The sequence below is a fragment of the Seriola aureovittata genome, chromosome 6 (genome assembly GCF_021018895.1).
Source record: "Seriola aureovittata isolate HTS-2021-v1 ecotype China chromosome 6, ASM2101889v1, whole genome shotgun sequence".
NCBI lineage: Eukaryota > Metazoa > Chordata > Actinopteri > Carangiformes > Carangidae > Seriola > Seriola aureovittata.
In genome coordinates, this window is record NC_079369.1 from 8,701,123 (window position 1) to 8,907,193 (window position 206,071).

Sequence of the window (206,071 nt, forward strand, 5' to 3'; positions counted from 1 at the left end):
CAACATCATAAAGTATCAGGAGGTGTCAACCTGCTTAATTGTGAATAGCACTCATGGTGTTTTGCTCTGTGTCCACTTACTGGCTGGTTGAATCCAGAGACTTGTATGTCATGGCGCCCCATTGGAGAACAATTAATATATCCACATAATCTACCAAATTTGATATATTCCAACATTCCCCACAAGATAGTGAAACAGAATTTTGGGTCGGGTATTACATACTGTATCTTTCGTCAATTTCCAATTTTCCATAATTACTCTCATTTGATAGATGGGAAGCCAATTTGCTTTCGACTGTGGGGTGACATTGGTGTTCCTACTCTCCAAGACATTGTAGGGCAACAAGGTCTCTGTGAATTCCAAGATTTACAAAAGTCCTTAAAACACTTCTATTCTCTTATCTACTGCTGTGTGCAGCAATGTGTGCTAAAGGTGTCCCATGGAAGGCAAATTCACCCCCTTCATTTGTGGTATTGTCTCTAACCTCTGTAAATGCATAACTGAGACCTCATATGAACCTTTGCTACTTAACAGACGCACGAAGACAGATGTTAACACTTCCTCAGATCTAGATTGGCCCACAATACAATCAAATATATCCCTGCCATCCTGAAATCCAAACTATCAAATACACACTATCAATTTGTTACCTCAAACCTTGAAGATTACAACAAATGAAACTCGAAGCTAATCCATATTGCGACTTTTGCCCAGACAATACCATTGCCACTTTTCTTCATATGATTTTGTAGTGCCTGGAGGATTTTGGGAGAATGTCTATTATGTCTAAAATTATTGGGAAAGCTATCCCTCCCTCCCTCACTCACAGTGTCTGCCATTTCTTAATAACACCTCCTCTATGGAGCTATGGAACTACAAATGATAGGCATCTCATGTTAAATACTTTATATATACTCTATATATGCTTATTCCTGTGGATATCATCATGGATCGTGGAGCATAATTTTCTAATTCTATTTGGGTCTGAATGATGTTGGTGTGTTAGTGGAATACTGTTTTATTTCATGTCTTATAATGGGATTCCTGGATGGGGTTGGGAAATGAGTAGGTTGTAATGGTAGTCTGCTAATGTTTGTTTGTCTGTTTTTGTGTTTTTATTGAAGCACACTGCCTTGGTTCAGCCATTGGAGCTTTCAATCTCATAATCTTCCTCAGCAGATGGAGCTGCTCTGTGGTTTAAATTTCCATTTTTCTGAGCACTTCTTGGCTTAAAAGCTGCAGTTAAAATTTCACTCTGGACCTCAGAAATATAATTTTGTTTCCAATTCACACATATATTTCAGATAAATGTAGTACACAGCCTCTGTGACCTCATCTGCACAGCAAAAGACACCTTCTTACACAAAAGCTGAGAAGACTCTTCAGCCAAACAAATTTGCACAGTACGTTAACCTGTTGGATCAAAAATCCAGACGAGTGAACATTTAGACACATCAGCCACAGAGCTTGCTGACAGGGAATTTATTCTGTGAGTGAGAAAAGTCAGACAGAAAAAACGAGAGATATAGTCCCTAGCTGCCCTCTCCATTTGAGATTCAAGATTACTGTCCGATGAAAGCCACCTATCTCTCAAAGGAAAGCTTCTTGGTGTGACTGAAGGCTGGGCAGTGGCTAAACACATGCTCAAGAAAACAACCTCGGGAATTTGTTCCAAGGAAACTTTTAATTTGTTTGTCAAAGAGGATTGGTACACATGGTTTAAAACACATCTGATAGATAATTAAACGCTGTTCATGAGAAGAAAACATTTATTAGACGGACCAAAACAGGCTAAAATGAATCAATATTGTGAAGATATAGATTAATGGAACGTGAGGCATGGCCACATTAACACTGGGGAGAGTGGCTGTGTGAATAATGACTGTCCTCTGTAGTTAAAAGGCATTGGCATTATTGTTCAATCAGCTTAAGTGTTTTAAGTGGGAGGTTTGGGTGGATGAATTCCTATAGGGTATAGAGTTGTCTGACTTTGACACCACAGACCAGAGTCGACATCCCATCTCCACAGACCAAAGGTCAGTGTTGGTTTCTTTCAACCATGGAGATAATCTTTCCCTAACCTTGATCAAGTCATTTAGTCTTTTATCCATTGTTGAAATCTTTGTGATGGGGTGGTTACATGATGGTGTGCCTTTGCCAGTTTTAGACTTAAGTGCCAAATATCCTAATTTTTCATTGTATGAGGACTTGTAGATTATGAGCTCAGCTACACCTGGACCAATCAGCATCCGGTATTGCAGCAGAACTTTTTTTCATGGCCAATCAAACTCCAACAAGTGTTGAGTCAAGTTACAAGTAAGTTTTTACAAATTACATTTCCTTTTTAAGTTAGACAAAGTTTGACTATGGAAGTTTGACTATTTATTCCCTAGATTGGCAAGAGAAACCTTGGTGGGGAAAGTGAAAGAACAGTGTTTTCCCCTCCCAGATCAGACAGTGCCTGTACTGCGAATGTGAGTGTTTTTGGAACAGAGTGCACTGCTCATGGTAAAACATCCCTGGCTAAAAATATAAGAGAGGTTTTTAGAAATAAGGATGTTGTTGGGTACAGTTACATGTACATTGAATTCAGTTCTTGCACTCACCACAGTCACAGCCACATGAAGAGAGGTAGGGCTGCTCGATTATGGAAAAAATCATAATCACGATTATTTTGGTCAATATTGAAATCACGATTATGTAACATGATTATTTCACATGACTTTGGGAACGTGTTGCATTTATTAAAAACACACCTTTTTTTGCAATCTAAATTCGTGCTGTTCCCTTGTGTTGCAGCCACTACCATGTTGCAAATCGTGCACGTAGCATGTTTCTGCTCGTTGTAGGATTCCTCAAAGCCAAACTGTTCCCAGACAACGGAGTTGGTTTTGCCTTTTTTGCTCACCAAACGCTGCTGTAGCTGCCCTCCTTCTGCCATCTTTACTCGCGCTGAGTTGCCTCCCTCTGGCTGAGAGAGTTTGTGGCTTAGGGAGGGGCGGATGTGCGCGTGTCTTTCAGAGCGCAACACAAAATAAGAGTGTTCTTGCAAAACAGAACATGCAATATAATTGTACTATTTTGGTGATCGTTGGGAGCCGAAATCAAAATTCAATTAATTGCACAGCCCTAGAGAGAGGAGAGCATAGAGTGTTTTCAACAAAGTCACATGTACACATTATCCTCTGTACATCAACAGAGCTATCAATAGTCAGTAGAACCATTTTTAGCTCAGCACTTCTAAATCGTTGTCATGGTGACAGCAGACATCTAAAGAAATGTACTTCATATTGATCATGTGCCAACAACCTGACACATTCATTCTTCTATTGAATGACATGCTCCCTGTGACCATCCAGCCCAATCCTCTCTAGTCACACTCGCAATTCAAAGTTCTGAATTATAGGTTCTCAGTGGAGGCTAATATGTATTGGAGACACCTGTAGCTTGTACAGGATTTACAATGACAGGCTGAAGCCCATTATCACAACCTGACAATATCAACACCTGTAGATATTCTATCGTACAGGATTTACAATACTGATGATTGAAACTATACTTTCCTGGACCAGCAGCAACAATATCAACATATTAGACTACAATGTATAGCTGAATGGCAAGACTATTGTTTCCCACCTCCACCAATACAGTTCTCTGAATCAGATTCTTCCATCACTCACACACACAAACAACAGAGAGAGAGAGAGAGACATTCATACTGCTCTACTTAGGAAGACCTATAACAAATAATGTATGTATCCTGTATCATACAGGATTTCCACTATATCAACCATCCTGGTATAAAGAGGCAACGATAAAATAGGTTTCCCAAAACCAACCAATTTCAACTACCTCTCAACACCTTGGCGACAAAAATACCTTAAATTAGGACAGTCTATAATGTGTGAATAGTATGAGCAAAAGCCTACCTCATGTGATGGTCTTCTTTCTGGTCTTTCTCCTTGAAAACTCTTCCACTGCACCATTAAAAGTCCAGGTTATCTGTCGAGTTCTGACTCTGTTTCTAGTGTTGATAAAGAGTTCAAGCTTGTTGCCTCATCCTTTCTCTCAGATCATGTTTAATTCTCGCAATGTGGGGAAACAGGTAGAAAGTAATAAATTGTGGGGCTTCTAAACTGGTAACCTACTCAACCTACTCAGGTGGAGATGAGGGTGGGGCAGTTGAACAGGTGTGTGTCGCAGGGCTGTGGCTCTCTGCTTCTGTTTCATGCTGCTGCCTCACTGTCCTCTTCTTCTACGATCGCCCTCTCCAGGCTCTTTGCTAATGCTAGCAAGCCGAGTAAAAAGTCCAGATAGATGGTATGTTTGTCCGAATTTCAGTTACTCTGAATCCTTTTCTTTTTCGGCTTTTCTTTGTGGCGCCACCGCTCCGATGTTTGTTTTCCATGTTTTAGAAGCGTCTTTCGCAAGGGGCCGGCTTTGCCGCTAAATTCCCACGGTCACTTCCTGACCTCTGACCTCACTCGTCATCATCATGACACAGGCAGCCAGCAAATCTATCATAATATTTTAAAGTAACTCTGAATTAATTGGGTCATTTTTCAAAATGCACACACTCAGTTAGTTAATGTAATTTGATTAAATAAATAAGTAAATAAATAAATAAACCAGGATAAGGCCACAGCTGGTGGGGGTTTGGAGGCCCCCTAGAGGTCGGAGGCCTCGGATAATCCGTACCTGTCTCCAGCAGTAGCCTACTCTGCTGTTTAACTACTGTTAATTTACTGCTGACCCACATTACACTTTTAGTCAGTTCAGTTCTACACAGCAATTAATTTACTGTTAAACTACTGTTAATCTACTGTGCAGGTTTCCTTTTCTGCTTTCTTTTTTTTGCACTTTTGTCCATACTGTGTCATCACTTTTTTACTTTTTGCACATTTACATTTGTACATTTTTCTGTTCACTTACTTTTTGTTTATTATTAATACTATTTTATTGTAGTTTTTACTTTTTTTAAGTTATCTCCTTTCTCTTTCCTAACTGAGTGTTTAGAAACTGTAACAAAGAATTTCTTTGTGAGTTTATTAAAGTTTTTCTTGATTCTTTTAGACCACACACATTTCTGTAGCCCATTTCACAAAGTACTGCAACCCTGGCTATGAATATGGAGTATTGACTAAAATTATCTGTTGATATAGAATAGAAATCTATTCATCCATCCATTATCCGTACCAACTTACACTGTGCGACTGGCAAAACTATGAATCCATATTGGGATGACTTGGATGGTGTTGTTTGCCCAGTGTTTTAGATTACATGCTTGAGGGAGCAGCACCTGAAGGACACTGAAATTACAAGTGTCCTTTTGCTGACTTCAAGATACTTTTTAAAAGGCACTCCAATCTCTTGGCTGTAGCTAATAATTTGAGGTTCATATTCTCTCTTTTCTTAATGTGTCATATTTCCATACTTCTCTTGATGTATGGGCAGCAGTGCTGACAAACACACATCGTCTCAGCATTTCACACAAGTAATTATTGAACTGTGTGAATGACAGACTTTGTTAATAAGATTTGGGAAACAGTCTTGGTGATTTTACAATTGTGATCCTGGATGATCTGTGATTCAGCATCAATTTAAGGATTGTACAGAGCTGTATTTGTGACATGCCCTGTGTACTCACACACATATAAAGCACATAATACTTCCATGCACACAATACCTCTATGTTAGCATTTGTTTGGTACATACTTACAGTATACGTGCATCTCCTATACATTTGTTGTTGGTGCTATGTGGTAGTCTTGAGATATGCTGATAGCTCAACTCACATTCCTTGTATTTGATGACGTACTTGGGCAATAAAGCTGAATCTGATATTACCATGAATGATAAGTTTCCAACATCCATATTTTGATACAATTTTTATAAAAGAATCTCTTCTGTCAGAAGGAGTCACACATGACTTATGTAACTGTGGCTAGCACTCCTGTCATTTGATGACAAAAGTGTGTGTTTATTTGCTTCATCTATTATTCATAGCGTACACTTACTGTTTGCTATAATGATACCTTGGAGCAGCTCCAGGGGATAGGGTGTTTGTGATCTCTTTCTAAGCTACATTTGTATTTGAGATCAAGCAAATGCATTTTGAATGTATTTGGGGCTCTACATCACATCAATGTTGTGATGTGACACTGAAATATGACAGTGATTTTGTCTTTTTTATGTGTTTCTTCAAACAATAAGTATTATCACAGGTGATTTTTGACTGTAAAGTAATTAAATATATAATTTCCTCTTAGCACCACTGATATATGCGTGTGATTGTCAGGCTCTCATATGAAAGGTAAATGAGGGCAAGGATCAAGGCAAGAGAGTGAAAAATACAGGGGGAGACTGGATAAATGGCAGACAGTGAAGACTTTCAGACTTGCATTTTTTTGAGGATCAGACTGAGGCAAATACGTGGATACGGTATGTCAGACTACTGTCTCTTTCTGTCACACAAAGTACCAGGAGAACATGGACTGTTTTTAGAGTAAGCAAAACAACTTTGAATTATAACAAGACACATAGCTCAAACCCCTTTAAAAGTTTGGTGTCATATCAATCTACGGTCAATTACTCAGGCTTAGCTGTCTGCCATTTGTCCCTGTCAATCGTTTTGTGTGAGTGTTTTCAGATATGACAGGACGCTGAGAGCCACAGCACACAGCTTGACAAGCACTTCAGGTGTGATTGTGTTAAATGAGAAAATTTTACACAGTTTACTTCCCATTCAAACAAGTAATTAACACTTTCAAATGTGTTAAATTTACCTTGTCTGTACTTACTTAATTACTTACTTTTGTGTGTGTGTGCATGTGCATCTGTGTCCATGTTACGCCTAATTGTTTTCTAATTCTGTTCCTGACACAGGCATCTCTACCCCCAGTTTCCGCCAAGCGCTTGAATCATGGAATAATTTCATGCTTTTTAAAAGGCGCTTTTGTGACATTAGCATGCCCATATAATTCGTCACTGATGGTCAGTCCATCATGTGTATCTTCAGCTACACCATTTTCTATTATCAACTATTGGTAGAGAAAATATATTTCGGAATAGAGTGGAGGATGGAGATGAATGCAATGCAATGTATGCCTTTAAACATACACATAATAACATTCAGCATTCACCACTTTACCTTCCTTGAAAACGACTACAGTTTTAAAACCAGGGTTACATTTGAGGGACCTGAAGCTGTTCTAGTTCTAGATCTGGGTGAATGGTCTCTCATTGTGACAGAGAATTTCAACAAACCCCCAAAAAAGAAAAATACAGTTATATTTTTTGAGCAATGAGCTTAAGAGTAATTTGATATTGAACCGTAGGCAGCGTTCTAGTCAAGGACCTTCCTCATGCATGCATCTTGCAATATTATGCCATTATCATTCAGTATTTTCTATGGTAATGAAAACTCCCCTATTTAAACCTGACTGATGGTGAAAATAAGAGATCCCATTGTATAGTTGTCATGCTTTGCAACCTCCAATCATTTAGTGAATCAAGTACTCAAACAGCACATAAAAATGTTTCTCCACTATAGCTTTTATTTGGTAATATCATTGGACTTATCTCCTCCTGAATGTATTATTTAGATTATTATTGGCTGTATCATTTAATAAAGGAAAATTAAACTGCATATTTTCTTGTGGCTAAAAATTCTGTCTTATGATCTGAAGACTAGTCATCCTTCACATTCCCTTTGTTCATTGCCACTGAGAGTTTAAACAGCCATCAATGATTTCCCTCTCCACCAAACTGTTAGCTCTCACACAGCTTATTTTTGTTTCTCCCTCATCTTTGTTGTGTCTCTGCATATGCAGGCTACTTAAAGCCACACAAATGAAAAAAAAAACCTTGGTTACAGCAAAAATACAGAGGGTCCAGTCAAATCACCAGAAGAAGAAAACTGTACAAAATATAAAAATTAGTTGGATCAGTCCAATCAGAAACAAGTTGGTGCATTAATTCCAATGTAATCACAGAAAGACACCAAGGTCTATCATTCACATCTAGAGAGCATGAAGACATTCATTCCTGACAACATTAATCTTGTCTTATAGCCTGTACATCATATTATAGTCTTCATACCATAATACAATCACTGCTCATTTCAGTTTGGGGTGAAATTATCATGTTAACATGTACACTGTTGAGCATTACTTGTTATTTATGGGACTGGTGTGCTGAAAGTTGCAGTGTCTGGATGTGAAGCTGGGGCACCATCTGCTGGAAAAGATAATCAAGCAACATTTGCATGAACAATCTGGCCAGTGGAATGAAGAACTGTCCCAACAGAACAGGACCAAGAATTGTTTTATTTGTTTCTTTGTTTTTAAACACTATAGGCTGATGATTGTTTGTTTGTTAAATAATCAACATCCAACTAAATTTTTGCCCATTCCTTAGGAATTGTTTTATGGTGATAATAATGAGAGATTTCACTAATGCTCATTGGGTATTTTTTTTATTTTTGTTAGCCCTATTGCTCAGAGAAGTCAAATTACAGGGATTAACTACAGAGCAGGTGTGTTAAATGATCAAAAAAGAAGACTGCTTGATAGCATGTAATATTGTCATATTTGATTCACTGTATTGTACTAGAACTATTATGATTAAACCATGAATAAAGCAGAAAACAAATCAGATTTTCTGATTCATCTTTAAATGTTGCCATCAAATGGCAGCTTTCTGGCTTGAAATAATTTGAAGACTATTACTGTTCAAAACAAGACATGAAATACCAATTTTACACACATTAATGACACCACTAAGATTTCATTGTCTGCAAATCATGGTGAAAACAGATCTTATTTATCATAATTATCTACATTTTAAACTGGAGTGGGGGACTTAATTGGTCTGATAAATTCATTTGTGAAAAAATATTTGATACTTATATCTTTTGTATTAATTTAAGGGCTTTTATACTGTTTGATGATGCTATTAGTTTCCCGGGAAATAGGTGAAGTTACAGCCACCTAGTGGAGAGAAGGGGGTGAAAAAGCTAAGTCTTCAAATCTGGAGACACAACACTCAGGGCAGGTATAGAAGGGCAAGGGAGTTTATCTATGTGGGAAAAAAGAGTTTGGTATTATTTTTATGGTTTACATTCAGTAAAAAGGCAACAGTTTAGCATGATTTTACACTGTGTTATGTTGTTTTTTTTAATAAGAATCAAGATGGGATATTTATTTTCCTCACTTTCTTTCAGCTAATGACAGTTTATTTACAGAATTAATTAATAATTAGTAATTGATGAACAGAATTAATTATTCATTGACGCTCCTGTGATTCCTGTTACTCAACTAGCAAAGTTTCGTCCCTGGGCGGCTGTGGTAGCGGCAGCAGCCCAATCAAGTGCAACAGCGACCCAGAGACAGTGGAGAAACCGTAGAAGATCTTGCAGCGAGCGCATGAGCAAGCCACCACAGTCCTCAACGTAACGTCCGTACGTGATTACGAACATGGCTGACGCACGCGGTATAAATCCCTGTTTTCTGACGTCAGCGGCCTCTTCCCTGCCTATGCCCTCGTGAGGTGGGCAGTGTAAAAAATTTCCTGTCTCTTTTCTCCACCAAGCGAATCCAAAACCATCCGTCAAAATGGTGAGTTGATATTATTTCTTGGAGCAATTAATAAAATATGGGGCACACAAGGTGTCTTTAGCCTTAATATTGATCTTTTTTCATGAGAATTTATTGGATGCTACGCTACTTACATGTCACTTCTGTGGATTGTGCTTTGATCAAAATGGCAACCATTTTGTCATCTGTACCGCTAGCATCTATGGGGCCATCACCACTCGAGAAAGCCAGTGCTGTTTATTAACTGGCATTATTTGCCTAAGCAAAACTATTTATCACAGGCCTGAGTGGTAATATGTCGATAGAGGTTAAAAAATGCTAACCTTAGGCGAAGCCAAAGTGTTGGGGCTAACTTTGACAGTGGCTTCCCTTGCTTTGACGTGAGCTGTTTTTCCAGAAAAATGCTGATATTATTGTTTGAATTATTGCACAGTTGGCATTTTAACGTGCTACATGTGGTGAGGGGGCTAGCAAAATCAACACAACAATTCGTCGTGTTCTTTAACGTTGTAACGAGTTGTAGGAGTGATTTGCCGGCATTTCGCGTTCCCCGGCTCGGAAGGCTATCAAGCTAATGTTAGCATTTAGCACAGTGTCAAAGTCTGTACACGTGGCCTATTCATGTCGACATATAACGCCGGGTGCTACTGCGGCGAATCAACTTGAAACAAGAATCGATCGGTTACATTATTAGCTAAGGAAATGAAACATTGTCCTTCGCGGGATGTGTGGACAAACACTGACTAGGGGCTGTTAAAAATGATCTTATGAACGTAGACAACAATAACGTCATAGTTGTGATGGCGGATACCCAACGCCCTAGGTGGAAGTGCCGAATGATTCACATTGACTCAGCAACAATTTCAGATGAACAGAGTGTACAGTTACTGTACGGTGAAGTAACTTTAAGACTCGGTCAGAATAGTTTTTTTATGAACACTGGTAGACTTACTGAAACCAGAAGTGCCTATAAATTATGAACACCAGTGGCCGTAAATCACGAAACAAGCAGCTAAGCAAGGCTCTTTTGCTATGTACGCACTTTTTTTATGCTGGTGCACATCAATAGCTTCAATAGTTCAATAGCTTGTTGGCAGATGATCACTAGGCTTGCAATTGTCTTTTTTTCTCTTTGGGTCAATTGGATGGCCCCAATACCCACTGCATTTCAATAGGAGCCCATACAATGATGGCTAAAGAAATTGTGAACCCCTTCAGCTTGGGATGACAGTGTTAGGTTTTAAAACCTAATCAAACCAGAAGGCCAGGCAGCCACATTAAAAAGTTTGTTCCTTTTTTTTGTGACTGTTTTACCTGAATTTGTCTCCTCAGGTGAACTTTACCGTAGACCAGATCCGTGCCATCATGGACAAAAAGGCCAACATCCGTAACATGTCTGTGATTGCGCACGTCGACCATGGAAAGTCAACTCTGACAGACTCGCTGGTGTCGAAGGCTGGCATCATTGCCTCAGCTCGTGCTGGAGAGACCCGATTCACAGACACACGCAAAGATGAACAGGAACGCTGCATTACCATCAAGTCCACGTAAGTATCTTGCTGCGTTACCCACTGTATTGTTTCTCCTTCCTGCAGTTTTTTTTTCCCTCATATGAATCTTGGCAGCAGGTAGATAAGTAACATTGTAAGTGGTGTGAGCACTTACGTTTTTATCGGTTAGTACCTGTTCAGCTGTGATTTCTCCACATTGCAGCTTAACCGGAGAATCTAGGCGGTGAAAATATTCTGCTTGTGGGAATGTCTTTTTCACAAGTTGCCCACCAGCTACATAGATAACTATGGCACTCTTTATTTTGACTATTTTGGCTGCTGTTGTCTGCCTTATTGCCTCAATCCTTTCAGCTAGATGGAAAACACAATTTGAAGAAAGTGGTGTTACGACAGCAATACGTGCACCTTTTCAGTCTACAGTACAATGTGACATGTCTGCACAGTATTGACATGCATACAGTTGGTAGACTTGTAGAACTTGTTTTGTAGTTAATTACTGTACACATTACTGAAGATGTGTTGAGCTCTAAGGGTTATGTATAAACAGGCATGTTGCTTTTGAAAAAAAATCAGCTAGTTAATTAACTGCTAAATTTGTCATGTGTCCTTTTCCTAACTTGCAGTGCCATCTCCTTGTACTATGAGCTGGCTGAAAATGACTTGGCCTTCATTAAGCAGACCAAGGATGGAGCCGGCTTCTTGATCAACCTGATTGACTCACCAGGGCACGTTGACTTCTCCTCTGAAGTGACTGCTGCTCTCCGTGTGACTGATGGAGCCCTGGTTGTAGTGGACTGCGTGTCTGGTAAGGAGCCCGAACAATCCTCAGTAGCTGATGTTAGCTATCCAGATGAATTCTCAGTTTTTTACTTGCGCTTCTTTCTTTTGGCTCAGAATCAAAAGACCACAGGCTGACACCAGCACCAAAAAAATAAAAAACATTTACAGTGCCAGTCACAACCTTCTATCGCGTAAATCCGAAATTCAGAATATTTAATGAGATTTGAAATGCCATACAAGTAGGTCAATTTGATGTAATGCTCTTTGGTTCTTTTTTTTTTTTTTTTTTTTTTTTTTTAAGATACAAACCACTAAATGTGCTCATTCTGGCCCACGGGGGAGCTTGCTAATACGATTGTCTTAAAAATAATATCCTTAATACTACTTACCATTGTATTTATGTGAAATCATATTTAAAACCTAACCTGCTTTCCCCTGGGTTAAATTGTCTATTGTTGTGCATCCCTACCAGGTGTTTGTGTGCAAACTGAGACAGTGCTCCGTCAGGCCATTTGCGAGCGTATCAAGCCAGTCCTGATGATGAACAAGATGGACCGTGCCTTGTTGGAGTTGCAGCTTGAACCTGAAGACCTTTACCAGACTTTCCAGCGCATTGTTGAGACGGTCAATGTCATCATCTCCACTTATGGAGAAGATGAGCATGGACCTATGGGCAACATCATGGTAAGTGGCTGTCTGAACCTTTAAGTGCAACACCCACTGGCTTCATTGTGTTTGCACGCTTGTAGAAAACCATGAGTATTTTTGACTCTTGTCTCTCAAGTAAAGTCATTTCAGCTGTCACTATAGCTAATTTAAATTTGTAATGAATTAATCAAAATGCACGTGTCCTGATATGGTGCTGTCAACTCTCCTAGGTTGATCCAGTCATTGGTACTGTCGGCTTTGGCTCTGGACTCCATGGCTGGGCTTTCACCCTGAAGCAGTTTGCTGAGATGTATGCTGCCAAGTTCGCAGCTAAGGGTAACACCCAGATGACTCCAGCTGAGCGCTGCAAGAAGGTGGAAGATATGATGAGGAAACTGTGGGGTGACAGGTGAGTCTCTAAATGGAGAGCTTGATTAGAAAATGAAGTGTCTGTGATTAGGTAATATAGTTGGCAGTAACGCACAGTGACAGACACTCAATAAAGGGACAGGACGGCACGCAAAAGTGGCTTCTTTTAAAATGTTTCAACTCATATTTTAAATTGAAACAATCTCTTCAAATCTCACAATTTGTGTGTGATATCAATGTAGCTGTATCTGATTATTGTCTTGGAAAATCTTTACATCTCATCTATTATTTTAGGTACTTTGATGCGGAAACTGGAAAGTTCAGCAAGAGTGCTAATGGACCCGATGGCAAAAAGTACCCCCGCACCTTTGTTGCTCTTATCCTGGACCCCATCTTCAAGGTAACCAGATTTGACAAGACTTTGATTAATTATTGAATTACAGTGCACTTACACTTACAGCGGTGTTCAGAGAAGTACATTTTATAACTAGGACATTTTGTTAGTAAAATTGGACTATATTAAATGAACAGTTACTTTGTATGCCTGCAAGTGATGACCTGAATATTCTTCACTTTGACCTGATTTACCAGTGATGATAACCTTCAGTCTGAGCAGGGCACAAAAACAATGGTTTGCTTCAACATCTTTGGCTTGGCCATGTTAAATGCATTCTGCCAATTCAAATTGTCTTCTTTTCAGGTGTTTGATGCCATCATGAACTTCAAGAAGGAGGAAACTGCCAAACTGATCCAGAAACTGGAAATCAAGCTGGATACTGAGGACAAGGACAAGGAGGGTAAGCCTCTCCTGAAGGCTGTCATGCGTCGCTGGCTGCCCGCTGGTGAAGCCCTTCTGCAAATGATCACCATCCACCTGCCTTCCCCCGTCACTGCCCAGAAGTACCGCTGCGAGCTGCTCTATGAAGGACCTGGAGATGATGAGGCTGCCATGGGTATAAAGCCAATTTACTTTAACTTTGTTTATGCAGAGGATTACAAGATCAAACATGTATAGCCCATGCATAATATCAACAATTGCTTGTTGTTCTCGGACTTGTACTGATTGTCAGAATAAATTGTTTACCCAGGTATCAAGAACTGTGACTCCAAGGCTCCCTTGATGATGTACATCTCAAAGATGGTACCTACCAGTGACAAGGGTCGCTTCTACGCCTTTGGCCGTGTGTTCTCTGGATCTGTCTCCACCGGACTGAAAGTACGCATCATGGGACCAAACTTTGTCCCTGGAAAGAAGGACGACCTCTACCTGAAGCCAATTCAGAGGTTAGTTTCAGCATCTGGCCTGTTGGTTATTTTATGTGTTGTAGCATAAATTATGAATTTATCAGGTATTGATCACTTCTGAATTGTCTTTCTCTACCACTCATGTACATTTGTCCTTGCAGGACCATTTTGATGATGGGCCGTTACGTTGAGCCCATTGAAGATGTGCCATGCGGTAACATCGTGGGTCTGGTTGGTGTGGACCAGTACCTTGTCAAGACCGGAACAATCACCACCTTTGAGCAGGCACACAACATGAAAGTCATGAAGTTCAGTGTCAGCCCTGTCGTGAGAGTTGCTGTTGAGGCCAAAAACCCAGCTGACCTGCCCAAGCTGGTGGAGGGATTGAAGCGTCTGTCCAAGTCCGATCCTATGGTGCAGTGTATCATTGAGGAGTCTGGAGAACATATCATTGCAGGAGCTGGAGAGCTGCATCTGGAGATCTGTCTGAAGGATCTGGAGGAGGACCATGCTTGCATTCCACTCAAGGTAAACTTGAGTTATGAAGTAATATGTATTTGCCCATATAAGTGTAAAGATTCCTAAAAATCAAATGGATAAGAGGTTCATTTTGATATTATCCTCAAAGGTGAACATTTTTGCATTGAACTTTGCTGTTCTCTTTTTAGAAATCTGAACCAGTGGTGTCCTACAGAGAGACGGTCAGTGAAGAATCAAATACCATGTGTCTGTCAAAGTCACCCAACAAGCACAACCGTCTGTTCATGAGGGCTCGTCCCTTCGAAGATGGCCTGGCAGAGGACATTGAGAAGGGTGACGTTAGCGCTCGTCAGGAGCTTAAGGCCCGTGCCCGTTACCTTGCTGACAAGTATGAGTGGGATGTCACTGAGGCCAGAAAAATCTGGTGCTTTGGCCCTGATGGAAATGGCCCCAACATGCTGGTGGACGTTACCAAGGGAGTGCAGTACCTTAATGAGATCAAGGATAGTGTTGTGGCAGGCTTCCAGTGGGCAGTCAAGGAGGTAAGGGACCATCATATGCAAGAATTCACTGGTCATTGCACTCAGCTAAAATTGTCTTAAGTTTATTATGGAGATATTAGCTTTAAAGATAGTCTGTTCTTTTTTTAATGCAGAGATAATTTTAAATCTGTTAATCTTGTTTTCAGGGTGTCCTCTGTGAAGAGAACATGCGTGCCATTCGCTTCGACATCCATGATGTGACCCTGCACACAGATGCTATTCACCGTGGTGGTGGTCAGATTATCCCCACTGCCCGCAGAGCTCTGTACGCCTGTGAGCTGACAGCTGAGCCCAGACTCATGGAGCCTGTCTATCTGGTGGAGATCCAGGTATGTGCTGTGCACGTGTAGTCTGCATTTTGTTTCTTCTAGTTACTTGACTACCTGAGACGAGTTTAAGCCTCTGATTAATCCCTTTTACTTTTAAAGTTGCTTGTCACACCTTTAGGGTTTTGGAAGGGTACAATGGATTCGTTACAAAAAATTTTATTTATCACACACACTGTTAAGATTTTACAGTTGCATTTCTATTTCACAGATTTTGGTATTGTTTGTCCAACCCAATATCTCTTGCCTATTCTGCAGTGCCCTGAAGTTGCAATGGGTGGAATCTATGGTGTGTTGACCAAGAGGCGTGGTCACGTGTTTGAGGAGTCCAGTGTGATGGGAACACCCATGCGTGTCATCAAGGCCTACCTGCCTGTCATGGAGTCATTTGGTATGTCTTTGTTAGTCATCATGGTAATCTAGTGTTCTCTTGGAGATGAGGAATGGGAAAAGGCTCTGTTTGCCTTCTCATATCAGACTGCAATTGTTTGCGCACATGGGCGCCTATTTCACTGTTCTGTCTGTCAAGTGTACAGTGCTTAGTAAATAGTTATCAACAGTCCTGTACTCTTTTCTGCCGAGTACATGAGTAAGCCAGTTACGTCATTTTAACATGACGTGGCCTCCACTTGCATTTTGTTGTTAATTTTCAGTTGGATTGGACATGTTATGTTTTCTAATCCCTGAAAGAAACAATAGCTAATTGACATAATGTCACCGAAACCCAAGATGCTTGTTTTTAGTACAATTCAAATACCAAACTTCTTAAGAGGAGATACTATTGGCAGCAAATGATAATTGTTTAACCACCAGATGCAAACGGTGTATGATTCTGCATATGCAGGTAGATGGGTATAAACAAACATAATTGTTGGCCTGGATTTTATACCCTCTACAAAGATATATTCCAGTGTGTGTGCCAATTACGCAAGTTGACTATGTTGTGTACATGCTAGCTTGTACTTCAACAGATTACAGCAGCATTGTGAATGATTTGAAAGCAGCAGACAGGTGCTGAGTATAATTTCACTTGCACCCATTAAAATGTATTTTGCTCTGTCCATTCCCAGGTTTCACAGCTGACCTTCGCTCCAACACTGGTGGCCAGGCCTTCCCACAGTGTGTGTTTGACCACTGGCAGATCCTTCCAGGAAACCCAATGGACACCACAAGCAAGCCTGGTGTAGTTGTCATGGAGACACGCAAACGTAAGGGTCTCAAGGAAGGTATCCCAGCCTTGGACAACTACCTGGACAAATTGTAAAAGCCTGAACCCATCTGGCTCATGCCTCATTCCTCGTTTCCCATCAAATTTAAGTCTACATCATGGGACCGGACTGTACAGAACATAGGGAGCACTAATGTTTGCCAAAAGCATTGACAATAATGAATAAACATCTACAAAAATTGTAAACGATAATAAAAGAAAATAAAAACTTTTATGGTTCAGGCTGTTTTTTTTGTTTTTTCTGTTTGTTTTGGGGGGTGGTGATCATGTGGATGCTGTTAAGTTATTTAAAGGGCTGTGGTGCTGTTATATTTCTTTCATATTGTAAAATGATTTTCAGGTCGAATTTCAGTTTTTAATGGCAGTCAGACCATTTTCAATTTATGTTGCCGATTTTATAAAAAAAAAAAAAAAAAAATTCTCCAACAGTGCAACCTTCTTGTCTTGCTATCCTCATTTCTTACCTTAGACATGTTTATGGTCTACTGTAATGTCTGGGGGGTGCTGTGATGTGCTGAATACTGAAGATTTGATGTGAAGTCGGTTGCACAAAGTTGCATCACATTTCTGTGATGCATTTTTATGTCCATTTTGGCTAAGACACAAACTTAAATTTTAAAGGTGAGTGGAAAACAGTGGAAACCTGGTTCTTGAAAGAAATACAGCTGTACTACTGAAGTGAGTGGGATTGTGTTCAGATTACAGCCAGATCAGAACATTCGAACAAGTTTAATACCATGCCCACAAAGAATGCCTGACATGACAGGATATGTGCCTAATTTGCAGATAATATTGATGGAGCTGCCTCATTTGTAATTATCGCTTCAAGTTGGTAGCTAAATTTATATCTGAAGGTCTAAAACATTTCCATGAAACCTTATTGCAGTTGTAACCCAAAAGTTATTACCCAAAAATGGGAATTAAAATGTTGATTGCTGATGTAGCAATTACGTGCATCTATATCAACAATAAAACCAGGCCCGAGACCCATTTTCAAAGTGATCGTTGATGTCATGGTTTTTGTCAAGAGTACTCGCATCAACAAAGATTTTTTTTTTTTCTTTTTGTAATTTTATTAATATATATATATTTATTTTAATTAGGAGGGTAAGTTTACACTTTTAAGTTATAAACCATCATTTTACCCTTTTGGAATGGTGAAGGTTTCAATTAGGTTAATGTGCAATGGTTTAGTAATTCAAATTTCTGGCACCACAACTGAAAGAACAGATACCCATGTTGGTATATTTGCTCTGGTCTAATTAGGTGACTTCCCCCAACTCTACAGAGATGACCTTTATGATACTGCAGGGCTCAGTTATTAAGATGTTATTTACACACTATGTTGTAGCAGTAAGACTATCCTTCAGAGGCAGCCAACAAGCTGTTGAAGTTGCTGCTTTCCAACATGTGTCTTTGGGTTCAAGCCCAACTCAACCGTGACTAATTTGTTCTGTCAGAACTTAAGTTTGTGATAAATTCTGTTTAACTCCCAGACTTTGAAAACCATGAACAAATTCTTCTATCAATTGCTTTTGTAGCTAATAACCTAATAGATTGTAAAATGGAGGAGAACTCTTTGTGTGTTTAAGCTCTCTAAGGGGTTTGATTCAAATAATATGGTAAAAGAAATAAGGCACAGCAGACAATGTGGAGACAATGATCCACAACCATATAACTGTTTTTGGTTTCAGTAACTGCTTCTGAAAGATGTGCATGTTGCCCTCCTGTATTTGTACGCCAAACATCAATTTGCACCAGTCTATACAAATAAATATTAGAATTTATTTATATTTATATTTATATTAGAATTCGATTTCTTGTGTTTGTTTTGAAACCAGATGTTAGAGTGCCGACACATGCTTTCATTGACACTGGCTTAATGAATTCAAAAGGCATCTGTCGCTTCATTTTGGACTTTATTTATGAAGCTTTTTTACTTTGTTTGAAGGATGTATTGTTTGGGTTCACAAATTATACAAGCGATCTAGAAAATGAACATTTTATATGCAATCTCATCATACTACCTGCCAAGTTTTGTATCCATAAATGTAAGGTGTTAAAAACTAAACCCTCTTTTTGTACTTTTAAGAAGGAAGCAGAGTCCTATATCAGAACATTATCTACCTCATGTAATAGTAAAGCTGTAAAAAAAAAAAACCTTCAATCTGTGCTCCAAATTTTAAATATTAATATGATTTAGTTATTTAGTTATTTAGTTAGTTATAGTATACTTTAACAAAAAATATCTTTCTTATTATAGCATTTTCAGTTTATATTTGTTTATCTGTTTATAACCCCTGGCGCTGCGCATATTTGTTGTCTGTCTTTGTTAATTATGTTGGACTACTTCTTTTGTGCCTTACTTTGAATATGTAATGTAATTAATAAAAAAAGCTTCCGGCAAAGACTTTCAAAATAAAACTGAGGCAGGGCACGTTAATTTATTTTTGTTGAAACGACACCCACATCTTGCCACAATTACGGCACATTATCCATATTAGGGAAGCATGAGAACATATATGCCTTATTACAATAGTAAAGTTCAAGATTTTATGAAAACGGTTTTTAATTTTAGCTCATTAGAGACTGCCAGTAGTGGAAAATAACTACAAACATTTACTCAAGTACAAAATACAATTTTGAAGTACGTGTATTGTACTTAGTATTTCCCTTTAGTACTACTTTATACTTCCACTCCACTACAATAATTATCATCCTCTAAGAATTAGTATGCAACAACTTTGAGTAATCTAGCTTTATGTGTTTTACTGGTACATGATATATACCAGTATACGCATACTAGTGAGTGGGCTGAGGGAGTATGTAGTCAGCCAATCATGAGTCTGCGCACCGACCAATCAGATGACAGGCAGACGGGCTTCTCTTCCTGTTTGGCCAAAGGATTCATTATCGGGTGAGTAATAAAACGTTTATCCTAAAAAGTAGAAACAATTGTATAAAACCGCCACTGTCCTGAGTCAATAAACATTATTGAACGTACTAATATGTATTTTGCTGTATTATTATTTTTCCTTTGGGGGAGGAGCAGTTTGGATTACCTTTGTGCCCGTTGTGTGTGTGTGTGTTACAACAGTGCGGCCAGTTAGCCTCACTGAACTGCTAGCAGGCAGGTTAGCATCAGAAGCGGCAACACTGTGGGGTCATTAATGCTGAAATGTACAATTGCTCATATCTTGTTTTTTTATTTTTTTTAAGTTTTTTTTACAACTTCTCACGCGCTTTTGTGCACACACACCTTCCACGACACAACCCTGACGGATAAATACGTGTTTTCATACTTTAACGGAAGGAGATCATGGGAGGGATCAAACAGGAGCAGAGTGATGCATCGCAGCAGCCCAGAGCCTCGCATTCAGCGGATCAGCCACAAGAGGAGGTGAGTACTGCTACGTCCGATCACGGTAAACAGGGTTTGTAAATTGCTTTAAATTTGCCTCCTTATTTGCATATAAGGTTGTCCTGTTTTGAATTCCATTGAGCATTTTGTTTAAGGACTTTTACTATACAGTTCACTATATGCTCACTTGCCATTGTTTGGTAAACTTAAAGTAATTCACACTATTACAACAGACCTGGAGTAAATCTTACTTTCATATAGGTTATAAATTTACAGAAGGCGACAAAATATCTGGATTTTAGTTAACTCTTTGAAAAAACATGCAATGTTGACTGGATGGGTGGAGGTTCACTAAGCTTACATACTCTCTCTGCATGACAACTTCCAGTCAATGAATAAGATGAACTAATGGCAAAAAGAGGAAATATCTCTTAATATAACGCAATACAATTCAACAGCACTACAAACTATAGCCTCCTAAATGACAATAACAGAAATAACACTGTTTGTATTAGTTTATGTAGTGGAGCTGAAACAATTAATAAATTAATTAATTAGTCAGTCAACATGAAGTTAAACCATTTTGAGAACTGATTGATTAATTGTCTTTTTTTTTTTAAGTAAAGATGCCAAAAATTCTGGTTCCAGCCACTTAAATATGAATATTTTCAAATTTTCCTAGTGTTTATAATGGTTTATGATTATCTTTGGATTGTAGAGTTTTGGTTGGACTCTTCAGTGTGATTTCCTGATATTTTACTGACCAAACAGTGCTGTTTCCCTTCTGTGCAGCCTAAAAAGAGAGGTTGGCCAAAAGGAAAGAAAAGAAAGAAGGTGCTACCAAATGGTCCCAAGGCACCAGTAACAGGATATGTCCGCTTTCTGAATGAACGGCGGGAACATATGCGGGCCCGATATCCTGACTTACCTTTTCCAGAAATCACTAAGAGACTCGGAGCCGAGTGGACAAGATTAGCCCCAAATGACAAACAGGTAACTTTTCAAATTTTCCACATTTACAAAGGGCTATATTCAGTGTCATGGGTATTCAATTTTGCTTTATTACTGGGCCTGTTTGACAGATATTCACAATGACACATGGAAATCTAGTCAAGAATATAAACACAGGTGTTATTGTGTTATTGCTGTATTTGAGTTTTGCCACTAGGAGAATCATTATTTGTCTTGTTCACATTCATAAAGATTTTGTTCAGAGGTGTTCTTTCCACTTTGATGGTTGTGAAATCCGCGTGCTTTCAAAAATATTTTTATGATAAAATGAACATGATTATTTCTCTAAAAGAAGGTTTCAAATCTTTAAGCAAGATTGATTTTTCCCCCTCAATAAAATAACAACATTATTTGTGTACTGACAGCGCTATCTGGACGAGGCGGAGCGGGAGAAGATGCAATATGCCCAGGAGCTGAAGGAATATCAGCAGACTGAGGCCTATCAGATCACCAGCGCTAAGATACAGGACAAAAGGATCAAGAAAGGTGATTGGTTTCTACTCGTGTAATGTTAATGCCTCTAAAATAACCACCACATCACCAGGACAAAGGGCAAGATGCTGTAAATTTCTTATTCCATTAGTTTGTTCCATCTGAGCTGTACTGGACATAAATTTTTCTCTTTCAGAAGACACTCCATCTGTCATCATCAGTACTAGTTCAGGGTCCTCTTTAACAAAGGTACACGTCTACATCTTCCTCACTGTATATTCTGCAATGTCATGATTATATAGAATGCACACAGCTAAGTTGTCCATTTGCTGATTTTGTCCCTTCAGGCCTCTGACCTCTCAAGCAGATTCGACATCCCTATCTTCACAGAGGAGTTTCTTGATCAGAACAAAGGTAACCAAGGAACTGAAAATGGAAAATAATCATTCTGACTTGAAGCACAAAGCTGTGTGTTCAGCATGGCCATTGTGCCATTACCTTGTTGGCTAAAAGGACATTAACTCTGTAGGTGTTATGTTCTATCTAAGATAAAGCATCTAGGTCATAATCTTATACTCTCATCAAATGTTTTTTATACTTTACTCTTTGTTGTTTCAGCTCGTGAGGCTGAGTTGCGACGGCTTCGTAAGGCCAACATTGAGTTTGAGGAGCAGAATGCGGTGTTGCAGCGGCACATTAAGGACATGTACAATGCTAAAGAGCGCCTGGAGGCTGAACTGGGGCAGGATGAGAAGCGCACCCAGGCTCTTCAGCAGCACTTGTTGGCCATTAAACACACGCTGGTCAACAGTCTCTCATCAGTCCCCCTGCCAGGTCAGCAGTCAGGTGACTGAATTTAGTCAGAGGGAAGACACATGGAGAGTAATAATCCTAAATGATATCTCCTAGTATGATGTTATATTTTCATGCTGAGTTCATTTAATTTAATTTCTCATTATAAATGCACTGATAATGTTAACCTTCTTAATGACTAGTTTATTAGATTTTTAAATATCTATAATACAAACTGAATCATCTTAGGAACTGCTATATCAGAGCTCAAATTTCATTATTTAAAAAAAAAAAAAAAATCAATCAATGACAGGTAAATTTGACTCTACTGTTTTTCTTTTACAGGTACAGGTGAGACAGCCTCTCTTGGGAACCTGGACTCATACCTGAGTCGTCTCAGTGGAGTGCTGGAGGGAAACCCCCACAAGCACCGTGCTCTGCTCACCCAGCTTTGTGAGGTTCTCTCTCATTTTGACAGGTAACTGAAACCTTTTCAACACATATATCATATGTATGTCACAGCCGACTAAACATGCATTTAAACCTGTGTTTGACCACTGATACCATCTACTGATCACGGGTACGGGACTACCACCTACACATCAGGTAGTTCTGAACACATCAGTCTAAAAACACAGTGTTATCTGGATCATACCAGATATCAGATAGGTGTGTCTATTAAATTGGCATGTGAGTGTTGATTTATTTAATCACTGTATGTATGTGTCATAGCAACTCTTTCCTTGAACTGGAGAATCAGTATATTTACTGAAGACTTAAAACTTAAAGATCTTATGGCATGGATTTATACAGTCACTAGAGTAATATGCACTTAAGAAAATGACTGGCATTTATGAATAATCAAGGGATGTATTTGAAATGATTTACAGACTATAATGTTACTTTAAGCCATTTTCTCAGTCATACATGGCCATTAAAGGAAACAGACAATATAACAGCTGAATAACAACGTTAGATGACACATGGTGTAACGTGTTGTTACCATAACAGCAGCGGTGCATAAATTACTTGTTCCACCTGTTAATAATCCTATTATTTAATTCTTGGGAGATAAAAAGTACAAAACGTTTCTGTCTTGCTGGCATTGCACCTAAAAACAAAGCACTCCAAGATGCCTGTGTATAGCTGTTTTAGCTCTTATGTACTGCTGTGACAAGCCACCTGAACCTCTGCAGGTTTTGCAGCTGTAGCTTGCATGCTTTGACCAGGTGCAGCCATCTTTGTGATGCACCCATTATTGTAATCAATGGCATCGGCTACATGGATGCCTCACCGCAGCCCTAACCGACTGTCATTTAATATTTTTCTTTTTATGTTCATCGAGAGCCACTCATCAAAAAAACTCCACAGTCAAGACTGCACTTTCTTGGGCCTTTGTAGGCATATAATCTCAGTGGCATTAAACATGCAGAGTAGTATGATAGGTCCAAGGGGAAATTACATGGGATATTGAGGGAAAAGATGAGTTGCTCAGCTCTAGAGTGTGTTTAGTTGAAATTTTTTATAATCGGCTGAGTGTGTAAGCAGCCCTTCTGGAGAACATTAACAATTGGCCTCAAGGGAATCTGAATTTGAGAAAGCTGTTTTAAAATGTTTTATCATCATTAAAAGTGGTTGCGATTCAGTGTAGTGTACAGTTCCCACAAATCAGTTTTTTTCGTCTGTCAAATTGTTAAAACTTAAGAAATCACTTTGACTTTACCATCATGTTAAAGTATGCTTTCAGTCAATTTATTATCGGCTCCAATATATTTATTTTCTATTGTAATCTTTGCAGTTAAAACCAGTAAGCAAAGATAACCCCAAAAGAAAAGAGGCAACAAGAAGATATGAGTAGCACAACATTATTGGGACTATATCAGACATGATTATCCTTGTTGTATTCCTCAACTTTCAAATCTGAATATCATGTTTTCTCTGTCTGCATGCTGTAATTCCTTGTCAGTGAGAAGTTATGAGGAGACTCCATTGAGAAACCCTTTCATTCCTGCATCACGACGGGCTCAGTGGTATTAGGTGAAGTCAGTGCCATTCAACAACACATGTGGATATCTCAAGGATAGTAAAGGCAAGGGTACAAGCACTTCAAAACACCACACACAGACAATGTCTACATGCCTCTTCTTTATGAATATATTTATTCTGTGGAATATGTGTGTTCACGCACAGGATTTTTTGTTAATGTAAATCTGTGTGGCAGTGTTGAGGGTTTTTACAGTTGAGGAATTTCATTAAGTGTAATGTAATTTTAACTTCTCAACTGCCGTAAGTAAATTTGGATTGACCGTAATTCTGTTGTATAGCTTTGTATCAGCAGTTACCTACAGGCCCATGACCTGTCCAATAAGATAAGCCGAACAACCAGTTTACATTGAATGCCATTTGGCCTGCGGCGGTTGGAAAATGTGTACGTAGTGTTATTTAGACTGCATGGAAAAAAAAACTGGAAAGGATGAAAATAAAATGTAAGGGTATACATGTTTGAATTTATATTGATAATGGCAGGTTGTGGGATTGATAAGCAGTTTCACATATTGTCAGAAAATTATATATTTGTGTACATTTGTATTTTTTGAAATGTTCATTAAACCATACTTAAAATGTCTCCAACAAAACATGAATGTATGCAGTTTTGCAATTTTTAAAATTGCCATGAGGTATGCCTTATTATTTAATACCAACTTATCAAATTTGCATGTTTAGATACCAACTAACTCTGAAGTTGTAAGGGAAGTTGTGTGTCAGCAGGGGGAGCTGTTGGCCTGCACAGGAGGAAGTAGTTAATGATTTGAATCTTAGACTAGAGTTTAAGGGTATATCACTGTGTTTGTTTGTGGTGTAGATTTTGCCTGTGGTAACTCAGTCAGACCAAGGCTCAAAGTTTAATAGCTCATGACAAATTACATATTTTTCTTTTTCTGTACTCTGTAATCTTAGGCACCAACAGTCAAGTTATCACTTAACTAAATCTCCTCACAGCTCCAACTAAAGATTATTTTCATTCTAAATTAATCTACCAATTCATTTCTCCTTGATTAATCATTTGGTTTATAAAATATCAGGAAACGGTGAGAAACGCCTGCTACAATTTCCTAGAGCACAAGGTGACCTAATCAAATGGTTTGGTTGACCATCAGTCTGAAACCCAAAGATATTCAATATACTGTAATGTCAAACAAGAATGGCAAACCTTCACATTTTAGAACCTGTAACCACAAAATGTGACATTTTGCCTGAAAAATTACTAAATTAATAGATTTTCTGTTGATCGACTAAACAACTAATTGTTTCAATTCTACCTACATATATACATGTATGTCTGTGCATGTGCGTGTATATATACTAGTTTTCCAGTTGAATTTGTGCGTACGAGAGCCACAGTATACGGGAATCCATACGTTGCTTCCTCATAACCGAAACTCTTGCTCTAGGTGTATGTGAAGATGAATGTCCATTAACTGACTCACAGTGTTTATATCCTGGTCAGCTTTCCTCTGGAGTTGTAGTGTTTCCTAAAAAGTAGGACTGGGTAATATCGTCCAGATCAGTTATCACAATATTTTACACTGGACACCTTCATGTTGATAATCTGAAATTATTTGATGGTATCAGTTGAGCATTTCCTAAGAATAAATTTGAGAAACATGTTGAAAATACAGAGGGAGAGTGTTTCAGCATCTCCACTCCCACCGCCCCCACCCATACACACCGCCGCCGCCACCGCCCTGACGTCACTGCCAGGAGCTGTCCACGCAGCGGTGGTGCTGAAGCTGAACAAGATGGCTGTGTGTTGGGGAGCGAGGAGCTGAGAGAGAAGGTGTAAGGGTGGGGGGGAGAGGGTCTCAAATTTAGACAGACACGCCATAAAAAAAAAAAAAAGACAGAGAGATTTGCGACTCTGACGCTCACCCTCAAAGTGTGAAGACTTCTTTTTGACCAGCCTAACGAGTCGTGCCAGGCCCCGTGTCTGCGACCGACGGCAGGCTTCTCCATCTCCAGCCCAGCGAGTCTCTCCCGGGCTGACTACTGCACAGATTAGCTCCGATAAGAAAGCTGGTGAAGAAGCTGGACCCCATACTAAAGGCTCATATAAGAAATGTCATTGCTGTGTGTCGGAGGTAAGAGAAAATCTAACAATCTACATATTGGGACGACTTGCTGTTAATTTCCTCGAGCGGCTGGTGTGAGAAGCTTAAATAGCTCCAAGTCGCATCTCTACGGCTTTTCGGTATTTACCTGTGAGGATAACGATCCATCCATCAGTATTTTGCAATAGCCATTATACAGAGAAATCTTATTATCTGCTACTTCATTAAATTGCAGACTAATGCACACCCAGTTGATGAGGTTAATACTTTCCAACACCTTTGGCAATTTTGCATATTTCTAATCTATTTTGTTTTTGACTGTCAATCACCCTCAAGTATCTCACTCTTGTTATCTTCCATCACAACCTGGTTTCATTTTACAAAACCTGGCATTGCTACAATAGAATCTATCGATTTATGGAGTAGGTGTATGCTTTCTGGCAGCCGCTGTCAAACATAGTAAAACAAGATGTAACCCACTCTGTTTGTCCCCTTGTAGCAGAAGCGTAGGGTGTTTCATATCAGAAAGCAGATGGCATTTTGATAAAAAAAAATCATCGCAAGTGTAAACGTTGCATCTCAGTTTCCATGCGTTATTGCACAAGCAAGAAAAGGCGTGTGCAGCAGCCGTCAAGGTTTCTTTACAGTAGGATATTTCTTTAAACCACGTGATTGACTGCGATATTCTTAAATTATCTTTCTCCTATTGATTGAGCTCTATAATGTCAACCACTGCCTGTTCAGCTTTTGAATAATTCAAGATTTCTCAACTGGTTTTCAAATGGGTCTTCTGTATAAAGACAGCATTGTGCTGTATTATGACTGCCTTTCAAATGTATTTGTAATTGTTTTCAATGAAGTCTATGATGTGGTCTATAATGTATTATTTCTCCAACTGAACAAATACAAAGTGGATCCAAAAGAGATGTAGTGTTTTTTTGTTTTGTTTGTTTTTGTTTTTTTTGTTGTTTTTTTTTACATGTAATAGCTCATCACTGATTCTATTAAAAGATTCAGTCACTGTAAAAACTGAACATTTACAGGCAGAGTAGACCTGTGGTCATATAAAAGATGTGAATTTATGTTGGTTTTGCATGGTCAGGATGGGGATTTCATAAACAAGACTTAAGGCCTCTATTAATCAAAACTTATTGTTGTTTTTTTTAATTAGGAGGAGTCCTTTGCTGTCCTGTATCATTTCAATTGATTTGCATTTCAATGTCTAAGGGGAAACTGGATAGACAGATTTTATAAATGTTGAGTGAATCAAATGCTTTTATCCCAGGGATCTCCTGAAACCACCTCAATAACTACTGGTCATCCCCAGTTCCCACTTTAAGAACCAAAAGTTCAAACCATTTGACCCATACTCATATCAGCAGACTCAAGTATTTATCAAGAATCTCAGAATATGTCAATGAAATTGTAAATCATCTACTTAGTAATTATTTAAGATTTTTTATGTTGCTTCTTAGCAAGATGTCTTGCGTTTTACCTTAAAATGAAACCCATCTTGTTAGAATGGATTTAATACATTTAAAAAAACTGACTAAATTTGAGTGAAATTTACTGAAATCACAGCTGTCAGAGCCCCTTAAACCACAAATTTATTTAATCCAACCCAAGAAAGATTTACATATCTTAATTCCTACTGAAATGTGTGCACATCTTTATCCTGTCATTTGCCACTTCCTGGGAACTCTCAAACAAGTTTGAACAGAACTCTTTGCAGCTCTCTAAAATCCCAGATGAATTGGTATGAGTTTCCCTAGTTGTGACAGTTCATAAAAGCTCCTCAATCACACCTAAGCCTAAAACTAGGAACAAATTGAACCATGCACTCTGAGAATTCTGGTCCAGTTTGGGCAGATTTCCTACGCTGACACTTGATAAATGTGGAGCCTGATTTATCCGGGAGCAGTGACGGAAAAAAGGGAAAAAGCTTTTCCTTCAAGCTTCTTGTTCAGATTGAGGGAGAGGTTGCAGAAGGCTTGTAGTGTTTTTGAAGACGCTGCTACTGTACGTTGTTGACACCAGTGCTAGAGCTGATTGCACAGATGTCAGGATTGAGATTCAGGCTTGTTGGTGGCCCCTTTATGTCCTGAGGCTTTGTTGGCATAGCAACCCCAATGGTATTTTAGGTCTCCACTGGCATTTTCTCATTAGTTTCTACACACTGGTAAAGCCTGCAGCTAGGTTTATATTGATATTATATTTTTTCACAGTGGCTGTGAGCAGAGTCAAGTAATAAAGGTGATGACGATGGTACAGTGAGTTTGGCTGATACAAATATTGCAGTGGCATTGCATGGCTAGACATTTGTGCATGTTCTACTCTACATCATGTCTTGTGATGTCAGATTTAGTCTTCGAATTGATATCATGTGCCACAGTGAATTGAATGAGCATATTCAGATCTGGCCTCTTCTCACTGTCACCCCCTGTAGAGAGATGCAAGTTCACACGTTATAACTTCATAACAGACCGAGCCATGAGAGACATCCTCATTAGTGTCACCTTCTTTCATTAACATCTACTTAAGATTATTAACATATGGCGGAAGCAGTCAGAATGTCTGACAATAGAAATGAATATAATTTAACACCAAACTGTCGTTAGCTAGTTCTTGTTTTATTACCATTTCAAACACACTGCTGCATTGCTGTAATAATTACAAGGGTTATTGGGAGTCTGGAAATAGTTAGAAGCAAAGACCAATTGTGTTTTAATGGAAATATATATATATATATATATATATGTGTGTGTGTGAGTGTGTGTGTGTGGTCAATGATGCCAAGGGTACATATATTGTATACCGTGCTTATGTTCTCTGAAATGTCTCATGTTAGATGGCTCAGCATTTGCACTCACGGATATTTCACAGATTTTAACTTTTCTTCATGACAGGAACACTCAGTCAATCATATGACTAAATTTAAGTAGTTTAAAACAGTTATAATGTAATCAATATTATTATATTCCCCCGGGTATACTTCAGGTGTGTTACTGAGTTTTAACAGGCAGAGTAAACAGGAACAGACTGTAATGACCTCTCAGTCTTTATAACTTTTTTTTTTTTTTTTTTTTAATTTCTTCTCTGCATTTCCTGTCTCCAGGTTTATATTGTTGTTCCGGTGTCAGTATAATTGTATATAAGTGTGGGTTCTTTGAAAGCTTTTGATCGCATAACCTAAGGAAATAAATGCCCCTTTAGCTTCTTTGCACCAGGGCATGAGTGAATGTATTTGACAAATTTTCCCCAGCAAAGAAGGAGAAAATGAGATCCTGTAATTACTGTGGTAGGGAATCAACATTCTCTGTTCAGGATTTGCAGAAAATATATAACACTTACTCCCTTTCACTCTTTCCTCTGTGCTGTAACTGCAGCGATGGTGGTTTAGTCTTATGCCTGTGAGCTGTAAGTACCCTACCCCCCTTTCCGGCACCCCCCACCCTTGTCACACTGAAGTGGTTATTTTTAGTGTTGGGGATGCAGCTCGCTCTGCCCGCATCCGGCTGCACAGAGAGATTAATGGAGCACGAGAGAAAGAGATAGAAAGGGAGCACACGTGCATACTTGCCACATGGCAGGGGGAGCCTGTAGGAGCGAGTGATTGAGAGAGTGAGAGAGGACTGATGACTGGCTGATGGTGAGAAGAGGACAGTGTTTGAGAGAGAAGGAGAGTGTTGGCAAGGGTGCAGCCGAGGTGCATCTGTCATTTATTGTTTGTTTAAAGCAAAGAAATAATTCATTTGAATGTCTCTTTGTTGAATGTATATTCCGTACTTTCATCGAGATAAACCGTCCCTACCCCTTAGGCTTGACTGCCTTGTCAGCGGCTAAAATATCAGGAAGGGGATTTTACTTTGAAGTTGGCTAAGAATCACATGCTCCACCACACCACTTACTCCGCCACCTGCCTCATGAATCAGAGCGATATTTAAATGATAAGCATTATCCCAAGGGTTTGCTGGGGTTATGCTATTTTTAGAAGCAAATTTGTCCACAATGATTATCATACCTGCTCTGCCGTCACTGACTATGAAAAAGACAGAGGATGTGCTTCTTTGTCAGCATCACTTTTGCAGCAATAATGTTGAGGCTTTTCTTGTGTGTATTTATACAGCGCTCTCTATGTTAGACAGTTGAACTGTAGGTCATACATCATAAAACTGTTCTTCTTGCAACTATTTACACAGGCTCAGAGGATTTTTAATGGCTTGTTGTTGAGAGCCAATTAGATTGATTTTAAATCATGCTTGTTCCCTGTATTTCTTTCCTTAAATGTAACACCGGTGGAAACTGGCAATCAGCAGGGATTAAAAACCAGAGCTGTGAATATTAATACCTCACTGTTGGACATGGGGATGCTAGGCATAGGCAGGATTGAATGAATAATGGAAAGGCTTTTGACGTCACTGTTCTTTTAAAAGTCAGTCTGGTACCTCCAGAGGTCCCTGTGTGGAGGAACTGGCAGTGGCATCTCAGCAGAGCTTCATGTATTGTGTTAGACAAAAGGCAGCACTGCTCAGTCCTTGAAAAAAGTCCTGAGAAAAGCCTTAATGGATTCACTGAGTGTTATATTTACACTATAAAAATGTGAAATCTTTGAACAGTGTCCTGCTAGCATGTTTGAAAATATATTTCCATTCACTTTTTCAAACACAGTTAGACTAATTTCTTCATTGTTTTCTCAATTTGTTTACAGTGAAGAAAGCCAAGCTTGATGGACCCCAAGGTGAGTCATGACCTGTGACCTGTGGAGATCATCCATTTGTTACTTATTGTCACTGAATCGCGTTGAACACACACAGTGTCATAACCAATGCTATTTGTATTTTCCTTTTTACAGAGAAATTTAACACATACGTGACCCTGAAGGTGCAGAATGTTAAAAGCACAACCATCGCTGTGCGTGGCAGTCAGCCGTGCTGGGAGCAGGACTTCATGTTGTGAGTGCTTCTTGCCCTCTCTTAAGTCTTCTACCCCTCTTTTATCGCAGCACGTCTTTCCACCCTTTAACGCCTGTCTTCTTCTTTGACTTTGCCAAAGTTGCTTAATTGTGGGACAGTCCTTGCCGCACACTTTTAACTCATGATTTCTTACTGTATTCTTCTTGTCTTCCTCTCAGTGCCTCCTTCTTTAAATAGCGCCTATAGTGTAATGAAGCTTCTGTCTTCACCATGGACCCACAAAGTTATGATTGTGGTTGTTTAGAGGTCTTTTTCACACAGTTCGCTGGTTGACAGACATTTTTGTTCTTTTGCATACAGCCCACTTGGCAGGTAGCAGAGAAAGGATCACAGACAAACAACTGTATGCATTGCATTGTGGGTAAAGTAGGCAACAGGTTTTCACAAAGAAGAAGAATGTGTGAAATATAACAAGACGACATCTCTGGTTTTATCATGTCTTAAAACTGTCTGTGGTGATCCTGACAGTGTAATAGGAAGGCAATGTGAAATCACTGGAGTACTCTTTTAGGTATGAAGCTCTGTTTACTTTTCCCCTAGCTTTGCTGGTACAGCAGCACAGCAGCTTTTTCAATATCATCTAATATGTTTGAACGTATCTGTGCACTCTTGAAGAGTGAAACAATAATTAAATTGAATTTCATGCAAGAAATCAACAATCTACACCTAGTGTCACTATCAGTTGGCAAATGCAAGTCTGTGGTCCATATTAATAAATAGCTTCAAACTATTTGCATTAAATATGGAATGGATACTGTTTTCACTTGAATAGAGATGTCACCTCAGGGGTTTAATTTTTCCTGCACACAGATGTTGTGCAAGACACAGGGCAGCAAGGTCAGCTGTGAAATTGCTACTAAAAGCAGATATTTTTCCCCTCTATTTTCCACTTGCTTTCTGTCTTTCTCTCTCATTTGAAGAATGTTTGGATGCCGTAACACCTGTGAGGTCTTTGCTGCTCCAGCTCCAGTGTTCACACACCTAACAAGAGGGTTTCTGGGCCCACCCGGGCTTCATAACACCTGATAACTTCAGAAAAACGACCTAACAACAAAAAAACTGCCAAACACAACTGATGAAAATGGCTTGTCTTGCCAGCCTACTCTTTTTATGTTTAATCTGTAACCACAACTTTAAACTAAAAAGCAACACATGCCCTCTTCCCTTTTTTTTTTTTTTTTTTTTTTAAATCCCTCACTCTCGTCCTCTTCTCCTCTTATCATTCTCTTTCCACTTTAGTACCCCATTCAACCATTTTCCATATTACTCCTCTGGATCCCAGGGAAATAGAAAGATGCATTTTCATATCAAAGCTGTGGCTATTATTAGGTTTTGATTCACTTAAGACAGCCAGTGGGCTTGAGAGGAGGCACTGTTCAACGATGAGGGGTGCTTAGTGAGCTGAGAATCTGCCAGACAGATATGTAGTTACATTACAAATCCTAGCTAGTCCTGATGAATCTATATGTTGTGTATACTGTTTATGACTGTTGCTTGATGGAAAAAGTAAGCCACAGAGTTCACTGTTGTTTGTCATACAGAAATATAGATCGTCTCTGTTGTTGCCCTATCTGCGCTCTCTCTTAGATCTTGCCAGCGGCCTGGTTGACAATCACCTACTCTTTCCATCCTCATACGGAGTGACTCATTTCCCTCAGAAGACTGAATCACAAGTGCATATCCATCACCAGATTTAAGTGCAGCTCCTGATGGCATAGAGTGTATTTCTGTTCAAAACCCTCTTTGCAATGAGATGTCTACATACAACTCTGTCTCCACTCAGCTCTCTATAATATTCTATATTATTAATAATATCTTTCCTCTTTTCTCATTTCACTATTTCTTGTGATTGGCCTCTTCCTCTTTCTGCTGAGCAGTGAAATAAACCGCCTGGATCTGGGCCTGACAGTGGAGGTGTGGAATAAAGGGCTGATCTGGGACACCATGGTGGGCACCTTATGGATCCCCCTGCGCAGCATACGGCAGTCCAATGAGGTACACTGCTACCTTCTCTTTCTCTTTGGCTCTGAAATTAGGTTTCACTGGCTACGATTACTGTACATGACGTACAGTGAGAGATGAATGAAAGCAATTATTCAATTACCCAAATCAAAATATGGGTTATGAAAACAGATACATTTCAATGTTACTTTAATTAAGGTCATTAGACCAGGAAAGTACTTTGAGCTTTTTTATTACTGAAGTGATTTCATTACTTTCAGCCACATATTTTGTTTTGAATTAGTTGCGTTTTATATGGGTTTGTGTCATGTTTCTATTCCCCTTGTTGTAGCTAAATGACATGTATAGCAACACTTGGTACAAAGTGTAACTGTGCAGCCAACTGTGACTCATAGGTATACTGACCCTATAGGGGCTCAGTTCAATTTTCCTCCGTGATGGAAGTGGACAACAGTTGCTATGTGCTGATTGATTCTTGCTGTGCGTTCATATACACTGTAAAAAAATATATATATATGTCCCGTTGTTTTTACAGAAAAAGATTGGCAGCTGTGGTTACCAGAATAATTCTGTAAAAAATACAGTACATATGTAAACAACTTTACAGAACAACTTGTAAATTTTACAGAAAAAAACTGTAGTAATTCGCAAAAAATACATTTTAAAGTTGTAGATCATACAGTCCTTTACTGCTAATTTAACAGGACAACGCTGCTTTTATACTAATTATTTATGCAGAATTTACATGCAGATTTTGCTTATTGTACATTAAACACCAGTAAAATTAACATTCAGTTATCGTTAATTGTACATTGAATACCAGTAAAATTTACAAGTTGTTCTGTAAAGTTGTTTGCATTTGTACTGTATTTTTTACAGAATTCTTCTGGTAACCACAGCTGCCAGTTTTTTTCCGTAAAAACAACTGAATTTTTTTTACAGTGTATGATAAATATACGAGAATGACAACAGTAAGTTAACAGTATGTGGTAAAACAGTCGTCTTAATCATGGACATTATAAACAAGTCACAGTGGAAAAGTAATACTGTACTAGGTTTAAAATAAAATGTAGTCCCACAGCATAATATACTGAAACACATCTCCTGCTGCATTTGTGAAATATATTGTGTTTGGCATAATCAATAAGAAATTTCACTATCAGGTGTGTTTTTTTGTGCAAAAGGAATTGCAATTGATGTAATAAGCCACTTAATTAAATAAGAAACTATCATGCATGTTTGACACATTCCCCTATTATAAGATAATGGAGCGAGTGGTTCGTCAGGAACTATAGGTCACTGTTTATTTGGCTTGAAGCTGATGGATCCCAGTGGTGATAAAGTTGTGGGTAAACTGCGAGGGATGAGGTTCATGTTAGTTGGTAATTGTTTTTCCCAGTGAAAGATGCCTTTTCTTTTCTTTCTCATTTATAGAAAAAGTTCAACAGTTTGGGAAATGCACTTATTTGCATTCTTGCTGAGAGTTAGATGAGAAGATCAGTCAAGTATGAAGCTAGAGCCTGGAGGCAATTAGTCTAGCCTAACACAAATACAGGAAGCGTATGGAAGTGTTAAAATGCTAGTCTTGCTCTCTCTAAAGTTTAAAAATACGTCTACCAGCATCTCTAAAACTCACTAATTGTATCTTGGTTTTTAAATCCTTATACAAACCGAAATGTAAAGATGACAAGTTGTGGTTTTATAAGGGGGGTTATATGCCATAACTAATTCTTGGTGAACACCATTCAAGCACAATGACTTCCTGGAGTCACAATGACTTCCTTCACTGTGAGGCAATTAAGAGATCTGCACTTCAGACTGACTTGCCACTTGGTTTTCACTTCATTCATTTGCATTATACTTTTTCGATCGCCATAAAAAATTTGAGAGATGAAGAGAAACTTAGAGGTCTAGGACCAGGCCAGGAATGGCCGACTTAAAGCACAGGCTGTCCTAACCATATTCCTCTTCCCCTTTTCCTTCCAGGAGGGTCCAGGTCAGTGGCTGACCCTGGACTCCAATGTGATCATGGCTGAGAATGAGATCTGTGGAACCAAAGACCCAACCTTTCACAGGCTGCTGCTTGACACCCGCTTTGAACTGCCACTAGGTTTGGTCTTTCATAGTTTCATTTATTCTGCCTTGTGCTTTGTTCTGTTTATTTTCTTTTTTTTTATGTTTAATTTTTTATATACAGTAAAAAGAAAGAATGATTACTGCCACTACTGCCATGAGTACTAATACTAGTACTATAGTACAACTACTAGTGTCTCTACTGCTATCATTATCAGGACCATAACTAGTACCACTATTACTAATAATATTACTTTTACTTCTACAGCTGCCCCTAATACCAGTACTACTACTATTATATTACTAACACTATCTCTAATGCTATTACTACTACCGTTACTATTTCTTGCACCATAACCACCACTAGCAAAGCTGCTTCTAACTTAAAGTATTGTCATTAAATTTAAAGAGTTTAAGTGTTTTTGTTGTGCCCTGCAGACATTCCAGAGGAAGAGGCCAGATACTGGGCCAAGAAACTTGAACAACTTAATGCCATGAGAGATCAAGATGTAAGAACTTTATTCTTTGCCACATTCCCACCACTCCCTTTGCACCGTCATTATATGTTTACTCATCTATTTTTTCCTTCATCTTTATAGCATTTTCTTTCATCCCCTTTTTCCTTCACTTCAATTTCATTTTCCAGACACTAATTACACTCAATGGCTGCCAATAACAACAGAGTTACCAGAGTCAATATTTTTACCCCAGAGCAAGTTCATTTTCTGAGATGTCTGTCGTTTTTTGTCCCTTAGTATGCCTATCAAGAGGAACAGGAGCAACCACTACATGCGCCATCCACACAGTGCTGTGAGTTTTGCCAGCCTCTTCTGCGCCCACCTCCTCCTGCTGTCCCCTGCTGTGTCCTTTTCATGCCTCCAGTTTTTCCTCTCCCCGCTCCTCCTGCTCTGTCACCCTGACTTATTGAGAACAGGACTAGACAGGAGGTAGAAATGAGGCTGATAGATGAGGCTAAGGATGGGTGGAGGGAGGGAGGAAGGGAGGGAGGAAAGCTGATGTGACAAATCAAGCATGCAGGCCTGCCTGAGCACTAAATGACTTATAGGTGCTAGATGTGCAATGAATGTGAGCTGACAAGCGCTGGGTTGTCAGACACACACCAACCTGCCTGTCTGTCTGATGATGATGATGGCACAGGGAGCCAGTGGATAAGTGTGTATAGTATAACTCTGTGGACAGTAGATGTTGGTTGATGGTATGGTGCTTGTTTTGTGTGTGTGCAGAGATGATACAGCATGTCAGTGTTTCTTGTTTTTAATTTCTTAGCAGTGTCAAGACCAGGAGCATTTAAAAAGAAGCTGGTTTTGATCTAAGTTCTCTAAAGACCTTATGCTTTTATGTACTCACCCATATGTACACACTGATTTACCTCACTTATGAGCTGTCTGCACACAAATTTACATTTTAAAATAATTATTTCTCAGGGCTAAATATCTCTTCATGTTTGTTTACCTGGCTTTGTGGACTGATGATGTGGTTAATTTGTGGCCCAAACCTAATTTGGTTTTCCCAACCCTTTATCTCCTTGCAGGTAATTGGAGTCTGTGGGGAGATCAGCAAAGTAAGTTTCTTTCATGCGTCTCTGCTAATGACTTAGAGTAATACTGTATTTATTGTCCACATCTCCCTTAATGTAATGATCTTGTGCGATTTTCCTCAGAAACTATTAACTGCCATGAATTTATTTATTTTTCTCCACACATCCTCTCTGAACTTCCTCTCTACTTGCATTCATGTTCTCCTGATGGATTTTATAGTCAGGCTATAAGAGTTAAATCAAATAAAGTCACAGTAAAATAAATTCTGTGGTGTTTTTTGAAGATACACAGGAGCACATCTTCCACCTATGACCAGACCAGAATAACAGATTATTTGCATTTGTTTGTCTGGCTTGTCTTATCTAATTTTGCCATGTACAATGATAACCAAAACGTTATGACACATTTAGCATTTGGTCCACTGATGACACCCTGTCTGATGTTATACAAGTTGTGCTTAGGTCAAAATATGTAAAACATTAAAATTATTTGCAAATACTGCATAATACTATTTTGAGCATCATTCTTGTCTCGCCCCCTCATTTTGTCCCATCTCCCGCTGTGTTTGTGTGAACAGACGAGGACCCAGACAGTGCCGTGGATGACAGGGACAGCGACTACCGGAGTGAGACCAGTAACAGCATCCCTCCTCCCTACTACACCACCTCTCAGCCCAACGCTTCCATGCACCAGTATCCCATGAGACAGCAGCAGTACAGACACTACAACGACGACATCAATGAGCTGGACTACGACCACAGAGCCATGAGGTAACATGCACACTACAGCCACTATGTAGCCAAAGCAAAGGCAGAGTGGTTTCTTTCTTTCTTCTAGTCTAACTGCTTATATGCACCCATGAGATTACCAAGGGGTGGGGTTGTCAAAATGTTTCAGCAAAACCTAAGAAGGGGAAAGGCTGTTTAATGCTGAGAATGTAATATCACACTCCCCATCTTAGACAAAATATTCCTTTGTGAATAAATCCATTTGGAGTCTAGCATATAGCCCTGAGACAGCTGAGCCCCTGCGGCCTTGTTCTGTTTCATTGTGTTGTACATGGTAACATGCTGTCCCACTGTGCTCTCCTCCTCTAGAGAATAACCCTGGCCTCAGTGTATACAAGCATGCTGAGGCACACACTTCTTGTATACAGGTCATGTATGAAGTGGGCCTTTGCGGTTATCTTTCCTGTGTGAATGCGTGCGTGTGCGCGCCTGCATCTTCGTGTGCATGTTGAGTGTGTGAGCATCAGAAACCCCATGTGATCTCTTCTGCGCTAACTTGTTCTGCAGAAAATAAATACATTTTTCTGGTCATCACAGTATCTATGACGAAATGTTTTTTAAAGGCGGCAGATGATCAAACTCATGCATTGCTCAGAAAAGCTGAAACAGAAGGTTTAACCTTTAGATGGGTAAATAAAATCTTCAACTGCTCAACCTCAAGTGAGAGGACTTTTTGCAGAAGCTTAAAGGATTGGTTTGCAATTTTTCAAGTCTGTCTGTAAACAATAGTCAGGTGTGCATGTGAACATTGCTTGCAGTAACCATTCCTCCTGTGCATATTGGCCATTCGGAGATCTCTTCCTAATGCACTTCCAATGTAGGTAACAAATCAGGTGGATATATTCCAGAGTTAGTCTTCTTAGTGTTTCCTTCTTACATTGCAGTGCGGGGCCTGTAACACAAAAAGGAAATTTCACACTTAAAAGAGTAACTTTGGAATATACGCACTTGATTCGAATAATCGAGGCTGCTGAAGCCACATATTAGCTTTGTCCATGTCTTACATTGGAATCACATTAAGAAGAGATCTCTTGATGTCCAGTTTGAACATGAGGAATGATTACAGCAATAAAAACAGTTTCAATGTTCATACAGACACGTGACTATTGTTTTAAGACAGAATTGAAAAATTGTGAACCTGACCTTTAACCAGGCAGTACAGAAGCTCAGTTTGGTTAGAGCTTTCTTTGAAAGATTTGCACTGAGCTCTACTGATGCTCCTCTCCCACCTCTTCCCTCCTCCCTACCTTCCTCCCTGCTCCTCTTACCAGACGCTATGATAGTTTAGACTCGGCCACCAACGGGCGCAGCGATATCGACTCAGGCTCAGGGTCGAGCCGGCGCACCAGTCGTCAGTATTCTCTAGACAGTAGGCATTCACTGTCCGATAGGTGGGTCTCTGTACCTCCTCTCCAAACCCTCCTCCTCTTCTTCCTCCTGCTCCGGCCTGTGACTCCGTCTCGCTGTGACGTCAGTGGTGGACTTGTCCCGTCCTCCTCGCTCGCTGTGCTTGCATGCATGCGCTCTTACCCTGTCTCTGTATATGCATATATTCTATATTTTTAATGGAAAACTACTGGTCCTGCATCTATCTTTACTGTGTTCCTGGTGAAGAATCACAAATCAGTATCACCAATAATGTATGATGCTCATCCTCTCCATTTTTAAATCCTTATAAGTTCTGTGCAGTTTTCTGTTTACTTTATTTGTGTGGGTGAGTGTTTGAAAAGATGTGTGTTTGTGTGTGCTGTTTCATAACAGTCAGAAACAGAGAGAAAATTGTTGGTTGGAGTTTGTGGAAAAGCCTGCTTGAATCTGTCTGTGTGTGTGCGCGCATGTGTGTATGTGTGTGTGTGTGTGTAACTGTCATCGTGGCAGCCTGTTATTATAGCCTCATCCTGTATGTGAGACTTTAAGGAGAGCCCTGTCTTCCTCTGGGTGCCCTGTACTTGGTAATTATACACATTTAATTTCCATTTGTGAGACAGCAGAAGGACATCAACTCAGTAATGGGGCCCTGGCAGAGAGGCCAAGATAGATTATGTTCATTTTCATCTTCATTACAACAGGTTTTTTTTTCTTTTTTTATTCTTTTCTGAGAAAGAGGGCAGACATGTATTTATATTCAAGTATCATACAAGCATTTGTCGCTGTCTTTCAGTCTTTGTTTTGGATGAGATTATGAGATAGGTGATGAATAGAGAAGGACAAGGGTATTGTAGTTGAGTGTTTAGGTGTCCATTCATCCATACTTGTGTATTCCCTGTGGCTCACAGCCCAAAGTCATTATATAGTTCTCTCCTTTACTGCTCCTGCACTATGCATTATCGAACCAAGATGACCGTAATCAATAGAGGCGAAACAATAAAGTGTGAGATTTGTGTGTGTGTGTGTGTGTGTGTGTGTGTGTGTGTGTGTGTGTGTGTGTGTGTGTGTGTGTGTGTGTGTGTGTGTGTGTGTGTGTGTGTGTGTAACAAATGGTTTTTATATGTGTCTCAAATCTCTCCCTGACTCATGGTCTGTCTCAATGTCTAATAGCCTCATTCATCATTGTGAATAAATATTATTCACTTATTTATCTACAGAAAGAGACAGTTTTTCTTCTGCCAGGCTAATAAATTACCCTCAGCCTCTCCAGGTTCACTCTCTTTCTTTGAATAGGCCCATTCAGATTTTTGAAAACTGTGTTCTTATGCTTTTTCTAATCATGTGCTTTTGTATGGTGTGTGTTTCTGTATTATCTTCTGAGTGAACTAGTATCCATAGTAACCTTCCCCATTACTAAAAAGCTGATTCCTCTTACAGTTACATAGATGCATCACTAGTCTGATCCCCTGCTCTAAGTTTCCTGATTGGTTGGTTTAAAGTCACTCCTCTTTTCCTATTGGTTAGCTGTCTCCCTCCCTGGCCCCAACACAAGTTCCTTAAGTGTCACTGTGACAACTAAACTCCTTATGATACAACTCTGGGAACTCCCTTAGTTTACTTTCAAACCTGTGTGAGTGTGTCTGACATGTCTCTGCATCTCCCCCTCCCTTTAGTCCCACAGACAGTCGCTACGCCTCATCAGGCGAGTTGAGTCGAGGCAGCTCTCAGCTCAGTGAGGAGTTTGTTCCTGAGGACGGCGAGAGCTTGCGAGGTTCGGAGTTCTATGATGAAAACGATTCCTACCACTCCTGCCACTCCTCGGTCAGCTATAGCAAAGAGGATTCCCCAGGCTGGGATGGCGAAGACCCCCAAGGCGTCTACAGTGACGAGGGAGGCTACCTCAAAGACGGAGGGGAGGAGGGGGCGCTGTATGATGAAGACGAGGGAGACATTTACGGGGAGGAAGGAGAGTACAACTATGAAGATGAGGAAGAGATGCCATATGAGGAAGATGAAGATATGTATCCGCTTGATGGCACGCTCAGTGAAGACCAGGAACCACCCTACACCCCCACACCCACAAGCACTGCCCCTACCCTGATGCCGGCCTCTGATGGTCTGTCCACCACCAGGCCACCGCTGGAGAAGCAGCCATCATTGCATCAGCAGCAGCAGCAGCAGCAGCAGCAGCAGCAGCAGCAACAACAGCAGCACCCGGCCCCTGATCAGCTCCAGCCCCCAGCCACAGCTCCTGGTCTCCTTCCAGTCTCACAGGACGACACGTTACCCCCTTTCAGTTCAGAATCCACCAAACCTACCTTTGCACTTGCACAGCCAGATATGTCTACCACCACTACATCCACCTCTACAACTATATCACAGGTTCCAGCTCCAGAATCCAAGCCCCCGGAGGCTGAGCCCAAATCTGAGGAGGAACCTCTACCCACCGAGAAGCCTCCAGCCGCAGAAAGCATCCCTCCAGCTCCCGAAGAGAAAACGGAGGAGCCTCCTGTTCCAAGGTGAACACTGCTCTTACCCCGACAGCTTCATACAGGAAAAAAATCTCAAATAAGCTCCCACACACTGTCGTCACTGAGATAGCAACATTTCTGCAAAGGGTTTTATCGTGGCTCTTGATTCAAGTAACAATAAGCACATACAGTATATACATAGAGATTGAACCAGCAGCATTTTAATAAAATACCCAATAAAAGTAAAAAAAAAATGATCTGCATTTTTTTAATCATAATGTTTTCTTCAAATGTTACTTTTGCTTGAGACTTCAAAGAAGACACAGGTACATCATCCAGTTAAAGAGCTACTCAATGGAGTTTCCCATTATTATAAAAAAAATAAAAGAATAATTATCAAAAATATTATTCTATGACAGTTGTCTCCATAATCACTGTACTTTAAGTAAATTAGCTAATTGAGCACACACATACACATATATTAATAACTATAAAAACGTTCTTCCTTCTTCAATCATTCCTGTAGCTTTCCAAAGAGAGAACTCATGGAACCTGGTCCTGCCAGAGCCAAAGCCAACTGGCTTCGACTTTTCAGCAGAGTGCGACTGCAGCTGCAAGAGGTACAGCCTGTGTGTGTGTGTGTGTGTGTGTGTGTGTGTGTGTGTGTGTGTGTGTGTTTCTCCGTGTATCTTTGTACACATATGTGTGCATTTGCATCCGTTCATGCCAGATGAATGCCTGTGCTCATTACAGTGGGTAATACAGTATGTTTTCTCTGTTGTTGCTCAGCTTTGATTCATAAGTCTACTATTTGAGCTCACTGACTTGTTGCATCAGCCCCTGCATGTCCTACTGTTACTGTGATTTTTTTTCCAGCTTATTGTTGACTGGTCCACCATTTTTCCCAGCGTTTGGTTATTGCTGTGGATTACACTGTATTGTCTTGTGTTTATTTGATAGTTTCTGTTTACCCCTTGTATTGTTTTGCCATTTCATTATTTTCTTTTCAGTTGTTTGCCATCCTCGTAGCGATTTGCATGTAGTCCATTCTGATTACCCATGGCTGGAGCAGACTCTCAGGTGGGTGTGGCTAATAGTGTGTTAATCAGTCTAATTTATGTTGTATGTATCCTGTACAGCTCATAGACAATTTATGGAGAGCCAAGCAACACATAGGAAGCTGCTGTAAGCCTGTTAAGTGTCATTTTCAAAGTCAGACGTTTCTACCAATCATGACTATTTCTGCGCCTCGGTGTGACGTGAGCATCAGCGCTGTTTTGTTCTCTGAACAGGCAGGCAGACAAAGAACGTGTCTTTCTATAATAGAGCAGATAGAATTAGAAGAATGATTACATGGATAGCCATCTGGCTGTAATCTACTTTTACTATGATCCTCAAACACAGAGAAGCCACTGCTGATGTCAGTAGTCACCACACGCACTAAGAAAGACACAACTCAGCTGTAACACTTTCCTCATTTCCCCTTTTTCTTTCTATCTCCCACTTGTACCACTGTTGTATTATTCATTTGTGAATTCTGGGAACACTTTCAGTTATGGTGGCAACAGCTACTAGTGAAACTCGCCATGAAATATTGCTTTTTTCCAAGGAACACCATGCAATATCTCTTGATTTTGTTTTTCTCAGTATAACGGACAAAATAAGTACAGTACTATGAAATGCTAGGCTTCCCATTTTTCCAGCCACAGCTCTAACGGCACCCTGCTCGCCTTTCTTTCTCATCTCATGTCTCTCTCCACAGGCCCGAGGAGAAAGTGTCGGCATCGCCTCTCTGCTTTTATCAGCAGGGTAAGTAACCATGACGCTGTTATTACTACGGTCATTGAAAATCTATAACTTACCAACCCAAAGCCAAGCCCATGGCCTTAATGTCTAATTGAGTTGTCGTGTCCAGGTTCAACTGTAGCTACAAAAATAAGGGTTGCTGAATCCTGTTATGTGCATGTTTTGTCTCCAGAATGGGTGGCGCTCTGTATAGCATTGACAGCATGCCAGACCTCAGGAAGAGGAAAGCTATGCCTCTGGTCAGAGATCTGGTGAGTTTCTGCACTAATCTCTTTATATTCCCTGACTAAAGTGTCTCACATCTGCCTGGTCCATCTATCACTCAGCTCAGCAGTCAGCGCACTTAGTTACTGTAAATACTCCTGTTCTGTTTATCTTGACTCTCTGCTTTCTTTTTGTTTGTTTTATCTTTTTTTTGTTCTTTTTTAATTTCTCCTACGCTTTCCTTTTCTTCCTCTTTGTCTTTGAGCCCATTGCACTGCGTCTACTGTGCCTACAGATGATACATTTCCCTGCTGTTACAGCATGACAGGGCAAGCCGAATGGCTGAGAGGCCACTGGCAAGGCCAGAGTTTTCCACTGACTGACATTGATGTCTGCTAGATGCTGTCATATAACAGACCTTTTCATAACCTTACCCTGCCATCGTCCACATTCCTGCTTGACACTGGCTCATTAGTGACACAACTGTGAAAAATATAAATCCACTAGAGAAACCTGTATCTCATGTACAAGTCACTTTGTTTGACTGTCTAATCATCATTATAAATTTTCTACCTTTGTTAAAATGACAGGAGGCTCAAATTCTACTAGCAAGTACATGTAGATACACATTAAGCGCAGGATATGGATAGAAGCACACAGCATCTGTGCCATATTTTTCTTTTCAGAAAGACAAATGACAGAAAACCTTAAAATACGCTTGTTTTCTTTCGTACTGAAAGTTTGAAGAGAAGATTGTTACCATTCTCGTACCTGCCCATTCAATATATGAAGCTACATCCAGCAGCTGGTTAGCTGAGCTTAGCATAAAGACTGGAAGCAGGGTAAAGCAACTAGCGTGGCTAACTCGCCATAAAACTGCAATTTTTTTATGTTGTTTTTTTGTATAAATTAAACAAATGAAATATCAAGAATAATTAGTGAATTTTAGAGGTACTGGTAGGTGGATTTTATTACCTGCAGACATCACCAGGCTAGGTGTTACCCCCTGTTTGTGCTAACCTAAGCTAACTTGCTGTAGCCTCATATTTACCGCACAGATTTGAGAGTGGCTTCAATCTCCTCATCTAACTCCTGGCAAGAAAACAAATAAGCATTTTCCCCAAAATGTCAAACTACTGATTTATTACAGAAATAGGCTAACAGAGGGTAGCCTGGAAAAAAGGGCAGCTATTTGGCTTTTTATATCTACTGCCAGATAAAGCTCAGTGTGCTGTTTTCATAAACATCCCAGATCCAAGCGTTACCACACATTACCTTGGATGACTGTCTTCATTAATAAATCCTGCTGTCATGCAGTTACAGCCACTACGCACTGACAGACAGTTACAAGCAGGTGCACTTATATTTCTCTCCCTCTCTATCCCACAGACACACACTCACAACATGTCAGTGTCTCAGGTAATTGATCACACCGGCTGGGGTCCTGAGCAGCGATCACAGGCTATTTCATTCACATATCAGATATTCAAGTCTTGTTGCAGCTGTGGGTGCCTCGCCCTGCAAGTCTCCACATCTGACTGTAGATTCTTGTTTAATCACAAAGACTTCAGCAGATGCAGAATAAATGCTTCAGTTTCTCAACACCTCTTTTGCATCTTTTATTCTGTGGAAATTCCTTCCTCTTTCTTGCCTTTTTCTAATATTAAATCTCCCTTTTTCCCCCCACCTTCATTTCATTGCTACAGGCTATGGTGAGTAACACTGAAACAATTTGCTCTAGAAACACACTTGATTATTGACTATTATGAGGGTATACTAATTTTCTAGTCTCACCAGCAAGTTGATCACTTTAAAAAAAAAAGAAAAAGGAAGCACTTTAAATTCTTCAGCTGTCACCTCCAGCTTGTTGTAACTATTCAGGAAAACATTGCCAGACTGTATTAATACACATTGTCTCATAGGTTGCACTGAGATTTGTCTCGATAAAAAGAAAAATAAGATATTAAAGTGGGAGCTGACAGAAATGACCCTGTCTCCCTCCTGTCACTCAGTCTTTGGTTCAGAACTCCAGGAAAGCCGGTATCACCTCGGCCCTGACGTCCAGCACCCTGCATAATGAAGAACTGGTCAGTGCTCACTCTATTACATCGAAATATTTCACAACACGCCTAAAGGCTTTTTAACTCTTCTGACCCTGCACTTTTCTCCTCCGTACCCCTGTAGAAGAGTCACGTCTATAAGAAGACCCTTCAGGCCCTCATATACCCCATCTCCTGCACCACCCCGCATAATTTTGAGGTGTGGACCGCCACCACCCCCACTTACTGCTACGAGTGTGAGGGGCTGCTGTGGGGTATTGCTCGCCAGGGCATGCGCTGTACCGAGTGTGGAGTCAAATGCCACGAAAAGTGCCAAGATCTACTTAATGCTGACTGTCTGCAAAGTAAGAGAAATGTTGGAAAACATTATCCCCATTTTATCCCTGTAAAATTATTGTTTTTATTTCCTGTTTTGTTTATTTTGGTCAATTTATGCATTGTTAAAAGGAGATGCCAGCACTCACACTTGAAAAGTCTTGTATTTCAATATGGGGCAAACAACGAACCCTGATGATAGTTTATAGCTGAAATGCCTTCGTCGTTTGCCCCATATTAAAACACAAGACTATTCAAGTGTGAATCCCAGAATTCATTGTTAAAAGGAGTAGTCTGACATTTTGGGAAATATAGCTTATTTACATTCTTGCCAAGAGTTAGTTGAGCAGATTGACACCACTGGCATGTCTGTATTATAAATATGTTGCTGGAGCCGACAGGTGGTTAGCTTAGCTTAGCATAAAGATGCCCAAAGTTAAAATTATTTGTTATGCTTTGGTTTTTTTTATGCAGATTAAAGAATTGAGATATAACGTGTTAATTATTAAACTTTGTTGGTTTTGTGTTACATGTGAACAGACCCAGCCCAACTCTTTCCCACAGTTCCCAGTCTTTATGCCAAGCTAAACTAACAGACTTCATATGAAAAATATTTAAGAGCCAAATAACCATTTGCTGACTTTGTTTTAGACGTCTGCATCAGTGCTGCTTTTTTTATTAATAAGAGTAAACTATCTGGTCCATCTATTTTCCCTTATCTGTATTTGTCAGGTGCCAACCTCATCTTCCTTCTCCTCTCACTCCTACTTTCGTATTTTCCTTGTTTTCTTGAGAGGATATTAAAAGCCATTTATCTTTTGTTGTCATCCACCTCTCTTTTCCATCTCTCTTTTCCACAGCATTTTATAGCTCTGCAAATGTGTCCGCTTCTCATTCAGGAAATATAACCAAGTTTGTCATCACCTCCACAGTCTTCTTCTCTGCTCTGAATTAAATTTCCCATTTTCAAATTGCTTTCTTATAAGTTACAGAATGCTATGCTCCAGGCAATAATCTTCTCTGTCATAATTAATAACTGAATAGGAACTAAAAACCATAGGTTTCTCATTGCAAATCATTTCTATAGGCCTTTATATATCTGATCCTTTTCTTAATTGTTCCACTAACCAGGGGCAGCAGAGAAGAGCTCCAAGCATGGTGCGGAGGATCGAACCCAGAACATCATCATGGTTCTTAAGGACCGCATGAAGATCCGCGAGAGGAACAAACCAGAGATCTTTGAACTCATTCAGGAAGTGTTCACTGTCCCCAAATCCACTCATGTCACCCATATGAAGCAGATCAAACAGAGCGTGCTCGATGGCACCTCTAAATGGTCGGCCAAGATCAGCATCACAGGTAAGAGGGGAGTACAGTACAGTAGCTTTGAAGTGAGCTGGCCAACACGGTCAACATCAAAGTCAGAGGAGCCAACACATGTCAGGTGTTTGTGTCTATGAAAAGAGACAAGCTAACATTTGCATGAAGAGAGCACAGGTGGCATTTGTGGGGCAATAGAGCAGAAGGTCAAATGAGTTAAGAAGCATCTGTTTGCATCCAAACACACACACACTCACACACACTCACAGAGTGGCTGAGCTTGGCCTTTTTTTCCCCTCTGTCTAGTGTTGTGTGCCCAGGGTCTCCAAGCCAAGGATAAAACTGGTTCCAGTGATCCTTACGTCACCGTCCAGGTGGGAAAGACCAAAAAGAGGACAAAGACCATCTATGGGAATCTCAACCCTGTATGGGAGGAGACGTTTAATTTGTGAGTCGAGACCTCTTGGAAAAAAAATATGTGTGAACTTTGTGGTAGTTAGGGTTTCAATGATTATTTTCTTTAACAGTTAATATGTTGGTCATTTTTTCCCACTTCATCAAGCCCCAGGTGACGTCTCTAAATTGCTTGTTTTGGCCAAAAGAACAGTTAAAAAGATATTTCATTTACAATTATATAAAACAGAGAGGCTTGATGAATGACTTAAATAATTGATAACTTATCTGTGTTGTTGATTAAACGTTTCAGCTCTAGTGGTTCCAGTGTCACAGATATACATTTTTATCTGCTTTCTGTTGGTAAACTATAATCGATGCAGATTTGTTTATGGCTAGATTTTGTGTCAACAGTTTCATATTTAATAAGTCAAGATAGTAATCCATCTGCTCTTCTTGGCCAACTGTCAAAGTAAAGTGTGGCTGATTCTCTGCTTCTGTCTATGTAGTGAGTGTCACAACTCCTCAGATCGCATCAAGGTGCGTGTGTGGGATGAGGACGATGACATTAAGTCTCGTGTGAAGCAGAAGTTCAAGCGGGAGTCAGACGACTTCCTCGGTCAAACCATCATCGAGGTCCGCACTTTGAGTGGAGAGATGGACGTCTGGTACAATCTCGGTCAGTTGAATTTAAAGTTCACGTCACTTCTGCTGCACTAATCCAATAATCAGCTGTCCTGACCTTGCAGTTATATGACTCATTAACTTCTCCTTGAGTTTTTTTTTAGCAGTGAGTTTGGTAACTGTGTTGCTGTCTGTCTTGTGCTCTTCACAGACAAGCGTACAGACAAATCAGCTGTGTCTGGAGCTATCCGCATGCACATTAATGTAGAGATCAAAGGAGAGGAGACGGTCGCCCCATATCACGTTCAGTACACCTGTTTGCATGAAGTAAGCTCAGTGTGTGTGTTAGTATGTTTGAAAATAAATCTCTTGAGTTGTATTTAAAATACTGATGTGCATTTTGTGAGATTGTATATTTTTACTCCAATGCTAATTCTGGGGGAATATTGTAATTCTTCACTACATTCATCTATAAGACTATTTTTTGCAGAATGAAAAGAAAGAACCTGCATATACATATACATGTAAAACTTTGAACTACAACTTTTCCCTCTGAAAGGTGCTGTTCTTTTACTTTAGATACTTAAATTCATTTTACTGCTGATACTTATTCCTGTGCTTTTACATAAAGGTCCACTCTGCAGTAGTGTGCAGTGGTCAGTTCATTGTTGGTGAAACAATATGCACAACACTATGCATGCCATGTCTTTGAGGCCCTATGATCTCTATATGAACCTGTACACAAGCAGATTGGGCATTTAAATAAAACATATGAATTTATATTACTGTTTCAGCCCTTTGTGTGTGTGTGTGTGCGTACGTGTGTGTGTGTGTGTGTGTGTGTACGTGTGTGTGTGTGTGTGTGTGTGTGTGTGTGTGTGTGTGTGCCTGCGTGTATCTCTGTGCCAAGTCGCCCTAATGAGCCATGCCAAACAGGTTCATTTACTTGACTGATGTTCGCTTCCATAAAGGATTCATTCCAAATTAAACTTAAGTTAATACTCTGTGAAGTTTGCTTAGCTCTGAGGTAAAGACCTCTTTCAACAGCTAAGACATCAGACACATTTCAAGTCTGCGTCGCTGTGTGCGGAGAACTTCGCTGATTGACTGTAGACCAATCACAGCCTTGTATGAAATCATTACTCTGCCCATTACTCAGCAGAGCACATTAGCTGAACCTTAACCGACCACTGTTATTGCTGCAGATAAGTGGCCATAAACCACAAAGCCAACTCAGGATGTTTTACAGCAGCATAACGCTTTATGGCTGAGTAGCCATTACAGCACCTTGTGTTGGCCTCATAATTTAGTTTAATGGCTAATTTAACTAGCTCAGCCATTTAAAGTTAAACAGGTTAAGAGGTTGAAATCTGCTTTGTTGTTGTACAGAGAAATGTATCTTCTATACATCTCCTTCAATTCTTTCCCTAACTCTTTCACATTTCCTCTCTGTAGAACCTCTTCCACTATGTGACAGACATCCAGAACAACGGTGTGGTGAAGATCCCTGATGCTAAAGGGGATGATGCATGGAAGGTTTACTTCGAGGAGACTCCTCAGGAGATTGTGGATGAGTTTGCCATGCGTTATGGAGTGGAGTCCATCTACCAGGCAATGACGTATGTTCCTGTCAGAACCCGGTGGTTTGCATGCAACATTGGTTGTTTTCATGTGTCGAGCTCTCTGTACGCTGTTAGTATCCAGTTTTTGCTTACATGTCTTTCCCTCGTTTGCAGCCACTTTGCCTGCCTGTCATCTAAGTACATGTGCCCAGGTGTGCCTGCAGTAATGAGCACCCTGCTGGCTAACATCAATGCCTACTACGCCCACACCACCCAGGCAACTAACAACGTCTCTGCCTCTGACCGCTTTGCTGCCTCTAACTTCGGGGTGAGTCACTGCACGAACATTTAACAGAAACAGGAAATTCAACAGGTGTCACAGTTCTCAAATTTATCCAAAAACCACAATACCATAATTCTTGTGTTGACTAAACACTTATTTTTCATGATGCTAAATTTCTGTATTTTGTGTTTCTGTATAATGTTAAAATCTGTTATTATATATGTTGTAATACCCACAGAAAGAGCGATTTGTCAAGCTTCTAGATCAGCTGCACAACTCTCTGAGGATCGACCTGTCCATGTACCGAGTAAGATATATCTCCATCTCACTGTTTATACCTACGTGTTTATCTTCTGTAATATCTGCAATGCTTCTCTTCCTTGTGATATCTCTCTCTTTGTGAGAAACGGTAAAACAAAGCAGCTGGATGTGTTAATTAGAATGACAGCTCCTCTGTAACATGCATAGACACATTCATCAAACAATGCACACTCACACAGTAACAAGTGTAAGGGTTCGATGGCAGTGGAAATTTTGCGACTGTGCTGGATCTTGTCCATGGACAAAGAAAACACACTGGACAAAGATGGATGTGATATCATCTGTTGCTGCTGGTTCACTGTTTTTTGGGGTTTTTTTTTTGTGTGACTGTAGAACAATTTCCCAGCCAGCAGTCCTGAAAGGCTACAGGACCTCAAGTCCACAGTGGACCTCCTCACCAGTATCACCTTCTTCAGAATGAAGGTACAGTCCCTTATTCTTCCACCTTCCTTCAGAGACGTTTTGGTTGTCTACTCTATTCCGTTAACTCAGCCTACCTATAAGACTATTATTGGTGTTCAAAGTGTTCATTTTAAAATTAACCTAGAATTGAATTTCAAGGAAGAATCCTATCTTCTTTGTCTTTGTCACAGAGACCACCATGAACACAATTCTGAAGTGCAATAATCTGGTGAATTAATGAGTCAGTGACTTGTCTAGTTGAACTGTCTCTCACTCTCGCTTTCTCTGTGTGTTCAGGTCCAAGAACTTCAGTCTCCACCCAGAGCCAGTCAGGTGGTGAAAGATTGTGTCAAAGCCTGTCTCAACTCCACCTACGAGTACATCTTTAATAACTGTCATGAGCTCTACAGCCGCGAGTATCAGACAGACCCGGTAAGAAGCAGAAACAAACTGGATGTCTGTGTGGGTGTGAGTGAAAGTCTCTTTCTCTCTCTCTCTCTCTCTCTCTCTCTCTCTCTCTCTCTCTCTCTCTGAAATATATGATCAAAAAGACAAGGCAGATTTTTAGGGAGCTCAGTATATTTTCATATGTTCTATTGGTTTTCCCTCAGACTGACATCACATTGTTTGTTTTTTTCCCCAAGTAAATATTACATTTTATTTTGGTGTGAGTGTGTGTCAAATACTCTGTATTTGACTTTTATTTTGGTAAATACAACTTGGCACTTAGCACTTTAGTAAAGACGATACCATAGCAATATGTGTTGCTCTGTCTTTACCTCTGATTGTTGGCAGAACCAACCCAGTCTGTTTTCTCTGGGTTGCCAGGTTTGTCTATGGAGCACTTTTAATGGCCAGTTTGTAGTCACTCTGTCTACATATAGTTAATTACTTTGTTAATTTCTGGTAGCTCTGATGTGGTGCCTAGATCAGCTGCCACCCTGTATTGTCAGCTCGGTGCTAGATATCATTGGAATTAACTTTTTTGTTGCAAATGTCCAAAGATTAGTGTACTTTTACTTTTCTTTGGCCTGTATTTGGTTGACTTTCTCAGAAGAAACAAACAGGATAAATCAGTGTCTAACTCCAAACTCACAGAAAGAGTTGACTTAGTAATTGTTTCAAACTTGGCCAGGAGTTTTCTTCATGAACTCTTATAAGTTGAGGTGTCCTTGATTGGTCCTTGACTAATCACATTGCTTGGCTAAAATATTACTTGTACTAAAGGATTTTTGAATAAGACCACCCTCTTTGCTTGATTTCTGCAGTGGCTTCAGTGATGTGTAAAATGCATTGTGACTCTGGTGTGTGTGCATGTGTGTACTTTGTGTCTGTGTGAGGAGTGTCCCCATCATCCTCTCAGTCTGAGTGGACCAGGCTCTTCCCTCCATCACTCCTGCACCAGATTTCAACAGGGATTTCTAGAACTTGCTTTGAGTCCTCATTAAAGCACCAGCCCCATTCAGACTCTCTGGTGAATTTCAAATAAGCATTTTTTCCTTTGAATAAAACATTTCATCCTGAGGGACGTTGCTATATTTTGTTGAAATCTCTGCAAGATCATTCTTCACTCGTCAACCCCTGCAGGGCTCGGCTTAGGTTTTTTTTCTTCCTGCACATCTTCAGCTATTTCAAAGAAGTCATCCAGACAGTTGACATTCGGAGTCTGTTTAAAGCTGTTTGAACAGCAAATGTTGAATATGTATGAGAAGTTGAATTAACAACACAGTCAAGAATTTCCTTCAAAAAATTCTCTCTGTCTCTGACAATAGAAAATAACATTAGTAAAATCACATTGAGAGTAGTGAATGGTCACACAATTTCAGGACTATGTTACTTTTCGGAAGATTTGCCCCTTGGTTATCTTATCCAATATGTAACTAGAGGTTTGATGTGTGCAGCGTGGCTTTAAAGTAAAAAACAGACATGGTTTGGCTTTAAAAACTCTTTACATAATTATCAGAACATATTTATCTGCAGAGTATGGATGGTATATAGGATAAGCTGTGTCATATTTTAAGTAAAATGACCAGCAGGCAAAAGTCAGATAAAAAAAAGGACCTCTGTGTTAATTTTGTTGTGATTCTAGGCCAAGCAGGGCGCCGTGCCTCCTGAGGAGCAGGGACCAAGCATCAAGAATCTGGACTTCTGGTCCAAACTCATCACACTTATTGTCTCCATCATCGAGGAGGACAAGAACTCCTACACTCCCTGCCTAAACCAGTATGTTTCTGTATTCTCTCTAAGCCTCTTTCATCATTTTCATCAAATTTGATCACATTTCCTTATTAATGGCATTTTCATTTCCTTTTGCACTGTTTACCCTGAATCTTCTCTTAATACCTCTACAAACACACTTTCCACTTCCAGGCTGTTATCTGTTTCCTTTCAAACTGCATATACAGTAAGCCTGTCTCCTTTTCTCATCCATCAAGATTTCCCCAGGAGCTCAATGTGGGTAAAATCAGTGCTGAAGTGATGTGGAACCTGTTTGCTCAGGATATGAAATATGCAATGGAGGGTGAGTGCATATCATTGATACTCTGAGCTGTTAGATTTGCACTAATGACCAAACACACAGACACAAAAGACAATAAAGTGCAGCTGATTTGAACATCATAATGATATTTAGAGGGTTGAATTAATTACTTTACTATTTCCAGTGGTTTACATGTAAATACTGATACTGTAAATACTACTAAAGTACTTTAATCAGTATAAATGACATTTATTAGGTCTGTTCAAAATCAGTCCTGAAGATTTAATAGTCATTAAACAATCACAAGTAGTTATATGCTAATATGGGAGACGCCACAGAGGAGGCGGGTAGTTTTGACCACATGAGAATATTTTTTCCACATCCCATGAAGGTATGGACCAAATTTCATGACAGTTAATCAAATGGGTTTCGAGAAACAGTTAACTGGCCTTAATGGAGCTTCCAATTAGATAGACAGATTTTATTGTCCCCAAATGGGAAATTAAAATCCAGCTCCATTACTATATACAGGCAGACAAAACAAGTAATACATAGTGGGTTCCTGTGATTTGTGGGCCATGGAGCTCAGAGTGGCCATAGCACAGGGGAATAAATTTTGGTTAATCTACATTCAAATGGATATTGAAAAGTCCATTATCTTCTGTTGAAGAAATATTAAGTATCGCACTGATTATACACAAATTGTTTGATTTATGGTTGGTTTTGTGTTACCCCGCGCACACAGACGACTACATTATTTGCGGTAGCCATATTTCCCAGTTGAAAAATGATCAGAAAAATGGATCCTAAATGTCCCCGCTCCCATACCAAGTTTGGTTTTGATAAATGAAAGACTGAAGAAGTGTTAGGGAAGAAAAAACTTTTTTCCAAATTATGCAAAGCCCAAAGGGTCACACTCAATTTTGGGTTTGATTAATATTTAATTCTTTCAACAAAATTGGTGTGATTGGCCCTCTTTTTGTAATGGCCTTGAGCTCTGCTATGACAGCTACACAAAATGTGATGTACTTAAGCCATCGATTATATTCAACAAGTCCACGAGGATGTGTGTTTGACTCTGGGCTGATGCCTCTGTATGCTCAGTGGATCTGCGGTAACTGCAGGTGGACTTAGACTAAACACCCAGGAAAAATGAGCTTTTAACTCAACACAAATTTGTCTGCTTTATTCTTTCTCTCAGAGCATGAAAAAAATCGCTTGTGCAAGAGTGCAGATTACATGAACCTGCACTTCAAGGTCAAGTGGCTGTACAACGAGTACTGCAAAGACCTGCCCTTCTTTAAAAGCAGAGTGCCTGAATATCCTGCGTGAGTAGCTGCTCGACCAACACTGTCTCCACAGCCATACACAAACTGAAAGCAGAAAATAAGGATATAGGATTAAATGCTTTTTCCTTGTGTAATTTTGGGTTCCTGGTTTTCTGCTCTCCATAGGTGGTTTGAGCCATTTGTCATCCAGTGGCTGGACGAAAACGAGGAAGTGTCTCGGGACTTTCTGCACGGTGCTTTGGAAAGAGACAAAAAAGATGGGGTAAAAGTTTGCATCTTCTCTTCTCCTTATCTCCCCCTTCACTCCTCTGGAAATACTGAGTCGCTCTCGCTGTTCAAACAGAATTACTGTAATCCATCCTTCCTCTGTCACACAAGTTATCAGCCAAAGTTTCCTCCTCCCTCCTGCTCTGCCTCCCACACTCCCCCCTGCCTCTCCTGCATTCTTCAAAGGCAGCAACAGAGGCATGGACACAGCAGCGCAGACTCAAAGCAGAAAGTGTGTTTGGGCTAAGAGGGTGTTTAAGTACAAGTGCTTCGTCCTTTAAAGAGATTCTTCGGAAGTTGAAAGAAGTGTGGATGAGACATGCGTGTGCTTGAGGAGGTAGATAACTATGTGACAGAAGGATATTGTGAATTAATGGCCTTATTCTAGAGTTTTGACTGCAGGAAAGCTGTTCTCACCTCATTACCCAGACTCCCTGGAAGAGCACCTACACACTCACCTCTAGCCAATTAGGGACCAGGCACAAACCAGCAGCCAATTACAAGGAGACAGACAGGAGCTCCCACCTGTCAGCCAATGGCTGTCTAACTGGCAGTATGTCTGAGGCTCTGTACATGCAGTGAAAGATATCAAAGGTTCAGTTTAATATCGCGTCAAACAGTCCATCTGTATGGTCCTAGGTGCCCAGAGGTCACATCTTCCTAGCCTGCCTTGAATCCCAGCTTCTCACCTGCTACCCCTACTCATCCCTCTCTTTTACTCTTTTCCCCAATCTGCCACACCGCCTCCTATTTACTCCCTTCCCAAGTTTTTAATCTTCTTGCGCATCTCTTCTGCCTTACAGTTCCAGGTCACATCAGAGCATGCTCTGTTCTCCTGTTCGGTGGTGGATGTGTTTTCCCAGCTCAACCAGAGCTTTGAGATCATCAGGAAGCTAGAGTGTCCAGATCCACAGATTGTAGGACACTACATGAAGCGATTTGCCAAGGTAAATTCAGAAAAAATGTTATTTGTAGTTAAATCATACCTTATAAAATGAATATACTAGAAAGACGTATTTAAAAACGTTTTTTAATAGAGGTCACATCATTTTTAAACACAGAAACTGAACTACAGCTATCCCCTAATGACTAATGACCTGGTGCTCTTTCTTGTTTCCCTCTCCAGACCATCAGCAATGTACTTCTCTCTTATGCTGATATAATCTCAAAGTTGTTTGCCAACTATGTCACCATGGAGAAAGTGGTGAGTGGCCAAAGACCTGATGAACCAAATAGGATTCTTGCAGAGGAGTTAGCTCAACCAGCTCTAAACAAACATTACATTTCAGCTTAACTGCTCAACATGCTTGAAAATCAGTTGATTACATTACACTTTTTGTTCAGTATATCTATGTCTTTTTTTTGTAAGCTTTGTTTCTTTGAATGCCGTACCAAAAGAAGATTGATGCATTTTGAATTTGGAAGCGTTTCAGACAAACATATGCTATCTTGTCCTCAGCCCTGCATCCTGATCAACAACATCCAACAGCTGAGAGTTCAGCTGGAGAAGATGTTTGAAGCGATGGGTGGAAAAGATGTAAGTGATTCCCCTTTTTTTGTCCAACCCCCATCTCTTATTATTCATCAGCTAAACCTTTTGTGCATGTGCATGTGTGTCTATTAGTGACATTATTATTTCCCAATCATTCCGATCAGCTCTTCTGTTTGTGTGTGTGTGTGTGTGTGTGTGTGTGTGTTTCTCTTTACGTGCCTTAGCTGTGTGTGGAGGCCAGCGATATCCTGAAAGACTTGCAGGTTAAGCTCAACAATGTCATGGATGATCTCAGCAGGGTCTTTGCTGTCAGGTAGAAACTCGCCCACACACAATAACATCCACACTCACTTGGCGAAATATGCGCCGCAAACTCCTAAACACTGACAATAACGTGATGTATATTTAGATGTATCTCCTACTTTCTACTTAGATTTATCTTCTACTTTTTCCTCTGCAGTTTCCAGCCTCATATTGAGGAAAATGTGAAGCAGATGGGAGACATCTTGGCTCAGGTGAAGGGAACTTCAAATGTAGGAAATGCCAGCAGCGTGGCCCAGGATGCTGACAACGTCCTGCAGCCCATCATGGAGTTCCTGGACAGCAAGTAAGGAGATCTGCCTTTTTAGTGGCAGTCTAAAATGATTGTTCAGTTTTGTTGGCATTTTATCATTATTGTTATTTATGCAAAGTCAGACAAACTTGTGGATGCCTCGTTTTTGCCTCAGCAATGGTTAAGTTAGCGTAGTTTAAATCGATGTGTTAATGTCTATGAGGTGAAGTTGCAGCTCAAGAGGAGTTAGACCAGCAATCCACACACAGAAGTTTAATAGCTGTGTGCAATTTCCCCACTTTTGAGACTTAATTCCATGGTCATCTAAAAATCGTGTCAAGTTAATGTTATTACTCAACATTCAAACTGTTCATAGAGATGTAAGAAAGGCTAAAAAATCTACGAGTTGATTTGACTGTGGATGAGAAGCAAAAGTAGTGACATTCCCCAAAGTCTCAGCTTTTGTGCTTTTCTGACAACTCTTTGTGGTCATGAGGGGATTTCTAGCAACCGCCCATTTTTGTTCCTTCTTCTGCTTTCTTTTTTTAAATAGCTTTTTCTTCAACAGAACTGTGTTTGCCTTGTTCTGCTGCTTATTATTCATCTCCCCCCCCACCTCTTGCCAGCTTGACTTTGTTTGCTAAGATCTGTGAGAAGACTGTGCTGAAACGTGTGTTGAAGGAGTTGTGGAAACTTGTGATGAACACCATGGAGAAGACCATCGTCCTGCCGCCACTCACAGACCAAACGGTGAGAGCGCACAGAGCTACGAATGCACATGCAGAGGCATACAACCATACAAGTTTAGCATTTATACCTGACTTTGCCTGCACATACACATGCAAACAAATATATACATATACATCCCTAGCGTCTACTCCAAAAACCTTATTGATTAATGAGAGTGTGCATGTTCCTGTGGAAAAACTACATCGAATACAAAGGTCTGAGTATTTTATATGTTCTGATGATGACCACAGCATAAGGTAGACAGCAGAAAACGGATTTGCAAAACATGCTTCACACACGCGCCTACACGTTCAAAAACCCACACCTCCAACTGCAAAGGCAGCATCAAAAGAAAAGGGAGGAGGAGGTGGAGAATGAGGAATAATACAGAGGCAGACATTTTGTGTGTGTTGTGATTCAAGATGGCCCTCCTATAAAACAAATGCTAGCGGAGGATCAAACTGCTTTTGCATCACATCTATATGGCACCCTATCCACTCCTCAACCTTACACACATTATACTCAACATCGCCCCCGGTACCTTCATTCATCCAAGGAATCAAGATGAAACCCTTTAAAAAAAACAATTTAAAAAAGGAAAAAGGAGTGCACCATATCATTATAACACCAGCTCATGGCTGCTCTCCAGTATGTCAGCTAACAATTATTTGGAGAGATTTATGAGTAACGCACAACAGAGTGGCAGAAAGTGTTTGCCCAAAGGATCTGGCCCACTTCCAAAAAGAATCATACATTTTGGAAAGCAGCCACTTGTTTTCTTTTGTTTTGGATATATATGTTCTTATTTGTGTTTGGTTATAAATGAAAGAGCCTCATATCACGATTAATAGGTGATTATTAATCTCTGACTATCATGCTCAGTGCTCGCCAGTACTATATTATCTCGACTGGCTCAGCCTCAGATGCCATATGTCTGCAGTTAGCCTCTGTGCAATTGAGCAGAGACAGGAAAGAAGACAGGTAAAGATAGTGAGCTCTGAATGTGTGTAAAAGCCACATGATCATCTTTAAAATAACTGTTTCTTCATCTGAAGTTGCTGTGAAAAGCTAAAACACATTCATAGATTAAAGTTACTTATTTGCGTTCTTAGACCAAGCTTTAGACAGGTATAAATTGGTTCCTCATCCTTCCAGCCCTGAGGCCCAAACTTGTGTTTTTGATTGATGTGGGGCTCTTTGCAGCTTGACTGACCCTTCTCTCTGGTTGTTGTTGTTGTGATTACTATTACATCCTGCTCCCACCGCTCTCCCTCCACAGATGATTGTAAGTACAGCACTCCTGCGTGTGTGTCTGTCTGTCCGTCCACGGTGGTTGATTCTCTGCTATATGTGGCTGCGATCTTCCCCTGTTATTTGCCCCACATCACACCCTGTCCCTTCTCACAGCCTCACTTCTCTGATCTGTCCCATATCTCTTCTCTTCTCTTCTCTTCTCTTCTCTTCTCTTCTTTTCTCTTCTCTTCTCTTCTCTTCTCTTCTCTTCTCTTCTCTTCTACAACTGTCTCTCTTTTGAGAAGACAGAAGCATGGTGCATTCCTGACTGATTCTGATAGGTCCCACCCCCTCAACAGTCTCCACCAATCAATGCCCCCCTCTTCTGCTGTCTCTTCTTCCTGAACACTCTCCTCAATAAGGAAGTGGTACTCCTCTCTTGCGCCTGGTGTTGCCTTGTTTCTTCTCATGCATTGTGTCCTTTTACCGGGACTCTGGTGGGGTGACTCTGATCTCTCGGTGGCTTGGTATCTGGTGTCCTGCCCCCACATCCTGCCCCCCCCCAACCCCCCCAACCCCTTTCTGTCCTTTTCAACCCCCCTCCCCACTGTCCCCACCTTTCTCTCCTGTTTGAAATGTGTCCTGATCACCCCACCCCCCCACTGTGGGTTTGTTGCTTGCATCTGATCTATTTCAACACTGCAATCTTCTCTCAGTATACTGTACAACACTGTACTGTACTGTATGTCTCTGCAGACCTGTCATGTTGGTCTGTCCTGGTTTGGTTTCATGTTCTGTTGTCACATGATTATTGTAATCCTGGTATTATGTTGGTAGTCCTGATGCACACACACTGCTGTTTCTTACCAGAGGTTATTGGTTTTGGTTGATGTTTGGTCAAAATACAAAATGGATCAATGAGCTGTGCAAAAATGCTCTCAAGTATTTAAAGCCCTATGTGATGACTTTTTCATACTGAACAGCTAACCATTCATTTTTATTTTTATTTTTGTGTTGTAGTTTACTACTATGTATGTAGCAAAACAGTTGCCTATTTTAATCTGTAGTGTACCTGATAGTACACTGACACAAAATTGTATGGCTGCACAGGAGGAGATGCGTTTTTATTATTTCTAATGAAGAGAATAGATGTGAATTCTTATCTTATGTCCAAGGTCCAAGACATCACATAGAGCTTTAATGTCATGAATTCTATGATATACTGATGTTTTTATTTCTGATTTCTACTTTTTGTTTTTTTAAAAGAATAGTTAGACTATTAGTATAGACATTTTGGGAAATATGCCTTTTCGATTTATTGCTGAGAGTTAGATGAGAAGATCGATCATCTCATGCATGTGTATTACGAGTTTACCACCTGGGGGGCCCCGTGTTACATGTCAAAACCGCCCTACACGTTCTGTCTATATCTCTACTATCGCTATCCAATCAATGCAAAAACAAAACAGCTCACAGCTTCACTGTTTTGGTTCACTGTCGTCGCTCTTGTAGGGCAATTTTTGGCAAATAAGCAAAACAATTGCAGTACATTACCTTCTGAGCGCCCAAGAGCACACAGGCAAGTTAGCAGCTACCTGGCGGACATAGTAGCCTTGTCACAGCTTGTTTCGTGCTGTAACTATTTCTTGGTAATCAGCTGCCATGCACAGCGACTTCCTCTTGCACACGACTCCCCGTCAAATCAAAATTTGTACTTTTTACATTCTGTTAGTGTAAACACAGGAAATGTGATGTATTCATTGGTGTTGGTTAGCAAATTTATTTATCCTCTGAGGGAGGAAGGCTAACTGTCTCAACCCTTTATGCTAAGCTAAGCTAACATGCACAGACATGAACGTAATATCAATCTTCTCAGTCTAACACTTTGCAAGACAGTGAATAAGTGTATTTCTCAGAATGTCCAACTATCTCAGGAACTTTTGTTTATGAAGTATATCTTATTTCACTGATAGAAAAATTGTTTTTTTGCGATGACATTTGATGTCATCATATATTAGGTTACATTTGGATTTTTACTGTACACTATTCCTTTGGCCTCTTGGTACTGTGTTTTCTTTCTGTGAATAGCATGTAAAAGTGGTAAAAGTATCAGAGTACATAGTGTGGTACAATGTTTGTATAGCTTCCCATAAAACAGCACAGTAATGATCATCAAAATGGATTTGACGACTACACAGAATAAGCAAATGTCACCTGTATATTTTTGAAGAAAAATTTTGTCACATCCTTTTACTCCTGTTATGTCTATTTATGACATAAAACATGTTCTTGTTGGTTTGGGGACCAAAACAATTAGATAACTGAAAGAAGCTGACATCTCTGGCAGTGATGATGCACATCCTCAAATTTTTTTTACATTTTGCGAAGCAACGCGTGCACTTTTAATTGCGTACTAATCAATGAGAGTGAAGTCAGACTGCAGGGACTGGCCACTGCTTGAAGTATTAACCACATGCTGTCTTTCCAGGGGAGGCTGAAGAGTGCTTCTCACAGTGATGTAAGGACTAAACCCCCTTCAGATCAATGTGTCTTGTCTCTCTCCTCTATGTCTTCTCTCCGTGTCTCCGTCTCTCTCCCATAGTTCCCCAGTCAAACAAAGCGGTGGAAATATTGATTTTTACACAATATTCCTCTATAGTGTTGTTTATATGCAGTGGAAAACCCACTATCACAAGCTGTAGCGAGTAGCTACCTGCAGTCCCAGCTTCACCACAGGTCATACACTCTAATGTGCTCTACATGCAGACATTTAAGATCAAACACACCACAAACCCCAGGTCAAGGGGTTCACCTCATTTGATCTGAATTTCAAAAACAATATATAATTTTGTTTCATATCTACATCGCTACAATGCAAGAAAAAATAGGGTGCGGTTCAGCTACAGAAACAAAAGTCAAAGGCAAAGCTGTAGGCCAGCGATGGTGTGCCCTTTTGACTTGGGCTTTATGGTGCATTTGAATTTGCTTCTAGGGTCAGCAACAAAACGTACAACCATCTACCTTATTATCTGACAGTTAAATATAGTGTAGCACCAAAGGGAGTCTGGATTATTCCCACATGACCTTGCCAGGCATTGCTTGCCTGACTGAATCTTAAGTATCTGAAATGCAGACTAGACACAACACAGTTTCAAAGGTTTATGTTTATTTTTCTCTGTAGTTTTACAATATAATGAACCTCCTGTGCACAGATTTGTGTATTTTGTTTCATTTTCTGGCATTATTGCAATGTTGTTTGTAAGACTATTAAAACTGGCTGTAGCTACATACAGTTTATTATAAAACTATATTTCATGTCTAGAGCTGTAACCAAAGATAAGATTTGAAGGACCAGTCAGTAGCACTCACATACATATCCTCTTACCAGAGTATTGCATTAGGCTGGACTTCCTATAAATACCTACGTACACCACAGTGCAACTGCAGAGCTGATATGTGTGTGTGTGTGTGTGTGTGTGTGTGTGTGTGTGCATGTGTGTGTTCAGGAGTGCACAAGTCTGTCTACTTTCTTGCCCTTGCCATGAGCTGAACCACTTTCCCTTCTCTTCGTACTGAAATGTCTCACTGTGTGTGTGTGTGTGTGTGTGTGTGTGCGCGCGCGCGCGTGCGTGCGCGTGCAGCGGAGTGTCATTCTTTTGAAATGAATAAAACACAGATAAGTATGATAACAGCACTTGAAGGAAAAAGTACCTTGACACCTGTAAAGCGGCTTAGAGTGACTGTTTATGAATGTGTGTGTCAGAAACGTTGCTGTCCTCTGTGTGACACTAAGCCGCTGCCCTGTTTTGTCATGATAATAACAACACTTTCCTCTCTCTGCCTGTCTACTTTTCTTCTATCTGTCTCTCTCTCTCTCTGTCTCTTCCAGGGCACTCAGCTCATCTTTAACGCTGCCAAGGAGCTGGGACAGCTGTCCAAGCTGAAGGTACAATATGTTTTTCCACCACTGGGCTCTGGGCTCTCGACTCTAATTGCTTAAAAAATATGAAGCAGAGTCTGTGAATGGACAGATAGGTCATTTCAGTCCGTGCTTTTCTCGCTGTTGTCTTCAGGAGCACATGGTCCGCGAGGAGGCCAAAGCACTCACACCTAAACAGTGTGCTGTGATAGAGCTGGCTCTCGACACCATCAAGGTAGAATCTCACCGTTACATGTGCATGACAAGTGGAAGTGCTGTAAATCAGTTATCTGCATATAGGAAGATGTGATGAACTGGAAAAAGCATTTGAAGTTACAGGAGACAGAAAAACTTTGCATTTATTAAATAGATGTAGTACGTAGTACTTACACCATGGTTTCCTACTGCATGGAAGCTTTAGTGATGTCCCTCACTTGTCAGTCGCTTTGGATAAAAGCGTCTGCCAAATTAATAAATGTAAATGTAAAACATGAGGAAAAAATCACTGTATTAACTGTCTGGACTTTTCAATTACATGCAAATAAAATCACTACCTTGAAACATGCCAGAGGTAATATACATATTTAATGAATACTTCAATGCCTCTATTGAGCTGTTGCTACAGAGACAGAAACTGTGATCACTTGTAGTAGAGTGATTTTGCAAGCTTTATCAATGTAAGGCTGCAATTAACAATCATTTTACATTATTTAATCCATTGCCAATTTTTTTTTTGTAACAGATGTATCATTATTCTATAAAACAACAGTGAAAAATACCAATCACAATTTCCTAGAGCACAAGGTGATGACAGAAAAAGTTTGTTGTTTTGTCCAACCAACGGTCCAAACATGTTTAATTCACTATAAATTAAGTCAAGATGAATGAGCAAATTGTTACATTTTAGAACCTGAAACCATCAAATGTTTGGCATTTATGCTTGAAAAATAAGGGTTATTCAATTATCAGTTATAGTAGTATAGTATAGTTTCTCATTGATTTTCTGTAGATCCACTGATCAATTAATCAACTAGTCATTATAGCTCTAGAATATTGTGTGAATGAATGAAAGCTAACATTGAACATCACAGTAGTTTACTCTGTCAGATATCGCTCCATTTTCTTTAATTAAAAATTACCTTTGTTTCTTCAATAATCTTTTGCAGGAGGACATTAGTTAACATCTGTTTTCTGTTTTGTTTGTCTGCCTTTGTGTCTGTTAGCAATACTTCCATGCGGGTGGTGTGGGTCTGAAGAAGACTTTCCTAGAGAAGAGTCCTGACCTCCAGTCTCTCCACTACGCCCTCTCCCTCTACACGCAGGCCACAGACAAACTCATTAAGACCTTTGTCCAGTCACAGAACACACAAGGTAACGTGACGGTCTTTACTCTGCTTAACACTCTTCCCTTTCTCTGTCTGAATTTTGATTATCTTTACTTTCCAGTATCTTCATTTGCTAGATACAAACTTAATTTCCAATGTTATGTAATTCTCTGATTCAGATCATCATTATATCCCGCTTTTTTTTTTTTGCTATGCTCTCTGAGGAGCCACTTTTCTCAGTGTCTCCCACTCTTTTGTTAACACTAGGGTTTCCCAAACAGCGAGCTTTATATCCTGAAAATGTCTCGTGCTTTTTAGAGTCAAGGCTGTAGCAGCACAATATTTTCTCCCTGTTTTGAATTGCTGAGTCTCCTGGTAGCCAGCCTGCGGAAACACGGAGACTATTCTTTACATGATCTGACAGCTATTTGCAATGAAAAAAATAAATACCCACCCCCTCTTTTCTCTCGCTCTTTGATTCCGTTGTTCAGCCTCCATCCCACCATCGGATGGGTACAATAACAGCTGTCATCTTTGTGGAAGTGCTGATGCTGACAGACTGTCCCTGAGCACCGCTGGTAGAAATGCCATTTGAGTGGATGATCGTTTAAAATTTAATTAGGCAAAATGCCATGCGGTTTTTGGAGCATACATAAAGTGCATTTTACTGCAGTAGATCTGTGTGAGCTTTGCATGTTGCGATCTTCACACTGCACATCAGGAAAAAAAAAGAAAAAAAAAAGAGCTCATTCGGTAGAAATAACTCATTAGACAAAAGCTTTTTACATGTTGGTTTGTTTTTCTCATCTTTCTACGTGTCTCTCCTTTCTCTGTCTACTCCCTTCTTCTGCCCCGTTTGTGGGCCAGTGTTCGGCGGGAAGGGGGTGAGGTTCACCACTAGTGAGGATGTTTACCCAGAAAAGGGTATGTTGCATTCAGGCTCAGAGTCTGACATATCCAGGACTACCAGAGAGTCTCCAGACCAAAGCCCAACTCTCTCCACCCTCCACCTCCCTCCCCATGTGCATCCTGAAACTCCCCTGCCTGCTCAAACTCATCCCAGCAGACAAGTGCAATGCACTGACTCAACATACTTCCTCTCCTTTTCTCTCTATCTCTGCCTTTTTACACATACATGCCCACCACAACAATATGAACATGGACTGTATGCATTCATGCATGTAATGTACAAACTGATGTCTGTATGTATGGAGCTGCACTGAATACATACGCGATGGACTGTATGTATGAGCAGACACTTGACGCATGATGTGCGGACATCAGACAAAAAGAGCAGAAATGCATCAAAGTGTGGAGGAATCCTGATCCAGCATGATGTCACAGAGAGAGGCCGGGGGCCAAGCAAGTGCGCGTGTGTGTGTGCGTGCGTGCGAGTGGCTGAGCCAGAGCAATGTGACTGAGTGAGACTGAAGGTTACTGAGGCAGAAGCACAGTGTATTGTGAAAACAGAGAGGAAATCCTTCCCCCCACGTTACCACCCCGCCCACTGTGTCTGAAGTGAAAGACGCTGATGAAGAGGAGTAGATTATGAAGACCATGATGGCTGTCGGCTCAGTTTGTCTGGGAGGGTCATCCGTCCCTGCCTGCTCTGTCATCACACACAAACACAGACAGAGACAGACACACACAGACACACACAGAAACACATAGAAACACACAGAAACACACACACACACACACACACACACACACACACACACACACACACACACACACACACATACACACATACAAAAAGCTCCAACGTGCAGTGCAGCCCTGCCTGCAGCAATGATGAGAAAAGGGTGCTCAACTCATCTCCCCTCCACAGACTGAACCAATCAGAAGCAGTCCCTCAGGTCATGTGGTCTGATTTCTGTCACTTTAGATTTGTATCAAAAGATTTGACTTTTTCTCATAAACACACACACGCAGGATGATGCAGGAGCTGTATACATTCGGCTAATTCAGTGTTTGTGTATTGACTTCATTTGCAAAGCTCCAGCACACTGACAGCCCTTTAATATGGACAACACTGTTTAGAATATGTAACATACCAGGTTGTGTTTTGTTTTCATTTCCATGTGTGGAATAGATATAAAATTCAGCTGTCCAGGAGCTGCTCTTTCTTGGCTCATATGACTGACAGAACCAATTTAAAATGGGCAGGTTGATGTTTTGTCTTGACTTCTTTTATATCTAAAAATGAATTTAACAATTTGAATATTTAATGCTGGATATATATCAATTTGTGAACTAAAAAAATAAGTTTTTAAATAGATGATTTTCAAAGTAAAATATTTCAACACAATCCATTCAATGTAATATAAAGGCCACTAGGTATTTATCGGCTTATAAAATTCAAATTATTATGGTCTTTGTTAGCTTCCATGGTGGAGGTATATATAGAAAACAAGCTGCTAAGGAATGTAAATTCACTTCCTGCCAGGAACATTTCACCAGATAGTTATTCCAGCCATATTAGAGTAGATGATTTAAGAAAGATGAATGGACGAAGCACAGTGGAATTTATTCTTATGAACTGAAGGAGGACTTTGATCTGTGGGGACTGTCATTCTTACACGCTGCAGGCTATAAGCTGCATTATTTGTAGTTGAAATAATCAAGGGCCATTTGTGAATATGGAGTGAACTTGGCCGATGATTCAGTGCGATCGCAGTACAAGTTTGAGATTTAATGTCTATTCTGGTGAACATTTGCAATATGGTACAAAATATGCACCTCTGATTGCTGTGCTTGTTTAAGAAGAAAAGCCTGTGCTTTTCTGGCAACATCTTCCTGCCAGCAAAGTTTCTTTCTCATATTTTATGGACGTCCTCCACAGTGTAGACAAGGCCAGATGGATGAATGCTGCTCTCTTCGGTCCTGTTGGCAGCGAGACCAACAATCCCATAATGCTCCCCAGAGAGCTGCATGCCAGGAACACTCTGCTGTCTAACTCCCACAGACACCTTGTTTAGTGGGCGGCTGGTTGAAAACACACGCACACAGGCTGCTGGTTGTCGCCACAAAGATACCGTTGACAGAGTGAAGACACTAATTAAAACATTGAAAATTAATGTCCATCTGTCACTGTATCCTTCTGGAGTTGTATGTGGAATTAAACCACTTGTTCACAGCAGCAGCACAAAACCACACTGAGACACTGAGGAAAGATTTGTCCACAGTCTCCCTCCCAGACAAAAGAGTTGGAGCCTGAGTGAAGCCACCCAGACAGTGCATGCCCCTCTTCCCCCCTAAAATAGTCTTGCAGCTGAAAGTATAGAACCAACGACCCCAAGACCTGAATTTGGGTCCAGAGTTGAGCTATTTTGGGTAGAGGGAGTACACATGGACTAACATGAACCTCAGACTAGATCCATCTGCATTCCTTATCTATATCTTTATGAATATAATATGTTGTTGTCCAAGCAAGCTGGGTATTGATAGTACCATCCCACACCAACAGGTCTGAGACGCTGAACTACTTCTCTCTTCTCTAAGCTCCTTCCCCTTTCTTGTCCCTCCTCTTACCATGCGTGGGTAAAAATCTTTACCAAGGAATGGGTGTGTCCACTTGTCTAGATCCATCTGAGCATGTCCTGACCTGATCTGTGTCAGGGGAACCACACTGTCAGTTTCTCAGCCTCTCTCCTGTCTTCTTCTCTGCCTCTTACTAAGAACCCTGCATCCAAACAGACACCTTGCATCTATGAGTGGGCTCAAATTACTGTCCTCGCTGAATCCAAATTGTTATCAATCAGTTGCTGAATCTGTACAAAAGGCCACTCAGTCAGTGTCTAATCACAATGCAGAATGTCTTGCTGAAGGAAAAAATATGGTTATTTCAGTAGAAAACTATTAACTGAACTGTAATTATTTAGAGATGTTTTGCCACTAAAAGAGGACTAATCATGTCATCAGTAAATGTATTACACTTACTGCAGTACTACCTACATTAAAAGATTCATGCCCACTCATAGCAGCTTTGTCTGATTGTCCACCTCCAGACCACAACATATTCACAAACAGATCACTATGCCCTATTTTAAATCCTCCTGTTACACAGTGATTATTTTAGTATAAAGAATTATTGGCCTAATCAGTATTTTGTCTAATATCCAAAAGATTATAACCAAATCCATTTCAATGTTCAATTTAAGAAATTGAAATGTAATTGGTCTGTAACGTGTTTTTTACAATAGGCACAGTGGCTTGTGTTGGTGTTTGGTCTGTGATAGGACAAAGAGTTGATCAAGGGTATTAATGTATCCCCCCTCACTGTCTGTCTGTCCTGTCAGGCTCTGGGGTGGATGATGCCGTCGGAGAGGTGTCCATCCATGTGGAGATTTTCACTCACCCCAACACTGGAGAGCACAAGGTCACAGTGAAAGGTAAAAGTTAAATGAAGTGTGTTTGTTTTTACTATTTACTCTCTCTTTAATTCAGTAACAGTGTATAACAATGGATCAGTAAGTATGAAAGTTCATTCTTGATGCTGGAAATAGCATTTTGACAAAACAATCCCAAATCAAGGTTTACTTGTTTTTTCAGAGCTTTCAAACTCATTATATGGTCGACATCAGTGGACATTGTTTGCTCAATTGGAGATTCCATGGAGTAAATCATAACAATTATGTCTGCATCTCAGCTGTCCATCTCCATGATAACTGAGCAAACTCTATGCACTTATGTAGCTGTGTGATACAGTTGAAAGCTCCAGAAAAAGCAAGTAGGTGGACCATGCATTGGGATAGTTGTCCAAAATTCAGCATATTTAAATGGTAATAAACAGAAACAAGATTGTTTTCATTAATATTCCAACATTGGCATCTCGGGCTAACCACTTTCTTGTTTTGAATGCAATCTCACTTAGCACTCCTTTGTGGTGTCTTGGCAAGGACAAACTTCTTACCCTCTCCACAGGGGTCCCCCAAGGATCAGTACTGGGGCCCCTTCTCCTTGCAATATACACCACCTCCTGGTGTCCAATTACCGGCTGCTTATATTAATGCTATGCAGACAACACCCAACTATACCCATTGTTCCTGTAAGATGACCCCACGCTCTCTGTTCGGATCTCAGCTTGTCTCTCTGACATTTCCATATGGATGAAGAAACGCCACCTTCAGCTGAACCACTCTAAGACTGAACTCTTAGTCATCAAGGCCAATCAGTCTCTCCATCACAAAATCAATACCAAATTGCCTCTTGATCTCTTATCCCAAACAAGGTCACGAGAAACCTGGGTGTCATGTTTGATGACCAGCTCTCTAACCTTGTTGCATCTGTTTCCCAGTCGTACCACTTTGCTTTATACAACATAAGAAAAATTAGGCCTTACCTGACCCAACTCTTGCCTAGGCATTAAACATTATAGTATAGTCAGGCATAAAAAAAACACGTTAGTACACTATATAATATTTATGACGTTGTATGCCTTTTAATGCCCAGGCATTAAACATCATAGTATAGTAAGGCATAAACAGTCTTAGAAACGACATAGTATATTAAGTCAAAAAAACAACATAGTATAGTAAAGCATGAAAAAGACATAGTATAGTAAGTCACAAAAAGTCATATAAATGTCATATTATAGTGAGGCATAAAAAGTCATAGTATAGTGAGTCACAAAAAGTCATAGAAATGTCATAGTATTGTAAGGCATAAAAAGTCATGAAAACGACAGTATAGTAAGGCATAGAAATATCATAGTAAGGCATAAAAAATATCATAGTACACTAAGGCATAAAAAGTCATAGTATAGTAAGGCATAAAAACAACATAGTATAGTAGGTCATAAAAAGTCATAAAAATGTCAATATTATAGTAAGACATAAAAAGTATCATGGTATCCTAAGGCATAAAAACGACATAGCATAGTAAGTCACAAAAAGTCATAACAACATCATAGTATAGTAAGGCATAAAAAGTCATAAAAAAGTCATTGTATACTAAGTCATAAAAAAGTCATTGTATATTAAGGCATAAAAACAATAATATAGTAATTCATAAAAAGTCATAAAAACGATATAGTATAGTAAGGCATAAAAATATCATAGTAAAGCATAAAAAATATCATAGTATATTAAGGCAAAAAAAGTCATAGTATAGTAAGGTATAAAAACGACATAGTATAGTAAGTCATAAAAAGTCATAAACACGACATAGTATAGTAAGGCATAAAAAGTCATCAAAATGTCATATTATACTAAGGCATAAAAAGTCATAGTATAATAAGGCATAAAAACGACATAGTATAGTAAGTCACAAAAAGTCATTAAAATGTCATAGTAGTCTAAGGCATAAAAAGTCATAGTATAATAAGGCATAAAAAGTCATGAAAACGACATAGTATAGTAAGGCATTAAAATTTCAAAGTATAATAAGGCATAAAAAATATTATAGTATACTAAGGCATAAAAAGTAATAGTATAGTAAAGTATAAAAAAGACATAGTATAGTAAAGCATGAAAAATCATAAAAATGTCATAGTATAGTAAGGCATAAAAAGTATCATGGTATCCTAAGGCATGAAAACGACATAGTATAGTAAGTCACAAAAAGTCATAAAAACATCATAGTATAGTAAGTCATTAAAAATCATAAAAATGACAAAGTATACTAAGGCATAAAAAGTCATAGTATAATAAGGCTTAAAAAGTCATAAAAACGACATAGCATAGTAAGGCATAAAAATTTAAAAGTATAGTATAGCATAAAATTATCATAGTAAGGCATAAAAAACATCATAGTATAGTAAGGTATAAAATTTCATAGTATAATAAGGCATGAAAACGTCAAAAAACGTCATACTATAGTGAGGCATAAAAACATCAAAAAATGTCATAGTATATAGTATGGCATAAAATATCAAAAAAGGTCATATTACAATGAGCCATAAGAACATCAAAAAACATCATAGTATAGGTAGACATAATAATGTCATGGTATAGCAAGGCATAAAAACGTCAAAAAACGTCATAGTATATTATGGCATAAAATGTCATATTACAATGACGCATAAAAACATCAAAAAACGTCATTGTATAGGTAGACATAAGAATGTCATGGTATAGTGAGGCATAAAAACATCAAAAAAAGTCATAGTATAGTATGGCATAAAATGTCAAAAAATTTCATATTACAATGAGGCATAAAAACATGAAAAGCCGTCATAATATAGGTAGACATAATAGCGTCATGTTATAGCAAGGAATAAAAACATCAAAAAAGGTCATAGTATAGCAAGGCATAAAAGCATCAAAAAAAGTCATAGTATAGTATGGCATATAATGTCATTAAAATGAGACATAAAAACATCAAAAAACATCATTCTAGGGGCGTCGTGTAGCGTAGTGGTTTAAGCAGGCGCCCCATGTGTAGAGGCTACAGTCCTTGCTGCAGTCGGCCCCGGTTCGAATCCCGCATCGGACGGCCCTTCGCTGCATGTCATTCCCCCTCTCTCTGCCTCCCCGTTTCCTGTCACTCTCCACTGTGCTGTCCATCAAAGGCATGAAAGCCCCAAAAAAATATACTTTAAAAAACATCATTCTATAGGTAGACATAAGAATGTCATGTTATAGTGAGGCATAAAAACATACAAAAACGTCATAGAATAGCAAGGCAAGAAAACACCAAAAAACGTCATAGTATAGTATGGCATAAAATTTCAAAAAATGTCATATTACAATGAGACATAAAAACATGAAAAAACATCATAGTATAGGTAGACATAATAATATGATGGTATAATGAGGTATAAAAACATGAAAAAACATCATAGTATATTGAGGCAAAAACGCATCAAAAAACGTCATAGTATAGTATGGCATAAGATGTCAAAAAATGTCATATTACAATTAGGAATAAAAACATGAAAAAACGTCATAGTATAGGTAGACATAATAATATCATGGTATAATGAGGCATAAAAACATGAAAAAACGTCATAGTATAGTATGGCATAAAATGTCAAAAAATGTCATATTACAATGAGGCATAAAAACATCAAAAAACATCATAATATAGGTAGACATAATAATATCATGGTATAATGAGGCATAAAAACACCGAAAAACGTCATAGTATAGTATGGCATAAAATGTCAAAAAATGTCATATTACAATGAGACATAAAAACATGAAAAAACATCATAGTATAAGTAGACATAATAATATCATGGTATAATGAGGCATAAAAACATGAAAAAACGTCATAGTATAGTATGGCATAAAATGTCAAAAAATGTCATATTACAATGAGGCATAAAAACATCAAAAAACATCATAATATAGGTAGACATAATAATATCATGGTATAATGAGGCATAAAAACATCAAAAAACATCATAGTATAGTGAGGCATAAAAGCATCAAAAAACGTCATAGTATAGTATGGCATAAAATGTCAAAAAATGTCATATTACAATGAGACATAAAAACATGAAAAAACGTAATAGTATAGGTAGACATAATAGTGTCATGGTATAATGAGGCATAAAAACATCATAAAACGCCGTAGTATAGTGAGGCATAAAAACATGAAAAAACGTCATAGTATAGGTAGACATAATAGTGTCATGGTATAATGAGGCATAAAAACATCAAAAAATGTAATTCATAAAAACATCAAAAAATATATTATACAAAGACATAAATTGAGGCCTGCAACAGTGAATTCCACTTACCAAGTAACCTAATGTACATATCTTTGAACTGCGGGAGGAAGCTGTAATAACCTGAGTGTACAAACGGAAAAACATGAATGATCCATACCCAAAGAATCCATAGGTGGAATTCAAACCTATGACCTATTGATTGGGAAGTTGCTGTTCTATCCTTTACCCCACCACTCCACCTTGTCAACATATCACGCAATCGTAGCACATAAAATCATCAAAACATAGAGAGGCATAAAGATCATGTTATGTTAAAACATAAAACGTCTAAAAACATCATAGTACAGTACGGCATTAAAACATCATAGTATAGTGAGGCATATAAGCATCAAAAAACGTCATAGTATAGTAATGGCATAAAATGTCAAAAAATGTCATATTACAATGAGCCATAAAAACATGATAAAACGTCATAGTATAGGTAGACATAATAATATCATGGTATAATGAGGCATAAAAACATCAAAAAACGCCGTAGTAGAGTGAGGCATAAAAACATGAAAAAACGTCATAGTATAGTATGGCATAAAATGTCAAAAAATGTCATATTACAATGAGCCATAAAAACATGAAAAAACGTCATAATATAGGTAGACATAATAATATCATGGTATAATGAGGCATAAAAACATCAAAAAACATCATAGTATAGTGAGGCATAAACGCATCAAAAAACGTCATAGTATAGTATGGCATAAAATGTCAAAAAATGTCATATTACAATTAGGCATAAAAACATCAAAAAACATCATAATATAGGTAGACATAATAATATCATGGTATAATGAGGCATAAAAACATCAAAAAACATCATAGTATAGTGAGGCATAAACGCATCAAAAAACGTCATAGTATAGTATGGCATAAAATGTCAAAAAATGTCATATTACAATTAGGCATAAAAACATGAAAAAACGTCATAGTATAGGTAGACATAATAATATCATGGTATAATGAGGCATAAAAACATCAAAAAACGCCGTAGTAGAGTGAGCCATAAAAACAGGAAAAAACGTCATAGTATAGGTAGACATAATAATATCATGGTGTAATGAGGCATAAAAACATAAAAAAACATCATAGTATAGTGAGGCATAAAAACATGAAAAAACGTAATTCATAAAAACATCAAAAAACATCATAGTATAGTATGGCATAAAATGTCAAAAAATGTCATATTACAATGAGCCATAAAAACATGAAAAAACGTAATTCATAAAAACATCAAAAAACGTCATAGTATAGGTAGACATAATAATATCATGGTATAATGAGGCATAAAAACATAAAAAAACATCAAAAAACGCTGTAGTAGAGTGAGGCATAAAAACATCAAAAAAAGTCATAGTATAGTAATGGCATAAAATGTCAAAAAATGTCATATTACAATGAGGCATAAAAACATAAAAAAACATGAAAAAACGTAATAGTATAGGTAGACATAATAATATCATGGTGTAATGAGGCATAAAAACATCAAAAAACATCATAGTATAGTGAGGCATAAACGCATCAAAAAACGTCATAGTATAGTATGGCATAAAATGTCAAAAAATGTCATATTACAATGAGGCATAAAAACATCAAAAAACATCATAATATAGGTAGACATAATAATATCATGGTATAATGAGGCATAAAAACATCAAAAAACATCATAGTATAGTGAGGCATAAACGCATCAAAAAACGTCATAGTATAGTATGGCATAAAATGTCATATTACAATGAGACATAAAAACATGAAAAAACGTCATAGTATAGGTAGACATAATAGTGTCATGGTATAATGAGGCATAAAAACATCATAAAACGCCGTAGTATAGTGAGGCATAAAAACATGAAAAAAACGTAATTCATAAAAACATCAAAAAATATATTATACAAAGACATAAATTGAGGCCTACAACAGTGAATTCCACTTACCAATTAACCTAACATACATATCTTTGAAATGCAGGAGGAAGCTTTAATAATCTAAGTGTATCAACGGAAAAACATGAAAGGTCCACACTCAAAGAATCCATAGGTGGGATTTGAACCCATGACCTATTGATTGGGAAGCTGCTGTTCTATCCTCTACCCCACCACTGCACCTTGTCAACATATCACGCAATCGTAGCACATAAAATCATCAAAACATAGAGAGGCATAAAGGATCATGTTATGTTAAAACATAAAACGTCTAAAAACATCATAGTACAGTACGGCATTAAAACATCATAGCATAGTGAGGCATATAAGCATCAAAAAACGTCATAGTATAGTATGGCATAAAATGTCAAAAAATGTCATATTACAATGAGGCATAAAAACATCAAAAAACATCATAATATAGGTAGACATAATAATATCATGGTATAATGAGGCATAAAAACATCAAAAAACATCATAGTATAGTGAGGCATAAACGCATCAAAAAACGTCATAGTATAGTATGGCATAAAATGTCAAAAAATGTCATATTACAATTAGGCATAAAAACATGAAAAAACGTCATAGTATAGGTAGTCATAATAATATCATGGTATAATGAGGCATAAAAACATCAAAAAACGCCGTAGTAGAGTGAGGCATAAAAACATGAAAAAACGTCATAGTATAGTATGGCATAAAATGTCAAAAAATGTCATATTACAATGAGCCATAAAAACATGAAAAAACGTCATAGTATAGGTAGACATAATAATATCATGGTGTAATGAGGCATAAAAACATCAAAAAACATCATAGTATAGTGAGGCATAAACGCATCAAAAAACGTCATAGTATAGTATGGCATAAAATGTCAAAAAATGTCATATTACAATGAGCCATAAAAACATGAAGAAACGTCATAGTATAGGTAGACATAATAATATCATGGTATAATGAAGCATAAAAACATCAAAAAACGCCGTAGTAGAGTGAGGCATAAAAACATGAAAAAACGTCATAGTATAGTATGGCATAAAATGTCAAAAAATGTCATATTACAATGAGCCATAAAAACATGAAAAAACGTCATAGTATAGGTAGACATAATAATATCATGGTGTAATGAGGCATAAAAACATCAAAAAACATCATAGTATAGTGAGGCATAAACGCATCAAAAAACGTCATAGTATAGTATGGCATAAAATGTCAAAAAATGTCATATTACAATGAGGCATAAAAACATAAAAAAACATCATAATATAGGTAGACATAATAATATCATGGTATAATGAGGCATAAAAACATCAAAAAACATCATAGTATAGTGAGGCATAAACGCATCAAAAAACGTCATAGTATAGTATGGCATAAAATGTCATATTACAATGAGACATAAAAACATGAAAAAACGTCATAGTATAGGTAGACATAATAATATCATGGTGTAATGAGGCATAAAAACATCAAAAAACATCATAGTATAGTGAGGCATAAACGCATCAAAAAACGTCATAGTATAGTATGGCATAAAATGTCAAAAAATGTCATATTACAATGAGGCATAAAAACATAAAAAAACATCATAGTATAGTGAGGCATAAACGCATCAAAAAACGTCATAGTATAGTATGGCATAAAATGTCAAAAAATGTCATATTACAATGAGCCATAAAAACACGAAAAAACGTCATAGTATAGGTAGACATAATAATATCATGGTATAATGAGGCATAAAAACATCAAAAAACGCTGTAGTAGAGTGAGGCATAAAAACATGAAAAAACGTCATAGTATAGTATGGCATAAAATGTCAAAAAATGTCATATTACAATGAGCCATAAAAACATGAAAAAACGTCATAGTATAGGTAGACATAATAATATCATGGTGTAATGAGGCATAAAAACATCAAAAAACATCATAGTATAGTGAGGCATAAACGCATCAAAAAACGTCATAGTATAGTATGGCATAAAATGTCAAAAAATGTCATATTACAATGAGGCATAAAAACATCAAAAAACATCATAATATAGGTAGACATAATAATATCATGGTATAATGAGGCATAAAAAACATCAAAAAACATCATAGTATAGTGAGGCATAAACGCATCAAAAAACGTCATAGTATAGTATGGCATAAAATGTCATATTACAATGAGACATAAAAACATGAAAAAACGTCATAGTATAGGTAGACATAATAGTGTCATGGTATAATGAGGCATAAAAACATCATAAAACGCCGTAGTATAGTGAGGCATAAAAACATGAAAAAAACGTAATTCATAAAAACATCAAAAAATATAGTATACAAAGACATAAATTGAGGCCTACAACAGTGAATTCCACTTACCAATTAACCTAACGTACATATCTTTGAAATGCAGGAGGAAGCTTTAATAATCTAAGTGTATCAACGGAAAAACATGAAAGGTCCACACTCAAAGGATCCATAGGTGGGATTCGAACCTATGACCTATTGCCTGGGAAGCTGCTGTTCTATCCTCTACCCCACCACTCCACCTTGTGAACATATCACGCAATCGTACAACATAAAATCATCAAAACATAGAGAGGCATAAAAGATCATGTTATGTTAAAACATAAAACGTCTAAAAACATCATAGTACAGTACGGCATTAAAACATCATAGTATAGTGAGGCATATAAGCATCAAAAAACGTCATAGTATAGTATGGCATAAAATGTCAAAAAATGTCATATTACAATGAGGCATAAAAACATGATAAAACGTCATAGTATAGGTAGACATAATAATATTGTGGTATAATGAGGCATAAAAACATCAAAAAACGCCGTAGTATAGTGAGGCATAAAAACATGAAAAAACGTCATAGTATAGTATGGCATAAAATGTCAAAAAATGTCATATTACAATGAGCCATAAAAACATGAAGAAACGTCATAGTATAGTATGGCATAAAATGTCAAAAAATGTCATATTACAATGAGCCATAAAAACATGAAAAAACATCATAATATAGGTAGACATAATAATATTGTGGTATAATGAGGCATAAAAACATCAAAAAACATCATAGTATAGTGAGGCATAAACGCATCAAAAAACGTCATAGTATAGTATGGCATAAAATGTCAAAAAATGTCATATTACAATGAGCCATAAAAACATGAAAAAACGTCATAGTATAGGTAGACATAATAATATCATGGTATAATGAGGCATAAAAACATCAAAAAACATCATAGTATAGTGAGGCATAAACGCATCAAAAAACGTCATAGTATAGTATGGCATAAAATGTCAAAAAATGTCATATTACAATGAGGCATAAAAACATCAAAAATCATCATAATATAGGTAGACATAATAATATCATGGTATAATGAGGCATAAAAACATCAAAAAACATCATAGTATAGTGAGGCATAAACGCAACAAAAAACGTCATAGTATAGTATGGCATAAAATGTCAAAAAATGTCATATTACAATTAGGCATAAAAACATGAAAAAACGTCATAGTACAGGTAGACATAATAATATCATGGTATAATGAGGCATAAAAACATCAAAAACGACGTAGTAGAGTGAGGCATAAAAACATGAAAAAACGTCATAGTATAGTATGGCATAAAATGTCAAAAAATGTCATATTACAATGAGCCATAAAAACATGAAAAAACGTCATAGTATAGTATGGCATAAAATGTCAAAAAATGTCATATTACAATGAGCCATAAAAACATGAAAAAACGTCATAGTATAGGTAGACATAATAATATCATGGTGTAATGAGGCATAAAAACATCAAAAAACATCATAGTATAGTGAGGCATAAACGCATCAAAAAACGTCATAGTATAGTATGGCATAAAATGTCAAAAAATGTCATATTACAATGAGCCATAAAAACATGATAAAACGTCATAGTATAGGTAGACATAATAATATCATGGTGTAATGAGGCATAAAAACATCAAAAAACATCATAGTATAGTGAGGCATAAACGCATCAAAAACGTCATAGTATAGTGAGGCATAAAATGTCATATTACAATGAGGCATAAAAACATCATAAAACGCCGTAGTATAGTGAGGCATAAAAACATGAAAAAAACGTAATTCATAAAAACATCAAAAAATATAGTATACAAAGACATAAATTGAGGCCTACAACAGTGAATTCCACTTACCAATTAACCTAACGTACATATCTTTGAAATGCAGGAGGAAGCTTTAATAATCTAAGTGTATCAACGGAAAAACATGAAAGGTCCACACTCAAAGGATCCATAGGTGGGATTTGAACCCATGACCTATTGATTGGGAAGCTGCTGTTCTATCCTCTACCCCACCACTGCACCTTGTCAACATATCACGCAATCGTAGCACATAAAATCATCAAAACATAGAGAGGCATAAAGGATCATGTTATGTTAAAACATAAAACGTCTAAAAACATCATAGTACAGTACGGCATTAAAACATCATAGTATAGTGAGGCATATAAGCATCAAAAAACGTCATAGTATAGTATGGCATAAAATGTCAAAAAATGTCATATTACAATGAGACATAAAAACATGAAAAAACATCATAGTATAGGTAGACATAATAGTGTCATGGTATAATGAGGCATAAAAACATAAAAAAACTCCGTAGTATAGTGAAGCATAAAAACATGAAAAAACGTCATAGTATAGTATGGCATAAAATGTCAAAAAATGTCATATTACAATGAGCCATAAAAACATGAAGAAACGTCATAGTATAGGTAGACATAATAATATCATGGTATAATGAAGCATAAAAACATCAAAAAACGTCGTAGTAGAGTGAGGCATAAAAACATGAAAAAACGTCATAATATAGGTAGACATAATAATATCATGGTATAATGAAGCATAAAATGTCAAAAAATGTCATATTACAATTAGGCATAAAAACATGAAAAAACATCATAATATAGGTAGACATAATAATATTGTGGTATAATGAGGCATAAAAACATCAAAAAACATCATAGTATAGTGAGGCATAAACGCATCAAAAAACGTCATAGTATAGTATGGCATAAAATGTCAAAAAATGTCACATTACAATGAGACATAAAAACATGAAAAAACGTCATAGTATAGGTAGACATAATAGTGTCATGGTATAATGAGGCATAAAAACATCAAAAAACTTCAAACTATAGTGAGGCATAAAAACATCAAAAAATGTAATTCATAAAAACATCAAAAATATATAGTATACAAAGACATAAATTGAGGCCTACAACAGTGAATTCCACTTACCAAGTAACCTAATGTACATATCTTTGAACTGCGGGAGGAAGCTGTAATAACCTGAGTGTACCAACGGAAAAACACGAAAGGTCCACACTCAAAGAATCCATAGGTGGGATTCGAACCTATGACCTATTGCCTGGGAAGCTGCTGTTCTATCCTCTACCCCACCACTCCACCTTGTGAACATATCACGCAATCGTACAACATAAAATCATCAAAACATAGAGAGGCATAAAAGATCATGTTATGTTAAAACATAAAACGTCTAAAAACATCATAGTACAGTACGGCATTAAAACATCATAGTATAGTGAGGCATATAAGCATCAAAAAACGTCATAGTATAGTATGGCATAAAATGTCAAAAAATGTCATATTACAATGAGGCATAAAAACATGATAAAACGTCATAGTATAGGTAGACATAATAATATTGTGGTATAATGAGGCATAAAAACATCAAAAAACGCCGTAGTATAGTGAGGCATAAAAACATGAAAAAACGTCATAGTATAGTATGGCATAAAATGTCAAAAAATGTCATATTACAATGAGGCATAAAAACATCAAAAATCATCATAATATAGGTAGACATAATAATATCATGGTATAATGAGGCATAAAAACATCAAAAAACATCATAGTATAGTGAGGCATAAACGCATCAAAAAACGTCATAGTATAGTATGGCATAAAATGTCAAAAAATGTCATATTACAATTAGGCATAAAAACATGTAAAAACGTCATAGTATAGGTAGACATAATAATGTCATGTTATAATGAGGCATAAAAACATCAAAAAACGCTGTAGTATAGTGAGGCATAAAAACATGAAAAAATGCCATAGTATAGTATGGCATAAAATGTCAAAAAATGTCATATTACAATGAGGCATCATTGCAAAACATCAAAAAACATCATAATATAGGTAGACATAATAATATCATGGTATAATGAGGCATAAAAACATCAAAAAACATCATAGTATAGTGAGGCATAAAATGTCAAAAAATGTCATATTACAATGAGCCATAAAAACATCAAAAAACGTCATAGTATAGGTAGACATAATAATGTCATGGTATAATGAGGCATAAAAACATCAAAAAAACGTCATAGTATAGTGAGGCATAAAAATATCAAAAAACGTCATAGTATAGTATGGCATAAAATGTCAAAAAATGTCATATTACAATGAGGCATAAAAACATCAAAAAACGTCATAGTATAGGTAGACATAATAATGTCATGGTATAGCGAGCCATAAAAACATCTAAAAACATCATAGAATAGCAAGGCATAAAAACACCAAAAAACGTCATAGTATAGTATAGTATAAAATGTCAAAAAATGTCATATTACAATGAGCCAAAAAACATGAAAAAACATCATAATATAGGTAGACGTAAGAATGTCATTGTATAGTAAGGCATAAAAAGTATCATGGTTTCCTAAGGCATGAAAACAACATAGTAGTAAGTCACAAAAAGTCATAAAAACATCATAGTATAGTAAGGCATAAAAAGTCATAAAAATGACAAATTATACTAAGGCATAAAAAGTCATAAAAACGACATAGTATACTAAGGCATAAAAAGTCATAAAAACGACATAGTAAAGTAAGGCATAAAAATATCATAGTATAATAAGGCTTAAAAAGTCATAGTATAGTAAGGTATAAAAACGTCACGTTAGAACACTACGTCGTTCTTTATAATGTTTTATGCCTCACTATACTATGACTTTTTATGATTTTTCATGCCTTACAATACTTTGATGTTCTACTAATTTTTCATGCCTTTTTACACCAAGGCATTAAACATCATAGTATAGTAAGGCATAAAAAGTCTCAAAAACGACATAGAATAATAAGTCATAAAAACGTCATTGTGTACTAAGGCATAAAAACATCATTGTATAATAAGGCATAAAAACGCCATAGTATAGTAAGGCACAAAAAAAACATAATATATGAAGTTATAAAAACATCATTGTATACTAAGGCATAAACAATAATAAAAATGTCATAGTATACTAAGGCATAATAAAGTCATTGTATACTAAGGCATAAAAAGGACATAATATATTAAGTCATAAAAATGTAATTGTATACTAAGGCATAAAAACTTCATGTTAGTATACTATGTCGTTTTTATGACATTTTATGCTTTACCATACTATGACTTTTTTATGATTTTTCATGCCTTACAATTCTTGTTTTTATGACTTTTTATGCCTAGGTATTAAACGTCATAGTATAGTAAGGCATAAAAAGTCTTAAAAACAACATAGTATATTAAATCATCAAAACGTCATTGTATGCTAAGGCATAAAAAAACGACATAGTATAGTAAGGGATAAAAAGTCATAAAATGACATAGTATAGTAAGGGATAAAAAGTCATAAAAATGTCATAGTATATTAAGGCATAAAACGTCATTAAAAACGACGTAGTATTGTAAGGCATAAAAAGTCATAAAAACAACATAGTATACTAAGTCATAAAAACGTCAAAAGTCGTTATTATAGTAAGGCATAAAAATGTCATAGTACAGTAAGGCATAAAAATATCATAGTAAGGTAACCAGGTACTCAGTAATTTCCACCTACTTAAGTTCTCATTTTATTGTTTAACAATACTGAATCAAAGGAGATTTAAATTGATATAAATTCATTACAAATAAGTTAAATATTTACACCCTTCAGGTCACACTTAAGTCATCACTGGAGCAGCGACTTGGTTTTAGAAGTCAAGAGGTTTCATTGGGCTGCAGTATATAGTATAAGGGCATAAATGTTCAGCAAGAAGACTAAGGATGATCTAAGGGAAAATAAGAACTACATAAGTAAAAGCTTTACAGTGAGTCATAAATGTCATTGTTCCAGTGTCAAAGGCACAAGCCAGTGCAGTATGTTCATACGTACAATATATAAGATGGCCAAGATAGGGCGAAGACATAAAAGCCAGCACCCAACTGCTTTTCAGCTACCAAAGAAATATATGACTTTGTAATGGAAAATCAAATTCCAATCCTACCTTCAATATCTTGACAGGAAACGGAATGTGAGGCCTGAGGGAGAGCCAGTATTTTCTTGTTCTGAATTTTCTCTTCACTCATTCTCTCTCACCACATTTTTACACATTTTCTCCACATGACTCACTCTCTCACCCACACCCTCTCCACTCCATTTCCTCTGTTTTAGTGGTGGCTGCCAATGACCTGAGGTGGCAGACGCAGGGAATATTCCGGCCATTTGTGGAGGTCTATATCATCGGCCCTCATCTCAGCGATAAAAAGAGGAAGTATGCCACCAAGTCCAAGAACAACAGTTGGGCTCCCAAATACAATGAAACCTTCACTTTGTGAGTAGCTGTTGATGATAATAATTTGTGTTTTATTTTGAGTCATAGAGCAACAATGTGGAGATGCTTAGATAACACTTGCCCTCATCTCTTTTCTCTGCTGCAGCACCCTGAGCAATGAGGTGGGTCCTGAGTGCTATGAGCTGCAGGTGTGTGTGAAGGACTACTGCTTTGCCCGAGAGGACCGCACTGTGGGCATGGCCGTCTTGCAGCTGAAAGACATGGCCTCCAAAGGCAGCGTCGCCTGCTGGTTGCCACTGGGTAAACGCATCCACATGGACGAGACGGGCCTCACTGTCCTGCGCATCCTCTCCCAGCGTAACAATGATGATGTGGCCAAGGAGTTTGTTAAGCTCAAGTCTGACCAACGCTCTGCTGAGGAGGGCCGCAGCTAAGAGTCATAATAGAATTTAAAACCTGTCTGAAGCGCAATCAGATGTCGCCACCCACTGCCCTGGAGCTCTCCCGAGCCACTGCTAGCCACTGCCCTAATAATCCAGTGTTGAAAAAGCACAGATAAGAAAACAGTCGTCACACACCCCAGTGCTGTAAATACATTTATTTCGGTGGAAAAGACACAGTGCTAAGCAAAGTATCACTTTAATTTTCTTCAGAAAAGGACCAGTGTGTTTATTGTTACAGATATCAACCATCCTTATGATATGAACACTACATACAGTTTAATCATAGAGCATATACTTACATACTTTCCTCTGTTTGTAGAGGTGAATCATGCCATAATCCATAATCACACACACACATGTACAGACACACATTTGACTGGTCAGGGTGAGCAATATCTTGTAGCCCCCCCCCTTTACTTTCCAGTTCCTCTTGTCCCTCACCTGCACCCACTAAGACAAGGGACCAACAGATAATCGCTGAAATATGCCAAGACCAGCCCTAAGCACAACAAGACCAACTTTCCAACTGACCCATGAAAAACAACAATGGCTGCACAGTCTCAAACATTCCAGATATCAGGGTGGGGAACACATATTGGGAACAAAACACTATTTAGTTATGATACTTTTACATTTATTTACTGCTTTCTTCCAAATCATATTTATATTTGAATAATTCTATCATTATAAGTATAGTGTAATAAAGGAAGGACATATGTAAAGTTATACAGGATTATTCAATGAACATATGGTACTTGAAAGATTGTCCTTGTCCGTCTTTATGTCTGTCTACCCTGTAACAGAGCACACTGCCTGACACCCTCAATGCCTTCTGTCGTGTTGACCCTCGTACAGTCTGTCTGTCTCCTATATAGCGACTGTATAGAGAGATGAATCTGATGAAAACATGTCCTGAAGCACTGTCATTCATCAGAGTGTGTGTGTGAGAGAGAGAGAGAGGGATAGAGAAATAGAATGTATGATTGCATTTGAGCATGTGTGGAACTTGTAATGTGCGAGTGTGTTTGTAATATGTTCTAATGTTGACCTCATGTAGCTGCCCGTGTTGCCTGTTACCTGCAAATGTAATCACAGAAAGCCATCACAAATAAAGAACATCACATGGGGGGGTTGGGGGGGGGGCTTTTCATATTCTGGTTAGATTTTGGAGAGATTTATCCAAGTGTATTTTAATTTGGGGAGGAAGAAATGTGTATCTTCTGATTGTTTTTCCATCTTTGTGTTACTGTAAACATTCCACAACTAGACAGCCCGAAACTGGGTGTGTAGAGGTGCAGGATAGAAGGAGAAAAACTCACCTCCTCTCCCCATGCCTCAAAAAAAACTTGCCAAATCGAAGATGGCATGTAAAGAGATGATAAAAACAAGTCCCTGAGACCCTATTTTGCAAAATCAACATCCCGTGGGTTACAAAACCACACGCATTGCGCCCCATGGAGAGCACAAATCGCTAATGACCTTCTAACCATTATTCCCTAATGATTCAGCTGCAGGTGGTGTGACCCTGATCTCTGATAACGAGAAGTCAGACCTCTGCTAAAGGGCTGCAGATCCAGACCGCACCAGGTCTGGCACTGACACTAAAAAGAGGGCCTACAGTTTAGTCTGTTTCTCTGTTAATCAGTGTAGAGAACGGAGATGTGGTACGAAGATTAAGAAGCACAGGGTCACTGAATGCATGTATTGCTTTATTTATCTATATAAGGTTTTTATGTTTGTTGTGAATGTGAATAAAAAAGCATTCAGGCAAGGAAATGATTTTGATGATTGGGGTCTCAAAAAAAGAGTCAAAATTTCATAATGATAGTGGGTTTTGTTTGTTTTTACACTTTCTGCCTCTTTGTTCTGACGAGGGCCTCTCCCCCCAAAGCCCTTGATCATAACTGAATAACGGCCCCCTCTTTGGAACAATGTGTAAGAACTGAACTCTATGCATCTAATCTATAAAAGTCTATATAGATGAGTCATTTTTGAAGCAGTCTTATAATGTTTACATTGTGGGTTATTATTCTAATTATATCAGCACAAGCGTTTGTCTGATATGTTGTAAATGCTGTCTCTATTGTAATGGGCCAAATATCACAGCTGTAGTGGGGCTGATTAGAGACTGAAATTTGTTTGTGCAGCTTTTCAGCACAGAGGAAAATAATCTGGAACAGAAAACGGCCGGTGTTGTTGTTGGGCATTGTAAATAGCTCGGATGTAACAAACACGTCAGACTATGTGAAGTGAAGTTTGCTGCTCTTTTGTAGACTTGAATTTTGCTCTCAGTGAGCAGGCAGTTGGAAAATGTGTGTGTGAGTGTGTGTGTGTTTGAGTGTGTGCGTGTGCGTGCGCGTGTGAGTGGGTGGGTGCCTTTACTGGAAATGTAGCTATTATTGGAAGACATAGGAAGACTGTGTACACAGTGGAGATGAATAACAAATAATTTGTACAAATCTTGATTTGGCTTAATTAACAACTAAATAAATAAACTGCCAGTCTCTGACTTTTACACTGGAAAGATATATACATCATGCTACTAAAGGAAACTAGTTACAAACTGAAACTAAACTGAATCTAAGCATGGTGCGTGACTCTTTGGTGTGTACACAGTCTTTTATTCTAAGGGGACATCTGCACACTCTTTTAATAACTTTAGATAACAGGTAAACAACTGTCACATAGCTGGAAATGCCACGAAAAAAATTCTTTATTTATTGCTGTTGACAATGATACTTTAGTCGGGGAGATTCCTCCTCCCCCTTCAGAGGCTCAGTTTGCGTGTTGGGGGTATTATTGGGCTGGCATGTGAATCAGAAACGTGCACAGGAGTTAAGGGCAAAGGATAAATGTAGAAGCACAATGAAAAGCACAGAGACACCAAGTGGACAGACATGCATGATCTGTCCTGTTCTGTCCAGCTGATCAGGCCACACAGACAGACACCTGCACAGCGGTGCCGGGTCCTGTACTTCCAGAAATGGTGCATGATAGGAACAATAAAACAAAAAGAAAAAAATGTATTGTGCCAGCACGCATAATTATTTGATGTTAATTGCCAATTGTTGTCTCCTTTATTTTGATATTTCATTATTGTTTTCTATTTTTCAAATGGTTGTGAATATATAAATATGTATTACTGATGATGTGTAGTGGTACAAAGTACTCGCATGAGAATTTTTTTATACATGAGATGTTTCTAATTTTTTTTTTTTTTTTTTTTATTCTGGTTGTTCTTATTGGGGGTTGAGGTTACTGGGACTGCAGTCTCATTGTGTTTCTGCTTCCAATAAAATATGAAAAAAAGCTTCATTTCATTCTTTGTTTGTCAAACTTTTACACTTTTGCTATTTCTGATACATACATACTGACTAATTTTGAATTTATCCATTTTAAAGGAAAAAAATGATATTCCTTGTCTCCATTAGCACTCATGCCTGTTTAAACTTCTTATCAGTTACTTAGCTGAGATGCACATTTTTGACATGACCACTCACCTTCTATGGTAAACAGACTAATCCACTGATAACTAACAGGTTCATTAAACAAGTGAGTGCCCCAAAAAAATCTAAGAGAGGAATTAAATTCACAACACATCTTGAAAGTTTTTTTAAATTGACTAAATGACTAAATTCAATGAGTTTGGATTTACACTGAACTGAAGTGACATCCTGTTCTCTACGCTCTGCGTAGAAAGGAGATCTTGAGGGAGTCTGGGATGACTAACTGCTCAGCATGGTAGGCAGCGGGAGGCAAGTAGGGGAATGTGACAGGAAACACTCGCCTCACATCCATCAGGAGCTGTGGAGGCTGACCGTCAGAACGGCCTTTGAGAAGCCCCTAGGAGAGCAAAGACAGAGGCCGCTTACATGAGACACCCTTTTTTAAGTTATTAAACAAAACAGACCTTATAGTTGTAGACCTGGACTGTGGTACCTGGACAGTACGGATGAAATTCAGAGTGACTCTTTCATCAAGGTCACTGTGGGGAGTGTAGAGGGTCAAAATCTTCACAATCTGTTGAACAGGAATCAGAGACCAGCAGTTAAACACAACATTTTCTTTTTTCTCTGGAAGACACATGACAGACAGACCCACCTGCTGGCTGGACAGTGCGGTGCAGGTGTGAACAAGGGCCTGTGCGTCCGCCTCAGTTTTTTTCCCCGCCTGCAGAAGCTGAACTGCCTGGATGAGGGGCTCCAGTGTGGCCACAGCGCCCCCTGCCTGCAGACCTCGGCTACGCAGCCACTCCTCCAGCAGGCTCACATTGTATCTACAGGATAGGAGAAAGACAAGCTGATTAATAATGTAACATTTTTGTTCATGCAACAAAGTAAGGATACAATAGTATGAACACAAGTAAATACACTTAAATATATCTTTATACAATTAATCAACTGAAACTGAATTACCAACTACTTTCATAATCGATAAATAAAAAATTCCATTCCATTTTTTAATCAAACAGTCACTCGTACCAGCTTTTCACATGTGAGGATTACACAATATACAGTGAGGTCTTCTTTGGGTTTCGACTGAATTATGGATTTAGCAAAACAAGCAATTTAAAGCTGTCACCTTGGGCTCCAAAAAACTGCAATGGATATTTTTTGCTAGTTGCATCCCTAATCTGGAGTACAGCACAGAGGTTAATGTAATCATCAACTGTAAACTTAAATTAAGTGGGTAAAATTCAGAGCTCATGACAATCTCAGGGCAGCCAAATTCTTACTGGGTTTCACGTCGCAAGGTCGCTAACAGCTGTCTGTTTCACTGTAAAATAACACTGCGATGAAGCAATATGTATGATGTAATATTGGACATATAAATTAGATTGGACCTCTGTGTGTGGGAAGATACTGTCAACTAGGAGATCATTTTTAGTTTAATACAAATTAATTGACATTGTTTTAGTCCAGTGAAAGAAACACAGTACAGTACAAATTAAAGGCAATATGGATAAATCCCTTCTTCTTCAATAATTATATATATGGAAATTAAATTTGAAAATTATCTATAGATCAAAATAAATAATGGGGATGCCTGTTTCTGGCTAATTAAGTGAATTAAGTATCTGACAAATCAAGCTACTTCATCAGAGACATTAAAGAGACAGCTACGTCAGTATAAACCAGCAAAAATACTGTCAACAGTTTGTCTGTATAGTGAAAATAAAGTTTACATATGGGAAAACGCTGCGCATGTATGTGTGTATATCTGTGCGTTTTCATACCGTATTTGCATGCCACGACTCCAGCAGCACATGTCTTTGCGCAGCAGCAGGCTGTTCAGAGCGGAGGCAGAGATGAGGTAGGTGAGCTGGTGGAAGGCCTGCTCCATCAGCACCGGGGGCAGAGCCTGATGGGACAGGGCGGTGTGGAGGGCTCCCAGCTCCCTCAACACTGATGCCATAGTGGGTGAAGCATCACCTGTAACGGTCCTGGAGTCTGAGCCTGCTCGCTTCCTGGACGTCGCCAACTTCGCTGCTGAGCCGGACAGCCCGGGGATGGTCTCAGACTCCAGCAGCGCGGGTACTGAGGGATAGGGGTAGCAGCATATGAGATAATGGGAGCAGTTGCGGGGAGAACAGCGGTAACATCTTCAGTGTAGTGGTACCTATGATGTTTTGCAGGTGTGTATCGGTGATGGAGAAGAGCTGCTGATAGGCCTGGATACAGAGGTCACTCAGGGAACGAATCAGGTCACTCAGGTCACTCGTTAGTGGAACCAGTTCATCTGAATCAAGGGCCTGAAAAGTATATTTTCATGTGGTAATATATATTGGGGATTTCTCTATTAAAGTGAGAATAGCACTCCTTTTTTCACTGCTTATTTCAGGACATAAGATGTTCAGAGATATTGAGATATAAATACTAATAAATAAATGTCCATCCCACCTGTTTTGGGGAGTGCTGGGTCAACAGGTCATTCAACACACAAGCGTTTTTCAGCCACAGAGCTGTCATATCCATATCGTTGCTATGTTTCTGCGGAGGCAGATAATATGAGAAAAGGTTATAATGTCACATGGAGATCAACACTATCATTCATTATCAACACTGCATGCTCTATACATATAATTGTTGTATTTGTGTGTGGGAGAGAGAAAGAGGGATATATGAGCCAGACTGTTGGGTTTGGAACAAACACATAGGACTAAACAATCGGGGGCAATCACAAGAAAGTGTTTTCAAAGTTAGTTGTGTCCACCTATCTGTAAAGTGACAATCTACCTGACATGATGTGAACTGTCCTTAATATATTAATCCTAAACCATATGGCACGCCAAGCAGGTTCAGATCCCAGGTTACCTTCAGAGCTGCCTTCATAGCAGTGACAGCGGCGCTGCAGAGCGAGCGAGCGCGAGTTTGGTCTCCACTGCAGTCGGCCTGGCGGACACACAGGAAAAGCACGCTGGCAGGTAGACCAGGAGGCAGAGACAGGGCACTGTCAACACGGATGTCTGGAGCACAGAGAGAGCAGCAACGGCAGAGTGAACATGGCCAGGTCATAACTGTCAGCTGTAGAGGAGTTAGGCAGAGTAAAAGTTTATTTTTGTGAGTCACGTCACACTCAGGGACTATGCTACAAAGTCGTGGTCTCTTGACAAGGTCAGACCATCACATACAGGGCTGTGATGCCATTGGAGTCCCACTTACATTACCCACACAAGTTCACGTGTTTTTTTATGTTTTGAATCACAGGTGTGCACAAAAAAGCACAGACACTATTTTGGGCACAAATCAAGTTACTCAGGTCGGTGGAACTAGTTCATCTGAAAAGTAATCAACCCAGTCAAACGTTAATTTAGTCAAATTAAATTGAGAATTTAAATATACAGGATGTAAACAGTCAAATGCTAAATGTAGGGTTGGCATTCAAGCTTAGAGTAAACAAGAAACTGTACTTAGGTTTAGAAAAGAAAATATCTGAAGAATTGTCAGGATACATATAACCTTTTTCTTTTTTAATCAGAACCTGCTAATGCAACGTATGGTGGAATAAAATGACCTCTACTGAAATTATTGAAGGAATATACCAGCATAAAGTAGAATGAAATCTTTATGTTTTGAACATGAGTCTGATGCAAGTTATGTTTGTGTGATTTTCTGTATTAACTTTGGTTTTTTGTGCAAACAGGGCCTGCTGGCACGAGGCCTGTCAGTTGAGCTTTCTGTCAAGAAAACCATCTGAGAACTATATATACAATACAATACAATGAGTTCTGGTATACGCTGCAAAATAATTTACTCATAAAAGCCTTTGATTATTCCAATCCCTCTGATTCCCTGAAAATATATTGAATTCTTTGACTTTCCTTCTGTGGGGTGTCACTTTAAAAACCCCTCCTCTCAAAACACTTTGGATAGAGGTAGAAGGAGGTAGATGAGGATGAAGGCAGGATGGAGGCAGGAAGATGAAGGCAGTGGTCGGTCTCACCTGTGATGATGTTCTTGATGAGCTTAGCTTCATCTCTCTTCCTACATTCCAGCAAACCAGTGACTGCTGCTGGCTTCGGTCGGGACGGACAGGACAAGGTCTCTGGGGTCAAAGCTGAAAATGAAAGTGAAAATGGAAACTGAAAAAGCAGCACAAGAAAAAAAAAACTACAGAGATGTAACAGAAGATATGATGGACTGAGAAGTGGATAATTGATCTTTTATAAATTCACCTGCTGAGTGGAAACCTCTATGGATTAAAGAGAGCTTTTCTATATTATACATTTTTAACATCATTATTTTAACAGCAAATATTGCTACATACTGTCATGTCAAGTGAAAACTTCATATTTCATAATTGTTGTCTTTTCAGAAAAGCACACCAAGCATTTTATTCTGAAAGTTATTTTATGTTTTAAAACAAAAATCACCAGGAAAAAATGAGACAGAAGAATTTATACGTGATCTGAAAATGAAATCTCACCCTTAGTGAGGATTCGTCTGAGTGAGACTATGTTTCTAAGCTCCTTCAGCTCTCTCCTCAGTTTGACACACTCCTGCTCTCTGGCCTCCAGTAGTTCCTGTAGTTCCTTTACATACAAAACACACTCACATTTTGGATTTGAACCAAGGTGACTCACAGAGAGAGCAATAGAAGAAAAGCTTTTAAGTAAACAGCAACACAAGCAGCCAGTTGTGAGGGCAGCTACAATCCAGAGTACACTGACTTTTACTGTGTAGACTGTAGTGGTTATGTAAGAGAGAAATACTGGGCGATCAAAAAGTAAAAAGCGAAGATGGCAGCATAATAATTCAAGCACCACAGATGACTGCCTAAATAGGTCCATACCTGTTGCTGTGCAGCAGAGGAAGAACCAGAGATGGCTTGACTGAGCTCGCGCCTCAGAGCCTCCAGCTCCTCCTCCCTCTGACTGCGCTGGTTACGGAGCTGACTCTCCAGAAACCTGACACAGACCACCAAATATAAATCACAGCGTAACTTTGATGGGAAAACAGATTAAAGCACTGATTGTGGAGTGAGTGAGTAGTGTCAGACTGACTTGTTGGCCACTCGTACAGCGTCGTAGGCATGTGCCAGGTCCTCTCCTCTCATCTTCACCACCGGGTCTTTGGCCACATCCATCTTCTCCATCAGCTGGTCCTGTCAGAGCAAACATGAACACAGTGTGACGCTATGTTGCCTGACCTTATGTGATTACATCACCAGTTGGAAAAAAGTAATGTGTAGGCATAAACACTCAGAAAAGATATAAGATATAAGGCAACATAACACATAAAACTGTGAGGAACATTTTGTGATATCCCTCTTTGAGTTCTTTATTGTTTTTCCAGCTCCTACTTTCTCTCACCATTGGTGTTTCTGAGCTCCACACTGAAACTCTCCTCTCCAGGGAAGGAGACGTCACGCTGACCCTGCGGACCTCCTCCGGGGAAGGGAAGGCAGATGGGAAGGGTGACACGGAGAGTGGGGTGAGAGACTGGGGTGACAGTGGGGTGGGTGAGGGAGAAAGGGGCTCAAAGCTCAGACTCTGGGCCGAGTCGGTCCTTCTGTGGCCCTTCGTGCGCTGTCATGAGGAGGGAATAAAAAAAAAATACTCTCAGAAAACCAAGATGGAGTTTAAAACCAAAGCTGTATTTCTGAGGGAATTACAGGCGTCTGAACCTCAGTGAGCAGACTCATCTCTCTGAGGTTGTCATATCTCTGCTCCAGTCTGGTGAACTCTCTCAGGAGACCCTGGTACTTTCTCCTCTCTTCATCCAGCTCCTCCCTCAGAGCTGCACTCGCCTGAGACACAGCCTGATGCACGTGCTCTGCACACGCACACACACACACACGCACACACACACACAGAAGGAAGAAGATACAAATGTGATGAAAAAAGCAGAAAGACTGATAGATTCATGCAGACTGTGTGAAGCTGCAAAGTAAGAATTCACCTTCTCGTTCTTTTTCTTGTTCAAGGAGTCGAGCAGAGAGATCCTCTCTCTCTTTGTGAGAATCGTCCATTTCTCTCTGCAGTGTTTGCAACTCCTTGAAAAATGAGAAAGAAGGACAATCAACAATTACAACCCCTGAAAATCGGAATTATTAAACAGAAGGGGAGGAAAATGTGAATTGCCACACAACAGACAACAGCTTAGGCCTACTTGTGTGAGTTGAAGGATCTCCTGGGCAGCTTTGTCCTCAGCTCTCTTCATTTTCTCCACCTCCTTCTCACTGATGGCTGGGCAGGGCTGAGGTTTCTCATGTTTCTGGCTCTCCAGCCTCTGTATCGTCGCCCTCAGAGCCTCCAGCTCGGCACCGGTGGCCTCTCGCTCTGCATGCAGGGTCTCTCTCAAAGCAGCACTCTCTCTGGCCTGCACACGTGAAAACACAACTTTATCATGCAAATACAAAATGAAATGACCTCTCAACAATCAACGGATCAAACCCCTCTGAAAACTTTCACCCACCTCCTGGTCGGCTCTTAACTGCAGCTGCATCAGTTTGACTTCCATGCCCTTGTTGAGCTCTCTGTACCTCTCGACTGAGCGGGCCTCTGTCTTTAGTTTCAGCAGCTCTCTCCTGGCTGCCCTGCGGCGCACGCAGCACTGCATGAACACCACCGCCGCACGCACTCGCCTGTACGCTTGCCTCGCCAACCACCCACGCACTCTGGCCTGAAGCAACACAGCGGCACGCTCTGCCACCAACTGAGGGAAGAGAATGGAGTTTATATTTTTCTTCATTTCAAGCTATGTGTATATAACTTGCTGCTCTGAACAGATCAGAAAAAGTAACTACAAACATACTCCAAATGAGCAGGAGTAGGTTGTTCTAATCAAGGTAACAGGGTGGTTAAGCCTGTTATTAAGTGCTGACCTGTCCGTATCTGCGGCGTGCCAGTGTGCCCCTGGTGAAGGCCTGGATGGTGACGGTGGCCTGGCGGATCATGAGGAACAACTGTCTGACCACCACCATGCGGTAGGTCTTCTGGATCACTAAGGCAGCCTTGGTGTAGCGCAGGGTCAGGGCCAGTCTGTCGCCAACACAATAAAGAGAAAATGAATAGTTTTGGAAAAATACATGAAGAGAACATGACTTGTGTCAAAGAAAAAACGAAGCTTGGAAAATATAGGAAAAAAACAAAAGTTTTCTAGTTTCCACAGTGAGTAAAATTGGAAACCAATGGGAGAATGGCAATGGTGATGATTGCGCAGTGTAAAAATACATTGTAGTTCACCTGACATAAATCTGACATATGACACTTTGCTTTAAAGAAAAAAAAAACAGCATGGTGAGGCAATAGTAACATAGACACACAACTTGTATACTGGATAAAATACATTCAATATTTCTCACACACAAAAAGACAGATATCTTGTTTCTGTCCTCACCGTCTCGCCAGAGCTCCTCTACAGTATCTCTGTATGGTGACGGTTGCCCAGAGGATCCTGGCGTACATGATCCGTGACAGCCATCCTCTGACCCGGCTCTGGATGATCACAGCAGCGACACGCAGCTTCTCGGCTCTTAGCCTCTCCAGAAGAGCCACCTGACCAGCTCGGAAAAATACTTTGGTCTTTCCAAAGCAGTACTGGTCTGGGTCTGAGATGAGCTGAGGCAGGGTCCGTCTGCAGGAGGCCTGGGCCTGCTCCTGATTCTGAGCCCCTCGAAGAAGAAGACGGTACCTGCTGAAGAACTCCTCATACGTCCATCTGAAAGCAAAGATTTAAATCTTAAAGTGTCTTTGGTTTGTCTTTTTCTTTTAGCCTGTACTTTAGTCTGTTGTGTTTCCCATAAAGAACTATTTAGATTTCATGTGAGAGTATTTGAGACTTGAAACTTATTCCTTCCCTAACACAAATGTTTGCTCATTGTTTATCCTACAGGTTGGGCAGCCGACTCTCAAATACTGAACACTGAAAATTTTGACCAAAAACTAAGCAAATTGTCATTCTCATGGATCATCCATCTCAAGCAGTTTTTACAGTCTGAACTTCTATACCATATACTGCCACAAAGTGAAACAAAAGCAGCCTAAAATATAGAAAATAAAGACTGTAGTTAAAAACACAAATCCTCTGGTCCTGTAGTTGGTCTTTCATCCATAACAAGAATAACACTAAATGCAAATGCTGACATCTTCCTGCATATGACTGTCGTTGTGACTTCAAACACTCGGCTCTCATACTGTATGAGAGCTTTGTGGGGAGTGAGATGAATGTCCATGAAGTACCCATTACCTGGATGGATAACCTGCAGCACTGATACGAATAGTCTCCAGCACCCCACAGGCTCTCAGCTGTTGGACTGTCCTCTTGGGGTCAAACCTAACATGGCGAGGATGTTGTGGGTTGTTTAGTGTACACACAACAGTATCCAGTAAAACACATCTTTAATGCAAAATCACGCACAAAGACTTCACTGTGAAGGCCAGCCCCGTGAGGACTTACATAAAAGGCTCTTTGAGGTCGTTGGGTTTAATGCAGCGGACATAGTGAGGAGTGGTGCTGTTGAGGGTGTCCATTAGCATCTGTAAGGACTGACGGAACTGACAGCCACAAATACAGTCCAGCATAGAAAAGTGAAATCAATACAAAAAACGTATAGTTCATGATCTGCTCACTCAAGACACAAGGATGCTTGATGATGAAGGTAGTAACAGCTCACCTGGAAGCCCACGGTCAGTTTGTGCTCTCTGGTGGCTCTTTTCCCTGAGCGAACACTTCCATTGGCCACAGTGGACACAGTCTCCTGCTGCTGGAACAACTCAGCCACCAGCTCAGACTGACACACACACACACACACACACAAGTTATTGATTCCCTGGTCACATTGAAATTAATTGAATTTGTGAAATTTGTTATGTAGCACATATCTACCTGACTTGCTTTCAGAATGTTAATAAGCTCCTCAAAGACTGTATCTCGATTCTTGTCTAAAAAGCCGCCACATTCATATTGCACCTGGAACAAAAAAACAACACAAAAACTGTTGATACAAATACAGTGGAGAATCACACATTGCTTTTTTGATGAATGGTGGGAAGTCCAAACACTTCGCTACAGTTCAAATCCAGTTTTCCCTTAATTGAACTCCATGACGTGTGTTCATCACTCACCATGTCAGCAAAGTGCAGAATGACGAAGGCGCTGTTGGACATGCGAGGCTTCTGGAAGTGAGGGTGGCGCTTGCTGGTCAGGTGTTGGTTGTACAGCTTCTGTACCCAGCTCTCATCTGATCCTTTAGGCATCTGATCATAAACACAGAACATCATCACAGAGACTACAGCTTGATATATTATCACTAAAGACAGCTGAGTTTCAAATGGACTTCAGACTTCTGTGCTAAACTAAATTTAACATCTGATATTAAATGTAATTAGATTCTGAATGGAGCATTTTGTCTAACACAGTGACAATACACAGTAGCTTTCTGTGAAATTTCAGTCAGCCACTTTAAGAGAGTATAAAAAGAGACGGAGGAAGATACAGAATAAATAAGAGAGAAAAAAAGAAAAAAAACAAAAAAACAGAGACGAGAGACTGACCCTGCACTCCTCATCTAACAGATCAAGCAGGCCTAGTTGTCCCTCTATGAGACTGATGCACTGCTGGTTGTCACTGAACTCAATCCTGCTCCAGGCCAGCTCCTCCCGGACATACTCCTCCTGCTCCAAGTGGAACACATGCTGAAGAAAAACACATCATCATTTAGAAAAATGAAAATATTAAACATTAAAATAGATAGAAAACAAGAAACAAAAATGTAAGAACTCTATCCATCAACATTCCTCACGATAAAAAACTTAAGAGCTGTTTGAGAAGATCGACAGCTTGGCTATGAAAACAGATTGTCACACGGTCTGTGCTTGTTTCCCTCTCCATAGGAAGGCCAAGACAGAGCAGCACTTCCTCCTGCATTTTGTGACTAGGTGTGATTTTGAAAAATGTTCACAAAAAATAAGGAAAGAGAGGATGACACATAAGTGTGTAGTAACCTGTACAACTGAAGACAGGATTTACACGAACACTGAAGCAAAATCATGCAGGCTCCATCTGTGTTGGTATTATTATTAGTGGACTAAACAACATAGGAGTTAGTGGCAAGAGGTGGCAGGGTGGATTTCCTGAAGACGACATGTTAACATTCAGTGACATGCACTGAAAAGAATTTTGCTACTGGCACTTGCGAGTACAATGCCTCTGGTTGTCAATAAAAAAAACACACCAAAACACAGAGGGGCAGAGGGACACATCTACCTGTATCATGACTTACCCTGTTAAACTGCTGCTGGAGTTTTTCATTTGCATAATTTATACAGAACTGCTCAAAACTGTTCCGATCAAAGGTCTCAAACCTGCTCCAAGAGACACACTTGTCAGTTCAGCTTGAAGACACACTGAATATTTCAACTATACACTGCAGACCATTTTTTATCCAATACCACCAAGCCAGATCACTCACCCATAGATGTCCAGCACCCCTATGAAGGATTTGACTTGCCCCCTCTGTGTGCGCAGGGCGGAGTTGAGTCTCTGGACAGTCCATGTAAACAGCTGGCCGTAGATGTGTTTAGCCAGTGCATCTCTGGCCTCTATCGCCTGCTGACCAGACATGGGTTTGACCAGCATCTCTCCCCCTACAGCCAGCCTGCGATGACACAGCCAGTGGGCCATCTGAGGTCCTTCAACTCCTAGTAGCTTGGAGAAGACGGCCAGAGCGCGGTCGTCTGCCTGAGAAAAGACATGGGAGTCATATGTAACTGATACAGTATGACGCACTGATAGAGGAAATGGATGGATGACGGCCATGTGGAGACATGTGTTTATAGAATAACTAAAGTGGAGGGGGAGACATAGAGCGCATTAGAAAAACATTTCTTACATCAATATAACCCCTGTCTGAACTTCTTCCACTGGCTTGGATGTTGACATTTCCCAGATGTAGAACAGCTGAAAGGATCCTGAAGAGCTCCATCTGTTGGTCAAGCTGCACACCTGCAAGTTTGACAAATATACCAATGCTCTTTTTTTATCTTCACAACCGAGGAGACGATTCAGTTAAATAACATTGGTCTGAACACTTGCAATTTACACTGTGCGAGTGTGAATTCAAATATACATAATAAAACTACCCAGAATGGTAAAAGCATTGCGAGTGCGCTCCAGGTCTGACACATCATCAGTGCCAGGTATCTGCATCTCTCCTCCCTGGTTGGTGTAGCGGAAGTGCTCAGGTGCATCTGGAACAGAAAGGCAAATCGCTCTCATCACTCTCAGACTGCATGTAGCAACGTGATAATATACATTATAATAGGGACACAGTGGATGGATACAGTGTGGGCATCTATTGAGAACAAGCTGAGGAGGGGAGGGGGTCTCCTGTGATTAAGTCTCACCCAGTTTGAGGGATCTCATTTCAGGCAGCTCTCTGGAGGCACACAGCTGGTAGAAGATATGGTAGTTTCGCTCTGCTGATGCCTTACATACACACAACAACAACAACAATCACGAACACTTAATTTATAAGTATTTGACATACTACTTCTGTCTTTTTGGTCCGTCTTTTTTTTCCACTAAACAGTGAATGAGAGTTTACCTGGAAGACGACCCTTGACTTCTCCAGCAGATACGTCCTCATGTTTGCCCCAATGATGTCCCCCTTTCTGCCAAAGCCAATCTCAATGTATTTCCCAAAACGACTGCTGTTGTCATTTCGAGTGGTTTTAGCATTCCCAATAGACTGTAGACAAGAATGGAAAATGATTTATGTTTTTTATTTATTTTGTAGTGTGGCTACAGTTTTATAATTTTCTGTTTATATAACATAACTGAGCGTAACTAACACAACCCATCACCTCCATGATAGGGTTAGAAGCCAGAACTCTCTCCTCCACGCTGGTCTGCTGTGCCGCTCCTCCGACCGCAGCGAAGTATCGCATGGTGAATTTGGCTGAGACTGTTTTCCCTGAGCCAGACTCCCCACTGATGATGATAGACTGGTTCTTTTCTTCCCTATGAACACAAAGAAGAGTGGCTATCATACCCCATATAGCGAAGTGACACTTATCCCTGTCGCTGCAGGTTTAAAATACCCCCATTAGTAAGAGAGTATATGAAATGTCACCATTATATTGCAAAAGGCCAGGAAACATTCACAGTAGCTCCCAGTTAAGATAACACTGTTTGAGCTCTGACCTGGTCATAGTGCGGTAAGCCTCCTCTGCCACGGAAAAGATGTGAGGCTCCATGTCGGCCATGTCCTGACCACTGTAAGCATCTATCACCTCCTCTCCGTATATGGGCAGCTGGTCATAGGGATTAATGGCCACTAACACAATACCTGCAGGGAGAGGAAAACACAAGAAAACACTTATCAGCATGACTGTGAGGACTTAAAGATATTGCATAGAATTTCAACATATAATGTTTGTAAAAACACCTGAATAACACAAGCAGTAACTTCAGCATTCTCTACAACTACAAATCTACTACAAATCAAAACTACAAATCCAAATGAAAAGAATGTTTCCTAAACCTAGTCTGTTCATCTTTGTCGAAATCAAACGAAGCTCTCAGAATTATAATGAATATAAAAACACAACCGGTCCCATCTTTAGGAATTTAAGACTTAAAATGTAACTTAACACCAGGATGAAAATCTGTGTTTTACTGCTTTTTCTTTCAAGTCTGCCTCACCTCTGACCACAAGCCAACCTGTAATACACCTGTGCATCACTGCAGCAAGGTGAGGTCAGAAAAAACAAGAGTTTGAGGGGATGTTAAATTGCTTTTTAAAATGTCCATTTTCATGACAAAATTAAACAAAAATTTGTCAAAATGGACAGTGTGAGTTTGAGAAACCCTTTATCAAATAAAATATGCATGATCTATTTTGCAGTAACATCTACAACCAGTGGTAGTGAGGGCGTCACCTCCATGTCTCAACCTTTGACCCATGTGTAATTTAGGTGACATTACGAGCTATAATCGTGCAGACAGAAGCACTCAGGAGCTGCCTGTCTCTGGCAGCTTGCCAATTTCCTCAAATCTCACAGTCTTCTGCTTTCACCCATTAGGTGCTCACCACAGTACGTGTAGATGCTGCTGTAGTCCAGAAATCGAACCCGGAGGTTGTGCAGGACAGCAGGCTCATGGAGGAAGCTGAGAGCTGTTAGATCATTTTCCCCCTCCAGGATGTCGGGGTTCCCCAGCGGTGGGAGATCAGAGGGAGAGCCCACCGGGTAATGAACCTCCTATCAATATAGGGAGGGAGATGGATCTTGGCATGGTGGCATTTTATGAAGACTATGAAACTTGAGCATTCACATTGATTTCTGGATAATATAATGGTCCTGTGTGTCTCACATTTCCATTAGAGAGCTGTAGCAGTAGCTGTTTCTCCCCAGGACTGTAGTCCTTGAGGAGCTGGGCGGATACCCAGACTGCATCTGGGTCGGCAATCCACACACTTGCTCCCTAGCAAAGGAACAAAATATTGTGAAACTTTAAAAATAAAAAAAAATCACATTGAATAATAAAAAGGGAAGTAGATACAGGGTGCAGATTGAACACACTTGGCATATGCTGCATCATATGCTTTCTTTTTATTTTCTGACTAACATTGTTGAGGTACTTGTCACATTCCCTGGCCCCACCCTGACAACAGATTTGTCACCCATCAGCATAAAAGGCTCCTAAACAGTGTTAAAAATTAACACTGGTCATCCTTCTCTAAATTGCCTGCATGGATTAGCCATTATCTACGCCCAACAAGTCTTATTCGCTTACCAATGTGTCAGTTTTACAAATAAGCTTTAATCCACACTTCGATAATTACAATTTTATAGATTATTGACCACCAAGTTTATAGAAATAAGGATTTAAAAAAATGCCAAAGTTTTTGCAGCAAATCCAATTGGCTCAAGAACACACAAAAATCAGGAAAGCTAATGATTTGGACACAAACACATTTTATGAAAATGTACATAATTGGGAAAAGCTGACAAACACATCAGACAACAGACATATAAACACAACAATACTCCATTAGCAATGCTGTTTTATATCATAATCATTACTCTTCTTTAAAGGACACACTGCATCAGAAAATGATAAAAGGTACATCATTTTAAAAATGCAAAAAAAAAAAAAAGCCAAAACAATTCAATGTCTTACCTTACTGTATAGCTCCAGTGTTGCCATTTTAACTACTTTAAAGCATGTGGGGAGACATTGTTGAGAACGTCAGAAAGGGTAACATATAGACACCCCTCTGAAGGAACAGCTGGTTTCCTCTGCTCATCTGCAGAGTCGCTGTGTGTGCAGGTGACAGTATGTTGCACTTTGTCCAGGCTCACATAAAGGCAGGACAGTCAAGTTAACTGTTAATCTGTAGGAGGATGCGGTGATTGGATGGAGGGATTTGTCCATTTGAAGGTGCAGTTTGAAGAATTACTGCCAGGTGTGGATGGGGTGGGGGTGGGGGTGGTGGGGGGTGCTCCTAGCCTACATCTGGGGTGAAAGATACATCAAAATACAAGTTTAACCACAGTTACAAATGCAAATGTGGAGAATGTTGTGCCTTTGAGAGAGAAGGAAAACACTAGCAGCAGACGTAGTGACATACTGACTCATTTTAATAATGTAATACAATCAAATTCATTTCAGCAATCAGCCTGCTGATATTGAGAAGGGAATTTAATGATGTGAATGACATTATTCACCATCAAACTTTGACATAGAGGGATAAAAAAAAAAAAATCCTTATTCCTCAGATAACAAATGAAAAGACATGAAAACTAAATTGTAACTGTCATTTTGCTGTGTCACCAATTTTGTGCGTGGGTTTTCGAGGAGGCAGCATGTGTGTGGTAACATTGACACATTATTAAAAAAAAAAAAAAAAAAAAAAAACCTTATAGACTGAAGCTGTGAGAGAAACAAAGCCTTGGCACTAAACAGCAGTGTTTCACAACATCAGTAAGCACCTATATAATGATGACGAGTTACAAACAGTAATAGTTGTACAATAGAAAGAGGTTTCAAGTCATTTCTTTTCCACTGTGCTCAGCTCCATCATGTATACTTTTCTACTTTTCAAATACAGACAAACGCCAACAACCTTAACGTCTTTCAAAATGACATGTCTCCTCTTTGGTCAATACTGCACATGATTCACAGGTTAACAAAGCTGACATGAAAGATAATATTTCCTTGAAATTACAACAATAAAAAGTTGACTCAGTCCTCTCCAATGGATAAGTTTCAAACTACACCATCTGCATTAGTAACATCAGCAGCCTGCAGGTTAGCCCTGAAGCTGATTCAAATGAGCTCGACTCAGTGTAGTAAAAACCTCAACTGGTTCCACCAGGAAAGGGTAGTCTGTGTGTTTTGTCAAACTACTCATGGAGTGCATCATAAAAATCAAGAAAGAGACATGTCAAAAATACAAAACATTCATTTCCAATCTGCCCTAAACAAAAAAAGCACCCAAATCGACTTTTTGCAGACATAAAATGTTTGGATTTGACATGATTGTCGCAAAAAATACAAACCCATTCAAAGCCTTTTAGTAAAAAATACGCTCATCATCGAACACTGAATTTGACACACTGTAGATAAGTTATCTTTAATATTTGCAAGTTCATTTCATGTCATTTCTTGTTAAGAGAATTTTTAAAAAACTTTCTAGTCATTAATCAACTTTGAGTCATTTCACGGGCATTGAAGTCAACGAGTCCCATCCAGTGGAGTTAATGACGAATGGACGCATGAGAGACCCAGGTCTTTCGGTTGTACTGGTGTAAGTCAGGTTTAGGTTTAAACTGGATGCAGATACTGGGGGACAGTTCTTCAGGGCTGGACTGGTGTAGGGCTCCTACTGTTCATGGTCGTGTGTGCACGCAGATATTGAACAAACCTATCCAGACATTACAAAACCCTACAGGAGAAGATAACAACGATTAGTTCTTTAGGTAGCATTTCAAATTACCATCATTTCATTTGTTCATGCAAAATTTGGCAAACTGCTTGAAACTGTTACAAACTGGAAAGAGCAAGAGACACTATCTACCTAAATTAACTATTAAATGCGAGTTTGGTTTTCTCTGTGAGCCACACGACAAATAGAATTACAAGCTCACACATTTTCTAAGTCATGCTAAAATTATATTTGTTGATTTCCTGAATTGTCTCCTAACCAACCTGTGCTATACGCTCTCCATGTCTTCACTGCCGTTGCCTTCCTCCTTCAGAGCCTCCCCTTCATTGGCAGCCTCCTCGACATGGGCCAACATATCAGCCATCAGAGCCTCCTCCAGCCTTTTCCTCACACTGTACACCAACTCCTCCTGTTTCCTACACATAAACACAACAGGAAGCTGTTACAGTTGGCAGTTACAGATTTCTATAACAGCCACTGAATCAGCACAGAACAGATGGTGTATTTTTTTTTTTTTTTTAAACAAAGAGCAGGGTCAGTTGTTATGGACTGTGGAAAATTTCATCAGACTCAACTCGTTAATCTTTGGGCAAAGTGGCAAGTTCATTTCAAATGTGGCAGATAAATAAAAGCCAATATCACAAGGACCGATTTAACAGATAACAGATATGACATAATTCAAACTGCCTGAGTAGTTATTTCCTGTTTTTAAACTGTCACATAGTGAAGACCTGAGCCGGATATGCATCAAACCTGTTTTACAGGCACATGCCCCAACATGATGCAAAAACCGGTTTTGGATCTGTATTAATTATCAGGAACAAAAAAATGGTGATCCATGTGTCGCAGTGTTCAGTGTTCACACACCTGATGTCCTCATCAGTGACTATAAAAGCCTTGCACAGCGGCTGTGCCGTGTTGAGCCACACACCCGGGTTCTTCTCTACAGCTGCTGACAACTGGCCAGTGATGGGAGCAGCACTAGTGTGGAGAGCGCTTGCAATAGCCGATAAGAGAGTCTTGTCTGTGCAGCCTGGACCTACGCCTGAGGGGCCAACAGGATGGTTATCAGACACATTTAAGAAACATCAAAATTGTACCTGCACTTTGCTTTAGTTACATCTTATAGAAAAAATTAATAAATAAATAAAAACTGCTTCTGAGCGATACTGGCATGATAAAAAAACTAAATAAAATGTCACTTAAAGAAAATAACTTTTTTTGTCTGAAGTAACAATGTTAAACTGGAGTATTACCTTGCAGGCCTTTAGGCAATTCCATAGTTTTCACCAGCTCCTCTGCAATGTCATAAGCATTCAGACCACTGAGTTTCTTCTCCCAAAAAAGCTGTGGGGGAAAAAAGTTAGAGTATCGGATAACGTGTCTCAGGCTTGTGTGGGACGACTTTACAGCAACAGGCAGAGGCTGTTTACCTGTCTGGGCTGGTCGACTGCTTTCTGAGGATCTGTCTTCACTTTGTTGTTGGGATGATTGGTCACCTTGGTAACAGGCTGCTTAAAGATCGAGGCTGTTTGTCTGACTGGGAGTGATGTGTTCAAGTCAGGTTTGCCCTTAAAGACGAAAGACACAGAAGGAGGATGAGGCCAGGGTGGATGGGAGAGAAAAGTTAGTGCATGAGGTTTTGTATGTAAGAGGACACGTATGTCATTCAGAGGATTACACAGCTTGTACAGGCCTCCTGTATGTCAGTGCTCAAAAGTTTACCGAACTGATCCAGTGTACAAAATCAAGTCTGAAAGGAGAAAGAAATAACTTTACTTTTCTGTCTTTTATCGACACACTGCCGCTGTGATCGTGGGATATAAATCTAAACAAAAATAATCTGCTGTTATATTCAGTAACTCATTTAACTTAACAGGGTCATCTGAGACTCTATAGGTCAATTATGTGTCAAAAAACTTGCAAAAAAGACATTAAATTTCAATTAAGTACTAATGTTATCTATTTTCATAACAGATAAACCTTCTCCTAAACTACTTTCTCCAGTTTTGAAACTTTTTGCCAGTTTAAATACAACATCAGCTGAGCACATAGATAGATTTGATTTGGATATAGATTTGATTCCCACTGACTCTCTGATCAGAGGTTACATTTATATAAAAAGCACAATAAACTCTAGGCACAAGCTCAACACTTGAGTTGAACAGGTGTTTTTGGGTGCACCTGCCACTATCGACCAGAGCAAAATCTCAACTCCATTAAGACTAAACGTCTGGTTCTAGTCTACATTGAACATTTATATAAGGGTGTGTCACCTGTAGAGCTTGAGCTGTTAACATATTACCAAAGTAGAGTTTTAACGCAGCCAGAGCAACCGGCAAAAAAATGTTTTTATTTTTGCAGGTTGCACTGAGTCCCTCCTGTATTATAGACACTCAATAGTTGACTGTATAATGTGCAGTAAATTGAGATTTCGGACACTTGTGAATCATCATCATTTTGTTTAATCACTGTCAGGTGTAGTGCTACATGATTGTAACTTTTGCATCCCTTAAATGTGAAATATTGCACTGCAAAAACAACAGTCAATGTCATGGACAAACTATGATGCTCAAATAAAACATCATATATAAGGAACTGTTTAGTAACAGAGAGTAATTTGGACAAAGCTTTAGTGTTCTGGCCACTATCAGTTGTGTTTGACAGTCAGTGGGCTCACTTCACATCTCACCTTGTTCTGGTTGTTGTTATCATATCGCAGTCTCTGACGGTTCTTGTTCAGCTTGCTCATCAGCATCTTCCCCGTACGGAAATCGAAGGAGCTGAGGTCCATCTGGTTACCAAGGTAACGGGCCAGCTGAGGCTTGCTCCGAAACTTCTTCCCAGACGGACTGGCAGAGAGCGGGGGGAGGCAGTGTTAGGACACGAGAAACCACTATATTAATATCATCTCTTACAAAAACAAACAGGCAAGAACAAAAGATGTCAACACCGAAAACTGATCAGTGATGAAGGCAGAGAAACAAAGCGGACAGGTCACACTTCATAACACGTACACAGCAGACAGAAAACTACCAACAAGGACCACAACATGCAACAAGTCAACAGCAAACAGAAGCAGAGCACATTCAAATGAGAAATGACACTGAAATCACATTACTTTGTGAAATGGATGCAATCTTTGATGAGCACTTGTCTTAATCCCTGGTGTCTATTAAAAGCTGAACACATCTTTAGTAGAATGGCAGTTGATATGAATATCTATCTAGCGATCTATCTATATATATATATATTTAACATATTTAACAACTTTGCATATGCAGCTCAAAAAATGGCCTCTGAGAATCAGTGGAGACAATGTAAACATGGAAATACTAACACTTGATCAAATGTTTCATAATGAAAACATTGCAGCTCCACTTGTGTGAGCAACTTTATCTTTAGCCTGAGCAATGACCAACAAAGGCACAACTGTGGGTGGATACGTGCTAGTAACTCATGCAAATGCATCTTACATCACACACCACAGTTAACACCAGTATGATTGTACAGTTAGCCTACCACAAACTATACAACCGACCCGCCTCCCCCCTCTCTTGCCTCTGTTCCTCATCTTGCTCTTCTCCTCTGCTAAATAAAAACAAATCTGCCGTTGTTGATTCACTTCAATGGCAAATAAAGAGTTTAAACTGAGAAGACACTGTGTTTTATTCATCCAAGGCCTCGCCAGGCGTGAGCTGCTGCTACTACTACTACTACTAGCTTGCACGGTTGGACAGATTTCTTATCCCAACAACTGTGAGAGGAGCTGGCCTGGCTGGCCTTGTTGGCCCCCTCCCCTCCCTCCCACTTCCCATCCCAAACTTTATACCGACCACCGTCCCCACACCCCCCTACTTATTACACTCCAACTCGTGTCTTGTGCACCTAGAAGTTTTGCAAGTCCTCGCTGTGTCAGTACCTAAAATAATAGACATCGCTTTTTCCAGCGGACAAACCCGACTTTCTGGTCACTTCTTCCATTTTCCAGCCCTTGGGGAGAGCAGTGCAATCCCATCTTTTCTTCTCCATTTCCACGCGAGTAGTTTATAAATCCACTAAAAGTTACTGCGAATTAGCAGACTGATTTAAGGAAATGTGTCGATTTTTTGTACGACAGGCCTAGCGCTTCTTACGCTTTTGTTTCGACCATATTACTACATGCGTCCTCTGTAATGGGATCTCCCGGCTGCTAACAACATCTCATCTCTTTGTCGTCGCGCAGATCGCTCCGCCGCGGACTTCGGGCGCACCACTACCTGCTCCTCTCGCCGGGGCACGAGGGCTACATCCGCAAGTAAAACATAGGACGGCGCGGCTAAGTCAAGACACCGCGAGGCAACCGGGACACGACAGGAAGTTAAGGAATTATGACTTCAGAGTAAAAGCACAATTAGTTTTGGCGTAAACCATACCGTTTGTGTAGTAAAGTTATCAGATGTGGCAGAGGTAAAACCAAGTTTGAGTTATCCAATTTGGACTTAAGTCTCAGGACAAAATTAAGACCCCAGTCCAGCCCCCGTGACTAGATGTAGTACACTCTATTTTCAAATTTTTAAAATAGAAAAGCAAGCCATGAATATATTGTTAAGATAAAATCGGACTATCCTCAGATGAGAAAGACACAATATTTGCAGTACAATAAGCAGGCAAAAAACAGACGTATGTAATTGTTGTTGTTGTTGTCTTTTGGCTGCTCCCATGAGGGGTTGCCACAGCAGATAACCATCTGCATATTTGGTTTGGCACAGGTTTTTACACAAGTCCCTTTCCTGACACGACCTGGGATAAAGTGAGCCACAGATAGAACCACTATCCCAGTGATCAGTGGCCAACTGAAGCCATGCCCCCCCGGGAGAAAACAGATAAGTAACTATTTCAAATAAAAAAACAATACACCACAATACGAAAGTTATGAACATTCAAAAACAACACACATTATTCATAGCACTTAAGCCATATACATAATTTGTGTATTTTGCAGATATTTCTATGAAGAAATAATGTGTCTAGTTGTGTAACTTCAGGAATAATCCAGGAAGAATTGTGGCTTGTTTAGAGTTGTGCCAATGTTACACAATTGTTTTATTATATTCTAATGTATATTATTGTTTTTGTCTAAGGTAAGTACACAAGACTGACTCTAGTTACATGGATTCAGAACAGCTGATGTATCATATGTTCTACGATAACTCTTGTATTGTGTATCTGAACATGCAAGTTCATTCTTGATTTGGGAAAATCTCAACTCAAAGTCTACCTACTGGCTTAAGTTGTTAACTACATGCCTCCGCCCCCATGTTGAATTTCACTTATTTTGGTTTGAAGTTTTTTTGGTGATCTCCAACCTTTGTCAAGTCAATCTATTAGAATGACAGAGTTGGGTAATTCCCATAGTGAACAAGCATTTTGGTTGTTAGTCTTTTGTTTTGAAGTTTTACCGGCAGTGTTATTTTATAATCTGTGTACCTTGACGCTGAGTGCTAGCTCCACAGCAATGTTAACCTATGGGAAACATAAATTAGGCTACTGCTACTAAATTGCTACGTAAATAGTAATCACGCAGATGCAGTGACAACAACCATAGACGTCGCCGAATAATTAAATCTGCTGGGTGTAGTGAAATAAAGACTTTGACTTGCAGCATGTTCAGTAAAATGTGAAGGTTTTCATGTAAGCTACGTGAAACGGAGCCGTTTTACCACGACAATGCCTCCCGTTGTCATTCAGCGGACTTGGAGCCGGCTTTTATGAATGAACAAAGTAGACCTCATCGATTAAACACAGACACCATTTTAAAAAGCATGTCATGTATTTACAGAGACTCTGTGTGTATAACAACCATGCAGAAAAATATGATCTGCTTTGTAAGGTTAAAATCTATGTCGAAAATAGCACATAGCACACTGTCGACGCACTGTATCGACTCCATGCTTAATTCAACATTAGCTGTAAATATCAGAGGAATCGAACCATATAACACAGTGATGCTAAAGAAAAGACCGACATCCTAGCTGTAGACCACAGCGTTGCTATTTGCAAATGCGAGACCACCGAGTGCATTTGCCTGATCGATGATAAACATACTTTACACATATATTATGAAAACGACATACCGATTATTAAACGCTACAGTTACAATTAACACCCTGGTTGGCGGTTTTATTACCCATCAGATCATGTACTTACTCGTTTTTATCCATCTTGAAGACACTATCTCGTTTTCTCCCTCTCGCTATGTTAAATCCCTTCTCCCCTCTCCTCTCAGTCCCCTCCCCCTTCGATGGGAGAAATGAAAGACATTATCCACGCAAATTTCGCAGTCTGGCTGATAAAATGAGTCTAATGTCTGACCGATACTGGCGTATTGTTAGTGTGCAGCTAGGCTTATGATACTTTTGTGAATATTTGTAGTCCAGCACTCATGAGTTATATTATCAGACTTTACATATGCATCCTCTTTAATAAATAAATATTTTCACACTATTTTAACAGCACAAATAGTCAGAGATCAGCTCTACAAAACCACGTTTTTAAAGCTGCTTCTATATATATATATATATATATATTGCATAATATATATATATATAATATCTCATACATACTGAACTTGCACATAAAGCATTAAACACAAAATGCATTAAAAAACCTCTCACCAAGCAGTTTACACACATAATAATAGTTGGAAATGTGCAGGAAAACGGAGACAATGGTGCAAGTTAAAGATTTATTCACATTAAATAATACTGTTTCAAAAATAGAATTTATACATAGTGCATGTTGATGTCCAAACTCCTAACAAGCCCTCAACGAAAGATTGTTGAGCCAGGGCATCCCATTTAAGTTTGCCTTGCGTAAGCAATCCACCCATGTGCCCATCCCCAAGCTCTGGTCCTGCAGGCAGACACACAGCCCATTCATTAGTAAAAATGTACATAACCACATCTGTTTGAATGTGTGAAAAGCACATCCTTCCTCTCTCTCAGACTGGAAACCTGTTTCCTGTCTGAGACAAGTGAAGTTCGGACATTACCACATCCAAATAGGGGTTTTCAGGATGGTGGTGATAGGAGTGGCAAAGTGTTGAGAACAAAGGTGTGTAACTATTTACAGGGCTCGGAAATTTCTAAATAATATTAGTACAAATAATAATGATGTACATAGTCAAAAATATCTTATTGCTACATCACAAAAATACATCACTCTTGAAATCTGATGTCCCAGTCCTGCTAAATACCTAACTTTTCTAAAGCCTTATTTTTGTCATAAACTGACTACATTTCTATTTTAAAACCTGTCTGACCCCTTTGCGAAGCTTTAGTTTAGACAGAAAGATAAAGCCTTGCAGATTCATGAGTAGAGTGTCCAACAAACTGCCAGGTGTAAGCAAGGTAATTAAAAAAACAAACTATGACTCAGAGCGTTTGTTTGAACATTCAGGGCAAGCACCTGGCATGGCCTACACCTGTCTACTTCTTATCAGGAGTACATGGGTGTGGCTAAAACTAATAAGCAATCCAACTGAATATTACAAAGTGTGTGGAGGAAAGCTTAGTTACACCATGTGCTGGTTACAAGGAAGATTCACTCACATTTTAGAGTTGTGTGAGATTTTACTCATCCTTGCTGAACTTCCCTTTAATGTATGGCACATAGTCTAGCACTAATCGCCAGTCTGTGAAGTGAACGAGTGTCACTCCACCCACTGTTCCCCAGGCAGCCAAGTTTGGTATCCTAGATGGGAGAAAAAAAAAAAAGCCAATGGGATTCATAAATGAGACAGAAATAATCAATCAACTGCAATACACATACATCAACAGCAACTTGGACAATAACACTCTAATTAACTTGTTAGGTAGGTTGTTTGTTTGTTTTAAAACTACCAAATTCATCCTCTGAAGATCTGTGTGCTTCAGCAGTTTGAACTTAAACAGATTTCGTTTAACATAGTCAGCGGTTACAATTTTCATAAGTTCATTTTGTTTGTGATTACTGATGACCAGAATCAAAGGAATCAACTTGAACACTGGTTCAAGTGAAACTTATATCCATGCACTGATGTAATTCAAGAAAAAATGAGTAACTTTTCATAAAAATACTGATCGAAGGAAGGATCGATCAATTAATTAACTGACGGGGGAAAAAAAAGGCTGTTTATAATTGATTAGTTAGTACTCATTTTCGTTTAATTTCTATAAATTTCAGGTTAGCAGTGGCTCCCCTATATTTTTGTAGGTCAATGATATTGCTGTGTACACAGTATGTTTCTACTAAAAGAAACAGAGGTCACTGTGAGGCAATCCATAATATAAACACACATCTTCATACATATATTGAGTAAATTATCAACAACTCATCCTGACTGTGAGACTGGCTCCACTACATGTTAACAAAGTATTATTTTACTATTTAAAATCACTGCAGACTCGAAATGTTTGAATAATTTTGATACGGTTAAGTAGCAGTTAAATATCGGACAGGTCTGAGATGTAATGTTAACTAGCTGTGCTGTTAACTCGGTAAGAGGATGATGCTAACTAGCCCGGCTAGTTCAGCCAGTAGTAAATAAACTAGCAGGCTAAGCTAATGTTGGCTAGTAAACTGACGGGTCACGCAGAAGGACACGGAGGCGTTGACAGACTCATTTTGTACGCGGCTAAAAGACTAAAAAAAAAAATGTGCAGTACATTACTCCAACTCTCCTATCGACTTAACTTACCACGCTCTCAGAATAGAAATGTACTTGGCACCGACGAACTTATTAAGTATTTTCTGGACCATCCTGACCTCTTCTTGGTTGTTGCTCTTTACTCCATGCAATGTTGCTTCGCTGATGGCTGTTAAGGACCCTGGGCTGTCTCTTCTTACGCCTGATAGAAATAAACGACGGCCTACACTGGCTGCAACAGCAGCTCAGGGTCGTTTCAGGCCACCACTCCAAAGGTCTCCGTTTACAGCAAAGATGTTTTTAAGAATCTGTGTGCTCTGTCTCTGGCAACCATTCAGCTATAATACTCGAGTCCTGCGCTTAGTGGCTTTATGAAATCAATAGTATTAGATCTTATCTTGCTTTCGATTTAATGTGGTGCCTTGGTTGCATACACATAAAGCTGCCATAGATGTATTTGTTCCCTATTCGGCTATTGGCAATGGAAAATATGAACAAATTCATTTTCCGAACTACAATAAACCCTTTATTACAATGTTTTCCTTTATTTTCCTTTTTATGTATACAATATTCAAAAGCCAGACATTGGAAAAGGTATAATCTGTTATTAAAAATGGCACATTTATTGCTACATTACTGTTATATACAGGACAGTTCTCAACTATATATATTTATATATATATATATAAAAAGAGAGAGAGAGAGATTGAGTGAGGCACTCTGAGGACCTTGCAGGAGTCATCCTCACTCCCAAGATGGCAGGCTCTGTACCTGTGAATGTATTTAACACTCAATAGTCTCCCCTCCTTTTAGTTCAACAAAGATATGACAAAATTGATGAAAGCAAGCGTTTTATTACTGCTTTCTTATACCAAAACAAGTCCAAGCCCGTCAACTGAACACTTTCCATTATAATATTGTAATTTTCTGTTGACATTATGTGCTCCTGCAGTGGTCGGTTGCTTTTCTGCAAACTGTGTCTGTCAAGACTTGTGTCAAGAAATAAAGTTCCCCCAAACAAAAATTTGAGTATATAGCTTGCGGGCTAATGGGATGTTCACAGAATACTAATTGACATCAAGTCAGATTTTCCCTTGGAACAAATCGACAATATTCAGTACACTTATTGATCTTGTAATAATAATTATAGTAAAAAAAACCAAAACTTCAAATACAACTTTTTGAAAGAAGTAATCAGAACTTCTCACAAAAAGTCACTGTCAATGTTACCAAAGAGCTGGAAGAGTAAAAGGTCAGGGGTGAAAATTGTCACTGAAGACAAAATATACTGAAAGTCACTGCAGCAGAGGGCTTGCACTCTGATATACAGAAATTTAAAATGCTCCAAATCATTAGACTCTAGCTACTATGGAAAATAAAACTCACTCCCTACATTGAAAGTGAAGCAACACATACACTGAAACATGTTAATGTGCATCAAAAGCAGACATTCAGAGCCAAAAGCAGCATCTCTTGAACCCTGTTATGTCAAGTGATTTAGAAATATAGGGTAGATAGAAAGAAAACTCATGACCTGGACCCATGACCTTAACTAAAACAGCAGTTTGGACAATATAATCCAGTTGAATAAATCAGAAAAAAAGGAATAAAAACTAAACAAGATCTATGTAACATTTATTTATTTAACTAGATACACTGAAAGAAAATCTCTTTATACCATTTAAACTTCTTCCTGAAAATTGAAAAAAGCATTAGGAGAAGGGAGGGTGGGGGAATGAACAAGTACCTCTTTAATCTCCATGATAAATGAAATGATATGGTTCACAAAATAAAACTGTCTTAAATGAAAATACAAGTTCAGGCACTGATAAGGTATCACTCTCCCATCATGACATCTTAAGTCTTGAGAATGAAAAGGCCACACTATTGACTTGTATAGGTCTTTTTCGTCATCTCTTTTTGTAGAAATTAAAACACACAAAATGCTCTACCTCCCATTTGTGATTACACGTTGGTAAAATGCAGTCAAAACATGACATGACATGGGATTAACATCACAATAACACTGTTTTGTTCTCCATATTATCCATTACCTTACACGCAAATACCGACGTCTGCCTCCAAAATATGTGCAGGATACTAAAAAAGTGAGCTGCACACAGAGCCACTTGGTTGAGGGCAGACATTAGAAAAAGGTGAAATGAAAACTATTATACTGTACTGACAAAACCCAGGAACACAAGTTTGAAAATGAAGGCGATCCACATTTGTATGGTAGCTACATTCAAAACCAGTTGCATAATTACTGTTAGAGACAAAAATCCCTTCCCACATTTTTCCTCGGCGCCTCACTGCTAAAGTCAGACCACTTTAACAAGATTGCAGCACAAACTGTCCACATACCCCCAAATGGAAAGAAAGAATTCATCTGGGTAGCTGATGATATGCCTTACAACTAAAACTGGAATAAAGGATACACCAAACGCTTTCAATATTTGTCTTCAATCATCTTTTGACCCTTGGTTCAATTTTGAATTAATTTTTCAACAAATTCATTTAAATGTCAAATCCCCTTATTCAGCTCATCTACAATACACTCTAAACTTCAAACTAATATTGCCATTTATGTAAAAAATCTACAATGTATAGACTAACAAAAAATATATATTTTTATATATATTTAATTTTGAAAAATGAAACATATCAGAGTAATGTATGAAGTGAATTTACACATCACACTTCTCTCAGTAAGAAACGTGAGAACAAACTTACTCAGGAGATAGGTGAAGGGCTGTAATTCAGTGGGAATGCTCGCTTAGGAAAACAAAAGCCTTCGTTTCACAAAGACTTGTCTGCTTCAACAACTGCGTACTGATGAGATCCCTCCATCACAGGAACCCAGATTTTTTTGTCTTTTACAGAAGATCGATTAAGGGGGAAAAACTTGGAACTGTGAAGTCTGCTGGCATTGTCAGTGAACCATTTCAAGAAAGCAACAGCACTGATTGGTGCTTATCACTTAGCAAGAGTCTCAAATGGCTTTTTTTACAGGACTTTCAGGGACTGAAATGCACTACAGGTCGACACTTAACTTCCAGCCTAAACCTATACAACTGTGCTTTGTCTTGTCTATGAATGCTTTAGTATATAAAGCAGTACAAAAACCTGAACCTATGACAAGGAACTACTGGAGTAATACTAGAATTCGTGGTCAACACAGAGGAAGAACAGTTTTGTAGTTGACAGATTCTACCACTTGGAAAATTCATAACCTTCAAGGAAGGAGTCTTCTATTCCAAGTCTCCAGATGCCTTGTGGGACGAGACCGGGCTCCAGTCAGAGACTGCCTCTAGGTCAGAGTTCCCGTCTTTCATGTAAGCTGCATTTGAACTGTAAAAACTTTGACCTTCCCTTGTGACCTTTTCACTGCCCTCCCCGAAAATTTGCTGATAAGATCAAGGAAAAGTCACTGAATTTAGACAATTCAACTTCAACTATAGGTTTGGTTACATAACATATGTAAGACTGTACCATCACGCTGGGAATGACATACATTAAAAATAATTGCTCATACACATAAGCAATCCCTTACAATAAATGTTCCTCACATGTAAAGCAATTTGCTTAAATGTCAAATAGAAAACATGTAACAATTAGGCACAAATCCTTGATTCAATTTGTGTTTGTTTAGGTCTCCTTTCTTTCACCAGAGCACCTCTCGGCAGTGTGTGAAGTCCCAATTTGTGGCAGGACATAAAAGTACTCCGGCGTTCCATCGTGTGGAAACCAAAAAAGAAAAAAAAATATTAAATGTATAAAACAAAGCAAAAAAAGAAAAAAAAAAAAGAAGAAAAAAAAAAGTTCTTCACATTTGAGCTTGTAGTCATGGTTGGGAGTGCGACAAACAGGCTGTGTCAGTTTTGGCAGTATGCATGTGTGTACGAGTGTGTGAATGTGCATCTTGAAACTTGAACGGACAATACACAGACATGTCCACATATACACACACACTGAGAATAATGGGTGGAAGAAATTTGTTAAGGCCACATCCTCTGACAGCCAAGGAAACACCACCAGATCTGTGAAAAGAAAGGACCACAAACATTATGCTGACTGCTAAAAATGTAATCAAGTGTAGAATAAATGCCTACAAAATCCTCTGGTTTACATTCTGAACAATCACTTCATTAGCAAATCCTCAAGACCTACCTGGTGTTACATGTGGCCAACTGGATTGTGGCCATCTCCTCCCATACTAGGATGGCCTCCTGAGAGCTGCATGGGTGCTTCACCGACCCCAGACACCTTCTCCTCCTCACGGCGTTTTAAACATGCTGCCTTGGGGTTAAGGTTACGCTCTGACAGAGAACAGGAAAACAGAAACAGGGTTCATCAGTATCAAGAAATGACTGCGCATTTAACAGAGCCTAACAAATCTGTGCTTCCCATCCACCACGTGCTGCTTGCAGACTGACCTCTGACTTGTTGTTCTAAATTGAGGATGACATTGACGGCTTGGTGCAGGATGAGAAGTTTGGTCTGAGGTTTGTCATGGCTGAGGTGCAGCTGGCACATCCTCCCAAGCTCCTTGAAAGCCTCGTTGATGTCCCGTACTCTGAGACGCTCACGGGCATTGTTAGCCACTCGCCGTTCCCTCTCGCGCTCCATCTTCACTTCTGGGGGAACGTCCTCGTCATCTTCATTGTCCACACTGCTTACAAATAGAGATGAAGTGATTAAGACATGGGCAGGACGAAATTTCAAATAAACCATCAAACACCATAGTACTGAACTTTTGTACTGAATTGATGGTCGAGCAGTTTATACTATATAAAAGTGAATACTGTGAATCTCCCATTTCAGAAGATCAATTTGCAATCTTTACCCCACGAAAGTTAGACAGGTTCACTTTTAATAGTATACTGCACTATGTGCACATTGTTTGCTGCTGTACCTAACATTATGTATTGTAAGAAGGGAAGGCATGATAAGCTGGAGCATGCACCGTTTCCGTCATCAAAAAATCTTTGTGATTTAAGATAAGGATTTGTGTTCATTTTCAAGTTTTCCATATCAAACCTCCTTTGCAGCATATAGCTAGTGAACTTCAGAATGTCATAATATTTTACTACAGTTATTCAGCCAATTAAAATTCACATTTTAGACACCAACGCCATGAACATGTGCTTTGAGTGATGTCTGGTAAGAGCCCACAAAGCACAAGACATTGATTCTCTATTGGAGAAACTTACTCATCTTTCTGGTCTGAAAGGCCAGAGAGCATCTGGAGGGTCAACGCCTCCTTTCTGAAAACGTGACATGAAGGGAGGGGGATTTTGACATTGTTAAACATCTAACCCAGACTGAGCCGTCAGTGGGACACACAGGAAAGAGTAATTGAATTACATTATCTTTTATAAGTGTCTAACAGCTGACATTTGGAACCTTGCAGCGGATATTTCCACCATCAAATGGTTCCCTTTATATTCTCATACTTGGCATTTGTGACAAGAGAATCTCCACCTTTGTGGGATAAAATTGTTTGCACTTGAATTAAACAGCACTATTAAACAGTTTTGTTTCTGGTCAAAACACAAATGCAGGGTAAAAGTACAGGGAAACAAGTAAAGACAACTGACCTTGTTCGACTACGTGCTATCTTGGAGTCCTTCTTTTCATCGTCAGACTTGTCTCCAACAGAGTTTTCATCATCATCATCATCATCTTTGTCTTCTCTCTTGATGTCTGAGCTGCTGGAGGAGTGTGTGGAGCGAGCCATACCACCAGGGAGACCTAGGGACAAACACAGAAAAGTGAGAATTCAATTCCAAGGCACTTAAGTCTGGGCTTAATCAAAACTCCCCTTTTCTGGAGAGGGGATTTCATTTGAGTCTTAAGGTGGAAAAATTATGAATCAGTGGAAATGTACACTAGAACTGTTGCGAAACCAATCATTCATTTCAGCACCATTACACCACAAAATACAAGACCTTCTATTATGTAATGTTACTAAATAACAACATGCATTTTCTGCTAAATAAATAAACATATGAGTCAAACTTACTGGTAAAGGCTTCTGGCTGGCCAGCTGACGGTGTGGGTCCAGATGCGTGATGACCGTGCAGAAGAGTACTGCTGGGAGGAAGGCCTGTGGGCTCCTCATGTTTCCCTCCCTGCTGATCAAGGTGGAGAACAATGATGTGAATCTCACAAGGACAAATAGAACCACTACAAAACAGATTGCAAGGGATCCTCCAACAAAATGTGTTGGTCCAACTAAAGTAGGCAGCGTGGCTAAAATCAAAAAAATTATGGGAAGAGGTACATGTCTGCAACTGAATGAAACAAATACATATACTTTGCAAAGCAGCTAATAAACAATGTTAATCATTTCATTTGCAAATATTTTTGTGAACTCAATGCTACACAACTCAGTGAAAATTATGCATGAAAATACTTTCTACTTCCAATTGCTTGAAATTTTATTTTGGCCAGCAGATGGCACAAATGATACTGTGTTTGACAGGCATCCTTCCTCATAGCAATAAACTTCTGAGTAATGCAATTTTGAATCAGTGTTTTTTTTTTTTTTTTTTTATATATATTTTGCTTTAAGTTTTTGGCTAACTAGGACAGAAAACTAAATAATTTAAAAAGCAATTTGTTGTGCAACATAAAACTAAGATCAATCAATATGCCCGATCAGTCCAAATTTTTACAAAGTTACATCAAATAAAGTATATTGCGCAGGTTAAGGTTCTTGTATGTGATGTTACAAACAACATATAGTATCTTTTTCTCAACCCTTATACCGACAGTTTCTTCAGCAGAGGCTGATGGGATGTGCGTGTACAGAATTCCCCCCAAACAAATCTGAATCTCCACTCTGACAGTGTGACCACAAAGTCTTTGCAAATAACTTTATACATGTTATGGGTGTGATAAAATTAACCAAAAACACAAATGAACACTCTTGTTTGCCTCATGTTGTGGTCATATACCATCAAAAGTCTGGTGGAGTAGGTGACTCACCATAGCAGGATGTCTGTTGCTGAGGGCAAGGCTGGCGTTGGGAAAAGCTGGAGAGAGGCCTCCGAGGCCCCCGTTGTGTACTGAAGACAGCAGGCTGTGCATGTCAGAGTGGGCGCCCTCTAAGCCAGGGCCCTGGCCCACAGCATGGCTACGCAGTACATGGATGGCCTCCTCCAAACGATCCTCCATTTTATTCTGCTACATAAATACAAGAAACGCGCACTTATATATGATATCAACAGGACAAAATACAAGTCCAAGAAACAGCTAATAAATATAAACAGGGTAGTTTTGATTTAATGATTTAAACAGTAACATTTCAACTCATAAAATAAGCACATAAAGGCTAGTAGAATATATTACGGCAACTCCATGTTTCCAAATGACTTTGATGTAACAGAAAAATGTTTTAACATACCAGTGGATGTGGTTGCCCTTCATAGTTGGGTGTGGTTGGTCTTTGCCACTGAGACTGAGCTCCTGCTGTGAGAAATATTGGGATAGTGTTTAGTGTTAATTTAACTTTACACCAGATGGAGCTGCAGACACATTTCTGTGCTAAAGAACATTTAACACGCAGAGGATCATTTTTGCTCCAAGAAGTTCAGCTGATTCATTTTTGTGTGCCAAGAAAAAGGTTGCACTCAAACTGAACAATGTAAATGAATTGGTCTAATGTTGGTATTCTGTGGCTGAAACTAATATATTATTCAAAACGGATGGTTGCATGGTAGAGTTAAAGATAGGAACAAAAGAGGGTAGTTTTACCCTCTTTCTCTGAACTGGCAAAATGTACATAGCTCTCAGGTTGTCAGGAATCTTACATCGAAACCGGGTAGTAATGACCCTTATATTATCTGTATGCGAGGACTGAGCTGTACCTGCGATGGCCTGAGGAGATCCAGGAGTAGACGGAGCTGAGGAGAAGTTATTACTGTTGTGGTCCGATGGGTAAATCTGAAAGAAATAGCCAAAACATCTCAATGTTATGCCTTTAGAAAACACAGCAATGCTTTTCAGTATTTTCAGTATTAAGTCAAACAATTCAAACTACTACTGGGCAAGATATGGCAAAAATGTCATCAATGTAATATTTCCTACTTCATACAATATTTTTCACTAATCACTCATATACCTTGTCATGAAACTCTAAATATTAGAATGAAAGAGTTTATTTAAACAGACAAATAAGTCTTACTGGGCAAAGGTAATATTTTCATCAACCTGAAAAAGTTTGAGCTCCCAGCTTCATTTGTTGTAGATCTGCCAAACTTGAGGATTGTTTGTATGGTTTAAAACCAATTGCATATCCAGAGATATTGAAAATACAATGTATGATATGATATTAAAGTATACAACAAATATTAGGTCTTTAGACTTCACTGTTGGGATGTGTCTTCAATATGTTTTACAATGGGCTTTCATCTGTTTTGAATCAAACCATGAAAAAACAAAAACAATAAACCAATGATGGAATATTTTGTTAGCATCATCGTCATCCTAAGTTGAATTCACACTTATTTGTTCTTTCTTCACAAGAATCGCCCGACAATATCACATTGTCACTTTGTCAGAGAAAATAAAATCCTGTCGAAAACTGTCGTAATTGTTTTATTGCCCAGCACTAATTTAAAAAAACCAACAAAGAGAAAAGAACTCACTGAGGCAAGAGCCTTCCCAATTTCATCTCCTGAACTGCCAGCTGTGGTGCCTCGGTTGGCTGCAGAGACAAAATAAGTAATATGAGTCAGATGACCTGCTAATTTGTTTTTCGCAGAAAAAAAAAAAAAAAAAAAAATTACATGACCAGGGAGTTGAATCAGTGACAGACATTACCAAGATACTTGTGTGATGAGTTCATTTTAACAGTTCCTTACCCATAATGCCTTCTCCGTTGATGGTGGGTGTGTGGTTGTAGGTGGTGGGGGCTGAGTGGAAGCCATTGACTTCGCTGCCGTGCAGAGGATAGTTCTGTGGGGACAGAGGCAGGGGTTGACGCTTCTGGAGAAGGGATACAAGCAGCTTCATAAGGCACATACATCGCTCACAGAAAAAAAAAAAGAAAAATCTTATCAGCTTCATAATGGGATGGAAGTTTAGCTTTAATTACTCAGTGTGTTAACAGATAAATAAATGTATACATCTCAGACGATAGGTATAGGAAATGACACTTCAGCAGAGCAGATGCTAAAATCTTTGATCTCAATGTTTATTTATACATTCAAGTTCAATTTCCTTACAAGCAACAATAGAAGATATGAGCTATTGTAAAGAAAGCAATAGATAAAGGTGAAAAAGAAAAAAAAAGAAAAGATGACCAGGAAGACAGGAATGTGACTGAATCTGTTTCTACCCACCATCCTGTCTTGCGGGTTAATTGCGGAGAAGGAGCCTGGCTGTCCAATGTGTGGAGAGTTGCCCAGCATGGCCGAGTAGCCAGAAGATGACCAGGGGTCTTCTAAGAGAAGTGGAGACACATTTGCAAATATGAAAACAGCTTGACAGAAAATATTGCAGAAAACAAAATCATTCCAGTGAAATTTTGTGAAAAGTTACCTTGCATGTAGAAAGAGCCAGGGTAGACAGCTCCAGGCTTAGCACCAGGATATCCTCCATTGTCTCTGGTGTACTCATCACCAGATGTGGAAGCATACACCTAAACAAACATGCAGACAGTGCGCAGTTGGTTCATGATTTCTACAATAACTACTTTAAACTTGAAAATAGATATTTTATGATTCTGGATGAAAAGAGTTTTCCTATGTCACCTCGAGCATCATGAGAGACAAAGTAGTAATGAATCAATCCACCCTATCTTTGCTATGGAGAAAACACTAGCTTTAAGTGGCCACAAGATGGCAAGAGGGAGTCTGCCGGCGGTGCAGGCAGGCCGGCTCCTCGCCTGTGGAGGAGAACACAGCGGCCATGGCATGCTGGGCACAGCGACGGCTTGAATCCCAGTGCACAGTGAGCACTTCCTCTAGCTCCCAGGACCCCAGTGACATCGCACTGCCTGGCCTGCAGCCCCTCCCTAGAGCACATTCGGTATCAGCTCGCACACATACCATGCATTCAGTGGGCCAACACACACACATACACACACCCATGCACACTCCACTAGCAATACCCTCAAACTAGCACTATCACATTCTCTATGGCATCAACAGAGAACTAGAAAACATGGATATGATCAGCTCCGATGAAACTGGACATTTTATATTAGCACCTTAAAGAGTCACACATCCTCTCTGCATATTGCTAACACAAATGGATGCTGCGCCTCCAAAGCCACAGACTGAAGATGGACATGAGAAGCCCTCAGTTTCTTGACACCATCAGTCACCACTCAGTTCATCTTTTCTCTCCTCCTCTGTAGTACATGGCAGATAGAGGAAGAGAGAAAGAGAATTGAGGCTATGCTGCAAAGAATGCTAATCCAGAGAAGGGATTTTTTCTGTAATTTGATTTAACAGGGAGAAGTGGAAAGGGAATGGAGAGATGCACTTCTAATTACAGAGCCATCTGCCTGTTCCTGGACCATATCCAACTCCACAGGCAGCTGGGCTGAGGAGAGGGAGCGAAGAGAGGGAGAGAGATGGGGGCTGGGATCCAGTCAGCAAGAGAGAGAGAGAGAGCGAGCGAGCGAGAGAGAGATGGAGAGAGTGCAGTGGGTAGGGGGTGGTAAAGGGGCAAGGGGGAGGATTGAAGGGAAAAAAATGAAGGCCCTGATGATTTATGAAATGGGTAGAGAGATAAGGGGTGTTGACGGGGGACAGGAGAAGGTAATCTAAATGACTTAAACAAAGCTTGATATGGCCAGGGGAGTGTGAAGGAAACAAGGGATTTAAAATGATCACGGTTAATTCAGGGGAAAACATGACGGAGATGGCTTCATTTAACAATAGGCTTTGAGTTGTTCTTTCACGGGGAACAATGTCGAGTGAATCCTGCTGCTCTAGATGGGAACAGAGAACTACACAATGACTGGTGCTGCTGGATAATTGTATTCTCAGGAAGAAAGGGGATTTCTAGGGTAAAATCCTCAACTAATAGGGGTTTAATGTAATTCAGGTTATGACCATGTAAAGGTCTCTACACTAGAAAAACATGGGTTGTGGCAAGGGGTGGGGAGTAGATGAAGATTAACATCAACCTAACCTCAAAGCACTTTATTCAACCACAAGGGTTTTGTGGTTAGTATACTGGACAACTAGGGGGCAGAAGAGAAGTTCCTTCATGTGTCTGATTGTTGCCGATGAGAGGGGCTGTAGGTTCACAGGGTTAGGGCAAGGATCTTGTGTACAGGCATTGGTGGGTTACAGAAGTCAGGCAGCTTGAGGGGAAATGGGAAAACAGCCTTTACAGTGCTGCTGTTATTTGTCCATTTACTGATTTACAGCAGCATGATTTAAGTGACAAAAGTAGATAAAGAGAAAAAGAAGAGTATGTTGAAGGGGCGGCGAAGAGAAGCAGGAAGAGAGGGAGTGTGGGAGGGAGGACAGACCACAGGATCATCATCGGCAGTCATTAATCTGGGCTCAGACACGGGGCTAAGAGGCCTCGCAAGCACTGCGCCTCACAACTGGGTCACTCACAGGGGGAGGCCCACCCAGGCCATCATGTGGTGAAGCGTAGGCGGAGGGTTGGGTGAAATGGGGGAGGGGGGTTCACACACAGACATCTCATTTGCACTAAAACCACGCGGCCATCGTTCACACTGTGGGGAATGACTGAGGTTCAGACAGTGAAAAAGAGAGGGCCACAAACTATTCACGTTCAAATCTCTGTGATGTCATCACCATGGCGAAGCGTGTCTACACACAGAGGTGTCGGCAGCCACTGCAACACGACAACACCCGCAGGTAGAGGACAGCACCGACGTCACAAAAAACAAAACAGATTTCTTTGCCTCATTGTACAGTGAATCAAGAAATTGATTAAGCAGATCGTTCACCAGGTCCACTTGTGATCCGTCTCTGACTATTGGTCGATCTGATATGAACCCAACTAATCAATGTAGCCCGCTACAGTAGTTGCATCTGTTGCAACTTTATCTCAAACTAAGAGTCAGATCACAGCACTATAACTAACTAATGCTCGACTTCATTTCCTGCCACATAAAGCATCCATGGCTCTGTAATTTCTAACCCTAGTCAGCCATATAAATCCTTTGAATTTACTTCATCTGTGCATTAAAAAATAAATCAGCATTGGCATGAGTTGAACTTTTTTAATCAAAATTTGTGCAACATTTACTAGAATAATGAAATCATGGGGCAAAGACGGGACTAATGAACAGGTATTTGACCAAGGAAATTTTATATTTCTTTAACTTTTAGAACATGACCTCCACAATCAGAGCAAATATTTACAACTGGTCAATAACAACTTGTCTTACTCTTGTTTTCCTCTGCTTGTGTTACTGGTGTGCTGCTTCAAGGCACCGTACTGAAACACGGATGCCACAAGAGCAGAGATGCAAAGGTTCCATATCCAGTTTATTTTTTGGGTCACTCTTGTCATCTGAGAACTACAGTAGCGCAAGGGACTGGGTTACAGAAAATGTTTGTCCAATGGCAGTATTTCATATTGATGACCCAGTGGCAGCTCAAGCAGCAAGACTGGGCTCTAATAGCAACATTAACACAGGCTACTGCATGGCAGGATCCTTCTGACATGAAATATCATGTTTGCTATCGTAAAAAGTAATGTGTCAGTTGTTTCAGGTAAATGAAGAGCAAAATATTAAGAGGAGTTACTGTTATGTTGAAAATGCTATGTGGTATTCAAGTAGACCAAACTGCCTCTGAGTCATCTTTGATCTACTTGCTGAAACTGTATGGAAGGACAAGCTGGTAATCAGCACACAAGACTCAAATTTAGCTTGTAAAAATAAACTATAAATGGGCATGATGTGGGCAACTGCAGCCTTATTCAATTCTTTGTCAAGTCGCTTTAAACCAACAGTGAGATTCATTCAGTACATACTCAAACATGTAACAGTGACTAGTGTTTCCAGCTATGTGTGGTTGCCATCATCAACACACAGGCTGCATCAGCTGCTGGGAATTCTGGGCCCACTGACAAAATGTGACACTTGGTACAGTAAATCAAAGGATACTTCCAAACTGCTTGGACCTAGGATTGGGGTTCAATAGTGCTCTGTTGAATCCAGTGTCAAATCCACTAAACCTTTTTAGATTGATCTTTAAGGAACACACATTACAAATAACTTAATATTTAGGAACTAAAACTACAAGATTGTTATTCAAAGAAGTGAAAGTTTTGCCAGAGAGATTACATATCTGCTATTTAGTCAACAACTTCCTGAATGGTCTCTACATTGTCCTGTGCTAATGTAAAAAGAGAGAAGAGATAGGATTCAATAAGAGCTTGGTAAAACTGGGCATAACAAATCCAAGTATCTTAGTACCAACTTTGAACTGGATCCAAATTTGAACCAGCTATTAGAATCAAACCTACTTGGGCCTCTCATGCACTCGACTGCCTGAAACATCTGCATCTTTATTCCACAAATCCATTATCTCTGTGTCCTCCCAAATCGTATAATTCCAGTTACAAGACTTGACGAAGTACCTCAAAATCGTATAAAGTTGCTCGTCTACATGACAACCAGACCCTGAACACCACTTGAAACCACTTGAGTGTAGTGTAGAGACAACCACAGTGATGATGTTTATTGGGGCCTGAGTTGCCTGACTGTCAGCTCACAGAGTTTGACTGAGCAGAGGATCTTTACCCCTGTCAGTCAAAGAACTGCTCAAGCAGAGTGGGGAAAGCAGTGTGTATGTGTCGGTGTGCAGCAAGTGTGTGTACTGAAAGAGAGAGAGTGAGAGAGACAGAGAGTGAGAGAGAGAGAGAGAGAGAGAGAGAGAGAGAGAGAGAGAGAAGGACTGGCTGTGAGCTGTGAAGGCGAGCAGAAATAAGCTCTCACCGAGGACGGCAGGCCAGGGGGTTTCCGAATCTTCTTTGGCTGGGTGTCTACATACAGGCGGTGGAGACACAGAGAAAGGTGAAAGAGAGAGAGAGAGAGAAAAAAAAAAAAAAAAAAAAAAAATCAGCAAAGACACATATGTCAATGTTATGTCAGTTCAGGTGCAGTTTCACCTGCGCTTGCTCTAATTTAAACTGCAGAACAAAAACCAGAAAACACACAACAGCACCCTTCCATGCCAATCTGTATGTACATGTCAGTGTGAATGAAATGATGCTGTGCAGTCATCTGTGCACGGTTTTGTTTTGAAAAGATTTGTCATATGTTCACAAAAATTACAACAACAAAAAAAAAAAAAAGAAGAGTCAAGCACAACTGTCAACTGTTCAAAAATGTTTACACAAAAGATGAGAAATGCACTTTTGGTCTAGTAGCTCAATTTCACAACTATGCTCCAACAATTTCATAAATTGTAGAGGTAAGTACTGCTAAAGCAATTAGTCTTTTATTACTGTAAAAAATGTTGAAAAAAAAAAAATGAATAGTTTAAGGCCATTCTTAAGCAGAAATGACAATTTGCTCCTTCCAACCTCTCAAATGTTTTCATTTGCTGGTATTCTTAGCCATCAAAATTGACATCTTTGGCTTTTGGACCATTGGTGAGACAAAACAACCTATTTGAAGACATCACCTTGGGCTCTAGGAAATTGTGATGCTCATTTCCTGCCATGTTATAGACCGAACAATCAAGAAAATAATAATAATCAGTAGATTATCAAGGTAGGGGAATGGCGGAAAAAATAAAAACAGAGGAAGAAATTACTGGTGCCACATGCCCAATGTCTATCTTACCTATGCCTCCCTCAGGCGGCCTTCTCCTAGGGTTGTTGGGGTATGATGGGTAAAACTGGGAGCCAGACTTCAGGCCAGAGGGGGACATGGCATCTGGGCTGGGCATTGCTATGTCGCTGGGAAGAAAACCAGGCTAGGACAAGACAGAAAGACAAGGTCTTACTAATAATACATACAGGGGCGTGGGAAAGCACAGCACAAACAAACAGCTTCTGTTCTAGGAAATGAAGACCGTTAATTCAAAGTATTTAACCTGAAAAGAGAAGTGAGAAAACAGGGCTTCCTTTACACTGACACATTACATGAATTTATCACTCACTAACGGCATATCCTCGTAGTTAAATGAAAGGAATTAGAAAAATGGTAACATACCTGGCTTCCAAAGGGAGGGTACGGTGGCCTCTCATTTTTACCTGTAAGATGAAAGAGAAGATCGTTTGAAGGAGTGAAACCCTGAGCTATTTGCACACATTAAGAGGCACTGATGTGTGCTAAAACAAATGAAAACTAGGTTTTCTAAAGTACAGAAAGTCCAGAGATGCTCTCCCCTTTTTCAGTACGCTCAGCTGCATAAAGCCGCCTGCCAGAAAAAAACCCTAGGGAAGGTTTCTGCTTCAGTGCCCTAACATCCCCAACACTCAACGAATGAACACAGGCACACACACATGCACATACATGCATGTAGACACACATACACATTTTGCCACAAAGAAAACAATTCTGTGGTCATAACAAAATATGCACAACAGTCGAATTGGCCATTATCAACATGTTTATTTTAAAACTGGAGTGTGACAAAGCAACATTTCCTCTGGCACTGAGCAGTAAATTTACCCAATTTATACACTCATTTTGCTAAAGTGCTACAAAAAATTTCATCAAGGCTTTTTTTTTTTTTTTTAACCACATAAGAGTCACTTGTGAAAAATTACTCAAAAAGAGCAAAAAAGAGCTTACCTGCGATCCCTGAACTGATGAACGGAGAGGACAAGCCTTCATGTTCATTGTAGTGGGATCCTTCTCCATAGCCCTATAGGAACAATGGCAAACAAGACAACATGATTAACCTTAAAAAGGCAAAGAAACATGGAAATAAAGAACATGCAGGCATTAATATTAGGTATATACATTTGAACAAATACACAAACCTAAATGATAACCACTCTTTATGGCCATCCCTATCTTTTAAGCACACCTATATGGCTTAGCAGTTACCCTCCCTCTGCTTTTCTGTCTAACTAACAGGATCCATGCCAAACAAATCTGCATCAGCTCGGGGGATTCAAACCGACTTTCTTAATTATCAACTTGTGGTAATCAAAGCCCGCTGCATCTATTTCACCCCCTGTTCCTTGTATTTACACAAGAGTTGTGCCAAGACAGTTACGGCGGATGTGAAGCTGCAATTACTGGTGGGCTTCCACAGAGGTTCTGGGCTACCAGAGAGCTTGCCAATGCAGGATCCTGAGCCAAGGTTATTAGGTAGAAAGTAAAACTACCACTTCAAATCAAACATGGCACACGGCAGGAAAACAGCACAAAGCTGTTGTGGTGGCTGGGGGAGAGGGCGTGTGCATGTGTGTGCGTGCGTGCGTATATATGTTCATCCATGGCAGAGTGCTTAACCGAATATGTGCGAGTGTGTGACAATATCATGGCATTTGGTGTTAATGCTTAGATCTCCAAACTTAAAATCATGGGCAACTAAAGAGTGCGAGTGTGTGTGTATTTAGATCTTACCCGTCCTTGGCTGAAAGAGGGACTGTTCTGTTCTGCTGAGCCCCAAGACCCAGAGCCGCTGCGCTCATCTAGTGCTGAAAAAACAAAAGACAGTGTTAAGATTGACAGGTAAGGACTCCAGGAAGTTAGTCTGAATTAAATATGACAGAATCAAAAGGCAGGTTGGGCTCATACTGTGAAAGAATATTAGCAATCACCAAGTGAGAACACATAATTATTATCCTATGTGTCACTACAGATATATAGAGATGCCCTGATGCTGGAGTCATATCAAGGGAACTCGTCACAATGCCGTACTCTCAACATTCGATATCCTTAAGTGGCCACAATGGGCTTGCACAAGCCAGGATAGAGCATCACTATTGATCAAAGACGCTGCTGTCGCATTCAAGATGCAATGCAATGTTAAACCATTTCTGGGGAAAACCACGTAGGAAATGCTACTCAGTGTATCCATTAGTGTTCATTACGGCCATTGAATATCAGAAAATTAACCATTAATATCCCTAATGTAATCCAAGAGGATATAATGTCATCTAAACCACATTTAAATTCCACTCACTCGATTTGACAAATACAAAACACATAAAATAACACAAAAACGAAATTTGTAAAGACAAAACATGAACCACTATGTTTTAGGTAAAGAAAGAACTGATGTGTGGCACAAAGGAAAAACACAGCCAAAAGACTGGTGGAGCAGAAAACTCCAAAATACCCCCATCATCCCCTTCTCCCTGTCTTATGCACTAATGCTATCCAGGCTCTCTGGAGACACAAGGCTTAATTGCATGCTGATTTGCATAATTGTGCATATTAATGTGGTTTCCTTATGAATATTCATATTTCGTCTTTGATTTTTGCCTAATTAAAAAAATGTGTGTGAGAAAGCAAAAGAGAGAGTGAGCGGGTGGAAGGAGAAAGCAAGGGGACGAGAGAGGGGGAGGGAGAGAGAGAGGGAGAGAGGGAGAGAGAGAGAGAGAAAAAGAGAGACAGAGGGAGAGAGAAGGAACAAGAGTGAGAGGGGTCTGGGCGAGATCAGCAGCCTGGCTGACGAGTGAGAATGAGTGATGAGACTAACAGAGCGGTGCAAGCACCTACACACGCTGCGACAGCCGTGATCTATGGAGCTGATGCCAGTGGCATGGAGAATCAGGCAAACAGGGAGGAGAGGGGACCTCAAAAAGATCAGCCTCGCTCACTGTCAGGTCGGCCCTGCTGAAAGGCCACAGCACTAATAAAGCGCTGCACCACCATCAACCATGTCCAATGGCACAGGACACTGGTGATGGGCTCATCGCTAAATAAAGATGACAGACTTTGCATGAAGACACTTTAGCCAAAGCTTGGTGCCAGGAGAAGTAATACCAAATTAGCAAGATAAAAATCTTCTTCAGAGAAGAGGCACCAACAATGAGGTAGTCTGTTTCTAGCCTAGCTATGAATGAATCTATTTTAACTCAAACACCCTCATTTCTCCACTTGAAGACGCTCTAGCTTCATCCAAAACTGCTGTTAAATCAAAAGTATTTTTATATGTATTAAACACATAAAAATATAGTAGGTTACCTGCAAAATCACATCATATCATTGTCAATAATCACCTGCATTGAGTAGGCCTACCACCAAGACAACAAGTAGAGGTGGAGAGTAAGTTCATAATCCTCACAGCTATTTTCAATACACCACTCATCCACCTATGGAGCCTCCATTTGGCCAGTGGGGGTGCAGAGGAGAGAGTGAAAGCACGGCTGTGCAGGAGAAGTCTGACAACATTGTTTCACACTTACTGGAGTAATTAACTCGAAGGCAATTAAAACAAGGTGGAGAGCTGCTGAGGTGACACTGACGCTCAGCCAGCCTAGAAGAGCCCAGCTATGCCAGAGGAGAGATCTTTCTATTGTTGTTAATCTCTTGTCATGTGTAATACCAAATGCAAATTGACAGTCACCACAGGCAACCAAAATGATAAAATAATGTATAATGGGCTTTTAACTGACCAACCATGCTTCAAATGCTCTTTTAAAAAAAAAAACAAACAAAAAAAAAAACTTTCAGTTAGGGTCACATGCTACACTGGCCACTACATTTGAGATAACATTTGGCTGCTGGGTATGTTGCCATGTTGCTCTTGCACAAGCAAGTTTTAAAATCTAATTGTAAAAACAAGATATGTACCATTTAAAGTGGGTCGGTGATGTACTACTACATCAATTATTTTGGCCAGTAAAAATATTTATAGCCCTTTGCTTTAAAACAACCCTTTGCCCGTGACCTAAAAAGTTGGCTCTAACAGTTAAAGAGTCTGAATTCTCTATTAAATTTAATATGACAAACTCAGTTCTTTATGTCCTAATTTCATTTTTACTCAATCTGTTTATGAAACCCACTTTTCGTATTTTTTGTTTGGAAAATAAAAAGAACTTGAAGCTACCACACTTTTATTATCAGCTACTGTAGATGCCTTTTAAAAATCCCAGCAATTGATTATCTTGACACACAATGGTGTGATACTTTCGTAGCAGCGGTAACACACCTCCTTGGGTGAAGTGACAGCTAGCAGTTTTTTGCTGTTTTTATATTATATTGCTAGAAGCAGAAAAGAAGCTTCCAGTGGTTCAACAATCTTTTTTTAACCATGGATAAAAACACAAATGGTTTAAATTTATGAACTTTAACTAACAGACGAGTAACTCTGAAACACATGATTCCAGTGCCTTTGATTACAAATATTGATGAATGCATTAAAATGTTTATCCATCTGTAACAACACATTTCCACATTTTTTGATACTAATTGTAAGGGGGGAAAAAAGGTGCTGTACAAAATCTAAATAGCATTTAGGACTAAATGATTAATGTCAATGTATCCTCTCAGTATGCAATTCATACTTACAGGACATCTCAGATTACACAAAGAGAGTTCTTGAGCACTGTAGCTCATGCTAACTAACAAATTTCTCAAACAATGGACAATTATAAAAATGGAGGAGCATTACTACACTGAAGAAAAACTGAATTAATTTACAGTTCAACTGGTGAAACTGGCCGTGCCCCTTAAGTCCATAACAGAGACGAATGCTTCTTATCAAATGGGAGCTACATATAGCTTTAAGTGAAGTAAGAGATTAAATTTTGAACAGTCAATGGGAAAACAAGGTTAGGACTTAAAATACTCTGAATTATCCACCAGTTAAATATACACGTTCTCTGGAAGCATATCACATCCATCTAGAGTTTGACATGGCTAGTGTGAATGAAGACAAATACTGACTCACAACCAGAGCCCAGAAAAAATATTTATTTTCTAAGCCACAAAGCCTTCTTACGGCTGCAGGCTCTGAAAACATCTAATTTAGTTGAAGAAGGAAGCCACTCTCCTTTGAGATTTCCTCTTTCTGAGGGCTTATATTTTCTAACTACAACTCACTAATGCACAGAGAAATGCACAGAGAAATATATGACACAATACTGCAGCCGTGTGTAGGTATACAACTGAGAGTGCATAAGTCAAACACATAGCTAGTCAGCTAGCCAGCGCGGGAGACCACATGTGTAAATTCACAGTGTTGTTTGTTGTGATCTCAGGGAAGCGAGCATGTCGCGTCCTGTGTATTTGTGTGTTTGTATGTGTGTGAAGGGGGTTGGAGACGTTGCCAGCAGCTGCAAAGGTGACAGAGGGGACGCCTGCCTGAAGGCTTGTGGGTTTGGCCAGCTCCCACCACACACCATCACACTCTGCCTCCCCTACTTCTCAAACATCCCACACTTCTTGCCAATCCTCTCCTCTTTCCTCTCCCCTCCACTCCACTCTACTCGACACACCCTCCCCCCCACACACACACACACACTCTGGCCACTGAGGAAGGGAGAAGGACGCCTAATGCAATTAGCACCCCTCTGAGCACTTTTGTGTTGATGAATAGTGGTGGTCTGGTGGGCCACTAGGCTGCCCACTACCGTTCCCGCGCTGCTGGGGCCTTGAATATACAAGCCGCCTAAGTGACGTCATAGGCGGACATTGTTCTTTAATGGTCATCATTTCTATAATAAACAGGTGTCCTTGCCTCTAGCCATATAGTGTTTTGGTCTGGGCTGGGTTTCAAAATATGGTCCTGTTGACAAATCCAGGCATTACATACATACACTCACACACAAATATATATATATAAAAAATTATAATTATATGCCTCATATGTCCTGACTGTCTATATGAGTTTTCTTCCTTATGCAGAGAGAGTGTATCCTACGTATTAAACAAGTTATAACATGACACTGATCTATAAGAAACCCCTGGGCGAATGTTAGCATTTTGACTCTTAAGTGCTATTAGAGGGTACCTGTAGATCTCCCAAAGTTAAATTTGACAGCTTGAAGTATCGCATTAAAATGGGTGTCAATGACCAAGGGCCACACTTTAGGACACGAGGAGGGGGGAAGGAATTAACTCCTCACTGCTTAGTAATTGCCTGCTGTAATAGAAACAAACAGAATCCTGCCTTCCTCGGGCTGATCCCTATTCAACAAGCTCTCTCTTCCACTCTGGCCACTCTCTGCATGCTGGGCCAGTTTAAGAGGCTGCGAGCTGGGGGTGAGGGACATTGTCTCGGGCTCAAGCCATTTCCTGCAGATCAGTGGGGGTAAGAGCCCTGTGCTGTGTTGGGGGAGGAGTGTTTTACACTTCAGGGTGGGGGAGTCGTTTCAAGTCCATAAGCCCCCTTTTTTGTCTTTGTTCCTCAGTGGCCAAGTTCTCACTCTGGGGAACACTGGGGAGTGTGACTCGATTTCACACGCCAGGTTGGCAGGGTGACAGAGGAACGAAAGTAATACAACTTACTAATAACATTCAGGAAGAGAGAAAAGCTCACTCATAAGCTTCAGGTGCTTGAGGGGGTTAAATGGCGGCTAGTTCGCACTTTAAAATGTTGAAATAAAGACTAATAGGTTGTTAAATAAAACTCATGGAGAGATATTAATAAATCTTCTCACAGTTTCAATTCTTCATACAAAAATATTCTCGGCCTGGAAAGATTTAAAGGCGCAGTCAATTTTTTTTTGTTTCTCAAAGATGTGCCGATGCTACATTCAGGACAGTTAAAAGGCCAAGAACAGTAGTCTGAAAGGATTTTTTTCTATTTAGATAACAATCAAGGAATCACCACATAAACAGGCCTAGAGGAAGCTGCAGCTTTTTGCCAAACGGTAATTTCTTCAAAAATTACTTACACTACTCAATCTATTACAATCAGTGTAGGATAAACAAATACAAGCACAACCATTTCCTCAATTTTGTAAAGCTTTGAGCACCACAAATAAAATTAACCTCTGCTATAAAGGCAGTGGCAGAGATCTCAAAATCTGGGCAAACAAAAATGAAACTGTCTGCATGCTAGATAACACACGGGTTGTGTAGGAAAAAAATTGGGATTCGGGCAAGCTAACCTTTTAATGCTTAGGTAATACATACATTTCTTAATATTAAATTAGTATATTGTTGCTTTTGCCAAAACATACACATAGCCACAGTAATGTCAGTTAAAATCACATGCTCAGCTAAAATAAAACCCAACATTTGCCGAGACATACAGTGCAGACAAAACATCACCCCTGCCATGAGATTTAGTGTAGGTTTGTGCATTGAGCTGAAAAACTTACCTGATCCACTAAACTGACTGCTGGCAAGTGTCATTGTCCTGTTCTTCCCGTTGGCTACTGGAGGCGCGAACATCTACAAGACAAAAGAGGAAAGATACTGTAAATAACAAAGCAAAGGATGGCACACTTCACACATCCTATTTCTACCAATAAATGACATCACACACACATGTCGTTCAGCTGTTGTATGTTTTTTTCCCCTTACAGGCCCTTCAGGTTTGGATCAGTCTAAAGTGAGATACTATTGGAAAAACATTGATTTAACCATTGATTGACAACAGCATAACATCCTGGTACAGACTATCAAACATTATAAGCATTCAAGGTCCTTATTCACAAAATACCACATTTCAAAAACATGTAATCTCTTTATTGTAAATCAACCAATAAAGAGGCACGTTTTTGCCAAAGCAAATGTACAGCATTTGCAATTAAACCTTTCAGACATATCTGAGACATAAAGACCAGAGGTCCAGAAGTATACTATACTTAAACTTCTAAAACACTTTGATGAGGCCATGGGTTCTGTCAGCGTGCCACTGTGGGCTTTACCACGGTGTGGTCTAAATATCTGCTGTGTGGTATCTTTCAGTGACGTACTCGACTGTACAAAGCAAACCTTTTTGAAAGTAGGACACCATAACACAATCTGCCACTACCACATATGATCTTTTTTTTTTTTTTTTTTTTTTTTTTTTTTGAACAGTCTAAACCAGTCCAACAACCGATTTGGAAACCATCTTTGTTTCCATTACATTTGGTTGCAGATATCTCTGACATGTGTAGCTTTATTCCACGTCCAATCAAGCGTGCATTTTCGTGACTAGCCAGCAAATAAACATAGAGGAGGAAATTTGTTTGTACAATGTTTGACAGTTCCTCACCCATATTACGAATGTCACATTTAGACGGAACATCTGCTGATACAAACTGGCAGCTGATCAATCTGAGCTTTTCTAACACAAACCCAACTGTTTAATGAGAGCCTCCCACAAACCCCCCTTCACAACAAGAGTGTTTTTCTTTCATGGGGTAAGACTTCCTTTAAATACCAATGGTGTGGCAGATAATATGACTACATTAACGAAGCAGCTAACTGAATCGTGCAAGTCTTTATAATGGAGCTCTACCAATAATGCACATCAATGCATTTCCAAAAAAAAAAAAAAAACAAACAAAAAAAACAAAAAAACAAAAAAGAAAAAACAAAACAAAACACTAAAATAAAGCTAGTCCTGCTGTTCCCTGGTGTTAAAGCCCTCAATGACTCTTGTAATGATATCAACACTTCAGTATTTATCAACTGTAGTTTATCAAAAGAAATCTCATGGGACATTAATTCTGCTGACAATATTTATTAGGAGTCACAGTTTAGAATTAGCTATTGTGCCCCATATATATTAATTACCCAGAGCTGGCAATTTAGCCTCACCAGCTCCTCAATTTATTTAGGAGCAAAAACTAACACAGCTCCATTGGGCCTATGAGATGTTTATGTCAGCGTAAAGCTCAACAAAGGGCTTCAAAACAAAATGAAACACAGGTAAATAAAGCTGAACAGAATACCTCTATCCACTTTGTAGATAATGTCTGGAGGATAGCTCTGAAAGCATCTCTGTGAAAATGTCTTCCTAAAGACTAAAAATATGACAAAAACAAATGCAGAAGCTGCCTGCGCATACATCACATTATTACCCCCCCCCTTCAGATTCTGTTAACAAGACGAACAGGGGTGAAATTATTTCCACCATCTCCTGCCGTCGTTCTTGATTCACTATTTACATTTTATAGTGGACACCAGTTCATTTCAGTAAGGATCCACTTCCTTGTTGCTGTATCTCTACATCACCTACATAATTGAGTAACCTATATTTAAAACCTGAATTCATTTTCACCAGTCACCCTGAGGTATAGCAATATTTTACCTGCCATGCTTTGATGTAATCAGCACTACCTCTGCATGCCAAGAATGAGGGATGGAAATAACTTGAGCTCACACAACCTAATGTTATAAAAAAGATTTCAGGTTTTCTGTTGCAGATTTTAAGAAATTAAGTTTCCTACTAAGTTTCTTTCCACGCCCCTTTCCCCACTTCTCTCATTCAGACCTCCAGCTCTCCTCTGCCCCTATACCCAGACCTGTATCGCACTCTCTTTAGCTCTTTCTCCCAGTGCCACCCACCTACCACTGCCACCCAAAACCACCCAGACTGCTCTCCCACTCTCTTACCGCACTGAAATCCAGGAGGTCGCTGAGTTCCTTGTCAGTTCCCACTGCAGCCATTCTTTGCTGCTGTTCGTTCATACCCTTCAGTCTCTAATAAACCCTATGAGAGAAATTTGCAGATACAGGATTTTAATGGCACTAGCAAGCACAAAGAGAAGTTACATGTAGTTCTTAAAAAAAGAAACAGGGAGGATGATGGTAATGAATGATTCAAACTATTCTAGCTTTGCTATATCACAACCCTTATCTTAACCTGTCAGATGATTCATATTGGCAAGTTATTAGCCTCCCATAAGACACCAGTGCAGGGGTGCAGTATGTCAGCATTTTTCTTAAAAACAGAAGCAACGTTCTCACTGCTAATGCATCAAATTTATGCTTGTAATTCAAAAATTATATTAAAAATAAAAAAAGATGCTAGTCATGGGCAAATCTTGTGTATTTGGAAAGTTAAAACATGACGATCAGTGATCGTCTATTGAGTCTCCAAACATGGCTGAAACATGCAGCTCAAATTACTAACCCCGCTGAAATACAGACCAATGAGGGAAAACAGACAACACGAGGCTACTTAACACATAGACTTTAGGCAGGTCTACTTAAAAGTGATAATTTCTCTGAGACACTGCCTTCCCATCCAAACAGTACAAGACAATGCCATGAAATGATGAATACTCTGCCTTCAGTCAAATCACTACCAAGTAATGACTTAAAAAATTGTCTTTCATTTTACGCGACCCTGGCAAATAACACAGCCATATGTCGATCATTGCTACATAAAAGAGAATGTAATACATTTACAATTACAGATATAATTGGGACTATTGTTAGCCCAAGGAAATAGTGGTGAAAGGCAGAGCTAATGACTATATGCAAACACGTCATTACCAAATTACCATATGTCAACTCAGAAACAACCTTGTCAAATGACACAGTAAGCATGAATACTGGATTTACCCTGTGTTTTGCATTCCAACGCAAGCCCGAGGCCGCTCTCTGATGCTGAGCGGTGGCTCTGCAAGCTTCACAGGGAACTAGTGGTAAGAGGAGCGAGTGGAGGAATAGAGGCACTTGGACACCAACAGGTGGTGTGCTTTTACAGCCTCTTTTGTAACAGAACTAGCATAAATTGATGCCACCAAAAAACAAAAAAAAAAGATGGATGTCTATAGTGGCAAATTGTAAAATGTAAACAAAGGGAACTCAGAAGATTTGAAATTATGTCAACAAATAAAAATATCAATCCACAACCACTTGTAAGCAAAACAATCTAAAGTAATAAATTCAACAGATCTTTTTCTACATGTATGAAAACAACGCAAGTCTCTTCTTGTGTGACAAAGAGTGCAATCCAACTCCAGTGAACTCAGGCGAGCAGAACTAATTTAACCTTGAGACAAGGAAAGGAAGTGAACACACAACACATCGCCCCAAGTGTAAATAGGCTAGGAACATGGCTGTCATGCCTTTTTCCAAACTTCTGGATAGGATGGCCAAAGAAGGACTAAATAGGTCATAGACACCACTAAAATAAACTAAACATTCCCAAATATCATTTAACCACTGAGTTAAATGGAGTAGAGCACATGGAGGGGCTTAATGTAACAAAATGGCATCTTCAGCTAGTGCTGGATCAATATTTGAAGCAAGCAGATTAGGGGTCTTTGTCACCCCATACAAGGCAGAGAAGGCAGGTCATTCTCCACAAAAGAGCCTGCACTTTCAGAGAAGCAAACCCCTCAGCTAAACAGATGCCTTACATCAAAAACTTAATATTTAATATAATTTTATGAGACCAAACACGACTCTAATTTTGGAGTCTGTGTCAGTTTTTGACCAAGACTTTCAAAAAACATAATAATGGACCAAATTAAGTTCCTTTGACCTGTCTAACAAACATGTAATTACTTGAGGATAATTGGTTTTTACACTTTAAAAATGTAATTTAAAAAGTACAATTCCGTGCGCATAGATTGTGCAGTTTTTTGCCGTTATTAGTAATGTCAAATGTTAACATAAAAGCAAACTAAGTAACTATAACATGTGTTTATGTCAATGCTATTACTATTGGAACAACAAGGACTGCCGTACTGAACAGAAAAGGCAAATTCAACTGTTGATTCAAACACTGCCCGAAAGAAACGGATGTTAATGTCTTGTGCCAGAAACATAATTATAAATAATAACCACTTTGGGTCAAACAGTTTATAACAATGACAGTAAACATCTAGGGCACCACAGGATGTAGGCTGTACATTATTTGATCATCTCCGCTAGGCCACATCCAGGGCCAAGCTACTGCTGACAACTAACCCATTCACCATTTATTTTGAACTATGTTGACATCATCCTCAAAACTAACAAAACCATAATATCCAGTTGTGACCTCCCAGTGAAAACAGATTATGTGTAAAACAAGTGCAACGGCCCTGACCCACGAGAAAAAAGAGCAATGGTCCAAACTTCATGCAACAAAATACTGAGCTCTCTTTCTTTCACATATTAGGGTTCAAGTCGTGCATTATGAGGGAGTTCAGTGGTGGAGACGGTGGGGGTGGGAGCATGAGGAATTTCCTGCCAAATGTGTAATAAAATAAAGTCTAGCTGGTGGCCAGACACTTCCATAAAGGAATGTTTAAAGGGCTACCAAATGGGTTTTATGGAAAGTTTGTCTCGGGCTTGTATGGAAAATACGCGTAGGCCCACAACACAAAGTTTAGCTAAAATGCTCGCCAACATTATACAACGTAAAGATTTCATATTTCCACATACTAGCTAGAGCTAGTGGCGGACACACGGTGAAAAACAAAATGAGGCTTGTTAGGCAGGACTAACATTTAACGTTAGTGGAGTCTTTTTGCAGAACAAAGGAGTAATTTCCTCCTCTCCGTGGTCGATGCGGAGACCATCACACACTTAGCTCGCCACCTCAAACCAGACAAAAACTTACATCCCCCGCTTTAACCACACATTCCCAAAAACTTTTCGAAAAATTGCAGGCGTCGAAATAGGTGTCAATGAAACACATCGAATTCATGCAACTTCCCTCGAAACATGAAGTGAAAGAGTGTGTTTTTACCTCTCCTCTCCAAGTGTCTGATATCCAACAGTAAAAAGAAAAGAGACTCGCAAGGGGAAAAACATAAAACTTCAAGAGAATTTCGACCTCAGTGCATGAAACGCATTGGAGCACAGTAGATGTCTTCCTTTTGTCCCGGTAAGCCTGCTTTTCACACAGCGCCCACGTGTTTGCTTCAATGTAACAAGCCTGTGTGCAAACAAATCTATTATAGTAACTAATGTCGCGTCTTCCTTTTTTGTTGTTACAACTGAGATGATTTCATTCTTCTCGTAGACATCTTCACCACCTCCGTCCACATTGTCAGACGCAACAACGTATCCCTCCGCACAAATGTGAGGGCCTCAAACGCCAGCGGTGTCCGATTTCAAACGCCTTTGAGAGAGGGGGTATTTTTCCAGGGGAAAAAATACAGGCTTAACGTCTTCCGATGGTCAAAACGACGGAAAATTCAAATTGCGAGTCCCAGTTTTGAGTACTGTATCTGCAATCCTCAAAATGCTGGAGCGCTGCGAGGACTAGGTCGTCCAGCGGAAGGCTATCGTAAGAAAGTTACCTGCGATTACACAGCAGCAGCTTGACGAGATGGCACGATAAATGCAAAGGACCTCAGCCAATGAGAAAGCGTGCACGCTTGACTGACAGCAACACCAGCCAGCAAACGGCTGCACATAGAATTTATTCCCGCCTTCTTCTTGACGCTCACTTTCCCTGTGTGCTCAGGGAGGCTGGCTGAGGGGGGCTCCAACATGCCCGCTGACATCATTTTATTACTGTGGTTGGTGTGTCCTCTGCTCTCTTTCTTAAAAAAAAACAGTATACTCAACACTACGGCTTGAAATAATTTTTGTTTTCGTTACAACAGCAACAGCAACTGCAAACTAAATTATAATTCAAATGTTAGGCTACTATAAAATTTTGTCTCAACATTAAATAACGCTACATGTAAAACTAGCTTCATTACAAGTTTTTGTACCAATGTAACTGTATAATATAAGCTGAATGCTTTAAAATTCTATTATTTTAATATATTTGATTGACTTTCCGATGTATGGGTTGTTAAGAAGGGGGAGGGCAGGGACATACTGGTTTTTATTAACCTAGCATTTACATGCATAAAACATTATCTGGTTCCAAATTAATATTTTTTCCAGCTGATTATACTTAATCATGAAATATTATTTTTACTATAGGGTTGCAACCAACAATTGTTGTTATTATTGATTAATTTGCTGCTTATTTTCTCAAATAATCAATTAATTGTTTCGTCTACAAAATGTTAGAAAATAGTTTAAATGCCATCATAATTAGGCCTACAGTAATCCAAAACCCAAGACACTCTGTTTTCTATTCTATATGTCAAAGAAAAGCATCAAATCATCACAATAAAGGAGCTGTATCCAGCAAATATTTGGCCCTTTTGCTTTAAAAGTGATTTTAAAAAAATATATTATCAAAACAATTGCCAATTTATCTCCAGTCAAGTGATTAATCAATTAATCAACTTATGTTTTTGCTGTAATTTCCACATAACCAGTCTTTTTGTGAATGGGATGATAAACATAAAACCAACACACCCCTAGTAACTGCCTGCTCCAGAGCAGAGTGGAGAGGAAGGAGAGCAGAGAGTATAGGATCACAGAGTGGGGGGGTGGGGTGTAGGGGGGGATAGTTCAGAGAAAACAGTTCAGACAGGAGGGCATACTGGATGATCAACATAAATTTGTCTGTAATGTTGAAATGCTGTTTTTACAAGATAAAAAAACAAGTAGATGAATATTTGAAATTAACTGCAGTTCAGTCACCAGGATGATGATGATCTAGTTAAAATGGAATACATTTAGATGACCCTGATATGTTTAACTAATGTGTTTTCTGCCTTTATTTAATATGCACACCGCATCCCTATGCGATTGCATTCACACGAAACCAAACAATAACCACTCTATTGAAAAGTATATGTAGGTGTTAGACAGCTGTTGTTTGTAACCTGAGGGCAAACCTTGTCACAGAAGAGGGAAGTTAAGATGACCCTTCTTTGTTTCCTGTCTACAACCTTCAAAATTGCCATGTTATAAATACGTTCTACACATACATCATTTTAGAAAGGCAGAAAACAAAAAACACTGAAATCTTTCTTCAACATCTTAACTGTTGTCAAGCCACTACAAAAGCTATGGTGACTCAAGTATCTTTTGAGTCACCATGTTGGTAGGATGGCCATGTCTTGTGTGTGAGCTGTATAACAAAATTAAGACATGGTAAATGCATAGCTGCTTAGTGTTATGATACTCACCTAATGCCCTGAACTGTCTATTTGCATAGAGGTTACCAAATGGAAGGGGGATTTGCTGTCAATAGGACATATAGGTAAATAATCCATTGGGTGTCCCCAGGGTAAAGGAAAAGCCTCGGCACAGAACATTAATTAGTGTCATGGACCGACTTAGGAATGTAATGGGGTTACTGCTTGGAACAAACGCACATATGGGCCATAAATACCTTCACAAACATACCATGCACACATTCACATTTGGTTGCACATATGTAGACATACACAGGTACTGAAATACACACACAAAAAGGAAAAGACAGCCGTAGCATCAGAAAATAATCACAACTATCAAAGAAAGGGCATCTTGAGTTATTTATCTAACACCTATCTGGAATCCTTTCATTGAGGAATGTATTAATCAAAAGATTAGATTTGAACAGATGGAAACATCTGTTTGGGGAAATGAATTTCTGGCGGAGGCAGAGAAAATCCCTCATATTCTCGCTTTTTCCAGTAGACGTTAGGCCTTGAGTAAGAATAGTGCTGTTGTCAGTATTAGCAATGAGGCTTGTAAGCCCTCCAAGTAGTTTGTAGTAACAGCTGGGTCTGACATGGAGAGCATGTACAAGGGCAGCCAGGCTGAAGAGAGGGAGGGGTGGTTGAAAAAGAATAATAATTAAAAAAAAAAAACATATATACTGAGGGTCCTCACCTTAATGAACAAAGAGTGCACCTAACGCTGACACCAAGTTAAACAGAAATGAGCTGTTGACAGAGGAAATGTGCTTTAAAGCATTATCCTCTTGGACTATATTAACATCATACCTATAATTCTTCTTTTCAAGTGAATCAGGGTGGTGCCACTTTCTCAATGGAGCCAGGGGCGAAATCTGGTTTAATATGTTATTCCTGTTGTTAAGCAATCCGATTTTATATTCAGCGGTTACAAAACGAGTAGTGCAGCCTGGAATAGGTGATACGTAATGCTATAAAGCTATGGAGACGTTATAATGCTGCTGTCCACTATCGTGTTTGTTTCAATGAACACTCACTCACACACTGGCAATTAACACAGACATAAAAGAACAGATAATGACCTCTAAAAGCTCAACTTTTATGCTAAAATTCTGTTTCATTATCCCCAGTCACTATGGGTAATCTACCACATGGCGGCCTCAAAGCTTACAGCGCCATTATACAGGAGGGACCAAACACAAAAACACAAACATGTCATCTATAATCTCAAAATACATTCACAGTACAATGGACAGTTAAAGGCCGAGTGGGGAGGGATGCTGTCACACATGCCCCCAATGATTCCTTCGAGCCATTCCCGGCTTCATATCTGTAATTAACGACAGATGCACATGAAAAATTAGCATATGTGTGGTACATTGGTGCTAATCGGTCATATATTTGTGCATATTAATGAAATATTTATCTATGTACACATTCATATTTAGAATTACATACATTCACACAAGAAATAACAACTTGTAATAATGTGTTGTAATGTGGTCTAATTAGTTGATCCTCTTTGAAATTCTTGTAATCCACAATGCTTTGTTGAGAGCCAATAAAGAGGTCAATCCCACATCATAGTATAGATACATTACATACATACCTTTGATTCTAGCCGTTTTAATCTCCAATCAAAGAGCAATGTTTTGCTTCCACAGTCTCATAGCTGGGTGTAGTGTTTATACCTCAACACTCACGTTATACACATTTATCCCTCATTGCCATCCTGCTTCGCTCATATGAAGCCAGTCATGCAAGCCAAACCACATCACCAGGTTATATCACACACAATGATAAGCCCGTAAACATACAGTATAGGCAGCACACATAGCGCACACAGAGCTCACTGGTGAGGCAAGCTGCTCACCTCGCTCCATACTGAGCCCCTCACAGCCTGTAATAGTAGAGGCTTAGGTTTGGGTGGGGGAAGGGCAGAGGTGCACAGGTTTCTGATCAGACAAGAAAACTAGGCCAAGACCAACAATCCCTCTCCCTGAGCAGCCTCAGCCCCTCCTAAATGCTACAACTTTGTTACAGGGCTGTGACAATCACTGGCTAGATTGTCATTAATGGCGAAGCAACGGAGTGATTTTGAGCCACAACACGTGTATTTAGAGGCATAACGGCTTCTCATAGCCAGGCTATGATTCATGCTTCCTTGCCCCTTTGGAAGCTGTCCTCCAATAAGAGTTAGAGGCTGGGGGTAGGAGCGGATAGATTGATAGTGTTGGCTGAGTGCCCATGCTCTGAGTCTATCTGTGCTGAAGGGGAGGAGACGGGGGGAATCTATCTGTTGTGCTCTCTGTGCTCATGATAAACTGACTCCCGTCAAGCTTCGTCCCCCTATTACAGCTCTCCTGGCAGAAAACACCCAAACTCGCACTGACTTCCAACATGTTAAACAACAATAAAATGTGTGGAGACTGGAGAGAGTGATTTAAACAGGGCAGTAATCCACAAGGTTATGGTATCCCATTTCAGTGATAGTTGGAAAACATGAGTGAAACAGAGCGATTGTTTTGGAACAAGTGAGGGAAGCATATCTTCCTGAATTCAAACAAGTATTCAAAACAGCCAAACTTAAAGGGACACAATGAACCCAGATTTCACTTCATCACAAAATGGGACCATCATCAGCAGAAAATGCAAAGTCTGTCTCCCTTATCCTGAAACTGTAATTCCCACAGAGCTCCACAGTGAGAAAGAAAATGAGTTTGAGGGATTGTCCATGACATTAATCCTCCCAAACACTACACTTCTCGACAGGATCCAATACACACAGACAAACACAAAGAAAATCAACAATCTATTTACTAAAGGAAAAACTAAATCAACAATCCTTTTGGCTTCTGTCTGCTCTCATTTGACAATGGCTTTCCTGAGTGCCGCCTTCCTCTGTTCTCTCTGGTGATTTTATGGGACCCCTCCCTGCCATCTTGGATTCCCATTATTGTGCAGTTGCATGGGTGCCCCTGTTCTGCCACCCACGCTTCAGGTACAGCGAACAGAACACCAGCTTCCTGTTTACAAAGCTGGGCAATTGAGAAGCCCACCACCAGACTTTACAGCTGAGGGAAAGAGCAGATAGGAGACTTCAGTGGTGGTCGATTCAGAGGTGTTTTTTTTGTTTTGGAGAGATGAATGGGAAGGTGAAGAAACAGGCAGAGAGTGAAGCGAGCAGATGGAGAAAGTGCCGAGTAGATTGGCGAATTCGTACCTGAGACAAAAAAAAATCTCTATCCTAATCTGAAAATAATACAGTAGTCATATATTGAGGGGGAGGTGTGCAAAAAGTCACATGATAACAATCAGATCAGAAGCTGAATTGACTCTAAATCAATTGAAGTAGGCATGTCAGGGCTGCCCAGGACAGGAGGGGGAAGAGACGGAGTGAAAAGGGAGATAGATGTGAGCCTGTGTGGGGGAGGGAAGCAACGATTGTTGATGTAGTGGGAGCACTGCAACAACAATAACAGCAGTGTGTGCATGCGTGTGTATGTGTGTGTGAGTGTGTGTGTGTGTGTGAGTGACAGAGTGAATGAGTTAGAGTGGAAGTGGGGATGTGTTATGGCTCACAAAAGTGATGAAATGACATCTCCTTTACTTCAGCACACAGCTGCTGTTGCAGCAAAGAACACACTGTTGAGATATCTGACCTTCTATTTTCTTTGGTAGCCGCTGGTCAGAGGTGTCTGCTTGCCTGTCATGTTCTCCTCTAATTAGCCATATCTACACAATTACTACACTGTGTCCATTACAAAGCGATTTCTTTCCCATTGATACCCATGTCATTAGTATAATCTTATTTTCATGGGTGTTCACTAAGTAAAAATATAACAAATCCATCTCCTAACTTGATTTAAATGTGTTTTGAAGGCTCTTCATTATACATTTATATTCCCCCAAAAGCTCACGACCTGTATACGTATCATCAAGTAATTGTCTCAAATAACTGAGCTAATACTTCAGATTATAGCCTCCAGATAAAAACAAATCTGATATGAAAACTTATGGATATGACAAAATTTGGGTTAAAGCTTCTCTTTTTCGTTGTTTTCTCTATTTCTTTCATCTCTTTTTCTCCTCCCCTCCCCCCTTTCTTTGCAGATTAGAATTCATTAGCAATCAAAGAGCCTCCAGAGAGCTCCAGCTCTTAATTACCTACTCATTTGCATTTTTGCATATTAATGACTGCAGGGTTTTGGTAGGGTTTTTGCCGCAGTGGTTTAAAGGCACCTCAGTCCTCTGTTCTCCGGGGAGGAGGAGAGATGGCCAGAGGCAAGGCTCCAAGCCTGTCCAATCCCCCCTCTATCCTTCCTGATGGGAGCTGGACAGAGCAAGAAGAAGGGGGGATGTTGGCTGGGGGCATATGGGATGGGTGGGGTGCGGTGGTGGGGGGGACTACAGGGGTGCACAGGTTAAAGGTCAATGTCCCTTATCAACATAAGAAAGAACATGTCTTCTGTGCTGCCTAATTATTGTCATATTGAGCAGTTTAAACACCTGATCTGAACAAAATATACCCTAAGAGAAACTGGAAATCTATACTGCAGAGATTGCTCACGTGGGTTTTATTGAGGACGGCAGCTAGTTTGGATGAAACTCATGTCCCACAGTGTGCAGAGGCAGGGGCATTTTATATCCCTAGAGAAAGGTGTGTAGTGTTGAAAATGAGGCTAGTGTGCGTGTGTCACTGTTTTCCTTTACATTACAGCCTGTCTCCAACTGCTCATTGTGAGGGCAATAAGAGGCTCATTTACTGTGAGCCTTAATGACGATGGTATGCATGCACATGTGCACGAGCAAGCAAGATCATAAAACCACACCTTTGCGCATAAGCATATAGACAAACATGTAAACAGAAACAGTTGCAGGCACATGCATACACACATGCATGCGCATTCACATGCGCAGACTGAGGGAATAATACCACTAGAGACGGCAGACAACAGCTCCCAGGCATCTCCTAGCACCTGAAGTGCTGCTGTTCCTCTTATCCAATATGTTTTGACTGCAACAATGATGTCTGAACATGGAAAATAAAACCATATCCCACTGTGTTTTTAGATACCTTACAAACATAACAATTAATGACTTGGAGCCCCGAGACATCTGGCCAACAAGTTCAACAAGACTGAATAAAACATTTCATACTTTAATATATTACATTGTGTGGACATGTGTTGTAATAAACGTTTAAAAGTAGTTTTAATTCAGGAAAAATGCGGAAGTAACGCTTTTTCCATAGAGATAATGAATATATGAGTGTGACACATTTACGATGACTGGCAGAAACATATTAAGATGTAGTGATACTACACACAACATGCAAGATATACATGCATCATTGTGCATCCCTGAAAGCATACTGCTCAAGGAGTGGGCTTAAGTCGACTTAACTGCTATTAGTGGAGCATTATAAAATGTGTGTGTGTGTGTGTCAGTGTGTGTACGTAGCCAGAGCCTGAGGACTGCAGCAATGTGTGGGCTGTTGGGGTGGGGTTAATGAGCTGTTCTATGACCTCTGTCACCCCACAGGATCGCCTCAGGGAGACAGACTGAGACAAACAAGAAGACAGGGTGACAACAAGCCAGTAGTTGGACTTCTGGGACGAATCAGATTTAAAATAGTACTGGTGGCTTCAGATCGATAGATATATCCACACACACAAGGCCGTAGCCTCTGTGAGTAAATAGCCCACAGTACAAAACCAGTTCACTATACTGCTCCTGATGCCCAAAACACTACTACTATACTGTATGTGGTAATGCCTTATTTTTAATTTATGATTTGAATGTACGCACGGCTACATGTGTGTCCATGTTGATGCATCAGACAAAATGTAGACATTCAATTGGTCTTTGCTGTCATGGTCATTAAATAGGGTGAGTGAGTGAGCAAAAGAATGAATGCAGGAGATAGGGAGAGAAAGACACACACTCACATCAGTGATGTATGGCAGCATTTGCTGCATCCTCAAATCATCATAACAGTGATAATACTGCCACCTTCTGGTTTGAGGGGAGAACTGACTTGTCCACGGTGTTTGCACTATGTACAGCACATGAGATAGACAATATAACACAAACACGTCAAACATTCTTATGTTAAATTAATTATAATAAGAGACAAAATTATCAACACAAAACTTTGCAACCATTGTTTTTAATAGAAAGATTTATATTCTTTAAACCAGACAACCAGATGCCAGACACTTTTGGATATATTAAAAAAAAAAAAGAAGAACAGAACAAAAAAAATGACACAAAATGGAATTATATGGTTTAGACTGTGTGGATTTAGTGGTCTCATATACAATACAATTTCTTTTCGTCACCAAAAAGTGCAAATTCTCCCAAAAAATATCACCTATACTTCTCCACCCTATCCCCCCTCAACCTCCTGCAGCTTCCAACAGATATGGACTGACAGACTGCTATGCTCAGAAAAAATCTTTGTGATGAGAAAGGGATTATTTAAAAAGTAAATCCACACTGAATCATGTAGGAGAGAAAACGGCTGCTGCACTCTGCGGGTTGAAATGCTGGATGATGTTGCACTTTCTGGCCAAACTCTGTTCAATTAGTGAATTCACAGCAGGTATTCTGCCTTTGGGATACACTTGTTGTGATACACAGAGTGTGGGAGGGGTAGGGGGTGGGGGGGGGTGGGGGGGTGGGGGGGGGGGTGGGGGGGTGTCCAACAAGCATAAAAGTTTTAACTCACAGAGAGAAGTGGAGCAACAGTTTTCTGGTTAAGGTGACTCTTTGTGCAATTACATGTCCAGATTTGAGAACTGGGACATATTCCACCATTTTAAAATGTACATCAGAAAAAACCTCTTTAAAGAATTATCATAATAATCACAGTTACAAATCAATCTATTATAAATAGTAGCCTATTTCTTTCTCACCCAAGTTAAACCATTTACTGAACTATAGATTTATTGAATGTTTATTATGATCAATATTATTCTTTTTCACTCTACTGCAATAATCTTGATTTGACATAGATGTTGGCCAAAAAAAAATTCTGTTCTGATTTGCAAAAGTGCATGATGGTCATTTGGCCATTTTATCCATCATTAGTAATCATTTAAGCTCTATATGGATACCAGATCCAGCCTTTAACTGCACAGACAGGGCGTTATTGCAGACAAAGAGATTCTGCAGTGGATACAACACTGCATGTTTAACATTCAGCACAGCTAGCCTTCTCAGAAAGCTTTGCAACTGTTATACAGGTTTCTTTTTCAAGAAAAGGAGTCTCCCAAAATGAGCTCAAATGACCTTTATCCCAACAAAATCTGAGACAGTAAGCAGAGAGCAGGTAGGGAGAGATCCATCCTGATCCCCCTCCTACCATTATGCGACTATGCAATAAGCTGCATATAACAGGGATGGTGGTAGTATAACAGAGATGTGTTTGTTTATGTTCATTTGATGTGGCAGCTCAAACCACCTTCAATCCAGATACCAAATATTCAAGTTTTTTTTCATTTTCATCATATTATTTTTTGCATTTAAATAATCATTTGCACTGAGAAAACAAAAAAAAAAAACATCAACAGGAACAACAAATTAATAACAATAGTGATAACCTTAAAATAAAAGCACACAAAATTCAGGATGGCCTTTCGCAAAGTGCTTTTGTTACAATCGCAGAAGCTGAAAAAAGGCAGTTGGATAGCAGTACACTAGGGGCCTTTTGAACTGTCCATCTACATGTCTGTCTGTCACACAGTAGAGGGATAGTGACGCTAGACAGACTGACTGAAACAGCCAACTGCAAAATGTTGACCATTTCCTCCTGCTGTCTACAGCTCACATCCTTTACACCTGCCAAAAACTCCAAAGTGGGAATCACAGTATGAAGTTATGGAATGTATCCTAAAATTGGTTTAGGTGACTGAAAACTGAAACTGTGTCTTCCTCCAGACATTATCCAATCCTCTCTCTCTCCTTTCTCTCCTGCTGATTCCCCTGCTGAGGGTGTGTGATCTTTGATCAAAGGCCAGTCGGCAGCAAAGATGTAGACTCTGAGTCCGGAGAGAGGAAGAGTGAGGGGAGAAGAAAGTAAGAGAACATTCACCTCCCCGCCTCTGTGCTTTTCCAAACCCATCTCCTTTCAAAAATGTTACAGTCTGACTAATAAGACTGAATCTCCAGTGGCTTCCTTCCCTCCAACAAACAATTCACTGGATCAATATTAGATGGAGAATTATACATTTAACTTTAATAACTTTACAATGAGGGAACTGTTCCTGCTTTTATCTTTCTGGGAACTATTATATTAAATATTGGTATGAACAACAAAGGCAAAGACGGAGAAGTAACTTGGGGGATGATCAGACATAACCACAAACTGAGCAGACATTGAAACCAATGCATAGCAGTGTATTTTCCACCTGAGAAGTACTTACATAGAGACAAAAGAGATCAGCAACATTCTCGTTGTTGCAGTTCAACAGTGTGAAATCTGTGGTGACCTCCTTTGTATTACAATTCTTATCATATTGTGGCCATGCAATTCCTACCAGCTTAGACGACCAACACTGAACCATTGCTCAGCAAATAGTCCATCACCCGGGCTTTCCAACCTCTCCCTGAAAACAACATCCAGCCTTCCCCTACCACCCGTATTTAATCCTCCTCCCTGTATGCCAACCTTTGTATCCCCAGAGATTGAGAAAAACTCCAAGTGCAAACTGTCCCCACTTGGCTGAGAGCAGCCAACAGACAGCAGGCTGCCTCTCTGAAGGACCCAGGGCTGTCTGTGCAAGTGCCAGAGCCACGCTGCGCATAGTGCCATACTGCATATGCTGCGCTCAGCTTGCTGTGCATCAAGAGCCTAATGGAAAACACAAAAAAATCAGGTGTGCAGCAAAATGACGAAGCAAAGCAAACAGTCCCCCTTCTGCCGTCACGAATCGCCGTAATAACAGTCACCCCGTCCTGCTTCGGTTGATTATTTACAGTTATTGTTATCATAGTTGTTGGTCGTCTTGTTTTATGGCCTTCAAAGATAGATTCACCAAAAATCTTTGATAACAGCATAGGAAAAAACATCAAGGTCAATTTTTGAAAACACTTGAACAATGAAGTTCTGAGACTGTCTCGGGGTAGCCTGTGTCAGAGTGACCTTGGTCTGGGGCTGAGGCTGGGGACACACCAGTTATGGAGCCATAGAGGCTGATAGAGACATGGCTCTGATGTAGTGGCTAGTACAGAGACATTATTATAAATTAATTCAAGTAAGGTTTAAACAGCTAAATGATCAATTTCAGAACCAATCCAATTGGCTTTTACAATTTGGTATTAAGATATGGGTAAAAAACAAGAACAAAGTACAAAACAAAAGGAGAAGGTGTGAGTCTTGTCAGTCCCTGCCCACTTAAGGCACACTGAGGCTCATGATGTTGCATTGTCCACCTGGTGGGAGTGAGCCTCAGCCCCACACTGCACAATACAACTGTCTGGAATATTAAAACAATAAGCTTAGTTCTGCTCAGGCAAGGCTCAAAGTCCCAGTCTGCTGCAATTAGAGAACATTTAAATTCAGTTCAACTTTTAAAAAAAATTAAAATGTATCATCCAATTCAGCAATGATCAAAATAACAGTGTCAAACAATAGTTTTTCATCAGTTCACTGAACAAATGTTGATAAAATCCCATCTCTAAATTTAAAGACAATTGGAATCAATATCTCTGGCACCTGCACACAGTACATCTCAGCCATCAGATCAGGACCAACTCAAATGTTCTGAATGTTTTCGGAGAGGCGTTGCTACTTTTTAAGTGCTTAAATGTTGTATATTTGGAATATTTTTAAGAGCAAATATAATTTGCTGTTTTCACACCATTTCTAGTTTCCATCAGAAGTTACATCCAGAATCTCTTTTCAAGAGCCTTCAGGTTCAACAGTAAAACTCCATTAATCCAACATTAGATTGGTAGCTTAAATTGTCCAATGACTTGAATGCAAGCCATTTTTTGTCCTTTGGTATTTGTTGTTGTTGGACGTCTGTGTATTTCTTAATATGCTGTACATGATTATTTCTATGGAGGGGTTGGATGGACTCTTTATGAGACCATTGAGTATTAACCACACTGCTCTGTGCTCATGGAAACTCGCAGGCCTTTCTGAGGTCTCCTGCCCTTCTCCCATAAGCAGGACAAGGACATTTAACATTAGTGCAAACTTTTGCTCTCTCAGCTAAAGCACCATTTCCAGTGCTATCAGGCTTTATATCCATAACCCCACCCAAGCACCCATTTACCCCACCCTCCTGGCACAGCAACCCAGAACCACGACCCCAACCCCCACACATACATACGCATACACGCACAAACACACACGCACAGCCATGTAAAATTGTTAGAAAAAAAATAGCTGTAGCACAACACGTTATTTTAAGAGACATGAGTGTAGACAGACAGAAAAAAACTATACATCCTTAAACCTCTGATTCTATTGTCCACAAGGATACAAAGAGCGAGAGAAAGCAAACTCAAGTAAATATCTGTATGATTCCACACACCTTTCTGCATATGTATTCAAGAGGAGGGCATCTGTGTGTGGCTTAGTCAGGGAGGCCCAGTCTGGATAAATTATAGACATGCTTTCAATATCTCTAGTCTACAGTAGACTAAGATTGAGGGCAAAAAGCTTTGGTTAATCAAAAGACAATATAAGAGATTTGGGGAAATATTGAGGTCCAGCAAAACATGGCTCACAGGTCTCAACAGGTAAAAATTCTGCCACATCAAGACAAAATGGGTGTAGGAGGTGATGGAGTCCATACCGAGTACCACTATACGTACAGATCACAAACCAGGTCGACATACCCATCTTACATTGGTCTGCCTGCGGAAGTCAAACTGTGCAATACTACACCCCATCTTTATCACAACAGTGAAGCAAAAATAGAAACTTATACTCTTAAAACCTAGCCAGCCCCTAACAATGACCAACAAGAGTAAACGAAGAGTAATGCAAATCTGCACCAAGAGCGCTGTGAAGTAAACAAGCAACTGTCCAGTGAGTTGTTTAACAATATGGTAGTTCTGCTTCTGTGGTACCGTGGACCTATTATCACTGTGGTTCCTCAGAGAACATGTGTAGTTATGAGAGTAGCTGGTGAACAGATGGGGTAGACACGAAGTTTGTTTATCCAAGCTTGTCCTGAGACCCTCCAGCCTGCCAGCCAGCAATGCATGCTTGTGCACACAAGAAATGCGCGCACGCACACACAAACACACAGCCCTTTCTTCTTCATCTGTCTCCTCCCTCTATCCCATTTCTCTTAACATTAAGGCATGAAGACAACTATATTTCTTTCAACAACTTACCTCAAGTGCAATCAGTTACATGGATTAATTTAGTCTTTTTTTAATGTCACAATGTCCAAAATGTTGTGTCTTGCCTAGCTTCTCTTTTTGAGATCTGAACTTGCTTGCATGTTTTCGGTTTGATTTTTTTTTTTCTTTTTGGCAGCATGTCATCAAAACCTGAACAAAACCAGTGAAGAAGCTCAACTTCACCGCCATGGACAGAAGAAAGGGAGGACTGATCTCATTTGCAACTGGTTTGTTTCAAAGTACCCGTTTTGTTGACAAAAGTGCCCTCCTCAGTAACAGTGCATTCATAACCTGCCTCTTTCCAATTAACGTGCTAAAGGGACTTATAGTTGCACTACAGAAGTACTGTAGAAATTATGGGGGTGGTGGTGGTGTGTGTGTGTGTGTGGGGGGGTGGGGGGGGGTGGGGGGTGGGGGGTAAATTATATGCATATTCTCCTCTTGATTCAAAGGCTCAATATGCTTCCTTGGAAAATAACATTGGATTTGGAGTACAAAACACAACTTGGATATTTTTAGACTAACAAATCCAGATGTATGGAGTCACTGACAATACTCAACCAGATATGTCAGCTCTGGTGATTTCCCCTTCTCTACAAAATACTTAATGAGCATGAGTGTGTGTGTGAGTGTGTGAAACAGAGAAAATGCATTGGGGCTGGCAGCTCAGGGTGCATGTTTGAACAGGCTGTGGCTGACTCTCACAGTGATGATGTGGCCAGAGGGACCCTGGCTGCCATGCACACACATGCACACAAACACACGTACATGTAAACACACTCACACACTAAACTGCCAGCACCAGGCATCCTACCCACAGTAACACCAGACTCTAATATAATAATATCCCCTCCAGGCTGGTTCGGGGGCATTAGAGGACTACAGAGGGAGAGAGAGGGAGAGAAAAGGCCTGATTTGATCCCCTCCTGCCTGGAAACGTGGCTGAGCTGGGGGAGATTATTTTTTGGAATGCAACAGACATTGTGAGATCCCCCTCCCCTTCCCTTGTTCCCCTCCCCCCATCAACCAGCTGCAGCTGCGCTCCTATTTGGCCTCCCAACTTCGACAGGTATTTATTGCTCTCTTCATCATACAGGTTGCCTCACGGTTGTGTGGTCCCTCGGGCAAAACGATTGGAATAAGCATGATACATAAACCTCCTCTCACTCCCTCCCCAACACCAGCCTACTTCCTTTAAATATACCTCTCTCTCTCGCTCTGTTGGATATCTTTAGTAAAGCTGTGCAAACATAGAAAAAAAGGTGCTCATCTATCTCTTCTTCGTACTCTTTGTCACTCTCTCACTCGGGCTCCCTGCCATTCCTTTAACCTGCAATTGGTTAAATGCTACCCGCGCCTTGTCACACAAGGACAGATTCCGAAAAACTGCACAAAGTTAAGCACATTCATTCAATCGACCTCCTCGTCCTTTGGGCAGGAACTATACATGTCAAGTGTTAAGTTTAGGACAAATGGGTGATTCAATGTTTTTTGTTTCATTAAACATTCATACAGTTCTTTTCGTTCACCCACAAGTTTCACTCTGTGAGAAATATGACATCAAGCCTAAGAGGAAAAACCCAATTGGTAAGTACACCTCAGCATTAAGAGGGGACCAATGTCATATCACCACCTGCTGTATATACATGTATACAATTATAAAGTGTCAAGTACCCGAAGCAGTCAACAAAAAGAAACAACAACAAAAAAAAATTTAAGACAAAATCAAAAGGGAAAACAGAAATGCTGAAATTGCAGAGTTGTGAGGGATAAGAGGCAATGTAGTCAAGCCAACAGATACATTGAAGATGGTAGTGCTTTAAAAACACAAACCCTCCACCCCTCATTTTCCCTAGTCCTGCAAATGACGAGCCCCCATTAAAGTGGATTTGACTCAACATGAATTTGTTTTTCAATAAGACAAACCATAGATTCTTAAAATGCATTTTATAGAGTAAGTAACACTTCAATCAAACCCTTGTCTGATTCTTTCTGGAACATTTAGAGAGAAAAAACTGTTGCATCAAAATTGTGGTGAGTTTTCCTTGCATATGCCATATTGTGGCAATGTTGTTTCTATGGTAACTGTACATTTCAGACCTGCAAAAGAATAGAAAAAGAGTTGTTTTCACTGGGAGGATTTGTCCTCGCTTCACCCGTACAGCAGCCAGAAGGTGCTTGACAGACACCTTGCTTAGAGCTTGAAGGCTGTGAGGACAAAACCGATAAAAATCTAAATCAACTGCATAGTTGCTCAGAGTTTCTTTGTATCTATCATACATTTGCCTAAGCACATATGCCAATGTATAAAACCCCTAATATTATAAAGAAAGAAATGGCCCAGAAAGTGGACGTCATGGGTGTATGATTTGAAGCGTTCTTTGCTCTTAAACAGATAAACCGACTCAAGTGCTTGCAAGTCAATCTGTTTCCTAAAGTAAAAGGAGAAAGAAATATAAAGATTAGATTTTTGTGACACCCTGATTTGGTTTATAGAGGAATAGTTAGTTGTTTCATTTTTTTTAAGTTTGCCTTTGCATGTTTCTTCTCCTCTGTTCACTGGCCTGTCTTACAGGCAGTGCAGAGTGACTATGGTGTCCAGCAGTGTCCTTGTTGCCCCTGCAGTTTCACGGCCCTGCCTCCCCTACCAACTCCTGCAGCTGAGGACTGTGTGCATGGGCTCCAGCACCCCCCCCCATCTCCGCTGCTGAGGTTGCCTCAGAACGCCGCCGTCCTCTGATGGTACGAGGCCCAGAGCCTGTGTCGGTGCTGGGGTTCAGCAGGCCCAGGGGGGGCTCAAGGAGCCCTGGCTCTCGCACCCGGGGCTTTCGGCCTCGCCGAGAGGGGATACCGTTGCAGCCGTCCTTCTTGAGGTGGCGGTGCAGGTGATCCGAGCGCACAAAAGTCTTAAAGCAGCTTGAGCATTGATAGGGGCGCAGGCCGGTGTGTACACGCATGTGGTTCTTCAGGTCGTAGTTGTGAGCAAAGGCAGCTCCACATTGCGTACAAAGGTAAGGCTTCTCTCCTGTATGCTTCCGCATATGAACCTTGAGCTTGTCCTGCCTGGGAGGGAGAAAAATAAACAAGATCAGAATTAGAATCAATACACAGAGTAAAAAATTCAAATGAACAAGAGGATTGACTCACACCCATTTGAACACACTCAGGACAGGTTTCAGGTTTCCTTCTCAGTGTCAGTTACTAATCAGGACTATGAAATATCATGTATAAAATAAAAAATTAACTCAAAATATATTATTAATTCTCACATATACCAGTGGCTTCCTTAATATACTTTGGATGGCTTTAGTTCCTATTTAACAGCCATCTTTTGGATCTCTTCCAACAGAATTATTCTGTGAGGGCAGCCAGACCAACTGAGGAGAAGCCATAAACATTACATCTTTATCTGTGTAATTGTACACAAGAGCACAAGTGTGGACTGACAAGAAAGCTCAATGTTCATTGTGTCAGTTGATAGTTTTATGATTTCTGTTAACTTTTCTTGGAGGAGAACAACATAACACTTGACAGATTCCAAAAAATACTTGTTTTTTCTGAATAGAAAATGATGACTTAACTGTCCTGTGCAGATGAACAATTCCAAAATCATTTTGAAAACTTGACGTTTACCGTTAAGTAAAACTGAAATATAGGTGAGGCAGTAAAACGACATCAATTTTGTGGCCTAGTGCTATGCCCACAAGCCGTATTTTCATTGAATCGCGTTTAAGAGTAGGTGTCATTTCTACACCTACTCTACACTGCTGACATGGAAAACTTACTTTCCAATAACTTATAAGATGTATAGCAATTACTCTCCAGTCAAAACAAGACCAAACTATGACTTGACTTCTCTAAATCTAAAGTCATGTCATTACATCCTGGAACAATTTTTACTTTGAGTTGGTACACCGCCCACTAAACTTTATCAGCCTGCCTTGGCCTTTATCTGACTCTTGTCCCTCCCTCCCCCTTCTCGCCCTTACTATCTCTCTAGCTCCCGAGCTCTTAAATCGTCTAACCCTTCTGCATCCAGGGCAGAGGGCTTCTAAATAAACAAGTCTAGTTACGACAACTCCATTTGAACACACGCACACACATACACTTGCCATATAAGTGGATTAGCTGTCATACAAGCAAACAAATGAACCCACTGCAACCCTTATAGGTCCGTACAAACTGTGCTCCACATATAAAAATAAAAACAAAGAAACACATATATAGGTGAGGAGAAACACACACATGCACACACACACATACTGGCTGAAGCCTTGGAACAAAGTGGCATACTGACAGAGGTGAATTATTTAAAGGACAGGAGTGATTTATTACCGTGCGAGGCACACTCTTAACCCTGATCAAACAGGATTAAGATTACAATACCCCCTTCCCACTGCCGGTCGAATTTAGCTAGAAGGCAAGTTCAGATTGGTCTTCCCTACCTGCCATGCCAACAGAGTTTCTAGGTATTTCTAACCCACTGCATCTATATCCAGCACAAGTCCACTGATTAATTAATTAAAGGAATGATTTCAAGGAAAATGCAGGACTCCTAAATACGGGGAAACCACGTGTATTCAAGTCCCCTGATGTAGACCAGCCATATTTATCTGAGTGGCACATGGCAGATTTCATTACAGAGGTAAAGGAGTGACTGAGAGGAGGGGGGGGGTGTAACTACTCTGCCGTGGGCAATAATCAACATAACCAGAGATCAAAAGTTCAAATTACTGCATTGGAGCACATAGAGCACCATTCAGGGCCTGTGATCCCCCTCTGTATCAAAGCACAGCACTTTATAGCAGCCCTCCAATAGATAACACTGCCATGGGACAGCCTTCTTTTATAGGACCCCTATGCTAAAATTCCAGGACTTTGCTATGAAGGCTGTCATAATAAAACATACTTTTATAACCATCTGACCCCTCTCTCAGAGCTGGAATACTCAACATGCCATTTTGATTAGCATTTAGCTACAATGTGACATTGTAAAAAACCTGGTTAGGACTCAGTCAGTCCATGAACAAGGTAAACATTTAGATTTACAAACTGCGCTGCCTTCTTAATGCAAAGCTAAGTTGGTTAGTGCTAATACTCCTGCTCTTGGCTTTGTGGTGTTTCCCCACTGCTGGGCGGTTTGTCTACAGTGCCAAGTCCAAGACTATTAGTACATGTGACATGGGGTAGCCACTTCATTAATTGGGCTTACCTGGTAAAGCGCACTTTGCAGATGGCGCATTCATAGGGTTTCTCTCCTGTGTGCGTTCGGATGTGGCGGGGTAGCTTGCCTGCTCCTTGAATGACCTTGGAGCATATGGGGCACTTCTGGAAGGCCTTAGAGCGCATCTTCCTCTCTCCTCCACCTCCTCCTCCTCCACCCCCACTGCCTCTCTCTCCAACAACCCTTTCTCCTCTAACTCTGTCTTGGCCTGTACTGCCCCGTGATAACCAGAGCGGTGGCACTCCCTGTGTCACAGCAGCAGAAGCTGTATCCTCATGCTGCGTGCTGTTAAAATAATTCAAGTAAAATTCCATGTCTGGGTCGTCCCCATCTCCCTGTTCCTCCCCGATCGTTGAACGCTCCTTTTGCCTCCCGATGGAGTCCATCATCTGCTGCAGAAGGGCACTGGCTGAACCCCTCTCCCTCATGGCCTCCCTACCCCCGTCCTCCACTTCTGTCTCCTGCTGCCTAGACTCAGGGGGGAGGTAATAGTGCCCATTTTGGGATGGTGGGTAGTAAGATGACCCCAGGCTTGCTCCGTTCCCCTGCACTGCCTCCCCATCCTCCTCTTCCTCTTCATCTTCGTCCTCTTCCTCTGGCTCCTGCGTTGGGGCCTGGGCCAAGGCGAGGGCCAAAGGGGAGTAGTACTCACCGGGGCCACCAGGAGCCCCATTACTGGGGCCATTGCCGTGGTTAAAGTGCAGGTGTTTAGGCAGGTCCCTGAGCTCTGGCGTGCTGCAGCTGCTGCTCCAGTGCGCCCCTCTCTGGAAGTACTCCAGGTACTCCCGGGCCCGCACCCGGTTCCCCTGCTCCTTGCCCCCTCTGCCCTTTCCCTCCTCATCTTCATCTTCATCTCTTCGCTCACTGCCCGCCTAATAAAACATGGTGGGGAACAAAAAGAGTGAGTGAGTGACAGAGAAAATTAAAGTCAATGTAAGTTTGTTCAAGGGAAAGAGATAGCAATAGAAGTACAGAGGGAAAGTACAGAAATCAAAAGTACATTAGAAAAACAAATTGGGTAAAGTACTTCAGCTTAGGGGAAGGCTGACGACAAAGACCTACATTTACAACTGTAAGGCCTATCAGCATTGGCAGATCACTATCTGGGTATCCTGGATGCACACCCAGGGGCTCTCTATGCTCATGGGTACATGCATGTGCAATGAGAAAATAAAAATTAATTGGCAAAACACATTGCTAACTGCTGTGTGTATAAAAAAACAGTACAGCAGGACAGAGCCCCATGTATGTTTTCGCTGACACATTCACCAACTCTTAACCAGTGACAGTGTTGAAGTCTTTATGAGTTCTTCAGAGAAATAAACTTGTGCTAACATAACATTAGATAGCTGGAAATGTGGGGCCACAAACTGGAGTGTTACAGGTTGGGACTCTTTGCCATTAAACATCCAGGAGCACATGAAGGTTTTTGACATACCCTCTATGATGTGACCATGACAGTGAAGCATAGCTGTAATTTATCACATGATGTAGTGAAATATGTATTCAGGCCCAGCATATCACAGCTATACTTGATCGTGTTGAAGTGTAGCTGCGATGTGCTGTGTCTGTGGTCTGTGAAAGAGCATGCTGTCCTTCCACACACGCCATTGGCTCAGAATGAGTAAGTGCTGAACTAACCCCAAGGCTGTGGGTGTGTGTTAGGCATAGTGAGAGAGACTGATAAAGGCCATGATGTAAGCTTGACTATGCTGACTATTTAATGAAGGGGATGGTATGATGACCAGACACCTCATTCCTTAAGTGGCTGAACCAGGAGAACTAGATTTTGAATTAGTTATTGCAGTTCCACAACACATGAACTGTACTGTATATTAGATGGTCTTTGTTTAGCTATAAATTATTTCAGCACTACAAAGGGTTGCTTATGGTGTCACTAACTCATAAAAGCAGATCAGGTCAAATCTCATGTCAAAGCTTAAATTCAACTGTAACACATGTCACTTAGTTCAATAATGATCTTGTACCGGCGGGGAGAGCACTTTGGTGTCCAGCAGATGTGTACAGACGTCCTGGACAGGTGAGATTTCCAGGAGGCGTGCAGCGGCAAGGATGTCAGCCACGCTGCTATGACTGACTGTCAATGTGGCTGTGTAGGCAAAGTCCAGCAACGCTCCCAGAGCCTCTGCTGCCACAAAGTCGATGTTGTAGATATTCTGTTGGTCAGCAGCGGCCCCTGAAGTGAAGAGCTTGTGGAAGTATGAGCTGCAGGATGCCAGGACGGAGCGGTGAGCTGGGAATTCCCGGTCCTGAGTAACCAGGAGCACATCACACAGCAGGCCGCTGAGCCGCTGCTTGTTCAGGCTGCCCAGGATGTCTGCGCTGTGCTCAGGGAAAGGGATCCCCACGGGGCCTTCCTCTGCTTCTCCTGGCCCTCCTCTTCCTCCTCCACCCCCACTGCTTGCTGTCCCCCTGAGCCGCCTTCCGCCCCTCCCACCGGCTCCTGACGACATCTTCCACCAGCCTGCCGCCGAGCCGCCTAGCACAGCCCCCACCCGTGTATCCGTCCTGCCGTCTGTCCGTCTGCCTGTCTGAGGGGGAAAGAGTTGGATAAAGGGATGGGATGGAGGAGAAAGATAAAGATGAAAACAACAGATCAGTTCATGACATTCTTTACATGGACATAGAAAGAGAGAGGAATATTGATTCATTCATTCACCACAGTTAGAAACATACACCAAAATGCTTCAGAACACAACCCGGTATACATATAACCAAAAGTTGAAATTTAAAATCTTAAGAACAAAGGCCTAGTGCACAGTTCATAACATACATGAGGTAGGCAAAATAAACACATACACACTCTGAAGTATCTTTACAAAATCTATAAAGTTGGATCATACCAGGATACGTGGCAATTAGCATTATTATGTGAGATTTCAAAGCAAGATGTAACAACAAAATGATTTAATATGTCAAAATTAATCTTCATCTGGAAAATACAGACAAACTGCAACAACAATGAGAAACAGCTATAATAAGTTGAAACTAACCAGTACACACTATAGGGTGTTGATGGTCTGCAACCTAATTTCCTAAATCTTACTACTGTGGTCTGACTTTTCCAGAGTCTCCAAATAAAATGATTCACTGTAACAAGTCATCTTTATTCATTAAAATCTTGGCAATGCAAAAAACTTGTCTACTGATTTTTCACACCAATATGTTGACAGTCAAGTTAAGAAAGCCAATTTGTTCTCTATGAGTGCCTGACCTGAACTCCAAAGAGAATACTTTACATTTACCACATGTGTCGAATGCTTGATAAATCTGTTTTGTAAGCAGTAGCTCACATAAGGAGCCAAAAAAAAGGCAGCCAAAACTACCAATTCAAACATTTCACTCCATTTCACTGAAACCAAAAGCCCTGAGAGAGTGTCTCAAGTAACACAACAGCCCTGCACATCACATCTGCAATTGATTTTAAAGCAAATTTACTGACACAACAAGTGCATTCACAGATTTACTACAAAATTGCACAATAACAAAAGGTGACACTGTGCAATAATTTAGTTTCTGATGGCAGTGAATAACGAGTGGCATTTGGACAGGCTTGTTGCCTACTAAAACACCACAAATGGGTGAATAACTAAGTGAAGATATTTATGTACTATATATGTGTGTGCAGTGGTGGCTGAGTGCGCCTTTCATTGTGTGCACGCCAACATCTACGGATGTGTGCATGCACTCATGCAAGAAACCATGTAAGAGGTCGTGGAGGACAGATAGGCAGAGGGCAGTGGGGATCAGAGTGCATGCTGGGAGCTGGGCTGTGCAGCTTGTGTCAGTCGAGAGCCAGGGAGGGGAGGGGCGGGGGGCTGCCAGAGCAGACCCTGTGGAAGAACTCCACGGGAGGAGGAAGAGGACACGCAACAAGCAGCGAGGGAACAGTATTAAAAAGGGAGGTTGTCAATCCGGTCTGAGCTGGTTACCCCACCCTGTACTGTGTGCCAAGTTTCAGGAAAGGCTGTCCCCTCGCTCACGTGTGGGGGGAGATTAAAATGATCGACTGAAGCCTGCGCAGTCGGAGGGGGGTTTCGGCAGAACAAGCCATCCTCGATTTCTCTATTAACACACTCACACACAAGCAAATACTGTAGCATCACAGAGACATCAATAACACATGAAATACACGTGCACATAAACACACACATATAGGACATCCACCCCCTCCAACCCTCCTCCCACCTTCTCCATCTGCCAGGGAGACACAGCAGGGGGTGAGGTTAAAGGGGGGCGACGTGGGGGGGGTTGAGGATATGTAGAGTGTGTTGCGCTCAACAAGAGCAAGGCATTCAAATGACATTCCTGCAGACCTGCCCTCCTGGTATGTTTGCGCGCTACACCCCACTAACAAACCTGCCTAACCTGGCTGCCTATCCTCTTTCATACAAGTTCACCTGTATTCACCTCTCCTTTTTCTCCCCTGTAAAAAGCAACGCCTATCTGTCTCCACACCTTGAGATCTGGTAACATGTCAGTGTTAGGTAAAGCCTTTAAAAAGACCTCTGCAGACAGGCAGGCAGGAGAGAGAGCAGACATTTGTTCCAATTTATCATGATTCCAAATCGGGCAATAATTGCTTTCATTTAGGCAAAGCATTATGATGAAGAGATCACTCAAAAATAATAGTTTGTACAATCAAATAACACAGGCCATTTTAGAGTACTGTTTTCTTTGACGAATGGCAAAAATGGCTCCACTGCATCTTGCTCCTTACTGTACTTCTCCCTTAACTCAATTCAATTTTGATAGACAGCTGACCACAAAGTCACTGCAAACACTGCCAATGTCTTTCACAAAGCTCTGATGAAAATGGACTGTCGGACATGGCATGAGCAAATTTTATTATCCAACCCCTCATCTGAATATGCTGAGAGAGGGCAGGACAAAGACAAAGAGATAAGGCACAGGAGGGAGAGAGGGAGAGAGAGCAGAGTGCGGTGGAGATGTAAGAAAGAGCAAGAGAAAGGGCAAACACACGGCTACAGGTCATGTCCTTCACAGGTGGAAATAGATCTCTGTGAGTCCATCCAGACCCAAGCCAACCTGCTTTTCGCTAGCACAGACATATAGCACCTGCACTAGACCAGGCATTGCTGCAAGCCTGTGTAGCGCGTTATCCACGGGACATACCCAGCTGACCCTGGGTCACGGCTTTGTGGGTAAAGACGCTGAGCTGAGAGGAGATAAAACACACACACACACGCATGCACGCACACACACAAACAAACACGCACATACACAAACTCGATTCAGTGACAACAAAGAGTGGAGGGACTACTCTGCATGCAGGAGCCACCTGTCCCCAAATAACCCACAAAGAGTACTAAGAAAGAGGAAACACAGTGCAACAAACCTGATCCTGACACCTCCTCATGGCTTGAAACATTCCTTATCACTAATTCATGCCTGTGGGTGACAAGGCCCGCAGCCCAGCACAAAGCAGCGCAGCAGCTGTCCGTGTCCCTGGCGTTCCACTTCCAGGGAAGGGCCTTCACTCAATGCCCAGTCTGCGAGCACCCAGGCCTGCTTTGCAAGTCAAACAACCGCTTTAACACAGGACCTACCCATCCCATCTCCACCCTCATTACCTCCATCTCATACGTAACGTCACTCTACCCCTTCCCATATATCAACACACCGCAAGAACAGATATCAAAGTTGCGCTTCAGGGACAAAACAACCAACAACGGTCTTCCGCTTTGCTGTTTCTTCAGTTGACTATGCTGTGTGTGTGTTCTTAATAACTTTGCCAAGACAGTCACACCCAATTTGCTTGTCATTCACAGACAAACACGTTGACAGGAGGTTGTGGTTGCTGTTAGTAAAAGTAGTTTTATTTTGTCTGATATGTATCATCTACAGGAGGACTGCAAAATTTCCACTCTCAAAGTATCTCTGTCTTTGGCTGACACATACCAGTCATTCCTAAATACAAAGGAACAAACTGTTAACCCTGTGCAACCTCAGATGTTTCTTAGATAGACAAGAAAAATAAGCTTACTGGCACTTTTAGAGCTGTACATAATCACATTTTTAAGGTTTTGGAAAGGATAAAGTAAAGAGCATTACTATCAAATTAGAGTAAACTACACTATCAAAAAAGTAACATGACTTATTCCAATTTGTACTGAACTTATAACTTCCATTGTGGGGAGCCTTTTGGTTGGTTGGACTGAACTTTATAGCCAATATCCTCCCTTTGGTCTCCTTCTATTCTAAACTTTCAGTTACTGGTTTCTTCAACGTTGGCATGCAAAAAGTGATTGGCTCAGAAAAATAATGCACAATTCAAAACTACTGAGCAACCCAACTTTAAGAGGGAGCAATCAGAGCAAACATAACTGAATCATTGATCCCTTGAACCATAAATGTTAATGGAGCACAGATGGCCCACCTTTTAGTACTGAAATACAGAGCAGTTGTTAATTTTATAACAAACACCTTGTGAAGTGTTATTAGCTTATTGCTTTTACAAGAGAACAATTCTATCAGGTTACTCCCAATTTTACTCAGGTGATGGCTTTAAGCATTCAGTAGCTTACTTGCTATCAGAGTAATTCATATATTTTAACCACCAAAAGTGTTTGTATTGAGATTAGAGTACAAAAGAAAAACAGCAGCAAAGCCAGAACAGAAAACAACTGAAAAATTTTGATATTTGACTGCAGGTTGAAGAATTTGGTTGGCCCGTTGCTCTTGTCTTCCCTGACCCTTTCTTTATCATTTCTCTTTTTCCTATCATGTCCTCATTTCACTCACTATCTCAACGGGCCTCTAAGACAACAAGCCTGCCTAGTCCGCCCTGCTGCAAGGGAATCACTTCCCTTAGGTCAAGAAAGTTCAAGGTTGGACCAAGAGGATATTGCAAGATAATCAGAATGGGGAGGGGGTGGCAGTTCCTAGGAAAAGTGGATTTTGAACAAGTGCCACGGCCAAGTGACTCACTGCTGCCATAGTGAAAGGAAACCTGATTGGTCATATTGGGAGCGAAGCAGGAAGAGGGCAAGTGACTGATAAAACTGAAGTTGCGAGGGCTGGTCTAAGCCTGGCAGCTTTCACTAGAAACTAACCAGGAAGTGCTGCCACACAGACACAAAGCCAGTTAAAAGGTAGTGGGCGAGGCAGGGCGTTAAACTCACAAGCTCACTCATAACTCCTGAGTGCATGGTGGCCTAAGAATCCGGCTCAGATGTCAATGATAAACTCAGGGAGATCTCTTTCAGTTACCTGGCGTAACCTGCTTCAATAAGAGGAAAGGTGACCGCCCATAAGTTGGGCAAAGTTTAATGTGAGGAAGCTAGTAGGGGGTTTTATGATGTCCTAAAGGTATGGGTTTTCTGTTGCCAGATAGCAAAGGACCTGGAAAATGAAATCTGTAGCCAACTACTCATGTAAGCTCTTACACTGGTCTAAATTTGTTTGCATTTTGTTGTCTTGCTTGTTTGTAAGATTCAGACCCACTGTATAGCTACAGGCTAGCAAATATAAAGTTCCCAGAAAAACAAAAAACAACATTGAAATTCAATCCAGTACAACAGCTGTGAATTACTACTTTGATAAAACTTACATTTGCTTAATTGTTTTTGACACAATAGCAGAAACATGATGATTCAGTTCTGAGGTTATTTTTTTTATTTTGTCTGTAGTTTATGTAGTATTGGACTGCAACATACTGTAAACCTTTTTGTATTTGCTCCTCTTTATGTAAATGAAGCAGACAAAATACCCTAATTATAATAATATGATGGAGTTCAATTTCACTCTACTTAAAAGTAAAACATCAAAAATTACAACAGAGTTGAGAAAACTGTAGTAGTAGTCTCTGTATCATTTTAATTGTATGTGAATTTATTTTACGTTGTACTGCAGTGTATGGGTGTTTCTATTTATGTGATCACTGCATTTAGAGTGACAACAGAAAACAACAGTGTGGTGACATTATTAAGTTAATTCATTAATTCATTATTTTCATAATGTTAGTTCTTTAGTAAGTATTCAATCAACATTAACCTTAAAACTCCTTACTTTTGTCTTTTGGCCGATATTTCAGTGTGAAGTCATAAGTCTTATAACACATGTTTTGGGACAGTCGCCTTTCTCAAGCTGCAGTGTAATAAAACCACATCCACAGTCTGAGTTCCTTTTAGCTTGAGTAACATGCTCTGACAGTGCCATGCTGCCAACCAGGAAGTGTAACAAAACCTATCACATGGCTTCGGAAACAGCATTACACCCCAATAAAGCGTCGTCCAGCAGAACCTAAGCTGGCCAGTTGGTCAGTCCGCAGGCCAAACATGTCCTGGCTGCGCCACTCTGTGCATGCGCAGCCCAACAGGGAAAGAGGACTTCCTGTGAGTCTGTGGCAGTCGTGTAACAGAACCCGCTCTGTTATCAGATGACCAGCTCTCTGCTTGCTTGCTCTCTCTGTCCCTACTGTCTGACCCTCTCTCTCTCTCTCTCTCTCTCTCTCTCTCTCTTCCTCTCATCTGTCGCTCTCATCTCATCATTGCTCCATCCCTGTCTCAGACTCTGTACTGCACAGTACCCACCACACCACCCACTTCCCCTTTCCACTGCTGAGGAGGCAAAGCAGCACAGACCCACCCACCCTCCTGCGTCTCGCCATCCTATAATGCAACCCACCCATCTTCTCTTCCGTTTCATCTCAAACCAATTCACCAAATCAACGTGCAGACAGTGTCATATTGGTCACATATCCCCCTCCTGATCAGTTGGCCATTCTGCTTAATTAAAATAAGCCTCTTGTTTTTGTAGTACAGTCCTTAGTGTCAATATAACAATAAATTACACTGTTGACAAAAGACTATCCCTTCAGCTAATTTGTGTTTTTACAGTATATTAAAAATGTAAAATCCCTCAGTTTGCAAATCACCAAAAGAGATCATCTAACTCAAAAAGTGTGAAAATTCAAGTCTAGCTTTACCCCCACCCTGAAAAACATCCCAGCCTCTTACTCTCCCACTCTAATTTGATCAGGTTGTGTTGGCCTCTCCATAATAAATGTCCCAGAAGAGAACAGAAGAAGCCCCTTTACTCCCCCTAGACTTCAGCACAACAACAGAAAAACAACAGAGAGGGGTCTGTCTGTCTGCCTAGTCAGGCTGGGAGCTGTGGTATACTGAGCAGCTGACCAGGAGAACCAAACATTAGGGGGAAGTGAAGCTGCATTCAACAAGAAGGAGGCTGATGAAAGTATTGAAACTGTAGATAAATGTGATAAACGTATACACATAAACATAAAGAAACAGAATAGCAGCACAGAAATTATGCTGCGGTATGAAGTACAAAAAACTCCCACCATATGGGCCACAATACATAATTTCACCACATCAAAAAAAAAAACTTTGCACAAGCATAATGACTATTACATGTAGTATATTGTATGCAGCCAACATTTCACTCTAAAATAAAGCCTCAAACTGCCACGGCGACATCACGCAACCTGTCTTCTCAGTCTGTCTGAACCTGCTAGTTTCAGGCCATAGTGGTGTAGGCACAAACATACAGGAATATCAAACTGTACTCAGCCTCACCGCCAAATTGATGGGTGGTGTCTTGGACCTGCCCACAGCCACTGAAGTCCCCTGCAATTCCCCTGGAGTCTATTGTTGGTAACACAGACGCACAAGCACACACTCACACACAAAAACACATATGGCGTCCTAGTTTAACCTCTTGCTGGAATTTACTTGAACTAACCATACTTTTCTTCCAGTGTTACCTGGCAAGTGGCATTGAGGGTAACATCAGGACAATATTTACTGTAACTCATATTTTCTGTGACATCGAACTCAATAAAAAATATCATTAACATTGTCTGTTGCCGTCTTCCGAGAAGCATTCCAAACACTTTCCCAGCATTTGGGCGTCTTCATGTGCTGTGTTCTTCTTGTACCCTCTCCATGCCCACACATTTAAAAAAACAGGTTCAACAAGTATGGAAAGCCAAAAATTATGCATCTGGTTATCGAGCAAGGCAGTTAGGGTTCCTGTGAAGTCTTTAAACCACGAGCCACAAGCAAGCAGGACATGACAGGCGAGATTAGAATCTGCTCTTAACAAGATGCTGGTTGGGGGTGGGGGGGTGTGGGGGTGCGGGGGAGTGGGTTGGTAAGTGGACTGGGAGAAAAATGTCATGAGATTGACCTGGGTGAGTAGCTGAGAAAAACTGAAAACAGAAATCAATCAGCAAGCACACAGGTTCTCCAGCATAGTGCACAAAGTTATATTTCAATATTGCATGGACATAGCTGAGGCAGCTTACCCCACTAGTAAAATCCAGTTGTCACAAGATGTGTTGCATATTCTTCCCTTTGATAGAAGAGATGTCACTTACTGAGGTTTTTCAAATAAACTGCGACTCAACTCGCTACCTGTACTCTGTCAGATATCAGCATGGTCGCTCTGCCACGGCCTAGAAAACATTTGATGCAGTGGTTTTTGTGGAATTACTTCAACACCCTAAAGAAGCAGCAATACAGGATGTGCAACTGTCTTCATCTTTTCACTCTACTAATAATAGCAGCAGTGCCATTTAATCACAGCAGTAGATGAAAGCATAAAAGAATGCTGTCCCTTAATAGGATGAAAACAACACTGATGCACAACGAGCTTGCATGCCCATAGTTAAAAAGTTAGCCACATGTGAATCCAAACTTAAAGACAACAACTATTTCTCTGAGCATTGTTCTGTGCAGCACCTTACACTCAGCACTGACCTATTTGCCATTCCCTCCTTTATCTGCAAATGGGTCAAGAACTCTGAACTCTATCAAGCCCCATCTCTCTCACTCTCCTTCACACACAACATGTTATGGTATTTATTTCCTCTTTTCGCCTCTCTTCTCCTCTCAGTCACAGTCTAAATACACAGTGTGTGTGTATGTGGATGTTTTTGGCATGCTTACCAAATAGGCAGAAAATGTTTCCCGGGCCCTATCTGCCTCCCCTGCCTGTCAGCCAGCTCCTCTGCCTTCGTCTCTGGGCAGGGCTAGAGCTTTACCAGACAGGAAACTTGCGAGTGGCCCTAGTCATACAGGCAAGCCCTTGCCTGATCCCACACAAACAGACACCTACCCCCCCCACCCCCCACCACCACCACCACCACCCCACCCCCCACTATTTTCAGCCCACAACTCTGCTCTGCATCCCGTGCTCTCATTGGCTTAACAGCTGCTCACTCACCACACCTCCTCGTTGGGATAGGCTGGCGGCTGTTCCCTTTCCTGGATGGCCAAGGGCAAGGCACTCTGGGATATAGAGTTCTGAAACCCCATTTGACCTGCTTTGCAGTCCCTACTGTGGACTACGAGTCCCAGCTCTCTCTGCCCTCACCACCCCCACTATCTCCAAGCCTGCTCTAACGTAAGCACTCAGGGCTGAATTATACACTACAGTATGTTGCTAGCAGGCTGCCAGGTATTAAAGTACAGACCAGCCATCAAACAGGGCCGAGCTTCGTATGAAAAAAAACAAAAACATTTAAACCTCAACTGTCACAGCAGTAAGCAAACATCAGAGGTGGATTCTTTCATCAGCTCACACTCTAGTGACATTTCAGACACACTTAAAACTCCTGACCTAAATTATGAGTTATTCCTATTCCAAACAGTGTAGTGCCACTACAACATGCCCTGCGCACACAGCACCCAACTTGCCCCGCACTGAGCAATTCAATCGCCACTATCCCGAAAAGTTGTTGCGATTGCTTGTACCTTGTCCAATAAAATTATTTTTGGTTCCTCCTTCCCCTCGTTCAGTACCCCCCACCCTCTCTCGAGAGCCCCCATCCCCCTCCTCCTCCTCCTCCTCTAAGTGCTTCCACCTGCCTGAAAAGTTAATGCCTTGAACACATCCTATAAACTTTATCTCAAGATTCCCCAGAGGTAAAGAGCAGTACAGAGGAAGTACTTTAGGAGGATTAAAAAAAGAGGAACCTTGACTGGGGACTACTGCTGCGACCCACCTCTCCTCTCCGGCCAACCCCCCCACCCTGCTCTCCTTTCTGTCCCCCTCCCTCATTCCTCCCTCTCTCCTCTCCTCCTCTGCCCTGCTCCCCTCTGGTCGACAGGCCCAGGGCAGACAGCGGGGGGATGGCAGGGTGCCTTTAGCTCACCTGCGATGGCCGTGGTGGTGCTTATTGTGGGTTAGCTCAGCCCTCTCCTCTCCTCCTCTCCGGAGCTCTCTCTCTCTCCCTCTCACTGTTGTGCAGCTTAAAGCCCCGTATGCACTAACCAAGCAGCAGCAGATCAACTCAATTCCCTTCCTGGTTTCTGGAGGGCAAAGAGGTCCCTCCCTTTCTCTCTCTCTCTCTCTCTCTCTCTCACTCACTCTCTCTCCCTCTCTCTTAAAGAAACAGCATTCCCCCTCAGTCTCTGCCTCCTCCCTCTATGAAGCAAAAGTAAAGTGGAAATTTCTTTGCGCTCTAAAGTGGACAGTTGTCAAAGTCATAAACTCAATCAGAGATGACACAAATCATTAACCCATACCTTCCCACTCTGTGGTTTCACAGTGAATGTCGGCCAGTGTTTCCCTCTCTGGACACTCAAATGTCTGGTTTAAGGTAAAACAGAGTTGTAACTCTTGTCTTTTCTCACATGCCTCATCTCTCAGTACTCCTTTCCTTTTCTATGTGAGTCAAGTCACACCCACCTATCCTATTGCCTGAGGTCATGGTGTCCCACCCCAAAAGCAAGCCATGGCACATTCCTGCACATACAGTAGGGGCTGCCAGCAACCCCCTTCATATGCTCTCTGGCTCGGCCCAGTCTCTGTACATAATACCTGCCAAGCTCCAACAGGTGAGGCATCAGAGAAGACATTACTAAGTCGAAAAGTGTCTTATCCACGGTTGGGAATGGCAAGTTCCCATGTGTAAATTTACAGCTCATGCACTTGATGTTGCGCCACTTCCAACCGCCCACCGCACGCCCCCTCAGTGAATGCAAGCCAGCCATTGTGCCATGGAGTGGGATGGAGCACAAGATGAATTCTATGATTCTGTTGCACCATAAACCATCTCAACACACCTCTGAATGCACTTTTAAGTCATATATTTCATGCACATACATGTAAAAATCTACTTCACACAATGTTTCTGCCTGTAAATTGTTGACTTTTGCCAGTCTCATAGGAGGTGTGTCCCACAGTGCAGCAGGGCTTGACACTGACTTGGCACTACACAGATAACCTTGCAGGGGAATTGTGGGGCTATGTGGCAGGGAGAGGCAGTGACACTACCTCTGCCTAGAGGGCAATGTTCAGCACAATCGCTAAGCATCTGGGGGTTAAAGCTTTTAAACTTATAAAATACACATCAATTGTAGCATTTGGACGTTTGGTGCAATAACTTGCTATAATTTGCAATGCTAGGTGAAGAGGATGCAGGTGGATAAATTGTAGCCAAGGTGAAATTAAAACAGCCGAATATGCACTTTCACATAAATACATAATATTTACACAAGTTGCTTTCTATTCAGTTCGTCCTAATTACCCACAGTCAGAATTAGTTGTTGTCAGCCCATGGCAGTCTGAGATGATGTCAGACACTTTTATGGCAGTGTCGCCCTTCAGTCCAACATAAATTGGTCCTCTCCAACTCCAGACACCCGACATCAGATCTGTGTTTGTCATTATAGTCTGAATGGTGGTATTAAATTTAGCTAAAAAAGGGGGCAGTTAACAAGAATCTCTGAATACAGATTCCTGCTTTACCAACTAACAAACAGTGGTGGATGAAGTATAGCAATATACAGCAATGTAAAAATACTCCATTACTAGTAAAAGTCCTGAATGAAAAATTCTACTTAAGTAAATGTACATGGGTATCAGCAGCAAAACATAGTTGAAGTATCATCATTAAATCATTAGATGATTAATACTGAAACATCAGTGTGTAAGCAGCATGTTACGGTTGCAGTTACTGGAAGTGGAGCTAGTTTCAACTACTTAGTACACAGTTTTATATACAGGGACACCAGATAAATCTGAGAAGTCATGAGATGAGTAATGATAGAGGAAAGAAACAAAAGTTCCAATACATTTCTATTATCGCTAATCTTTATTTTTGTGGGATATTGGATCATTTGAATATATATCAAAATTAAACCATATGAGAGGTTTAGGGGGGAGGGGGGGACTCTGTTTTATGTAAGAATGGAAATACTCAATAAAGTATAATTAACTTAAAAGTGTACTTAAGTACAGTACTTGAGTAAATGTACTTAGTTACTTTCCACCACTACCAACAAACGCTGAAGCAGTTAGAAAAACTGTAATGTAAAAATGTGTGTAGGCTGTAGGCCTAATGAACACTGGATGGGGTCAGGAGTTAACAGTTAACCAACTTCATAAGTTGGAAATAATGGCGATTTTAAGGTTCACAGTAACCCCAAATTTGGACTTATTTTGTTGGTAAGACACAAACTACTGTGTTTGTAAAGCTCTAAATAGTTTTTGTAACTTTAAGACTATAACGTTAATAAGCTAACTGAACGTTACCCATATAACCGCACATTGTTGAACTGAGAATTATTATTTTTTTTTTTTAAAGTTTGACTTTTTCTTTTTTAGAATATGACAAGAAATATTTTAAAAAAAATCCACCTACCTTTTTAAAGTTAAATAGTCTGCATTCAACTCTGATTCACCTCTCAAACTGTGTAGTCAGTTTATTGACAGTTAGCTAGCTGGTCCAATTAAGCTTATGTGCTGTTGCCATGGTTACCGGCTCTTTGGAATCTAGGTTACTTTAACCGACACCTGGCAGCCAATCAGAAACGAGTATCATACAATCATACGTTCAAGTTATCAAGTATGAAAGTGAATCTGAAAATTAGACTACAACCAGGGACAGGATTACTTACACCAGCGCCCCCCACCCACTGCCCGCCCTAGAAAATGTTGACTGAACTCCAAAAGCAAAGTCTCTAAAATCTTCCAATTATTCAGACTTGTCACATTTGATTTTAATGTTAATGGTGTAGTATTTTCAAAGCATTTAATCACCCCCACAGATGCTGTTAAAGCCTTCTTAACAATATTGAAATGGGACAACATTGAATGTTCTTATTTCTATCTACTCATGTGCGGTATGTAACCCCCCCCCCCCTTTCTGAAAAAAATCCCAAATTCCAAGGAAAAATAGAAATGGTGGCTATGGCCCTTACATCAACCATACCATATCATCATAAATGAAAAACTCTGAAGTCTGAAATTTGCATACTAGTGGTGCAATATCTGTTAAATGTAAACTTTGTCTATTAGAGACAAAGTAATGACAGTGGATTTCAATAAACGTCATGAGTAAAAACTTACAGTACATTCACAAATAAGTTTTATTTTCATCTTTTTATACATTATAACCATATCCAACACATTTTTATATTATAATAAAATGACTCTTCTCCCTTGTCATTTACATAAATCAAAAATTTGTATATTAAGACTGCAAAATAGTACTCCTGTAATTTTTGTATATAGCTTTGTACACATACAAGTGACAATGCATCCAGTTTGCTCTGAACGAATGCACATTTCTGGGGGAATAAGAAAGGGCAGCCATAAGCAGAGAGAATACGAGAGCTCTAGCAAGACGGCAGGCTAGCATGTAACACCACCACCATGTGACCAACACTGACCTGGGTTAAATTTTTGCAATCAAACCCTTTGTACTACTGAAATTCCACTTGCAATCAGTTTGTACTTTTATCACAATTAATTGGGCTAAATCACAAGGAAAAGGTTTTCAATAATGTTTAACCCAAGTCTTTTCCAAAAGCACACCTCTGTTCTGGTTGTGTCCCAAGAGAAAGCTTGGAGCGCCACACGTAGCAGTACAGTGAGAACATAACCAAATACACTTCAGGGGAAAGTACAGACCAACAACTAAGAGAAAAAAAAAGTTAGATTAGTCAACGTGATTGAAATTTCATATTGACATTGCAGAGATTCAGGCTTTTGATAAAAACACCAGCTAATCATCCCCATCATGATCTTGGGAAATAAAATACACATACAGTATAAGAAAGATAATAAACCATGCTATATCATCCCATGAATACATTTTGATCATTGTTTTCACAATGTCAATAAAGACATTCTGGCATATATCAGGCCACCGCAGCATATGCCTCCTCGTATGTGAGACACACAGCGTGGGATGTGGATTGAAATGTATGTCGAGGAAACAATGTCAACACAATCAAAGTGTAGGTCACTGAATGGAACAAAAAAAAAAAAAAAAAATCAAAATCAAAACATTCAAAGTACACTGATATACTGTTCATGACTGTGCATACAAAAAAAACAACATATCAGGCATTGAAAAACTTTAGTAGTCATGAGTACCTTCTTTGGTTTGTGACACTGTTTAGCGTGATCGCTCATTTACCTAAAAGTTAAAATGACTCCTTAAAGGCCCATTTGTGCTGCACTCTCTACTCACAAATTTGATTATTATATTGGAGGTAACTGCAAGGTCTCTTCAGACAACGTTTTAGCATGATTAACTTCGACAAAGGGATTTTAAATCAAAATAACTGCATTCACCTTCAATAAAACCAATTTAGAATTTGCAAGTAGATAATGTGTTTGGATTTCTCTCTGGTCACTCAGCCCAACAAATCTCTACAGCAGGTAATTTATTAAAATACAGTCCCACAAGCCATCAACTGTTGCCATAGAAAAGAGATTAATACAGAATATTCAACAATACAAAAGAAGTTTGTCAATCAATGCAAATTCAGCTGACACACTGGCAGCCCTTCAGTGCTTTACATCCTCTGTAGCAGTGTGGAAAAGTGAGCTGTGGCTACTCTTGACACTGGCATGGTGAAGCTGTGGTCTTACAGTACAATGACTCAACGGGCCCTGCTGCTGGTGAAGAAATAAATGAAGGGGGAAGCCAAAACCGTTTTACCCAAGAGCAAGATGAAAAAAGTGCCAATATGTGTGATGGCTTGTGTACATGTATGTACAGTATATGTATGTGTATGCAAGCAAGACCCAGAGGTGTGTCAGGGCAGTGGGGGCCTGTTCACTCAGTGCTGCGGGTGGGAGTGCTGGGTTGGTTGAGCCCCATGGTTTTGCACAACCATCCGGCAAAATCAACTTCTTCCACTTCTGATCGTTTGATGAATGTATGACTCTGAAAGAAAACCAGAAGGGAAACCATTGTTTGCACTGCTAGAATCATTAACAAAGAAATCACTTACCCAGTAATCAAACTATCAGATAGATGGAAATAAAGCTCAGGTACGCACCATCAGCATCTTCAGATCGGCTCTCTCAGCTGGATTTTTGATCAAACTACAGACACAAATGACACCAAGAAGGTTACCGACATGAGAAATCCTTAATAGAAACATTAGTGCTTCTTTAATGACTTAAAGTCCTCCTTCACTCAAAAATATGTTTTGCTTATTGTTACTTCTCTTATATGTTTAAGCTTCACTGTGTCGAAAAATGTGTGAGCTAATTTGACACTAGAACGCTGTTTTCATATTCATCCGCTGAGGAGGGAAAGTTTCGTGATTTTGTGACATCACAGCTAGTTTGGAAGCAAATTGTTGCTCAGTATGCAATTTACACAAGTGTGCTGTGGAAACTTGAATCCTCCAGTGCACAGACATTGAGAATCTGACTTTTCAGTGAAATACGAGACTTCATGTGTCTAGTAGTTAAAACTTAATAAACAATATTTGCATATTTATATACTCTAGATGTTTGATTGAAGGAAAATATACATATAAATGCAATTTTATGTTTTTAACTAGGTAACTGAACTTTGTTGTGGATAAACTGTATAAGACAAATTATTATTCCAATGAGAATATTTTTATGTCTTCAGGATCTTTAGCTGGATTTTATTATTTCCAAAATACCTCTGTACTTCAAACTGTAACCACCTAACACAAAACAATACGTATGCATTTCAGTCAACCCCAACTGCTGCAAAGATATAACTATATAATATTAAACACAGATGGAAAACAAATTTCAGCTTTTAGTGATTTTATAGCAATCTACCTGATTAACTCCGATTGTTCTTTCTTGTTGAAGAGCCAGTAAGAGCAGTCTAAACATAGCCGAGTTAAACATGTCATTGCATTGCTCACCATTTTGTCACAAAGTCCTGGAAGTCATTGGTGAAGACACCATGTGGCAGTTTAGGAGGCGGCTGAGGAAGAAACAAGAAGCAAAAGATAAAAAAACAGAGCAATTAAAGAAGACAGGTACAATACTGTGTGCTTGTGCAAGCTGAAGAGATAGAAATGTGTGTGTGTCTGTTTGACTCAATGTATTGTGAGGTGAGGTATGTGATCTCTCATACCTCATTTACAATGTAGTCCAAAAGTTCAAAGATTGCCATGGCAGGTCTACTGTCCACCCCATGTCCTGTGAACAAGTGGAATATCATTAGCATAATTCAACAAACAAACATTTTTGTCACATATTAAGCAATGTTTATCATCAGATTATATTTCAAAGCTTGATCATGCAACCATTAATGTAGAAATGCTAAATCAGGACTACATATATGAGTTTTGATACTGTTTTATATAACTGCGTATTCGTGTGTGCCTTTGCGTTTCATACCGCTCACGGGCCTGCCTGGTGGTCTGGGCCTCTGCGTGTTGGTGTGAGGCTCTCCCTCAGCTCCGTCCATAACAGCCCGTCCAAAGATGGCTTCCAGCTCTTTGGCGTCTGGTGGGGGGATGGGGTAGCGGCCAATCGCCAGCTCCACCAGTGACAGACCCATGCTCCACACGTCAGACTGAACTGAGTAGTGAGTGCCCTGCAGTCTCTCCGGCTGTTGAGAAACACACAATCTACGTCAGAGGGAGCAGGTAGAGCCAAGATGCCAGGCAGGAGTGTGGGATGGGCAGAGAACTGGGTGGAGAAGGCACAGGAAGTGGAGGAGAGGATAATGGAAGGGGAGATGGAGGAGGGGGTGTTATGGCAAGGAGAGGTGGGTGCGGTTAAGGCAGGAGGACAGAGGATCGGAGGGTTTGGCAGGAAGTGAAGAGCAGCTTTGGACTGTTTTAGTTATAAGGGTGAGCAAGGACAGATGTGTGTGTTGGGAATTATGATGAAAGGGCAAGTGTCTCTACACCACTGGTTCTTTGTGGGTATATGATGAGACAGTCAAGCAGCTTTCAGCACTGCACCCACCAGGTGTCTAAGAGTGAGTGGAAAGGAGGACAAGAAAGAGCGAGCACAGTTGCCTAGGTCTTTGCCAAAGAGTCCTTTCCTGGGCACAGCCCTCGGTTCTTGGCAGGGAAGTGAGGGAGGGCCAGAGGAAGGGAAGGCAGAGGGTGGGGCCAGTGAACAAGAGCAATGTGAGAAAAGAGGAGAAGGAAAGTGGGGATAGGGCCAGAGGAAAAGGGGTGGGGGCGCAGGCGTGCAGAGCTGACTCACCGACATGTAGGAGCGCGTTCCAACAAAGGAGTTGGCCATGGAATCTATGAGCTGGCCGCTCACACCAAAGTCGCACAGCTTGATCTCCCCGCGAGAGTTGACCAGAATGTTGGAGGGCTTTACATCTATGTGGCAGAGGGGATGTGGACAAACAGACGTTTGTTAGTTTTAGTGAGACTCTTCTTCTTGCTGTATCTCAAATGTCATCCATACTTATCACCTCACTATTGACTTTGTAGTCATCAGGATGAGAATAGACTGCTTATAATAACAAATTCTAAATAGCAAACAAGGACACTATCACACTGGTGTTTTAATATATATTTGGGGATATGCATAGGGCCATGAATGTAGCTGTGTATGTATGACCATGTCCACTATGTACTGATTGTGTCCTGTGTTTTTTTATTGGAGACACTAACACATACAAGCTCAAAAAAAAAAAAAAAAAAAAAATCCCTCCAAGGACATAAAAACTATAATATCAAGACAAATGTCTTTTGTACATAAAAAAAATAAAATCTTTTTTGAAACAATTATTCAGAGATGAAAATTTTGACCAGGACTACAGGGTGCCATGAGGGCTGCGGGTGGCATGCTCAGCGCCCCCCAAGGTTCATTTTCAAGCAAGGGAGAAAATAGTGAACATCTCTTCCTGAGTCCCTGTTATAGACAAGCCTGGTCCTCAACATTTCCCACTCATCACAAAAAAAAAAAAAAAAACATCCTGCAAAATAATGGGGTATGACTGAGCCCTGCAATCTGTCCTCTGTGGTGACTGACCCCCTCCCACCGACCAAGGACATGTATGAAGTGACTGAGAAGGAGGTGGCATGAAAAACCGGGGGAATGATGGAGGGAGACATGGAGGGAGGGGTCGACAGGGTGCGGCTGCTGTATAATCACATCTGAGAGGCTGTAATTACTGCCTGAGCTCACAGACAACTCTGTCCTAGAGTACCACCGACCCTGTAAGACTTCACTGCACTGCACTATGCAGGTCTGACCGCTGCCTTCACCAGTACTTTTCATAACAACACACCCATGGTTCCTCACTGGTGTGCTGTGGAAAAGTTGGCTGCCTTAGACATTGCTATGGTCATATTTTCAATTTTGTTTGAATGCAAAGATAATGTTTTTTACTAAGCCTTTTTTGCTTTTTGCTACAAATTTCTTTGATCAGATATTTCCAAATAACAGTCTGCCTTGTGGTGAGTGTGCTAACTGTCTTAAGATGTTGATGCAGTGCATATGGAGGAAAATGCAAGAAGACAATTAATACAAATTTGAATGAAAAACTACATGGAGGCCTGGAGCCCGTCTAGTTAGTGTGGCACATTTGAAGTGGTTTCATTGACAAAAAAAAGTTCATAGACATTTCGAAATAGAAATCATACTTAAATGTTTTTTGTTAGTGTGTTTGAGCCTGTTTCAGAGCAGGAAGGATAATGACAGTGGAAAATTATCCTGCATTTTTTTTTTTTTTTAAATCTGATGTTTAGACTGTAACATTCTCTGCTGGTTGCCTCATCAGCATCAGCAAATCTTAGCCACCAGTAACACTGAAGGAATGGGAATCATTATATTAACCACGACAACTGTCCATAAAAAAACATCTACATTGCATTATTACTAAATGAGATTGACTTTTCTGTAATCTGGCCAAGCTGCCATTATGGGATGCCCATTTCTACACATTTTATGGCCATTTCCAGACAAAAGCAATTTAAACATATTTTTGTTTTAGCACTTTTTAACTACATTGTTGCCAACCAACTGAATGTCACATTAACAAAAAAAAACTAATCAAGGATTGGCTACAAGAAACATGATGATGTGCTCTAGTTAAACACTGCATAGTACTGGTTAACTGTTGCAGCAAGGTAGTAAGAAGCCAATGTGCTCAATAACAGTTGTAGTTAGAAAACTGAATTGATCAAAATAACAATTGTCATTATTTAAAATTTGTCATCAAATACATTTTTCTGCATTAGATAAAACTTTGTCTACACAAACCATCATGAGACTGTACTTAAAATACAATTTTCAGTATGTCATGAAATACATTTTGGAGCATATCTATCAAAACCTTTAGTCATCTAGGTCATGGGTTATCTGAAGTCAATGACTCTGAGTTTTGTTATAATTCATCCTTATTCTTCTTTCTGAAGGAAATTCACAGGAGTTAAGCCAATAAGTAAAACGTAACTGTGTGATAACCACTGCATTCAATGGAAAGCTTGAGATAAAATTTTGTGATGTGTAAATTAATCAGTAACGTTACCACAACATGAATGTCCATAATACTATATTTTTACTACTATTTTTACTAATAATTAGTCAATCACCTATTATTTGATTAAGTAAACTACATACTTAGCATCTCTTGTACTGCAGTGCTGAAAATGTTGGACAATGGATTTTAAGAGCAATGTTATATATTGCGACTAGAGTACACCACCATACCTCTGTGCATGATCTGGTGCTTCTCCCGCAGGTAGGCTAATCCTCTCAATACCTGTAAACAAGAGCAGAAAACATTACAATACAGTACGCCAAATCTCAGGCAATAGTGTGTACATAAAAAAACATATATAAACATAAGCTTTCATGTGTGTAAATGTTAATTAAAAGAAAATCCAATTAATTTGGTAGTTCATTTTTACATTTGAGTTATTTGGACTTAATACAAGAGAAAAAGTTAAATAAAACTCGGTAGGCTCTGTTGTTTGTGACTCATTCATGACAGGTTAACACACAGCAAGTTAAGCAACAACACAAGACACATACACCCACAATGGAAGAGCAGTGCATATGTAAATACATTTATAGTAACAAGCTACAAATCTTTATACCGCTGCCAAATTTGAACAGCACACCTTTTTAAGAAATTATAAACATGTCACATCTGATTAAAAAAAAAAATCAAATTGAAAATGCAGAACGTTTACTTTTAAAAAGTAAAAGCATTGGAGAAATACATACAGCTATGCTAACTTTTCCCAGGATTTCTTCTGGGATTCTTCTGGCTTCCTTCAGGACCTGGTCCAAGGATCCACCATCCTGCAGCAACAAGTAGCACAATTAAAATCTAATATAACATTTTAAAAATCAAAACACATGCAGGCTTTTTGGGAACAAATGTTTTGCACAAGAGAAAAATACTCAGAAACTCTGTGGTATCAAACCACATGAATTCACTTAAGAGTTTTTGTCTCTCACCATGTGCTCCATACAGATGCTGATCTCCCCATCGCTGTAAAAGGCCCCATAGAAGCCCACAATGTAGGGGGAGTTGCATTCATGCAGCACCTGCAGCTCTCTGATAATCTGGTTCCTGATGGCAGGCTTGATTTCCAGGTGGATCAACTAAGAAGGGTAAATATGAAACCATGAACTGTGGGTCTGACAAAGACAAATGCATGGGATGCAATTACACCATTCACTGCCCATCTCAATTTAACGCATTTTTAACGCAGAGGTGCTGGCTGGCATAACTAACACTTTGCTTTGTTAGAAATTTCAACACACACTATTTAGAATTTCATTACATTTATCTTTTTAAAACAGTGTTTACTGCAATAAAAAGACAAGTTGAAGACAAGTCAATACACAGCTTGAAAGCATACACGCTTGAGCTTGCTTGAATTGCTGCTGCAGAGTCTGTATGCAATCCCAGTAATTTACTATCTCATCAACTGTTCACCCTGTGTTCTGATCAAAATAGGGGGAAAAGAGACTAACCAACTCGCTGTAAGTATGCAACACTATACGAGGATAGCTTTAAGTGCTCAACGGGTACTGTATTTGAGGCAGATACATATAACTATATTTCAACATTTTTAAACAAACCCATACAACAGTAACATACTTTTGATGAGGATCCCTTTAGGTTTTGTTAAATATTGTGACAAGATATACATATATAAGTTATAAATGACCTTTTGCAGTGGAACAAATGAACTTGGCAGTGCTCATAAACATGGGACAGATAGTTTATTAGGAATACTTAGCTAAAATTAATGCAGTCTAATACAACAGTCCTGCAATAAACCCTACCTTCGTGAAGGTTAAATGTTCAGTTTTTTGTTGAAATTGTGTTAAAGGGGTGTTGGTCCAATTGTCTGATCATTTTGGAGGCTACAATTTGTGGTACTGTTGAACTGTTGACAGGTGTTCCTATTATTTTCCCACCCCATTCAAATCAATGAGGGTAGGCTAAACAGACACACCCCTTGTATAAAGTTTACAGCACTTCAAAATACCTATTTATGTTATATGGATATGAATTGTGTTAAACAATATAATATGTTATATGAATAATTTAACTATATATTATCCTACTCCTACTTTAGATGAATATTGATGTGTTTATTTTTGTTGTATTTGAATCATGATGTAGTGTCTTTTTCTCCAGACAGTAAGTCAGTGGGATCCCAGGTAGACATGGGTGAAGCAAACCAAGTCGGCACCAATGCTATAATGCAGTAACAAAATCTAAACTGAACAAATCTGGAATGTGTTTTGAGTAAGCTCACTCCACATGTCACACTTCACCTGTAAGAAAGCATTCAACAAGTGGTAATTTTCACCTTCCGGGCCATGACCAAACCCGAGGGTTTGTGGCGGACCTTGTTGACCACTCCTCCGTTTCCAGCACCCAACTCACATATGGGGTCAAAATCCTCATCCTTCAACTCCCCAACCTGAGCTTTCTGGGTGAGGAAGGCTTCCAGTCGTTTCCTCTGTTGTTCGTCCAAGTCCAGCTCACCCAGTTTCTTTTGTAAGGCCTCGAGGTTGGCTCTGTGAGGACGAGACAGGTGGTAATACACACAGAGGGAAAGGATGAGACAGGGACATGTAACATCTGTACATGAATGGCGGTGCACAGGACTTATGTTACAGAGTGCTAACAAATGGGGATAATGTCTAACACAGAGCAGTTTGAGGCATTCTCTCTTCATCACAGGTACAATTAATTTTAACCCACGGTAGTGCTACTCACTCAGATGCAGCATCAATGGTGTTAGAGGTGGCCTGTCCCTCCCCAATGGGCGTAATGTTCAGGGGCACGGGTCTTCTTTTGGGAGCCATGTCGATATCTACCCTAAACGACTTTCTAAAATAATGCGCTAACCTGCTTTGAGCTGGGCAGCTGCTAATTTAGCCTTTTCCTTCTTCGAAACTCAAGTCTGAAAAAAGCAACAGGGTCAGCTCTAAGTGGCTAGTTAACTTAGCTGGCTAACGTTAGCAAAATTAGTATACTTTCGGTAGCATGTCAGTTAGCCAATGTGATAAAACGTATCATACCAAGGTGCGTCTTAAAAGTCAGGTCGTTAGCCGGTGCATCTATAGCGTTTGGAGTAGGCACATTTCTATTTTTCTGTCTCTTCTAGGTTATCTACCTGCTGCTACTAGCCATTAGCCACCTAGCTGCTACTAGCTAGCACCAGCTCCTGGAAAAATCGTGTCCTGCGTCTCTCAGTCCTTAAGTGCAGCTCCTCGCTTCTCAACGTCCACAAGACAATGGTTTTTACCGGCTGCTACACCGGGAGACCGACTCTGGCTGGCTTCCCTCCGCAGGACGGCAGCGTCCCAGCAACAAATTCCTCCGTGTTTCAGCTCAGGGTGTGGGGCTCTGAAGCGAAAAGGGCTTTGGCTCTGGTTGGTGGTGCTTCAGTACAGGAAGCAGCAGCTGCAGCATCAGACCTGTGTGACACCCACAGGGAGAGCCCTTCATAAATAGCGCGAGACTGAGACCGTCTGACAAGTCGATACGAGGGATGCAGAAGACTCATGGGAGATGCACGACATCTGCAGTTTGTAATAACACCTCGGGTATGCTGTTTTTATTTAGGTAAATGCTCACTTTGACCATATCTTATCCACCCTCTGCTGCTTTCTTATGTGTTTAATGGCAGTTAGTAAACAAGCTGCGCAGTACATTACTGCCACTCAGTGGTAAAACTCTGAAATTTAGAAATAAGAATACACCCCCACAAAGTTCAGGATAAAACATTTGAAATAGTTGTTCAAATTTATTAATTCAACGTTTGAAACTTGAGTGTGGATTTTCAAAAATTGGATAGATCTGTACATACAGTAGACCTGTTTAACTCATAAAAAAAATTCTTAATATAATCAAAATCTGAAATAATACTTTTCAGCTTCTTTATTCATTAGATTAGCATAATATATTGTATATTCCTCCATATTGGCCCAGAGCTTGCATGTAGCCATAACTATCATATAGAAGAATCAAAGTTTCATTGTCTTTGCCTTTTCTACATTTATAAACTAAATCTTTCTAAGCTGAAGTAGAAGGGATGTATGTACTGCATATATTTAGGTGAAGTCGCTTGAATTTGTTGGTAATTCCTTTGGAAAAAAAAACAAAAAAAAAACATTTTCTGCAGATACTGTACTTATCATTTACTCACAAATATTTTTTATGCTGCCATCTTGGTAACGTCTTCCAAAAGAGGTTTCTGACCTGGGATAAAAGAAATCTGGGATTTACCTGGTTAAACAAATGATGAATAAAGACATCTGATACTGTAACATCAGATGTAACTGTTCACTCAGTGTGATAGAAATCCTTGTATCTGTTTTCTATTGTCTGTAAATCTGCAGTGTCACTATGGTAGCATACAGTATACCACTTGGCACCATATTTATGCATTAGTACTTCCATTCTGCTTTCATGCTCCTATAACAAATGTGATGAAAGCAAGGTGTTTTCCTTATTCAAATCAGTATCGCTCTGTTTTGTAACTGCTCAAATGTCTTTATCTGAATCCCTTATGCATGATCTTGGCTACTGAAATGGTGTCAGGATTATCCCCATAATGCAAACATCCTACCTGTACTTTCATGAACTCACAAACGTGCCTTGATTATCTCCAAAATATGCAGATAACCTTGAACGATCTAGCCGTAGCTACAAACCCACATGTATTACTTAAGCAAAACATTTTCTCAGAATATACAGAACCTAAACTAAGCTTCCTCACATGCTCCTCACTCAGCGAGACACTTAACACTTTCTGGTACATCTCACAACCCAATTTCCTCTTGTGGCTTAAGTTGTTGATGCAACATTTCTGAAACACTCAGCAGAGAATAGAGTGAGAGCTTCTTTTTCGCAGACATTTAAAAAGGACAGTCCTGTTACTGTTTGGAGAAAAATGAAGTTAAAAAAAAGTATTATTAAAATGTAATAAATTGTTCATCATCAAAAACTGAAGTCTCTCATTCACAAAAGTATTTAGACTCTTAATTCAGTATTTTCTAGATGTCCCTTCAGCAACAATTAGAGCTTGAGTCTTATTGGGAAAGTCTCTACAAGCATTGCACACCTGGATTTGGGCAGTTTATCCCATTGGTCATGGCAGATCCTCTCAAACTCCATTAGATTGGACGTGAAGCGTCTGAACTGCCATCAGGTCTCTCCACGGATGTTCTATGGGGTTTAAGTCTGGGCTTTGACTAGGCAACTCAAGGACAGTCAGAATTGTTCTGAAGCCACTCCAACATTGTTTTGGCTGTGTGCTTCAGGTCATAGTCATGCTGAAAAAGGAACCATTGCCTTTGTCTCAGATCATATGCACTCTGGAGCAGGTTTTTTTTCAAGGACCTCTCTTTATATAGCTGTGTTCATTATTTTCTCAATTCTGACTAGCCTCTCTGCTGAGAAGCCCCCAGAGCATGATGCACCACCATGCTTTCCCGTAGGGATGGTATTAACCAAGTGACGAGCAGTGCCTGGTGTTTGCAAGACATAGCTTTTGGAGTTTTGCCCAAAGAGTTCAATATTTCTCTCATAAGACTAGGGTCACTTTCCTCATCCTCTCAGAGTCACCGTTTGGCAAACTCCAACCAGGCTTTCAACTGCCTTTTACCCAAAATGACCTACATATACCCACTAAACCAAAATGCCTGATCATCCCAAAAATGCTCTATTGGATTTAGATCGGGTGACTGGGGAGGCCTGAACTCATTATCGAGTCCATGAAACTAGTTTGAGACAACTTTTGCTTTGTGACATGGTGCATTATCATGCCAGTAGCCATTAGAAGATGGGTAAATTGTGACCACAAAGCACATGATCAGCAACAACACTCACAGGCTGTGGCATTCAAACGATGACTGATTGGTTTTCAGGGACCCAAACTGTGCCAAGAAAACATTCCCCACGCCATTACACCACCAGCAGCAGCCTGGACTGTTCACACAAGACAGGTTGGGTCCATGGATTCAGGCTGTTGACGCCAAATTCTGACCCTACCATCTGCGTGCCTCAGCAGAAATCCAGATTCATCAGACAAGGCTACGTTTTTCCAGACTTCAGCTGTCACCTGTGCCCACTGCAGCGTCAGATTTCAGGAGTGGAAGTGTGATCTTCTGCTGTTGTAGCCCAACCACCTCAAGGTTCAACATGTACATTCTCAGAAGCTTTTCTGCTCACCACAGTTGTAAGGAGTGGTTATCCAAGTTACCGAAGCCTTTCTGTCAGCTCCAACCAGTCTGACCATTCTCCTCTGGCCTCTCTCATCAAGGCGGTTCCATCGGCAGAACTGCTGCTCATTGCATGTTTTTTTTGTCCTTGCACTATTCTGAGTAAACTCTAGAGGCTGTTGCGTGTGAAAATCCCAGGAGATCAGCAGTTTCAGAAATACTGGCGCCAACAATCATGCCACGGTCTAACTCACTGAGATCATATTTTTTTCCCATTCTGATGTTTGATGTGAACATTAACTGGAGCTCCTGACTTGACTCTATGCATTACAATGCTGCCACACGATTGGCTAACTGGATAACAGCATGAATAAGCAGGTGAACAGGTGTTCCTAATAAAGTGCTGAGTGAATGGAGACAGTATAAATAATACCTTTGACCTAATTATGAGATGTGCTTTTAATAGAAAGTGACATTTGTCAAACTTTTGAAATAAAGTATATTTGTTGCTGTTCTTAGGTTATGGATTTATTGTCTGTAGATTACTATGACATTTGGTCCCAGTAGGGAAAGCGCAGGTTTAAATATTAAAATGAAAGATGGCTGGATTTCATTTAGCTCCTGGTATTGTGCATGCTGGCTCACTGTCACAACTTACTTGGACACTTAGGTGAATCATCTTTAATGTCATTAGTAACCTATGCTTTTCCTATTTCCTTTTACCAGGAAGAATCAAAATGTCAAATGTCATGAGGCATTAACATTTCCTCTAGCTTTACTTAAACATTTTGTAGATATGTTGCAAGATATCAAATAAAAACAATTATTTTTTTCTTCAAAATTTACAAAAGTTCTAACATTACTTATTAACCACTGAATTCCTAGTTTGGGAATCTCTTAGTGCTTGGTTTGATTTAGTCCCACTTCATGCTTTAAATCTAACAGGCTAAATTCAAAATAAAATGTTTAACCTTTTAAGATGTTTTTTTTTTTAATGAGTACTGTGGACCAATTGTACCCAATAAAAATGAATAGAACTTACACCTATTTACCCTTTCTTCACATAAAAATGTAATTATGGGGCATTCTGGTGGTCAAGGAGTTCAAGGCTCTGACAAGGGAGACATAGTGACTTCAGTTTCAATATGGCTGGGGACCTTTCTTGCATGTCACTAATCTCTCTTCCCCCCATATTACAATCCATCTACTCCAATGTCTAATAAAGCGCCCCCCCCCCAAAAAAAACAACGCCCCAGTACACTTTTAAAAGTGTTATGACATCAACAAAATCTGCAATGGCTGCAGCACATTACTTATTCTTTAGACTAAATTTCAGTAAGACAACCTCAATTGCTTGAGTTGAGGTTGACTGACTTTAATGAGTACACCTGCAGATATGCTGAATACTGCAAACAGGGTGGGATGCATTTGTCCTAAGTGGATTTAGTTATCAAATGTTGCCGTCTGGCTGAATGCAAACGGTCTATTTTCAAAATAAAACGATAGCAGACAGGTTTTTAAGAACTGATTTTAATTAATTCCACACGTCAATAACAGCTGTTAGAATACGATCATTTTAAATTTTACAATTTTATCCTCAACAGGCATCAAATGTGTCCCCAGATCTGAGCATTTGGTACAGGACATAACAATCCACACCTTAACCAGTCCTCCCAGTCCTCAGTGGCATCAGCTTCAGGTGCTGCTGCCCTCAACAGCTTTTTTATTGTCTGTTTGCCTATAGGAACAACTGGAGGCGATTCAAGGCTTAATAAAATATTATTTAAATTTTATTGTCTTTTAATATGAACATATAAAAAAACACAACAAACAAAACATTTACATCATGGATTGTAAGCCTCTGCCCATGCTACCTTATGCATTATAATAATAAGAGATGCCACTACAAAAAGACCAGACCCTCAGCTCTCTCTAGCTCCCAAACAACCTGCAAACGTATCTGGCTCAGATCCACAGAAGCAACCTGCACCACCTCTAACCTTTAACCATAAGGCAAAGAGAAGTTTAGGAGATCCGTTCAAATAATGACCTTCTATATCTAGCAACAAATGAACAATGTCGTTTTTATATGTATAGCAGTTACTTACAAATACAAATTGCCTAGTTAAAGACAAGTATTAAGTTCTTTACATTATTTAGCTTCAAAAAGCCTTATATAGAACATCCTTTTCAGGGACAGATCAATTTTGTGTGATCACCAAATTTTTTCAGCACTACATTGATTTTGTAAACTATGTCAATGTGTCAAAAGAAGGAGAAAAATGGAAGACCAGATTTGACCTACTTTTTCAATCATCAACCCTATCACACGGTGCACTTACCAACAGTGAGGGCCCGGATCAATGTGTAAATGTCGTTTCTCTGTGCATTTGAGCAAGGCAAAAGAAAACCAGATTGTGTGCTGATTAAACTGCAACAAAGGGATGATGAGAGAGGGAAACATACCATGCACAACTCATCTGAGTCACTACCTTTTCCCTCACAAGTGTCTTACAGTGGAGTAGGACTGCTGCCTTTCTCGTTTCACATTTTCTGATTCCCATGCATGAGATGGTTGAGGAGATCTGGTCACAATGGTCATTGGCTTTCAAATAAATAAGCCATATTGGGATGAAGTATCAGATGAAAGTGCAAACAGCTCTAGCAACACAGCAACACATTTTCTCTTCAAGCAAACGCTGATGACCTTCCTGCAGGCAAACCTAAAGCCTGCACATGCAGCCCGTGTATCCTTATCTGAGGAGCAGCAATCACATACTGACAATACCAGTGCAGGTGCTGAGGAATATTAGTTGTAAGCCTACAGCATGTAGCAATTAAAGTCCAATTCTATTCCAGCAAATAGATATGACCTTATCTACATTGAAAGGAGGCCAAGGGGGATCGTTGGTTGAAGCAGCTCCACTTGTTCCAGACAGGACAATTTGTAATCCAATCAATGACTTAAGCTTGGTGGGATTGCACTTACTGACACTTCATTAAGTTTTGTTGTGTCAGACATGCTGAACCCACCACAGCAAAATACTCTGAATGCTTCTTTGACCCAGGTCGGATTCATTCACAGGAAAAGAAAAGGAGCATTCATCAACAGCACAGCCTTCGAGCCTTTCATCACCCAAACCACTGCAGCAGGGGGGGTCCTGCTTTCTGCAACTACAAGCTCCTGTCTGTACAGAACTACAGCCCAATATCATGTAGATTTATGACATAACTGTTAAGAGAATGTGAAGCAGTAAAATAAATATGATATTTGCAGAGAAGGAGGCCAAAGTGTGGGAAAAAAGGAGGACAGCGCTTCTGAATCCGGTTCCATAACTGTCCTTTACCTCAGATTTTTTTAATGCATCTCTGTCCATTTCTCAAACTGGAAAAGTCTAAGTAAAACATAAATGAAATAAAACACCTCAGACTGGGGTCTCATCTGCTGGCCAGCTCAGCTAGTCTTAAAACAATGGGCTCCAATCTTCACTGTTTAACAAAAAAAGAAAAAAGGCACCAAAATCTCATAACCGTTTCCTGTCAATTAATTCTTAAAATACATCTGCTTTGGCACAGCTGCCGCAGAGTCATTTTGATGAGTTGCGTCCATCTGCACTGCTGATATATCAAGCCTAATAAATCATGTTACAGCCAGATAACAGCAGAAATGTTGTACTGAGTGGTACAGCTCTACCTGTCACTGACACCTAGTTAGCTCGATTATCCACAAACTAGCTTACCCTTCAAAGATTTTGTTGCTGCAGAGGAAACAGAGCTGCATGGAACGATGGAATTAAAAAATAAAAAACAAAATGTAGGAAAACAAAATCTCCAGTGTAAAATTGGCTTCATCAATTCTTCTGTCCTCGGCTTCTTTCTTAGCTACTCTCTGGTCAGTCTGCTAAGTTTTTATGACTGAGGTAGGTTCTCTTATCTAAGGACAAAATAAAAATGGAAAGCATCACACATTGAGGCCAGTATTGTGTTCTGCCTTTTCATAATTAAAAGGATAAATTCCTGAAAAAACCCTTTCAAGCTTTGATTTCATTCTCTGAACAAAGAAATAATAACGCAACAGGAAAGGTTTCAATTTGCATCACACTCCACGTACCTTTGCCTTGTCCTCCCCCAAATTATTCATGCTCTTTTCCATTAGTTGTTTTTGACCTTTTACCAAAATCTACTGAGGAGCCTCCATTTTTTAAACTTGCCTGTTCATCACAAATGTGACAAAAATCAGAGACGCAAACATTGAACGCTCATGGCTAAAAGAGCCTGTAATTCAGAGTCAAATACAAAGAGATACGGGGTGGTAAAGAGGAAATTGTCTGGAGAGAGAAGAGGAAAGGGGGGTTGGTGGTGGTGGTGGTGGTGGTGGTGGTGGTGGTGGTGTTGGGGTGCTTGATCCACTCAGTTTCTTTAGTAGAGGCAGGACGGTACAGATATTCACTGCAAGGTGACGGTTGGCCAAAAAGAGTTAGATTTGCTTCCAGTGGTGTACAGTACAAAGAGGAATCCTAATCACTCTAGATTGAAGATTCATTAACAGTGCATGTTTGAGTGTGTTTGTTTTGTCTGGATATTAACCAGAGCTGCTAAAAGGCTCTGATGTTTGGGCATAAGGAAGGGTTGTTGCATCTAGTGGATTACTGTGTTCCTGTCCTCAAGTTTTTAGCCCCCTGCCTCTCTGTCTCTGTGTGTGTGTCAGTCTATGAGGGGACAGAGCTGTGGGGTCAGTAGGCAGTGACCAGGTCCTTGTCGTAGTTGTATCGGCCCCTCTTTGGGGCAGGACTGTCAGCGCTGTCCTCTGTGTCCTCACTGTCTCCACCAGCCCCGCCCCCTTCCTCCTCAGAGGAGGAGTCAAGAGTCAGATCTACCACTGCACCTCCTCCCGGTGCCACAGCAGTTCCTCCAGTGACTCCTGGCATGCCCACGGAACTGCTTCCAGATTTGCCCGTCAGGCTGGTGCTGCTGTGGGCTGGTGAATGACCGTTTGCTTCAGGAATGCCTGCAGACAGAGATGTTATTTGGAAAAAAAAAGAAAAAAAAAAAGATATATTACAAAAAGAATAAACTCCAGCAAACTAATATACAGAAAAAAAATGAACTCACTCAGTTGAAGAGGTAAATATTACAAGGTTTGACACTTACATATATCAACAACGGGGTACTCTGGTGTGTTGCTGCGTTCTCTTTCCCTGTCCCTCTCCTTGTCATCTCTTATGGGTCGCCAGGAGCCGTCGGTCAAGTACTCAATCTCCTCAATGTCCTCACTTGTCTCTTTCAGAATCTCAGAAAGCAGCCTGAAATACACACTGCTGGTTAGAGTTGCCTTACAAAACAGATTTCACAGCAGAAAATGAGCAGAATACTGAACTCCAGGAGCAATGCCTAGTAGGTCTACATGGGTTCCTACAGTTTGCAGATTACGTGTCATTCCAACAGGTTGACCATTCTCTATAATCTCCATTCATCCATTTTCATTAAATAAGATATTACTCAAGTTACGCTCCTTGAAAAAAGTCAACATTAACATCAATTCTATGAATTTCACAGCGTCAAAAAACACTTTATAAACCTGACAACATTTAGTAATTAGACCATTGAAACTGAAACCTAGAGATCAGTTAAAGAAGGGACTTTCGCAGAAGCTTAATTTAAGGAATGCAAATATACCTCAGAGCCAAATTGTAACACAATGCCTTCAGTCTCTGTGGAAGTAGGGGAGTGCCTGTGAGAGTTGCTTCGAATTTGCAAGAAATTACAGGCCCAAATTGTTGTGGATTAAAAAAAAAAAAAAAAAAAACAAAAAAAAAAAAAAAACTTTATCATCAAGAATATTTTGATAAAAATGGAATGCAGGCTCATCTGTTTTTCCTACTCCTACCATCAGCTACAATTCTCTTTGTGACAAAAAAAACAAAAACAAAAAAAGAAAGACAAAATCTGTTAAGATGTAGTTCTCTGGCAGTCTGGCACCTTTAGCTGAAATGAGTATTTTACAGTGTCAAATTACTGCAGGTACCCTGTGGGTCACTTGCAGCCATGACTACTGTAAAAAAAACAAAAAACAAAACTCAATTGAGCTTTCCAGAGTCTCACAATTACATTGTTCGCTAAATTATAGCATTGTTAGAACAAATAGATGAATTAGAATTACTGCTTCGTGGTTGCATGCCTCCGCCAACCAATCAAGGTGCAGTTTACATCCATGTCAGGACTCAAAATATCACTGGTCAGATACAACATTAAATCAGGTAACTGGTTTTAATTTTGTGGCTTGTTGGTATAAGTGTATAGGCCATGGAAAATAATGTACAAGAACATGCCCAGCAAAAAGCATTTTTATATTTCTTTCAGTGAAAATGAAATGCAAAAATTACCATTCCTACTAAAATGGTGACTCCTATCTCAAAAGTATTATCTGTCAAAATAATTGCAAAATGATTTTATTTGCATATCGTTCAGCCCTAATTTTCAAAAGTTTTGAAATATAACCTGACAGCAGGCGTAGAAATACAAAACAAAATGGATGATCACCCTCTTATGCAATGCAAAACATTAAAAGCTTTTATAATTAAAACACAGTAGGTTGGTGCATGGTTCAACTTGTATGAACAGTCCTACAGAGGGCCCGACATCTGTGAAGCTTTAAGCATTTTCCCCAGGCTGGCTTGAACACACAGGGTCGTTAAAATTACAGAAACATTTTCAGGATTTATTGAAAAGACGAAGATGCTGCGGCAGCGGGACAAGTCAGAGCATGTTTCTGTCTCCTTACCCATCAATTGTGAGCAGCTCAAAGGGTGCGGGCTTGTCACAGACGGGGCAAGTCCACGTGGGCTTTTTCTCATTCATCTGCAGGAAGAAGACTGCGTCGAAACACTGAAGATGGGCACAAGTTAAAACTCGACATGGTACACCGAGCCGCATCTTCACCAACTGGGAAATGGTAGAGGGAGAGGAGAAAGCATGAAAAGATATGAAAAGATATCAAATGTCAATGCATGAAAAACATTTAGGAGACATGTCACAGCTTAAATTGTCAGCTATTCTCATGTCAGCATACTCACTGGACAGATGAGAGAAACCCGGAGGCCTGTGGTTGCAATTTCACTCTCTGGATCAAAACGTAGTTTGTCTTGTACTGTAGATAAATGGTAGAAAATTTATAATGACACCTCATTTTCTATCCATGTTGTAATGTATAACATTAAATGCACAAGCAAGTCCTTCCAAAACAGTGTTAACAAAAAAATTATGATTTGAAGAAACAAAAGTCAAATGAGTTTCTTTTACGATTTTAAAGTCTTACAGGAAACAGAAAATTAGGAAGAGTAACACTTACTGCGTTCACGACAGCGCTCTGCACTCTCAACAGAGCAGAGTTTGAGTTGGCTGAAGAGGTCTGCTGCAGTGAAGACCCTCACTAAATACACTGCCACAGAGTACCGCTGAAAACACACAGATTCAGAGATAGTGAGCACTGAGTTTGAAAGACTACCAAATAAAAATAAAGCATGTAGAGTAGCTTTAAGTATTCAGACCCCTTCTGGTTTTCGCACACTTCATTTTTTTTCTTTTGTAGAGTTTAAAAAAACATTGTCTTTATGGGTTATTGAGTGTTGGTGGGTGGGCATGATTTAGAAAGTTTAACAAATGTTGTGGAAAGCTGCCTCTAAAAAAAAAAAAAAACTCTAAACACATAACACAAACCCACAAAACACTGATGGGTTGAGATTTATAATATATTGCATACAATTTAGGAGACAGATACCCTATAACATTAAGTCAAAAGGGAGGGTCTCCCCGAAAGAGGGACAAAGTTCATAATTTATCATTTTCTTGGAAACAAACCAAAGGATCATTATTGGCCTTTTGCCCAAAAACAACCAGATATGAATCAGTTGGCAAGAAGCTACAAGGTGTTCACAGGCTGTCCCCAAGATAACATAAGATATATTACAAGGGGCCTCTGCCTAGTGATAACACAGAACATCTGGTTTCATCATCCCTCAGGTGATCCTCCTCTTAAAAGCATTGAAACATAAATGAATAAATTATAAATGATTCACACTGATCTTACTTTCACACAAATTAACTCAAAATCCAAAACTGAAATCTTTCATTTAGAATAAGTATAAGACTCTTAATTCTGTACTTTGCAGAAGCCCCATTAGCAGCAATTACAGCTTTGAGTCCATGAACTGCCATCTTCAGGTCTCTCCACAGATGTTCTATAGGGTTTAAGTGTGGGCTTTGGCTGGGCCACTCAAGCACAGTCAGAAACTTGTCCCAAAGCCATTCCAGCACTGTCTTTCTTTCATACTGAAAGTTGAACCATCACCCCAGTCCCAGGTATTATTATTATCCTTCCCTTAGTTCTAACCAGTCCCCATGTCCCTGCTGCCCATCATCACGCTTCACTGTAGTGATGGTATTAGCCAGGTGATGACCAGTGCATGGTGTTAAGACAATTTAATTTTCCAAAAGGTGGACTCCAATTAAGTTCTAGACACATCTCAAGGATAATTAAGGCAAATAGGATGCACCTGACCAGACTTCAGATTGCCACAACAAAGTGTCTGAATACTTTTGTAAATTAGAGATGTCAGGAAATTTCAATAAATTTGCAAAATTTCGAAAAACGCGTTTTCACTTTGTCATTATGGATTACGGAGTGTAGACTCATTGGCAAAAAATTAAAATCAAATCAACACAATAAAGTGTGCTAAAAGTGAAGTGATCTGAATACTTTCTGAAGCCACTGTACACAAAGCAAACCTCAACTCCACTTTGAAAAATGTTTTTTATGGGAAGAGAAATCTCCTTGTTATCACCATTCTCATCATATGTTAGAAGAAGAATTAAGGCAAATTTGTTCTCTGGAACCCTCCTGATTATATAGCTGTATTTAATGCAAGCTATTCTCTTACATTATATGGGCCTATTACAAAAGTCACACATCACAGAATGTCCACTGTTTCTTGGATCATCTTCCCTAAACACAGAGAAAATGTTATAAATGTTTTAAGCTTTAGTGCAAATATAGCTTTCTGCTTAACAAAAATCTTAGATTTTGAAGGACTAAAATCCCTACAAACTCCTCTTGTGGGCCGACCACAAGGTTATAGACTTCTTTACTTCAATGTTCCACTTCAAACAAACAACAACAGTTGGTTTGCCTCTAAAAATCAGTAACATTTCTCCTGTGCACTACACTTCGGAAGTGCTGTGGTTGGTTTAAACCTGCAGTATTTTGTTCATGCTGTGGATAAAGAGAGACCGTTGAAATCTTACCACAACAGATCTGCAATGACATTCCTCCCTCTCCATGAACATTATCATAAACACAGCAGAGCAGCGTATAAAATATTAAACACAACCCTTATAGGAAAGGTGTGATGCAGGCCATACATTCTTAACGCAGAGCAATTCTGCTTTCAGACATTTAAATTGCTTTATAGGTTTTAATTCAGGCTTACTGCAGGCTACTGTGATCAGGACATCCACAAAACTGTATTTTCTCAATTAATTAAATAATACTCACACTGTAAATGCTGGAACCACAGAATTAAAAATGTTTTTTTTTTTTTTTTTTTTTTAAATGACTTAAAACGATTGATTATCAAAGCAGTTGCTGATTATTTCCTAACTGATTAATTGACTAATTGTTTCAGCTCTAATTGACACAAAAGGAAAACTCCATACAAAAACCTGTTTTTTTTACTGTGTTTGTTTAGTTTCACCTTTCACGTTGCTCATCCCTAATTGGTTTACACAGGAGCTCTGAAGGAGAGGGTGCCAACAGAGGTAAGAGTGTATTCATCAGCTTTCCAGCTGCTTAACAGGATCAGGATTGTAGAGGCAACAGTCAAGAAGCCAGCTGAAGCATTTCAGCACTTGGCCCACGAAATGAGTTATACCACACACAGCTGAGTGGGACCAGGGAAACATTCAGAGAACTGTATGTCCCAGCTCGCCTGGGTGCTCCTTGTAATCTACCAGCAGGAGAAGATATCTCTACCTGCCATGTTGCCACCACGACCATGATCCTATTCAACAATATTAGATTCTGCATCAGACTCTGACCTTGCCAAAGTTTCCCCAGGTGATGGTGACTCTGTTAGTGACACTGGAGAGATGCAACCAGGGAGTGATGTTTACAGGTCGACAAGGACGACGGGGTTCCACACCAGGCTTATTTGAGGGGTAATAGCCCTGTAAACACACAGACACACACAAATACCAAAGTATTATGTAAGTTACCAAATATTTTATCCAGATAGATTAGTTCTTGAATTATTTGCTGAAATCACATGCATTGGAATTCCCTCTGGAGGGCTTAGATACAGTTTAAAAGACTAACTTGTTTTTGGGCTCTTGATTGTGTTACTTGTACAGTCACTATTTTACCCAAGAAGCACAAATTGCAAACAGCTTCTAGTATTTTCACTTTTGTACAGAGCTCATTTCTCTGTAAGAAGAGCACTGAGCTCCAAGCAAGTTACACAGGGATGATAGATTACAGTAGCATCTATAGTTTTGTGCTTGTGCTTCTGTTTATTAATGTCCATATAAAAGCAAAAAAAAATTAAGCAGTGGAACCAAGTCAGTCTCATTGTATTTTACATTTTGGTACTTCCATCTTTTTCCTAGCTACGGCTTTCTTGATGGCTATTAGTAATATTTCTAATATTTGTCACTGGCTTCGGGTTTGGTCCGTGCGTTACCAATTACGTTATGCTATGACCAAAATTAATCTCTTAACTGCATTTTGACATTACATTTGTAGCTGCCACAAACTGTGGAACTTTTCAAAAAATCTAAAAAGTTATCGCACATTCTCGGGCAGCTTTCTTTTATGTCACTGCTACATCTGATTTGAGAAGTCCACGGCGTGGTCCTTCCTTTGTCGTGTGGATGCTCAACAGCAATCTTTAGAATGCAAATGCTATCAAATTCCCATTATTGTTTTTACAACCCTTATTTTTGACCATTGTCTTTCAGGGTTGCTTTTTTGACTACACAGCTTGTGAAAACAACAATGCAGCAAACACTTGCCTTGGCGGTTTAAGCTTCCCACCAGAACATAACGCAAAACACCACAATAGTTTGCAAGCCACACAGAAAATGGCAGCCGGAAAGTTTCCTGCTTAAGTCTTGCCAGTGTATTGATGCCTTTAGGCTTGCTAACCAACACTGAGTATGTACCTGGATATTCTTTATCTTGTCTTATTAAACATCTAGCTACATCAGGTTGTCTGGTCCATCTCTACCATACATTATGGGGCCAGTTTGGCCATGAATAGGCAGTAAGTCTGTCGCCCACCAGTGATTCATTGACTGCATATATAAACAAATGGCTTACCATAATCACTGGAAAAATTATTTCACAAGAACAGAAGATCTTCCCTGCTTAGGTCATGTTTGTGCTCTGAAGGTGTGGTGCATGTCAAAGAAGTGAATCAACCCACCGGCACATGACAGTAGGATTGGTTGACTTTGACAGCAATGTTTGGGGGATACTGGTCCTCTTGAACTCCAATGGAGTCCGTGTAACAGATTCTGCAACAGAGAGTGACAGGAGAGAGAAAGATTACTATGACAAGAATTTCAGCATGACTGCCTCTGTATCCGTCAAGTCTTTGAGTATTTTAGAACTCGTTCAAATAAATCAATATTTTAAAAGAGAATCATGGAAGTGGGGGTTAAATTTGTTTGTCCATGCATGGTAAAACTATTTTTCCATTCTCTTCTATGCATCTGTGGGGAAAATTGTGATGAACAGCACAGTCACTGGCAGAATCTGCACCTTCAAGACAACAGGATTGTGAAATATCTATTGGTGATTGATTCAACGGGAATTACTGGGAACTTACCTCAGAACCACTTGGATTGATCTGATTCCTGGACGAAGCTCACTAGGAAGGTCACAAATTAAAATGAGCATCAGTTACATATTTTTAAATTAAGCTGGTGTGCAGATCTGGCAGAAAATGTTGGATTTTCTTACCTTGCATTTCTGATCTGGTCTGCTTGGTTCGGTGTTAACTCAAATATGCATTGACTGTCCTGCAGTTTCTCATTGTTCTGGGAAACTGTAAACAATGGTAGACAAATTTCATTACAACACAGTATGTAGCAGAATAATTTATTAGGACACATAATATTTCTCCAAAAAAGAATGATTTAAATACAATGATAAAGAGACATCAAATGGTCTCCACTTACTTAGCTCTGTTGGTGGCAAGAGTGTCTCCAAAGTTTGGTAGAAGGGCAGTGGTACCAGCTTGACCTCTGCTGCAGGTGTGGGGAGCGGTTTGGAAATGCCGTTGAGGTAGTCTGCGCCCTGAGAGGTGGCAGTAGGGGAGGAGCTGAGGGGTGAGTAGGCAACTGGGACGCCTTCTGGACGCCGTGCTGCAAGCCAGCCAGATGTTTTGGGAAAGCGCGACTCGTAGAGCTGCCTGACATTCTTCAGAAGCTCCGGGCTGTATTCGGTCTGCACCAGCCTCAGCGCACGCCCCACCAGGTCCTGCTTCAGCCCACTTTTGCTGCGACCCATTGAGGCCAGCAGCGTCTGCAGGTCTGAGACCCGGAAACTTTTGACCATGTTCTATGGGGAGGAAAAGACAAAATTAGAGATATAAAATACAGGGACATTTAAGTTTGTAAACAGAGGAAGTTTGAGTGACAATGCCATCAATTTACAAGTAATAACACTCATTTTAAGAGCCATCTCCAATTCCATGGCATATTTATATTCAAATAAAATGCAAAGCCATTTACCAACACACAGCTAATGACTTTGGATTTCTGTTACTTTGGACTTCTTCAAACAACTGAAAACTTCAAATATTTTATTCTTTCCCAAGCCCTTTGTTATTCATGCTTTTCTTAAGCTATCTATGGTCTGATTTTCTAAGGTATCTCTTGCTGTGAGGAAAATTCACTAGCCTCTTTTAAACACAGATCCCTCATTATGCTGGCTATGCATCTTTACACTGTACTAAACAAAGTCGTCATAATGCAGCCCCAGTTTATGATTTTAGATAGCACGCTGGCGTTCTGGAATCAGAGCCATGATGTGTAGTGTTGGAGCCCATACCACCAAGCCAGCTCTCCTTTTTGCACAGATATCTAACTGTGTGACCCAAGCACAAAAATGCATTCCAGTACATTTGTGTTTATATTCTGTGAGTTTCTCCGGTGAATTTATCAAGTTCCTAAACATACTGTCTGAAAAATCCCTCAAAGTAAATCTAATAACTCAATGCATAATTAGATTTCTTCCCTAACACAACTGTTAAATTTCCCCTTGACAGGCTCCACATCATTATTTAATGAACTTATATGCACCATTTAACATTACATAGCAGGTGTCTGAAACTGTTTGATTCCTGCTATAATTAGCTAATGTACTTGGTCACTTTAATCCTTCAGAGACATGAACCGGACATGTAATTAGCCTGCTATAGTAAGAAGTTACATCAGTCCTCATTTTGACCGCTTCATTTTCATCATTCCATCCTTTAAAAATTTGTGGTACCATTAAACAATCTTTTGAACCCTGGCTCTGCAATACCAGTTAAAATGTATGACTTCACCTCTATATTTCATGGTATTACATCCACACTACATGTCTGTGAAACACTGTCAACGCCTGGCTACAGCATAAGCTTGGAAAAAAAAAAAAGAAAGAAAAAAAAAAAAGGCATGAGCACCTTGTTTAGTTTAAGGATTAAAAGCGACATGTTAAAGCACAATATAAAAATATGTGGTAATAACTATAATTTGAATCTTTATTTGACAAAAGATGGGTATAGTTTTCTTTTAACAATTTTTATATGTATACCAAAATCTGTTTACAGCTCCACGAGCTAGAACACACCTCAAATTTAAAACTGGTTCACCTTAATTACAGTATACTTCATTACTAGTAGTCGGCAATCAATCAATCAATCAATCAATTAATTAATTAATCGTCGAGGATTGACTGTTAAACTACATTGGTGGCTTGTGGATAAAGTGTGTCCAGCACTGACAACCAAACTTTTCAGTGGAAGACAAACCATAACAAGCACACGTTTACTCATTGAATGCACTGGATCTAAGTGTAGTCAGTGCAACGCAATACAAAGTTTAATATTACCAAAGTCTAATTCACTGACTATACCGGTTCCAGATTTCGGTCAGCCACATTAACCTTGTATAGAGTACTTACTCAATACACGAAATCGCTTATTTCAGGACAGGGCACACATGACAAAGTATACAATCTGCATGAGGATGTTTATTTAACGGGCAGCAGCAATGCGAACATTACTGGGCAACACACGGAATGTTGTTGTTGTGAATGGAAAAACCCGACCTGTCTGACATGCTTTATCAGCCAGTTTTGAGCCCACATTAAATTTGCACAATGAGGCGACTGTCCATTGAGCTTTTGATTGATGAACTGAGCAAATATTGCAGCCATAAAGGCAGTAACGTTGCTGTTTCTTCAGCCTCACTTTAACATCACCAGTATAGCCTACGCTATCGGCTGGCTAGCTTGTCTACAGACTGTGCTGTCGGTATTCAATAATGGCAACTGAACATTTTGACAGGTGCACAGCTCCATAAACTAACTGGTAACTACAGAGAGACTTTACTGTAAGACAAATAACGTCATATATGAACACGGCGGGAAGCATGCTAACAGCAAACCCCCAAATGTTTGTATGGTCTCATCATTCATTTTCATTTCTTCCTTCAGAGCCAGCGTGATGCTAGCTGAACCAACGCACTTGCCTGGTTAACACTACCTAGCTACGTTAGCAGCGCAGGCTAGTTCGTTTCGTCGTGAATGTAATACGCCACATTTCTAAGAGTACAGCCTCTTAATCATATTCATGCAAAGCCCCCAGTTTCCCCACGGCCAGGGAGAGCTTCAGCTCACACTCCCGTGCTCATCTCCCATCAAACCAAAGCTAGCCAAGCTCTACTTGCCATCGCTTCCACCAGTTCGGCCGCCATCTTCGTGCAGCAGTACCGCGAGAGTCAGCGACGACGGCTACTCTTACACCAATGAAACATAGAGCCTGCTTTGATGGACGGGTGACCTCAGTCAATCACAGCGCGGATTTAACCAGGGCCTGCAGCGCTGCATACAAAATGGGCGGGATCGTCGTTTTTTAAAGTTACAGTACAACTTTTTAAAAACACTAAGAGACAGGTCTCATTTTCAAAATTAGGCCTCAGTGTCTATTAATGATACCACGTGTCAAAGTGTTTAGATATCCATGATGTTTCGGTTTTATAGTATTGAGGTACTGTGGTCGTGCGTCTTAAAAACAGTTTTAATTCAACATGGGTGTAAAGCATGGGGCGTCAAGTGGATTCGGTCGCATGGTCCCCTCAAGTCCCCTCCGAGCAAACTATTCCGTTTCAGGTTCTGCCTCCTGCCGTGAGATGTGGAGTTAATGCTTTGTCTAAAGTATGTTCTTTATTGAATCAAAATGAGTAATTAACAAAATGCACCCACACGTCAAAGCATAGACCAGCCATATCATGACTAAAACACAAATGCCATGTCGTGTCACGCTTTTGCAAAATGGAATTAAGTATATATGGGACACCTTTACGCACCCTCTGGTGATCCGGCCCAGGTTTTCCTAAAGCTCTTCATATGTGGCAAAGAATAGCATCATGGAAACACAAAAATCAATTAAAGGAATTGCAGTATCATGTAATAACATGGTGTGTTTTGTTTTTTGGCTTTACTTGGGATGCGAAACATCAATAAAACAACACTATACATTCAAAAGACAGCTGGCTTTGTCACCAAGCTGGTTGATGGAATATGCTATCTATAATTAGACTTTGTGAATTTGTAGGAAATATAGGATTCAGTTATTATGATACAACTGTCTAAATTTAATTCACAAATGTAGACACAAATTACTTCATGGTATGTTCTACATAATACAGGTTACTATTTTTTACAATTCTAATATTGGTTCATATTTATTAACCTAATATTGCTAGTTTAATACGTAGACTACAAGTCTATATATAAATTAATCAATATAGCTGAGTAAAATTCAAAAGCTTGATAATGTAAAGGCAGCATAATGCTCTGTGTTGTGCATGTATTTTATGTTCCATTATTTAAACAGAAGAGGGCAATATGGTCCATGATTTGACCTGACTGTTAATTCATGCCCTCTGTAAAACTAAGAGAACGAAGCGGATCCATCTAGATACTGTACTATTACTGTTACCTAGATTAACACAATGACTGTCGTGGAGATGGTGTGGGCTAATAAATATATCTATTGTGCAGGTTATTAAATTCCTACAATTCCACAGTTCATGTTACATCTGTCAGTATGAACTAGACTTTTATTTGTTTCAGATCCCAGAGACTTTAAGTTTATAAAACATGAAAATATGGGGCATTAGCAATTTTCTATTTGATGTCAATACTATCAGTATGATACTGCTTGTCTGAATTGCTAGAAGAAGAAGAAGAAGATACAGAATGTGTGAACAATGTGGCATTAACATTTTTTGAAAATGTTTTACATGACTTTGATCTTACTTATGGGACAATTAAAGTATATGGGGATTCAAGTGTTTAAATAGCATTATGTTTTAAGATGGATTAGATGCTTTATAAGCTTTGTGATTGGTCAAAAAGATTTAATCACACTTGGCTTTTCTTAATTGTATAAACATTTTAATTGTAATTATTTCAATTATCCAAACTTAAATTCTATTAAATGAGTGTAAAGAGAATGTCAATTCATTCAAATGTCTGATGTGTAGATGTTTGACCTGAATATCATAACGTAAACAAAAAACAAAAAACAAATACACTGTATGTCAGCATAAACCATAAAAATCTTTCATAATCAAAACATAAATAACATTTTTAAGAGGTTAAGTTTAATCAAATACAAAGATAAGGTCAGTAGTAGAGTCATAACACATCATTATGGAGTACTACTCAATAATTGTTCTTCAAATTAAGGGAAATGTACATGAAATTAAACCAAAATTATTCTTTAAAAACTTCTTGCACTATTAAAGATTACAATATACTACAATACAATGTAGCGCAGAAGCAATTTGGCTTTAGTCTTTGAGAAGATTATTTAAAAATATCTAAGATTATATTTGGCAAATTCATTCACAAGCAAAAAAACTAGTTATATTTGTGTGCTGCACTGTATATGAAAAAACTCTTCACGTCAACAACACAAAATTAGTTAATTAGATTTATTTGTCAGATACTTTACTGTTTGACTCAATGTGAGTCTGTGTTTTTTTTTCTCCATTACATTGAATTTGAGTCATTAATTACTGCTCTGTGGTAACTTAAGTAATTCTTTGTACAGCATCCCCATTGACAAAACAACTTTAACAGGATAAAACTGGCATCTAAAAGGCCTTTGATTCCACAGCATCCTACCTCTGCACACCATGTCTTACTAAATCTTGAGTGTTTAATCTCCCGTAATTACAAAGATTTGCTTAGGTTAATAAAAATAATCCGCCTCAATTGAGACCCCCTACCTGGACCTCCCCTGTGCGTTCTTTGCCCCTTTCTGTGAGGGATAAATTCACAGTCATATAAATAGAGACACCTTCACAACTGTGAAGCACAGCTCTTTGATTCAGGAGCAATAGGCAGTTGGATCAGAAGGAGGTTTTGATCAGGTCAGATTTATCAGAGAGGCGAAAACGTTTAATTAAACTTTGTTGGCAAACAAAGTGGCTGTATTTAGTCTTAAAGACTGACGTCATTTCCACAGTTGAGGTTGTGTCGCTCATGAGCGCATCAGGGTTAACAACAGTTGAGAGGCTCATCTTTATCTGTGATCTTGTCAACAGTAAGACTTCGGCGAAACAAGCGAGGGGCATTGAGGCATTCAGTTTATGAAGGGTCCTAATTTTAAAAGAAAATAGCCATGCTGTGAAAACTCAGACACACAGTTCTGAGAAGACTTTTGGGAGAATCGCTTTCCATTTATCACCTTATTCAACAGTCAGTCAGTTTGGAACCAATAAAATCTCTGTAATGAGTCTGAGATATCTTAATTCAGAAATGACAATGGAGGACAGAAGCAGCCACACTGGCGTCAGAGAACGGCTGGGACTGAGCTTCACTATTGACTACCTTCTGTTCAATAAAGGAGTCAAAGGTTCTAAAGAAGAAGCGACAGGAAGTCGTACGGCAGAGCAGACAGCGAACAACATGCTAAATCATCAGAATCCTAAACCCGAAGAGGTGGGGATTCGCTCTGAGATGAAGGAGACGCAGCTACAGAGGTCAGGGGTAGACACTGAAGAAAGGAAAGTCAAAGAAGAGGAGGGGGATGAAGAACAACAACATGAGGGGGAGGAGGAAGTGACCACCACCATTTCTGTCAGCAGCGATCCGGAGAAGTCTGACAAGTCGGACAAACCCAACCAGTCGTACATTGCACTCATCTCCAAGGCAATCCTGGCATCCGAGCAGAAGAAACTGCTGCTATGTGACATCTACCAGTGGATCATGGACCACTACCCTTACTTCAAGAGTAAGGTATGTTCACGTCTCTGTTACTGTCTTTCTATTTACATGGCATGCAGAGATCAACAGACATGGCACTGTCAGAAAACAGCTATTGTAGTAAAAGAGGAATTTAGAATGTCAAATTGGTAATTGTGATTATGTGAAGTATGCGTGATGACCCAGGTTATTACTGTCTGCGGGAGTATTTTGAAATGAATCATTCTCTCTGTTAACTCATCATAGCTACTGGTAAGACAGCTACTGGTAAGACATTCATGAAACAAATAAGAAGAACTCGTGTTTACCCAAAGTGTTCATTGTCATCGTGTTTAATTCAGTTGCTGAAAAATAATGTGACTGCCATTTTCACAAATGAAGTGACCTACTTGGCACAGGTAATCTGTCTGAGTGGTTAGGCAATTAGGTGCTCACAGGGAAACTAGATGATCTTCTTGTTGGCGAATTCACAAATAAAGTAATCCTGTTGCTAGGTTGCAAACTGCCTCTGCCTTTACCAGGTGCAACAACAGATTGGACGTAGCCTAGTGGATTAAAGTTGATCACTGGTTTGACGTGCTAAAAAGGTAACTAAGGGTGTTGTGTCTTACTGTGATCATATACGGTCTTGACACGCTATCGCGCATCCTGCCAACAACAGGACGAGGTGACATCCTGAGTAGGATCAGTGATACTTAGCAGCCACCTATGTTAATTTTCGAATGGTTCCATTTAACTCTTACCTGCTTTCAGGATTTGTTCTTGGCCTAACAAAATGTATTTTCTTGCTCCAACAGGATAAAAACTGGAGGAACAGTGTGCGTCACAACTTGTCTCTGAATGATTGCTTCATCAAAGCAGGCCGCAGTGACAACGGTAAAGGCCACTTCTGGGCAATTCACCCATCAAACTATCAGGACTTTTCTAACGGGGACTATCACTGCCGGAGAGCGCGGCGGAGGGTTCGTAGGGTGGCAGGACAGCTCCCCCTTTCCTCTCTGAGCTCCCCGTACCACCCTGCCCTCGCCCGCCCCCACAGAACCACCTGTTGGTGCTGTCCTCAGGCCCCAGTGCTTCCTCTGTCCTGCGTGGCACCTAGACTCTACTGGCCTTGGTCCCGTGTGCAGCCACAAGTGGGATTCCACCCAGGCCTGCATGCCTCTATACCCTGAGAATGAACAGTTTATATTTATGAGGTATTCTGTACTTACAGTTTGGGCCTGAATTACTATTGGATAAAAGAGACATTTTAGAACCCTTTTGCTTATGATGATATCATTAGGTGATGTTAAAATTGATATGAAGTTGG

At 40.0% G+C, this 206,071-nt stretch overlaps 11 protein-coding genes and 1 non-coding gene across 38 annotated transcripts; 5 read left to right on the forward strand and 7 right to left on the reverse strand.

The window, feature by feature from the left end:
- The first annotated feature begins 9,462 nt into the window (after positions 1-9,462).
- LOC130170856 (elongation factor 2-like) lies at positions 9,463-16,937 on the forward strand. Its single transcript, XM_056378524.1, has 13 exons — positions 9,463-9,617; positions 10,929-11,143; positions 11,731-11,912; positions 12,360-12,571; positions 12,766-12,944; positions 13,199-13,304; positions 13,605-13,857; positions 13,993-14,188; positions 14,311-14,677; positions 14,818-15,171; positions 15,318-15,500; positions 15,756-15,888; positions 16,568-16,937. The coding sequence occupies exons 1-13, from the start codon at positions 9,615-9,617 to the stop codon at positions 16,759-16,761; spliced, it is 2,577 nt and encodes an 858-aa protein (XP_056234499.1). The 5' UTR covers positions 9,463-9,614; the 3' UTR covers positions 16,762-16,937.
- On the forward strand, positions 13,451-13,518 carry LOC130171565 (small nucleolar RNA SNORD37). The gene has a single exon (XR_008828156.1). It is a non-coding gene; the product is annotated as a small nucleolar RNA SNORD37 (small nucleolar RNA).
- A 2,636-nt stretch (positions 16,938-19,573) lies between the features above and the next one.
- Positions 19,574-24,947, forward strand: hmg20b (high mobility group 20B). 3 transcript variants are annotated; one of them, XM_056378881.1, is made up of 9 exons: positions 19,574-19,642; positions 20,039-20,125; positions 20,879-21,079; positions 21,463-21,583; positions 21,726-21,778; positions 21,877-21,943; positions 22,148-22,375; positions 22,667-22,799; positions 24,288-24,947. In XM_056378881.1, exons 2-9 carry the CDS (start codon positions 20,045-20,047, stop codon positions 24,298-24,300), a joined length of 897 nt encoding a protein of 298 aa, XP_056234856.1. In that variant the 5' UTR covers positions 19,574-19,642; positions 20,039-20,044; the 3' UTR covers positions 24,301-24,947. The 3 variants fall into 3 exon arrangements, with proteins under 3 accessions (XP_056234856.1, XP_056234857.1, XP_056234858.1); XM_056378882.1 differs by lacking the exon at positions 19,574-19,642 and having other exon boundaries at positions 19,671-20,125; positions 21,729-21,778; XM_056378883.1 differs by lacking the exon at positions 19,574-19,642 and having other exon boundaries at positions 19,678-20,125; positions 22,148-22,363.
- An 825-nt stretch (positions 24,948-25,772) lies between these two features.
- unc13a (unc-13 homolog A (C. elegans)) lies at positions 25,773-83,854 on the forward strand. Of its 8 annotated transcripts, XM_056378872.1 has the most exons (43): positions 25,773-26,460; positions 31,139-31,168; positions 31,283-31,382; positions 33,281-33,398; positions 35,352-35,475; positions 35,877-35,947; positions 36,194-36,248; positions 36,991-37,020; positions 37,575-37,767; positions 39,057-39,176; positions 40,827-41,672; positions 42,151-42,244; positions 43,387-43,433; positions 43,603-43,681; positions 45,647-45,721; positions 45,819-46,038; positions 47,141-47,368; positions 47,636-47,777; positions 48,232-48,401; positions 48,558-48,673; positions 49,802-49,965; positions 50,083-50,236; positions 50,430-50,498; positions 50,846-50,935; positions 51,212-51,346; positions 53,004-53,137; positions 53,350-53,435; positions 54,595-54,721; positions 54,848-54,944; positions 55,753-55,896; positions 56,076-56,153; positions 56,409-56,486; positions 56,666-56,754; positions 56,902-57,048; positions 57,621-57,744; positions 61,445-61,474; positions 62,846-62,902; positions 63,030-63,110; positions 64,099-64,246; positions 65,068-65,124; positions 68,502-68,594; positions 83,290-83,449; positions 83,556-83,854. In XM_056378872.1, exons 1-43 carry the CDS (start codon positions 26,439-26,441, stop codon positions 83,842-83,844), a joined length of 5,511 nt encoding a protein of 1,836 aa, XP_056234847.1. In that variant the 5' UTR covers positions 25,773-26,438; the 3' UTR covers positions 83,845-83,854. The 8 variants fall into 8 exon arrangements, with proteins under 8 accessions (XP_056234847.1, XP_056234848.1, XP_056234852.1 ...); XM_056378873.1 differs by lacking the exon at positions 61,445-61,474; XM_056378877.1 differs by lacking the exon at positions 39,057-39,176 and having other exon boundaries at positions 25,774-26,460.
- Positions 83,855-87,523: 3,669 nt separating this feature from the next.
- Positions 87,524-101,507, reverse strand: si:dkey-110c1.10 (unconventional myosin-Vb). Its single transcript, XM_056378590.1, has 35 exons — positions 101,481-101,507; positions 100,671-100,781; positions 100,390-100,558; positions 99,501-99,645; positions 99,161-99,317; positions 98,902-99,045; positions 98,702-98,783; positions 98,438-98,545; positions 98,188-98,300; positions 97,768-98,036; positions 97,579-97,660; positions 96,851-96,991; positions 96,422-96,553; positions 96,183-96,266; positions 95,971-96,087; positions 95,754-95,851; positions 95,544-95,630; positions 94,695-95,015; positions 94,180-94,336; positions 93,771-94,010; positions 93,465-93,674; positions 93,255-93,348; positions 92,980-93,128; positions 92,666-92,881; positions 92,357-92,457; positions 92,146-92,260; positions 91,780-91,885; positions 91,297-91,410; positions 90,168-90,319; positions 89,754-89,843; positions 89,473-89,605; positions 89,090-89,390; positions 87,955-88,129; positions 87,793-87,873; positions 87,524-87,696 (listed from the first exon to the last, which is right to left on the reverse strand). The coding sequence occupies exons 1-35, from the start codon at positions 101,505-101,507 to the stop codon at positions 87,535-87,537; spliced, it is 4,983 nt and encodes a 1,660-aa protein (XP_056234565.1). The 3' UTR covers positions 87,524-87,534.
- Positions 101,508-101,923: 416 nt separating this feature from the next.
- mbd3b (methyl-CpG binding domain protein 3b) lies at positions 101,924-109,567 on the reverse strand. 4 transcript variants are annotated; one of them, XM_056378885.1, is made up of 8 exons: positions 109,438-109,478; positions 106,771-106,839; positions 105,941-106,100; positions 104,682-104,819; positions 104,505-104,595; positions 104,116-104,293; positions 103,512-103,664; positions 101,924-103,248 (listed from the first exon to the last, which is right to left on the reverse strand). In XM_056378885.1, the coding sequence occupies exons 1-7, from the start codon at positions 109,449-109,451 to the stop codon at positions 103,517-103,519; spliced, it is 798 nt and encodes a 265-aa protein (XP_056234860.1). In that variant the 5' UTR covers positions 109,452-109,478; the 3' UTR covers positions 101,924-103,248; positions 103,512-103,516. The 4 variants fall into 4 exon arrangements, with proteins under 4 accessions (XP_056234860.1, XP_056234861.1, XP_056234862.1 ...); XM_056378886.1 differs by having other exon boundaries at positions 106,771-106,836; positions 109,438-109,466; XM_056378887.1 differs by lacking the exon at positions 106,771-106,839 and having other exon boundaries at positions 109,438-109,567.
- Positions 109,568-109,961: 394 nt separating this feature from the next.
- Positions 109,962-112,123, reverse strand: LOC130170521 (cytochrome b-c1 complex subunit 10-like). Its single transcript, XM_056377869.1, has 3 exons — positions 111,968-112,123; positions 110,841-110,982; positions 109,962-110,142 (listed from the first exon to the last, which is right to left on the reverse strand). The coding sequence occupies exons 1-2, from the start codon at positions 112,027-112,029 to the stop codon at positions 110,862-110,864; spliced, it is 183 nt and encodes a 60-aa protein (XP_056233844.1). The 5' UTR covers positions 112,030-112,123; the 3' UTR covers positions 109,962-110,142; positions 110,841-110,861.
- Positions 112,124-112,436: 313 nt separating this feature from the next.
- Positions 112,437-140,176, reverse strand: tcf3b (transcription factor 3b). Of its 13 annotated transcripts, none has more exons than XM_056377861.1 (21): positions 139,417-140,176; positions 136,341-136,437; positions 134,111-134,183; positions 128,457-128,530; positions 127,674-127,746; positions 127,089-127,129; positions 126,717-126,849; positions 125,865-125,911; positions 121,466-121,565; positions 121,267-121,367; positions 120,787-120,910; positions 120,571-120,629; positions 119,791-119,866; positions 119,328-119,389; positions 118,910-119,104; positions 117,942-118,053; positions 117,517-117,670; positions 117,130-117,183; positions 116,353-116,591; positions 116,087-116,235; positions 112,437-115,956 (listed from the first exon to the last, which is right to left on the reverse strand). In XM_056377861.1, exons 2-20 carry the CDS (start codon positions 136,413-136,415, stop codon positions 116,093-116,095), a joined length of 1,935 nt encoding a protein of 644 aa, XP_056233836.1. In that variant the 5' UTR covers positions 136,416-136,437; positions 139,417-140,176; the 3' UTR covers positions 112,437-115,956; positions 116,087-116,092. The 13 variants fall into 13 exon arrangements, with proteins under 13 accessions (XP_056233836.1, XP_056233835.1, XP_056233832.1 ...); XM_056377860.1 differs by having other exon boundaries at positions 118,910-119,107; positions 119,328-119,392; positions 121,267-121,364; positions 139,417-140,174; XM_056377857.1 differs by having other exon boundaries at positions 118,910-119,107; positions 139,417-140,173.
- A 7,682-nt stretch (positions 140,177-147,858) lies between these two features.
- Positions 147,859-170,668, reverse strand: zbtb7a (zinc finger and BTB domain containing 7a). Of its 3 annotated transcripts, none has more exons than XM_056378255.1 (4): positions 170,461-170,668; positions 160,286-160,845; positions 158,286-159,169; positions 147,859-156,136 (listed from the first exon to the last, which is right to left on the reverse strand). In XM_056378255.1, exons 2-4 carry the CDS (start codon positions 160,769-160,771, stop codon positions 155,701-155,703), a joined length of 1,806 nt encoding a protein of 601 aa, XP_056234230.1. In that variant the 5' UTR covers positions 160,772-160,845; positions 170,461-170,668; the 3' UTR covers positions 147,859-155,700. The 3 variants fall into 3 exon arrangements, with proteins under 3 accessions (XP_056234230.1, XP_056234228.1, XP_056234229.1); XM_056378253.1 differs by having other exon boundaries at positions 160,286-160,849; positions 170,461-170,667; XM_056378254.1 differs by lacking the exon at positions 170,461-170,668 and adding an exon at positions 169,253-169,426 and having other exon boundaries at positions 160,286-160,849.
- Positions 170,669-173,662: 2,994 nt separating this feature from the next.
- map2k2a (mitogen-activated protein kinase kinase 2a) lies at positions 173,663-183,757 on the reverse strand. Its single transcript, XM_056378860.1, has 11 exons — positions 182,770-183,757; positions 182,357-182,567; positions 180,987-181,133; positions 180,750-180,827; positions 180,231-180,282; positions 177,765-177,889; positions 176,943-177,156; positions 176,677-176,741; positions 176,462-176,523; positions 175,607-175,652; positions 173,663-175,491 (listed from the first exon to the last, which is right to left on the reverse strand). Exons 1-11 carry the CDS (start codon positions 182,856-182,858, stop codon positions 175,381-175,383), a joined length of 1,200 nt encoding a protein of 399 aa, XP_056234835.1. The 5' UTR covers positions 182,859-183,757; the 3' UTR covers positions 173,663-175,380.
- Positions 183,758-187,989: 4,232 nt separating this feature from the next.
- Positions 187,990-201,253, reverse strand: pias4a (protein inhibitor of activated STAT, 4a). Its single transcript, XM_056379022.1, has 11 exons — positions 201,213-201,253; positions 198,456-198,837; positions 198,238-198,322; positions 198,104-198,145; positions 197,699-197,789; positions 196,314-196,442; positions 193,570-193,675; positions 193,295-193,368; positions 193,003-193,163; positions 191,373-191,524; positions 187,990-191,229 (listed from the first exon to the last, which is right to left on the reverse strand). Exons 1-11 carry the CDS (start codon positions 201,237-201,239, stop codon positions 190,955-190,957), a joined length of 1,524 nt encoding a protein of 507 aa, XP_056234997.1. The 5' UTR covers positions 201,240-201,253; the 3' UTR covers positions 187,990-190,954.
- A 3,035-nt stretch (positions 201,254-204,288) lies between these two features.
- On the forward strand, positions 204,289-205,934 carry foxq2 (forkhead box Q2). The gene is given in 4 exon segments (XM_056377804.1): positions 204,289-204,790; positions 205,257-205,336; positions 205,338-205,349; positions 205,560-205,934. Coding segments are annotated over 4 exon segments (969 nt in total).
- Positions 205,935-206,071: the final 137 nt, after the last annotated feature.

Bases quoted from the DNA above. Each gene is read 5' to 3' on its own strand.
- unc13a (XM_056378872.1), top strand. From the start codon at position 26,439: ATGTCATTGCTGTGTGTCGGAG. The intron at 43,434-43,602 runs GTAAGTAACCAT...TTTTGTCTCCAG, and splicing joins TCTCTGCTTTTATCAGCAGG to AATGGGTGGCGCTCTGTATA. The intron at 55,897-56,075 runs GTAAATTCAGAA...TTCCCTCTCCAG, and splicing joins ACATGAAGCGATTTGCCAAG to ACCATCAGCAATGTACTTCT.
- pias4a (XM_056379022.1), bottom strand. From the start codon at position 201,239: ATGGCGGCCGAACTGGTGGAAGCGATG. The intron at 196,443-197,698 runs GTGGGTTGATTC...GTGTGTTTACAG, and splicing joins AATCCTACTGTCATGTGCCG to GGCTATTACCCCTCAAATAA. The intron at 193,164-193,294 runs GTGAGTATGCTG...ACCATTTCCCAG, and splicing joins GGGTTTCTCTCATCTGTCCA to TTGGTGAAGATGCGGCTCGG.
- si:dkey-110c1.10 (XM_056378590.1), bottom strand. From the start codon at position 101,507: ATGGCAACACTGGAGCTATACAGTAAG. The intron at 98,784-98,901 runs GTAAACTCTCAT...TGTGTATGTAAG, and splicing joins AGTCAAGGGTCGTCTTCCAG to GCATCAGCAGAGCGAAACTA. The intron at 98,301-98,437 runs GTAGTTTTATTA...TCAAACTTGCAG, and splicing joins CAATGCTTTTACCATTCTGG to GTGTGCAGCTTGACCAACAG.
- LOC130170856 (XM_056378524.1), top strand. The intron at 14,189-14,310 runs GTTAGTTTCAGC...TTGTCCTTGCAG, and splicing joins TACCTGAAGCCAATTCAGAG to GACCATTTTGATGATGGGCC. The intron at 15,172-15,317 runs GTAAGGGACCAT...TCTTGTTTTCAG, and splicing joins TCCAGTGGGCAGTCAAGGAG to GGTGTCCTCTGTGAAGAGAA.
- hmg20b (XM_056378881.1), top strand. From the start codon at position 20,045: ATGGGAGGGATCAAACAGGAGCAGAGTGATGCATCGCAGCAGCCCAGA. The intron at 21,080-21,462 runs GTAACTTTTCAA...GTGTACTGACAG, and splicing joins TAGCCCCAAATGACAAACAG to CGCTATCTGGACGAGGCGGA. The intron at 21,584-21,725 runs GTGATTGGTTTC...TTTCTCTTTCAG, and splicing joins GGACAAAAGGATCAAGAAAG to AAGACACTCCATCTGTCATC.
- map2k2a (XM_056378860.1), bottom strand. From the start codon at position 182,858: ATGGCTCCCAAAAGAAGACCCGTGCCCCTGAACATTACGCCCATTGGG. The intron at 180,828-180,986 runs GTGAGAGACAAA...TTGTTGCTGCAG, and splicing joins GCATCTGTATGGAGCACATG to GATGGTGGATCCTTGGACCA. The intron at 175,653-176,461 runs GTGAGCAATGCA...TTGTGTCTGTAG, and splicing joins CAGGACTTTGTGACAAAATG to TTTGATCAAAAATCCAGCTG.
- LOC130170521 (XM_056377869.1), bottom strand. From the start codon at position 112,029: ATGGTCCAGAAAATACTTAATAAGTTCGTCGGTGCCAAGTACATTTCT. The intron at 110,983-111,967 runs GTAAGTTAAGTC...TCTCCCATCTAG, and splicing joins ATTTCTATTCTGAGAGCGTG to GATACCAAACTTGGCTGCCT.
- mbd3b (XM_056378884.1), bottom strand. From the start codon at position 107,280: ATGGAGAAGAAAAGATGGGATTGCACTGCTCTCCCCAAGGGCTGGAAA. The intron at 104,596-104,681 runs GTAAACAGCCTC...TTTCCCCCACAG, and splicing joins CAGTCGACCAGCCCAGACAG to CTTTTTTGGGAGAAGAAACT. The intron at 104,294-104,504 runs GTAATACTCCAG...TTGGCCCCTCAG, and splicing joins ATTGCCTAAAGGCCTGCAAG to GCGTAGGTCCAGGCTGCACA.
- zbtb7a (XM_056378255.1), bottom strand. From the start codon at position 160,771: ATGTCGTCAGGAGCCGGTGGGAGGGGCGGAAGGCGGCTCAGGGGGACA. The intron at 159,170-160,285 runs GTACAAGATCAT...ATGTTTTATTAG, and splicing joins CCAAAGTGCTCTCCCCGCCG to GCGGGCAGTGAGCGAAGAGA. The intron at 156,137-158,285 runs GTAAGCCCAATT...TCTCCCTCCCAG, and splicing joins TGCAAAGTGCGCTTTACCAG to GCAGGACAAGCTCAAGGTTC.
- tcf3b (XM_056377855.1), bottom strand. From the start codon at position 136,415: ATGAACGAACAGCAGCAAAGAATGGCTGCAGTGGGAACTGACAAGGAA. The intron at 120,630-120,786 runs GTAAGGAACTGT...TTGTCTCTGCAG, and splicing joins CAACGGAGAAGGCATTATGG to CCAACCGAGGCACCACAGCT. The intron at 117,671-117,941 runs GTAAGTTTGACT...GTTTGTCCCTAG, and splicing joins CCAGCCAGAAGCCTTTACCA to GTCTCCCTGGTGGTATGGCT.